Genomic DNA, 288,358 nt, shown 5'->3' with positions numbered 1-288,358 from the left:
ACTGTGTCCAGGTTTGGGCCCCTCACTGCAAGAAAAACATTGAGGCCCTGGAGCAAGTTCAGAGAAGGGCCACAAAGCTGGTGAGGGCTTTGGAGCACAGGGCTTATGAGGAGCAGCTGAAGGAGCTGGGATTGTTCAGTGTGGAGAAGAGGAGGGTCAGGGCAGACTTTGTTGCTCTCTATAACTGCCTGAAGGGAGGTTGTAGTGAGCTGGGGGTCGGCCTCTTCTCTCGTGTAACTGGTGATAGGACCAGAGGGAATGGCTTCAAGCTGCACTAGAGGAGATTCAGGCTGGACATTAGGAAATACTACTTATCTAAAAGAGTGGTCAGGCAGTGGAATGGGCTGCCCAAGGAGGTGGTGGAGTCACCAACCCTGGAGGTGTTCAAGGAATGTTTGGACCTTGTGATGAGGGACATGGTTTAGTGAGAACTATTGGTGATGGGTGGATGGCTGGACTGGGTGATCCTGTGGGTCTTTTCCAACCTTGGTGATTCTGTGATTTCTGTGATTTCTGTGAACATACATTTTGAGTACCTTTATCCTTCCTTGGCGAGTCCATTTCATCTTACAAGGATGCAATGTTCCACCTTGATCCATCAGTCTCTTTTTACTAGACAGAAAAATAGCAAAAGTGATAAATTAAAAAAAAAAAAAAGACACTACTGTTTCAATACAGACTAAATTTCAAACGTTGTGGTCAATGAAACATAAAATACATAGTCAGAAATACCATCTGAAAAAAAATCCAATGGAAAAATATGCTTGAAAATACCTGGAATAATTTTAAAGAGTCAAAACTGGCTGAGCATACCTCTGAAAAGTCTGTCTTCCTTTCTCTATTCATAATTGGCTTCACCCTACGGGATCATTTCAAAGAAATAGCTTCAGATTTCTACATGTGGAAACACTGTACATTTTTGTGGTAAGCCAAATCACTTACCTGCAAGTGGTTTACTTTATAACAAATGAATAACAAAATACTAAGCTTTCCCACATACCAAAGCCATCTCTTCAGAAAATTCAGAAGGCCCATTGGCACAAAATTAGAGATGTGCTAACCACGATGTTGCATGAATTAAAACATTACTGTAGAAGGCAAAATTCCTTATCACAAAGACCCACAGAGAAATTAAATGTTTTATGGTACCCCAGTTGAAAATAATCATCCCTAGACTCACACTTGAATGTCTACATGAATTCTATTGTTCCACATTAAAAGTGGTTACACCGAGTTGCAGTAATTCTCTTACCAGCTTAGCTGGCTTGGTTAGATAATCTCTTTAGGCCTACTTTAAGGACAGCTGAACAAAAACAGTTTGATAAAGTGCTGTGAATCCCTCTTCACTGTCACTTTTGGCCAAAATGGTTTTGGCTCTGCTGATATTGCTCCATGGTTAGACTGTTACTTAGTTTGTAATCTTCCATTTGTTATTAAATGAGGACGTTACAGAACCAAAAATAACACAGTCCCAAAATAAGAGCAGTTATGTCAAGACTGAAAAAGATTCACAAATATACATGAAGCATACATATATCCTATTCCCAACAAAGATTAAAAACAAAGAGTATTGAGACCTTTGAGATCCTTTTTATCCCACTAGTTTATTAAAAGCTTTCACAGGCAGATATACTAAATGAGAAGAACAATCTATGTATTCTGACTCCTGTAAGAATAACAAAAATAAATCAAGACATGCTTGGAATTACTCTTTAACAAGACAAGATTCGGAAGGAATGAAACAGCAGCTACATTTATATTGAAAAATAACAGAGTCCAGACTCAAAGCGCCCAACTGTGGCTTCTTTAAAAACACTCACAGTCTCCATTCTCATCAGAATGCCTGATTTTTGTAAACAATCTCTCACCTTTATTTCAGACACTGGATGACAGAAGCTGGTGAGAGTATGAACAGACTACAATTTCTTGCAGTCACTGTCACATAAAGATGGCAGTACTCCAGGATTAAACCAACTCTGTCTCAAGATGCCCACACATGGAAGGATATATTATTTGTAACTTGAAATTGGTGACGTGTGACTGCTGAGACAAACAGAGGTGATGCCCAGATAGAAGAAAGGGGAATTAAATTATTGCATGGCTATTACAAGAGACTGACTGCAATGCTTCAAGCTTACTTTACTGCTTTTTTTCCTTTCTCTTCCACTGCAATTGGTCCCTGTGATCTTATGGGAAACACTGTGGTCATTTGCCAGATACAGAGTAAAGAAAGGTTGGGATGTGGTTTTGTTTTCGCACTGAATCTAGCTGGTAGAGATCTGGCAGTTTTTTGCTTTACCAACAGCAAATCAGAGATAGGGTTGAAGGAAATAAGATAAATGTTGATTTGAAAGTGTAAGATGCAAGCTAGGAATGAGCATCCCACTGCAGCTTTCAGCCCATGTTCAGAGGCAAAGACATCCAATAATTCTCAGCAGTGAGCCCTGGGACCATAAATACAGCAGCAATCTGAAATCTTCATGGATTTCCATTTAGTATTCTTACATCGTGAGTAGAACATGATATTTACCAGTGATTGATATCTGAGGAATGTAATCTATCTTACACCAGATTATTTATTTATAGATGAAGTGTCCTGCAGCTCTGCCTGGAGACTGTGGGTAAGCTCTGTGAAATGGAACAGATACATATGCCCCACATTTGGCATCAGATTGTGACCTCCTATCTAAAATTCCTTAGGTAGTTATCTTCATTCAAACTTATGGCCCTAACAATGGCTTACTGATGTTAGGAGCAGAGTGCAATCAAGAACTCCCATCTCTTTGTCCTAATACAGGTTCTTTCATTTCAGATTCTTCCTTCTTCAATTGTCTTGCACATAAAGAGAACTGTCAGTAATTTTAACACAGCTTCTCAGTTCCCATGACCATATCTGTTAACATATCAGACAGTGGACCCAGAAAAACCACACACATATGAGCATGCTTCAAGTCAGCCCTTATACTTTTGCTTGAACAAAAGACTAAAGCATATTTGCAGCTTAGTGTGACAATCATTATTTGGAAAAAAAGAAAGAACGTAATTTACTGGTATCTGTGTCCACCAGTATTTCAAAATTATTAGAGGGCAATTGGGATCATACTGAATATTAAAAGTTTGTTCTTCAAAATGTTACGACTTTCTGATTAAGAGATGATTCCTCAGAAACAAGGAAGAAGTAAACTGCACTCACGGCATGGACCCACCTTCAATTTTCCATACATACTCCCATACATCTCAGCATATAGAAGGGCAATATCCACAGAGATACTACTATAGGTTATGCTCTTGATATTTATAAAAATCCTTCAACAGTGAAAATTATATAAAGTTGTATTCATATATGACACATTAATCTTCCATCCAGAGTTCAAAACTTGCAGATCTGAAAGACAAGCAGGTATTTAGTTTCTGCATCAGTTATGTCTGGGAAAATTTCACTGGAATAATTAAATAAATAAACATTTCAATCTTTAAATACATCAGACTTTAGAAGCATACTAGTGTACTTGAACTCGCTTTTAAATATTTGGCACCTAGAAAACACCAGGACGCTCCTCAGGACATGCTGCTGTACCAAGATGCTGTATATGTGCATCTTCAGGCAAGAACATGATTGATAAGGGCAGTTACCCCAGCAGAATCGTAATCAAGACCACAGTCCTCTGGAGAAATAAGAACAAAAATTGACTACAGTAATGCTTTCCTATCCTGCTAATCAAGAATCATCTCTGCTTTCTTCTTACTTAACATGTTTTCCCTGTTATTCACATCCAAGATGTTGAGGCTAACTGGTATCATTGCAACCACACTTTGATCTGCTGCAGGAAGCCGACCATAATTAAACAGCAGCATGATGGGACAGCTGGACAGCATGAACATTCAACAAGTCTGTGCTTTGTGCTCTTTGTTGATTTTGGTTTTTATGTTGGGTTGTTGTTTTTTTTAGCATATAAAGCTATCTGACATTGAAGAACTTATAAATGAAGCAGAAAGCAGAAGCTTGAAAGAGCAAAGGAGGATTTTACCATTCCAACAGAGGAAGAATCACAGCATTTCAGACCACTGCTTCCTGAAAATGGATGCATTTGTGAATTTTGGTGGGAAAGAAAGACTATAAAAACCTGCAGGTTTGGAGGCATGTGAAATGTGTTGCTGTGGGCAGCTGGGGAATATAAGATGAAAGGCCAGTGGAGAAGGGCTGGGCAAAAGGCTGAATTCAGAACAACAGGAGGTGAATCACTGGGGGGAGGGGGGGCAAAGCAGTTTATACTGATGCAAAGGGATTTACACTTCTTTCAGACCTGTGTTCATGCTGCAGTTTACAGACAAATACTGGAAAAAAATGAAACTTATTACACCTTCTGGTGCTAGGTGCTTGGAACAGAAGGAAAAAGGAGAGAAAAGGGCACATTACAAATGGACAAGGTAGATTCTTACATATAAGTGGAGAATGTGAGAACAATGCATCCTTCCAAACACAGTAAGACATTTGCTGCCCCACTCCTACATTCCTATGTGGTTCATAAGACACCACCTTCCTTGTTAATCCCTTCAAAATGCAGGTAAGAAAATGGTTTGTGAAGATGAGCTCTCCACATCTCCCAAAATAAAAACACACAAACTAAACTGATAAATATTACATGGCAAGGAATATACCTACGGTAAACAATTCTGCTGATGCGATGCAATTTGCAATCTTATTTCTTGCTTTCCAAACATGTTTATTCAGAGCCTGAAATAAACAATTAAATATTCTTCCATCAGAAAGTGCAAATCAACCAAGTTAGTTAAGAACTATTCTAAGAACACTTAATAGCATCCAGGTTCAGTGACTGATTTTTTGTTTCAAACAGGAAGGGAGGTACAGCACAAACAGTCGACATGATAAAAGCTTGACAGCAAAACCTCCACACATACCAAAGAAAATAATGTGTCTGTGCAGCTACAACAGGAGCAATTTTCAGCTCCTTACACTGCTCATGCAGTGCACTTTGCCGTCATCCCTCTTGCATAAATCTGTACATTGTAATTTTGTGTTTCAGTGGATCAGTTTGTATGCTCTGTATCTGCAAATGAGCCAGATAATACAGAATGTGAAAAGTGATTTGTGCTATCAGTGACATCAGGAGTTTTGCAGCTGTAGTTATTAACAGATATTTTCTCATCCAGCAGCACTGACTAAAATCAATCATTCTGATAACTAGGCATGGCATGAGCTGTCCACCCTGTCATTTCAATCTGATTAATCACACATACACAGACCTTTACCTTAAAGGAGCAATTGTTCACATTTAATCACAAAGATACATTCAAGCACAGCATCGCAGATTACTAAATTTAAGTGCAATTTATGTCTTATATTTTGGCAAATACAGTTATGATAATATGGCTTTGGCATACAGATATATTGTTTCGTTCATTTTAGAAACATTAAAATCCAAGCTAATCTATTGCACTTTGAATCATTTATCACATCAGATTTGAAGCTTGTGAAGCTTCCATTTACACATATCTTTATCTGCAGATTTATCCTAATAATCCAGGTATAGATAAGTTATTAGTTATTATGTCTTCTTCAGATACTGCTTGCCAGACAGTATCATCTTGAAACTCAACATCATTTTACCTGAACATCCTACATTTATTCTATCATGCCATTAACTGGTTTTTCTTTTGTTTCAATTTTCCTTTTTAACCTTGGAACTAAGCACAGCTCTTGCCTTATGAGTTATGCCAGAGTTCCTCTCTCTCTCCTTTTTTCCCTCCTCTTTTTTTACAAGTCACACAACAGAGTGCTTGCCTAGAATAAAGCTCCACAAGTCTAAGCAGATCTCCCTAGTGACAACAAACTGCTGTGTGAAAAATAAGTTGAATTTGAGATCTACTGAATTGGTAACAATTTGAATCCACCACATTCTACATTCCAGAAATACTTCTTGATTAGGCCTGAGTGCACAAATGTATTCAAGTGTCCTGAAGTCCATTACTATTCAGCAAGCCACACACACATATGCTTCATCTTCAGTTCAGAAACAAATGATATATAAAACTGCACTGAAAATTGCATATAAGCCAAAGTGTTCTGCAGATATGAGTGGACATACCGTAATCTTTGGCTCTGCTGCTCAACTGTAGTCCCAAATAGCAGACAACTGTGTTTGTGATTTGTTTTACGTACCCAGCAGGTAATTCCTTATGCTTTCATATTCTTCAAAGGTATAAATTCACCAACATTTTCCAAGTGAATCTGTTTTTCTGAAGATACAAACCCATATGTTGGGAGCTCTTTATTATCTGTATGTATGCGATATAACACACCTTATAATGCGCAGTTTTTCAAATGCTGTTTTTCTTGAATCTACATATGAATTGCTTAATTAATAGGCTTTTAGATTTAAATTTATAAAATTAATTTAAATATTTTATTCAAATAAGGAAAAAGATTATAAGTTAAAAATATAACATAATAGATATAAAGAGGATTTTCTTTCATTTGTAAACCAATGTGTAGGAAGCCCACGTAGCATGGGCTTCAGATTTGACTGCTGCCTGACTGGGCTGTTGGTAAATGACATGTTGGGTAGGCTGAAGAGCAATTAAACTCTTGCAGGAGAGGAGAAAACACTCTTCTGACAGAGAATTTAGAAGAGAAAAGTCAAAGTGTGGAAGGCAACTAGAAAGTCATTTATATATAAATAAATTGCTGATACAGATTCACGAATAGAGTGTAAGTAATTACTCAGATGTACAGCACATTTCTTCCCTCAGTCCTGAAGTGGGACAGAGGAGGGTATTGCTTTCTGCCACATGTCATGCACCAACATTATAATACTTCCAGAGGCTAAATCATCACTTAGTAATACAGCAGTCACTAGGCAGAATGTAATGAGAGTGTAATTGCCATTAGAAACATTAATGTAAGTGTTCCTTAAGATTCAAAAAGCTGACTTTCCAAAACATGCCTCATCATTACTCCCTAAAGAATCTTTTAGAACAAGAAGAATTGTTAATATTATTCTACCCACCCAGTTTAGCAGCAGAACACCAATACCTTAAGTCGTGATGCTGTAGTGCACCATTATAAGGGAGAAAATGGGTATCGATGAACTGCACAGCAACCTATGTTTTATAAAGAGTGTTTATGGTGATGCACTGTAGTAAGTGCTCTCAGATCTTTGCCTGCTAGGCTCTGAAAAAAATAAAAAAAGACTAACATGTGGATTTTTGTACATATAATCATATACAAATCAGGAATCTAGAAAAGGCATCCACAGATCAGAATGTTAATCTGCCTAGTATGCTGTGCATCTGCATAGCTGCAGACACCAAAGGAAAGCATACAATGCCTGCCACAAAGTGAATGTGGATTACATCTTCCAAATCACAGGTTGCAAATACACCATTGTCCTTAAAAGTTACTCATTAGCAGTTGATTTGCAAGTTTTTCAAAGTCATTTTGTGTTTTTGAAAATTGGTAGCTTGCTAACTGTCTTGATTCCTTTTTTTACTCCCATCCAAATCCTTTATACTATATCTGTCACTTTTCACTCTGTGTCTAGAAAATGGACCTGCCCTGAGTGATGGCAAAAAACAAACAGTACAGGATACAGTCCATGACAACTGTCTTTCCCTGCTTGAGACCACACTCTTGGACAGAAGCCGCATGGGTTTGGGTTTCCTAATGCAAAGACACACAAACTGTGACAAATAAACATGAATGGTTAATTCTGAGCACACAAACAAAGAAAAAAAAAAGTGTTTAATAAATGTTACGCATTTTTAGCCTCTCGAAATGAAACACTTGCTTTTATTGTACAAATTCAGTTTAAAAAATTGAATAACACAAGGCAGAAGAGAATCCAGGAACTTCAGTAAAGTTCATAATTTTTTCCCCCAGATCAAGAGTATACTTCAAGAGATGTGCAAAAGGGGATGCTCTATTAATGAACAGGAAGACTTCCTCTCTAAACAAACATTATTGTCAACTGATAATTTTTTCCTGTATTTTACTATGAATAACAGAACAGTCCAAAGAGGACACCACAGGCAGAGCACTGGCTTGATGGATTATGAAATATGTTACTTAAGCTGCAGAGGCCCAAGAGAGATTGAGACAATTTAGACGTCAATGATCATTTTGCTGATTAATTGGATTGTACTATGATGAGATTTTGTGGTTTTGTTCAGTTGGCTGCTTTGCAGGGCTTTTTTTATGTTTTAATCAGCCACTGTTTCATTCGGTTTTGTTTGTTCATTTATTCAAATATATAAGAAAAACAATTATTACATCTTCTCAGCTTTGCTAATCCTTTTTGTAACATCTAACATCTGTGCGGACTTCCTGCAGAAATGCATATATTTTTCCCTCAGAGAATTACCAATGATGTAACAGTATGTTGATCAACTACAAATTTGATATGACTCATTTTCTAGCACTGAGATTTAAATTTTGAATGGATTTCTGTGAAGGGGAAATGTAATGAATCAATTTCCTAATAATCAATCTCCTAATTTTCTAAATTAAAGTTCTCTCTGAGAAACTGTAAATGTAATCAACATTGTGTTTAAGTAACTCATGTTAGCTAGGCCTTTGCAAGATTGTGCTTTTTTTTTTTTTCTTCAAGAATACACTTTTCTCAATGTGCTCAATGTCAGGTTTTACCATACCATTTAAAAATAATATTCATTTTCAACTTATTTCCGAAACAGTAGCACATTTAGGAAACCAGCGAAGATGAATGTATTGGAACTGAACCTGAAACCCTAACATGATGTAAGCTATTAACTACAGGAAAATAACCATAACCTATTGCTACCATCTTACTTCAATCTAATGCATATCACATAGGTGCAGTGCAATTCTTAGCACTTAAACATCTTTTCTTCCTATTCAATGTATTTCTGGAAGTCAACAAAGTAACCATATTCTGAAAAAAAAAATTCTACAGGAGAAAAAATAATTGGTCTATTTACCAACTCTGTTTTTTGTTGTTTTTTTTTTTCCCCAACACACTGATTCTCTAAATTCTGTTGAAGACTTGTCACAAGAAAAGCAACAAAAACAATTTTAATGTCCTGAACTCTGTCATCGTGCTCTCCTATGCCAACTTCCAGGACACAAATACTTAAAGGAAAGCCCTCTTAGTGATTAAATATGATTTAATGTAACTACTAGGTAAAGAGGAGATTAAAACAGAATAAATGCAAAGAATCTGTAATTAAGATCAATATTGTCAAAAAGAGGATCAAGTCCAAACAAACATTTTAAAATAAGGTAATTTGTGCTTATTGTGTCATCATCAGATGTGATGTATACCGAGAAACTCCACCAAGAATGGAGTACTAAAAATACTCTGAAAAGTTTTTGGCATATTCTAACTGCATTCCATTGTCAACTGAGATGTGGGTAGCCAGAGAGATCTGAAAGTAGATAGAAATATTTTTCTTTCTTTCCTTGTAATATATTTGCCATTATGACATTCCCTAAATTCTACTCAGAAGACAATTGAAATCAAAACACTATACATGCAATATATTGTAATATATGAAAAAACAGCAGAGATGAGCAGGTCTCTCCTTTTAGGTACTTAGCAGTGATATGGACATAATTGACATTTTTGTCACGTTACTGCATAAGTCCCAGTTTGTGCTGCTTAAATGCACAGAAATTCAGCTGTATTTCACTGCTGTCTTCTTCCACCTGACATTTTACTTTCTTCTTTTCTATCTGTTTCTTCCTTCTAGTGTTTCATCACATGTGAGAATTCAATGTTTTTATTGTTTGTTGACAGGAAAGAGATGTTATAGTGTATATGGACTATACAGTCCCAAACAACAGCATCAACACCAGCAACAAAGAAAACACAAAACAACCAACCAAGCAAAAAATCTGGAAAACTGCAAGGAACATCCAGATAAGGTTGTCTAATTTCATTTTGAACATGAGGTATAATTTAAATCACAGCATTAATAATGTTGAAATTTTTTTTAAAAGTCAGAATGTGTTATGAATTGACAGAATCAGATGTGATTTGTGCTGTACCTCTCATTTAGATAAGGTGTAACACAGGCCACATCATCCATATTAAAATTCAAGTCTATCCCTTTAAGCATCACGCAGTCACTAATCAGAGCTGAAGGGGACTGAGCTTTTCTCACAGTATTCATTCTCATTTTAAAATGACTTATAATTGAACTATTTTATATTCAAAACACTTTTCTTTATCTGTCATGTAACCCTTACAGTTCAAGTAGTTAAACAAACAACACCTAATCTATTATTCTCCAAAATTAATTTCAATAGAGGAGGTGATGAAAGATGGAAAAGTTTCACTATTTTATTGGTATTTTTAAATCTTTTCCTCCAGAATTAAATGTGTATAGCAGCCACTTCATAAACAAGAATATATACATTTTTTCACTGTGTTGCTTATGTATGCAGTAGAACACATTTCACAATACACCTGGTTATGCTGTTAGCATAGAAGTATATCTTAATAAAAAAAAAATAACAAAAAGCAATATTTCTTCAGAGAATTACAGAGAAATCTTTGTTCACTGAAGCAAATGCTGCTCCTCGCCCCACAGCAGTTATATACAGTCATAAGTTTTGTTTACCAGCAATATTTTCTTCACAGAATGCTCACTTCTCACTCATCTGAAACTCTCACCTAAGCTTTTACTTTTATAACAGACCCACAGAAACTGCATCAACCGAATTTTCACCTTCTGCTGAATCCCTTGTATTTTAGCATTTTTTTTTCCTAGTAATAAGATTCAACTCATCATGTCACACTTGAATTGCTCAAGATAATCCTTGCCTTCCCAGGCCTACTGAGGTTACAAAATGGAATTATCAGAACATCGAGGGAGACCTTTTCCAACATCTGGACTAACAGGATTTTTCAGTTTGAACATCATGCAGAAATTTGCATCCAAGAGGAAAGGCAAAATTTACTAGGGCAACTTGGAAAGAGATGATACAGATATCTATTTTTAGCATCCCAAAAGCCATCATTTTGTCTTTCATGTGTACCAGGCCAAGCCTGAAGAGACATCTTCCCCTCAAAAGGCTTCAGAAGGCACTACATAGAGCCCATAGAAGGGGCAAGGCCCTCCCTCTGCTCGAACCACAGCAGCTCTCAGGAAACATGGCTGCATGCACAAGAACTCATTCATCAGCGTTTGTTCTGTTTAATTCAAAAAACCAATTTATTCAGCAATGTCATGCTGTATTTAAAATGGCGTGAGGGCACAGAACAAAAGACTCAGCTGATATGTGAGGAGAAGATGAAGGTAGCTATGAGAGCAGCTTGGCACAAACCACTCCCTGTTCCAATGGCATCTAAACAGAATCCATGTTTAGAAAAATGAGAAGAAATTCACAGTTCTAGACAAGAGAAAACTAAAGGGAGGCATGTTTACAGGCAATGCATGCTTACACCAGTGACACTAAGAGCCCTAATGCAGACTCAGATCAGGTACCGATGCACACAGAAATAGAAGTGCCAGCTTGTCTCAGAGTATCCTTTCAGATGCATTCACATCTAATTGAATACATGACTCTCTGGCTTTTTCCCATATTTATTTCTGATTCCGCTTACACAAAAAGCCAAGGTCTTGTGACAGAAGTATCTCCCTCTTTACTTTTCAACAATATTATCAAATCATGCACTGTGATAGGAAGGAAATGGACAGTAAGATCCTTCTAATTCTGAATAAGAGAAAACTGGGCATTTCTACAACTGTCTAATTTCTCAGTGTGGCTTACAGAATTACCATTTTTGACAGGATTCTCATAAGAGTTCTCTCTTGAAACCCACATATTTTACCCGCCTTCCCACCTGTATTTTAAGTCTGCTTGGCCACGAAACACAGCACTTCCTGAAGCCTGCTACACTGGAGGAGGACAGCAGCAACCACAGAACATATTGCATAAGATAAGTGAAACTTAAGGAAAATAAATCTGTTTCTCTTTTAGAGAAAAATAAAACAAAAACACACCAAAACAAAAAAGAATTGAGAAAGGAGCAAAACAATGATATGAATAATATCACTTGCTGTTTGTTGAATATGTTGTTCATCACATTTCTACCTCACTGCAATCCAGTCACTATGATTCTACTGTTCTCTGATGCTACCAAAGCCTGACATTCCTACCTGCTGCCAATGCCACGGGTCTGCACATATGAACCTGCACACTGTTAATTCTCCTTTCAAAAGCTTACAGTCAGTGCTATGACAGTGCTAGCCTTTCTCATGTCAATGGCAATAAATTATTTTAGGCAGTTACAAATCACTTGTAGGAAAAACAGACTTTCTTAACAGCCCATTCTGCTGCCATCTTATGAATGTTCCCGTAATTCCACTGACAAAAAGAGTACGGAGATGCCAAATTTTCCAGCAAAATCACATTTCTTCCATACTGACGGCACTTCTGCTGTTGAGGAAACATTTGAGGTTCCTTTGTTGAACAACAGCATCTTTCAGTTTCTCACCTTGTTTCTTAACAAGTGAGAAGTATCTCATCTTGAGGCCCTCCTCCCTTGTTATTTTTTCTTACAGGATGTCAATTAAATTGTCAGCTCAGCTATAGAGAAGAAACTTTGTGAACAGTTGTAACTGCAAACTTGTTTGCATTCCTCCACGTGCATACCAGTGGAGTTTAATGTTAGGCTCATAAAAATTGTTGGACCTTTCTTCTGTATTTTCCACAGAAACTGGGAAAAGATGCACATCACCTAATCCAACAAGAGAAAAAAAAAATAATCCTCCACAAGTGTCTGTTAACCCACCACACTGTTTAATGGCTCTGTTATTTATGCTGCTTTATGCTTGTTGTCACAGTGGTTTCACTCTGCCCATGACCTTGGTAAGCTGCCAGGAACCCTACAAGGCACACAAGGAGGCACACCCCAGCACCTCCCCTAAACAGCACGCTGCGCTGATTGACAGGCACCAGTGCCCAAACATGCATAAGAGAATCGAGAAGTAACTGAGAGCTGTCAGATTTCACCACTGTTAGGTAACAATGCTTTTCACTCCCTGTCCGTACCTGTGCAAAATCACAGCAGAGAAGTGAGCCAGGCTGGAAAAAGTACACTGACAAGATACATGCATGCCCTTGAAAGAGCCACAATGCCATTGACGTCAAAAAGCAATAGATTGGGTCCCCTGTCAGAGACAGAAAGCAGACATCTGCTTCACTGCAAATGCAAAGAGGAAATCATTATGTCAAGCATAGTCTTATTTCAAACCAAAAACTGTTAACATTTGAAGTGCTTAAAAATTTTAACTAATGTAAAATTTCTTCAAGGTCTCTTGATTTCCTGTGTTAAATAACAGTAAGTGTTCAAATAAAGATTTTCATGATTTCTTATTATTTTATTGTTTAATTTTATCAAAGCTTCTTGATACTTCCCTTGTGCTTCTCCCCTGTTCTATGCATTTCTCCCCCCTGCTGTGTGCATCTGCTGTGTGTCTCTCTCTCACTTGCTCTCTCCCTGCTGTGTACATCCACTATTTCTCCTCACCACTTCTACATACATTTGCCATCTCTCTACCCTCCTGCTGTGTGTATTCACTGTGGCTCCCCTCCCCCAGTACGTGCATCCCTCATGCATCTTTCTCTGCTTCTGCTATGCATGAGCCTTTTCTCAGCCACTCCTACAGGCATTTATGGACACCTTCCTCTATCTTCATTCATACCCTCTCCTCCTCTTCCAGTCTGCCTTCATGCATCCCTTAGCCTTGCTTATCTTTATCCTTTTTCTCCTTCCACCTTTTGATACCCTAATTTCATCTCTCATCTTATCTGCACCATCCTTCTCTCAGCTTCCTTTGTACCATTTCTCCTCCAGTTCTCTTTGATCTGTTCTCACAAATAGATTGTATAGGAAAAACATTCCTCTTTCATTTGCAGGGGTCTGCAAGCCCACACTGTGAACCACTCAGCACTGTGTGAAATATAATGGTAGCCCACTTAATTTGCAGAAGAGTCCTTGCTTGCTACAACATAGAAATTCTCCCAAAACACTTTACTTGTCCTTTATTGTCATATTAATACATTACTAGGCTTATTTCCATGTTTGGCACAGTAGTTAAAGTGCCCTGTATATATCTGTCAGGTTCTCATCTGCAAAAGAGCTGTCACAGTTCTGATCCAGATTAACTGCTGTGCTTTGGGTCAGGACAAACTTAACATATGTACTAATCACTACAGAATAACTGGAAATAGATGAAAAGATTTTGGTTGCCTATTCCATCTGTGAAACTGTACTCACTAGTGCATAGGGCAAGTGTAGAAAGATGGTTAACTCACTTCTCCTCCCCTTTCTGAGAGGACTGAATGCTGTCAGTCAGGAGGAGGGGAGTATTGTAGGCCTTGTTTCTGGCAAGTAAACTTTGTCCCAGGTATTCCAGGAGACCATGCATGGTACCCCATGATAGAGGCTGAGTTTTATGGGGCAGGGAGAATCTCTCAAGATGGTTGGTGATTATACCACACTGCTGCTCATGATTGATGTAGTGAGTCACCCAAGGAATATTCTGTATATACTCTGTATATATTCTGTATATATTCTGTATATATTCTGTATATACATAATTTCTGCTATTTCCGTAAGCGACATGAGATGTTTTGCTTTGTTTTTCATTACAACTAATTGTGCTGTGTCTAACAAAACAACTGCAACAAAATGTCAAATAGAGAGCCTTCAACATCAGTCCCACTGCTCCACTTTCATCAGCTCAGGAGGACAATGCTGCAGCTGCAGAGGTTTCCACTTTCAGCTCATTATAACCAAGGTCTATGTGAGTGGCAGTTGTTGTATATACATGACTTGCTGGTCATTTAACAAACCTCCTCTTCCAAATAATGCCCAAATCAGTTACCGCAATAGCTCTGACCAAATAAAAAGGACAAAAGTAGCCTTCTGTTCATTTTCTTCCTCCCTTCCAAATAACCATAGTAGAAAAGGGAAGCAGAAACTACCAGTTTTCCTGGAAGACAAGAGTTCAACTGATGCAACCCTATCCAAGTTTTCATCATTACCAAACAGAATGATGAACTCTGGTGGTCCAGTAGATCTCAGACTTTTATCTTGTCCAGTTCTTTGCTTCTGTTGCAAACATTTTGCACATTTTTTGCCATGTAGCTTTCTTGCAACACAAGTTTATTTTACTCTCTTACTCACTAGCCTGATCAAAAGGTAAAACATCTTTACTCTGGTTTTAGAAAGCTTCTAATTTGTGGATTTATTAGAAATATATTGTGCCCAGTTCATATGCTAGTCTTGTCTTTTAAAATAAATGAACCATTCTTTTCCCTTGAATAAAATGAATATTCCATCACAGAGTTTGCTAAACAAACATATATTTTCTCATAAGTAAAGAAAATTGTAAATTAGCACTTTCAAATAATCTCTCCACAGTGTTGAACAATTACAAATAATTCCCTTTTTCTGTACAGAATCAAGTTCAAATTCACTCTACAATTTCATTTCCCTTTCCAAATGATATGCAATAAAAATGCCTTTCTCATTTAGTGACCAACTAATTGACCTAATTCCTTCTTTCCCCAAAATCATACAGCAGAAATTACTGTTACTGGTCCACAGACACGAAGCTTTTTATTTTACACTACTGAATTTCCTCTCATTACATTACCCTCATCTTCAGATCTATCCAGACTTTTCTGTATATAACTGTAATCATTCTTATATTTATGTTCCCAATTAACTTTTGTCACTATTAAATTTCTTACCTTTGGTAGTCGAGTCTCTTGTGAAAAACAAAAATTAAGACTAATCACAAGATTCATCCTTCAGCAACTCTACTAGTGACACATATACAATCCAATACTTTCTCATTCACCACTAACCACTTCTGCCACCCCTTAGCTAATTTCATATTTTACTTATATTAATTAATTAATTTTAGCTAGACCGATATCAACTCTGTCTGACGTAATCCACCATTAGTAAAGCCTTGAAGTGCTTATCCCACTTCCCATTATCTTCATCCCTTAAACAAGTACTTAATGTAAAATTAGTTGTATTGGCTTGCTGAGGCTCTGTTGAGAACACACATGATAGATATGGTAGATGCCAACATCTACCTTTTTAATTTCTCTTAATAGTACATAATAATTCTTTTCCAAAGACTTAGATGGAAATTATCCAATTTTTGGAAGAAAAGGAGTTAAGAGTTTCACTGTGACTTTGCTAATTTCCACATACATGCCGTATCAAGCTCCATCTACTTTGTGATTTTTATTCACTACCATCACTTCCACAGTTACCCATCTTGCATGGCATTAAAGTCCCAAGTGCCTTCCTAACTCTCCTGAAAGTCTCTAGCCAATGTTTCTCTTCAGTCCCTGCAGATGATTATACCTGGGAATCAAAGTGATACCGAGGCATAAGCAAGGCTGGTGGATCTTCACTGGAACAGGCTGCCCAGGGAGGTGGTGGAGTCTCCTTCTCTGGAGATGTTCAAGAGCTGCCTGGATGCCTACCTGTGCGACCTACTGTAGGGAACCTGCTTTGGCAGGGGGTTGGACTCGATGATCTCTGGAGGTCCCTTCCAACCCCTACAATTCTGTGATTCTGTGATATCCTGCATGCCCTACTCTTCCAAACCCCTGGAACACAAAAGGGTAATTTCACGGGCAAGTCAAGTGTTTCTGGCTGTTTCTCCCACATGTGCAATATGTCAAATCTAGAAGCACTAAGAAAACACTACCAGAGATTGGAATTTGAGAAGGCTTATATTCATGTTACAGACATGCAAATATATGCCCACAATCAGAGTCTTGCTCAGATTTTCTAGATCATCATCTACTTAAAAACAGATCAGAACTATAATGTTCCCATCTGTTGGTTCTGACTTTAAATTTGCTAAATAGTTCTTGCTCTGAAGCCTGTAGAAAAATCTGTACTTTTCTATCCAAGTGTCCTGTTATTGCTGTTCTTTACCAGACAAATTGAAAATACTTCTGCAACTCAGAAATTTTATTGAACCATATGTGAGTTGGTAATATAGTCATTAAAATATTCAGTGACATTAAATTCAATTTACTTTTCCTCCATCACAGAGAGTGCTAATTTTTTTTTTTTATGAGGCAGAAATTTATATTAAAATGCATAATCACACCTGCTTTACATTTTGTATTAAATAAGTAAATTTTGTTTTAAAAGTGCACGATCAATGTCATTGTAGCAGGAGAAAAAATTTGGCAGCTGCACAGGAGAGAGGGATGAAGGATTTAGTGATTCAAAAAAATGACCAGGATCTAAGAAACAGGCTCAGTTACTGAATACCTCTGTGAAAGTGATGAACACAACAATGGATAACATTGCCACTGACATTTTCATTATGAAGTTTGAGAGCTGACACTCCAAAGAGATAATAATGGTCCAAAAGATCAAAATTCCTGTCTCGGGCTTTCTGCATTCTCAAGGAGGTGTTGGTACATCCATTTATTCTTTAATTTCTTTTCTTTCCTTATGCAAAGAACCTCAAAACTCATCTACATGACACTGTGCTAATGGATAGATTGTACAACAAATCATAAAACAGGTAGGTTCATATCTATACGTGTATTCTTAAAAAGAGAATGGGGATATTTCTAATGAAAAGCACTTTATAAACATCAGAGGACACTGGGAAACTATGAGAGTTGTTCTTTTGGACATTAAAAAAAAGAAGAAATATTTTTGTTATCTAGCTAAAGTTAAAAACTCCACTTGTATTTTAAAGAATAAGTCACTGTGATATCTCAACTAGACTAAAAGTAATTTTACCTTGGCCATCTAGAAACAGGTCAAAATAGTTTTGAAATTCCTGCCTCCTTTGCCAAACAAATGCTCTTCATCTGAGAATAAATTTCCATGCCCTGACGGAATAAGTTGCTCACAGGAGAGTGATCTAACAAAAATGACGGAGGCTCAGGATATGAATGTAAAACTGATTGCTTGACCTCCTCTGTAACACAGCTCATATCATGCATATGCACCTGAGAAGCTATTACGATTTGCACATCTTCTGTCTGAATGACTGCCATCCTATCTATAATAACTTTACCAGTTAAATCACCATCTGTTTCACAGGCTTTCTAATGTTTATATCTCCCTTTTCTGTCCTAGAAAAAGAATAAAATTGTTTTCCTGTATTGTCTGAGAAGCAGTATCCCTGCACTCAGCTGGAGAGCTTAACTGTCTCTATCAAACCAAGCTTTACAGGCACAGATTTTAGCATTTGGATGGTAAAGTGAAATCCATGATACTGCTTCCCACTTACAAAGCAAGTTAGACAAAGAAACACATTACACATTTTCCTTCTTCCTTCCACTCTATCTGGAAAAAATCTTAAACACTGATGTAACAAATGATAACAAATGTACAAGAAACAGATTCTTGGGAAGTACAAGTGGAAATGACAGGGCATTGACAAGGATCCCATGTAGGTCTTAGTTCAGTGTCACCAAAGGAAATTGGGGTGTTCCTGACTAAGTTATAAACCTCAGGAACTATAGGTTTTGTTCTCCATGAAGTCATCCAGCAGAGATAATGTAGCTTCCATACTGCCATCTGTCATTAAATAATGATAAGTAAACAAAACAATAAATAATAATACAAAGCCAAGCATACAGGACACATCCTACACCATAAGGGGAGTCCATAATCTTATTTCTTACTTTTTTAGTTTACAATTACAAAGACAGACAATGCTGATAATGTGAAGGTCAGAGATTTAGAGAGGTCTAGCAGGAGGGGGTTCGGAGAGGGAACCTTTTCAAAAGATATCTCAATCTGGATTTGCAGAAGCATTCTGGCACATTCAGAATTGCTATTCAGCTCCCAGGACTCTGGATTAAAAAGTCAGAGCAGAGATCATAGGGGCTACATATAAAATCTTTCACACTGCACAGGATTAAGATTAATCAGTTTGTCTCTCTGTGTCTCTCCTAGACTTAATAAGAATCTTCTGTTTTTGGTTAATGCTGAAAAATGCGTTACTCAATTAAAATGACAAATACGCATTAGAAACTGACCGCTTACAAAAGAAGCTTCTGCTATGCTTCTGTATGCTGCTCTATTATTCAATTTTACTGACATGAAGAAAAATTACATTCCAGGAGTTGTTTGTCATAGTCTGTTCTCCTCCCTCTCCATGACAAGCAGTTCACAGAGCTGGCAATATGGTGCCATCTATCAGAAAGCACAGAGGCAAAACAGTTGTGAAATCATTTTCCTAATGTGCAAACACCCACAATGTGCACGTCTCTCACACGCACACAGCTCTTTTGTCAGAGAGATTCAACATCTGCTGGGAGCTGGACCCACATGTGAGGTGGATACATTTGTTGAATAAAACATTAGCACTGAGCAGCAAGCCCTTCCCATTCCACACAATGGTTCCACTCTCTCCAAACTTATCAAAAATCTTCAAAGTGTGCGATTGTGGCAATTCCAAGAAAGGATTCACAGAGCACAGCCAGTCCTTCCTTTGCCTCAAAGTAGGGTTATCTGTACTGATCCCATTCTCACCTTTTACTAATTGCTAGCAGCAACATCTCCACAACTTCTTTTGGCACATACAGTCAATACAAACAACAGTAACTTCTAATCTGAGTCAACTTTACCGTAGCCATTAATCAAAAAGGTTTTTCTGAGCAGCCAAGCAGGAGTTAAAGCTTTCAAAAGAAATCTTACTGCCAACAGCTACAAAAGTTACTGCTACAAAAGGGAGTAAAAAAAATGAGTAGCAGTTTTGAGAAAACTTGGGGTAAAATTATTGAGAAAAGGCAATCTAAGAAAAAAAATCAGAATAAATTATCTATTGGAGAAGGAAAGGGACAATTCCTATAGCACCGAGGTTTCTCAATCCATTGCTGGACAACAAATGAAAGCTCTTCTGCACTTAAAGACATTGCAAAGCATTCTCAGTGAAGAGTTCCATGGGAAATTGAAATCAAAGCAAGGCTCCCATACTGGTATCCTAGGACTAAAAGCAGGGCATTGGAAGCATTGAGATGTTAACCTCTTTTTTTTGTTTTCTAACTACCTTTTAATTGCAAGATTACTAGCAGGGAGAATACCTCTAGCTCACCAACTTTTGTCAATTCCAAATAAAAGAAGTTCCAAATGTTCAGTGGGAAACCAGAAGCTGGCATTGCCACACTGTCTTCTCATCTGCAAGAGGAAAGAATTCATGTACAAAGTCAGTGTACTCTCGCTAATAAAGCAAGCAACAGCTGAGCAACTCTGCTGCATGAAGCATCTCTACTCATCTTCCTTGTAGTCACCTTCAAAAGTCACATCAGATTTTGAAGTACAGGGCACTGAAACAAATGCTCAGTGTCTTTTAAAGTGTCCAGAAATGAATGTGCTGACAGGCCCATCAATTTCTAAAAACCAAGGTGACAGAACTATCAAAGACCCAGAGAAGTAACCACTGCGTTGTCTTGCCTGATCTTCTGCTGATGATGTGCAAAGGAATGCAGGAGCCGCAGGCCTTATTACAGGGAAAGAGAGCTTTGTTCTGGTAGTTTTCAAAACAAAGGAGAATGAACTTTTCCAGTGCAGCTGAAACAGTACGATCACAGGTGTCATTTTTTGTGATGTTTGAGCTGCCTCCTATAGAACCAGTTCTCTCTTTAAACACAAAGAAATGGGAAAAAGAAAGAGCATGGGTAGCTGGGCTTTCATCCACACACCCAGAAGCACTCCTTGTTAAAGGAAAGACTTACACTAAAAATAATAGTGGTAGTCTACATATTGCCATTACTGTGTTATTTGCTGCTAGATGAAAGTCTGGATAGTGAGACATACAGAACACAGGTCTCTTGCAAGAATAAGAAGCCCACTGAGTGCAAGGAGACAGTTCACTGTGGTGAACAAACTCTAGGAAAATCAGAACCCCTGAGATCTGGATAACACTTTTTCAGGGGAACACAAATCCCCTGACTGACTTTTGTCCTTCATCTTCTCACTCATACAGCACAGACAACACAGAAAGCTGTTCTACGATTCCCGCTGCCCTTCCACACCCTCCCTCACTTTTTATTTCTCTTTTGTTTGTTCCCCCCCCCTCGTTCCCCCTTCCTTTGTTTCTCAGACAGAACAAGAGAGAAAGAAAGATGATGGGTGACCTGAGGACAGGATCAATCTAGATATTGAGAGAAAAGAGGTCTGACATGGCCGTCGGTACTTTACACAAGCAGGGTGATCTATAGCACTAAGTGCCCCGGCTATCTGTTCTGCAACAAAAGAAGTAGTCAAAAAAGTGATTATTCTGAGAGAGAAATCCAAGTTGGATGCTGAGGAAAAATATATATGGAATAAAGCAAGTATTAATCATCTCATAGTACGTTCATTAGTTCTAATCAGACTGTCTAGTGGTGGACTTTTGCTTTAAGTATGCGATAGAAAGCCTAATTTAAGGTAGGTTAAATTTCAAAGAATAAGCAGGTAGTAAGAAAATTAGTATTGCTTTATGTTTCTTCCTGAGATCAGCACACTAAACAGTCTCCAGAAGAAAATAAGAAATAATAATATCTTATGGAACAATATTTTCCTGCAGCAAATAACCAATATAAAGATAAGAACAGTTAATGTTTAAGACTGCAACTTAAAAACAAAAACAAAACACATAATAAAAAATCTGATAAACAATTGGAGCTATGATTTCAGCTGTCTTTTTAATTAAAGTATTTTACTTCTTGATAGAAATTGCAGTAGTACAAAAGAAATTAAACTTCATTCTTTTCTCAACTGCCTGACATAACTTGTCAATTCACAGTTAGATAAAATGAAATGGAATCTGCAATGCTGAACCACTGGACCATTTAATCAGTCAGCTTTCTGAATGGAGTACCTTATTTATCTATTTATCTATTATGAAATCTAGATTTGTTTTATATAGAGAAGAATGTATAAAGTTAATAACAAATGAATTGTGATAGCAAAAACTCTGTTAGTTCCTTCATAAACAGTATAACTTATTGTAAAAATTAAAGTAGCAGACGCACAAAAGGGCAACAGTAAAAAAACTGAACATACTAAAAATCCTAAGGAAAAAGAAGAACATTATAGAGATACAAGATCCAATATATTGAACTCACATCTAATATTTTATGCACCAATTATGTCCAACATTAACTTTGTGAAGAAAAATCACAGTTTTCTGTACACTACACTTACACTGTGCCCATTTCTCTTTGCCTCCACATGGATTTGTGCCAACAAAATACTCTCACTATTGACAGTTATAGCACATCTTTATTTTCTACTCTTTTGGCACACTTATATTAATTTGACGACAGTGGTTCATTTTACATTATTTAGAAAGGTTCAAAAGCTCTAAAGAAGCATTGGAAGAGCAATGGCTATGGCACTGAATGCAATGGCACTTCATTGTGGACAACCCCCAGCACTGCTGTCCCCCATTTCCTGCTACTGATCACTGCCTTCTCCCTGGGGTTCACTGGACTTACAGTTTTCTTCCAGCTACTTGAAGAGACGTATTCTGATTCTGTGTGCATCACATGGCAAAATGAGAGACAACCATCTGTTTTACATGCTTACTTGTTCAGTTTCTTAAAGACCAGTAAGCTTTTAAGGTTGCTGGGCTATATGTTGATTTCCAAATGAGAAGCTAAGCATGATAGTGCTGAAGCCGAGGGTCTCACTGAATTTAGAGCTAGCCTGAAGCCTCTGCAGATTTCTTTCCCAAAATATCCTGACTCCCAGATCCTGGCTCTGAACTGACCCTACTGTCAAAATTTCACCATATGCCACCTTTAACAGGAGCACTGCAGGCTTTTCCTTCCAACCCGAAGCACAGTGCTTGTAAGGTATCCAGGCAGCCACTTCAGTTCATTTTAATTTCAACAGGAAGGACCTCTCAAGCGTAACAGAGGGGATATTACAATATCTACAGTTAGTCCTCTTTATCAGACTGCCCTACATCATTCTGTGCCTATGTCTTGGAGTAACAAGTGACTGCATGCAGTTTTAGGAGGATGTGAACTGACTAACAGCACACAATGCCCGAAAAAAAAAAGCAATGGAGACCACTGTCATATCTCTGAGCCAAACAGCATTATCATTTCCTCAAAAGGAAAGAAACCCTTTCTCTGAACAGACTCTCTTCTGCCCCCACCCCAGCAAGGATCTTTATTCCCCCCACCTCCCCAGGTCTGCATTTTTCCTCCAGAGCAAACACCTCCCACTGCCTTCCTGTCAGACATGGGGAGAGAAGGGCTTTTTCGGCTGAGAGGTGGCAGATGGCACACTCAGAGCTGAGATGCCCCAGGATCCTCTCCCCTGGTTGCCATGGCTCGTTAAAGCAGGCAACAGCAATGCCAGTGCTCGAGGACTGCCTGCATCCCTGTCTTTCTTCCTGCAGCGGCATCAAAGGCATTTCAAAGGAATGGCTATTAATCACAGATTTCTTGATTTACCCTGGCCATTAGGTGCCCTGAAGAATTGATACCACAGCCACAGAGACATTTCCACCGGGCACCACATGTCCCCAGTCACTGACAGCACAGAACTTCAGCAGAAATGTCAGTGTTCAGAGCACTAAGAAGCGGGAAAGAAAATGTAAGGCTCCTAACACATAAATAAGGAGAAGAATATTTTATTTTTTCCTTCACACTGGGTAAAAACACCTAAGCATATAATTCAGTGGTCACATAGAATAGTACACTACTATGCCATACATTATACATACACTTGATGCTTTAAAACAACAACTAGAAGAACAAATAAAATCTGAAAAATGCACATATATACATTATATATTTTTATTTTTTTTAATACAACATAAAATACTCAATTCAAGTGTATGTAAGTATGTATACATACCTCAGTGTACCAGAAGTAGCAGGACAAACCATAGAACTACGTTTAAACAGAACTATGATACACGATAACCCATGCTGATCAACAGTAGCTCTAAAAGGGCAAGCTTTACAGCTACAAACATCTATCTCTATGAGGGATTAAAAAAAGACACATCAAAAACTGAAACAAAAACATAAACTTTCACGATTTTTCTTCTTATTCTCAAATATATAATAACCCTTACAACTGTATTACTTACTACCTGTAGACTTTGATGGCCATGTTGATTCTAAGTTTCATATTCTTTCACTGTGCCACAGACAAACACGGGAGCCTTCATTCTTTCCTCTGTGCCTTCTGTTATTAGGTGTAAGAAAACACAAATCCCAGACCACAAGGCTTTGAACACCACTTGCATATAATTTCGCACCATCTCTTCAGCAATACTTGGATTATAAGGCTCTTTCCACAGCCCTTAACTTCATCAAGTGACAGGAAACCAAACTAATTCAGCAATCAGCCTGAGGATTTGATTGCAATTCTGGATGAGAGCTGGGGTAGGGAGAAGGGCTACAGGGAGAGCTGGGAATCCCAGTACTCTGTCCTGCAACACCACATTAGAAAAAATTGGGAAGGATAAAGCTCTGAAGACTTTTTTTTGTATGTGTACAAGAAACGTGATTTAAATAACAGAAAAGCTGAATGCCTAGATGCCTAGAGGGTCAGACAGGCTCTTCGTGAACAACCAGACAGAATCAAGGCACTGGAAAAAACAGTCAAGTGCCACTGTGGATCCTGCCGTCAGTTATTAAGCAAAGAAATAATGCGACCTGCACAGCAGAAAAGGCCTAGTTTCAAAATGAATATAGTAACTCTGAGTATATATGGGCATTCTCAGACAAACCATCTCTCAGCTTGTTAACGGAAGGTTATATGTCCAGGCAGCTCTCTGGAGGCTGTGTTGTACAGACCGAAAACATCATTGTAGCAGTTTCAGCTAATAGGCCTCTCTGCTTCCTAATGGCTCCAAATATATCTCTCATGATACAAGGCTCTGGCGTCGAGCTCAATGAAGTTTGGTGAGCGACTTATCCACAAAACATCAGTGCACATTATTTTACATGCCCAGTTGAGGAAAGTAGTCAATATAGCCTTTCTACAATCAAAAAAGGTCTGGTAAGAAGTTGCATCAAACTACAGAAGGTCAATACCAAGGTAGAGAACAGACCCAGCAGCAGTCCCAAACCCAGCAACTATCCCAGTGCCCCAGCAGCATTCACAAAGACTGTTTCAGAACACTTTAAGTACTTCATATTATCATTCACGGAAGACAGAAGTTAGCATTATTTTAAACACTATCACACATTATTATTAATTGTAATAATTTAAAAACACCTATCATAGAGCTCTGTACAGTAGACTAAAAAAAAATTCTGTATTTTAAATAACTTATTTTCTAATAAATAACAGCAACACAGGTATGTGCCTCTGTCCCCAGTTAAAAAGCCCCAAGAAATTCAACTCTGCTGGCATTTTGGATAAAATTTTAGCAGAGCCTCCAGTCTGTCTAATTGCTACGATACTGTTTGCAGCCTGCTTCAAAGCACAGAGCATATGGCATCCTCAAAGGATTTGATATCATTTCTTCTTTAAAACGTGCGAGTCAGTTGGTCATTGTTACCTCTCTGTGGAATTACTCAAACAGCTGCTACCTCCCAACTAAGGGGTAAGAAAATCTTTGCCTTTTTTGTTGCTGTTAATTTCACTGACACACTTCTGTCACATAATGAGAGTCAGCCTATAATGACGTTTAAATGTTGCACATTTGATCCATGGTATAAACAACACTTTGTTGCAGACTGACATCTACAAAGGAATGGTTTTCGTGTTGTTTGCAAAATAGGCAGCATCATGAAGCACACATTTTAAATTGCAAGAAATTCATTTAATATCTAAACTTATATGGATAATGATATGTTGTTGATGTTCACTTCTACAGAATCACAAGTGTGACTCTGCAGCCCATTTATACAGCATAAAATGTATCTTCTTTAGAAATATATTAAATTATAATCTAATAGATTAATTCTTTTCAAAATATCTTTTACTTGCCAAATAGGGATTCAATAAAATGTACTTTCAGATTACAACTGGAAAGTAGATGTGCCTAACAATACCTTATTCACTCTACATACAGCTAGGTTATGAATTTCATAGTTTTCTGAGCTCTTATCTTCCACGGTTCACAGATTCCATCTCGCCTTGATCATCAGGGTATCTCCCCAAATTGAACCTCTTTTTTTTCCCCCTTTCTACTCTTTCAAACTGACAAATTTTTCATTCTCAGCCCGAAGATTAATGAAATAATAACTAAAGGGAGAAAAAAAAACACTATCAGAGATACAATGATAAATGACTAACAAACCCTACAAATCTCACAATGTAGAGAAAAAAAAAAAGAAAATGAGAAGGGAAGATAATCAAATCATGATCATGCACTCTAGGTATCATACATGAACATATGAACATCACATTCTTCCATTTGTAATGGGGAAAAATAAGTCCCAAATACTTTTTAGATGAACTTGTAGAGACATTATTCCAGGGACCATCCTGGATCAAAATAGTTGCCTGAGCTGTTTTTCCTCTTTTTTTCTTCCCTTGTAGTTTTAGCTCCCACTGTTCAGAATATGTATGATCTTCTCTCTCTGTGGAAGAAAGCTACCAAAGAGAATTAACTTTCAAAGTTTCTAGAACCAACAAATGACCAAGATTATTTTTATAGACTGAAGACTGCAATTTTATTGTGGTTTACTATCAAATAAGTCATGTTATTAAAGAAGTGCAAAAACTCTCTCCTGATACTTCAAAGGTTCACATTAAAGCATATTTTCAAAATCTTTATCAATTCCAAGACACGTATATTTAAGAAACAACCTGCTCGAAAAAAAATAAAAAATAAAAAAACCCTATCATTTTACTATACGTTTAGTGCCAACAGTACATTCTTGGCCCTGTAACAGATGTGAGAAAGCAGGCAATAAATTACTGAAGAATACAAAACTATGTAAAAGATACAAAATGACACAATAAAGGAAGAATTCGCAAAGCATGTGATCCACAGTACACTATAGCCAGTGGGAATCTTTGCATTCACTTCAAAGACTTTTAGATATCTCCTAACAGGCATAGATCAGAAAAGGTTTTGGTTTAATACAAATCCACCCCACCCTTCAGATGTAATAGGAGAGGCAGAGAATATACAAGTTAAATGTGAAACATATTACAATCCCAGCAAGCATAGCTTTCAATAATTTCAGCAGTACCAATGATTCAAAGAATCTATTAGAATTTATAATACCCTGGGATATGTCCTTTCATGTTTAGGTCCTGCCCAAAACTCAAAAATATGAAGTACAGGGGGAAAAAAATAAAAATCACTGTGCAGTGATGCGCCATTCTTTCTAGACTTCTATAGTTTCTCCCATTCTCATACTCTCATACAAAGACATCCATCATCTTTTTTTTTATCAAAACTATGTTCTTTTTATCATGGCTCCCTCCCACAAAAATATTTCTATTAAGATTTTCTCTTCACTTCTATGAAACCAGGGGATAGTTAAGAACATCAAGATCTTTTCATTGAAATCTGAGAACAGACGCACACTTGTGCCAAGGCATGAAGCAGACATTTCTCAATTATTTCGAATTTCAGGAGTTATAAAAGATAGTTGGATACATGCACATGAACATGAAATGCACTGGATGGTAAGGATATACTCTTGTCTATAAGACCATCATCAGCTTGAAAATAAAATTACTAGTGAGGTGACACTATCATTCTCTTACGGCACAGCCAAAAAGTTCCAGATAATTATAATCATTTTGCAATTTTCACTGATGGAAGTCAACAGTTTCCATGGTGCAGAGAAAGAGATTTCCTTGTCAAATCACTTGTAAGACCTATTTGAAAGGAGCTTTACTACACGCTTTTTCAGGCATTATTTGCACTGAAGCCTGGTAGTGCAGGGAAACCAAAGACATTTAAACGGTAATATTAGAGGTAGTTTGCCCACTTATTAGATCGTCCATGTTTAGTGAGTATTTGAAAAGGGGGAGGAAAAAAAAAAAAAAAAAGTAACCACAGTGAGTGCACTTATGCAGCCCCTGGAGTTAAAAGCTGTATAGCAAACAAATATTATCAATCTTTAGCTTTAATGGCTTGGTAAGCTGTGAGAGCTCTAAAGCAAGAAACTTCTTACACATACACTTGGTTACACCTCAAAGCCTTCACAAAAATCTAAGGGAAGAAATAAATATGCACGCACACAAAGGACAGCCCCTTCCCCTAAGTACTCTTCTGCTCTAAGAGGACATACTAAATTCTGGTTTCTCCCATCAGAAGCCATGCATTTCCTTTTCCACCAGCCTCTAAGCACGAGAAGGAACCTTTATTCAGACAACGTGCATTCTTTTATACTTTTCTTTCTTTCTTTTTTAATCTGAAGTATTTTTTTTCCAAAAGTCAACCAAAAAGTCAAAAACAAAAGACGTCCCCTCGCTCCTCCATCTGTGGCATCGGCTGGGATGGGGTGAAAAGAATTTCAAGACTTCAAAAGACAGTTCAAAAGTCGAATATCTGTTCCCACAGTAAGCGATAGCCTTTCATTGCTGATGACACTGTAATGGCCCTTTCACACCTTCGTGAACTTTGTTCATTAAGCGCCAGCAACCTGCTAAGCAAATGGATGATCTGCTCCAGCGATTCTCAGAGCAGGGCGCAGACATTTCTTTCAGCAATGCCAGATGAAGTGACTTCATCCCCTCCACCATCCCTCTCCCCCCTCCTGCCCCCAAAACTCATTGTCTCTTTTGCATTGCAGTCTCGGTTTAAGAAAAATGTCCTTTATCACTCTATATGATATTTATAAGACAAAAAGGAACTCTGAAGGATGTCTGCTTTGAACTGTTACATTTAGATTTCCTTAACGTTATGCAGTTAACATAACACTGTACGACTCAGTCCATTTAATGAACTTAAAAAAACAAAACCAGTAAGAATGATTTTAAAATGCAACATTTAGCAAGAAGGAGGATGTTAGGGTTGGAATCTGATACAGTCTTAACTGTCCATCTATACAGCTATGAGAGTGCAGCACAGAACTTGAGCTTGCTGAGATCATACATGAATTACAGTCAGTACTCCTTACGCATATGTAAGGCATAACCCACAGCTTCCCAGGTTACACACAGAGAGAAGGGGGAAGCTAACACCTCCCTTTCTCACATATGGTGCTAGCATATGCTCAGCAGACACCAGAATTGTAGATCTGCAAACGGGGAAGCAAAACCTCTGCTTCAATCTGTGGAGCGAAGAAGGTCAATTCCAGCAGTTTAATACTAGCAGTTTGTCAAACGCAGTAGACTGAACTCCTATGGCAAAAGGAGCTAAAGATGTGATGATCACATGGGTGACAGCGTGAAAGTCAGACTGTTAAAACTGGTTAGAACTGGTAGGATTACAGAGGTGCCAAAAGTGGGTTTTGGTCTCTTTCTTAGAAGAAAAGGCAGATCGATAAGTAGAATGCTGATGTGAGTAAGACAATGCTTATCCCCAGATAATTATCATTCCCAGTTCATTATCCTGGAGTATTAGAAATTAAAGAACTGTTTCTCATTTATATTTCAGAGAAAATAGATAAAGCAGAGAGACACCATGGCATTGACAATATAATATAGGAAGCAACATTTTTTCAATCGTTTCTGCTTAAATACTTCAAAATGTGGCTTCTTTTTCCTCCATCAGGAGTAAGTACCTGTAGTGTGGGCTTACATGGCAAAGCTTCAGTAGGGAATGGTCTCTGTGAGCAGAGCCCACCACTGCCCCACGTCAGACCAGAGCCAGCTCCAAAAGGGACCCACTGCTGCCAGAGCTGAGCCAAAAGAAATGCTGTGTGTGCCTCTGTGAGAGCAGACCCCCAAGGAAGGGAAAATCTGCCACACTGCAGCAGCTGGGAGAGAGGAGTGAGAAAATGTGAGAGAAGCAGCCCTGCAGCCACCAAGGCCAGCGCAGGAGGAGGGCAGGAACAGAAGCTCCCTGCAGCACAGGAGAAGCCCATGGAGGAGCCAGGCATCCTCTTGTAACCTACAGGCACCACACAGAGCAGATCTCCATGAGCAGCCCATGTAGAAGCCCAGTGTGCATCCTTGGATGAGGCCTGGAGGAGCCACAGCACATGGAGAGCCCCACAGGAGCAGCCCAGGCCAGACATGCACCCTGTAGAGAGGAGCATGTGGTGGAAAAGTTGGGCAGGCAGAGCTGCTACCCTTGGGGATCCTTGGGAATGCCTGAAGGGTGGGCCCCATAGTGCAGAGCTGTGTTGGGACAGTGCTTGGAGAGCTGCCTGATTTGCCTGACGGAGTTTAGACCGCTGCCTATTCTTACTGGTTATTCAAAAGAGATAGCACGTTTGCACCCAAAGAATATATTCTCACTATATAGGCATATTATAGATTTCTAGGCTCCAACCTACTGTGTCAGGAGATACTGGTTTTGTGTGCTCAGATCATGACTATCAGTCTGGTTATCTGCCATCAGAGAAAGTCAGGAGGAAGAAGAGCTACAGCAAGTGCTATGCCAAACCTAAATACTTGATATATGTAGTTGGCATCTGTGAGAATCCTTCTTCATTTTTTGGCTCAAAGCTTGCTTCCTGAGGTATTTTTTGTGATAAGACTCTGATTTATTGAGGAGGCAAGAGATGTGTGCTACCATGCGACAATCAACATCACTTTGTAGACATTTGAAAGCACCTTCCTCCAGAGCAGCTTGCCTCCAGAAGAGAGTGCTCAGGAGTGTTTACTGGCAGAAGATCTGGCCTGTGACTAAATAGTTCAGCTTGGTATGGGAAAACTGGGGAATGATGCTATCGTGTACTGCGAAAAACAGGATGCAGGTGGGCATCCCTGCTCCCTCTTATCTGCTGGCAAGGCCCGGAAGATGGGAACAAAGGAGTTTCTGCTGAGATCCCAGAGCCAGAAGCTGCCACTCCAAGGACAGCTGACTCAACTACTTTGGACTTATAAATAAGTTGGTACTACCATTGAAAAGTGGCCATCATTGCCGTGGTCACCTTCATCATCAACGGAACCAATGACCCACCACTACTGAAGATCAATGACAGAATTATGAACCATGCTGGATCCGTGGTGGTGACTGTCTCCCTCTTGATTCCTATAAAGACTCCTTGCTTCTTCTTTCCTATCTTTTCTATCACCCTCCTCCCCTTTCCCATTACCCTAATTCATAATAGCTTCTGTCCTCCCCTTCCCCATCTCCCTGATTAAGATTTGTAATAAACTGGTGGGACCAACATTTGAACTATTGTTTCTTAATCTCACGCTGGGTATACAGATTGCAAAGAACCTCCTCTCCCTCCTATAAACTGGAGCAAGACAGCATCACTCTGGTCTATCTAGACGTATCAGCCAATTTCAGCATCTGCTGCCTTTACTAATGTTAATCAAATAGGTACTCATTGACAAGGGTAATGCTTCCTTCCTTGGTACTCCTTATCTCCCAGAAAAGTAACCAGGGTTCCTCTTTGGCCCAGTCTTCTTAAGCAGTTTCAGTGTGTTAAATCAGGAGAAAAACTTTTTCTTCTTTTCATAGGTTAATTTCCTACCAGTGCAGTGAATTGAAATGATTTATAAAGGATCAGATGAGCAGTAGTGCCAGCAAGGACACAGTTCCTGATAAGAAACCCAGGATGCATGAAAGATAATTCCTGCAGCAGCAAGACATTAGATCACTCCAGTCAGTTGGTATAATCTCAGTCAATGTTGCTAGCTATGCCCAGAGAAGAGGAGAATCAGCAAGGAAGACAGCTAACAGAAGCTTTTATCCAGCCTTTCACAGCTATCAGTGAACTATTAATTCAGCCCATCTTTTGCATAGGCAGACACAAAAGCACTTTTTTATAGCTGCAGACTAACACTTAAATTTAAAAGCACTACAGAGACACTTTATTACAGAGCACTAATTTGACAACTTTAGAAGCAGCAAGTGAGTTCAGATGTGGAAGAAAATTTGATGGTATATTATTAGCTTGGCTGGAAAGCTTTAAAAAAAGTGAAAGCAAAAGTAGCTTGCAATATGCCAGAAAAGCAAGTGATCTAATCTAAACTTGTAGGTCCATTCTAGTTGTACAGAAAGCTAAGAACAAGTTTATCACAATCTACTGACAGCCTGCTTGCTTAGAAGAAAGCAGAAAGTTTTGAAGCCATGAGTCAAGGGAACAAGGGATCCAGCCACAAAAAGCAAATACTTTGCAGAAAACATACGGTTTATTTTACAGGCCTCATAAGCACTGTGCACACTGTAAGATAAGCAGTGCCATTTGCAAAAATCACCACGCCTTGAACAAACTGCAGTTAAATATTTTTTAAAACAAACAAAACAATCTAAAAAACAAATGTTTGTGTTGTTTTTTTTAAAGATAATAATCACAAAGTAGGTTTTCCTAGCACTTAAGATTCTTGCCAAAGGCCAACTTCTTGTACTTGAATGATAGTTCAGGGAAGATAGGCCTCTACATATCTCAGCAGCATATGAAATTTTGTTTGTGACACCATGGCTTGAAGTGCACATATTTTTTATAATAAAAAAAGAGTACCAAGGGGAGGATTTTGCGATTATTGCTTCATTTATAAATGAAAATGCAGTATTTGTTAAAAATTAAGCACCAGACATTAAAATTTAACTCACAATCTTATACAAAATGGCAGTCCCTTACTTGCATCTTTAATTAGCATTCGCAATAAGAGGAAACTTCTCCAAAGCTGGCTCTCTGGTGCAGCTGTCTAGTAATTTCATTGTTTTCAAACTGTATTCTTTTTTTTCACCACCACAGTCAAAGAGCCTCAAAAGATTTTAGAGAGGATACCTTGCAGCTATGCATATAATGTCAATAGATGATGTACCAAAAACACAGCTTGCTTTCTTTCAGTTATCCATAATTCCTCTTAGCTATAAACAGACAAAGGTGGGTCAAACTTTGTTGTTTGTTTAGCTGGGATTTGTTTGATGTGTTTGCTGTTGTTTGTTTCTTTCTTAACTAAGGCAGGCAGATACAGACATGCTTTCCCAAAATAAGTAGATAAATGGGAAATGAAGTACTTTCTGAGGTCAAAAGATAGAATAGAATTGCTTTTTAAATCAAAGTTATGTAATAAGCATTCCCTGTAGCTATATGTGACCATGGGTAACCTAAAAAGTGGCTGGAAAATATCTCTGCAGATTACAACCTTGGGGTCCTGGTAGATAACAGGTTGATCATGAGTATACAGTATGCTCTTTTGGCCAAGAAAGCCAAGGTTTTTTCTGGGATCCATTAGGAAAAGCAATGCCAGCAGGCCAAAGGAGGTGATCCTATCCTGCTACTCAGCCCTGGTGAGTTCTTACCCATAATGCTATATCCAGTGCTGGGCTCCCAGTACAAGAGAGACACAGAGCTCCTGGAGAGAGTTCAGCAAAGACATACTAAAATGATTAAGGGACAGGAGCATCTCTCTCATAAGAAAAGTCTGACAGAGATTCTGTTCAGCCCAGAGAAGAGAAGGCTCCTGCTGGATCTGGTCAATGTGAATAAGTACCTGAAGGGAGGACATCAAGAGGATGGGGCCAGACTCCTCTCAGTGGTGCCCAACAGGATGACCCTCAGTGGTCAATAGGATGAGAGGCAATGGAATAAACTGAAGCAAAGGAAGTGCCTGCTGAACATGAAAAAAAATTTTCTGTGAGGATGACTGAGACCTGGAACAGGTTGCCTGGAGAGCTTATGGAATCTCTTTCCCTGAAAACATTCAAAACCTACCTGGAAACAACCTTGGGCAATGTATATTCAAGGGGACCCTGCCTGAGCAGTGAGGTTGGACTAGATGGTCTCCAGAGGTCCCTTACAGCACGAACTGTTCTGTAATTCTGTAATAAAACGAACTGGAGAAGTGATAAATTCAGCATAAGCAGTCCATAGGGGAGTGTGTTATATACACTGTGCATATACTTCTTTAAACAAATTCTTGCCCAGTAGCAACTAGCAGCAAGTAGTCCTGGTTGCTCCTGAAAATCTACACATCATCAATCACGGTCAACTGGTCACACAGAATATGTAATTGGAAGGTCAGTTTGTTACTGGACAGCTAAGATAATGTTGAGAAGAATAAGATTATAAATGTAAGCTTGACTTTTTTTTTTTTTTTTTTGTCTACACTAAGTCAATTTTGATTTATGTACAGATAAAATAAAAATCCACAACTTTTTCCTTTTTTTCTGAAGTGATCAAATATCACAGCTTCAGTCATTCAACAAAACAGCTTCCCTAGCTATCCTCACACTTTCCACAAATAATCTGTGTCCTTCCATAAGATGCACATGACAAATTCTGCACAGAATGGAATGTTTCAGACCCCAAAGTAAGTGGAATAAATCAACCTTATGTTTAAGCTAATAACAATTATATATGCTATGGATTGATCAACACAGCAATTAATGTCATTACTATCATTTCACAAAAAAATTACTAATCCTACTCTGGGAATTTTGCAATATAAACCAACTAAAATCTACATAAGAAAAGCATTAGCCATTTATTAGTCAAACTAAAAAGCTACAAAAAACATTAAAATATTTCTTTAGGAGTACACAAATGCTTGTTTTTACCACAGCCTTCTTCATGGCAAACTGCTATTGCATCAATCTTAAGTTCACCTTGACCCGCTATGGACCATTGGCACATACAGCCTCTCAATTGGGAGAACAATTATAATTTAGAAATGATAAAAGTAATTCTTCAAATGCTCTTCCAGAGCAAATGGAGTAGTATTTTCTGACTGGTTTATTACAATGACAAATATCCTAACAGCTTAACTCAGGTTAGGGCAGACAAATTTCACAATCAGTTGCTACATCCATTTGGGTTGCCACAGTTACCATTATCTGCATCCTATTGCTCAGCTCCAGGATAAGCATGTTCTAGGTCATCTCCAGTTCAGTACACAGCAAGACAAGGTCCAAGCTCTCCATTTGAGCAAAGCAAGGACTATCATATCCTTTTTTCCACATGCAGTTTCCTCGATCAGTATAGATATGCATTAAATTTGAGAGAGAAGGAAAAAGAAGGAAAAGAAAAAAATCTACCATGTTGAGTTAAAGCATTTTTCTTATGTCATATACAAAAGATGCTGTCAAATTGCAGTCTGTCAAATGTGGTTGGATTTATTTATTTACAGTTTTTTTTTGAGCCTACTAGATTCCAAAAATGAAACAATCCCCAGATAAAATAATTTCACTAGAGTAGCATCATATACATTTATAAATGATATTCTAAAATGAAAATAAATGTTTCACTTACAAAGTACATATATTGTATTGGGATTAACTAAGGTATGCCAATATATGTTAATGAAAGGGAAGGACTGCAGTAATGACCAAGGACAGTAATTCACAGATAAAGAAGGCAGATTACTCAAATTTATTCTTAAAGCACTGGTCTTTGTATGGCATCCTCCAGGAAAGAGTACTAAAAGCAAATAAAATTTGTGTAAACTAGATAAATGTCTCAAGCAAACAGACAGAAAAGATATGATCACAATATGGAGTTTCTGTAAAGTAAGAAGTAAAATATTTTGGGGAAAAAAAAGTTCTCTATAGTGAGTTGAATTCTAGAAACCTCCAAATTTAGACTTAATTTGCTGACTGCCTTCATTCCCACAGACCTAATGTTCACCCTAATGGACAGAACTAATGGAAATGGGAATGACATAGAATTTTTGAAAGTTCTGGGGTTCTCAGGTTGTTTAAAATTGATGTTTAAGATATTGATGTTGATGGCTTTCAGGTACTGAGGAAAGTCAAGGGAGATTACAGCCTTCATGCAGCCTACCAGACACTATAACAAACAACATGTTCTGCGCCAGCATCTGTTAAAATTGGAAAATTTGCATTTTCCTAAACTAGCATCTTACAAAGAAAAATTAGTTCCTCCAGATTTCAATAGAGCTTCAAAAGAATTATAAACAGCAAGAAAATGATAGTCTCTCATATACTGAATTCAAGAACAAGGAATAAATCTCAGCAGATCCTCCATCAGTCCCATAATTCAGTCACTGTACACGTTCACACAAATATCTGTGCCAATAAAACTGATGCATGACAGTGGAATGTGCAGGAGGGAACAGCAACATCAATCTGGAACTGCCAGAACATTTTACATCACCACAGCCTTTTCATTATATTAATTAACATTCATTTAATCAACAAGTGAATTAAATAACTCCTCTTTCAGAGATGGAAATCCATGACGATAATACAATCCAAAACTCAAAACAAGCTCACATCCTAGTGTGCTACGTCTGCTCTTGAGCAAACACTGTATGAAAACAGTAGAAATACTTACTAAGGTCAAAATTAGTCACTATAACATGGGCTTAAAAACGTTATATATCTCTTCATCAGAAGAATTCATGAAGTTTGATCTGTAAAAATTACTCACATGCTACATCTTCCTGCTCTGGCTACACTGCCTTTCATGTCTGGAGCTAAATGGCTACTCTTACCTCCAGACAGGTCCACATCATGCCTTCTTGCACAGCACAAACGTGCCACTGCAGTCCCAAATAGCTTCAAGTTTGCTTTCCTTAGCAAAAAGTGGTGAGATGTTTTAGAAATTTAGGACAATAATCAATATCATCACTTTTGAGAATTGTTATAATTACTCAGCATTATGGTTATTAGATTGCCTCAGGTAAGATGAAGTATATATCCATCTGGCAATTCTGTGGATTCTCTACAATCTTTTAGATTTATGATTTGCATTATGATTCTCTTTTACTCCTCAGTAATGCTTTGCCCAGGGAACATTATAACACATCATGTACCTTCTACTCTCCTGCAAGTATTCTTGCCTTCAGTCTTAATTCCTCTTTAATAAAGACTGTCAGCTGTTCTTCTAAGGAGTTTTTAATCCAAAAAGAAAGATGCATGTTTTAAAACTATAGGAGTCATCTAGCTAAGGTAATCACTTCTCCAGTATTCTGCATTCAATCCTCCACAAAAATCAATAGTTAGAAATATTGCTAGACAAAAGGGTACAATGCTGATAGATTACGTGTTGATTTACATGAATGTCAACATATTGGGAAGCATTACAAACCGTTTAATCTACCATCAGAGCAGAGAACATTTAGGAATGAAAAAAAGACCAAAAGACACAATTTGGCTTTAGGGACCAGATGTATTATAGCCTCCATATGTCTCAGACTACTAAATGCATTTTTAATGGCAAGCTCTTGCAGAGAAGAATCTGCACAATAACAGGAGTATTCTGTTAAAAGGCAAAAATCATTTCATCCAGATTTGCCCTGAACTTTGTTTCAGTGATGCTTCTGCATAATCTGGGAGCCCCACAGGGGTCATAGCAGGGATCTGAAGAGTCAGAGTGCTCTTGAGGACTTGTCTATTTCCTTACAAATAGGAAGCCTTTTTAGATATTTTGTCATTGTCAAGGACATTAAAAACAGATTGATGTTCTTAAGTCTCAGCATTTCAAATCAGTGTTGACTGATAAGGCCCTGTATATTGAAGCTTTACACAGATACTGATAGATCATTAGTACTGGAGTGCTACAAGATCAATTATCCACTTGTGTAACAAGTTGTTCTAGCAGAAAACAATTGGCTCTCAAACAATGCTCTGGGTGTTGCAGTTCCTCAGATTTTCAAGTTAAGAACAATTTTTCTTGTACTGACTCCAAAAGCCCCAGAGGCTGTTTGTAAACTGAATAATACAAGTTTAAAATTAAATTCTAATTACTCTTTATTTGTCCTCACAGTAACCCTGATTTTCTGTTTCCTCTGATGAATATACTTTCTGGAAATTTTAAAAAGTAGAATTTTATGAAAGAAGGACTTTTCATATGACACACTGTCTTAAAGCATCACAGCTGTCAGAAACAGTTCATTTATAGAACTGTTACATCAAAGCTCTTATCCCAGTTACAGATTACTGCTTTTCTCCCTTCCTCTGTCAACCCTAGGAGATTAGTTCGTTTATTGTTATTAAATCTACACAAACACCAGATCTTAAACATTTAAATACCTCAAAGACCTCTCTTAAGAATGACTTTGTTCCTTAAGGAAACTACAAACACAGTAAAATACATAGTTTTGCAGTAGTGTGGGCTTGCTACAAGTACAGAAGCAGATTTAGTTGCTCTAGAGTTAATTACAAAACAAATATTCTGTAACACTGTCTTTACTATTGGATGTAAGAGATTATTTTCAATTAAGTAGCATGACAGCCACTGCATCTTCATTGATAAAGGCCAAGGTCATATGTCAAGCATAACATTTCGTTCTCTCTGTGATCATAGATATGGCTTTACCACAAAAAAAAAAAAAAAAAAAAAAACACCAAAAACCTATTCTAAAATTAGATAAGGATTCAATATAAATAATTAATATTTGAAATTAGCAAAATTTCTATAGAGACACAGAACATTTTTTACATAGTTGCAAATTACTGACTAAAACTAAGTCACCGGACATTCAACATCACATACTTTAACTTGTACCAAACCAGCTCAAGTGACCTTAAGGCAAAATGCAAGAGAAATATTAAGACAATCAGAAATTTGCTACCTTTATGTGTGTTTACATAAAATGTCCTGCATTCAGTCCCACAACTCTATGTTGCCAGGTTTCCTGACCATGGAGATGCAAGAAACTGCAGAGGCAAAGCTGAAAGGACTACAGGAGTGTTGGCTTTGGAAGGATTTCGAACTTTGGAATTCCCTCTTCTGCAACTTCCAGCAAGGAAAACTTCAGGAATTTGGTGTTCATCCACCATGACAGTGAAGGCACAGTCGGAATACAATAAATTATAAGCTAACTAGATTTTTAAAGTTACAGTTTTAATGTTATTACAATACATTAATAACATTTCAGGAGTCCTTCTGAAAGAACCTTAACTTTTCTAGACTTTGGTAGGTCTGAAGAACCTCATTTAGCAACTTTTCTTTCCTTCTCAATTTTTCCAAAGCTTTATATATATGTGACTTTATTTTCATTCTGAATACAGAAGGATTTATTTTTTACTTTAGCTGTGCCACTAAAGTGGCACTTTGTTACAGTGCCACTGTGTTAAAGGATTCCTACAAACTCAACCATCAAATGAGTTTCTTTCACCTCCTCCCAAATCAGTAATAAAAGAGCACTTGAGGTAAAACCTTAGGCTGCAAGAAGACTGAAGGACAGCCAACAAGCAGACTATTAACAGTGTCTGACAATTAAGATATCAAATAGATAGGCTATACATCTATTGGAGCAAAGCAGTAGACCTTTTGTAAATGAAAATTACATCATTCCTATCATTCACAGTTCCTGAAAAGACACCAAAACATCTCAAAAAGGAGAATGGATAGGTTTTAATCTGATTTTCAAACAACCTGTGACAAAGTTCCCTGGAGAAGTCTTAAGGAAACTAAACCACTAGGTGTAAAAAGAAGATCACGCACAATCACAGAACAAAAACTAGCAAGGAACTGAAACCAGAAAGTTATCATGTTTTTCACGCTTTTTTCCTATGTTTTAAAGTATCATCTAAATCTACTTCCTGAAATAAAACGAAACAAAAATACTGACAGTGACATACTCGTGAAAATTGCTTTAGCACATTTTGCTTGAAGAGCTTTAAAAACAATAAAGACTTCAAGACTTTTTGATATTAAAAACCGAACAAAATATATTTTGTCATAAAAAGAGAAGACTTTTGTCTGTAATAAGCTATGATTGTCAGAAAGCAGACAAAATAGGATTATACTATAACATATAAATAGCAATAGCAGTTATACAGGGAAAAAAAAAATCATGTGCTCCAAACTTCCACAGCTATTTTGCTGCAAAGTGAAACTTTACATGTTTCATCAGCTCAAGACACCCTTACATCACTATAAGTTATTTGTTAAAGTTTCAGTTTGATGCCTTCATGCTTTGTCTTGTGCTGCTCTCACAGGGCCAAGAACTTTTCCATAAATATCTACAGCCAGTAAATTTTCCTTTTTCACTTTCTCTCTCAAAACTCACTCATTTCTTGGCCCTTATGGTTAAAACTTGTAACCCAATGAAAGAAACCAAGATCCCCATGTGCCAGCATTCAGGAACACTCAACAATACAAATTTAATCCCAATTAAATATCAATAAAGTCTTCTTTACCCCACATTAGCCAGATCACACAATATCAGGTTTCTGCTGGCTATATATGAACCTTGCAGGGGAGATGAAATCTAATCTGGTACAAAACTCAACAGTGTAAAGCTAATCTATGAAAACGTTAAAAAAGAAAACAGATTTAAAACAAGTAGTTTCATCACCACTGCCTATGACCATCATCAATATCATCTCATTGCCTCCATACCGTCTCATACTATATGAAGTTGCTGCCTTCTGCCCTTCAGCATTCTAGGAGGAAGGTTCTTTTTCTTTTAACTTTGTGAGAGGCTACATAAATAAAATCTTAGTCTAAAAGTTTAGCTGTTTAGAGTGATAATAAAAGAATCCCAAGGCAAGAAAGCCAAGAGAGAAATTTCACTCCTGAATTTAGAAGTATGTGGCATGCCTTTATATATGAGCTGAATAAATGCTGAATCAATATTCATTTTCCAGGCTTTTATTTCTTTATTTTTTTCCCCTGTACTCATTAAGGCAAGGGGGAAAATATTAGATTAATAGAATATACTGGAGTATGGTGGTAAGTAACAACATAGAAAAATCTATTAACTATGTTAGCAAAAGGAGAGGATGCACTGAAAAGTTCTAGAAGACATTTGTAAAAAAAATGCTAGTTGATGAGAGGACTTGACAACAGCTGCAGAAAAGAGCACTTCAGTCATGTTTATGGTCTCTTAAACTGCAGAATTGTTAAAGGAAAATAACAATAGCATTAACAAAAGAAAATGGTTTTGACAGCAATATTCAATATTGCCCAGTTTCATTATGATTATGATACAGAATTAAACTATATTATTATGACTGTTTTCACACCACAGTACATATTTTGCATGAGCCTTCATTTCAGCTTCTTCTGAGAAGCAAAGTGTAAGTAGTAGTAAATATTAAAAATGTGGAAGGTCCTATTGCTCTGATGTTTGAAGACAGGAAAACAGTTCAAAAACTAAACAACAACAACAAAACATTTTTTCAGGTTATAAGCACAAAAGCAATATGATATGAATAAATTAATGTAAGTACAAATATCTCCAGTGCTATGTAGCTGTATAAACATGCACAGAGGGCCATAGACACTTGATATATTGTGAAAGAAGCAAATAGAAATATATGGTCCTCTATTGACACCACATTGACAAATTTTCATTATGGAATCCTTATACCTCTCTCTGAAAGTAAAATGCATGACAGAGAACGAGGACTACTGGTCTAATCCGCTCTATATAAAGTTCTGTTTAAGTTCATTTTTCACAAAAATCATCAGTATACACTTTAAGAGACTTTATGATATAATATACTACACTTTTTTACAATAGCAACATGGACACTTTAGTGTGCAGTAGAAAAAGGGGGTGTAAAGATAAGTGAAATGGTGACAGGGAAGAATTTGGTAACAAATTGAATAGATACAGTTGAGGTAGTAGATGTGATTTGTAACCACACTGTGAATAGTTAGGAAAGATACAGATGCCTCAAGCTCGTCTTATTCCACAAAGATTTCACAATGAAACATTTCTTTGATATCAGAGAAAAAAGTGAAGAAAAACTACTTCACAAAAGATGACACAATCTACAATACATCGTAGAATAAAATTAAGTAAAACAACTACTCAGTAAACATGTCATATTCCTAGTGATGTGCATCATTCAAAATAGAATACATTGGGTCTTGCTGTATTTTATCACAGAATACACATACAACCTTCTTTGGAATAAAGATTTATACAGACTCAAAGTTAACTCAAATATGTCTTTTTATTCAAGAGGCTTGAATAAATTCAATATTCAAGAGGATGCCAACAGTTAGTCTGAACATTTTGAAAACTTTCTATGCCCTCCATTTCTTCTATTTCAAACTGCATGGGAGATATGAGACTTAATGACACAGCTTGTCAGACCCCTCTCTGATTGAAGATGATAGATGTGGCATTATTTTCAGTACTCTGGATTCCTACACACTTCTATATTAAAAATAGATATTAAAAAAATGAAGTGATAAGATTTACTTTCTTATTCAGAAGGTAGGCTGCCTGTGAACAAATTAACTGGAGTTGAGGAAAATTGCTTTCCTCTTTACTTCCACTGGGAATTCTTCCAAATTTTATTGCACTTTCTGGATTTATATATATGATTTCTTCAATTTACTTTTATACTATTTGTTTTATAGAACAGTTTGCACATTTTTACTTATATAAACTGTAAGTGAACTAGTCTTGCCCTCAGCATTAACCTTGAAATAGTCCCTATCAATCTAAAAAGGAAATGTGCAGGGAGAAGAAATGGTTTTCAAGGGAGTAAATTCTACTTTCTTCTATCATTTTAAAAATAGTGTTTCTAAAGATAAGTTCTTCAAAGTATGTGTCAAAACAGGGACATTTAACAGAACTTCCCCAATGAACTCACACTGTCTCTGTTGTTAAAGCAACAAAATGGGTTTCTAGAGTTTGTGAAAATCCTTAAGCAAGAGGGATTAATTACCACTAAAGTGACTCCCAAACCATTACATTTTATCAACCGCAATTAGATCAGATCAATTCTTGACAGCTGACAAAATATTAAGCCTGGAACTACCTCCAGAGATTTTTGAGTTTCTTACTAACATTCCCATAAGAGGCCTCTCCATACTGATCATTTTCTCATTAAAATAAAAACCAATGAATAAAGGCATAGGATGCAATTTTATAATGAAAGAAAACTTGAATTAGAGTTTCACAGTTAACAAAATGATCTGGCAAACACTAAAATGCAATTTATCAGATTATCACAACTCTCACGCAATCCCCACAGTTTGCTCCTGCTGAGTAATGACGACTGTCTGAAAGGTAACAGGAGTACAACAGCTTGATAATATTGCAGAATGATCACTGTGACAATGCTCCTACAATTGCATTTTGCTTAGCTATTCACTCATTGAGGTAGGGTGCTTAAGTAGACTGCTGACATGTAAAAACACTGCTTCTTTGAACATTTTAAGTGAAGCATTCATCCTACAAATGTCATTGTTATTTTGATCGTAGTGTTCATAAAAATGGCGAAGGGCTAATGGAAGCTCCCAGTGAACACTGTGCAATCCAAAAGAAACAGAAATAAAGTCTCTGAAAGATTATTTGCCTTCTCCTGCACTATATTGTAGAGCTGCAGCACAGTACAATTTCCTGTGTCTTACACAAAGCATCACTGTATTGAATGAATACCTCTGCTAAAATAACAAATTGCTTATTCTTTCAGTTTTACTCAACATACACGATATTTCCGCTAATATACAGGACACAAATTCCTCACAGAATTTTATTTATTTATTTTAAAACCAAGAGTATGCCCCAATTCAAAGGAAAAATCCGTTTTAAAGCACAATTCTCAAAGGAGAAAATTAAAAAGAACTTGTACAAGAACTTGGCCCTTATATCTAACACTTTAAAAGTTTAGTCCATATATTAGTATTTTTCACTGAGGCATATACACACTGATAAAATCTGTGCGTCTTTAGCTGCCTCACCCATAACTTTGTTTCCTACTTCATTTTATTTTAAGGGCTCAGAGTGAAGTTTTTCTTACCCCCAAAGACAGAATTATCTGTATTGCCTAATATTTGCAAAATCACTTTGGCCTGAGATGCTGGACAAGTAGTAACTAGATTTAATATAATAAAACCACTCTGCAAAAGGAGGGAAAGCTACATGCCATTGGAAAAGACAATTATCTGTCACTGAAAAGGTAAGAGTTAAGTTAAGCCCACTGCTAAGCTTGCTGACTACAGCACAACAGATATTATGTTCTCCAGCTATAAAGAAAACGTGATTTATAAATTATTATTATTTACAAGGAGAACTACGAGTGTCTAACTGGACCCCTATAGTCAAATCAGTAGGTGGAGTTGAAAAAACAGAAGATTTTTAGAAAGGCATTCTCAGGAACTGGGCACAAATTCAAAATTGCTTGGCTGAAGATGAGACACTGCCAAAGACACTTGCAAGAGCTGTGCTATACTTGTCATGCAACCATACACTGCAAAATGCTAACCAGGAGACATGTGCCCTACGGAGGTATCAGGCAGCCCTCCTGTTGCCCCAGGTCCTCCAGCCCTGCAGGCACAGGCTGGAAACGACTCCAAACCGCAAAGCAGTGGGAAGGTCCACAAGCACTGCCTTCCCCAAGGGAGTGTGGTTGTTAAATGGGTCCCTTACCTGTTGAAAGATGGCAAAACCACCCACAGGAAGAGCTGAAAACATCAGTCAACCAGTGTTGCTCGCTAATCTAGCAGACTCGGATCTGCAGAGATGGAGATTTTACTGATGTCTGACTAACTGCTGAAATAAAATGTAATTCCAATTTGTTAAAAAGCAGCCACGATAAGTGTTACACATCCTTTTGCTTGCTTTGTCTGAAAGACTTCTATGGAATCCCTGGACAAGGATATTTGTCAGGCAGCCCCCATGTCTGGGTACACATCTGCACTGCCCTGCAGCAGTCCCCAAGAGATGGTTAGTAACTGATATGACCACAGTTGGAGTCTTTTGTCATTTTAGGGACTGGATTACTAAAATCTGCTATAAATGTCCATTAGATTACTGACTCTGAATAAGGAGGATAATACTATTGTATAACAAAAATATGACTCAACTTGTAATTTCTTTAATAGATGCAGTATAAGACATTAATTTTAATGTATTATTTGGAATCAGGCTTCCTTGAAGATGCTACATACTGATTTCCCATGAGCCACAACCAAACAAATAACCCAAGTGATTAATATCTCTTAGATTTAAGTGTACTGGAAGCACTGACAGGATGCATTCCACCAGAATCCCTGCATAACATGCATGCTTTCTGGATCAGTAAGACTTCTTTCTGTCCTCTGTAGAGTTAATAAAGTTTTTTTTTGTTGGTTTTGTTTTTTTTTTTTTTTCTGTTTGCTTTTGGGTGGTTTTTTGTTTGGTTGGTTGTTGTTTTGTTTTTTTTTTTTAATGAAAATACACTGCCAATGCAAACTTGGTGCTTTGTCAGTCAGCGATAGGCTGCAGTCCTGAGTGGGACAAATAAATACTTGAAAATAGTACATTTAAACCAAAGATTCCTACAGAATGAAATCATCAGTTGTGAATTCTGGATGCAAAATAGGAGAACACTGAGGTCACTAGAAGTGGAGTGATGGAGATTAAATACAGATCAAGACACGAGTGAATTGCATATCAGGGTAAGCAGAATTAAAATAGAACATCCAGAAGAAGCAACGTAAGAATAGATCATAAACATGTAATTAGTATCCTAAAGATGGGAAGCCAAACAGTGTGGTAGTTGTGTAATAATTATAAACTGATAAAGAGCATGTGAAGATAGCAGGTTGATAGTGGTGGATGATGAAAAAGAAAAACGAAACAAAACAACATAAGACAGAGAAAAACACAGTAAAGACAACATCAGCAACATCTGACAGAAACTCCTGCCTCTAACAAATTTAACATTCCAAGCTTTCTTCATTCTTTTATCATTTTACATTTTCTCAAATTCATTATATCACGCATGTAGCATCCTTTACTCTAGCAAAGAACGAAGATGATCACACCTTGGATAATAACCAGTACAGATGACTGTTGCTTTTTATCACCCCCTTGTTTCCCCCCCCCAAAAAAAAGATCCACAACATACCTAACTTTTTCACTGACAGAAAAGTACCTATGCATGAACTTTGACCATTCAGCTAAGTTAGACTGCATGCTGTCATTGCTAACTGCATTCAGCACTGACATCCAGCCGCTCATGTTATAAGGAATTTAAACACACCAACACTGCTCTCACCACTGCCATCCCTTAGAAGTTTAGCTCCCTCAAACTGTTAATTGTATCAGACCACTAAAAATGCTCAAGACACAACACAAGACCAGCCAATGGCATAGGAACAGGACAAGCATCCTGCCTGAGAGGCAGATAGCTGTTGGATCAGTTTAGCTGTGTCAGGAAAGCACATTTGAGAAGCCTGAGCATTTTCCTCGAGAGTCAAAGATCTGTCAATGATTCCGTCATAAACAGGAAAACAATTAGAGGCAGAGCATCTTCCTTACTGAAATGAACAGGATATTTGATATTATCACTCGAGTAGTTCTCTATACGCAAGAAATCGTTGTCAAAAAGAGCTCTTCTGGCAGACTCTGAAACATCATCCATTTATATGCTATGATATGAAAGCCATTGGACCAAGCCTTGGGTGCATTCCTGGTGAGTGTGTCACAAATGAAGCTAAACCGAGCTACAGTGCCCTCGCTCTTCCCACACTAAACCTGGCCATCACCTGCTACACCCTGGGCTGTGCCGAAGGGCACCAACACTCACCTGAAGCTCTTAGCAGATGGCAGCTCCGGAAACACAGGACCCTCAGTACCTCTGTTTTTCAGATAGTCATCCAAGAAGTTTCTATCAGTATCCCATAGGACTTACTTGAAATCTGGCAAATCTTGTAGCCTCCCCCGGAAGAGAATTGTATTAATTACATTTGAAGTGGCCAACAGACTTTCCTTTAGGTGCTTTTTCCCCCAGCCAGGATCAGCTGACAGCAACTTCTCTTCCAAGCTTTGAAAGCAAGTTTCTCCTCAGGCTTCTGTAATGCTATCATGCACAGTCACTGAGGGACTGGGTTTTTGACAGACTCCTGCAACAAGCAGTCGGTCTCTGTTTGCTTTCTTCATAGCCATGAGCTTTCAGCGTTCACTGAGAACCCAAAGAACTCCATGAGTGTTTCCTGCAGAGAGCGACAGGTATCCACCTGGGTAATACATTTGTGCTCTTGCATTGTTGCCCATTTAATAGTAAAACTCTTGTGCATGTCTGTATATCTGCATGGGGCTGAGCAGGCGGTGAACATGAAAGAATCCAGGGTCCTCCTAAAGAGACTTATGACAGACAGTGCGTTTCTGGCAAATGAACATCTGAAGAACAGTAAAAACACTTTGATACTACCCAAAATAGCTTGAAGTCTGTCTGTAGAAGTATCAATAACTTTGAGAAAAAAAAATCTGGAACGTAAAAGCTGCTGACAGAACTGTTGGTGCTGTGCAGAATCTGACAAGAAGCCATTGCCAACCCGGGGCTCAGGAGAAGTGAACAAAATCCTGCACCCAAACTCCAGGCACCCAGGGCAAACCTGTTCCTCCTCTGCTCCTCCCCTTTGGCCTGCTCCATGCACACTGAAAACCAGGAGACACATAGGCATCCAAAACTGCCATCAGTGATAAAACCTAAGAGATTCAGCATCCACTTTACACTGACTTTAATGGATGAGAAAACAAAAGTCTAGTGTCCCTTAAGGACAAAGCATGTGTTTTTCTCAAATTTGAGACTGAAAACACGTAGAATGGAATATTTTTGCAAAAGTAGCACACTTCTCTGAAAATACTTTCACTTCTGAAACACCAAAGGAAAAGTTTATTTCATCTTTCTGGTCAAAGAGGAAAAAAAGAGAACAGTCCAGCTGAAACATTTCTTGCATTACAAATATTAAAAATATAAGATAACTTTATTTTCCCCAGTGTTAATAAGGAAGTAGTGCCAAATCTTCCTTTGTAGGTTATTCTTTTATCATTTTTATGGGAAAAGCGTAAAGACATTGTGGTAGAAAACAAAAATAAGAAGAATAAAAGCAAAATGGTAATTTTATGCTATTATCATAAAATAGTAAGAAATAGATTCAAGCAAATCTTTGCTGTTAAAGACCACCAGGAAAAGAAATATTCCATCCAATTGTATAATATCAAGTCATCTCTTAAGATTCATAAATTAACTCAATATGTTCGTTCTCTCAGTATGAATCTATTCTGTTGCTGCTTCTTAATAACTGCTATAAAAAATATACTGAATTTAACTAAGTTTCAGCTACAAAACATGATCTACTACATATACATATATATAATCATTTTTACACTTCCAAGTTTTTAGTTTACTCAAAATATTTGCTCTGCATGGAAATGAAATACATTGAAGAGCAGATTGGACATCATTTCTGATGTGCTGGCTAATACTTTAGCCTTAATGGCTCATTAGTGTATTTGCTTACACTTATGAAGTTTGATTTTATTTTGGCTCATCATTAAAATGAAGCACAGATCTTTGTTCTACAGTCTGAGTTACAGTCAGTTCTACAGCTGAGTCAGTTCTACAGCTGAGTTACATGACAATCTTCTGTTAAGCATGCTCACTGCAAGAAAATTCAGGAAGCAAACATTTGCCCATCCTAGGAGAGCAGAGAAAGAGGAAGAGAAGAGGCTACATTTGTTTGTCAGCATTCCTACAGCAGACCTACACCATTGAATCATTTCAGTTTTGCGTGTGCCTCCAATATAAATCTGCAATACTATAGCCTTCACATTTATTGTGGTCATTCTCTCTATGATGTTTAAAGACCTCATGACAATACTGAAAGAAACCAATGGAAATTGGTTTCTGAAAGCATTTCTAAAAATATAACCATTGATTCATCAATATTCAGCAATACTGAAATAAAAAAAAGGATCAAAGGGACTTCATCCAAACATTGCTATCATCAACTCTTTTAAAATGTTCTTCATCAATAAATAAAATATAAGTCAAGTCTCCTCTGCCACAATTTGAAGCAACTGAGAAAAAAGCACCACATGAAAAATTTGCTACAAATCTTGGAACAGGTATTAGAATCTCTAATTTACAGGTAAGGAAACGATGCACAGATGTTATACCCAGATGGGAACATGTACTTAACTGAGAATAAACATCCAGAATTAGCACGCTCACCTATGAATAGAGATATTGCAGAGCTGCACTCAGCCCACATCTGTGTAATTGCATCAAACCGATACCGCAGGTAACTGGGTTGTTGCTAGGATTCCTGGGCATCACTCTCTGAATTAGCTCCACACTAATTCAAGCCAACAATTTGATTTAAGATGTTTTCAGAGAGGACTTGTTTGTCCTATTTGAACAGAAGCATTTTTAGCTCACAAACATGCTTCAAGTGGGCATTTCTGGCTACATGTATTCTTATTTCTGCCTGTGCTGGTCTCAAATCATGATTCCAGTGGATAAATGCCTCCTGTTTGCAATACTGCTGCTGAGGAGGATGCTGAAGGAAGGCAGTAGAGTTGTCTCACTGAGTAGTCCAGGCAGATTATAAATCTGTGGCACTGGCAATGGTAACATCACAAACGTTAACAAACAAAACAAATCACCTGGAACACAATTCAGTGCTTTGAAAGATTTCCACCCATGTAACTGTGAGAAAAGCCTGCCTTGACTCGTGTCAGCAAAGTCATATAGCACAGGTTGCTGCTAATAAGTCAAGTGAGGAGATTTGTAATTTATTCTGTGGTTATCCCCAAAGACACTGCTTATGCCAATGAAAGAATATTGTCTGCGAAACAGCCTTCTGAATCCTTCTAATGCCATCAGTTGCACATCAGTGTCTACTGTTTGCCAAAGACAAAAAGTAATAACATCCAAACATTAAGAGTGTATTGGCAGATAAGGAAGAAGACACAAACATCAACATGAGTTGTATAAAGTTGGCAATACCAACTTAGTGGGGAAGTGCAGTGTTTACCTGCCTTGATATTTTTGTTGGATAAAGTGGTAATCAAGCAGAGTGCTTGCCCACATATTAAAGGAGACCCTGCTTTGACATATAAACTCCAACATTCAACACAAGTGCTATTTTCCTTGTTCTTTTCTTCTTTAACAATAAAGCATCTGCCATTCTGCACAGTGCTCGAGGTCCATGAGAGCTACTATGCACACCACATCTCTGTTTGTTCCTTTCACAATAATTCAAAGAGGAAAAAGATATTTCTCTTTATACACATAGCTTCTTATTGCATACAGGTTCTTCCAGAGTACAGATCATCTAACATTTTAAAATTTAAGCAAGGATTTTCATAATCTTTATGCTCCCACTCTCCATGATATTAAACAAAGTCTTGTTTTATATAGACTTTTCTTTCTACATTAGTAATATCCAGAGACCTTCACATGTCTTGTTAACATTTTCTCATATTTCCAAAAATAGAGTTAACTATTATGCTTTGGCAGAAGGACTCTGTCATGCACACTCAGAAAACTTCTGCTTAAAAGACAAATGTATCTGCAAAGCATTTGACAGTGGTGATGCTCCAATTTATTGTATGCTGCCTGATTGCAAATAAGTCTTAATCTTTAATTAATGATTATTTAAAAGATTCTAAGATGTAGGTAACAAATTCATTACTCTAGGTTTCTACCTTGCTGTGGATTAACAAGAGACTTTCCGGACATTTTCGTTTTCTCCTTGTCTTCTGATGTTTTCTTTTTCTGTTAATATTGCTTCCTCTTTTCAAGCTGGATCTTTAGAAAGTTTCTATTTTAATATGCTTTTTATCTGTAGTATCACTCCACCATTTCTGACCATGACTTTTTCCTTTCTGCTCTCCTGTGATCTCCTGACTTGCAATGCTAACAACAGGATTTGACAAGTGCAAGTCCTTTTTCCCTCCATTAGCTAAGTACTCTTGTTGAATTGTTATTCATCTCCCTAGCACAATATTCTTTCTGTCACTTGGAAACTAATTAGTTCAACATAATCAAACAGTTCCTGTCTAGTAAACACCTAAGTTTCATAAGAGAATTTGTATCATAAATCATTGGCCACTATTGATCTGTAATTTTTATATAGATCAAGTGCTTTAGGTTGACCTCTGACACTCATCCTTGTCTGAGGCAGTAAAATTACACAACTTGTACAAAAACTTGATGCAACTTAAATTACTTATCCATGTCCTGGGAATTTTAGTGCTTCTTTTATGATAGATTTTTTTCTGTAGATATTTTTAAGTATAACGCTGATAGAAGAATTTTTTTTTTCAACAAGACATATAAAAGAATAAAACAGCTATAACAATAAACTCATGGGTATCAACTAGTCATAACAATAAGAATTCAACAATGCACAACAACTTAATACTTAAGCAAAAGATGTTTTACTTCAGGCAGATCTACACACCTGTTTTTTGTTTTTTGGGTTTTCTATGCTGATATATTGCTTACATATTTATGAAAACATTGTATTTGCAGCAACATTAATGCAGATAGGCTGTGAAATATGGTACCCTAATTCCAAAGCTAGTTTTTAAACAGAGGCTAATTAATTGGTTATCACTGAATGCTGAGATTCTGTGTCAAAAAACACTGCAAAAGTTGACAAAAAAGAGCTTACAGCAAATAGCCTGGGAATAAAAAAGGATATTCTTCTTCACAGTTCCCTGCTAATAAAAGCATTAACTTTAGAGCACATATGAAAGGCAGCGAGGACCTCCTGCTGCCTCTGATATAGTGTTGGTGGCAAATGGACAATTTCCTCATATGTGGCAATTTGCTAGTGTTACAACCCATACCCAAATGTCTTGAGGCACTGAAGTGCCAGTCAGGAGAGCAGGACCAGCATTAACATATGATTATGAAAGAAACAGCAGAAGGAAAAGGGAAAACAAAACAAAACAAAAACCACCGCTGAACGAATGCTTCAGTGAAAGACTCTTTATAGAAATGTTTTGAGAGGCATAATCTGAAATTTCATGTTCTCAGATGCATAATGCAATGCACTCTTCTATGAAATATTAAGCCAAGGCAGTAACCCCTCATTTTCTTATGACCATTTCTCTGAGATAATAAATTGCTATATCCATCTAGAATTAAAGGCAGGCTCTAGCAGAACTAAATAATCTCATTATGAAAGGAGAAGCCTGTGGTAACAGAACCCAAAAAACTTTGTAAGACGAGGGGTTGGGCTCAGTCACTAACATGTAAGAGTTCGTGAATAATTCAAAATATCCTGTGCTTGCCTTACTGAGGAAAGTACCAGAGGACAGGAAGATCAGCTGTCTTCTCTGTTCATTATTTATCATATTCTAATGCCTGATAACTGTTTCCCTTTCTCTTTAAATGCACAACTGCAAGATGCCAAATGGTCTATCCCACTTGAATACATTCTAGAATGTATTCTTGAACATTTCAAGAAGTTTTGTAGAATTTCAAGTTCAAAATCTCTTAAGGAGGATAGACAGACGTCTTACATCATCAACCAGCACTATTAAAAATAGCATCTCATACTAACAAAAGGGAGAGGAGGAACACTGCTAAAACTTTTCAGATGAGTATCTAAGCCTTTTGGTCTAGAGTATTACAAGTATACTCTAGGTAGAATTTCTGTACTTCATAGCATTCACAACTCGACTATAAATAAGTTGATTCCTTCATGAAAAACACCTAATGAAGTTCCAAAGCTCAGAACTTTCAAATACTCAGAAAGTAATTGGGGAAAGCAATGAAAAATGCAATAAAACAATAAAAGGACTGATAAAAACAGATGCAGTAATAACAACTATGTTGAAACTACTAGGGGCTTGTTTCTTTGCCTTTTGTATTACCACTTTCTATTTAAGCTAATAGATTTCAAGTTCATGAAATATTTCTTCCGTTTAGGAGCCAAACAGATCATAATATACTTAAAGAAAGTACTTGAAGAAAATATATAAATTTTATTCTGTGGGGGAAAAAAAAGGAAATTGCTATGTAACTTCCTTAAGACTTCATAAATGTTTAGAGTAAATTCTTATTCATTGCTGAAGGAGTGGACAGAGGCATCTTTCGAGCAAGTCACGTGGCCTTATTTAATTACAAATCTTGAGAGCTTACAGCCTCTGCACCATCAGGCAGGATTTTGCGAATATATGAAGTCAGTTGGGTCATCGAGCAAAATCCCCTTTAATTTAACTTAATAAAACAGTCAATAATGGCCATGGTACCCTCATACAGAGCCAGTCAGGAAGACTACAGGCCAAAGCAAGGCTGAAAAAAGTGCAGCACTCTGTATGCTTTCGTGGCTTCTCAGTTCTGGGTGATGGTATCTGAATTTCTGGAGTTGTCAGCGCTGGTCTCTTACTTGAGCACAGATGTAACAAGATATCAGCTTGATCAGCTGATATCAGTTGATCAGCTGTACAGTATACTGGTCTTTAATGATCAATTACATTGTCTGCTAAAACTGTTTCATCAGGTCACATCCCTTCCAGACACTGCTTTTCTTCATGGGAGATGCATACTGGGAGTTTTGTGGCACAACAGCCCAAAGCATATTCCAGGTCTCAGAAAGCTAATACATTTTAGTGCTTGATAATGCTCCATCGTTCACAAGAACAGATACATCCACATACCCAACAGTTGATATACCATTCAAAGAGTAAATGTCTTTCCTCCGCGCTTTCTAAAGCAAATGTCAGGTGGCTTTCACTGTAGTCTGAAGCCTACCACTTCAGTACACAAACCCAACCTGCACATCTCTTCTAATATTCCTATTAATTCTTAAACACAAATCCCTTTGGATGAAGCTAAATAAAGCCATAAGAACCATGGGCACAGGCATACTCCACCAAGAGCACTAGTAACAACAGCCTGTTAGCTCAAATGTTGGTGTGTTTTCAAGGCAGACAGGCAACGCAGATAGCATCCAGCTCTCATACATCCCCAGCATCACGTATATATTTGTCATGAGAGAGGAGAACATAAAAATGTCTGGGCTCCCCCCACTACCCTCTCTACTTCCTAAAGTGGGAGTTTAGAGGAATCAATTCTTCTGCATTAAGTATTAGCACACAGAAAAGGCAAAAATTTATGCTCTGAGGAATTTGGCAAATGAGCAGTAAATATTTACCAGCTGCTAAGATCAGCTGGCTGCTTTGAATTTAATCTAAGTATAATTAAACAAACAAACAAACAAGATATCAGGATTCCATTTCACAGTATGGAATAATACCATTCAAACATTCTTTTACTTTAAAGTTGTACCAGCATTAGTGGCCATCAATGCAAATTTTATCTGTCACTGCTACATAATTATTAGTTTTTGGATAGCTAACCACTACAATCGAGATAGCTTCATAAGTCATTACTAGATATTTGTATGAATGCCATCTGAGAAACGTTTTTTAAGAAGCTCACTGTCATAACAGAAAAACAGTTTGTAAAAGCAGGCTTGCCTCCACAGCGATCATGGTTTTGTTTAAACGAATATCAATCCATTCTATTTTCTTAATTAAAATTGTACATTTCTGTCTTTCTTTATTAAATCCGAATTTTGCTCAACATGGTTTCTGTAAGAAATAAAGAAATAAAGTCTTTATTCTTTTTGGTTATTGTTGTGTTTTTTTTTTTAACATTTGAAATATCAATGCCACATCTCGGTTTCAGTTTTCAGACTGTAAGTCACACAACAATGAAAGCAACAGGTAGGTTTGAGCTTTCAACAAAAAACAATCTTTTCCAAATTCATCCAGGCACTAAAGTTAAATAGATGCTAGTAAAAGCAAAGCAAAGTAAGGTGCACTAATCCTTCCTCCTCTCAGTACCTATGGTTTTGTTGTCCTGTCATGTCACCATCTGTCCTGAAAGAGAGAATAGTGGGGAGGGGGTGGAAAGAAAAGTCACCAGGCCTCATCAGGACAGCTGGTAAAACAAAACTAACAAACAATTCCCATCCACCTTAGGTTAATTTTATAAGAGACACCTGATATGTTTTACTGAAATCTGAGTCTGTTAAAAGGATAAAAATTAAAATACCTTTTCACAGCTGAAGGACGTAACTAGAACATCTATTAAATAGAACTGGTACATATGTTATGTGTAGAATTATAAATGTTATACACTGCAGTACAGGATAAGAAAAGCCAATTAAATTCCATGGCAGCTATGTTCCCAGCCCAATTCCCTATCACCTCCACAATCTTACAGCACAAAATCATCAGTGCTTCTTTTTGTTTGGTTTGGTGGCTCAAGTATCTCATCCTTGCACATAAAATCTTACACTACTGTTCCCTAACAGGCAAGGGAGGTCCAAAAGGAGGAAAATAAATTATTAGACAAAAAAAAAAAAAAAAAAATACAGTGTCAAATACAGTGTCACCCACTATGCATCTTTTGCTCAGTAATTCCTGCTGTGTTTAGAGGAGGGTGGGACTATGCTGAATGGAGGTACCCAGTTTGGTAGATGGCTAATTAGCTCAGGGGTGCCAACATTTCAGGATCCAATTCAGCTTTTAAATTTATCTCATCTCATCTCTTGAAAATATTCAAAAGCCATCTGGATACAGCCCTGAGCAGCCTTCTCCAGTCAACCTTCCTTGAGCTTCCCTGACCGGATGGTCTGCAGAGGTTCCATGCTACACCAACTATTTTGTGATCCTGTGATTCAGGAACTAAGAAGTCACTCCTGAGAAGGAATTAAACGTGCTGCTGCCAGGGCACACCAGCTTGCTTCTCAACAACCTGGCTCCTTGCTGGGGTGGTCACTGCTCTGCCTCCCCACCAGCACTGATACCACACTCAGCACTCAGCTCAACTTCCCTTTGCAGTAGCCAGCCCTTCCTGCTCCCCAACAATACCAGAATATAGATAAATTAATTACTGGTAGGAAAAAAAATGAAGAAAACTCACTGGCACATTACTACCAAATGTCAAGTACCAAAGGACAAACCAGTAAATATTTCTATTACCTATGCTGAAACAATTTAATATAGATACAGTGAAAAAAAATCCTACCTTCAAATACAGTAGAAATTCCTGATGTATGGTTTTATGAAATAAGGATTATATGATTCCAGCCTTCAATATAATAAAATCTAAATACATAGAGGACTAGAACGTACTGGATTTATCTGACAATTCTATAGGGAATGCAAATAGTGAATATTATGTTTTTAAAAATGCTTGGGTTGTTTTGTCCTGGAGGAGTCCAAAATACCCTAAGGGCTATAAACACATTAAGCAAAAGTGTAAAACAGACATTTCTTAGCTAGAGAGGTTTAGTTAAGGTGCAGTCAGCCAGCAACACAGCAAGGGAAGAAAAAAATCTGCTTAAAAACATCAGGACAATCTCCCATTTTAACAAAAGGCTGCCTTTGATCCTTAGAGCCTAAGAACTGAAGAAAAAAAAAAAGTATTTTTTCATTAGAAAAAGATGGGAAAAAATGTTCTGAAGTTCTTCCAGAGTAAACTCCACAGTTCTCAGTGAATTTAATTCCTTGGGAATATATATCAAGTTCACTCTGCTGGAACTGGTAGAGAGAAAAGGAAAAGAAGATATTCCCACAAGCTTCAAAACGAAAGTATTTGTTCTTACCTACATTGTACTGAGATGTGCTCAAAATGAAGCAACCATGAGGAAAATGATGGTACTATTGAGCTTCAGCTCAGTTTCTAAAATTTTTTGTTCCGTAAATTTAACTGAAAAGCCAATTAGGAAGAATAATGGGCTCTTCCATTTATTAGAGATAGTTTTGGTTCTATTTTGTAAGTGTTCAGAAAATCGAGGGGAAGAGAGGAGTGTGCATTTTTAAGATGTAGCATTCTATAATGCCTTGATGCCCTCATGACCTGCTCCAGGCATACACACCTTGCAGAATTAATAACAAAGAAAGGATCCCTGTGTTTCTCTCCAAAACATCATTTATGGCTCTCACTTGAATTTCTTTGTTTTAAAACTAGCTGCTTAAGATCAGTTATTTAAATACACATTCAAGCACCTGAGCAACCAAGAAGCAGTTTTCTGAGCTGTTTATCTATTGCAGTGTCAGTGCAGAGCCAAGTTAGGGAAGGCTATACAGAGAAGAGCTGACATTTCAGGTGAGAACAAAAAGAATCAGGGAAGGCAAATCTTTCTCAGCCTGTTTCTGTAACCATAAGTTCACCTGACAGCCTGGGCTCTGGGATGACCCATCCAAAGTGGGACTGTGCAACCAGCCACTTCAGAGTTGAAAAAGCTTGTAATTGCTTTCATGTTATTTTTCTGTTTCGTCACTAAGACAGCATTGTGCATGCTCCTGAAAGCCAGTTATACAGTCTTCCTGACATAAGCAGGTATCCTCACATTTCCTACTGATGGATCCTTGCATAGCCTCATTTGCATTCACAGAAGGGTCTGATCTGCAAATATTCCAGAGTCAGAGAGCCTCAGTGGGAAAAGAAGCAGCTCCAGTTAATCTGGTACAGACACTGTGCAACAGTGCTGCAACAGAACAATTTCATTGCTCTCAGCTTTCCTGATCATGTACATCCCAGCTACCACCTCTCATGTCTTCTGATCTCAGGCAGCAAAAGGCATCTTTATATCAATAAAAAGGAATGATTTTCATTTCCAGGCTGAATGGATTTGAAGACTAGTAAAGTTTCTAGTTAGAGGTCATTTTTGAAAAGACCAAACTATTGCACCTCTCATGAGCCGTTTCAATTTATTACTAAAGTAACTAACATACATATAAGATACCAGTGCATCACTTGAGATACCATGGATAATTCCCACACAGCACCTTTAAGCAATGCAATTCCCTAAATTCATAACAACAGAAAATTTTCAAATCACAGTTAAACTTGCATTTTCCACCTAGCAGAGGCTCTGATTGCACTCACATCAATGAAGGCTAAACATGGTCCCTAGCTTTAAAATAATTATGACTGGTAATTTTAGTAATTTTATTAAAAAAGGAAATTTGAGTGGAAGGTTTCTGCAAAGACATCTGCCTGAAAAAGTTATCACAAAAGTGAAAAGTAAGCACTCCTGAACAATGCAAAATTTCAAATAAAGATTATCCCCATACCCAAATCACACATAGACAGTTAAGAAGAATCCTAACAGACTGGTGAGAGAGTTTTATTCTCAACTAATCCTAAATACGTCTCTTCTGTTGCTTGTATAGATGTGTCTATGTTGATTCCACAGACTCAAAATTTATACCCATTAAAGAACAGCATACAAGGTTTGTTCCATAAAGAGGCATCAAGCTGGTTAGTGCCTCATTCAGCTATGAAGCCGAAACAGCAAATAAATTTCCCTACGTACATCTACAGTAAATACAGATGTGGAACGCACATACCACACTTACATACTGTGTGGTGGGCACACCACCACTTTCCTCTGCCATCTATGAATTATATGAGAATAAGTATTGTTATTTCTCTCCTCCACAGTTTCTTCTCACTGTCTCTGCCATGGGTAAGGAAAAAAAAAATAGAGCATGAGAAGAACATGAGCAAGAGAAATGGCCTGTTCTGCAAGAAATATTTTTACTACGAACTACTTTCTGGAGAGAGAGATAAATCGAGAGGTCATTATCAAGTGACCTCCCAAAATGTTACCTGTTCAAGGAATTTTTTCTTCACCTCCCTTGGTTACACTCCTAAAGAAAAATGACCTCCTGTAGACTTACTGTTTCAATTTACACAGTCATCTCAGATTCCCCAAGGTGCCAGAAAAGAAAAACTGTGCTAAATTAGATGTTTTGGTAGTTGGGAGATCTCAGGCTTCTTAGCAAAATGATACTTAAGAGTTTAATATAAAAGAATGTTTCTTCTGAAATCTCATAACATCTACCTTTGATTTATAAATTAGATGTAGAGCACACACTGCCTTTAAATAATATGTTTGTTTGTGCTTACTTTTTGCTGTTAAGTAGTTAATGAAGACTACTGCCTTAATCTTCAACAGAGTAACTATATGATATTTTCCAACTGTCAAATCCTAATTGAAAGCATTTATTCAAGGCTCAGCAGTGATAATAAACAATAATTGTTGCTATTTTCCAACAAAAAGTGCTACTGTCACATGGACAATGCAAACACACACATGCAACTTACAGATTTGGAGACAAAAAAGGGAAGGGAATAGAAGTACGAAGTCTTTGCCTTCTACCTCACATTCATTAAAAATATATTAAGGCACAACTCGGAGAACATATATCACATTGACAAAAAACCTAAGAGTTTTGACAAAAAACATTCAGCTGAAGAATAGTTTTTCAACACTGCCTTCTCAGCACATAGAACCTCCTGTCCAGAACACTTTTCCCTTCATATAATTTTATGAAAACTAGGTAATTAAAAATGACTTTTTGAGACAATTAGACTTCAAAGATCTAAAACTGGTATAACTCTTACAATTTATAACTCCACATATCCACAGAGATCGGTGAGGACCTCCTGAGTTGAATGGAGGGGGAATGTGCAACCTCTAGAGAAAAATGACTTTAATGAAAACAAGAGTATCTTACAAAGAGATGCATAATGCATGCATATGGGGATTGCTACTAGAAAAAGAAATCTACCGTTGATACAATAGTGAAAAAATTAAGAATATTTTATATTGTCTGACCCTGTAGCATACAAGTTGTCTGTAGAAGAGCACATCAGAGAAGGCCTATTAAGTAAACAAAGCAACAATCTGCCAAATGTTTTCATATCAAAGCTAGTTCCTTATTTTGATATCACTGAGGCCAAAAAAAGAAATCTTACATGATCTCTTCATATTCTTACAGCTTTGCACCAGCTCTCCTTGGTCCTTGTTTCTCTAACAATACACCTACCTGCACAAGATACAAAAATACTCTAAATACTATCTCATGTCCTACAATCTCATTCAGTACTTAAATGTTTTTTCTTCTGAAAGCATTTCCTGTCTGTAAAAAAGTGACATTTAATCTAAATTCTTAACACACAATTTACAAAATACAATCAATTTTTTTTCTACAACTACATGAAAAAATATTCCAAATATTTTTATCACTTTAAGCAAAAACATGTAACAATATTAAAACAAAGCAGTTAAGAATTAAACTGAATATCAGCAGTGTTGCTGAGGTGTGGTTTCCAAATACTTGCTCAGTTTTTTAACAGTGTGATCTATAGAAGCATTTTAAACTTCATTTGACAATATAAATTAATGCATGTTACTATATTAATAATTATTAGAAATAAAAATAAATAAAGATAACATATCAAAGGCTTCTTGCCTAGAAACTGACCTTCTCAAGCTTATTCCCGTACTTTACTTGCTTCTAATTACTGTTCAATTTTCCTTTCCCAAGAGCACATTAATAATAATAAAAGCATGCCAACAGCAATGATGGCTGATATAGAGGTTCTAATTCTTTACTGCAGCAATGAGATGGTTTTTAAAAAGGCAAAATGCTGGTCATGAGATCCTATCAGACTACTGGTAAAATACTGACAGCAGCACTACAGTAAACCAATCAACAATGCAAAAAGCTGACAAAAAGAAAAAATAAAATAAAGGCTTGCACAACCTTGCAGTTTACAGGCTTCTGTGAATGAATTGTGCTGCCCAGCAACATTGCGTCTCATATAACCCGAGAATTCCAGATTTTGGTGCTAGAACAAGCCAACACAATCCAAGTATATTTGAAATCTGTGAATGCATTTAAAAATTAGTGTACTCTTCATGTACAGAAAAAAAGCACAAAGATAGCTACATTTCAAAAAAGGAACAACTATTTAAAAAATGGCTTTCAAAACAAAAAGAATTCTAGTAGCTTTTTTGTTTGTTTGTTGTTCTTAATATTTCCAGGTTGCTATTTTTAACTAAATTATTTGTAATAAGTTTGAAATCTAGTTGGGGACTAGAACTCTCCGAGTTAGGGCTAATTGACTTTACCTCACATGCAGAAAAATTCACTAGATTAAATTACAAGCAATCAGTGATATTTTTCATTTGAAACAGCCTTTGGTGAGCCTCATTTATAAACAAACAAGACAGTATTATTAATTTATTAATGGATTCAGCGTAGTATATAATAGCATCATTAATACCAAAGTCACTTCTGCTCATGTAACTAATCAGAGTTCTAGGAGGGGGAACATTCACATAACAAATGTTTGGGAGAAAATATGGAAACAGTAAGTATGCAAAACAGTTTGTTTTTTTTTAAAAGCCCACTGAAACCAGTGGCTAATGAACTTCAGCAGAGAGAAGGCTCTGCACGGTGGTTAAAAAGGGAAAAAGCAGAATGTTCATCTGCATGGCACGTTCATCTGAAGTACCCCTACAGCACATCAATGTATACTGACTGTCAAAAACACCGACACCATCAAGCTTTATAACACAAACACAGGGGCTGAGAGTTTTTGCTGAGTTTTGTCAGGGCAGCATGAGAGCCACTAAATAGGTCTCACAGTCCCTGAGCTGCCTCCCCACCCCCTTCCCATGGCCCAAAACCTCCTTACAGCCCCCATGGGGCTATCAGCGCTCTCCGGCCCTACTTCTGGTTCTTCCTCCTGGATGGACCTTGAGTCTGTCTCCTGAGGAGGCCTCCTCAGCCTGTCCTTGTCTCATTTTGTTTCATGCTGGGCCCCCTAGATGTCCCCTGGACCTGGATGATCAATCACCTTGTCTGGGGCTGTCCAAAGAGCCTGCTTTGCCCACCAAGTGCAGATCCCATGGGGCTGTCCCATTGGTGAGGGCAGAACCTGTTCTGGGGCCAGCCATCAGCTCCCTGTGCCTTAGGGACCTGTCCCTACTGTTCCCTGACAATTTTAACTGAACAGAAAAAGAAACAGATAAGTATGTCAAAGGCATTTGGTGGGGTACTGGAACAAAGGCTTTGTTCTTGCATAATGAACATAATTTTCAGTTGCATCTGCCAATGCACAGATTTCAGTTGTTTAGCTTATGATGCAGGATTTTTTTTGAACAACACTGCTAAATGTTATTGCTTACTTAAAATTTTTAGAAGCTATTTTAGAAGATCCTTCAGAAAGTTCATAGATATTCTATGCCTGCATTTTAATTTGTGTTTTTTTTTTTTTTTTTTTTTTAATGTTCATGTTGACTATGTTAAAAATGTAACTTTGAATTCAGGGATTTTTTTTTTTTTTTGGTTGGTTGGGTCTTACTGCTTTTAAGCTGCATGCTTAGGGAAGGGAATTTCTTCCTGCTGTCCTCCAAAGATAACACCTCCCATCTCTTGGCCTTCAAGGGCAGCAGGAGACATCACAGCAATATAGCTCCTGTGAGTCACTCACTCCCCACATAGCTCCTCAGTGAGCTTCAGAATCCCCCAATGCCTCCTGGGTGAGCACTTGTTTGGAACCAGCCATCCTGCAAGACTCTCACTTGACTTAGGACAAGGGGGAATGGTGTTAAATTAAAGGAGGGAAGATTTAGATTAGATGTCAGGGGTAAGTTTTTCACTGAGAGGGTGGTGAGGTTCAAGAACAGGCTTCCCAGAGAGTTTGTGGATGCCTTGTCCCTGGAGATGCTCAAGGCCAGGTTGGATGGGGCCCTGGATAGCCTGATCTTGTACTTGATCTAGCAGTTGGCAGCCACAGTTCCACAGCAGGGAATTAGAAGTGGATGATCGTTGAGGTCCCTTCCAACCTAAGACATTCTGTGATTCTAAGACTTTCTGTCACAGTGCCTGATGATAATGTATGCATCCAGAAAATATATGTTTGGTAATGAGCCCTGTGTAGCAAGTGTGAGAACAGTGTGCCCCATGCTTCTTTGATGTGCTGTTCCTAACTCACCACAAGCATGAGGAGAGCACTCAGCAGCCCAAGCCACACATCTCTTGGGCAGACATAAAACAGAAATAAGTTTGTTTAAAGACCTTGCAGCCTTTCTGCTGGGCAAAAAAAAGGAACAGGCAAAAGAAAAAGAGAATGGGCAAAGGAAAGCAATAGTTTATAAAATAAAACCTTACACACAGAGCAGCTTTCCAAGTTGCATCTTATCTCTTAGCTTAATGTGGCCCCACTGTCAAGTTTTCACAGGCATCTTGTCAGAGATGACCGTAAGAGGTTTCCTCACAAATTAGACAGTGAGAGAAAATGTAAAAGGCACGAAGAGGGGAAACTGAGCACTGAAAGCCTAGCAAAGGCAAAGCAGAAGAGGCTGTCAATATTGCAACAGCTTGATAAATTAGGCTTTTTCAGCTGTTAAGAGTCAATTGACAGTTCTGCCACGTCCTCTATCTCTGGTGAGTTTGCAAAGGAAAACTCATTCCCCCTCTTACCAGGCACGTTCCCACTTTTACAAGCAATTTTAGACTCCAGAAACCCTTAATCCTTCTGTCAAAGAAAACCCAAAAAATCCCAGACTCCACCTCTGCATCATCCCAGCCCTTTTTTCTCACAGTCTTACACTTGGTTCTCTCAACAGCCATATCAGCTCAAAAGTCTCTGGACATTTGTGCCATCATCAAGGGCACTGCAGAGATAACAGCTATATTCCATAATAAGTCATGGCAGGCCAAAGCACCTTTCAGCTCTGCTTCACAGAAATACTGTTCATTTAACCATTTATGAAGTTCACCACTGGTGAAGGAAAAACTTTATGCGTCAATTCCACGCAAGCTCTGGCACATCTCTGCCAGGGCTGCAGTTCGCTGGCTCTGTTTGTGCCACTGTACTCACACCCAACTGGTAGCAGGAATCGACTGCTTGGACTAGATGTTTCACTGGCTATGGCCTCATTTTGGGTCAGTTCTCCTTAACCTCAGCTATACAAAGCTCTCCCACCACCTTTAAGAGCATCAACATTCGGATAACAAAGATCTCATCTACAGACTGTTATTACAGCCAAGTTAGGTTATAACACAAAGTTTTCACTAAGACAAGCATTGACTTCTTCCACTCTCCCTTCACCTGACACTGTCAGGTAAAAGGGCTCAGCTGATTGTGCGTGTGTATGCCTACTTCTCCACATATATCTTGAAAGTCCACTGATCAATCTGCAGAAAAACAGAAAGAAATTAGAGGTCCCAAGATGCCAAAGTTTCTGCATGGCAAATTCGAGACAATCAGATACTTCCCCGCTGAGAAAAGGCAGCTAGAATTCAGCATTCTACAGTACCAGCTCTGTAAAGAACAAGGCTTCATTGGCTCTGCTCCTCAAAGGCACAAACAAAAAATATGTCTAGTGTATCTAAAGCAGTACAAGTCAGCTCAGAGATTAAAATGAAGTCTGAAATTCTTAAATGCCTGTGGAGTGCAGACTTCAAGCAGTTCAAGAATAAATCCAAAACTTTATAGCCAGTATTTTCAACGCCCTCATGATTCTCCGTAAGGAGTATATATAAGGTAAAAAACAGAACTGGGGACTTGCATGAAGATGGAAAGTGTCAGATACCATATTTTGGATCTCTTAATTTGCAACGAGTGCTGTGTGCATTTATCTGCATTACTGAAGGGATGCATTAGGTCTTTCCTGATAAGCACAGTTTGTTTCCTCCCATTATACCAACTTCGCAAATTCTGTATCAACCTCTAGACACTCTCAGTCATTGCCCTCTGCTTTCCAAGAGGAAAAATAAAAAAAAGCTGAGCAAGGAAAATTAATCGTGAGAAGGGAATATACCTATTTTTCCTCCTCCTCGTAAAGGACATGAGTAGGAGAAGGAGACATACCACTTCAGTAACTCTGTTTACTTTTTAAAAGTCATCCTAAATTGATTTAGCCTAGAAAGTTCAAACCTACTTTGGTATGCTGGATTACACTGAGGGCTTGTTTCTCTACTTAGCTCTGAAATACAAAAAGAATTGATTAACATTTTTTCCTGCATAAATTATGATTGTAATTGATCCTATATTCCCATCTAAAATTGATTTGAAAGCACGTGACGCAGTCCGGAGAATTAGGATAGTGTAGCATCCTCACAAAGAAAGGGAAAGTTTGAAGTAAGCTATAAGATAACTACCAAACAAACAAATCACATACATTTTCTTCTGTATGCTACTCTCTTGTCATATTTTTGAAGAAGTCAAAGAAAAAGTAAGAAGTGATGTATATTTTCTGGACAAAAAGGTCTTCACATGGCGAGAAGATCAATTCACTCCTATTGACACTGAATGGCGTGCAACATTCTGTAAATGATTTTTGATAGGAATTATTTCATTTAAAAATTTATCAAAAATCTGAAAACTCCATACATTTAATAATGGAGAAAGGTCTTTGAATTATATGCAGAATTGTTTTCTTCACTCATTCATGTAGTTAGAACATAAAGGAAGAGAAACTCAAAACATCCCGTGTCTGTGAAGCGAAAAACAGCACTTTGTTGCATAAGCACAGAAAACTATTAGTATTTTGGACAAGGGTAGTGTTAACTGGCCACAACAAGGGGTTGCAGGGGAATGCCCTTTTCTCCACTTTGTTTCCAAATTATTCTTTGCTCCACAAAGTATCACAAGCTCTGCTCTTTACAAATCATTTCCATATATTCCAATTCAGATTTCTACTAGCACATAGCATAGCATGCTTACATGTCATGCATCTTGGAAAAGCAGTCACTGTAAATAAGAACCAAGCAAAGAGAGCAATTTTTGGCAACCCATTGATCGCACAAAAATCAGTGACAGAAAAGAACTTGAGATGAATTCAGTATGTCTGACACTGTTGGCAAAGGGAAATGTTTGCAGGGTATTTCTAAGACAGGAGGTCCTGCTTGCAGCTGTCCCACTCCACTGACAGAATAGCAAAATAATTAAGGTTGGAAGGTAGTTTCTAGAACTCCCAAGACCATCTTCAAACCTTTTGAAGAGTTCTAACTTAGATTACATTGCTTATTGACCAGCAATATTCAGTAAAGTCAGGAGCATCACTATTCCATGACATCTCCAGACACTTGTTTAGAGCTTCATCATGACCTAAATAAATAAATAGATAGACTACTTCCCACGTGGTTGGCCCACATGCCACACATGTGTTTTATTGACATGTTCAGCTTGTCCACCACAACATTCAGGTCATATTCTGCAGAGTTGTTTCCCATTCTGCCTGTACACAGTCTGTGCTGTTGCACTGACTCAGGAACAGTAAAACCACCACAACTCTGCTAATTGCTTCACCTATGCCAGATCCCTGAGCAAGAAGACTATCCACTGCAAGATAAACTAGCATGTGAAGGGTTGGGGCCCTGTTCAAGGCAAGCTGGGTGGATAGTCTACTTCTCTGTCTCCGTCCCTAACAAAACATGCTAAATCCAATCCAAGTGTATCCAATCTGCTTGTTATAATGCTGCAGCAAGTCACTCCATTTTGGACTAAAACTGCACTGCCAGCAGAACCGGATTTATCAGCTTTTGTCATGAGACAATATTTGTTTCTACTGATTGAGAGAAATGCACAAAACCTATCCAGCATTTCAAATTTTAAGACTTCTATAAGGACTGAGCAGAGACTTTTACATGGCATACACCGTAAGGAAGTGTGAAAGACCCACAGCAAAACATCTGTAGTATGTATACATGATGTAGAACAGCTGCACCATTTTCCAAAGTGAAACAGACTCATCAATTACACTAAGGCCAGAAACTTCATGGGCTTCAAACAAACCTCTTTGTTATTTATATAAACAACAGAATGCTGAATGAGAGAGAGCAAAGTCAGGGTGAAGAGAGTGACCTGGGGGCTCGTGAATATGCAGTAAATCACATTTCTCTCCTTCAAACAACAGATAATACACTTGTTACTTAAGTTCTGATATGATTACACCATTTACCTAGCAAACTATTATAATTTTGAAGTCTTCTGAAATACTTTGCTTCACTAAGATCATAACACATGATGTGTCAAATCTTTCCAGTATTATTGAGGGGAACAACCTCATGCAATGAACACTACCTATCATTCAAATAGTTATTTCCACACAATATTAAACATCAATTGCATTATTTGATACAACCCATGTTAAAAAATTAGACATTCAAAGATACAATCATGTTGCCTTCCTTTTTTGATAGTAGATTAAAAAGTGAAGTTGCTTTCTTTAAAGATAGCTGAAATACAGACTATCTGGAAAGAAATGTAGACTATTGACAGGTGACTATTCTTTATCTGAGTGGATAGAATTGACTTTTAACAATTCTTCTGCTGGCTAGTAGATAAAAACAGTACAGCAAATCCTTAAGGGAGGGTGAAAAAAGATGTAATCTGTACAAAATATTAACATGGAAGTTTTAGCCATGCTTGTTTCATAACATCTGGGATGGACAGCTGAATGGTTAGTTACAACTCCCAAGCTTCCAAAAATTACAGTTAAATACGCAAGCTGCTATATTTCTCAATGAGCAACAATTTTTAACTACCCTATCCTCCAAGCACCGTTAGTTCCCTTGGCAATGCAGGTCTTCAGTATGCGCAGAGAACTCTGTTGAGTCTCTCTGAAAAGACTGTGTTGAAATATGCGGATCAGAGAGCCAACATTTTTTTCAAAGTAAAATAAAAAAGAAGAATCACATGAAGCGTAACTGTGGTTGGAAGGGATGCCTGAAGGTGACCATTCCTCCTGCTGAAAGGCCAACAACAGAAGGCTGCTCCGGGCCGTGCCCAGCTGTGTTGTACATGTTTGCAAAGATGGAAATGCCATAGCATCCCAGAGCAGCTTGGTTTAATTTTTGACCATTCTCAATGTAATGAAGTTTCCTCTTATGCTTAAAAGGAATTTCCTGTATTCGAATTTGTACCACTACTTCCTGTCCTGTGATTCACTGAGAAGAGACTGGCTTTACTTCTTTACTCCTCTCAGACAGGTATTTATACACATGAGGGCTGAAGCAAAGCATAAGGAATCAGTGGATCTGGAAACAGTCACTGTTTGTCACCTACAGCTGCATTAAAATTATATGAAGTACAGACAACATGCAGGCAATGTCTTCATCCAAATATTTGCAGTTAGATAGTACTTCTGAATCTCCAGGAAACCACATAAATGTTCATATATAAATGTAAACAATATTACATTAAAAAAAAAACAAAAAACTTTTCCCTGCATAAATGCAAAAAGTAAAAACTTGTGAGGCCACCTATAGTGAGCAGAAGTCTGGGGCCTTCTGACATAATGTTACCTGTTGCACATTTGAGGAAGTAACAGTGAAGGAAATAACAGTGTGTGGGGAGTATATGAAGGACAGAACAGAGTATCCGGTGGGAGAGAAAAACATCATTTGCAGAACAAAATACATATTTTAAACAGCATGACCTAGAAAAACTTAAAAAAATCATAGACTGCACAGCACTTCTTTTCCAGTTTCATAGTATACCAGAAACTTAATCTTCTGGAATAGGAAATGCAAGAACTCTGCACCCTTTTCTACTGAAGAGAAGCAGTATTGAGCTTCAATGAGTGTATTGTTACTTGTGAGCTTCCTTTGTAGGGGAAAATGTGCTGTGTGAATATGGGACCTATGGGTTATTTCTTGCATAACGTCATAGGAATATATCTTGCCATAAAAGTTCAGCAAAAAATACCATACTGTAACATTTTTGTATTTTAAAATATATCAGGAAAAAAAAAAAAAGATTTTATACAAAATGTGCAAAACCAAAGTTTCTTTCTCCTTAATACAAATCCTCAACTACCAGTAGGCAAGAAATAAAATTGCATCCATAAAACAAATGACAGAGAATAGCATGATAATTCATAATGCATTCATTCAGTAAAAAGGCAACAGTATTCAGTACTCTCAAACAACTCTGCACAGAAACATAAACTTCACTGGTTTCCTGAAGAAGTTCCTGAAGTTTTTCAGGTGTTTAGAAACACAATGAGTTGACTCTGTCTCAGGAGATTTTTTTTTCCCCATTTCATCTCTTAAAGTGAAAAAAAAGGAAAGATAAAATTCCACTAATAAAACCCTCCAGAGGCCAGCGTTGCTAACAGTAAAACTATCAGTCTTCCCATTCTGGCTGGGTAAATGTGCCCTTGCAGCAACAGATACATTTTACAATTGCATCAAGCTGTTCTTTTCAGTGAAGTAAAAGGGAAAATTTTCCAACTACTTGGAAAGTCTAGATCATTAAAAATGATTCTGTACACACAGCCACCGGCAGCACCTAAAGTTAGTGTTTTCCTGATTCCTGTCTGCAAGCTTCAATTGCCCCTTTTAATTTTAGAGTACAAAGATAGTCTACAAATAAATTTTAGGTAACATTATAATGACTTGGAAGAGCCTGCACACATTTCTTTAAAGTTGGTTGATCCTTCAAAATGACACTAACACAATTTTAACTTAAAAAAAAAACCAAAACAGAACAAGAAATATTTCTGTGTTCCCTTCCTTGTAAGCTCTAGCTTCACACATGACACTTTCCATAAAGTTACTGCATCTTGTAGTGCTGAAACTATTTTTCAAAAGGTTAAAAAAACAACCCTCTGTGAGACCCACTTAATGTTTTAAAAGATGTAGAAAAAAATCAATAGAAAGTAAGGGGTACTGACAGTTATCAGATGGAAAAAAAAATGCAAACCCAAAGATGTTGAAGTATAGGCCAATGCTTCATAATATAATACAGCTATGAAAATCTAACATACAGCAAAAAGTAAAAATGCCTGTTTGCTGTCAGACAAACCCCATGTTCCCAAACATCACAGACCCCAAGTAACAGTCAGAGCCACAAGACTTTTCTAAGAGCAGAAGAAGGTAAAATAAGAAAGAGCCCAGCTTCTCAAAGGGCTAAAAAATATTCTGGAGCTAAGCAACGTTAACAGATTCTAAGGGAATGACCTTTCTTGTCACTACAACACAAGTAAGGCTCTAGTCAGAAAAAAAGTCTTCCGGTCAGTCTTCTTGCCACATCTCCCAGGGCTAAAAATACAGATGAAGACAACCAGTAACTCAGCAGGCCTCCACCAACCAGCACAGCCATTGCTGGCTCTCAGCAGCAGCATTATTTTTTACAGCAAAGAGCAAGAATCTCCAGACCCACGTATTTAAGTAATAGCCAAACACATTTACTTCAACCACCTAAACTGCCTCAAAAGCCAAGAAGTTGTGCCATTCCAGGTGGACTCTACCACCTTCCTCCAGCCCCTGAAGCTGGCCATGAGCCAGCACTGTATTCTTGCAGCTCGGAAGGCCAACCATGTCTCCTGGGCTGCATTAAAAGAGAAGTGGCCAGCAGGGAGAGGGAGGTGATTGTCCCCATCTACTCAGCTCTTGTGAGGCCCCATCTGCAGCACTGCGTCCAGGTCTGGGGCCCCCAGTACAAGAAAGACATGGAGCTCTTGGAGTGGGTCCAGAGGAGGGCACTAAGATGATCAGAGGGCTGGAGCACCTCTCCTGTGAGGAAAGGCTGAGGGAACTGGGCTTGTTTAGCTTGGAGAAGAGAAGGTTCTGGGGAGACCTCATTGTGGCCTTCCAGTCCTTGAAGGGAGTGTATAAACAGGAGAGGAAATGGCTGTTTACAAGGGTGGACAAGGGGGAACGGTTTTAAACTGAGACAGTGGAGGTTTAGGTTAGATATCAGGAGGAAGTTTTTCACACAGAGGGTGGTGACACTGGCACAGGTTGCCCAAGGAGGCTGTGGATGCCCCATCCCTGGAGGCATTCAAGGCCAGCCTGGATGTGGCTCTGGGCAGCCTGGTCTGGTGGTTAGAGACCCTGCACATAGCAGGGGGTTGAAACCAGATGATCATTGTGGTCCTTTTCAACCCAGGCCATTCTATGATTCTGTGATTCTGTTTCACACATTAAGTCCTACTCTTTGTTCAGAATAAAACTGAATGACATCAGTTCACGTGCCCAAGGATTTCTCCGCTTCCTTGTGCTCTGCAGGGCATACTCTCTCCTTTCCACCTGAAAAACGCTCAGGAACCTTTTTGCTCCTAGCCACACATACCATTGCTTTTCTCTCACTGTACTGAGGAAACCCCAAATCCTCCCAGTTTCCTTCTTTACCCCATCCATTCTCTCCTTACCCACCTGTCACACCAAAAGCCTCCCCCTTTTCCATTCCTTGTGAGGAGTTACGTGTATATCATCTCTTTAGGGCCAAATCATTATTTTCTTGCAGACAGAGAAAGAAATCCTTACCTAAGTTAGTATTTTAAAGACAGAAATGGAATGGTGATGCTTTTAAGCAAGATGGTAATTATTCTTTTAAGGCAACCCACAGACTGGTTTGGGTTCTTCAGACATGAACAAATAGTGGAGGTGATGATGCAGCCGCTCCTCCAGTCACTGTAAAACTGAATGAAATTGATTTTGTTTGAAATGCCTGAACAGTCCTTGAAGTTTTCAGATTTAGCAGTGCTTCCAGAGTTACCGTACCAGACATCCATAGAGAAATGTCGTTCAAAGTAACCTTTTTAATCAGCCAAGAAAATTAAAAAGAAAAATAAATGACACAATATTTCCAGGTTTACAATGCTGTCAATTCAAGCTGAAATATAAAACAATGATAGAATGTAAGACTTCTACACTGTATCATTGTATTATGATTCTCTGTAATGTTAAATTACAGGTTTAATAATTGTACGTGAAATTTGATAATATCACACAAAAGACATCGAATAAATGAGTTAAAATTACACAGCTGAACAATCAGTAATAACATCTTATTTAAATCTAATCAGGCCATTCAAAAATACAAGAAGGGAAAAATATCTAATTGTGGAATGGGAAACTAAAGGCACAGGCATTCAAAATTTCTTACTGTCACCTTTACTAGTAGTAGGCAATTAATCAAATTACAACTACAAATGAGCTTCACGTACAATAAATGCTGCCCCAAAGAACTGATGATTTAAAAGACTATCTGATGACTCAAGCATCAAGGCAGCATTTAAGTTACATAAGAAAACAAAAAAAAATTCAGTCTCTCTCTCATATTTTTCTTCTTATGGCAACAGTTACAAAGGTATCCCCCTGTCTGATTGCTGGAAGGACAAAGGCGAAAGAAATAGGAATCACTCTAAGTTTGTTCTGCTAATTTCTTCCACTTTGTCCTTTTCTGGAAACAGAGATGTGACATTTGAGTACAGAATTTGCTTTTTCTTAGGCAATTTCTATTTGTCTGGGAAAAGGAAAGAAGGGAAGGGATAGGTAACTAACGAGCAGTAGAACAGGAATGAAAGCTTATTTGTAGCTCTTCTGCTGCGCAGATCACAGTCTGCACAAAGAAGCTTCTAGCAGAAGCTGACGCCTGCACTGTCAGGGCTGGTTAGCTGGCTGGCCATGACCCAGTGTACAGGAAAAAGAGTGTATGCTGCCCCATGGGGCCATGAGACCATGGTCAACCCACTGCCTTATAGCAGCTTCTGCACCTGCAACTGCCCTGTCATTGTGCACAGCTTCCCAGGCATAGCAGGAACTGCACTGACAGGACTCACATCCCCACATGGTCCTTCCCCCTGTTCCTTCCCCAGACACTAACATTTACATGCATAATAAACTATCTCTTTATCAGCGCCATGGGATATGTGAGTGTCTCCAAATACTCAACCTTCTCATCTTCCCAAAAGTCCTGCTTTCCTACAAGTTTATCCAGTAAGTAATAATGAAAGTCAGTATTTTCCCTAATTTATCCTTTGAGTTTATGTTAATTTCACTGGGGCTTTATTGTTTAATAAATAAATAAATAAATAAATCCATTTTTTCAAAGATTTTTCTTAAAAATTAATCCTGGGAAAGTCAGGAAAACAAATGGGATTATGAATTTGTATCAGCATGCATTTGGGAGAAAAAAAAATCACAACTCTTACAACAATGTTTTAATGCTGCCTGTTTAATTAATGTGGCAAATTATCAACATTAATATAAAAACAAGCACTAAATACGCTTTCTTCCCTGTATTTCTAATTATATAAGTAGAACAAACCTTTTATTTTTAAACCTGGTAGGCCAAGAGATGCAGAGCATAAACCTATTGTGAGCTCAGAACAAAATACCAGCCTGGATCTGACAGCAGCTGGAAGGAAGTAACGGTATTCATGTTTCTGCAGCTGTCCATACTCAACAGCACAGTAAAATACATAAACCATCAGATCCTCATCGCTGGATGTTAAAAAATAATGGTATTATTAATACTATGTCTTCAAGCATATCATTCTGATAGAGAAAATATTTTGTTTGCACTGTTTAGAAATATGTGTTCGAAGTGTTAAAAAATCCACAACAGATCTATGAGCAACATAAAGGTGGGATAGTTGGGAGTCAACGATAAATGGAGTACGTAACACATTTGACAATTTTTCTATTGCATGTAGCACATGAGTACATATGTCCACATTTACAAAGCTCTAGTGGTTGAATTAAATCATTTTCTAAGTGCTAAATTGGCCCATTTTAAGAAGCTAGGCTGTCTGATCTATTTTAGGGAAAGTCTCATTAAGCAGTGGCCTCCACTTCTTTCTTCTCAAGATGTTGTGAGATGCAGTTAATGATTTGAAAAAGAATCCGTGGGCTGCAACTAATGATCCGTTTGGGTCAAAGCTCCTACTGAACTTGTTTACTTCTATTTACACAAGACTTCACTGTCTTGTACAAAAGATGGTTACATTTTCTGGTCAGTGTCCTTTCACTGATAGGAAATTGGATCTGCTGATATGAAATTTATATATATTGGGGCGTCGTAACAAAAAATCTACTGTGGTAAAATTGATATAGCTTAATATGTATTTATATTTGTTAGTACCTCCTTTAGATGCCAGGCTTATGTATATGCACATACAAAAAGAGTAATCAAAATAGAGAACTGTATGTAAAAGCCATTTCCCAAAAGTCAGCATGTGCTTGGATAGGCAGGTTTCCTACCAGATTCCTATACAAAATTTCTTGCAAAATTTTTCCACAGGGCAGAGCTCTTTTATTCACGTTTACTCTGTTTTGCCAAAATCTATCTCTTCAAATTTTTGAAGCGTCCTTTGGTGGATTATTCCTTGGCCTCAGACAGCAGCTTGTTTACTTCTAGACTGTGTGACTGGTAGTTATCCACCGTATCAGACCAGATGCAAATGGGCATATTTAGGAGTCTGTCCTGAGTAGATGGTTTTCTTTGCTGAAGATGAATTAACTAATACAGAAGAAACAGTGGCACTAGTGAAACCTCATTTACTATATCTATAGAGCTGGGTTAAAGGATGACAACTGTATTATACCACAACAGGACTTCCTAATTAGGAGGAAAAAGAAGATGGAGGTTAAATGTTTACTCTGCATTTTTCTTCATTTTGTTATATGCCATGTGGAAAAGAAATTCCAGCTGTAACACACTGCTTCATTACCAGCAAGTATTGCTATCTCTTCTCCAGCTCTTTTTCTATATTACCTCTCCTTCTGTTTCTGATAACCACCAAATATACAGTTCTTCTAGAAAATAGCCAGATCAGACTGCTATCTTTCAAGAAATCGAAGGATTATGGACTTAGCTCCTGATTGTCCAAACTGTTGATTGCCTTCCTATTAAGATTCTCATTTGATATAAATGATCCTGAACTTTATATCTTACCTTTCACTGGATTTCAGCATACTTACAGTCTGCTTTCTCTTGTGGGATGCTATTAACCATCATTACAAACAGCTCTTCACAAGGAATATAACATATCCTAACTCTCAGGAGCATTGTATCTGCATGTTGCAGGTACCTCTCTTCTAAATTATCCTCCCACTCCACTATTACCTCACCTCCCACTCTGTGCAATAAAAACAAAATTTGTTTGATTTATAAAGGAAGTAAACATATTGTTTCACTAGTTAATAATAGCATGAAATGGGCTGAGTACAGTTTAAGGATATATCTGTGCAACTGCTTGATCTATAACCACATTGTGTTATTTCAGTTTTACACTTTTAATTGGCTTCTAAGGAAAGACAGAGAAACTTCATTCTTATATAGTTTGTTCAAGATGGAGTCTTAATGTTCTCTAACACATAAAACATTTGACATAGTGAACAAATGCATGTCTCAGAGGGCACTGAATGACTGAAGACTGCCATTATTCAGGCTCAACTGGAATGCTATTCTCTTCTTTAGATTTGTATGAATAAATGAAAGTCTCCAATACTACTGTCTCCTTGTATTATTTGTTTTAGTACTATATGGTAAAATCAAAATATTACAAATTTCCCAGTTCACTTTGTTCCCAAGACACCCGTGCCCTCACATGTTTTTGCAGTTCTGATAAATTTTGTCTCAGAAGTTCAGAAACAAATAATCCAACTAAAATCCAGCCTATTAAAAACACATTTTTCATCCAGATCAGTCTCCCAGTCTGTGGATGGCGAAGATACACCTTGTTGGTGCCTTAACATGGCAGGGATATGGAAAGTAGGAAGTTTTAGCGAAGAGTTGCACTCCCTGTCTGTTAAACTAGCCACTGGAACTGGATGTTCAGCATCTATTAGTCTTTCCCTGCTGAGACTTTGAATCATAGCCCAATTAGGATTGGAATGGAGGACACCTTGACTGAGCTCTTACTCAACTTCAGGCCAACTTTGATACTGCAATCAAGTCACTCAGTGCCATGTTTTGAATATCACAAACAAAGAACCAAAGAGAAATTAAGAATATGCATTTGGATTTATTTATTTATTTTTAAGTCCACGCTAATCACTTGCATCAATCTTCTATTTTAATATTTTTACTTATGCTCACTTATTTAAAGATCTGGGGTAAAGACTGGCTTCTAATTCATAACACATTGCCGAAGAGCAAAAAGTAGGAAAGTGATGAAACCATTATCTCAGCTCTCAATAACATAAGGATTTGGGGCTTCAGGGAAAACAAAAATACCTTTAAGAAACTGCAATTCAGTTTTAATGGAAGTAGAGCATTCTTACAGCTTTTTGCATTTTATCTAAACAAAATTAAAATTAAAGTAGCACACATTCTAACAATGGAAAATGCCACGGCTTAGTTGGAAAAGCAAGTTACAGAAGAAACAAATGATTACGGCTGCTGAACACCACTTTTGAAGCTAGCAAGACAGATAGCACTTCTCTGAAAAATGACTCAGCTAGTTAAGCTGGATGCAGACACATCTCACCAGTCTAAATAAATCTTAAGACAGAGAATTTGAGGAAACTGATGGGATCACTCCAATGACAGCAGAGGAAAGATGAAGTAGTAGTGGAATGAGTTGCCTCTGTCTCATTCACTCTTATTTCCTTCCAGCCTCTGCATACAAAGGCAAGAAAAAAATATATGGAACAGCAGCAACAGTGCCAGCACTGGCAGCAAGGAAGAAGAATTTGGCACCAGAGACCAGAAAAGTCTCAGATGCCTCACTGTTACTGATTACCTTTCTCCTACTGTTGCCCCTAAGAGACATAGGAAAAGATTTGGTTTATTTATAATGCTGTGTATGTTGAAAACACCTTTGTTGACTTGAGCTCAACATATTTATAGGTTATTAAGCAAATGGGAATGTTCTAACAAAGAACAAGCCACTGGGGCATATTCCAAGCGAGAAAAATATATAAAAGCAGATGCTTACAATCAGTGTAGTTTGTTTTCAGAAATACATAGTAACTGCGCAGTTATGGCAACCTTCTTTTATTGATTTATTTCACTTTTAAGAAATGTTTCAGAGGGACTGAAATGTTTCACATATAGTTAATGGGATAAATAGCCTTTTCACCTGTACTTCAAGGCATCCAATCCTCAGCTTGCATTAATAGGCACTAGCAGATAGTATTTTCTGACAGCTCTTCATCAACTTATGAGGAAAATTACAACAGAGGTTCTTATAAAAAATAATACTAAACTCTTCCAGCTACCTTACCTATTGCCTGGGAAAGAAAAACAAAAAAATGACACACATGCACATAAGCTTTCACATTAGCCCCTCTCCACACCTCCCTGCTGATGTCCTTGGCAATCGCTTGATCAGCCCTATACAAATATATTGAGAATGTTTGCAGCCTCATGATTCATGCTTGCATATACATCCTCCTCTCCACTAATTACTCTGAGACATAGTTCTCTCTCAATCTAAAACTCCTGCTGTCCCACTCATCCTGCTCAAAAGCACATAACTACTCCAGTTCTCACAACTCTTGTCCCACACCTTTGCTTATTTTACACAAAGTATGTCTCAGTTTGTGAAAAGCTATAATAATCAGCTCTGGTTAGAGTATCTGAACTGAGATGCGTTGGCATTTTACATTAGTTATGTCCTATAACACTACTGTAATGAGGATAAAATCACGAAGAATATTATAACTGTAGATTTAGCTCTCTTATTTCTATTAGGAAGACTCAAAAACAAAAAGGGTAGTTAAAAATTAATAGAACTCAAGAACTCAGCCTGTCATCTAACGTTTGTACTTCCAGATTTCCTACTTTATGACAAACTAAATAATTTACATTAACACTCCATAGCAAATTTGCTCTAATTTGCAGCATGTTAGCAATACTTTCTGAATGCAAGCGTGACAAAAAAAAATACAGAGTTCTCTGTGGTCTCTCAACTTTCTCATCAGTAAACATTTGTACAGATTCCAAATGTAGTCAGCATCTCTATTTCACTTTTCTTTCTGCAACACATTATGGAAAATTAATAAATTTCTCAGATCAAAGAAACCAGTATTGTAAATTGCTAATCTTGATTCTGCATCATTGTCTCAAATCTAAATATAAATTAAGGACAGTTTTTTTCCCTGTCCTCTTCTTGTCTTCACATTTCAGAGAATGGAAACAGTCTCACAAGATACATACAGAAGATACACCCAATGCTATTTGTAAATCCTTTGTAGGCTTTTCCTGCACAGCTTTAAACCAAGATCCTTACCTCCCTGATACCGTCCTAGAGAAGTACCACTCCCCTTTTTGTCATTTTTATTGAACAAAGAAAGATATTAACATTCATAAGAAATAAACTGTATTTTAGAGCACGACAAATATACATATTTCTCAAGTACTCAGAGGATTTGCATAGGTGTCAGAATAGCAAATGCTGGTCAATGCTTGGATGACCACTGAAGGAAAGTGACCTAACCTGGAGTATAGAAATGTGCTTATTTTAGTAATAAATAACCAACATAACAAAACGGAAGATTTCTTTATGAAGCAATCTGCAAATTTTAAAAAGTTATTTTAAAATAACTTTCAACTGAGATTAAGAAGAAAAAGCCTGCACACTAGGGCAGCTGCTATACTTGTAGAATTTATTAAGTTCAGCATAAATGCTAAGACTAAATGAGCTTCTTTAATTTCCATAATGAAATTGTTTTTGTAAAGTTAAAAATACTGTAATGAGGCCAAAACGGTGTGCTTTCAGAGACTCCCATGGTGAAACAAATGAGATTTTAGCTTCTCTAATTGGGCATACTGCAAGCTGGGCTTGATGCTGTCCTCAGCACAGGATGTTTGTTATCCCTAACAAAAAGAGGTCTACAGCTGTCAGCATAATGCTGTATAGCTTTTCTGAAGCCAAGCCATCAGGAGGAAGGCTGCTGCTCCCTGACTGGGACCACCCAAAGGGAGAGATCAAGTAGAGAACAGCTCAACTCTACTCTGATTAAGAAGTTATTCGAAAGGTAATTTGTTTACAGCTATTACAGAGAAGCTTTTGAAGCAAGGATGGAGAATTCCCAGAATCCTCCAAGAGAATTTTATTTGATTAAATAATGAATATGGATATTCCCTTATTCTTTTATTCCCACCCACCCCTTCCCCCCACGCTTATTAGCTCTCATTACCTGTCAGCACAGGCCTTCGGAGCCTTGCTGTTCCAGCAGGAGAAAGACAAAAAACATTAGAGGCACTGTGTTTTGTCTGTGTTGCCAAAATCTGCTGGTTTGCTGCCATGTACAACACTGCAGTACTGACCTCCGAATCTTCCACAGCTTAGGAGTCATTTCAAATAAATAGTATTTTCATTTTTCCCCTACGCTTGTTTTCACACATAAGCAAATAATAATAATCAATCATCCCGCGTTTAAACCATCTAGTTCATTCTTCCCCATGTGCGTCATAATTTAGATGTGAAACAAGAACAGCAATTCTATAGAGGAAAAAAGCTTACTTGAATGAAATATGCCTGTATGTACTTACGGAGCTAAACATGGACATTTCATTCTAACTAGTTGCATGAAGAAGACTTCCCTATAAACATAAGGTAATGGGGACTGTTGCACCTTTTCTCTAGACTTATGCTATTTTTACAAATATCAAACTGCTTAACATTTTGTTGGGCTAGAAGTGTCGAGGCATAGTTTTCAAGTGACAACTCCACTTATTTTTTAAATTTTACTGTAATTATGCCATTCGTTGTTTCACTGGCAAATTTTTATATCTAGACCTTAATTCCTTTCCCAATTTTCTGCTTTGTTTTCAGTAATCAAGAATCCAATTCCCCATCTGCTATGAGAAAAGGAAGATTTTTTTACAGAAGGCTTTCAGAAGCCCCAGAGTTACCACATTCCACAATTCCCCCCTCTATCCATACAGAAAAATGTAGGTAATATAGCCTTCATGAATGACAAAAAACAAAATTATGAACAAAAATAAATGGAAGTGAATTAAAAGTTGAACAGAGGTTAAAAAATACTTTTAAAAAAATGAATGCATAAGAAAAATGCAAGTTTTACAGACAAAATTTTTACCATCAAAATTAATGTTTTTTGATTGCATGTGAATTACTTCTGCTTAGGTTTTGGAGAGTGCAAAAAGGCACGGCAGGATTGGACAAAAGGAATGAAAAAAGGTTCCCTATTGGCAGTCAGAATGTTGTGAATATTGTATAAGGTATCACTTAAGAAGTATATAAAACTTCTATTAAAATAAAGTAAATGTTAAGGAACTTTTGTTTAATTATGCTCTTCAACATGTTTCCAATACCACTGTGTACGACATTAATATTTTATATGAGAATGGAGGGAAGTATTAGCAGGAGATAAAAAGAAAAAAAAAAACTTTAATGAATCATTTAATTTCAGCTTTATTCATTAAAGTCTCACAAACCACCTCTGCTGTACATGAATCAGATTTAAATAATGAGATATTTTAATTAATCTGAACTCAGAACTTCAGTTTAGATCACAGAAGTCTTCTTAGAGGATGCTCAGAACACCAGCATGGGGTAAAAGCAAGACATCAGATCACTAGAAGTTCAAAGAAAACACATCTTGAGAGCCTCCTACAAAGACAAGGATGATTCCAAGGAAAAATAAAGAACCTAAAATTTATGACAAGCTTTTCTACAACTGATTTGAAGAGTATTCAAGGGTACATATTTTTCTATCATGAGACTGTAGAAAAAATTACATACTTACTGCATACAGTTTATTAGTACATGGAATGAATTATTCAGTGTATATCCTGTAATATTTTTAGGTCTTAAAAGATCATAGAAAGACTGAGAAACTCATCCCTGTATACCTACATAACACTGTAAGAGATATTATTATGCTCTGTATGCTGAAGCAGGGGTATAGATTATACAGCCTAAGGGACAAACACAAACATTAAGCAACTGTCTCCTGAAATAGGTAAAAGATAAATTGTAGCTGGCAATTGGCTGTCAGATTTCAGAAATAACAATACCAAGTGATGATGCATTGAAAAATTTATGTATATATATCATATAGAAAATTGTTCAAATAGATCTACTCCAAACTATGCATCATCTCAGAGTTAACAGTTATTCTAGAATGGTTTCTTGGAGCCCATTTCTACCAAATATACTAATTTATTTTGGTTAGCCCTTAAAATCACTAGGATATCTTCTGAACTTTTCCATTTATGTTTGCAGGAAGGGAAAATATTCATGTACAACATACTTGTGTCCCACTGTTTTCCTCTTTTGTATTTTGTTGGGTTTTTTTTAACCACAACAAGAAATTACATTGTCCCATCCATGGGCACATCTGAACAAGATCTATTCTGACATTACGCAAACAATAAATCTCTCCCTATAATGAGTTTTGCTTTCTAATAAATTCACCCATTATTTTAGTCTAGTAGATTAAACATTATAGAACCTATAATACGAAGCATACAAAGTGTACATATGCATACACAAACAAACTTTGGGGTTAACCACATTTTGGTATTTGCATTATTTCACAAATAACATGTCACCTTTATTTAAGGTGATCGGACCAGCACTTATTTTCTGTCAACTGAAGCAGCTAATTTACTTTCATTGACCATTCAGGAGTATAATGCACCACCTGCTTATTGTGGTTCTCTCTGGCTACATAGTTTTTAAAAAAAAAAATCTTTATTTTAATCATTTTTCTCCCTCAGTCTGTAATTTAACTTTGTACAAACGTAATCTTAAATTCTTCAATTCTCTTAGGCATGAGTAGAGTAGAAGTGCTGGGATTTTTACAGCACCACATCTGTGCATGCACATTGTGATTAATATAAGACAAATCCTTCAGGCATATTGCAACCGATGCAGCAAAGCTGAACTTACTCGAAGTACAGTAAAACATTCTGTTTTTCAACCCTGGCTAATTTATTTGTTCACAGCCAGACAGGTTTAGAGACAGATTAAGAACTTTCTATTGCTGTATGAAAGTAGAAGCTGATGAACATGGTGGTGGTAAAAGGGCAGAAAGCAGTGTTATTATAGATTCTAATATTTTGGAAATAATTTGCTTTCCAGTCCAGTTTAGTATTTTAAACAACTTGATATCCTTTAACAACTCCAAGTCATAATGCATTAAGGAAACCTATCTAGTCATGTTTTCTTTGGTATTTTTTTGCCACGAAAGACAATTTCAATTGTTCAGGAATCATTCATAACCCCACCAAATGTTAGCTCACACTTAGTGCTGAAAATCAGAAAAAAGAGCCAGAAATGTGTTATGTTCAGTCTGCTACTTCATTTTGGGTTAAGAGACTACAGTTTTGACAGTAGGGCCATCTGCTGTTAACTTTCCTTCCCATCATAATACCAGTCCAGTCAAAAGCAATTAAGTGTGTTTTGCCATTATAATATGCAGATAATTATGATAAATTACAGTTTTTAAATCAGCCTCAAATTATGCATATGGTAGGTATTTTCTTTGTGGTTACTGATGTAAAAATACTCCTGCATTTGCAAAATATTTCAGCTATTTTATTAATGATGTTAGTTCTGTAATGAGATATCTACAAGGAAATTTCTTAGGCACAGAGCCTGACACTCATTAGAAATCTATTTATATCTCAGCAAGACATTTTGCCAGGCAGACAGACTTGTAACATTCCGCACTACCATTGTACAACATACTCAGAGAATGGCTTATGGTGTTGTGTCACAAAAATCTGCTACATACAGTACCAGCCAGATACACCAGCGGAAGAATATTCTAACTTTTGATACAACTTGGAATTGTTCAGAAGATTTGAGCATAGGCTAAAACACTCAGTGAGAACATCGGGAACATCAGTATGAGAACTCCACAATAATGCTCTATTCTGTTGAAGCTCCCTCTGACCTTGCTTCAGTGATTCCCAGAATTAACCCGGCAAAAATACACAAGAGTTCAAGCTGAATAAATATTCAGAGGAAATGTTTTGGGGTTTTTTTGTTGTTGTTTTTTGTTTGTTTGTTTTCCTACAGTTATGTTGGATTTATTTTTAGGGTACGTCTTTTATTGTGGGTGGGCCCCACTATAATACTCTAATTCTCTAAAGTTTAATTGAAAAATCGCCACTGTTAACACTTTTCCTTTTTCCTAATGTTTCCTCTGTATTTCCTTGCTAGTAAATGGACTTCTCTAGAAATAATCAGCCCCTGCAATGCAACCACATGCTTTTCATGACCACACCAGCACTGAATGATAACCCAGGACCCTTTGTCACCTAGTTCTTGTCAGGAACATTCTACACGTTAAGCAAGCTGACTCATAAATCCTGAGCATTAACAGCACCTGTGTCATGGTAGGCTGCAGAGAAACAACGAGATAGAGAGGAAGATAAATATATATATACATCTTTTAAAAATCACACAGCAGTGTACCAGCAGTATCAGAATGAAATCTTAGCTCTGTTAAAATATATGGAGATGGTGCCTGCCTGGCAATGGCCCTTATCACCTTCTCCTCATTATGACCATAGTGCTGAAATACAAGTCAGAGAGATAAAACTTAGCAAGAGACAACAATCAATTCAATTGACTTCAAAAACTTGCAGTCAAAGGCATGAACGGTATGAACTGATATTTAAATCTTCCCTCAGATAGAGCAGCAGAGCAATATTTCAGTGAAGCAGCAAGAGAGAAGGAAAAGCAGTGGTCAATACGTGCTCTGCTGAAATGTCAGTTAGCTTGCTCTTCAGCTCTGCTTGTAATACCTACAAGGATTCAGAAACAGGAGATACCAGCAAAACAATAGCAGAATGTCCCTGTCTGTGCCTTCGTATTCTAAGCACTTCAACACCAGGCGGGATAAGATCTTTAACTAAAAGGAATGGAACTTTTATATAATTCTGCACATAGAATAGACGTGTTTTCTTTCCATATCTCTTTGCTAGCTGAGTCACTGCTGTTAACAGCTGCCAGTGCGTTACCATACTTTTTTCTCCTTGGCAGGACAGGCAAATTGCTCCCCACAGAGCAAGTGCCAGTCAACAAGGCAAAAGGAACATAATTTCTCTTCCCGTAACACTAAGTTGTTTTCAAAATGTTTGGTTTCCATCAGACCACTGCTTGGGGTTAGCTGTTGCTCCCAGATTTGTTTTCTTTCGAGCATAACATCATATTGTACTCAATTTCCATAACTAATTAAGAAAATGCAGTGGATATTTTTATTTCAGAACTGCTACAAAGTTTAAGAAACCAGTCATCTGAAAAAGCTCTTAGTAAAAAACCTATTGAAGAATTAATGTTTAGCTAATCCATGTTTACAAGATTAGTTTTGCAAGACAACACAAAAACTAAGTTTTACAACTCAATATAGCTCTGTACCAGGAATTTCAGAAGAGCCTGTTTAGATTACAAGGCTTCACGTCTAATGCTGGAAGACATTATAATTTTGTGTGAGAAAAGCTGCATGTGCTTTTTAAACTGCAGTGTATAAATGTAGGTATAATAGAAAGTTTATATATAATACACAGCTTGACTACTGCTTCCAAACAGATTTTCTCTCTTTGTCAAGAAATGACATTTTCTAAATAAAAACAAAGAACTGCAGTCCCTGCTCAGCTAATTAACTTGCATTCATACAGTAGCCAGTCCTCGTTCACTCACTAATGCAGTGTCTGCTCAGAACCGTGTAAAATGACAAAACATTCACTGAAAGCAGCAGTGCTAACCTCTACCTCCTTGAAGGATATGTCAAGATCCAGAATCGCTACACAGAAATGCAAGTAAAATTCAGCAACAAATCATCCTTGCAATGCTGAGTACTTCTGCACCTATTTTTGTTACGTATCTGCTTTTGAAAGACAAGTTTTAAAACAAAATATAATTGGTACTGTAGTTAGAATGAATAATCAGTCGGAGTTAACTTCACCAACACTACAGACTGTAAACAGGTCTGGTGAGACCATCTCCACGTAGACCACAGAATCATAGAACAGTTTGGGTTGGAAGGGACCTCGAAGACCATCCAGTTCCACTTTGCCATGGGCAGGGACACCTTCCACTAGACCAGGTTCCCAAAGCCCCATCCAACCTGAACATTTCCAGGGATGGAGCATCCACATCTTCCCAGGGATGTTCCAGTCCAGAAAACAGTCATGCCAATTATTGTTCATGAAATGCCAAGAATGAACATACAATACTGTAACCAACTGAGAAACACTAACCCCAAACTAAAATTCACACAAATTTGGTAGCTCCGATTTAAAGGTACAATTCTCATTTTTAAGCACGGAGTATTCCAGTCTTGTGCCAAAAAGATTCCAGTGCAGGAAGTCCATGCAAAAGCACTCAGTACATGGAATACAACTTGAGGGGACCATGAAACTTGAACAATTCTCCTGTATAGTCACATAGAATCATAGAATCACCAGGGTTGGAAAAGACCTAAAAGATCATCCAGTCCAACCGTTCACCTATTCCCAATAGCTCCCACTAAACCATGTCCCTCAACACAACATCCAGCCTTTCCTTGAACACCCCCAGGGTCAGTGACTCCACCACCTCCCTGGGCAGTCCATTCCAGTGCCTGACCACCCTTTCTGAAAAGTAATACTTCCTCATGTCCAGCCTGAATCTCCCCTGCCGTAGCTTGAAGCCATTCCCCCTGGTCCTATCACTAATGACACGGGAGAAGAGGCCGACCCCCAGCTCACTACAACCTCCCTTCAGGAAGTTATAGAGAGCAATGAGATCCCCCCTGAGCCTCCTCTTCTCCAGGCTGAACATTCCCAGCTCCTTCAGCCTCTCCTCATATGGCCTGTGTTCCACATGTACCAGCATGCACAATTTTGTTTTTATTTTAAATGTTGCCCTTTAAAGTTCTTGTATTTAGGAAGTGAACATGTTTAACAAACCAGGAAAGAGACACAGGACAACCTGCAAAACACTATCCACAATTAGGTGCCAGAACTAGTTACTTAGGCACGAGTGAAGACATGCTGTCTAGAAAGAAATGCCTTAGTGCTCCGAGTCAATGAAACAAAAGCCAACTTCTCTGTAAAAACACAAAACTTGTATCTGGTCTTCAGGTACCAGTTTTGGTGAAATGGAAAGAAGATAAAGTGTTTGGCTGATGCCCTGTTTGGCACTCAAGTGTGTTTAAATCTGAATAGTGAGATGCAAACAAAGCAGTAAATTTGAACTGTGACTGAACTTAAGAAACAGCAGTCTTCATTGCCTTTATTTACATCAGTTGTATTTTTCAAATTTTTGCAGTCTACTAATCTCAGTTTCATGGCATTTCAAACACCTTCAATAAAGATCTATTACAACTTTTACTGTTTAGTAATGAATGAAATAGCTTGATATCCTTGATTAAAAAAAAATAAGTACCAATTTTATTCAATGTTGAGGTCTGTTATGTTAAACAAGCTGCAGTGCAGCTTTCCACAAGCACTCAAGAAGTCGTGGGATGCTATTAGTTCTATCTTTAACTCTTTTCTGTAACTATTCCCTCACTTTTGTCCATCATCCCTCAACAGTAGCCTTGATCTGCCTGAAAGCACTCTTCCTGCTGGGAGCTTGGCAGCACTGCAAGGGAAGTATGAAGTGGGCTGGAGAAACCCTGTCAAAAAGATACTGCATCAATCTTCATGCACTTTCAAAGGCCACGAATAACAGAGCAATGCCCTAGCATACAGAACAATGCTTTTAAAATAAAATGAGAGGAGAGGAGAGGAGAGGAGAGGAGAGGAGAGGAGAGGAGAGGAGAGGAGAGGAGAGGAGAGGAGAGGAGAGGAGAGGAGAGGAGAGGAGAGGAGAGGAGAGGAGAGGAGAGGAGAGGAGAGGAGAGGAGAGGAGAGGAGAGGAGAGGAAAAAAAAAAAAGAGGAAAAAGGGGGAAAAAAAGGAAAAGAGGTAATTTCACCAGTTGATGTACATAAAAATGAAACAAACTCAGCAACACTTAAATGCCACTGGCTTTATATAGTTCTCATTTGTTCTCACCTTCATCTGAACCAGTCACCTGAATTCTCAGCCATGCACAAAGACCTCGAAGCCCTCGGGAACATTATCAGTGCAGCTTGTAGTCAGCAAGCTTCCTCCTTTACAGAAAAGCATCTGTGATCACTGGAGTTAAAACATACAAAGCATGCTCACCGAGTAGCACGCATTGGCACAAGACCTGTCATTTTTGCCTGAGAGCACTGTATATGCCTGAAGTGCTGTGAGATGGAGCAGGAATCACTGCACTCACAGGAAAAATACTGAGACTGTTATTGTCCCCACTGTATCAACTAACAGGATTTACAAAAATCTATCATCTAAAAGCACAACTTGTTTAGTAAATCTTGATGATAGTACATGAACAATACTAAGGAGTGTGGAACTACTTGTACTACAAATATAATTTAAATGAAAAGAATAGACTAAAAAACGAGTGGATTTCAAAATGCAGACTCTGCCTACAAACCTTTATTCTGGAGAAGAAAGCTTGCTGAAAAAGGGCGTCATCTTTGCTTTCATATTCTTTTATCCAATGTCAGAAAAGCAGAAGTTTTAAAGCAATGCAGTAATGAGAAAGAAACTGATAGACAGTGCTGTCCTTCAACTCTGATTCAACACTAGCCCTGACTGTGCCCACTTCCAGTACATGCCAACATGCCAGCACAAGAGGAATGGAAATCTTCTGTTCCTTTTACATCTTTTATAGTATTGACTCAGATCCTTGGCAAAAGAAACACAAACAGTAAGAGCAGATATATTCACCAAGAGCATCTGAAAAGTAAATTTCAAAAAGCCTTGTGGTTTAAAAAAGATGTATTATGATGGCATCTGGTATGGATCAGCTGGTTGAATTGCTTTGATTACTCATCTACAGCCAAGTTTTCTTTTATTTATTCATTTACTCGTTTATTTCATGGTTATAAAAATGTGTTTCATAATAAATATGGAGAGTGACAACACAATGCTGATTAACAAATATTATGTTCTCAATTTTTTTTTTTTAACAGATTTCAGTTTTCAAAAGGAATTGTGTGTCTGCAAAAATGTCAGTCCTAAATTTTACCCATGCCTTCACTGTCACAACTTGTTTTTGCCTTTCTTTAAATATGCTAAATTTATAGGTGTTGACAAGGTACTAAGAACAACAAGAAAAAATCAGCATAGAGCACTCCAGCGAAACTGTATTATGTAGGCTCATTCTCCTCTAGATACAAACCACAGAAGGGTAAGAGGCTGACCTGAAGAAACAGAAATACAGGGCATGCATGTAGTCACTTTGCTTCAAACACCTACAATAGGACACTCATGGTTACAGTACCAAACCTTCAAATCTCATTTGACTTGATGCTGCCTATCTACACGAACCGATTTCCCAAAAGAAGCAAAGAGGAACAAAACAAACAGCCCCAAGGCAAAGCTTCAAACAATTAGTTCTTAGAAAAGACTTAATAGATGAATGGAAAATTACTAGAATCATACAATATTTTGGGTTGAAAAGGACTTCAGAAATTTACAACTCCTCTTTCAAAACAGGACCAAATATGATGCTAGTTCAACAAGGCTGAGAGCCCTGTTAATTTTTTAGCATCTTCAGAGTGAGGAACCCTAACCTAACAGTTTCTTCCAGGGTTGATCACCATATTTTTTTCCTTTTTTTTTTTCCTCTGCATCAGAATACCCTTAGTATTCTTCTTACAATTGAGAATTCAAACCTGGACACCGTACTCCAGACATGGTTTAAAGTGTCAATAAGAAAGTAATAATGACTTTCCTCAAACTGCTGTAGGAATGTCCTTGTTAATTCAATCCTGTATACAGTTAGCTTTCATTGCAGAAGAGTACACTGCCTGCTGTATTCAACTTTCTACTTCCCATGCACTGTTTCTGTACAGGATCTTGAGATAGGCCAGCAAGGAGAATGAAAGTGTCACTTACAATGCTGTCCTTCAAGTATTACTACTCCGTCACTGGTTCCTCTGCACTTTGAGCTTCATTCTCCATTTCCTGGTGAACTGAGGGGAAAGCCCTTCTCCCTCTTTTATGGAAAAGGGAAGCGCCAGCTAGAGAGCAACAGCCCACAACACAGGCTGCTCACTTCCCCTCACTCTTAGAGTCATAAAGGGTACCATGAAAAACATGAATCTGCATTTCAACTAATGACCTGAAAGGACAGTTTTGAATGACACTGGCAGCCATGCAGCTTAATCAAAGCTTTCCCAACAACTGTTCACACTTTAGATTATATGTAAAAATTCTTCCCTGAGGATGATGCACACATTAGGAGGAGATTAATTTATATTCATGTTGTTGAAGATCAACAAAAAAAACCCACACATCTAAAAAGTGTACAAAATTCATGGCTGTTTTTAAGATGAATTATTGAAAACACAGTAAAACAACAACTATAGGCATTTTAACTACAAAATGAGATAAGGATGCACATCAACCTTTCTTCATGTGTTTCAGAAATGCTTTTTTGCCTCACTGTATTCAAATGAAGCAGAATTTTCAAAAAAGAACTGTCATTAAAAGCAAGTACAGTAACCTGCTGAGTCTTGAGAACGAGCTACTTTTATGTCTGAAACTTCCTACTGCTCCTAAACAGATTTGTGACTCCAAGCAGACTCATCTATCTCATTAACAAGAAGCACTATTAGAAAAAAGACAGAAATCTTTGAAATCTAATTAAAATTCAAGTTCATTTTGTTTGATTATACATTTTGTATATGCTCTTACATACAACATGAATATTACTACCAACTTTATCAATTTTTTTGCAGAGTGAAAATAATCATTGACTAATAAACATTTTGAAAGAGTGTCACAAAAACATTTAAATTGGGAGAAGAAATAGAGTACCAACTCCAAAAAAAATTGGAAACTCCAGTTCATAGCTTATCTCTGTGTTACGACCTAATCCAAGGTGAGGGGTGTTCATGAAGTGTTAGGGATAGATGAGGGAGGGGAAGCTTGTAGGTTTATTTTGCCACAGAATACAAAGCAGAAAAAAAATCTAGAAGAAATAGGCAAAGATTTAAGCCAGAAAGAGTTTCAATTGCTCTTAATCTGGATCCTGAATTATTTCTACTGACATCACTGAAAACACACTTATTTTTCTTCCTCACAAAGTCAGGAAGGAGAGAAATTATCTAGGGAGGTCCAATGGATGGTTAATGAAAAAGTCCACCCTAATACCTGTACCCATACCTTACATTCAGTTATTTTGCACAGTAACTGACAAGCACAACAAGATTCACGATAACCACTTAGTTATAGATTCCCTACTTTCTGCTTGATCTATCCCTATGAAAGTCAAGCTGAGAACTAACATAAAGCAAATACAAGTTGGGAAAAAAAAATGCAATCAAATCTAATCCAGAAAGAGCTTGAGGTAGTAAGAGACTCCTTACCTCAGAAGAGATTTCCATCTAGGAGAACTCAAGCTGTCAAGTCAAGCAGATGGTGGGTGTCTCCTAGAGTTTCTAAGAGATTTTAGGTAGGAATTTGGAACCGGGTGAAGTCCCCCTGATTTTGACTAAACCTGAACCTTATTTGAGACAGCATTAAAGAAGAGATGCTTGCCTTTCTCAAGTTTGGAATTCAGTTTATTCAAATACTCCCTGCACCTTCCAGTTTCCAATGTGAGAAGCTACTGAGGAGGCCCCCTGATTACTCGTGAACAGGTGATCTAGAGTGGGTGTGAATTTCAAGAGGCACAGCTACCAGGTGTGCCCCTACACAGCTCCTGCAAGCACAGTTTCTGCAGCCCAAGTACAACCAGCAGTTTGCATGCAAATGCAACTCTACTTGAGCTTGAGAGAACGCCTCTGACTCACAGCTTCACCCTTAGTAAATGGATTGATAACACTAGTTTCATTTGACAACATTTGAGCAGGCTGTGGCTGTCACAGAACAGGTAAGACAGAACGCTATGACCCATCCAGGTAATTAGCAACAGTGTTGCTGGACTGAACAAGGAGGCACATGGACCTGAAGCCACACTGACCTGGTCTAATCCTGGAAGTGTGCAGCGCTCGGACCAAAGCATTCCATCAGCCACCTACACACGAGAGCAAACTCAAACACTGACTAGCTCCAGAACAAATGTCACACTGTACTACTTAAGTAGTGATGCCTAGAAGTCAAGCTGACATTGTCCCAACAGTGGTACAGGCCTGAGTGATACAGAGTTCTGCATCCAGCTCAGAGACTGTGCTCCCAGAGACCAAGATAAGAAGGTGCAGAGGCTCGACCTCATAATAAGTTACAGTCTGGCCAATACGAGCTGCAGCAACCATATTCCTCTGATCTATCAGAGTTCTACTCGAGACACAGCACTCAGATCAAGACAACAGGCCTAACACAGGCAATGGGTCTCCCAAAAGCCATTAAGGAAACGTTCTGTGGTAGGTCAGAGCAAGAGGCCTCCTATACCAGTAAATCAATAGAAAACAGCTGATGCTCAGAGAAAGACTGTAAGAAATAGGGCAAGTGTGAAATGCCCCTTGTTAACTTTTGTCTTCTGGCTTCCAGCAAAGACCACCATTATACTTTCACTGTAGTAACACTTCCTACACAATGCTGCTCCACTGGAATACATTCAGAATTTGTAAATGCTAAATCAAACCCACAATCTTCTCTTACCAGTTCACAAACTTATTTCTAGAACTGACAATTCTGAGATTCTGTACTGAGTCTCCCTTGTGTTGACCAGCACCTGTGCAGTACTTCAGTTGCATGAGTACTGATTTGATCACTTGGTGGCATTCACAGACAGGACAGAGGCTGACATTAAACTGTGGTACCTATTATTCCAGACAGGAAATCTTGTTTTGTTAACTTAGACTTTTTTTGAAGGTGACAATTGGGCAAATATATGAAAGTTTCCTGACAAAAGCAAGAGTTACATGCCAAGGAAAATGCTATCTATTTTAATAAGAGGCAGCACTCCTAAAAAAAAAAAAAAAAAATTGAATGGGAAACCAAGGAAAAAAGTTTCAAAAGGACCAAAGCTCATGAAGATTTATCTCTCAAGTCAGTCTCCCTATAAATTGCTTGACATTTGCTTGCAAAATTCAGATGCTTTGGAATTTTTTCACTGCATTAAAAGGTGGAGTGTTTGAAAAATTGTAATACATTAATTGGACTTTAAGTAAGATATTTTCCCAGGTCCATCTCCTAGCATATATTGAAAGGGACTTGCTTTTCACATACTGAAAGCATGAACTATTTTCAGCACTTGTAAACAGCAGTCTGGAGAAAGAAGGCAAAAGAGCATTAACTTTCAAGACTTTGCTTCTGCAGTCTAGCATAATCTGACAAGCTGGAGAATGCAATCAACATATTTTTTAAACACACCACAACATTTCAATTTTAAATGTTTAGTGTTTTTATCTGTGACCTGGGGTCAAAATGATCACGCCATATAAAGCTGAATCAAGTATTCCTATGCTGAATTACAGATCAACTGAAGCTTAAAGGTCAGGCCAATATTCTGAAATGTAGTAGAATGAGTCAATGCTGAAGAGCACTTAATTTTTTCACAAAATTCAGATAGCCTTTATTGCTATAATTTCAATCAAAGTGAGACATCACGGTCCATTCAAGTTACAGTCCTGGCTGGATGCCTACAGACAGGAGTTTGTTCATGGCTCTAGTATCAATTTGTCACATGTTCTATTCTGTCAGATTTGCCTATATTTCCCTACTGACAGGACAGATCTATTCTGTAATATGTTCTCCAGTTTTACATGACTATCCTAAGTCCAGTTCTCTCTAAGATGTGTGTTATTATTTTTCTTTGCACTTCTTATTGTCTATCCAAAATGCTTTTGCCTGCTAGTTTTTCATACAAGTGGAAATGCAGCTGAAGTCTCCTTAACAACCATGGTTCCTCAGGAACTATATATGAAATTGTTATTGCTCACATAATATATTCCAAGTGCAGTGTATTGATGACGCCAAGAATACTCTTTTAAATGATTTATTTAGTTGTTGACTTTAAGTTCCCTTTCCATATAAGGGCTTTCTGTTTATTTTTAAATCAGACAGAAGCAAGTCTCTGATAAGTTTTTCTAGTTTAACATTTGGTATCGACTAATCAAATAGTTCATTAAGTTTCACTCCTGGTCTTAAATACAAGGTTCTGATTGAAATTGCAACCACCACCACAGCAGCTGTCACAGATCTGTTGAAGGAACTAAACATGAACAGTAACTTCGCCAAAGTCTCATGAAACTGTCTTCTACCAAAGCTTTTTGCATTACCTGTTGCCTGCAATTTGCATTAACTATCAGTCAGCTACATGTGATCACATTATTTCTCGATGTGGTATCACAGGAAATAATTAACGTTTCTATTCCTTACATCAAGCTGATACTATAATACTTCAAAATCTGAGACTACTAATGACAATCACAAAAAAAAAAAAAACAACAACAAAAAACAAACTTAAGATGCAGCTGAGCTACAGAGCATGTAATAAGCCATAATCATGGCTATAGCAGCTAATGTCTCCATATCTGCTGCTCCATCTGGTAAACAGGCAGAACTGTGCTGACATAGGAGAAAAGTGAAGTTCTGTGAAGTTATGATGAAGTTCTGTTAAGTTATATATGAAATGACATTTAAACACTTCATATACTGATTATAAACTATCTTAGGTGCTCTTTCAGATGTGGAATACTTTTTATAGGATATCTCAGTTGATATTTAAGACATATCTTAGATCTCTTCTTTAACCCAAGATCTCTTCACTCCTCCAAGTAATTTTTGTAAGACTAGTTATCTTCACCTAGAATAGGAATATAAATTCCTATAATAAAAAGTGTTGCTAGCCAGTGAGATCAGATGTGCAATCTGCCTAATGCCACGTGCTAGATGCAGATAATGATGTGCTGTGTCTTATCTCCAACCTTATTGTTTTCTGTGGGTTTGTAAGAACAGACAATACTCTAAGTGATGTGAATGCAAACACATGCCTTAATATTATTTATTTTCCCATGCGTTCTTCAGTACTTGCTATGGAAGAGTGACTGGGTGATTATTAACATTTCTAAAAGGGAGGATTAAAAGAGATAAGAGCTGTAACCGCAGAAGTGCCATAGCATCCTATTAAAATTTCAGAAGTGAACTGGAATGCAGTGCACAAAGTTTTCTGTACTTTCATAAGAAAATCTGTTTAATACAACCAAAACATATTGAGAGGCTCATAATCATGACTTCAAGCTTTTTTGGATTAATGTCCAGTTGATGTCTGATCATCTGTGACTGAATTTCAGCCAACATAAGAAACAAATTCAAAGAAAGAAAAGAACAAGTAAAAGTTCTTAAACCCAGTTCTTTTAGCAGCTGAATGATTAGTTGGACAGATGATCTTAGTGATCTTATCTATCCTTAATGATTCTCGTGATTCTATAAGCCTGGTGTCCCACATCCCTTGCAATCTTCAGTTTCTCTTCATATTCCTGACAGTTGCCTATATCATCACAGCATCCCTAGAGCCATTCAACTATATATCGTAGTACTCTTATGTCATTCTTTTTTTCTCTCCAGTGATACATTTGACTCCTTCTAACAATACATTCTGAAAATGAAGGTGATACAAGATGAACTCTCTCTTCCCTCTTTACACATGGATCTCTACTCGATGCCACCAGTTTTCACACAGCATGTAAGATCTCAATAACTTGAAAATCTTGCTTGGAATTAGGCAACAGATCCACAGCTATTAGAGCTCAGATAGAGATGAGGTAATTGCTTATGCCTCATTTCCTTAAGCAGGCAGGCAAAAAATTAGATAAAAGAATGCATTTCACAGAAAAATGTTCAAGTCACTGCTGCGTGCCACAATGTAAAATTTACAACCTTCTTCCCCTAATGCACAGCCTTTTGCAAAAAAGACAAAGGAAGACAGAAATACCCCAAAAGGTGTGTTTTTATGTGTTTTTTTTTTTTTTAGGCATACTGATATACATCCCAACAGTTTGAAACTAGTAATAAAATCAGTAATATTTCAACAGATAGCAGAAAAAGAAACCAGTGAGATGTTTTGCTGCCGTGACAGTAAATCAACATAAAATACTAAAAACAAGAAAAATCCCTATCATGTATGGGATAAAACACTGCTTCCTAAAAAAAAAACTAGCACCTAAACACTTTGTTGTTTTATACCTTTTTCTGGAAGACTAGACTACAATGCTGTATGAGATTCTGCAGGGAAAGATGAAATAAATGGCTCAGCAATTACATCTTTCAGATGAATGACATTTTTGACATTTACTTTCTGTTAAGAAATCTTCATGATTTAGGGTGTTTTTCTGTTCTGGAAAGAAGAAAATAATCAAGATATTAACAGTAGAGTGAGAAATCCCAACAGCAATCCCTTATTAAAAGGGAACACTGGATATTCCTGAGGAATACAGCTCTATATTTGGTGACTTATTTTTGCCTATTTTGCTCCTCCCTGTCCCCCCATTTTAAGCACATTAAGGTGCTCTCAAAAGATCCTTTATTCTACCCCTGTCCGCAGTTAGGAGCAATCTCTCCTGCCACACACATCTGCATAACTTCTGCTACTTCCTGTAGCAACAATCCCACAGACTTACCAGGCTTCAGGTGATGTTACTTTGCTCTCTTGCCATCACAAAAGTCCTTTCCTAACCTGTGGCACCAATCTCTCTCACTACACTTTAACACACCACTTCCCCCAGTCTCCTACTTGGAATTGGCCTTTCAATCATTCCTTCTCCCCTCTGCAACACCTTATTACAAATTTAACTGGTTCTCTGTCACTTCCCCTTTCATCTGGCTAAAATACACAAAACAAAGCCAAGAGCTAGATAAATCACTTATCTGAATCTCTTACACTATGTAATTATTTTTTTTTAGTACTAATATCCTTATTTCCTGATTCTGCTGTTTATCTCACCTTTCTGGAATTCCAGTGCCCCAGGTTTCATACAGCAGTTCAGTCAAAAGTCTTTACACATAATGTAATGTTGTTGATACTTTTTCTTTTTAAAACCACAGAACAGTATTTGTTCACATTTAATGTGTCATCCAGTACAGCTGTCACAAACTTGTTTTCAGTTCTAAGCAGGTTTTCCTCCATCTTGTGTTTGTGCAGTTAATTATTCCAAAGTGCAGTGCGTGCAATAGTCAATTTCATCAAACTTTTTACATACCATTTCTCTGATATATTCATTCTAATCTTGTCCTCCAAAGTTACTTTTGCTGCTTACTTCTTGTTGCCACCTGCAAACAAGCATTCTGAGCAGACTCAACCTAAACCCTCCAGAAACATACCTTTTCCTATTCAACAGCAGACGCTTCACCAAATTTCTCCACAAAGTTTCATAACTACTAGTTGATTCAGCTTGTGGCTGTTTCGTCTACCACACATTTCTTTTGCTCACTGATCAGTGCAGCATGCAAAACAATGGCCAAGTGTTCTTTTTTTCATCTTTGTGAATATCTACCCTCCCTCAATGTTTTCTTGAACATGAATGTTTCACCCATTTCTCTAAATTCTTAAGGTTGATGTTTATCAGGATGAACCAATACGATAATATAATATTTTCATTTTTCTACGACACATTTCTACAGCTCTTTTATTGATAGTAATTGTGCTTTTAAAGTAAAGCACACAATTGGAAGGAGGATCACCATTAAACCATCTTTTTCATCCTTTTAATAATTACTCATAGACTTCCATACTTGTCTTCTACTGCAGTCTAGACCTCAGAGCAAGCTTGTACTAGAGCTCTATAAACCCATGTCATTCCTATTAATAAAAGCAATAAAATATTTAAGACTCTGGATCACCTCACTAAATTTGTTATGCCCTATAACTTTGGCTATTAAGGATTTCAGTTCTTCCTCTTTATTTCTTTTATGTCTTGTACAGTATTTAGAAATGTAAGATGGGCTGCAGACTGCTGCTTTTTCCTCTCCTCTCTCCCAGGAGCCTATCAATCACGAACTACATCTTCTCAACAATATCCTGAGGTTACCAATGATATATACTTCTCTAACATCATTATGCCATTTTTACAACACTTCATTGCCTCTCAGATCAAGTCTCCTAGAAGAGATAAAAGATACATTTACAACATAACCACCACTAACTCAAAGTAATCTATAATCAGTGTCATTCTTGCTCGCCTATCAGACTAGATTTTAAGGACAGCTACTCCAGAAACAAAATGTAGCTTGGCCATGCAAGCACGAATTTAGCTATTAAAAGCAGCTCCCTCACAGCACAACCTGGTTCTGGTCAACTAAGGGCGATGATCATCTCCAAGAAAGGACAGAGGCACCACATACCTAGTGATGATTTCACCCCAGCTTACCTGCCCCACGTACAAGAACACCTCTTTTCCTTTAAGGCACCCAGACAAGCAAAGTACCTTGGTGCCTTTCAAACATTAATGGACAGAAATATCATTCACTGAAAGTATACACCACCAATGGTAGTATTTTGCAAAATACACTGCAATCCCCTAAGTTTCAAACAAAATTCTAAAGTAAATCTCTCTAAAACAAGAATATAATCAACACTATTATGATTTTAAATCCCATGATGCTACATAAATTATTCTGGAAAAACCAAACCATCTGTCTTCCACTCTTGCTGTTAAAGATGGAAGAATGCTTTGGGTTTTTAACATTGATATTTCCATGCGGCTAGATTCCAAAGAGCCTTGCTCAAATTACTTTAAATCTGCTAGGGAAAAAAAAAGAAAAACTACAGTTGACTTTTAGAAACTTGTAGAGCATATTATAGCTGTAGTTAATTATGACCTTGCAGAATAAAAATCTAGTAGCAGCCAACTCTTCTAAGATCTAAAGCCATTGTACATTCAGTGACAAAAGTTACTTCTAATAGGAAAAAAAATATACAAATGCTAGAAGTATCCACAAAAACTACATTGACTGCAGACACTGAGAGTATGCATATGCACAAGTACATGCAGATTCCCATCTCATGTTGTTAGTATATGAATGAAATTTCTAAGAATGATATCAATAATCATCGTTCTGATGTATACGCTGCTGTGTACATTTAGTGCATGTTCAAGTTCACTTTTATAAACTTGTTCCATTTGTAGAGATGATAGTCCTTGAAGAAAGCATGCAAAAAATCCAGCCTGGTGAGTAAGGAAGAAGCTTCTGCAATTCCTGCAGTCTCTGACATCATAGTGTTGGATTCTATGGTGTCACTAGTCCAGAACTCTGCTCATGGTGTAAGTTTAGGTGTTCTCTTCAGCTCTATTTCCAGAGGTGCTGTGACTCACAAAAACCACTGGCTTCACTAGGATTTAGGGCCATCAGATTAACAGGCATTGTAAAAATATAGATCTTTAGGAGCAACATTTGCTTTGAGCATCCACTAGTGGCAGAGTTTAAAAGGTTTGTTAAATGACGCGCAGTTGCACAGGAAATTCAACTGAAAACGAAATTCCATCTCGTGTTCCCCTTCCTTCATCTCCTTCTCCAACAGCAGATGCTAAATTAAGTTTGCACGTGAAGATACTGACTTAACAATTCTTTGGGAACGGTAGGAGAGTTCCCCTCATATGTATTAGAGGTATAATATCTTAATTCAGAAAAAGGCATGTCTACTTACATGATGGATGCCACACAAAGCAACAGCAATAACTTTTGGTAATTACTAACAGCCAGATTCTCTCTGGCAAAAGCAGAGCATGTGTGAAATGGCTGTTTGATTAAAGTAGTACCATCTCAGCCATGTTTGTTCTAAAGATTACCTCTCACCCACCAAAATGTGCATGTTATTTTAATCATGAAACAAGCAGAAATTTGCCACCATTGATTAGAAGACATGAAATTGCCTCTGGCCCATGGGACACAGAATGGAGCTCCATGCCCTTAGTAGTAATTAATTATACAAGCACGCCTCTCATAAACATTCCAGGCAAACTCTGAAAACACCCAAATCCATTGCTAATTCTAATTATTCTAAATACACAAAACGCCACCACAACTCATAATGAAAAATGAGGTGCTATTCACAGTAAGAAACGTAACTTCATTGCTGATACTCTCCTCCATACCCTGAAGAGCAAGGGGAAGGGTGACATGGTTCTAGACTTATTTCCTTTCTTTTTTTCTTTTTTTTTTTTACTGTACTGGGGGTGATGTCATTTTTTTTTTTTTTTTAATAAAAAATGTTTTGCAAAGTCCTATATGCCAAAATACCTTAACATTAGAAATTAAAAAGTAAATTCTACATAACATTTCCTACTATCAATAAGCCTCTTTCTTCACGCCATGTAGACTTTTATTAAAATCTAATAGTAAAACTGGGTTAATGTGACAGCCAGAAGTATACAAACCAAGTTATAAAGGGAATAATCTTTTATTACTTTTCCAAAGATACAGCTAGCTTAAAAGTAAAAGAGGGATGATGAAAATTGCAAGGAGAGGGGAAAAAAATGAGTACTTCCAGAAAAAATATTCAAATTGTTAACAGTTAATTGGATTGTCGGGCTTACAGTTAATAAAAAAATCCTCTCGTACAGAAAGTTTTTATGCCAGCTGTGTATTTCCCCCTATTTAAACCAAGCACAAGAGAATTTAAATAACACTTTTATTTAGCATTTGAGATGTTTCAGTTCGCACACAGGGGGTATGCATTAGCACACAGTACTAACACAGGCACACATCGCTAATAGGAAATAGAACTGGGGTAGTCAGAAGCCAAGAATATGCATAACTAACTGCCCTCAAAATAGGTTTTGTCCTGCTGGAATCTTCCAGAAGTCTCCCGACTTCAAATGCAACAGTTGCAGAGCTCCAGCTGGAGGATAACTTTTTAAAAAGTCAATAGACATCAGAGAGCGAGTCATTCTTTAGCGAACACTAATGATAAAATTTTCAGTGCCATTAGCGAAGTCAAACTTTAAACTTCTTCTAAACCATTAAACAGATGTTCCAGCCTTTACATTAGCATGACTTTTTCCCTAATTGCCTCAATTATGTCCCACCAGGAGTCTGTTGTTCAGCAGCTCTGCAAAGGACTCAACCTTTAGCCAAACTTTCCACATCTCCTTCCACCTCTGTGGTTCCTTTTGCCACATCCCTACCTCCATACCATGCTGCTAATGAAGGCACATCACTACAGGCTGTGGGATCTTATGAAGAAATAGGGAGACAAGTTAAAAAGGTCGCAGCCATAGGTGTAGGAGGAACATGTTCCACAGCAGGGTCTGAGCTCCAGAACACAAAGTGTTGGTGTTGGGATTTGAGGAAACTCATTATAGGAAGGGGCCATGTACAGCTCTTCCTACCGCTCTGGGAAGGAGCTACACAACAGCATAGTCACAGAACAAGTCTTAGGAGTGAACTGTAATTAAGCCTTTTCTCCCCTTTACCCTTAAAGCTCATCTGCAGAGCACCTTCCTGCCCCTTAAGAGGCCCACAAGGCTGTTGGTGAAACCAGCAGAGCTCTTTATTTTTAGCAGACATGACTGCAAATGGCTTCCAGCTGAAATGTTAGAAATGTTTCCAAGGAAAGTGAGTTGATATGACTCATTTGCTAATGTCATAAGCCTGTGGCACAAAACATTTTAAAAAGATACTTTTCTCTAACTGCTTATTAAATAGAGTGAATTTTTATATTACAATGTTATTGTTTTCCTTCTATGTCTCAAATTATCTAATTTCTCAACAATTAAACTGTTTGTTTTAATATACTCCTGCTGATTTAAACAGGAAACAGTACAAGTAAAAGGGTATAATCTTTATTAGGTCAATGATAGTTTCAGTAGGTTGCAGTAAATTAAAAATTTCATTATACACAATTAGGCAACTTCATTAATATAATTGCAATTTTCCCTCACTCTTTTGGCTTAGCATATTTAGCATATGCAAATCACTACACTGGTAGGTACAAGTGTGCATGCACATACATGTAGACTTTTCACTTACTAACCCTACATTTCTAGTACATAGAAGTCATTAAATGGCTTATGAAAGCCAGCTAAGAAACTAAACAGAAAAAAACCCAGCTTCTCACCAATAAAAAAAACAAGCTGCCCATCATGCCCCTTACATCTGGGTAAGAAAAATATAGGTGTGCATGTGTGTGCCATAGTGGTGCATTATCTGTAAACTCCCTTAAGGCAGAGGAAATTTGTTTTCTAGTTACTGATCCTGAGCAATGGTCATAACCTGCATGGAAAGCTGAACTTCACCAGAGTACAGTGCTACTCAAGTAGCTGATAGAACATCTCTTCCTTGAGCCATGAAGTTTTATTTTGCAAGAGAAGGAACTATGTTACGAAACTAGTATTTAAAAAAAAAAAAAAGTCCAAAAATGTTATGATTGTCTATCTTGCAGAGGAGAAGCAATTTTCAGCCAAGTAATTGGTACGTTGTCTTAGTGCATTATGCTTCCCAAACATGTTACTGTAGGTGGGGATTAGCATCCCTTTTCTTCAAGAGGAAAATTACTTGTCTTCTATAGTGACTGGAGCTGTCATTCCAAGAACTGACAAATGTTAACAATCTCTGGAGATGTTCTTTACAAACATCTCAAAAATAAATAATATATTCAGATCAAGGATTCAGTGACCAAAGAAAGGTTATAAATAGAAGGAAAATACCACAGTTTGAATATTAATGTGCATCATAGAGCCATCCATTTCAATATACTAAAAACTGTAATTACATTAGCAAAAGGATGTAAAAATACTCCTTACCAACAAAAGTTTGTAGTCCCTTCCATTTTGCAGAAGACATCAAAATAGCAATGAAACTAGATAATTCCTCTCCAGCCATTCAGTCTATTAGCCAAATTAACAAAACACTTAAATCTACATAAAGAAAATTGTATAGATCTTTTTCTGCACATTATATTTTTGTTAATCCTTATCACATACTCACAGTTTCTTGCAAGTGTTTCCAAAACTCACAGCAACAAAACATCAAACTGAACTACATTATCCCACAAATTCAAAGCAGGGCCACAAAGGCCAGAAACACCTTAGCACAAATTAATTCCTTAAACCACTTTGATGTTTGAACTACGATGTCAAAAAACAGAGCACATACATGTAATACAGAATTGGAATTACAAATAAGGATTTTTTTTTTTTAATATTTATTTTATTTCAATCACAACGCAAGGTGCTTTGCTGAGATTTTGAATGAGAAACAGTTTATCCTATCCTTTCCATAATATTTCAGGATAGTTGCTATTAAAATTTCAGAAAACACAAGTAAGAAATGCCCTCTCAAGTTGCGGTTTTTGATAGGATCCATCTACCAGCATATCAAAAACCTCAGTTAAAATTACAGCTATGCATTATGCAGGGCCACCTTCCCAAAACTATAATCTGCCAGTAACATCAAAATAATGTTTAAAAAAAAAAAAAAAAAAGTTAAAAAAAAAAACAATTCAGTCACTGCACCTGATTAACATAAAACCCAAGAAAAGTAGGAAAGCAGGAACAGACTTAGAGATTCTGACTATTAACTGCCTATTAGACAACTGGCAGAAACATAAAAACATCAGCCTTCAACCAATTTAGCCTGTTTATAATCAGCTCTTTCAAATGAACTGAGAAGAGCAACACAGGTTTCTCAATGCATTTGAAGAATCTCTTTTAGGAAGAGATGGACCATAGTTCAAACTCTAAGCAGAACAAAGTGCACTGTCTTTGAGCAAACGATCACTGTGTGATGAGCTCTGTCCAATCCACAATTGCAAGTAACTCTATAAACTCTAAACAGTGGGTTTTAAAATCATAGAATGGTCTGGGTTGAAAAGGACCTCAAAGATCACCCAGTTTCAACCCCCCTGCTCTGTGCAGGGTCACCAACCACCAGACCAGGCTGCCCAGAGCCACATCCAGCCTGGCCTTGAATGCCTCCAGGGATGGGGCATCCAGCCTCCTTGGGCAACCTGTTCCAGTGTGTCACCACCCTCTGTGTGAAAAACTTCCTCCTAATATCTAACCTAAACCTCCCCTGTCTCAGTTTAAAAACGTTCCCCTTTGTCCTATCCACCCTCATAAACAGCCATTCCCCCTCCTGTTTACATCTTCCTTCAAGTATTGGAAGGAACAATTAACAGAAAGGTGGACTATGGGAAAGACGGGTTGGAGAACTTAAATGATACTAGTCTTGTTAACAATGTAATATCTTAACGATAAAGCAAGAAGTGTTGACAGCACACGTGCAGGTATGTTTTCCAGGGTCAGAGCACCACTTTCCTGTGTAGTTAAAGGATTACAGCTTCAAATCAGGAGCAGCTAAATATACCCATTGGAAATTTGTTTTGCCTCATCTTCTCCATCAGGAGTTTCCCTCACCACAGCCAGAACCCAATTTCAGCATTTTCTCTCAGTTACTGTGGAAACAGATACAGATCAGAGTCCCTCATTCCCCAGGCGAAATGAACTTAAGGCAGCTCACTATGAATGAGTTGCACCTGCAACATGTCAAAAGCACATCTCCTAAATTACTTAGTCATCAATTTATTCAACAGGATCAGACTTAGAAAAGTAAAGACATCAAAATGTTCTTCAGCTGCTTGTCTGAAACTACGAGAATAATCTAGACCATTTAAAACTCTGAAAGGCTTAAATTAAATACTGATTATCATTTTCTTCAGCTCATTACATAAAAATTCATAGAACGGAGAAAGGATGGAAACATAGATAACCTATCAATCAGTGGAAGGTCATTATTTTCTGAGGAAAAGTAATTAACGAAAAAATTAATGCATAATATAAAAATAATTACTTAATATACTATTCAATATCATATAGAGAATACACTCTGGTGCTATGAACCCAAGAAATATTCGGACTAATTTTCTTAAAGGCCTACATACAGTCAAAAATATTCAATAAATTTTATATACGTCTTCAACCAGGACAGGAATGATTCATTGTCTGAGTAAAGCCTGCACTATCACACACACTGACTTGGTACAATGCTTGTTATCGGTGACTTTTTGAGCATAGAACTTCCTTGTTTGCAAATTGGAACAGATTTTTGCCATTACTGATGGTGAGGTGCCAGTTTAATTTATACTGGGACAAGGAAGATGTGGGAGTAAGCCAAAGTTAAAACTTCCTGATACTAAACAGCAGGTTGCCTGATGCCTTCAGCATTAGCATTTAAGTTCACTGCAACTTAACTCATTTTGTATCAGCAGAGATTTATGTCAAGCAGTGGGAAGGCAGGTCATCTTGTGGTTCTGTCTTACAGAATTACCATCAGGAACACTGAGTATTATAGGAAAAAGATAAAAGCAAGTTAGAGGAGTATTTCAGGTCTCATCAAAACCTGTAATGGTGACTCTGGTGCTAGGAATATTATCTAAGCATTTGAGCCATTGAGGTACACGTTCGTGAAATATTTTCACCTCTCTTTTCTAGTTAAAGTGCATAATGCAGCAGAACTTTATGTATATGCATCAGTATGAAGCCACACAATTAGGTTTCTGCTAATAGCATTCTGATGAAAATTTTACTGTCCACCCGTCCTTCTGTTCCTCTTGAGGCTGAGATCCCAAGAGGTATAAGAGAGTTTCAGCTGAAAGCATTCACAGAGCCATTTTGTCAATTTAAGCTGAAGCTGGGTACTTACCATGTTCTCATGTGATGATATTATGAAGGTGACACCATTTCTTCTTAACAACTCACCTCCCTCAAAACAGACACTTCTGTTTTACAATAATTGTAATTTGTATTTGTAAGACTAAGCTTGCTTCTTTCTTCGGTTTTATAAGCAACACAAATCACTATCTAACAACAAACTTCCACTACTCTTTGACCTACGTGAGTAGTTCCTAGGATTTCCTGCCAGATCTCCTCTTCCATTTCATCTTCATTTCAGGTAGGATGGAAAGTCTGTTAAATGTAAATACAGGCAATCAGTTCAGGCTCATTTTCAAAATAACCAGCCTATGCCTTTGTCCAAGGAGCCTACACCTCCCTTCTGATAATGTTTCTACCTCACACACAGTCCTACAAACTATTACTGCATTTCTACATCCTATCATTGAACACAGGTTAGAATGAAGGTGGCAGAAACACAAGGCCATCTCCTTGGTAAAGACCTAAGGTCACACCCAGGAGGGGAGTAAACTCTTCAAAAGGGCTGACAACAGCAGGACTAGGGGAAATGGATCCAAGTTGAAGGAGGGAAGATTTAGGTTGGATGTTAGGGGGAAGTTCTTTACTAGGAGAGTGGTTAGGCCCTGGAACGGGCTGCCCAGGGAGGTTGTGGATGCCCCGTCCTTGGACGTGTTTAAGGCCAGGTTGGACGGGGTCCTGGGCAACCTGATCTGAATGTGTATGTTTGGTGGCCCTGCTAGGCAGGGGGGTTGGAACTACATGATCCTTGGGGTCCCTTCCAACCCGGGTGATTCTGTGATTCTGTGATTCTGTGATTCTGTGTCTGGCTTTGTATGTGAGACAATCTGTGAACAAAGCTTGCTGCCATTTTAAACCAATCTTACTTTCTGACCACACATTACAAATAAACCTTTGTGCTAATATATATACATATATATATATATAATTTTTTTAAAAGTGCTTAAATGACAGAAGCATGAGATTAAAGATGATAACTCCCCTAACAGCAATAACAAAATAATTTTTATTTTTAGCAGAGCCAGGTTAAAAAATGCCTGTCTCATCAACATGACAGAAACAAGGATTTCATCTTTACAAAACGGCAAAATTCTATATGGAATCTTAATGTGTATAAATCAGTGTGTCAACAGTGCCCTAACAACTGAAATTACTTCAGCAACTTAGAAAATAATTAAAGTTCCTTCACTTAGCCAACAAAGAATGGTGCGGGATCTGAAAGATTAGATACCTACTCAGAAGATCAAGGCTGGAAACAACTTGCTTGTTGCATGTCAGACCTGTATAAGCTTTCCTTAGAAACTACTATAGGCCTTAGTCTTGCTTAGCAGTTTTTATATTGTACTGTGGTATTTACATGCCCCTTTTTTAATTTATATTATTTCTGTTATGACCATTTTCTGGTTTTGAAAATAATAGGATTATAGTACTCCATCCTAAGAGTGAAATCTGTGTAATTTAAACTCTGAAAAAGAAAATGACATTATCTAACTGGAGAACAGCAGCAAGAAAAAAACATAAAGCTATTTCCTTTCAGAATATATACTTGATTAATAGCAACTCTTCTGAAACATTAGTTCATATGGAAAAAGTCAACATCATTGAAATAATTACATGTTGTGAAAACGTAAAGATGACATCTCTAAATTTACTTTCTGTTCTAACATACAGCAGTGAGTACCCTTTGTAAAAGTATGCAAAGCAAAATTAATTATATGCAAAGAAATTTCACTATGTCTAGGGAGAACTTCTTTATTGGTAAATGTTTAACATCAAGTCAAAAAAGCCCACATCCAAAAAATCCCTTCCTATTGTTCTTCTGCATTCCATTCCTTTTACATCAGCCTAATATTTGTGACAAATTAACTCTGCCCTGCAGGCCAGTGAATTTCTATTAACAACTTCTTTTAGAAGAAAGAAAAACCAGCACAGTCAAGAACTCTACCCATCAGACAAAACAAGCTGTCATTCTGCTTAACTTCTACAACAAATGTCCTTAAACCCACATGAGAGAAAAGAAACACCATTTGGCATTTAAACTTTAGGTGCCAGTATGCATTAAAGCAGAGAACAAGCCTGGATTGATTACTCTGATTTTAAAAGGTCAAGAATTGCTAAGGTTTTTTGTTTGTTCTAATGCATATTTAGTTGATTTACAAGGCAATTGTTTTAAATTGTAAATTATAACCCTGTATAATGGGTACTGCCTTAATTAGATTTTAACTACATGCTAATCTAAAAGTGGGTTATTTTATTTCATGCTTTCTCAAGGTCTGCTAATAAAGTCTGCATATCCTATAAAATACTAAATTAGATCAATATAACTAACATTTATAATTGAGTATATCCTTGTACCATTAAATGCAGGGTTTTGACAAACTATGAACATTTTGAAACACTGAAATTTAACTTGAAAATGCCATTCCTGGTTTCATCATGTGACCTTATACCAATGGTTTTCCAAATGGACATAGAGAAGGGAGAAGCACAGAGAAAAAAAGCAACTACAGTAAAATAAGTAGATCAACCCAGAAAGCCTTTATCTGTGCTCTCTGCTCTCAAGATGTACCACCAAAATTGAAGCCTAATTTGGTCTTAAAATCAACTCAGAGGTCTTTTAGAATCATAGAATTATTAAGGTTGGAAAAAATCACTAAGATAATCTAGTCCAACTATCAATTAACAGCAATATGACTGATTCACCTTCAACAATTCACTCATATTTTGCTCATAGCTTCACACCAACCTATCATCTTTCTTCTTTTAACAGCATATTTCATTTTTAATCCTAACAAATTTACCACAGTGATGAACAAAGAACAGATAGAAAGCTGATCAGTATAATTACTGGAAAAATAACTGCATTATTTTTTTTTCTATCCATCACGATCTCATCTTGGAAAACAAAACAATTTGTTCCAAGGCACTTCTCCTCAAAGAGAATAAACATTCTTCAGGCAGTAACATCAAATTTAAGTCACTAGCCAGATGCGAATACATTTAAATATTTTGATTAAGACGTCACTAACATCGCCAGCAGGTCAAGAGGGACAATTCTTCCCTTCTGCTCAGTGTTTGTGAGGATGCACCTGGAATACTAGGTCCAGTTCTGCACTCCACATACAAAAGAAACATGGATATACTGGAAAGAGTCCAGTGGAGGACAACCAAGATGATTACTGAGGCACCTCTAATGTGAGGAGAGACTGAGAGAGCTTGGACTTTTCAGCCTGGAGAACAGGAGGCTCAGGGGAAATTTTATCAATCATAAAATTACCAAGGTTGGAAGCGACCTCTAAGATGATCGAGTCCAAACATCCACCTAGCAATATTTCCCACTGAACCTTGTCCCTCAGTACAGCATCTAAATGTTTCTTGAACACCTCCAGGGATGGCAACTCCACCACCTCCCTGGGCCGCCCGTTCCAGCACCTGACCACTTCTCACAGAGCAGTATTTCCTAACATCTAACCTGAATTCTCCCCATCAAAACTTGAGGCCATAATCAATGTCAATTAATACCTCAGAGGAGGGTGCAGAGACAGAGCCAGTGGTGCTCAGTGGTGCTCAGTGACAGAGAGGCAATGAGTGCAAACTCAAACACAGGAGATTCCTACTGAACATAAAGAAGAACTTCCTTACTGAGCAGGTGATTGAGAAGCGGCACAGGTTCTCCAGAGAAACTGTGGAGTCTCCACCATGGAGGTCTTCGAAAGCAGCCTGGACATGGACCCAGGCAGCCTGCTCTGGGTGTTCCTGCTTTAGCAGGGGTTGGACCCAGTGGTGTCTGCCAACCTGTGTTGTCCCCATTCTGTGATTCTGTGATCTGAACCAGCTTCACCCTCTCTTATGTGGATTTGGGGGTGGAAGGTCTCAAAACCAGAAAAGCATTCGATCAGAACGGACAGGCTATGGCTACACACCTAGGAAATATGTTTCAGCATACAGACCCAATGCAGGAATCTATTGATATGCAGCCACCACTGCAAAGCTGGTTTGATTTAGTTACAACCAATCTCTGCAATATTTTGGTAACAGAAAGAAAACTAAATATGTGATTAAATATATTGCTGTCAGCATTTGCTATGCTTGAATTTGTCCAGTGTAAAAAAGGTGTGAAGGTAGCTCTGTTGAATCTGACCTTTTCAATTGCATAGTTGTCTGCAAAGGCTGACCAAAATTATTGTATACAGATTGCTCCTCCTCTTCCTGCATCGCAGTTTTCCATGCACAGCCATCAAATTTCATCTTTAGACTTTTGATTAATATAAATATTATTACACGTAATAAACAAACTTAAGGGCACAAGTTTAGCCTTACTTAAATCCTTCAGGAACATGATTAAAAATTTCTTTGCAGACTTCTGTTATAACTTGGGTTTTGTTGTTGATTTTTTGTTTCTCTTTGTTTTATTTAAATGTGAAGGCTCTTTATTCTATTGTACCATCAGCAAATTACTCATTTTCATACTGTAAGGTCAATAACAGTCCTGTGTAATAAAATGGTACTAACAATTCACAGTGAGATTTCCTGGTTGTGCCCAGAATCACATCTGCAAGAAAGGGTTTACTCAGAACTAGGCTTGCACATGAAAATAATAATGCTAATATCCCTTCTCCCTCACAGGTGCTGCTGATTACAGGCTTGAGATAAAATTTCTACACCGAGTCTGCTTCTGAAAATACAGCTCTTAAAAACTTCACTTTATTCTTCTTTATCTTTTGATCTGACTCTTGGCATCTGTCATTTATAATTGGTGAACATTTTTACAAGCTTTGAATTAAAGATATGGGCAAAAAGAAAAAAAGAAAATAGTCTTAAAAAAGCTCCTCAGACCTCCCATTCTTGAGCTGGCTGGCTGGCTGGCTGTGAAACCGTGCCAAGCCCTGCCTCCCTACATCATCCATCAGGCAGGCAGAGTGCTCATGTAAGACACTTTATAATGTTTTCTAATTATGACAACCAGAATTTTCCAAGTCTGAGGGAGTTAGAAACAAACCTGTTCCCAGAGTAACCACATGCCACACACACTGGGCTTTTTGTGTGCCATGGATGTGCATGTAAGGAATTCATTTCAGCACACTAAAGAATTTGTTTCCAAGGCTATTACCTAATCCCTTCCCAGGACTCACTCCTATATGTCTAAATCTCTGTTGCACTGGAGAGTTCCAGCACTCCACCTGCGCCTCACTAGAGCTGAGCAGAGGACAGGACCCATGTCCCTTGCCCCATTGACCATGCACTGCCTCCTACAGTCCAGCCCAGTAGGCTGTCAGCCTTTTTCAGAAGGCACACTGCCAGCTCATGTTCACCTTGTCCATGGGGACCCAGGTTCATCATCAACAGAGCTGCCTCCAGCCGCCTCTGGTGCCCGGGCTGGCTCTGTGCTGCACTGCTTGAGCTCCTGTCACCTGCAGCCCACTCCCACCTGCCCAGGTCCCCAGGTGGCAGTGCCCCACCTGGCTTACCAACCAATCCTCCCAGTTTGTACTTTAAGCAATCCAAAATAAATCTTCTAATTTTAGAATCTATGGCTTTAATCATCCTAAAATCATAAGAAACAGAATTAAATTTGCCAAGATTCATAGATATTTTATTGAGCATTTGACATGCTTACTCCGTTATTTCAGCATCCCCAACAAAATAAGGGACGTAAGATGACAGAGCAGAATGAGTAATATACATGTAATATTTGGTTCATTGTTGAACTTTACTTTCCCACATGGCTGAGCTAGTATAATTAGTCTAACAGCAAGGGCAATGCATTCTCATACTTCTGAACTAGGACTTGAATTTACACTTTAAAATATTGTTATCTTAAGTTCATATTCCTATAAAAGCAAAGAAAAAACACTTCAATCTGATTGTCCTGAGCATCTTTGTGCTTGTTACCACAAAACCCATAAAGCACAACATAATCAAAACTCTCCATTCAACTGTCCAAACCTAGCAAGGTAGCAGCAAAAGCAGCATATACAAAAGCAGCACATACATATAGCATATAGCAAGGACATTTCTACAGTAAAAGAAAATTAAGAAAATGGAAAAAAAAAAAAACAGTTTATATAAACATTTATGAGCCGCAGCCTTCAGAACAACCAATACAATAACATTAGATTCACCCTTAAAGACTTGTATTAATAGCTAGTCTTTGAGATGTGAAATCTACAGGACTCAGCTTTGTTTACGTATGTAAGTTATTCATACACCCTCACAAAATCTCCGCAAAAGCTCATCTTACATCACATACTTTGTAAAAACTTCTGAACAAGCACAGGAGTAAAGAAAAACTCTGAATCTCTTTTTTTGGTGATTCATTTACACAAGACATATGGCAAAAATGATAGGATCTATACATTAGTGCAACTGAACTTTTTCATCTGCATAAGCAGTAGTATCTAGCGTGCTGTCAAGACTACTGAAAAATGAACAGAAACAATAGTACTAAAAACAGCTTTAAATGCAAGATGCTTAAATATTTAGAAAATAAATATCCTGCCTTTTTTGGAAACTGAATTCCACATTTCAGATCACGTGGTTCAACATTTTGTATCAGAAATATATGCAAGACCCTGCATTACAAAATCAAATGATATAAAGAGCATTCTTAAGCCACTTGCACCTTAACATACATACAGACTTGATTTGGCTTAAAAAACAAAACAAAACAAAATTAAAAAAAAAAAAAGTTTTCTAAAGCCATATAATTTTCCATTTCATAACGACGAAGATTTTGGAACAAAACTGAAAGAATAAAGGGCATGAGCACATCCTATTTTTGGCCCACGAGGAGAGATTATAAATTGATGCATCCCATGCATCAAAATCTTTTGCAGGCTTCCTCTATAGCTCCAGAACTGTGTATACGACCCTTTACACTGATGTCTACAGCGTCCTTGAGTTAAGGAATGTTGGAATATCAGGCACTACCACAGCCAGAAGTGGTATGTAACCTAAGTAAGCATCCTCACAAACTTCAAGTAGTTGCCTTTTTTCAGCACTTTAATGACATTTACTTCATATATGTACATATGTATCTGCATACACTTGACAACAAATGTTAATGGCCACTGCAGGCAGTACGGGCAGACTCACTCTACTTGTGCACTAGGAAAAGGTTTCTTAGAAGGCTATGCTCAGCGTGCTGACAGCATCATTCGTACCACAGTCCCACAGGTCCTCTGGCTTACTTTTGGCTGTTGTGCACCAGGTGCTTCCATGCTGAAAAAAAAGTTGAAGTAGCTATTCTCAACTGTTCAGGGATTCTGTTTGCTTTCTTCCTTTCTTTAGATTTTTCTAGATCTAGTTATCATAGAATCATACAATAGCTTCAGTTGAAAGAGACCTCAAGGATTATACGATATGCTGCTTCATCAAAAATCATGTTTTTCTAGCAGTTATTCATAAAGCTGAAGATTAAAGAACAAAAGCCCATGCAAGACTTTATGCTTTCTTTACCACCTCATGAAGTCCCTGTGTTCTTGGGATTCAGGTGAGCCTAACATTTACACCAGGATAAATTATTTCAAATTAAGTTAAAGATCTGACAGTGAAGTTCAGTCAAAGCACAAGACATTTTCTAGACCAGACTTCCCAGGGTTTTTCCTTTCACCAAGAGCCCTGGTACTCCAATTTCTGGTTCTCAGGTCAGTACCTTTGTGGAACTGACCTTCAGTATAGTTCAGTAACAAAACAGAACCACTCTGAAAACAGACAAATTCCACAAGAGTTATTAATTGCTCCAAAACATTCACTCAATGGGCTGTCACTGGCATACTACTACTTTATGGGCTGTCACTACACTACTAGTTTAATACACTCACTGCCAACATTCTTCCTTTGTGTTATGGGATCTTCACACGGGAATTTCAATTTGACTTCTTCCTGCTTTGCAGAAAGATGTATCACGAATGATGTCAAATCTCTTTTTGTTCAAATATAAAACTTGCTGCTAGAGACTAAATACTAAAGTTAGAAGGCACCGCCTTATTAAATATTAATATCGTGCTAGATTTTTATATTCCATTTCAATATATTTGTGGCCAATAACCATCTATTTTCTCTCACTTGCAGAAGCTGAGCAGGTGTGCAGGTAACTGGTTACCAAGACAACATGCTGGCAAGGGATTAGAGCAGACACTTGTATGGGTATAACTCTGAATAATGCAAACACTGGTAAGTGATACATTTTTCATTATCCGAACATCACATGATGTTTTATGCCATTTAATTTTTTTTTTGCCTGTTGAACATGCTTCTGTTAAGAACCCAATTCAAACCTCACAAGCAAATGTAATGATAGTTTCATTATAACAACGAAAATACCAATTTACGTATTTCTTCCATGAGATAGGTAAGTAGTTCTCCAAACATCTGTTCAATTTCCTATGTCTTACATTTACAAAGCCTAACCAGCAAGAAACAGACACTTATGAAGACAAAAGGTGAAGAGATGCATAATTTTAACAAATATATCCTTGCTTAAGAAAGGTTGGGTGTTTTGAAGAGATGCTTCTATGCAGCATTTCTCATCTACTTATTCCAAAGACAGACACTAGTCCTTTAGAGTTATCTTAAATTTTCTTTTGTTAAACTGTACAAAGTACTGCAGAGCATTTGCCCGTGTTACGTAAATGAAATATGAATTATAGAGTTAAGTAACAACCTGTTACTTAGCACGTGTGAATAGAAACCACATATTAAAGGCTCTTCTGTTCTTAGACACAATTTGAACTGCTCCTATTCAAAACAAAATGTTTATGTAAATTAGAATATATATATCACTGCAGGCTAATCTTAATGGTTCATTTTCATGTCACGCATACTGTAAAAGGACAGAAAACCCCCAGTTTTCTCCATAATTTTCAGAGTAATGGCACACCAGCTATTTCAAAATGACTTTTCTAGGAAAGTACGCAACAATGAAAAACATCCCTTTTTTCATCCACTACAAATCAGATCAACAAACTCAAGCAAGCTATGTTCTATAATTCAGCAAACTTCAACCTTCACTTTATTCATTATGATCCATAATACAAGATATAGAAATGCTGAGGCTTCCTCACATGGATGGAAAATGTTAAGTGTTACTGTCATACTGTCCTTCTCAGAAACATGAAGGAGAAAGAGGTACAAGTACATAGTCCTTCAAACAAGTATTTCTAGAACTGAAACTAAGGGCAAAAGGTTTAAGTGCTAGTACTTCAAATTTGTAGGTTTCAAAATAAGGAAGATAAAACCTGATGTATTTTAATAGATACTCCTACACTTCTGAAAGGCAAAGGAGAACAGAAAAGACAAGTTTGTCTTTTCATCCCTCTTCTATACTGTAACTGCTTCCTGCTATGAATAAACCACCTTCCCCTGCCCAAAACTGAAGCGACCCTTCTGATTCAACAAACATTTAAAAGAATGTTTCAAAATCTTTGTCAAAGTCAAATGTCCTAAAAATGCTGAAAATTCTCTAGGTTTAATCTCATATCAAACTTCCAACTGAGCTGACAAGATGCAAAGGCGCTTTTTGGATATTAAAAGCATTTTTGGTATTTGAAATGCCTGGTTGTCTAACTACCTTGTTCTGTGTCTCTAAAAGTCCTGCTACAACCTAAAACACTTCTGAAAAACCTACACTCTGCATTCTGCACTGAATGGAGGAATCCAAAAGCCACCTCTGCCCTCTGTAGTGCACAGCCCAGATACCAGCATGAAAGGAGGCTTGGGCTGCTGAAGTTTGTGGGCATGATATGTCTCTCAGGATACAGCTTTGACATGCCTGAGCTTCAGATACCTTACAATATATTTAATCTTTACAGATAATAGATGCAAAACAAGTGGAAGCACTTCAGCACAAGTGACTGCTCACTGGAGAAAACTCCATGTGCATGGTTAAAATGATGTTTATAATTAACTATTTCCAGGACTAAGGTTTTAAATTTTGATGCAGACTGCTCAGAAGAGATGAGAAACTCAACCTGTCTACTGCTTAATTAGACTGAGTTGCAATTCTCTGACTAGCCTCCTCCAAAGCAACAGCCATCTGTTTTGTGTTGCAAACATCCCCAACGTCTCATCCTGTTTTATATCAAAATCATGAGAAATAGCTCTGAAAATCAAAGTCCAAATCATGCTCACTGATGTCAGTGCAATGTTAAAACAGACAGCTTTAACGACTAGAGGGCCTTTGACACAAACCAACAAAGCCACCAATTGCAGTTAAGATGGGGAAAATTAACTCTCTCAATTTATGGCTGGGAGAAACAATCAGTAAAGTAACACCTTCCCTCCTCCTTTCCAAAGCGTGGAAAGTTCCTGTCCACAGCTCTTCATTCCTCACATTTCTCCCCTGATCCAGTGCAGACTCTCCCATGGGCCCCAGCTCTTCAGGAAGAACTCTGGCTACAGCATGGGCTCCTCCACCAGCTGCAGGGAAAATGCACTCAGGCACTGTGAAGCATCTCTTTCTCCTTATTCTCCAGCTTCAGTTTTCCCTATGCTGGGTCCAACTGGGGGCCTCTGAGAGAAGGCCACCTATGCAGCCCACCAGCACCTAATTCCTGCCATGGACACCCATCACAATGCCGAATAGCATTCCACTGGAAAAACACCAGAGTTCTGGAAAGAAATCAGGCTGAACAGTTTACTCAGACTCTAAAATCTCAGGAAGAAGTTAACTGGTATGGGCATCACCCATGAGGAATCAGAACAGGGCAAGAAAGGAAAATTGTTAGCACAACAGCAGCGCAGAGCTTTGGGCATGTAAAGGAGCAGCAGAGCAGAATCAGTTCTCTCAAATTAGTGCCACAAAGAAATCTGCTTGGTTTCAGCTGTTAGGGGTTAGCAGGGGATGAACTTGCACTTAATGAACTTACAACCTGGTCACCTTTGCAATGTAACCATAAATCTCTCAAGCACATTTGCAGCAGTGAGACTGTAAAAGACCAAGCAGTGCTGACCTCAATGGCAGCACAGACCAGAGTTTGTGCTGGAGAGATCACAGACGTCTGAATAATGATCCACTCTGCTCCACACTGCCTCTTTCCACTGCAGCCATTTCAGAACGTTTGGTTGATGAGATTTTGCAATTCCTTACCTTTATTTTCTTGTGCTTATACTGTAATCAATTATATAAATCTTATAATAGTGCTTTTGCCTCAGAAATTGTCATCTGGTTACCTCTGCTGTTGTCAAACTTTGGTTGTTAAGCCTTCTTCATTAAAAAACATATTCTTGCATCAACATGAACTGCATATGCCCACAGCATATCCTTTGCTGAAGGAGACTCTTGCATGCTTTCGAAGATGTAACATAAACATATCCCAGTTCAATTTTAATTACAATGGAAAAAGATTCCCTGTGGTTTCTGGCAATCTAAACATTACAGAGCAAAGATTTAACTAAGAGCAAATCAGATTTAAAAAAAAAAACAAAAAAAACACCTTGTTTGCAGGTTCTCATTTAAGCATCCATAAGATACTAATATATGTAAAATATTTTATTTCCTTGGGGTTGTTTGTTATCTATTTAGACAAAAATCTCATTCTACATTTTTAATAATAAACCTCAAACATTCCAGTGAATTGCTCTAAGAGATTCCATATAGATATACCAATAACAGTGGCCCTATTAATCATTATCATACACGTGTTACTTCTTGTATAAATTGTGATGGCCTCCAGTAAACAAAACTAGAAGAGAAATAAAATTCTCAAAATAATACAAACACAACTCAGCAGCTACTCATTCATAAATTATACCATTTATTTATCAAAGTGATACTTTCACACAAAAGGAAAATTTCCTATAGTACTATCTCAGTTGGTTTAGAGTTCTTCTGAAATCAAAGTACTGTTGTAATACGATTTTCTAATTTCTTAACTTAGCCTAAAAATGTTAAATTGTACAGCGCTAAGTTCTGAGTCCTGCTGTTGATACTTCTTTAGGGAAAGAGAACATGCACTGCTGGCCATCCTTTCCAGCCTGTTAAATACCTTTCAGATAATCAACTTCAAAGTTCTAATGAACACTGCTCTTCACTGCGGGATTTCTGATAAAGGTTGTATCGAATCCAGAGCCACTGCAGAAACAGAGCCTTAGTAGTGCTTACAAAACTGCCCATTATTTGCTCCAGCAAAGAGGCTTCAAAATCTAGTAGCTGACCACCATATTTCAAGTCTCTAAAACCAACACAGTTGTAGCTGCAACATGGCTCTCTCCTCACAGCAGCCGACAGTTGCAGTCACCTGTAAAGGAAATATTTTCAGCTGAAAGCTCGTACAGGGAGATTTCTTCCCGGACATCCACTTCTGTCAATGCATACATGAAGAAGATGTGTGCTATGACTCAGTGGCAATCGTGTTCTCTCATCATGTCCTCTCCACCATGTTTGATGGAACCAACCAGGGGAACAGTTAATTGTTCAGCATAGTATCTAAAATTCAGTTTATGTGAAGCTGAGATTATATTGATAGAACAGAAGAAAACAAATGTAAAAATTCAGCAACGTTTTCAACTCATGTTTAGAGGTGTATGCCTCAAGTGTCTATTACATGCTGAGACCATGTTTGAATTCTTTTTGCATCCACAAATCATCTATTCTTCATGGTCTCATTTACGATAAATACAGAACTTCCCATCATCCCACAACAATCTCCAGATGTAAACTAGAACAATAGAAGACACAAATCTAATCAGACGCAGATCTAACAAGATCAGTGGGTACTATCAATGGGTGTGGTGTACCTGCAACAGCAGGGAGCAAGTTAGATTTGCTTTCTCAGAAAATCCTGAATCTAAGAAAAAAGTAGATTGCAACTATAGTGGGAAAAGAAAAAAAAAAAAAAAGAGGAAAAAAAAAAAGGAAGAAGAAATTCCATTAAGTTCTGCTGGCTCCTCATATGTAAGCAGCAGCACTTGCATTATATAATCATGGTACAGACACACAGAATCAAAATATTCCTTTTCTCAATTCTAAGAAAACAGGCAGTTAAAAGTAACTATCTTAAAGTTCTTGCTATAGGCTCACCTCTACCTGTCAAAAGACTTCTTCCATAAATACATTGAATGTAATCTAAAAAAAAATCACACACACAGACTAGATCTTGGAAAGACTAAATAGCTGCATACTGCAGATGGAGCTCCAGCTGATTCAACTTGTCATTGTGTTACTGCATGCACTCTGTTTTCTGCAATACAATTGAGATTAAAATATCTGACACTTCACAAGGCATTATGGGATAAGGTGTAGCATTCTAAGCAAAGCCACAACACATATAGAGTCAGCTCAGGGATGTGTCTCCTGCTCTAATTTGGTCATCTCAAACATGTACTAATGCTTGCAAAGATGAAGGTGAATTTGCGCTGAATTCTTCAGCACTGCAGTCCTAGAAAGGCTGGCTAGCCCAACATTAGTAGGGCATGAAAATCTGGACTCCTTTCTAGTGCTTCAACTTGAGAAACTCCCTGGAAACTAAAGCAGGTCTTCATAGACCCAACTGTCAGGCACTACAAGGGCTAACAAGGCCAAAAAATTAGCAGTAATGCTGAGATGACTCAAGAATTGGTCAAGCCTGGAAAAGACTGAGAGGGGATCTTACAACAATTATAATTATCTAAATGGCCGGTGTCAAGAGGATGGGGCCAGGCTCTTTTGGTAGTGCTCAGCAACAGGACAAGGTGCAATAGGCACAAACTGGAACACAGGAAGTTCCATCTGAACACAAGAAATTCTTTACTTTAAGGCTGACAGAGAACTGCAGCAGGCTGCCCAGAGAGGTTGTGGAGTCTCCTTTTCTGGAGATATTCAAGACTTGCCTGGATGATCTGCTCTGCAATCTACTTTAGGGAACCTGCTTTAGTAGGGGGAGTGGATTAGGTTGTCTTCTGAGGTCTATTCCAATCCCTATGATTCTGTGATTCTGTGAACAGTACAGTTTAGTCTGACTCACAGAGCTCTGGAGCAACCAAACCCTACCAGAAGTGCGCAGCTCACAGGGCCAGCCCTGCCATCCTGTTTTGTAGTCTGAGCAAATTATATGCTGATAATTGTGTCATTGGCATTGTTGTCGTATGCCAGGATACAAGATGCAGTCACCTTCCTCCTGTGGCTCATAGAATCATTGAATTGTAGAATCATAGAATGGCTTGGGTTAGAAAGGACCTTAAAGATCATTGATTTCCAACCATCCTGCTGTGGGTAGGACTGCCACCCACCAAATCAGGCTGCCCAGAGCTCCATCCAACCTGGCTTCGAATGCATCCAAGGATGTGGCATCAACAACCTCTTTGGGCAGTCTGTGTCAGTGCCTCATTAGCCTCTGAGTGAAAAATATCCTCCCAACATCTGACTGAAATCTCTCTCTCTTAGTTTAAAACCATTCACTCCCATCCTATCACTATTTTCCCAACCTTCTCCCACAGTCAGCAGCAGCTGCTCACCTCCAATTATCATCCTCCCCTGCCCTCTCTGGAGGAGAAGGAGGACCAGCTGGCAGACCCTGCACAATGCTGTAAATACCAAACCAAGCAGGAGAGATGATTTATGTCAGGCTAGCACATTAAAGTCCTCACTCTCTTCCTCAAGGCACAAAACAATGCAGCTTCCAGCATGCTATTTTTTATTGTGTAGATGGTTCACAGCGAATACATCGTACACACAGCAGCAGCAGACACAGATGCTTCAGTAAAAGTAGAAACGCCAGCATCTCACTTGCAATTGTTTCTGTATCCTTTTAAGCAAGGTATCCTTTCTTAATTTCTGCATGTGCACAGAAACGCATCATGGAAACGAAAAACATCTCTCTGCTGATTTGTGGTTTTGATTTGCCTGCAGAAAGTAACAATAGGTCCGTAAGCTGTGCACAAAGAATTAGAGAGATGCAGTTTAGATTAATTTAACTCTCACTGTATAGCTAACTGCTTGGCACGAAGCAATTAAAGCCAGCTAACATGCTTCTTCCATGCCCACTCCAAAACCAGATTAGTCTTTGCATAGTTTCCACAGAAAAAATAAAAAATAAAAAAGCCTGATATTGAAAGTCTTCAAAGCCTCTAATTGCTGGTATTCTAAGAAAAAACTCCAGAAAGATAGGTCAATGCATTCACTTTCTTCCACAGAAACACTTTAAAATTCTGCTTTTATTTTGTGATCTACTCCATGAGGAGCTGCTCTAGAGAATTTCTGAAATCTTGGGCCTCCACCTGCTTAGGTCACAAGAGAACCAGTGCTAAGAGAAATACGTAGCCATGTACTGTTTACAGAGGTATATGCACAATGCTCTAATTGGCTTGTTATTTACAAGAAAATCCACATTATGAGTCTGCTATCCCACATTCATTTCCCTTAATCTTACATATTCATTTTAAAAGTGAAGAGCCTCCTTGAAGTATCTGAAGTTTAATTTATTGAAAGAAGCAGTGCTAAATCTACTCAATCCAAAGGAAGAAAGTCTTGTAAGAGCAGTTTCCAGCCCCAGCTGTTCCTGTACTTCAAGAGAATGGGAAACAGTAAAATAAGTTTTTAACCACAGTAGGTTAGGATTGACATGAAATGTAGTCATAGCTCCCAAAACAAATCAATATTTCCTCTCATTTTCAAAAAGCAAACTGATACCGAACAGTGGACCTGACACATGATAGCTAATAAGAATGAGTTCTCAGAGACAGAAATTACTGAGATAGAAGTAAAATCCAAAATGCTTATTGCTGTCAAGTCTGGGTGGCAGAATAATCTTAATCACAGAACATCGAAAGAACATGAAATTGAAAGTCTGATGGTGTGGATATTAAATAAATCCATCAAATGAGGAGGTGTATATGACTAAAGCAAACCAAAATGGTGCCTACACTTGAGAAGAAAGACAGGGAGAAGAAAGACATTTTGGTAGTGCAGACACATCAGTCATCCAGAGATAACACACAGAAGTTTCAGAAAAATCTTGAGGAAAAAATAGAAAAAGAAAAGGAAATCAAATGATTTACAGAAGACAGATCATGTCACTCTAGTTCAAAATCTTTCATCTATTTTATTCCCTTGAGAAATGCTTTAAATATAATCAATCTAGATTTTAATCAATCATTTGCTGAAGCACTACATACACTACTCTGGAAAAAGTGAGAAAAGTCAGCAAAGGTATAAAAAGTGCAAATCAGCTATGGGGAAAGCAAGAGTAAGTGGAAATTATCATGTAGAAAGCTACTGATTAACGTGTTCCTTCAGAATGGTCTTCAGAAACATGAAGTTGAGCATCACAGTGGATGACAACATACACAAGATAAGGTTTTTGTGCCTGTAAGTAGTGCTGCAGTGTTTTGGGTATTGCCACACTATCAACTTGACATGGCCACAAGACCAGGAAAATGTAGTCATGAAAAGAGGCAAATGCAGCTGATGGTTCTTTCAGAACTGTTTTGCAGAAGGGCTCTGAGGCTGGCCTAAACTTTGAAGTGGTTTGCATTGAAATGAGCCTTCTGAAGAACAAGTTTTCTTTGGAAGACTAAAGTCTTCTAGCTCAAGAGGGATAGGTCCTATCAGAAAACAAACAAACAAACAAAAAAAACTAGAAATCTCAGAGTAAGGAAGAAAATATAAATAGAAAAGTTCTATACTCTAGGCCCACTGAAAACCTCCAAGAGCAAATCTCTTCTTTCAAACTTGATTCTTCAGTGACTTTCTTTGTGGAACAAACTCCACAAAGTCCCTTTCAAGGACTCTGCAGCCTTCTCTTGCCTCAGTTACTGACTGCACTCACACAGCAGTTCCTCTGCCTGGCCATGACCACAGGCCCTACCAAAGGATCAGCCAGCTCTTTTCTTCATCAGGGTGGGATCCTTGTCTGACCATCCTCAAACCATTTGATGGAGGCAAGCTGGTGAGAACCGGGCACTGTACATCGCAAACAGCAACAGGATGATTCCAGCAACATCATTGGGCACATAGACTGGCTTAGCTATGAACAGTGAATGATGAGTGTCAGCCCGCTTGGGGGAGAAATGAACTCAGACAAGTGCAGAGAAACACTAAGGCGCTCACATGACCATGGGGGCTATCTGAAAGGAAAAACCTAAAATAGGGATTCTTCAACCCCTTAAAATCCTGGAAGCTAAGCAAGAACAGCACACAGCACAAGCAGCTAATTTCACCCAAGAAACTATCTGAGCACCATACTGATTACCTTGCACTGACCTTTACACTGTGGTGCAATGATGCTAGCAGCCTGAGAGCTATTGAGCTCAGAGGTATTTCAGGTATGCTGCAGAAGCACACCTGCAACAACTCCACTATAAAACATGCTCAGGACGTAAAAGCTTTGCTTTTTCATGCAAAACCACCAAAATTTGTCTAAGTCAAAGTGAAAAAAAAATTCATTATTTAAACGTGAGAACACTTATAACTCATAGAATAATAGAATGGTTTGAGTTGGAAGGGACTAGATCTTACATATCCTCTAGTTCCAACCCCCTGCCATGGGTGGGACTGCCACCCATCAGATCAGGCTGCCCAGGGCCCCATCCAACCAGGCCTTGAGCACCACCTAACAAAAATTTTGACAAAGTTTTGAGGCTTTAATAAGATACTTAGAAGTGATGCAGCAGTGAATAAAGATTTGGGGTCAGCGGGATCCACACTTGCGATCAATAAGAACACTGTCTCACGTGGCATCTCCACTGGATTTTCAACTGGCTGAGCTTTTAGATCATGCAATTTGTATTCATTGCCTTCTTCTGTATGGAACTAGCAAAACCCACACTACAAAATCCATAAAATAAATTTTTAATCAAAACCCTTTGAAGGAATAAAAAAAAATCCCTCAAGACTAATCTGTACCTTAAATGTTCTTGTTTTGGATAACTTTGATCCCAATTAAATAGTGTCTCAGGTGCACATCTACTAATAATAACATGTTTTCCCCCAAACTGCAAGAACGGAGTAAAAAAATACATATAATCAGAGCTCAGACAAGGTACATGTGAACATTTTACCAGACAGAAACTATAAACACTCTCTCTCCACTTCAGTGCCAACAGACACTTATCTCTGTGTGAAAGAACTCCAAGTGCAAATGCAGTAGCAGCATTCGTGGTACGCAGACAAGTAGAAATCAAAGTGCAAAGCATGGCACTCAGCCCCTGCTCCACAGGCAGAATGTAGGCTCTCCTGGGGATCCCTCTGTCATGCTTGTATAGCTGCTTGTAGAAACCAGAGAGGGATGAATGTTGCAGAACTAAAAGGATACCTGAAGGAGAAGCCTCCATTTCTGTTTCAGGATGCCATCAATCTCACCCTGCAACCAGAGGAAACTGCTCAGGAAAGGTCTGTCTGTGCTCCCCACAGCCCTGCGATGCAACTTGCTTGCTCAGCAATGATGGGACATCAACTGTCTAATTGCACAGAGATGACAGGTAAGCTTTCAGAATTTCATTACTGGTACATACTTATCAAAGACTTCCAAACTTGGCAAGAATTAAATAGAAGCATAAAAAAAAAAAATCCTTTAACAATGCAGACTCTTGCCAAATTCTACTCTACAGAGCCCATAGTGCTGTAGAGCTGAAGAGATCTATGCAAGAGACAAAACAATACATTTGTTCCACATTTTTTCTTAAAAGGAATTCTAAACATTTTGATGATACAACAAACAAACAAACAAAAAAAAGGCAGCTCACACAAGAAATTTGTATCCAATGTTCAAGATTTCACTCCATTTTAATGGGAAGGAACTGGCAGGACAAATTGAAAAAGAGCATTCTCAGCTTACAATTCAATAAGCCACATGCTTTAGATGCCTTGAGTTCCATGTTAAATACCCCAAAAGAATGAAGCAAAATGTATTTACTGCAGTAGAAATATCAGAGACGATTCTGAATTCAGAAAGCTTCATGGATAGGGCATTCTTTATAAATTTAGAAAGAAATATGTAAGTGGGAGCTTCAGTCAGCAGAAATGCTAACTGCTTTGTATTTAAAACAAAACAGAACAAAAAAAGACACTGATTAAGACATAAACTTAAGACTTAAAGTCCAGTTGTGTTCAGAAAGCCAACTTAGTACATCCTGATACCAAGCAGACTGGTTCTGCTTCAGGTTACGGTAACATGCTGAACATACCACCCTAACCAAACTGTGATACAGCAAGGCCAGTGCCTTGGATGGGCCAATGCAAGATGATTCCTGCTTATGCTAAAAATCAATTTATGTGGGATGGATTTCTTCTTTTTTATCTGCTTAGGCTGTGTGAGGGTAGTATAATAGCTCATACTAATGCTGGAGGTGAGTTAGCACTGAAGCGAACAGTTTACAGCTGCAGTGATGATCTGCACCTCACAGAGGAGGGAACCCAGGGCAGAATTTCAACCAGCTATGGCACCAGGCTCCAAGCACAAAGGAGGAAGGGCTAGATGTGCTGCTGAGTAATCTCAAGGATGCGTGGGAACTGTGAGTAATGCTGGGGAACCAGAGGAAAAGGAAAGGTACTGAAGTACCAGGACATAGACTGGCAGGGAACAGGGGGATGATGGATATCAAATTGGGTTGAGAGCTGAAGAGTAAATGATGCTATAGGAAAAGAAGCTTTGTGACTCATACCTTGTTCTGGTTTCAGCTAAAGCACCATGAGTATCACACTGATGTTTGGTTGTTGCTGAGTGGTGGGAGCGGGGCCAAGGTCACGGCTGTGCACTCAGCAGGGCAGAGCCACCGCCTTAATGGTACAGGCTGGGGGAGTCAGGAATCAGGCCTGGGATTGTTCCACACTGCTTGACACCATAAAGAATACTGTAAGGCTGTGGAAAGTTTGACAGGGGGCAGGCATTGCTCGGGGGCTGCTGGGTGTCTGTTGGCAGTGGTGAGACCTTGTGCTGTTAGGAGAGCATTGGTTGGTGGGCAGTTGTGTTGTTGCTGAGCGTCAGCTGATGAGTAATTATGTTATGGCCGTATGTACATTGTTAGTATTGCATATTTCTTTCCGTGTTCCTCCTCTGTCTTACCAAACAGCTTTTATCTCAACCCACAGTTTTGTTTTGCTTCCAGTTCTCTCCCTTATCTCACCTGGAGCGAGCACACGGCCACATGGTGCTGAGCTGCTGCCAGGTTACACCACAACAGGTATTCACAACTTATGGGATGCTATTTGTTGTGGTTGGTTATGTTGCATTCAACCCAAAGCCACTGCAGTGAGGGGCAAGGAGAGAGAGGAGAAAGAGGCACAGCATAGCACCGTATCCCACTCTGAAAGCTCCTAATCTCAGCCTCTGCTACTCATGCACACTGCCTTTCCCATCTTTACTCTTCTCCAAGATGCAGTTTCATAGAAGTGTGAGAAAAATAAAGCTTCCAGAGCACACAGGTGGGACTTTCACGTCCAATATCTTCTCCAATATTACTGCAAATCCCTTGCTATTATCTCTAGAGGCATCTTACCCCACTTCTTACTTCATTTCCTGTTTGTTCCATTCTAGCAGTTTTCTTTTATCTAATTTCATGCAGTTTGGCAGAACAGCATCAAGCAATTAATATGAAGCACACACAACACTCAGAAAAATACTACAGAAGTCTCTCGTGTTCTCTTCGCTGTTAGAATTAATTCGTGTTTCATGGATACAGGCCTACAATGCCTCTTTCCCTCTGCACTTCACTCCCATTTGCAGACATTACCACTAAGTTACATAATTGAGTCAATATTCATCAGTAAAACGTCTAATTACCCACCAGCTTTATACTCTTGATGTCTCATATGATAGAGTCAGCCCTGCGATGGCTTGAGTCCTGAGGCAGGAGACTTGCAGCAGCGGGAATGAGACATCTTGGCAGGTTTCAGAGTGCACGCAGTCACGCGTTAGGTTTTCGTTCATTGCAGAAATTGCTAGAGCTACTGCTCCTGCAGTGCACAACCTCACCATAACCTAAGCTCTAATTCGAAAGCAGAGCGTATTTCCTGCTCTCATACTTGCGAAATCACTGACGTGAACCAAATGAAATCCAGCGCAGTATCATCCTCCTCACTCTGGAGACAATCTGAATGAATCTGAAAAGTGAAGAATTGAGCAGTTCGTCTAATCAAGTCGACTCACAGACCTAAACAAGGAGGAGGGGAGGTCTTAATCAATTTTGTGTCCCTGATGATGTTCTTAGGAACATCCAGTTAAAATTTTCAATTTAAATTCTAAACTGCTCAAGTGCTGACTGTCCTTCAAAAAGCTATAAAAAGACCAGATTCTTTCCAGCTCATCTTCAACGATGTTGTTAAGTAGTGTCAATACAAAAACATAGCATCTTGGCAACGGAACGTGCAGCAAAACTACACGAAACATAGCTTGGTTCATAAAATAAGTTTTGGGCATCTGTTTACATGCTGCATGCCTCTTTCTAATTACATATCTTTTTTTTCATTTTGAAACAGCTAAATGGTTTCTAGTTAGTTGCAAAATGAGACCAGGATATATCTGCACCTTTGCAACCCAATCTTAGTGCTCCAAAAACCTTACTATGAGGAAAGATCCACTGCAAGCCTGAGATGTCCAGCAAACTTACACTTAAGCACAATCTCTTGACTCTGTGCTCCAAAATGCGATGTGTTTGTTCACTCAGCCCTCACAGAAGCACAGTTGAAACATACAGAGGAAGTTTAATTTCATAGAATCATAGAATGGCCTGGGTTGAAAAGGACCTCAAAGATCACCCAGTTTCAACCCCCCTGCTCTGTGCAGGGTCACCAACCAGCAGACCAGGCTGCCCAGAGCCACATCCAGCCTGGCCTTGAATGCCTCCAGGGATGGGGCATCCACAGCCTCCTTGGGCAACCTGTTCCAGTGTGTCACCACCCTCTGTGTGAAAAAGTTCCTCCTAATATCTAACCTAAACCTCCTTTGTCTCAGTTTAAAACCATTCCCCCTTGTCCTATCACTATCCACCCTCGTCAACAGCCATTTCCCCTCCTGCTTATACGTTCCTTTTAAGTACTGGAAGGCCACAATGAGGTCTCCCTGAAGCCTTCTCTTCTCCAAGCTAAACAAGCCCAATTCCCTCAACCTTTCCTCACAGCAGAGGTGCTCCAGCCCTCTGATCATCTTAGCGGCCCTCCTCTGGACCTGCTCCAAGAGCTCCACATCCTTCCTGTACTGGGGGCACAAGTCATCTGTAAGTCCAAATCACAATGGGCACCACATGCACCACTCTATTTCAGCTGCAATTAGCACACTGTTTGAGAAGTGAACTCTCAAAACCACCAGCTCATTATATTATGGAAGTAAGTTTCCCTATTGTTCTAATGAGCACCGAACAGGAAATCTGCAGAACAAATCCTGCACTGGTGCAGCTCTATCCATTCCATCAGCCTCGCTGATTTGCGTTCTTTCCATTGTCATTGCAGCACGTGAGTGTATACTTCCAAAATCACGTTCTGGAAGTTAAAGCAGTTTCCTAAATATTTGCATTATCGCTCTCACTTCCAGTGTGTGAAACTCACACACTTTGTACCGAATAGTTACCTCTCTCCCCTAATTTCAGAACAACCAGATCTTGCCATCATGCATTCATGACCTGAGAGCAAAATCCAGCCACTCTTCATCAGCCAAGCAATCAATAAATACAGTGAATGTAGTCATTTTAACTTTTTCACTACTACCCTCTGAAGCAGGGTAGCATCCTAACTTCAAGTTTATTTACAATTCTTGTGACGCTCAAAGAAGTTGGGTGTTTGCTATTCTGCCCTGCCTCAGCCACATTTTAGGTGTTTTATTTTCAGTTGTAACCACAGATTCATCCTTGCTTGCTTTCGTAATACATTTCAAACCAAATAACCATCAACCTTCACATATGGTCTTAAGCATACATCTGACTTTGTTTTTGTTTTCCTCTGTTCCAACACCTCCTCAGATTACTCAGTTTAATTCACTCATACCAAACACCCATTAGCATTCAGTCTTGCTTTATTTACTACCTCCTCCTGGGTTTCACCCACTTCAGAGCTCCCTTATGATTCTTCAAACCTGGAGCTTTATAACACCAAGCACACGCTGCCTATTTTCCCTGTATTGCAAATTCATGCTACAAGCATCAGTGTGACTCACAACTCCAAAGAAGCATTAAAACAGTACTGGCATTAATTGTTAGTTATTTCTGACAGCCCTGGAGAGTCTTAACATTAAGAAATGGTCTCTTGAAACCATTTTAAGTTTGTTCCCCCCATTACAAGGCAACAAAATGCCAAAGTGAGAGGAAACGAGGGCGTGCACTAGAAATGCACGTTAACAAAAGCTACAGAGAAGTCAAATATTATCCCATTCTTTATTACATTTTAAAAGAAAATGTACGGTATCAGTGAAACTACCATAAACTGAGAAGATGCTGTTCTGCTTAAAAAAAATTGCTGAATTCCAAATTCATAGTCCCTGTGTTCCTGTAGCTCACCGTTAAGAGTTAAACCAAACTCATTTACACAGAATGTGAAACATTCCCCATTACTGCATTTTGAAGTAGAAGATATACTTAAAAATTTTAGAAATACAAGTCCATCTTTGTCCAACAGAGGCAAGTGAAACCTTCCTTTGGGGCTGGTTATCCAGTAACTACTCACAACAACTTCTCTCAGGCCTTCCAGAGGCATCAGCTTCTAATTAACATCAGAAATTTCATGTTGATCCAAACCACAGCACCAGAGCCTGGAGTCAACCCTAATAACTCAGGAGCACTGAGTGAAGCAGCAGTACCTCTTTCCCAGGTGACGAACCTTGCTGTTATGAACGCTTGTGACACTGGTTCTTTATTGCCTTATTTCAACCTATTAGTCGGAAATATACTGCTTCTCTCCAAGTGAACACTGCAGCACTCTGCTAGATTTCCTAGAAATAAAAGTTGAAAAGTAGAAGTGATGTTGAGATGAGCTTAACATCAATGCTGTGAGAGACAAATAAATAAAAACCATCATAAAGTAGCTAGGATGAAGAAAAACAGTTTTAAAAATGAATATCCACAATGGCTTATAAAGAAATATGCACATATTCTGCTTTAAACAGCATTATAAAATGTATTTTTGCTTTATTTCATATGAAATGTAGCTGTTTCTTCTTTCTGTTTTAAGTGACAATGGCCATCACCATTAATAAACGTATGACAGATTAGAAAGTTCTGTAAAACATAGGGAAGAATCAGAAAAAGGCAGGAAAAGGTCTTCAAGCACACTGTAAAATAGCAATGCCTGGGAGAGGCAGCAAACCTGTGACCAACCATGATGTGATTGCACAGGAGAGGATGAATACATACCACCCTGCTGAGCACCTGAACCATCCACCAGAATTTCCATCCACCAGCAACATCCCAGTGACAAGCAGCATTCCTTCAGGGCATTACACTCCATTTACCCCCACAGAAGAGATGTCTCTTTTTTGGCTGGGGAGCAGGCCCAGCAAGGATCACCAGCCAAGGCTAGCATCTAGTGCTGCGTGCTGTACTCTCCCCTTGTCCAGGTGTCAAGGACAATTCTTAAGCTAGCCACTGCAGGAAGGCAGCCGCACACAGGCCCAAATGCTGCACTGATTACTCAGGGTCTGTGGCCTCCCTCCAGCCAAAGCAAGACAGGAAATATCCACCAGTGACTAGCAGTGTATGCATCTGTCCAGCAAACCCTTTGAGGAGCATCTGAGGGAACTGGGATTGTTCATTCTGGAGAAGAGGAGGACCAGCAGAGATCTTTTCACTTCTTGCAGCTACCTGAAAGAAGGTTGTAGTGAAGTGGAACTTGGCATCTTCTCCCAGATAACAGCAATGGGAGTAATAATGAGAAGTAACGGCCTCAAGTTGTGCCAGGGAGGTTCAGATTGAATATTAGGAAAAAAAAATTCTCAAAAATAGTGGTGCTGCACTGACATATGCTACCCAGGTTGGTGGTGTGATCACTGTCCCTGGAGGTGTTCAAGAACTGTGTGGATGTGGCACTGAGGAACGTGGTCGATGGGCATGGTGGGGATGGGCTGATGGTTGGACTGGATGACCTTAGTGGCCTTTTCTAACCTCAGTGATTCTTTGATTCTGTGATTCTTCTGCACATGAAGAACACAGACTCACACATTTCTTCTGGACCCTTCTGCAGCGTACACAAGCACCAATCCTTAAATTTCTCCTTGTGCCACACCTGTGGCCACCACTACTATGGAAATATCTCGAAAACCTCTCCCACCCAGACTGCTGTTACAGGACAGCAGCCTATGAAGATCATTTGAACAGGTTACCTAAACGGCCTACACCCTTCTCCACATCTTGGCTCTTCACTGTATACAAAGTTCACTTGTCCACGGCAGATGTGTGGATATTTTCCCCTTTCTGACCACAGTTCCCATCACAGCTGCGCACTACTTTCTGCAGAAGCCACATCCCCAAAGGCACACAGCCCACTCCTACCAGTGACATGAATGACCACAGCACTCACTGACTGCAGATCCAGGCACAAACTTCCTCACCCTGCCTGCCCTAAACCCACTTGACACAAAACATCTTGTAAAGTTGAAACTGCAACAGCACCAGGGAAGTGGGATGCTGTCCTGAGAATGCGCTCAGCTGTGCTCTCACAGGCACCAAAGCATAAAATATTAGAAAACAGTGAGATGGAGGGTTTCAAAGTCCACTGATCCCTTCATTTCTTTTTCCACTCCTAGTGACCAGGGGCAAAGAGGAAATTGTTATTTTTGAAAGATATAAACAAGGTAAAAATAGCTTAGACTCTAACAGATACCTTAAGCAGTGGCTGCATAGAACAATTCAGGTCACAATTTCTCACCCTATATAATTAGCTTTAAGGTCATCTGGCTTTAATCTGGGAATCAGCTCTGTGTGTTATTTTTCTACCACACCAGTAACTCCTTTAACCCACAAAGAACAGCCTGACCTGACTGTCAAAAAAGGGAAAGCAGCTGTGCCGACGGGCTTATGCTAACGCTCAGGCTTGTGAGGGACTTAGACGTCCCTCAGCATCCAGGCGCTGCGGTCACCCAGTCATCCCCACAGGCACTGCAGGACCCCAGGATACCCAGGAGGACGCGGGGATCCCGCGGGGTTGCGTGCGGGAGCGGCGGAGCTCAGGGCCGAACCCACGCGGGGCTGCGCTGCCCCCTGCTGCCGCTAGCGGGAATCGCCCGCGGCGGGAGCAGAAGGGCAGAGCTCACGCCTGCCTGCTCGTGCGGACCCCCATGAGGGCTGCTGCGGAGCGAGGTCTACCCCCGTCCCCCCCGGCGATCTCAGCTCCGTGCTCTTTCCACCTTGTGTTCCTCACGCAGCCCCACACGCTCTCCTTGAGCTGTGCTGTGCCCTCAGACATGCCCTCTGGAGTTTGACCCCTTAAAGCCTCCCCCCCGCCCTCCCAGGAAGTTAATTTGCTCCCTGGCTCTGAAGTTGTAGCAGACACCGGTTGCGTGGCCCTACAGCCTGCTATGGCACTGTCAGGAAAACCCAACTGGTGGCTGAGATGAGTGTGTGGATAGGAAGGTCTATTTATGCTCAGCCTTGGTGTGATTGAGTGGGTGCTCATTGAAAGAAGCATTTCAAGGATCTGGAGGGCTCCTGTGATTGAATCCTCAGCACTGTGACTCAGTGTGTGGCAAGGGCTGTAAATCCTCCGAGAGCTGTTTTCCTTCCTACATGCACTCAGCAACAGTGGCAAGAAATGTCTCCGTCCTTCCTCCTGCAGCTGTAGCCAGCTGCTGCCAGCCAAGTCCTGAGCTTGGGTTGCTCTCCAGCAATTTCCTAGGAAGAGTGAAGGCCAGAAAAACAACCTCAGTGCAGAAAAAATACAAAACAGCTGAACAGCTGTGTAAGGGAGCCATGAGAGGATTTTTATTTATTTTTTTATTTTAGCGTATGTTGGTTGAGAGGAGCTGCTGCAGTAGCAGCTAGGGTTTTCTCTTTGATTGCAGATCAACTTCTAGGTTCTTATCTTCACAGCAGATCAGCAGGTGAAGCAGGTTAATTGTTAGGCATTGTCAGGTCTCCTCTCTCCTTGTTGCAGATGCAGTCTGTGATCACCAAGGACAGCCAGGTGGCTGCAGCTTGGCTCCTGACAGAGGGCACTGACCTGAGGGTGGGCTCTCAGCAAAACTTCCACCTGGAGGAGAAGCTGACTGCCCAACAACATCGTGTCACCACTTCCTGGTGCAGAAAGACAAACTTCCATGCTCCTGCTCAGTACTATGCCCACTAACTGTGATACTGGCTGCCTTACAAGGGAGAGCGGAGGGGCAGCACTGAACTCTGCTCTCTGGTGACAGAGACAGCGCCCGAGGGAACGGCATGGAGATGCCAAGAGACAGTCAGGTTGGGGTTAGGAAGATACTCTTCATCAGACGGTGGTTGGGCACTGGCAGTGGCAGTCACTGGCACTGACAGGGCAGTGGACACGGCCCCAAGCTGCCAGAGTTCAAGAAGCATCAGGACAACATTGTTAGACATATGGTCAGACTTTGAGGTGGTCCTGTGTGGAGCCAAGAGCTAGACTTGCTGATCCTTATGGGTCCCTTCCAACTCAGGAAATTCTATGCTTCTCTGAGAAACTAAACCAGTACAAACACACACCAGTTGCCGGCAGAACAAGTCACTGGTGCAGCCTAAGTTCTGAAGTTGCAGTTTTGGCTTCTTCTTGCACCAAGCACGAGCTTTCAGCAAAGGCAGCTGTTAGGCAGTGAAGAGACTGTTGTCATTCCCACAAGTATAAAAGCCTTGGCCATCACTGGGAGTCAAATAACAACAACCTACCAATGCCCTGACACAGTGTGAGGAAACTGTTCCATGAAGTTTACCAAACAGCTGCCACTTCCTCAGACAAGCCAGAACACATGTGGGCTGCCTTAAACACTGAGGTAAAGGCAGAGGCTGTATGCAACAACTCAGCATCATTTCTACAATTTCAGGTAACTACATAAAATGTTAGCAAGTATCTTTCAACCTTACAAAGGCATTAATGGGGAAAGAAGTATGGATACTTGAATTTCTGATAGTTCCAAAACTACCAGCACAGCTCTGAGGGCACTGGTGCCCTTATATGCCTATACCTCACCAGCCTCACTGCCATTTACCCAATCACAAGTGTAGAAAGGAACCTTTTAAAAGACCAAAACTGAGGAAAATAAACACTAAAATGAAGATGGCTTCAGCAGTCACAAAAGTCATCGCAATCCTAGTATCACTGTAGGAGAACAGTTGTCTATCACATTTGGGCTTTCTGTCACTTCAGAGTAACACGGGGCCATCTGCACGTGTCACTGAAGAGCTGTTAGCTCCCTGCATCATCCCGTTGTTCTTCTCAGTTTTGTCTTTTCCATTCCAAAGCATCGAAGTTACCATGGAAACCAATGTCACTTCTGTGCCAGCCCCACCCCACGTGCAGTGGGAAGCGAGTGCCGATTAACAAAGTGAGCTCAGATTAACGAAGCAAACTTTGATTAACGAAGCAAGCTGAGACTAATGGTATGAACTGGACCCCCCAGTACAGGCATCACTTGTGACTTCTAATGCTAACACAGCATGAAGTTGCTGGGTCCATTTCATTTAAATTTGGCCTAACTTGTAACCATTACTGACTTTTCTTGTCAAGAGTTATACATTACACATTTATATACATGTATCTCACATACGTGCATTCAGTTATACAGTTACTGCAGAACTTGTTCAGAAATGATAATTGGAAAAGCACAGATCCAGAACTACTTCTGAGCTTGGAAGCTACAAAATTCAGGGGATTCGGTGTATGTTGGGGTTTGGTTTCTTTTCCCTTGTGTTTTTGCTCCACTAAAACCAGTAGGATAGGATCTACAGAAATCAGCAACGATGAGTTGATGTACTTGGGCTAAAACATTCCAAGAATGGCCATCTTTGCTTGCCCTGTTTTGGCTGGCCAGACTCAGGCCCTACAAAAACATTTCAGAAAACACAGCTCACCCTGTCTTCATAATTATAAAAAATATCTCCAGGTGTTATATGCATCTCCAGCCGGAAAGCTCTGGCTATTCAGTCATTCTGTTAAGTAGTGTCATAGTTGCACAGAGTACTAATGTTTATTTATAGTGCTAATTTTTAGAAATGAATTCTGACACTTTTCTGCCCTGTATTAGCTAATATACATTTTTATAACCTGTTAAGGCACTCGTATGTAAATAACTCATATAGGAAATTGTGTTCTCTTCTCACGCGTCCTTTTCTCTGTATAATTTCTTTCCACAACCATTACTCAAAGTACAAATAGGGCTGGGCGGAAAAAAAAAAATCAGAATGATCATGCTTGCAAAATAATAGACTGAAAAAAGCTTTGTCTCCCAGTAATTCTATACAGAACACTTTGTAGCATAAGAAACGGGACGGGCACCATAGTAATTTTCAGATACACCAGCCTCTGTATTTTTAGCTAGAATGAGAGCAGAAGGATGAATTTGAGAGAAAGAGAGCTCAAAGCACAGCCACCAGTGCTGCAACTTGCACCTGTTAGTTTTTTTGCCTTTCCAGCCTAATATCTCATCTTTGCTAATGCCTAGCACAAGATGCTTAAGTTTCTTCCCATAGTTTGTTATTAGATAATTTATTAATCATCACCCCCCAGCTGCACTGCAAGATGTAATATGAGAACTGCCATACTGGGTCAGACCAGAAGGTGAAGATCCTGATACCAGTAATGACCACAAAGGCATGAGTACACTGCTGGGGCAAGTGAAGAGCAGTGCATCTGCCAGTCTTACACATCTAGTTCTATCAGAGCTGTTGTCTTTATAACCACATAATCCTTGACCATTTTTCTTCTTAAGTTTTACTATCCATGGTACCGACGAGCAAGGAAATCTACAGTTTGGTGACAGGGCACATAAAGCATTTTCTTCCCTTTTCACACATCTTGGTCCTACAGAAGGGGCAATGACAAACTTGCATGTTCATCACTGTTACGCGTGTGTGAACAGCACAGTTCATGTGTCAGGCAATCGTGGGCTGCTGCCTGGAATTAACTGACACTTTGGGATGTTGACTTATTCTCACTAAAAATGCAATTTGTCATCATATATTTTCAAAGCCTAAATATCTTGAAACTGCAAATACAACTCCAATTACTGAAAGACTCATATGTGCACGACAGAGAATGAGATTTAAAAAAAAAATCCATACGTTAAGTATTATGATGATGAAGGATCTAAGACCTCCAGCTCACCAGCAGCTTTGGTGACAAGGTTATCCTTCCACCCCGAACATCTGCTTGAACATTATTTTTAGCTGTGAACATGAACTTTCTGTCATGATTCTAGTAACCTCCAAGCTGGAAGGAGGAAGAGTGCATCTGTTCTTTACTCCAAAAGCATGAGGTAATACAAACACTTTTGTGAAGACAGAGAGGAAGCAGTCATTTACACGTTCCTTGGGACAAGTTTTTGGCTGCAACGAGGTAGCAAGATTACAATATTAAATTGTCACCTTTAAAAAATAGGTTGCCACAATATTTTGTTTGAAAAAGTTAAAACAAGCTTTATTTTAATGTATAAATCAGATCTGTGTACAAGGCAAAACATCCCCCTATAGTGGTAGCGTAATGTATCTCCTCGCAGCATGTGTGGCCACTTGTGCTACCCTAATCCTGAGATATGGAAAAGTCCTAAAATATTGAGAAAGGCCAAAATGTATCCTTTCAATCACTGCTGTTATATTTGTCTGTTTGGGAACTAAGAAAAATATTGCCCAGTTCTCAGTCACAAAAACAAAGTATCTACAAGCCAAATACCCTGGATACTTACCTAATTCCCTGCTGTCATCTGGGTATACCAGCAAGAGCACTTGGGGAACAAATTAAGAGATGCAACTACGCAAGGTTACTTGTTAATGCTGCAAAACATGTTGAAAAACTGTAACATTTTTGAAACCTTCAACTCCTACTGTCTTCAAAAACTGTGGTTAATGGGTCGACTGAAGTTAAATCACCTATAAATTATTTTTTATGTTCTCTATATTTTATTAAATTACAAAAACAAAAGTTTATTCTACTCCACATCCTTTCACTATGAAGTTATGGCATAGAAATACATTTAGAAGTTTATGAAAGGCAATAGCATTAAGACTGCAGACATGCCAAGTCTTGTCTGCAATACTGAAGATGACTTGAACACCCTCATTTTGATACGAGGTTTTATTTGTCATTAACTGACATTAAAAATTAACTTTTAAAAAGAAGTTAAGATAGTGAAAAGATATAGTCTTGCTTTGTTTTTTTTCCTTAGTTTTACAACATTTAAAAATAAGTTACATTATATATTATGGCTTTCTCATTTAGTGGAAGAGTGCCACCATGACTTCAAGCACTTGATGTTTTAACTAATTAACTCACCACATTTGCAGACTTCCCTTGCTTGAGACTTAGTGATTTCATGAAAAGAACGAAATATTAGTGAGAAAATGAAGAAGCCTTCAGAACAATTTAAATAGCAAAAAGCACTTCTACAGAAGAGACTTTTCAGAGGAATTTATAACTGAACACTAAAAAATTTAATTCCATTATTAAATGAAATTAAATTGATGTTTTAATTGAATTTGGTCTCTTGGCTTATAAAAAACAGGCCAAGGTAAATTTCTCGTGAACTTCAGCAGGCAGGATTCGATACTGAGCTTCGCTTCAGTGCACGTACACACAACTATGATAACATTACAACACTGACGTAATAATTTCTCCTCAATGCCATTTGTTATGTGAGTCATACACCCAAGACATTAGTTAAGTTTGGTTTGCAGCTGACCTCAAAGAAAAAGGCTGCAACAATGCTAAACCACAGTCAAAACTGTAACGCAACTGCTCAATATTAACTGCTCTGTGCATTAAAAAGAACTGGAGGGGGGGGAGCAAAGGTGCTTAAATCAGACTGAAGGACAGCATTCACACAGTGTTACGTTATATGGCTGAATATAATTATTTTTTGAAGTCTAAGGCTGCATTCAAACTGGGCAAACCATGACAATATCCAAACGTGTTGGTAAAAACATGTTTCTAGATTCACAGCTGAAGTCGTGCAACTAAAAAACAACACTATGCAGTTGAAGTAGTGTTTGCAACAACAAAGTTCATGGCAGACAGGTTTCAGAGTTACACACACAACAAGCAAGGTGATGAGCACTGAATTTGGGAATATGTTGAAACTTAGTTTTTACTTAGGACCGAAGAGTTGCCAGCTGAATAAGATTAGCTAAATACTGCAGGCTCCGTGTCACGTGGAAGATGAGCCTTCTCTCTCCTTCTGCAAGAAAAATAGCTGAAAGGCAAGCTACAGTGATTGTTTCTGACAGCTATAAAATACAGGAACAGATAGAAAAGTCGGTATATCAAAAAATTCTTATACAAAAAGCATCTGTCCTATTTTGGTTTTGCTTATAAAAAGGCACTTCACGTATCACTAAAACTCTGATAAAGTAGTTATCCTTTCAGCTTCTCTATTCGAAGGATGTATTTCAAGATTGTAAGCATGCCTAGGCAAACTTTCTTTATGCGGTATTTATCTGTTAAAAATCTTATCATTTCATACAGTATCTGACACCATTTAGAAAAGATTCACGTTCAAGATAATAGCAGGTCTTCCCACAGTGCTTCAGTGATGATGGACGACCTGTCACAAGCAACGCACCACACGCAGCAAGTTCATGCTAACAAAGTTAGCGGTGGGAATCTTTCAGAAGTGAGTCCTCAGTCTTTTGTTTTCCTCTCGTAGTCTCTCAATTTCAGCTACCAAGCTTTCATTTACAGAATATCTTTCAAGTAAGGCGTGCATTTCATTCTAGAGAAAAGAAAGAAGCCCCAATAAGCAACCATACAATTTTTTTTTCCCCATCCATTTTCAGATCCCTTTGGAAAATTAAATAACCTAAATAATACTGTTTTTAAATTTCTGGTAAGGAAAGTAAATTTTTTTTTTTTAAACATACAGTATTTTGATTATTAATACATTAGTGAACATTTTATCAAAGTCTATTTTGCATTTCTTTAGGATGAGATTCTGCTAATGCAGGTCCCATTAAAATGTTTGGTATTGAGAGGAGGTCTTTTCACTGCTGATCTAAAGAACTCAGTTTCATAGAAAGGAGAAGTTAAAGGACACAGAACACAGTGCAGCATGCATGTGGTAACTGTAAGTAAAGCAGTCCATATAAACTCCATCTACCTCCTACTTAGGCCTGCTCTTGGTCCTTTACGAAGGACAGCTAAATTTGATTCCCTTTCATCATAACTCCTGAAATATGGAATTGATGATACCTATTTTATACATATGCTTACTTATTAAACACAAAATAGTTTAACAGATTGCATTTCCTAACATTTTCTCCCATCTTCACTTTCATGTTCTTAATAAGCAAAAATTGATTTCCAGTTTTAACAGAATTGCTGCCACACTTTGGTATTACTAGAAATGAAAACTATTAAGACCCTCATTGGGCCAAGAAGGCCAATGACATCGTGGCTTGCATCAGAAATGGTGTTGCCAGCAGGAGCAGGGCAGCGATTGTCCCCCTGTACTCAGCTCTGGTGAGGCTGCTCCTCAAGTACTGTGTCCAGTTTTGGGCCCCTCACTGCATGAAAAACATTGAGGCCCTGGAGTGGGTTCAAAGGAGGGCCACAAAGCTGGTGAGGGGTCTGGAGCACAGGGCTTGTGAGGAGCAGCTGAAGGAGCTGGGATTGTTCAGTGTGGAGAAGAGGAGGCTCAGGGGAGACCTTACTGCTCTCTATAACTACCTGAAGGGAGGTTGTAGTGAGCTGGGGGTCGGCCTCTTCTCTCGTGTAACTGGTGATAGGACCACAGGGAATGGCTTCAAGCTGCACTAGGGGAGATTTAGGCTGGACGGTAGGAAATACTACTTATCTGAAGGGTGGTCAGGCAGTGGTGGTGGGAGGTGGTGGAGGTCACCAGGGAGGTGGTAGAGTCACCGACCCTGGAGGTGTTTAAGGAATGTTTGGACCTTGTGATGAGGGACATGGTTTAGTGAGAACTATTGGTGATGGGTGGATGGCTGGACTGGGTGATCCTGTGGGTCTTTTCCAACCTTGGTAATTCTGATTCTTTATACATACCAACTGCATATGGAATTGTTTGATCATCTCCACCTGCAAATTCACAATATCTCGATGGCATGCTTCTCTGGGGAAAGAATTACAGAAGGATAATGCTTAATTTTATTTAGGAAGCAGCAATTATCTCCAGTGCTGAGTAACCGGAGCTCTACTTCTTATCCTTTGCGACATTATGAAATATCAGCCTAAAAACATTTAAACCACACAACAGACTCCCCTACCAGTTATTTTCTGGAAGATTTCAACTTTGTTTAGGAACTTTTCCATTTAGAAACAGAAATATGTACAAGGTGATATCAAGATGGCTTTTTCACTTGCAAGCTGTTAACTTATAATCCTCATTTTTACCATGCAAAGCTGATTTTCATTTCCTAGATCACAAGCAACATGGTGAGATATTCATCTGCTACTAAAAAGATATAACTTCAGTGCATCTCCCTCGCAACCCTTCACAAAAAAAAAGCAGGCAAGTTCATATGCTTCTCCTGAAGACTGGCAATGCCAATGCCCTGTGCTAAGTACTGTGGTATTGGTACCACCGATATGACAAAGTAAGGTACCTCCTAAGTTGTCACACAGGGATCATTGTCCCTTCCTAAAACATACAGCATACACAAAAGGGTCTATGATCTTCATTTTCAGCTTCCACATGTTGTTGTGCTGCAGAATTCCTACTAGAGGCAAAACATTTTTCTCATGTATGTTAAGCACAGATGCCATCTTAGAGACCAGAAATGTTGGCTGTTTCCCAAAAACACAAAGCTCAAGAGATGAGTGTTTTTTTCAATTCAAAGAAATTGTGAGAAACACAATCTCCCTAACTCCAGATCTCAGACACTGGAAGTAGAAATCTAACTATTTACTTTCCAGTAGTGAGATGCCAAAAAACAAACTTTAAAGAGAAAGGAAACTCAATCCACAAAATGCATTTTAAATCATGAGGAAGTTTTCAAATCAGACATGCAATTATAGCCAAAAATCCCCAGGAGAAGTTTACAACATGATATTCTTATTCAAAGCTATTTAATAACAATCAGTGTATTCTTCCACCAGCAGGTACAGACATCCATAGCATGTGGACCTCTTAAGATGGTTTTGTGTTGCTTTTTGTCATCAAGACAGCAACGCCTCCCCTGCCCAGCAATCGTTTTCCTCCCTCTCTTTGTTTCCTACATGTTTTAGGAAAGGAAAGTGACTCTATAATCCTTACCTAACCCTTCCAACTCAGGATATTCTATGAATCTATGATTTACAGCACAAAAATCCTTTTTATGCAAAGCTTTGCCAACAGAAATATACAAAGTGATTTACCTTCCACATGCAAAGCAAACAACAATCAATCAAAGCCAACACAAATCAACCATCCAACAAATCAACCGTGCTCTTCACAGTATCAACTTTAAGAGAAGAAATTTCTCCTGCTAGGACTACAAGGAAGGGAAAGAAGTCAGCACAGGGCTGCATTATGCACCTCATTATGCAGATAAATTTACTGTTTGAGAATGATTCAGTCACTCTAGAAATATGTTAGCAAAGTCACACACACAAAAAATATTCAGAGACATCAATCTAATTAAACACTCACGCTGTTCAAAATAAAGTCTCATACCTAGATTTTCAAGATTAAGGCTATTCATGGTGTCATCTCCTAATGTGAGAAAGAAATATGCTACAGCAGAAGTTAAAATATCTTACATGTCACTGAAAACAAAGTGTTCTGCATACATATCAGTACCTGAAGTCATCCAGTGTTTCTTGTATCATATTCTGAATGAAGTTTATTTGGATTGAAGTCAGAGGTGCATTTAGTCTGCTACTCCCAATGGTTTCTACTATTTTCTCTGACAGTGAGTTGGCAACTCCAGTAGTGACAGGTGAAGTTATCTTTGGACCTTTACAATTAACAAGAAATGCATAAAGATACAAATTTTGAACAAGTTTTTTCATGCACAGATAGAGATGTCCTAAGAGAGCTATCTGGATTTACAGAGGAATCCAGACTGAGCGTTCTGTTTTAATGTTAAGTCCATTTTAAGGTTTTGCATCAGTTCACAATGAACCACGTTTACAACTGGACTGAAGAAAAAAAAACCCCACAAAGAAAACCAATCAACTTACTTGTTGAGGTAGTACCATTTACTGCCAGATCATATGCAGGGTGGGCCTGAATATTCTTCACCAGTCGCTCATTTGTTTCAAGACTCTTGATAGCAGTGGATGCTGGTGGAGGAGGACTTAAAGCTCCAGATTCTGCATTGACTGAGCTCAACTTTGAAAGCTGAATATCAAAATCAGAAACACAACCCTACTTACTACAATTATCGAACTGCGTTTGAAAACTAAGTTAAACATCACTTGAAAAGCAAGTTTCCAAGAACACACTTGAAAAGCAAGTTTCCAAGAACACACTTGAAAAGCAAGTTTCCAAGAACACACAGCTTTCAAACACTTTTGGTTCTAAGAAACTACTGATAAATAAATGTTTTTTTTTCCTTCTAGTAACACACTTTAAAAACTGATTGCTAAAATGTCTCAAAATTGCTTCAACTGCAAACACAGAGAAAGGAGTGCAAAAAGACCAGCACTTTAAATTTTCACATCAAACATCTTGAGCCAAAGTTTAAATATCACTCCTAGTAAACCCAGACCTCTCAAAAAGAAAACAGAAGAAGCCACGGTCTCGGCATTAGCATGTCAAAGGTATCTCACAAAAGAATTTTGGCAGAGAGAACAGGGAGAGAAGCTGCTGGACTCGACCTAATAAACAATATAGAAACATACTGATGCAATCTATTAATGATATTTTTGAATGTGTTATTGTTATTAGAAAAATCAAAGATATTCTACAAGTTAGCCCAGTTTTGTCTCACATGAACTTTTGTAATCTGAGTTTAATAGGAACATACAACTATTTTGCATTGCTGAAAGCCAACATAGTTCAAACTGAACATTTCACATATTGTGTCAGTGCAAGAAGAACTGAAAAAGATTAGTTGGGATGCTTAAGAATCTTTCCTTCAAGTAGAAATACTTCTGTCAGATGCTAAAAAGCACTCATAACAAGAATTGGCACAGTATACCTGCTTTAAGGATTCTTTAGTTTCTTGTTTTCCAAGATTCATTTTTTTAATGTCAGTCTCTGGATGTTCTTCTTCTTCTTTAATTGGAGATCCCACTAGTGCATGCAATGGGCTAGACCGTATCCCTTGCGTGCTACTGCCCACTGGGTTTCTTTTTACTGGAAAGCCTGTGGTGAGCTGTGGGAGAAAATCCAAACCTGAAAGGTAGGACTGAAAATCCAGACCTAAAATAAGAAGGGAAGGGTAAAACACACAAATTTTAAAAGAGAAAAAAAGAAGAAAACAAAAGCAAAACACAATCACACAAAGTAATGATAACAAAAATAAGCCCACATATCTGCAAAAATGAAAGAGTTCACCCACAGTCACCAAGGAAATGAATCCCCAAATTCTCCTTATGCTGTCACTATCCACTTGAAACTAACAAAATAAAAGAAGCCTCTATACACCACTACCAATTTCCTATAAGGACAGCAAAACCACTTTAAGACCATATTCTTGATTTCCTGTTATCACATGTTGAGTCTTAACTCCTCAGCAAATTAGACAATTTCCAGAAAAGCTCATCAAGTTCATCTGTTTCAGTGTCTGCTTGCATCATTTGACATCTTTCTGTGGTTATGATGAAGTTAGCATAGAAGAATGAGCATAGGCTTCCAGTGACCACAAAGAAAAACATACTGAAAACATCTTTATCCTCTCCTTTTCCTGGAGGATCTTCATTTGCTTTAGATGCAATAATATCTACAAAACAGCAGAACATACACAGTTCTTTAATTAAATGAATATTTATGAAGTTTTCAGATAATTGTATTCAGTTAATAATTAAAGATAAATTAAGAGACCAAGTGAGTATACACAGGTCAAAATGTAATGCTATGCAGATCAATTTTTTTTTTTTTTTTTAAACAGATTTCAGTATTAGCAACTTACCATCTCTGACAGGAGAAAACACATCTCCTAAACTACTTCGACCCAAGTCATCGAAATTATTTAAATCTGCACTTTTCCCATTATCTGTTTCTTTCGATGGAATCACATCCAGGCTGCAGCTATGGGGAAGGCCTTAAAAGGACAGTAACACTCAGTTATTGACTGACAGTTTCAAAAATAACATACGTTATCCCTAAATAAACTCACAGCAAGCCTCATGCCTGCTAAGTCCAGCAAGTAGTTCAGAACATTCTACACATTCGCATTAGAAGGACGACTTGAACTTCCTCATACAAGCTGCCATCACAGGTGAATATCATATAATCATAGAATGGCCTGGGTTGAAAAGGACCACAATGATCATCTGGTTTCAACCCCCTGCTATGTGCAGGGTCGCCAACCACCAGACCAGGCTGCCCAGAGCCACATCCAGCCTGGCCTTGAATGCCTCCAGGGATGGGGCATCCACAGCCTCCTTGGGCAACCTGTTCCAGTGTGTCACCATCCTCTGTGTGAAAAACTTCCTCCTAATATCTAACCTAAACCTCCCCTGTCTCAATTTAAAACCACTCCCCCCTGTCCTATCCCTATCCACCCTTGTAAACCGTTTCCCCTCCTGTTTATACATTCCTTTCAAGTACTGGAAGGCCACAATGAGGTCCCCCTGGAGCCTTCTCCTCCAAGCTAAACAAGCCCAATTCTCTCAACCTTTCCTGATAGGAGAGATGCTCCAGCCCTCTGATCATCTTAGAGCCCTCCTCTGGACCTGCTCCAAGAGCTCCACGTTCTTCCTCCGTTAAGAAGCCCGAAGCCAGTAAAGTCAGTAAATATGACTAAGAGATATTTAGTAACAAAGATTGAGCTGATTTATCTCTTTTTAAAAAGCTGTGGAACTGGATAATACATTCATTTCAGCTAAACTTGCTTCATTAATCATGTCCATTCACAATGTAACAGGTGAAATAGCTAGCAAATGCAGCTTCTGCTGAGAAAAGTGATCACATTCAGAATATCAACATTTGAACTGATTCTGCAAGAAAGGAAATCTGCTTCAGCAGGCCATTAAGGGGAACTCCATGAAGTATCTACATCAAAGCTTACTTAATGGCAGGATATTATCTGCTTACTTCTAATATCAGATAATCAGAGTGGAATTATAGCTGCAGATAAAAGGAATTTTCCCTAGACCGCCCCCATTCCACATCCAAGACCCATTCCTGCCCCAGTCCAGGAGAGAAGAAAAGTTATCTTTCAGACATGTAGCATGGACAGCTGTCTGCAGAACAGAAACATATCTTAAAAGCAAAAAAGGAACACCAAAGTAATCATTCAAACTACAGTTTTTAAACTAGGAATTCACAGAGCAGTGAACTGAACTGCTAACATAACCAAGCAAATATTTTTCACAGTTTACTATGCTTTAAAAACTGGATTGGGAGTATAAGCAAAATGTTACTCCACCCTCACTGAACTCAACTCCAACAGTGCCTTTATTTTGCTTGAGACCTATGCAAGACGCATTAGCACTGGTCAACACCATAATAAGCCTCCTACGAATCAACAGCCTATAAATACAAAAGCTTTATTTAGCAACTACTTTATTAAACTTAAAACAGTTTATAAACCTATAGCCACTTGTCTGTATGGGATTACTTGTTCAAGTGATCCAAGTATAACTATGAATGGATGAAACTATATGATCTTTGAGGTCCTTTTCAAACCAAGCAACTCTATGATTCTGTGATCTTCCTAAATATACTTCCTTCACTTTACAAGCTGAATATTTTGCTTTACAAAACATGTTTTATTTGATACACCTTTATTTTCTTCAAACGTGAACCTGTTATGAATGGTCCTATTTAAGGGGTAACAGTCATCACACTTTTGAAGTGTAATGGCAACAAGAGATAATAAACTATGAATTTTTTACCTTAAATAAAATTTTTCACACTTTCACACTAATGTAGATTATCAACTCTTCTTGAATACATAGGAATCATTTTACTTCACCTCACAATTCATTGCATGCCCAAGGGAGGTCATTAATACATGTCCCTGTGGACTGCAGTGGATTATTGCCTAATTAGTGTTGCTAAATGTATTTCTTCTTCTTTAAAAAGTGTGGGAAAAGTGCAGTTGCTTCAGAACAGCTTAAGGAATCTCCAAGAATCAAACTAACAGTTACTGATGTGACCATATTTTAAGAACTCCTGAATTAACTAAAATTAAGAGTACATTCCACACAGTGGCAGAATTTTAGAATAACACTTAGAATTCTTACCAAAAATACTTGTTAATTTCAGAAGCAAAAATAGCAAGTACAGTTATACAACTAATCATACTTACAACTACATTTAACACTTTCCTGTCATGTGACGTAGGATTAATACAGCACAGTTCTCACCTCGGTTTTTGTTTTGTGGGTTTGTTTTGTTTTGCCTGTGCATGTGTTCAGTTTAGTTATTTGATGAGGTCTGTTGCTCCAATTTATTAACAGAATTGCAAATCATTAGCTCTGCATTCCATATAGACTTTGTGACCCAAAGTATATTATAAACATAAGGATAATTTGCAAGAAAGCAAAACATGGAAGAGTCTCACAGTGTCATCATGGAGCTTTTCCTTTAATACTTGTATGTGTGTAAGTAGTCTATAATTCTGGACTTGAAGCAAGAGTTTCTAAAGTAGGACCTCGTTCATTCCCCACAGTCTCGAAGCCTGTCCAATGCAGCAGGGGAAGCTGAAGAAGGTACAGATGTGCATGCACATACATTTCTTCTTTGAAGTAAATGCCCTTCCCTCAGTGTAATTTTTCTATTGTAATGGTCAAAGCATGAAATACTCCTCCTATCTTCCACATTATACCAAATATATAAGAGTAGGAAGAAGGCACTACCTGTTTTATCCTGAAGAACCTCTCCCCCTTTACTCTCATTTGTCAGTGTCAGATGGGAGGAAATAGCTGCTGATGCCTGAGAAGCTAGATTTCTGATGCCAGTATTTGGAATTCCTGCAAGATTACTACCAGCTTTGACTTCTGTTCTTTTGGGTACAGGTTTACTTGAGGAACCCTTAAGGCTAGCCTGAGGAAAAAAAAGAACAAAGTAAGAGAAGTTACTATCTGATCAATTAGAAGAAAGAATATAAGCCAATACTCTTTCTGTTTCAAAACACTAAAATCTGTTCAATTTGCAACATCTACCTAGGAGATGCCTTAACAAACATATGTATGTATGTATTATGATATATATCATTCTGGATATATCATATATATCCATATCATGGATCTGCAAGAGAATTCCAATAGAACTGAAGGTGACAATGAACTGGTACTAGCCAATTATTAGGCTTAGACATAGGAACAACAAGAAATTACATTATTAGTAGAAGTTGCAATGGGATAGTCAAACACCAGCAGCAAGCAAGCTGGAAGAAGAAGAAAGTCTTGGAGCAGTTAAAAAGAAAATACACTTCAAACATTCTCTCCCACCTCCAGTGAATTGGCATTTATGTTTTTTGGATCAAGTAGAGCCTACTTAGGTCTTGGAAGAACCTCTTAAGCCTTCTATACTATTTAATCAAGTTCTCCACAGGCAAAATACTTCAAGCTGGGCTGCTGTGTGTCTTCCCCTTAAGAAAAGGGGTTAGTACAGATCTTTGTGCTACTGTCTGCAAATCCATTTAGCATGGCACAGACTGATCTGCAACGGCAACATATTCACACCAGGAAGTTTAAGATTAAAGTTTCACTCATCTCTACGTTGAAAATTAGAAGGAAAAAAAAAATGTCATTAACATTCTCTTGCTCACATGAGACCGAGCGATTTATAAAGCTCTTATTTCCATGTCGTATGAATCATCTTTGCTGGCATTTATAATGCTTAGAAACTCATTACTAACATTTCTCAGATCTTAAGCTTACATTTTGCTTTTATTAATCTACACACTGCATAATAAAAAGGAGAATTTTTGGTTTGGGTTCTTCATGGGTTTTTTTTTGGCTTTTACCTTGGAAAAAGTGCTACTGAACTGAAGACGTATGCATGTCACGCAGCCTTTGTGAGCAATAACTGTTTTCACTGGTGATGTCAGTTTCCTCAAGTCATACTGGCAGATTTTTCCCCGGGAACTTCCTATAGTCAAAGTAGTACCATCAGGCATGAAGTTCACTGTTGTCAGAGGATGATCTGCTACTATTGTTGTCAGTAATCTTCAAACAGGAGAAAGAATAGGAGAAAAGCCTTTAGACTTCTTCATCACAGTGTTAATTTTACTATTAGACTGTTCAAAACACAGTACCTATTAAAAAACAGCTTTAAGAATTCAACCACAGGTCAGTAGTTGAACTCCTCTTGTGCCAAATAAATTCAGTGAAATACCTTAAGAAACAGTGGCTTAGACATACTAAGTGTTGAAGCTTAACCAGTGAGGAACTGTATGTGCTCCAAAAGATTTCATCTTCAAAGCAACCGGTTTGACACAAAGATTTACTGCAATCATCATTTCTAGCATCAACCACACTGCACATATCCTTCAGTTGCTCAGGTCTGTCACTTCTAACCTCCCACTCCAGAAGAACTTCAGGTCTGTATTTGAATCCTTCTACTACAGCCGTCCAAGCTACAGCCAAACACTTGCTTTTATTCAGCTAGACTAACAGCACACTCCAGACTAAAATCAAAGTCCCATGAAAACACTTACTACCCCTTACTACTTACTTAACACTTACTACTCTCTTACTTTACAGCCCCATCACCTCCTTTTTCATCCAACACCCTGTCCATATTTAAGGCTCAGCCGCTCTGTGCACCTTACAACAGCTGTGTCTCGTATTGCAAACTAGAAGAGCAAGCAAGCTAAGCCCAGGTGGCTGCAGGTCCTCACAGGCTATACTGGCCACCACAGAAGCCAACTACTCTCCAGCAATAAGAAAAGCTCATACTTAAGCACTTGCAAGTAGTCACTCATGCAGCACTTCAATTAGTTTCCATTTTAATTTAAAAAACAAACAAAAAAAAAACAGAAAGGGTTTTGGAACAGGTTCTCCAGCAGCAACCACTTCAACCACTCTGAACACGGTCTGAATTTAATATTTAATGTCATAGCTGGACGTGCTTTTTCAGCTCATAAAACGTTCATGTCCAACAAAAAAATCAAAGGTCTTTAAGATACTCACTTTTTACTTGAAGTGTCATAGAGATTAATTCTTTTATCCAAACCTACAGTTACAAGGAGCAACTCATTTACTGGAGAAAAGCAGATTTCTGAAGCTGGTGCTTTATGGGTGTTTTCAAAATTACGATACGGGTTCTGAGTATTTACATCCCACAGAGTTACATTCCCACTGTCAGAAACACTGCCCAATAAGGACTTCTTAAAGGAGGAGTATTTCAGATGTCGAATAGGCTGTGAGACAAACACAAATTTTAGTACCACCATTAGACATCACTGAATTACCTTAAGCACAGGCATTAGAAATACAGACGTTAAGCTAAATTACTCTACAAAGGCTGGCCACTCTACACACACAAATGTAAAGTTCATTCTGCATTATAATTCCCTTTTTTACTGTCAGGGCAGCATGTGCCCCATCAGCAAAACAGTGGATGAGAAAAAAAAACTGGAAAAGTTTCTTGATTTTGAGTACGTAAGAGGAACATATACATCACATCAAAAAAGTTGTTTAGTTCCCCTGCACTGATTAGGCAAGTATGAAGGTCCTGCAGGAGACTTCACTCTATGGATTAGGACCTTGAAACTGGATAATATGTCAGGCTCAATCACATGAAGCCTCGTTATCACCAGAGAATGTAATATATGAACTTACCTGTATTTCAGAAGCAGATAAGTATTTTGTTCTCACCATCTTGCTCCAGAGGATGCCTCAAAACCTCACTGCACTAATATTAAATTACAATACTCAATCTCTAGCTCAGTTTTATTTATGGCTCACTTGCACTAAATTCACTGCAGTGACAGCAATAGCATCACACTTAAGCTGTTCCTAGTTACCATCCGTCAGACTCCCTGCAACATTTCCAGTCTGAATCTCTTGAAAATGGACAATCAAAAAATCGTTATGATCATGAAAACATTTGCTACTGCCTCTCCAAACACAGTAACAGTTCCTTTGTATACTGCAAACAGCTTTCTGATGCATCTTAGATTGCATGTTTTTTTGTGATCCTCTGTTTTGGTTGCTGATTGCCGTTTTATCATAGAACCATTTGAGTTGGAAAGGAGCCTTAAAGGCCACGTGGTCCAGCTCCCCAGCAATGAGCAGGGACACCTACAGGTGATCAGGGTGCTCAGAGCATCCCCAGCCTGACCTTGCATGCCTCCAGGGATGGGGCATCCACCACCTCTCTGGGCAATCTGTGCCAGTGCCTCACCACTCTTACTGTAAAGAACTATCACAACAGACCCTGCTAAAGAGCCTGTCCCCCTTTCTTATAGCCCCCCCTTTAGATACTGAAAGGCTGCCCTCAGGTCTCCTTAGAGCCTTTTCTTCTCCAGGCTGAACAGCCCCAGCTCTCTCAGTCTGTCCTTACACGGAGGTGTTCCATCCCTTGCATTATTTCTGTGACCCTCCTTTGGACACACTCCAACAGGTCCCTGTCTCTCCTGTACTGAGGACTCCACATCTGGATGCAGTACTCCAGGTGACACCTCACCATCACAAAGTAGAGGGGCAGGATCACTCCCTCACCACACTGCTTTTGAAGCTCCAAGGAGACCTTTTGCTGCAGCCTAGGATACAACTGGCTTTCTGAGCTCCAAGAGCTGCTGGCTCATCCAGCTGCCATCCTCAAGTCCTTTTAGGCAGTTTTATGATCAATAGGTCCTTTTCCTTGGAAACTTTCAGGATTTTTTTATACTGTCACAACTTCTTACTCTACTTTCTAGCATAACCCTCATCACAATGCACTGTACTAAACATTATCCTATTTTTCTCTTCATTTTACTAGAGATATTTGTTGGATTGTACGCCTCCAGCATAATTTCTAGCATTTATACTGCATGTCTCACTGGAAGCGTAGGTGCCTAACAAAGGAGAGGTGCCCTCAACTGTGTATTCAAGCAAGACAGAGTATGAATTGATATAATTAACATGAACCACTACTAGACATGATAGAGACATTTTTTACTGGCATCTTTCAATTTGTCTCCACAGAGTAAATGAATTACATGATCTACATGGGACACATTTCCATCCCTCACATTCTCTAACTTACTTTCAAATCCCTCCCTTACTGCCCCAACATCTGCTCATGTTCTATGTTTGCCTTCTTCCATCCCTCTGCCCACCACTTTTATTCTCTCAGCTCTCCTCAAACCTGCCTTGTTATCCTTTCAAGCCTTCCATTTTCATTCCTAATTTTCCTCCTCCTCAAGCCCAGTTCTCATGCCTTTCATATGACATACTCTTCCCATATTATCTCCACTTCACCCTTCTCATTGAAGTCATTGTACTTCCTCAGAGCAGTTTCAGTTCAACTTTTGTTGACAGAAGACGTGTGAGGTGTGAGGAAAGCTCCCATTCACTCCTCACTGTCACTGATCAGGTCAACAACAAGCTTCAAGCTTCTCTGGTGTTAAGGCAACTGCTAAACCATACTCAAGGAAACAGGAGGCTTAAATTTGTGGCCGAAACTCAAACACACTTAAGCATATTGCTGAATAGAAGTGGGTGTCTGTTTTCTAAGCTAGCAGGAAAAATCACTTCAAGATTATTTAGAACGCAGCAGTGATTTGTTAAGAGCCACTTTCGGGAGCTAAAGCTGTCAAGGCTACAAAGAAAAGAGCAGATATGAGGAAAGCTTCACTGCACCTCAAGTACAGCTCCTGGTGATTCCTGCTAATTCTGCATGCATAGAACTTCCATAAATGTTTTTAGCACAAGGTGCTGAACGGGCAAAGAAAAAAGAAAGCCCTCTTCAGAACGCTACCAATCGATGCAGCACAAAGCACACACATCTTTTTGCCTTAGCTGTGACTGAAGTAGACGTTCTGCAGGAAATGGAAGTACATTTAACTTCACACCTCACAGCAAAACAGGCAGACCAGGCTTCAGACAATGGTTATCCCATTGCTCAGGATTGCCCGCACTCAGGGTTTTCCACCGTTGGGAAACAAATGACACACTCAAAAGTAAACACAAAGTAGTCCAGTGCTATCAACTATCTCGTTTAAAGATAAAGAAATTACGCTACCTCCTTTCACCTCAGTGAGCCTTGTAAGCAAGAAGGCAGCTGTAAACCCAATTGATAGTTTAAAAAGCTGAGGGCTATTTCATTATCCGAGGTGACCGAAACTCCTCACATCTCAGCCAGCTGATCAAACAGCTAAACCAAATCCTGTTGCTAGGAGAATAGCACAAGGCAGCGAAGACTTGAACAATCATTATGCTTCAAAACAAACTTTAATTCAACCTCACAACAGCAAGCAGATAAGAATCTGGTAGTCTTAATGAATACCAACAGCAAAGACAAATTATGGGATCTGCAAACAATTCGGTGTAAGGACTGAGCTCTAAGAAAGCACAAAGATGTTTCTAAATCAAAATCAATTAATAGAATATAGGCCAATACTCATTTGAAAAGAGTATTGTTTAAAGTCACAGAAAGCACTGCAACCTTGGGCTATTCTGCTGCTTGTAGAGTCCACACAATTACAGAAATTAACTGGCAAGGCAACTACATTCCATCACATGGAATCAAACAGAGACAAGCTCAACTTTATAAGGTTAGTCTGACCTCACATTCCCCAACTGCAGAAAAGTTACTAAGGAGTGGTGACCCTTACTAAGCCAGACAGCTTTGCCAAGACCAAGCAGAACAATACATCGTGTATCTATTCAAGCTCGCCCTCAGAAAACTGTGCCCCTAAACTATAAATCAAGTAGAGGCTTTTTAGATTTCTCTAAGGGAACTACACAAGTCTTCATGCATTTGCTTCACTGCGCAATGAATCCTGCAATCCCCCGCAAGTATCAATTGAACTCCCCAACAAAAATAAAACTGCTTTGCACAAAAGAACGGAGATCATTAGTAGGACATGAGATAAGCTGATAAACCGGGACACCCAAGCAGCCATCACATTACAAAATCACAACTCAATTCCATTTTAAATTAAGACCGCAATCAAATAACTGTCCCGGCTTAAAACATGCTAGAGGCCCTTTAGAAAGCGAACAGTAGCTCCGTGCTCGCAATTACTTTGATTTAACACTTCAGAGATCTTTAGCCATCTTAAAGGTCACTCAGCTTTGCAGCAGGCCTCTTGATTTCATCTGCCAAAATAGCTATTCACTGCATCACTTACTCCTAATCACTTCTGGGTGGAAAGAGGAGAAATCTATCAAACAGGTTGATGCAAATCATCCTTACCAGAACTTAATTTTCCAACTAACTAGCAGAACAATCCCCACTCTAGATATTCATCTCAGCCTTTTAATCCACCCGTGGATATTCCTGCAGTCCCTGTCTCACATCCGTGTTTTTCACAGCAACAGTCAAATCAGAAAAATGAACAGACTAGACAGATGGATTTTTAAGATCAAGCCAAGCATGAAGTACAATTTTGCTTCAATATAACTATGAGACTATGGTGATGGATCAAAGATACTGCAGCACCTGAAAGTAGGGTCTGAACTTAACGGAGATTTTTCAACAGAAATATGCCACAATCTTTGTGATGCTGTAAAGCCATAAGACATTCTTCATCAAGTTATATTGCTCGGGCTAGAAAGGAGAAAAATTTGACTTCCTACTCCATCTGCAATCTAACATTAAAAAATGCTGTTGCAGTAACAGAAAACTATGGCATAACTTCAGTATTCCCCACTACAAAGGTCCCCACACTGGCTCTATGACAGTGGCTCAATAATAAAAAGGGAAAAAAACGTTGGGAGCACAACACCTTCATTGTTCCTGAGCTAAAAACCACTGTAAGAACTCACTTTGGAACATCCAGTGGGACAACAGAGCTCCTTCACTATTGCAGAAGCTTTGATAGCAAGCCTTGATATCCTAACTCAATAATTCTGCAACATTTTCTGAGTCTGCAAAAAGGAATTGCAGTGGAAACCCTACCAAGGCCCTTCAATAGTACACACAGTTTTCTATTTGTCTTTCACAGTTTTCCTTTAAACTAGTCATTCAAAAAATCTCACTTAAGTACCTAAGTAGGTAATATAAAACCTCAATGATCTTACTCTGTGAGCAGCTGTGCAATTTTAATCTCCAGATTAAATAAATGTATTATTTTCAAACATAGGCTTACATTCTCATCTACTGTACAGATGGCTCTGCTCAGTTGTAAATCTGATTAATTTGGATAAATCAGAAACCAGGCTACCTATTCTACTCATGGCAACAGACATTGAGTAGAATATTGAAATCCTGCTTTGGTATGTAGAGCTGACTATATTTTGTTCAGTCTTAAGATGCACAGAAGTTTGTTCTTGAGGCAGCAGAGCCTAGAAAATAATATCTGCTGTAAACCGTATAAAAGTAAACATACCTTCTGAGTGGAAAAATACTGATCATGGCCTGAATGGGTGACAAGCCCATGAGAAAGAGCTCATGTTAGCTTGAGAATGCAAGTAAAAGCCCATGAGAAAGAGCTCATGTTAGCTTGAGAATGCAAGTAAACTGCCTCTAGCTTCTGCACACAGCTAGAAGAAACTTGTTTGTGAGAAACTGCTCTGTAACTGTAAACAAGTCTTGCTGCTTTCTACAAATATATATATATATATATATATATATATATATATACATATATATATATATATATATATATATATATATATAGCCACAGCACTAAAGGGTTGTGTGGACATCTGGCTGGCCTGCTGCCACCCCTACCTGCAGGGGGAAACCCCAGGGCAGGTACCCTACCAGCTGGCACCACCAGTAACAAAGAATAGGTGGAGACACTACCAGCCAGCTGCCCCCAGTACCCTTTCATTAAAGTGCTGGCTGTTCTCTTGCCTCTGTGTACTGTCTTCGAGATCAGTAAGCCTCATGCAGAAGCACTGGAGCTTCTGCATTACAGTTGGGGTAGTAGGAAGTCCATAGGAAAATAACACAGGCAAGGGGGAGGGAATTCCTCTGTTAGAGAGAATCCCAGGTCTGTGAGGGTAATCCCAGGTGTAAATGGAACTCCATGTGGTATGCAGTTGTGGAAGTAATAGAGAAGTTGAGACTGTACCAAGAGTACAAGGATGCACCAAAATCACCACATGAACTCACTGCAGTTCCACAAACCAACAACATCAGCAGAGTCGAGCAAGGTCAACAATGAACCAGACCTGACTCAGAAAGGGCAAAACTGTGCTAAGGAGAACTGGCAAACTGGGATTACACCTCCTAAATTTGGACTTCCATGATACCTATTATTTAAGGCTAGAATAAATAGAGATCCGTTTTTTTCCTCCCAATTAAGGCACTCCTAAAAACATCAAAAGAAGAAAAAAAACAACATTCTGGCAGCTTTTAAAAATGCAGTACAGCTCTCAATACATACTTCAAGTTTCTAAACACTAGATGTTTAAGCTTCAAATTTAAGCTTCACACACAACAGCAAATTAATACACACTTAACATAATTAACAGATCCTACCTGACTGCTGTTATAACCAAAGGGAGCACTGGATAAATTGGTGGTAACGCTGTGTAGGATTATTTCACCACTCAAAGATCCAGAAGCAATGTAGCAATCGTTCCAATTATATGCAACACATGTAACTTCATCTTTATGATCCTGTGGAAAAGGGTAGGAGGAAAAAGGTCAAAACATTCAGAAACAAAATATAAGTGTTTTTAAAAAAAATTATAGCAGTGCTAAAGCATCTTTAACTGTGGTCCTAAGTGAGGGCAAATCATCTATTGAAGGGATCACTGAAATTATGCATAGTTGAACATTATAATATTTTTTACATTACAGCAATATTTAGAGAATTCATATTAGATCAGTTAAAAAGAGACAAACAGCCACCAGTTTTGCATTCACAATTTCACTTACTGAGTCATGCCTGGCATTAGCTCTACCACAGTACCCTACAAACAGTGATAGGAGAAGGGGCTCTAACTAAAAGAGGGAAAATTCAGGTTAGATGTTTGGGGGAAATTCTCTACTCAGAAGGCAGTGAGGCAATGGCACAGGTTGCCCAGAGAGCTGTGGGTGCCCCATCCCTGGAAGCTTCAAGGCTAAACTGGATGGAGTCCAGGGCAGCCTGAGCTGGTGGAGTTGGAATGGATGAGCTTTAAAGTCTCTTCCAACCTCAACCATCATGTGATTCTACAAAACAAAGCATCTTCTTGGTTTGAAGTATCAGAACAGCCATTACCCAAAACACAGCCCTTGAAAAATCACCAGAGAATATCAATATAAATTCTCAAAGTAGGAAGTCTATTCTGAAAATTTCAACATAAGTTATTATAGACTTGTACCCTGAAAGTCATCAACTTAAGCATGGCTATTAAATTTGCAATTTACCATACATAAAAAACACTCAGTTAAATAAGACACACAGGCATTCTAGCTTCTACCTATGAACTTGATCCTACAGATTCATGACAGAGAAAGCACATTATTGCAACTGGCAACAAGTTCTGGAAGTCATGTAATCACAGAATCACAGAACGGCCAGGGTTGGAAGGGACCTCAAGAATCATGAACCTCCAACCCCCCTGCCATAGGCAGAGCCACCAACCTCCACATTTAATACTAGACCAGGCTGCCCAGGGCCCCATCCAGTCTGGCTTCGAACACCTCCAGAGACAGGGCATCCACAACCTCTCTGGGCAGCCTGTTCCAGCACCTCACCACTCACAGTAAAGAACTTCCCCCTGACATCCAACCTAAATCTTCCCGCCTTCAACTTAAAACCATTTCCCTTTATCCTGCTGTTATCTACCCTTTCAAAGAGTTGATTCCCCACCTGTTTATAGGCTCCCTTTAGGTCCTGGAAAGCTGCACTGAGGTCACCCTGCTGCAATGAGGTCTCCAGGCTGAACAAGCCCAGCTCCCTCAGCCTGTCTTCACAGGGGAGGTGCTCCAGCCCTCTGATCATCTTAGCGGCCCTCCTCTGGACCTTCTCCAACAGCTCCCTGTCTTTCTTGTACTGTGGGCTCCAGACCTGGACACAGTACTTCAGATGGGGCCTCACAAGGGCAGAGTAGAGAGGGACAATCACCTCCCTGTCCCTGCTGGCCACCCCTCTTCTAATGGAGCCCAAGATACCATTTGCTTTCCAAGCTGCAAGGGCACACTGCTGGCTCATGTTAAATTTTTCATTCATCAAGACCCCCAGGTCCTTCTCCACAGGGCTGCTCTCAAGGACTGCTCCTTCCAGTCTGTAGGATGATTGAGATTTCTCCAGCCCAAGTGCAAAACCTTGCAATTTGCTGTGCTGAACCTCATTAGGTTCACCCAGACCCACCTTACAAGTCTGTGAAGGTCCCTCTGAATGGCATCCTTTCCTTCCACTGTGTCAACCGCACCACTCAGCTTGGTGTCATCAGCAAACTTGCTGAGGGTGCACTCAATGTAAGCTCCAGTCCCTCTCCAGCCAAGCTTACCTTAAGGCTACGGTGAACCCTTCTGGATTTGAGATCCCAGATATGAACGGTGCTATCAAGGCCCCCACTGGCAACATACAAAGAACTGGAACTTAAGCTCACACACGTCTGTTTCGCCTGACAGGGAAGGAGGGAAAGGAAAAATTGTACGTTAAAGATAATTAAGAGATCTCCTCCAATTGCTTATAAGCACAGTGATGGTGTTTTCATCTTCATGAATGCACATACCTCACTGACTGATGGATCCATTGGCACACCACAGTCATTGCCAAACACGAAGCATTTCAAGTCCAACCCAATTCGGACATATCTTCAATATATTTCAATGTTTCAATATTCTAATTAATAAACTCTTCAATGCTACATTCTCCTTTCACCATTTTAAATTATTTGAGCATCTTTTCCTTCAAAATGCATTTTCCCTTTAAATGAGAGGTCTCTAAAGTATAACCATAGACTTCTATTTGGTAGAGACTCTTCAAAAGAAACTGCTAGGTTTGGGGGAAAAAAAGCCCTCGGAATATTAAGAAGTTGTCTAAGTCACGTACTTCACATTCCCGAAACATGACAAAGAATACTAAAGCAGCAAACCTCCTAAGTCCACAAAGTGCTGCTTTTTAAAATAATCACTGAAGTGGCAGCTTTTGGAAAAAAAAAAGTCAATCTCAGCAATAGACCCACAGCGAGGACAAATTATTCAGTTCTATCACGTTGAAAATTCACTTTTAAGTTCCTGAGATTTGAAGTAAAGAAGAAAAAAAAAAAAACCCACACAAGTCCATCTAATTATTGTCATGCTTAAACTGGAAATGATAGCATTGGGTTTGTCTCAGATTTGGTGGAATCTCCACAACAAACTGTCCACCTCTGAAAGTGTTTGCTCTGCACACCTAAAAGCCACTCTGCACCCCTTCCAGGACTTCCAACGTAAATGAGCACGACAATAAGGAGAACAATTAGAATGGTTTAGAACACAAAAAGCCATTGGAGTAACCCTGCCAAAACCAAGTCTGGCTTCCTGAAGAGTTTATAGTGCCACATGTCCACTCTATATACACTTCTGAACTTTTAACTCCACCAAAATTAAACTGATAATCAACATGCAGAAGAGATGAGATGCAAACAATGTGCGCGCGCGCACACACACACACCATACTTACTCCTTCAGCTACTTCAAAAAGTGGAACAGGTTTACTTTTGCAGCTTGACACAGCGATTTTATCCCCAGCAGCTGAAGCACTGACCAGGAAGCTATCTTAGTGACAAGTTATGGATGATAACCATATCATACTTTCAATTAATACAAGCAATTGTGAGTCTCCCTTACTGAACAGATAGCAGGTGGGCCAAACAAGCTGAAGTACTTCACCTTGAAGGACCCTAGAAATAGAAACACACGGCTAATTAATGAGCTTCCACTAATAAGCTCTTGCAGCGTTTGCAGCTCTTGCTTCCCAATACAAAGCAGTGCAATTTCTTTCAGAGGAGAAATATCTGGCAGATATTGTTTAAGAGCTCTTCCCTGCTAAGGCAGCTCACCCAGCCTGCGTTCCCTTTTAACCCCACACCCCAGATACAAGCTCCTTTAGCACTGGAGTTCAGAGAGACACCTGCTGCTGCTACCAGAACAAATTGAAAGAGCGAAAAAATTGAATGAGAAGTCCTGCTCATGATAAATGTTAATTAAACCAGTTTGTCATATTGTTTCTGGAGTACAATGAATACGTTTGCTAGTTTGTCACTCTCTATATGGAGAAGGGGGGAAAAAAAGGAACACCTTTAATTGCACCAAGTAGGTCAAAGTGCTAAGAAAAGTCTCCAGTATACAAATAGAGAGCAAGGAAACTGGCCCTGCACTCCACTCCAAACTATTTGGGTAATCACTCAAATCTGTATCCCCTACACCTTCAGGCTAACACCCATTGTGATTCTATATTTGCTTATTAAGAACGCAGCTCATTGGGCTGGATTTAACACCATAGAATCATTAAGTTGGAAAAGACCACTAAGATCACCTAGTCCAAACAGAAGGATGGTATGCAGAGCGGTAACTGCTATTTCTTTATTTCAAGATGTTTTAGCTTAAAGAACTATGCAGAATGAAACTCAACTCTTTACATCTAACAAGCATACGGAGCAGGACGCTCTGTTCAGCTCTGGAGGCAGAGGTAAAGAAAAGAACAAAGCAGGACAAAACAGTGTCTATACTGAAGTTTACTTAACAACAGACACAGATATATACATAAGCGTGTGTATATACAGACACAGTATATATACATAAATACACACACTTGATGTATAAAAATACACAGATCTTGTTTCCCTGCCCTTCCTGCTATGCTTAACCTCTGCCCACAGAGTAAGGGGTGAGAGCAGACTGCACTTACATTATGTTTTTTCTCCATAGATACAGAATTTTACCACACCAGCAAATGAGGTTTTCAGCCATGTCAATAAATTCAGCACTACCTTGAAAGTTATCAATGTAATCACCTCATGAAAAAAAAAAAAAATTAATAAGTTTTGCAGGTGGTTGGCAATCTAGGTACATCACCATCATTAAACATGTGTTAACCTCCTAAAGGAGGATTCGCTTCTCCTGAAGCCTTTACCAGCATGAGTTTATTTTGTAAATCATTTCAGCACAAAGAACAGAGCATAGAGGAATCTTTTCACACAGTTCGGTCCGACATCAGGCCTGTCATTTACTGCGAGACAAATGGAATGTGATGGCATCTCACAGAGCACCCACAGAACTGTGGCTGAAGCTGTAAAGGATACTATTGCTGGCCCAGCACAGAGAGCTGACGGGATGCGGAGACGTATGTGGGTTGAACTGCTCCACCACAGTCAGAGATGAGGAATCCCATATCTTAATGTCATCCCCTGATGAAGCAAAACGTATGCTTTCTTGCATGGCTGCACCTACTTTGCAAAAAAAAAAATAATAATAATAATAATTAATTAAGAACATACAACAGGTCACTTTACAAGAAGAGGACAACCCCATTCAATGCCGTTTCCTCGAGAAGAAGGTAATTTACTTCGAACGTGAGCTTCTTTTCAAGGCGGCTTACAAATGAAAAAAGCAGGTAAACCCGCCATGCTGCTGAGCGGGGCTGCCGCTGTGAGCCAACGCGCTGTGAGCCGAGGCCCGGACCGCCAGTCCCAGCCCTGCGAAGTTTACTCCCGTTTCTCCGCCACGCGGGTAACTTCAAGCACCAGCAGCACACACCCCGAGAGGCCTCCAGCCGGGAGCTCTCGCGGGACACTCCCCCACGGCTTCAGCTCTCCGTTCTTCCCTCACTCAGAAATAGAAACTGACCGTGAACCCCCAGGCCCGCAGCCCCGCCCCTCCCCCGGCGCCCCTCAGGACCCGCTCGGGCCCCGCCGCCCACCTGCCCCTCCCCGCCCGGCGGAGCCTCCTCAGGGCCCGGGCCCGGCACCACGAGCCGGCCGCGCCGATTGGCTCAGGAGCCGCTGCTCGCGGTTCTCTCCGGGGTCCGGCGCTTACTGCCGACCAATCAGCGCCGCCCCGCCGCGCGGGCCGACTTTCCGCGCCGCGTCCAACTTCACAACCCGTCCCAACAGCCCCCGCGCGCCCCCGCCTCCCGCCGACACTACGGTGGCCCGGAAGGGGCAAGGAGCAGCCGGGCACGGGGTGCGCGCGCGGCGGGACGGGGCGGGGCTGGCGGTGTTCCGGCGATGGGCGGGCTGCGGGCTGGGGGAAGAGGTGCGCGGCCCCTCGTTGGGAGGTGCTGGGGAAGGCTGTGGCAGCCTGTGTTAATGGATGGAGCGTGCTGTCCTTCACAGGGGGTGCTGACGCACTGGAACTGGTTTCCCAAGGAGGCTGTGGATGCCCCATCCCTGGAGGCATTCAAGGCCAGGCTGGATGTGGCCCTGGGCAGCCTGGTCTGGGGGTTGGTGACCCTGCACATAGCAGGGAGGTTGAAACTGGATGATCATTGTGGTGCTTTTCAACCCAGGCCATTCTATGATTCTGGGAAGCATCTTCATTGGCCATGGATGTGTGGCCAGGAGCTCCACCAGCTCCAAAAGTGCCCTGACTTCCACTTTCCCCCCGTTTGTGCTGAGGACAACCCAGACAGACCTCAGAATTTGATCCCTCAGAACTTGATCCCTTGTCTTGCCATGATTCTTTCTATGGCATATTCTGTTTTTCCACTTTGTGACAGGGAGATTTTTGTTCTAATTCACTTCAATGTGGTTTTTTTTTTTATCACATTAAGTAGAATCCTAAATCATGCTGACGTGTAGACAAATGAGAATAATTCTAATTATCTCTGGTGTTTCAAAGTGGAAAATTAAATTGCACTGGTAAATATTTCACTTCTGCACTTGCCTCTGGACCCTTTCACCCGCTCTGTTTTAAAGATAAACCTATGCTTCATATTTTCATTTCTCTCATTTGATGATATACTCAGTATCTGTAACACAAAGAGGATCTTTGGCAAACATAAATGGAACTCTTTGCTGGCTTAATTAGTTCAGCATATTAGCCTGCAATTCCAACAATTAATTCGAGTTCCATCATTATTCATGTTTAAAATCTTTACTCTTGGATTTGACTGAAAGCGGTCTTGGAAACAAATGACTGTCCCTTTTACACTGCAAATCAATTTCATAATAACTTCAATTCACCGCCTCTTTAATTCAAGGATCTGAAAATATTTTCCAGATGTCGATGCAGAAAGCTTCATAATACACAGCAATGAAGGGATTACTGCTATCTTCCAATAAAGAAACTGAGGCATAGAGCGGCTCATTACCAGGATTATTCTGTTAGATTGACGTCTTCCAAAAACTGGGTAAATACTGATGCCAAACAAAACATGAAAGTGAGCCGGAGCTGTAGTGGAAATTAAAAACCAGTCACACACAGTTGAACAAATCTGTGTGAAATTACTAATTTCCACATCGTAAAATTAATTTAATGAGAAATAATTCCAAGTTGCTGGATATCTGTAGACGTGAGACAGATCCTACGAGTGCCATGAATAGGCGGGTGGCAATATTATTGAAAAATATATCAAAACAGAATTTGAAAGAGTGAAATAGTCTTTAAAATAAACTTTCAGAGTTGTCAGTGTGAAGCTCACTGTTCAGTTTCAATCTGAGCCCCATCTCAGTCTGGGACATGCAGTTATTCACTACACAACCAGAAGCTGGTCAGGTTCCTCCGACCCTGGAGGTTTTCAAGGCCAGGTTGGATGGAGCCTTGGGCAGCCTGGTCTAATATTAAATGTGGAGGTCGGTGGCCCTGCGTGTTGTTTGGGGGTTGGAGATTCATGATTCTTGAGGTCCCTTTGAGCCCTGGCCATTCTGTGATTCTGTTTCTGCTTGCTGGTTGCTTACTACATTCAGCTCACAGAACAGAGAATACCAAAGGAATGAAAAATGCTGCTTTTACTTTTCTTTGGTTCCCTGTAGGATCCATCCTGTGCATCACCCAGGGGATGCACGGCAGATAAAACGCCATGCATTTTGCAGTCCTTTCAACTTATTCCCACTGTACTCTCTCTTCCTTTGCCCTGTCCCACAACTTATCAGATCCAGAAATGCTATCAATTCCTTTTACAGATGTGGAATGGAGACATCTTTCAGCTACAATGAAAAGAATTTACAGGCAGGAGATCTGTTCAAAGCTGCCAAAAGCTGTAAGCAGCCCTTCTGCAGGGGTGTGTGGGGCAAAATGGGGGGAGCAGGCCTCGGGCAGCAGAGGGCCCTCCTGACCCTCCTGGCTGTGAAAATTACCAGGTGCCTTCCCTCTTCTCCTTTAATGCTTTTGGAGACGTTGGAGCAGAGAAGTATTCCATAGTAATTTAACTGAGTACAACATTGACACAAATTTATTCTATTCTAATGCATCAAAAACTTCTACCTGTATTCAATGCTAAGGACAAACCCACCTACTGTAATAGATAAAACAAGAAGCATTTTACTTTGCTATTAGCTTTATACTTTTTTTTTTCTGTGTAATTACTGGAAAAGTTTAAATGCAAGCTTTCTTCCTTACAAGCAGATTTAAAAAAAAAAAAAAAAAGTTTAATTCTATGCTTGAAGAAAAAAGTTAAATATTTCCTTTTGAAACCTGCATTGAATACTTAATCCTGTGCTTCTGAGAATAAAAGCTGCTGCTATGGATACAGTGAGGTCAACTTTTCATCATTATTTTACTGTGCAGGGTTGGAGGAGATGGTAAGATAACATTTGTTGTTTCCAGAAAAATAACTTAAAGTGTGACATATTTTAAATGCATATGTAAAGCATTTCATTTAATATTTCTCTTTTCAGTATGAACACAGGAATTAGAACAAGGTGCACTGAAGAAACACCCTGTCTGCACTAGAACAGTACTTCCATTTTCACCTGACGCTCCTGCAGTGTTTTACAAATACTCATTAACCTGCACAAAACTCCTATGATAATCCTCAAGGTGACTCCAAAAAAAAAAAAAAAGAAAGAAAGAAAAGAAAGGTGGTGTGCTTTTCACTGAGCAAAAGGAGCTTTTTGAAAGAGCCGCAAATTTGTACTTGTTTCTTGCAACAGAAGAATGAGTAACGTCAATTTCTTTATCTTTCCTGCTTTTTTAAGAACTCCAGAACTAGAAATTCTTTTAACTGAAAGGCTATTGCTGAGGAAAATCTCCTCCAAATTGGCTGTTAGGCAGCTGAGTTAAATAAGCATTCAAACTCAGTTTTAAAATTGTCACACAGAAATACCTTCCCTTTCCATTATCCTATTTTTCACTTTCTTTTCATCATGTTATCTCAATCCTTCTAATTTTTCTGCTATCCAGCATTTCAGAAAAGGAGAGACAAACTTAAATAGCACAGATTTTTAAAAGCCACATACAGCACAAATATATTCAGACATTTCTCTTTTATAGGAATAAGAACAAACTGTGGAAAACATAACTGTTTCTCTGTTTTTTCCTGTTACTGAACACATTTTAGATGGACACTGTGTTGAATATACTCTCCCCCTCTTCTTCTCCCCTCCTTTACAGCATTTTCTTGTTCAGCCTTGTTCAACTGTTCTGTACCAAATTCCCCATCTGGGACAAATATATATTATATCCTCAGGTGGTTATTGATAGGACTCAGTAGGGTTTCTTCAGAACTTTAAAATTATATTTGCCATAGTGACAACATAAGTAGAGGATTTGTTGGCATTTTAGAATGATGTCTAAAAATGTTGCTTATGTACCATCATACTTATTTTTTAAACTGGCTTTTTTCAGACCAAGGAAGTTATGGAGACATCTGAATAATCATTTTAACCCTCAACAATCTGCAATGTGTTTTTCTTTGGCAGAAGTTAGAGCAGTCTCAAATACTAGCTTCCACATGGAACTGTAAAAGAATAAACACAGTGATGATTTTAGGCAAAAAAAAAAAAAAAAAAAAAAAAAAAAGCATAGAATCACAAATTAGAATGATAGAGTCTTTGAGTTGGAAGGAACCCTTAAAGTCTATCTGGTCCAACTCCCCAGCAATGAGCAGGGACACCTACAGCTGATCAGGGTGCTCAGGGCCCCTACAGCCAGACCTTGTATGTCTCCAGGGATGGGGCATCCACCACCTCTCTGGACAGAGAGGTGCTTCCCCCCCTTTATGGTAAAAAAATCTTCCTTATGTCCAATCTAATCTCCCCTCTTTTAGTTTGAAACCATTTCCCCTTGTCCTATCAAAACAGACAGCTGAAGAGTCTCTCCTCTTCCTTCCTGTAAACCCCTTTTAGATTCTGAAAGGCCACTCTCAGGTCTCCTTAGAGCCTTTTCTTCCCCAGGCTGAACAGCCCCAGCTCTCTCAGTCTGTCCTTACACGGAGGTGTTCCATCCCTTGCATTATTTCTGTGGCCCTCCTTTGGACACACTCCAACAGGTCCCTGTCTCTCCTGCACTGAGGACTCCACATCTGGATGCAGTACTCCAGGTGACATCTCACCAGCACAGAGCAGAGGGGCAGGATCACCTCCCTCACCCTGCTGGCCACACCGCTTTTGATGCAGCTCAGGATATGGTGCCTTTCTGGCACATTGCTGCCTCATGTCCAGCTGCCACCCACCAGTACCCTCAAGTCCTTTTCAGCAGGGCTGTGCTCAAATCCTTGTCTTCATTCAGACGTTAAGCCATTGACAACCATTCTCAGGGCAAATCTCAGTCTCAAAACCAAAAGGCCCTTTTTGTAATTACAAAACCAATTTTAACATTACTCATAATGCCCTGTTCCTGGAGGTGATCAAAGCCAACTTGGATGGGGCTCTGGGCAATCTGATCTAGTACTTGATCTAGCGGTTGCCAATCCTACCTGTGGCAGAACATTGGAACTTGATGATCCTTGGGGGTCTCTTGCAACTCAAGCCATTCTATGATTCTATGAGAATAAAACTCTAGGATAAAGCAGTATCTCTTAAGAGATGCTAGAACACTACAAGCCTATCTACCTTTTCTAATCAATATGAAATTTTTGAAAAGCTAGAAAATCCCCAACAAGCAAACTCACAGATTCTTAATCTCCTTTTTCAGAAAGTACCTTTAGTACATTTAGTTCCTAAAAACATATTTTAATTTTTAAAATTTAATTTTCAAATAGTTGAAAATGACCTAAAAATGAAAATGATAAAACACATTAGAAGCCAAATGAAGCTGTTAAGACCGGAACTGAAGTCAAAATGTTTAACAACCAGCAATTCATTGAGTTATTGCAAAAACAGAATTTAGTGGAAAAGAGAAATGATCCAACTGAAAAGACTTTCTTCAGTTATTGTACAACCATTTGCAAGATCAAACATGTCTTCCAAACTTGCTATTGATTGCAAAGTAATGTCAAATGGAATCTGAAAAACAGGAAAATAAATATCCATGAAGTCACTTTATTAAGTGTATAGCTACGAGAAAGTACATATATACAATATTCAAATATCTCATATTAAAGATCTACAACCAAAGGAATAGTTAGAAATGCTTATTGCCTCAATACAAGTTTGTGATTAATGACATTTCTCACTTGAAACTAGAAGCTTAGGGTTAAGAGGAGGAAAATTCTGTCATCTGTAGGTAAAATGAAAATATTAGGAAAGAGCAGAAAGAATGATTAGCTATTTGGAAGGTTATTCCCAGGATGAGAAATTGGAAGAACTGAGTTAGCTGTAACCAGTGAAACAGTGGGCACTGATAAGTTGTTTTGTGTGCCCACCAGACATGGAAAAGAGCTATTTAGCTGATTTTACAACAAAAATGATTATTATGATATTAAGAAAAACTAACTGCAGGAAGGGAAGCATTAGAAGAGGCATTAGAGAGGTTAATTTTTAATGCAATTATTTTATTGAGAAATTTGCTTTTAACAGTTAAAATTGGAACTCCCAAGCATAATACTTTATTATCTCCCTCAAGGACATAGCTATTCATTAACTAACTTTAAAAACAAGCTAGTGAATCAATTTTTATCCTTAGAAAGTGAACAGTAAAATAATTTTAAATGAATAATTCAATGAAAAAGCATATTTTCCCCTTAGAAATGTAACTCAGTGCTAAAGCAAAAGCACCAGAAGACACATGAAGAGAAAATAGAGAATCAAAGAAGAGAAACTGGAAACATGAGAGAAGTTGAAGTGTGACAGCTGAGAGAATGAGAAAACAAATACCACAAATTAGAACCGACTTTGCCCAATTAATTCACAAAAGACCAGCAACAAAAAAAGTGAACAGAGATGAAAAATCAATGTAAAACTGCATATAAGTAATGTATTTTCTGCTTTTTCCTGTGTGTTTGAAAACAAAGGGAACGTACTACCCTATAGCATACATAACTCTGTGCTGAGATTTCCATCCTTTGCAAAGAAGACTGGGCAGTGCACACATACAACTTCTTTGAAAGTTTGGAGAAAGTACATAGAAATATTCTATACATAACAAATTGCTAAGGAATCTACTAGTTCATCTGGCTCCAGAGAAGAATGAAAATACTCCAAGTCTTTAATGGTAAGTCTTCACTGGCTCAATCAAATCCCCCATATGTAATAGACAGAATAAAACAGAGCACATAACACCATGCCCTTACTGGAAGGACACTGCTAAATCTTGCTCTCTCATTTTCATTATAGACCCACAAAAAGAAGCTACGTGAAGGATTCATGAGAATTTACAAGTCTGGGAGGTCCATGGGGTTCTAGGTGTGCTCAGCTGCACCTTTGCCTAGGTTTTTGTCAAATCCGTACAGTGGAAAGTGTTTCAGTGGGACTGTTGAAAGTACAGCTTTGCACAATGAATGTGCATGTATGCTCTGACTTGGGTGAACAGAGTGATATGAAGATCTGGGATTCAGGTGGGAGAGACCTCCAGGATAGATAAATTAGCAAGAATGGTGCAATATATATAATAGGGGAATAGAAAACTTGCAAGACAAGCCTGCGGGATGCACAGAGCAGCATTAATGATTTTCTCTTCAATAAGAGAAGGCCACTAGCCAAACTCTAGATAAAACTAGGTATTTCCTTTTGGTAAAAATGAGCTACCTGACTACAAAGGAGTATAACTGAAACCTTATCTATTAATCATTCTATTTTGAGCAATTATAGGCAAGATATTTGAGGATTACTCAGGTGGTATCATCATAGCTATGGATTCAAAAATCTCCTTTGGAGCTTCTTGAGCCTTAGCAGCTCTGCTCCTCTACTGATCCTCTGGAATGGCTGAGAACACTGAGCAGAATTATTGCTTGCTATGGGCCAGGTCCCATCATCTCCTGTTCCCATGGACTACTCTGGGATACTCAAGTAAAATAAAAATTTGAATACAACATCATGGACAAGAAAATGGTATGCTGTCTCTGTGGACATGTCATTGGAAAGGCAGAAGAAGCTAAAGAAAATAGATGGAAAACCCAAATAACTGAAAAAAGACAGGGATGGAAGTAAATTGTGTTTGGCAATTGCATCGTGGAAATTCAATAGAGGCCACGTAAACAATGACCAGAGAATGGTGGATAAACTAGATAAATTCCCTGTGAGTGAGATTAATTTTGAATGCATTTTTGTATCTATAAAAAGGTGGCTCTAACGGTAACAGTATTCACAGCTGGCAATCATGCACATTTGTATTTTATTTGTAAAGATAGAAAAAGAACAGAAAGCAGAGCAATGGATGAGAAAAGAACTGAAAGATACTTAACCATGGTAAAATCCATGCTTCAGCCGAGCTAAATAATTGTTTTTACTTTAGAAAACACATTTTTACTATTAATGGGAATAGCATACCTCAGTTAATGGCAAGGTCATGACTGGAACAGCAGAGAGCAGAGCTTTGACTTCAGATAAGCACCTTATAGCCATTTCCTAGTGGAATACACAAGAAAAAATGGACCTGCTATCAGTCTCTTCTGCTAAGCTGACAAATGGTTTGGATTTACAACATTTTCCAGAACGATCAAGATTTTTCTTTTTCTAGTTGAATTCGTGGAAAAAAATTTGTATAGTTTCATTAAAAAATTAAATTTCAAAAAATTTTGTTTGTTGTTCAAAGATAAGAGCCCAAACCTCACTGTTTTTACTCAGCTAAAATTGCTTCTGGCTCAGATATAAAATCCAACACACACATACTTTTGCTACTTGTTTACAGAAGATGTTATAAACTCTCTGACAAGATGTTGTTTCTACATGTCTAATACATGGCATGTCAATCTTATTAGTATTCAAAATGTTGCTTTTCCAATTACTGACATATATTAATGAAAGTTTGAGCAAAAACCTTCAGGTAATCAGAAATCCCCACTAAAGGACAGCTCTGTCTACTCTCCCGAAAACACTATATGCTGTGATTGGCCAAAACATCATTTGTTTTCCAAGCTGGTAAAAAATACAGCTTCGTAATAATGGCGCAGTGCACAATTGTCACTGTTTCATAGCATCCATCAGACCAAATGACAGCCTCTACATCATTAATCATTTCATATAATAGATATAAAGAGAATCCTGTCACATGATAAATGTCTCTCACTTTGAAAATAAACGTCTATTTTGCCTTGGCATTTATCAAGCAGCAGTTATGCTGTGGCAACATTCTATTCCATTGACATTATCTCAAAGAGACCACATGGAAAATTCTGAAATTACCTCTTTTGTGTATGTATGTTGGGGGAGTTATTTGGTTGCAGACCATATTCAACCTTTTTAATAATAAAAAAAGAGGAAGGTGGCATAGAGAAAATGGAAATAAATTCACTGCCAATTTTACTTCACTCTCAATAGTGTTGTTACAAGGTTCCTATTTCAGAAACCATCACTCCCCACTTTGCATTGAAGATGCATAACTGATTTTTAAAAACCACTTTTGGGTTGATCTCCATGCTAATTTAACACCGTGCCAAGCATTTTCAAATGTAGATTGCTCTAAATTAGGCATCGATTTTCCAATTTCTCTCCCTGAAGATGTAGCTTGTATTTCCAAGGGGAAGGCTGAACACGCCTGGTATTTCTATAAAGCACCAAGCAATATGTGAGGAGGAGAAAAAGTAAAACAGTAAATGAAAAGTGAAAATATTTCAACATTCCTTGAAAAGAGAGAGGCAAATTTAATCTTCTATGTCTGCCTTCCAAGTTACCTGTCATTTATTTTCCCAAAATAGACATTTTAAATAAAACTGTCAGACATATTTAAGAGCAGAATTCTTCTTACATACTTCTGTTTTTTCATCAAGATGCACTCTTGCAATATTCATTTCAGTTTTTTCTGAAGGACTTGTTTTCAGCGTTTCATTTTGTTCAAGAAAACCTGTAGGTTCTGCAGCTGAAGAGTTTCCCAAACTTTGCATCAGCATTTCAACTTGATGTTTCAGATTAGATAATTTCTCTCTCAAAGAAATAATTCTGAAATACAAGATTTTTAAAAATTGTTTTAATAAATCAATGGATTGCAATTAAACTGGCCTAGCTTGAATTATGTACTGATTAGGTCGTAGATTTTCTTTCATTTCAAGATTGATCTCATAGTTTTACAATAAAATTTCCATTAAAGTGTGTGGAAATATGCAATGCATTATCTTTTTTGCATTAAAACAGTAGGAAGCAGCATTTAAGAAAGTCTCTCTAATGAAAAACAAAACAAAACAAAACAAAACCCTCATTCAGCCAGCGCAAAGTGGGTTGGCAAAGGGCTGGCTGGGTGCCAGAGGCAGCTGTTAGTTCTTGTCCGATTCGTCCTTCCACTCCATCTGTTGAACAGTTCCAAAAATTCTGGGGTAAATGAGTGACAAGAAGGAAGTCGAGAAAAATGCCACTGAATATTAAATAAAGGGCTGTGTCTGGGGCTACAGCTGAGATAAACCCTTGCAGACTGAGAACTGTATGGGAAGAAGAGAGTAGCTGATCCTATGAGAGACTGGCAATAACTGCTTGGACTGGTTCTTAAATTTACTAGCATTTTCTTTGGTTGCTATGCCAGTGTAATATAATTAACATATGCTACTCAGTTCCTTAAGAAACCAATCTAAAAGACTGCAATACTCTGAAGACACATGCTTGGACAGGTTTAATTCCATGCACACCTTACAATTTTTATAGAGAGAGTCTCCAAAAAGCCAGAATGGATGCTTTTAGAAGACTTACAGCTCTTTGATGTTTTGTATTTTATCTTTTCTAGTCCTAATCATTGTCTGATATTTAATATGGCATGAAATATCAGGACAAAGTCAGTGATTACTTACCTCGCTAATGGAATCCACAACTGACCTGAAAACACAGACACTGAACTGAAAAACTTGACATTGCTGATCTTGACAGGCTCTGTATTATAAGCATAAAGCAGCAAAATCTGTAAAAGAGATGAAATAGGTAAGCTATAATGTAGTATGGTGTAGCAGACCTGAGCTATTTCAGCGATACTGGATGATAATTACTATCAAATTCAGTGTACTGATAAAGATTTAGATGACTGACTTTCATAAAAAAGGTAGTGGCTGAGATCCTCTGAATTTGTACTACAATCAGTTTTTATAGATACTAAAGCAATTTATTAAGGGATATAATTTATATGGCTTTGAAAATGAGGTGTAATCTATAGAGTTGCCGTTAAAATCTCAGTCCAGTCCTGATCCTAGTCAATCAATTCTACTTACATTCAGTTCAAAAGTTCCTGCTTCAAGTAAGCTGAACAGAGAGCTTTTACTGAGTTTCAAAGGGCAATTATTTATGTTTCCCATATGACCTTGTGCATGGCTGTCATCACACTAAAATTAAATCCATGAACTGCACGTAACTCACCAGCCTAATACAGCAGCATCAAGATCAGAGCACAAGATGATGAACTAGAATGTTCTATTCTTTCACTGAATTAATCTTCTGTACGATTAAATGTATGCTTCTAGTAGTAGCTGAATATATTGGCTATATGGAAAGTGTCAAGAATATGGCATTCATAAACAAGTTATTTTCAAAGGTTGTCTCCAGATCTCCACCGATCTGTAAGGCCCAGTTGAAATAACTTAGAAAACTACATTGAATAAGACGTTCTTTGCATAACTTCACATAGCTTTATTAGCTTTCTAGCAGATATGAAAAGGATCTAGTAAAAATTTTGACATTGATCTGCTGAGCCAAAACATTTGGAGACAGTGGGTATCAGAAATTGTACCTACATGCAATTCCCTTGTTTAAAGACAACATGGCTTCCCTCTCCCAGTCTCTCACTTCAACACAAACCTGCAGCTCCTCTTGCCTTTCATTTTCAATCTGATTTCTTAGGGGAATGTGGTCCAAGAAACCCTATTTTCTCTGCATATGCATACGTTGGCTTTTCTGACAGCCTCCCATCAAACACTGCTGTTTGAATATCTTTAACCTTCAGCCTAATTTCAAAGAAGGGTGATCTCATCCAAATTTAACATAGTGGAGGCCTTAATGACTTCAATGTCTTGCAAAAGGCATGAATACAATATGGGCTGGAGGCTCTGCATCACCTCCAATATTTTCCTTTGGCCTGTCACCAAATGATTGTCAGAGTGTTCTGTGTCTTGCATAGCAGTTTTGTGTCAGAGTAAATTAATAGCTCTCTGCTGTCCAGCTTGATAAGTGACATAGGTATAACTCAGTTTAAAAGCTGTTCATTGATGGCACAATATTGATTAGAAATGAGACTTAATTTGTTTTAATACATAAGGAACTGCTTTGGTGTAGTTATACCTTAGTCTCCGTATCATTGGTTGGCTTTGCCAGAGGAGGAATATACCACTGAATGATAATTTCTTTATTTGAAGCATTTGTTGCCCTACTCTCTGTCTGACCGTCTGCTTCTGTGATGGCAGAAACTGGAGAAGCTATCTCCACACACAAAATTCCAGAATTTTCAAGAGACGCCTGAAACACACACATACAAAACAGTAATAGTAATGATGATGATAATTTTTTTGGTGTGGCACGCATTTGCTTATAATAATCTACCATCCCTTAGTATCAGTATGACTTTCAGTCCTGAACAAATACATGCTTATTTAGAGAAACTTTTAAAAGGTGTTAGTTTTACCAAGTGAAAGCATTGCAAAGTTCACCTGAAGCGATATTTCTAACGACAATACAAAGGACCTGGGCTGACTTAGACAGCTACGGTATCTGTGATTGCTATATCTGACTTGTGTTCCTCATGATTTTATCCTTTTTGTTAAAAAGTAAGATTTGACACACTCACCATACCAGAGTTATTGCTAAGAAAGCAAGTGAACTGCTATCCATATTGATAATTAAAAACAGATCTGAATGCCAGATCTGTTATTTATGCCAGATGTCTTATTTATACTTAATTTTTTTTTTTTTTTTTTTTTTTTTTGTCATTAGCTGTACTACTAACAAAGAGTGATATTTATAAAAATGCAGTCATTTAATTTGTGAGGATTTTTCATATATATTATCTACTGAGATACATGTGGAACATTAGCAGGCATCACCCTTTGGACATCATTTACCAAGGAAACAATTGGAGGAGTATTGGCAACCAACATTCATTTATTAATAAAAGCCTTTCAAAATTGCTAAAGATTTTATTTAAAGGCTGAACAGTGCCATGCCATTTCCAGTTTTAAAAGTGTTTTGCAGATTTGCAGAGAATAGAGGAGGCTAAAAAATGACATTTTGGGGGAACAGTGATGCTCTTTGGAGACACAGCATTGCCATCACTGATTCCAAAATATGAATACACCTGCCTGGAGCATTAGTTCTGGTTTTGAATACTTTGAATATTCATTGCTGAAGAAGCCTGGAGAATTTTACCCTACTCATTTTCAGAAAAATGCAGCTCATAACTGACATAAAGCAATAAATCTAACTGAGTGGAAGACGGATTTTTCACTCTGACCTAATTGTACTTCACTGATGTGACTTTATGAAGCGAAGATAAAGATGGAGTCATGCATGCTATAGTCATGCATTTCAACACATTCATGTACTTTCATTATGGCATGGTACAATTAACTGGGGTTGATCCATGCTGCATAGATTGAGAATACCAAGGCAGAGTTAACCGTGGCTGTATCCCATAGCCCATCACAAGTAGTGCTAGGTAACCCACCTAGAACAAGAACATTTTGTATTCAGAATCTTAGATTTTACTTTTGGCAATTAATCACCCATGATCCTGCTAACATGGAATGTGAAGAAAATTATCTGAAATAGACATCTACATGGAGGTGGAACACTATCGCCTGTGACACATCCTTCAATTAAAGGTCTCAGAAGTTCATTTTATGATATACGGAATCATAGAATGGCCTGGGTTGAAAAGGACTACAAATATCATCTGTTTTCAACCCCCTGCTCTGTGCAGGGTTGCCAGTCACCAGACCAGACTGCCCAGAGCCACATCCAGCCTGGCCTTGAATGCCTTCAGGGATGGGGCATCCACAACTCCCTTGGGCATATTTTTTCTAAAATATGTGGTAGACTTTCTTTCTTCATGGAACTACATCTTTTGTTATTTATATCAGATTGACTCTCTTTGAAGAAAGATACTGTAACTGCTCTGGTCAAACTGGAGGGCTGCTGATTTACATACAACTATTTATCTATTTGACCTCCTTGAAAGTCTGAGAACAAGGAGCTGGCTTCAAGTGTTTCCATTCCTACATGCTATCATGGATTAGAGGGGGGAAAAAAAAAAAGTATGTAAAATGCCACTGGCACACAATTTTGTTTGTAAACACCCTAACATACTTGGATTCTTTGTTCAGTAGAACTGAAAAAAAAACACTTGTGAGACAAAAACAAGACACATGTACGTGAAACAATTTTGTACATAAAATTTACTCTTTCCGAAATTATTTGTACTGTTAAAAATACCAGTATCAAATTACAGTAACATTAAAAAAATTAAAAGAAACTTGCACAGTTTTCAGAATAGTTAAAGCTTCTAAAAATATTGTGATAAAAATCAATGAAGCTAAGAATTTAAAAAAGTAAGGGCTTTGTGCTTGTTAGCTGTCTGCAACAGTGAAGGTAACACACGATTATGCGGCTTGCACCTGTCACGAACATGACAGCAAGCTCTGAAGCTTATTATTCCAGGACAGTGTAATACTAATTATGTCAAAAGAAGAGCAGACAGAGTAAAATAATTTTTGATATACGACGGCTGTTACAAATGTCACATACCATATATTTACAATATATTCAGTGGCACAGTCAGCTCTTTGTTGGAAAATGAGTAATGATGTGCTGTCCAACACTGCAGAAAGTTCACCAACTCTAGAAGAGTTACTTTCAAAAAAGTATTTTTATTCACTTTGATAAAATAAAAAGTTCTCAATCTGCAAGGCTCTCCTGCCTCCATCTAACCCTGAGCAAAGTAGACGGAAACTAAACCATAGAGAGTAAGCTGTCATTTTAATTTGTTTTAGTATTAAGATATTTATTATGTGAGAAGTGGAATGGAGAAACTTGGAAGAAAGTCATTTTGAAACTGGATCTTCAAAGTCTTTTCCCATTCAGTGTTCAGTAAATATGCCATGGTCAGCGTAGACTCCAGAATTTCAATTTGGTATTTCTCTCAGTGGCATAGCCTGCGCTGCTTACATATCTGAAAGCTCAGATAGGCTGTTTGGAAGCCAGAAAAGACTGATTTTCTAGTCCAACGCTAGACAGAGAAAAAATTCTAACATGAATTAAATTTGAGACACATGGCTCCACCAAATTTTGAGAAAATATACCTTCTGGATAATTAATTTCTTCCCAGAAACATCACCCCTGGAATTTGTGAGAATCTGAAGAGCTACACAACGCAACTGTAATACATACTTATGAAAAATCCATGAGAACAGCAAATACCTTTGAAGAATCAGGTGGACTACCATGTGACACTTCTAAATCTTGTAGCTGTTCTGGGAAGCTCTCGAGACAACACACTGAATATTCAAATAGGTGTTTTTTGAGAAAGGAATGCATTTCTGCAACACGTAGAACAATCCGTGAGTCAAAAAGAGAATTCAAGCGTCCATCTCTTTCAGAAAGTGATCCAAGTCCTGATTTATGGGCAGCTTTGAAAAGAGATTATTTTTATTATGTTACCATTTGCCATTTAAATGTAAATTTTTTAAAAGTAAATTCATACCTTTTAAAATACAGTAAAATATGTAGATTATATAAATCAATTCAATAGCAAATAAATGCATTTCCAACAATTATACTGATTGTCCTTGAATATTGCTACAGTTTACATACTGCGAATTTTCACTAGAGACATGATCATTAACAAAGCTCTGTCTAGATGTAGTAAGCAGTGTAAAGAGGAAGATGCATATTTGGGGTTTAGCAACTTAAATTTAGATGTGTAAGCATCAGTGTATTCACTAGACTTCTAAGCACCAACTAGAATGAAGGCTTCTATAATTAGTCAAGGTTATGAAAAGCAGCTCTTTTGTTCACCCAGAGTTAGATAACTAGTGGCTGATGAGCAACTCATCAGGCTGCATCAACAATAACTGCAGCTGAGATACATACACACATTTTGACACTTACCTGTAGACACCTTACTGTCCTTACAGTTCTGTGGTGAGGTACAATACTTTTCTTTCATATGATGCTACAAGGAAAAGATTCCAACCCTCTCTGTGATGATTAATTCAGAGTTGCTAAGTTTCTCTCCAGAGAAAGTCTACTACTGAAGCCTCAAACAAATCCCTGTATGTACAATCTGGTCTGATTCTTACTTATCAAAGCACCACTTCCACATCCAGCCCTGAAAGTAATAGATTCTTACTCTGGTTAAAAGGTTCTGTCTAAGTTTGTAGTGAAATAAACCAAGCACATAACATCTGGGCATTTAGCCCAAATGCTCAGTAATGTTCAGCATTCAATTTAAATTACAGTCACTTTCCATCTTCACAAACAGACCTTCAAACTGAACTGCTCTTTTTCTGATCTGATTTAAATCTGACATACCTAAAATTAAAATAATACACAGCTTAAGTTTGTGGGTTTTTTGTGGTTTTTTTTGTTTGTTTGTTTTGTTTTTCTTTCTTTTTTTTTTTTTTTTTAATGCTCCAGAGATAGTGCAATGCTATAACACAATGGAAAACACAGCAATGACAGCAGGTAGCAGAGTCCCAGGCTGCAGCAAGTAAGGATAAGCCCAAGTGCAGCAGCTGTAAAAGGTAAAAAGCTATTTACCTTCAGAAGGCCTCAGGTAGGCAGAGATCTCCAGCAAGATCCCCTTGCCTCCATTGCCAGCCCTTACAGGAGATGTGGGAAGGGGTGGATTCTGATTGCACTCCTTCCAGTCACACAGGTAAAACTGCATGCACCTGAGCTCCCCTGGGTTGGCCTGCCTTCCCACCAGGTGTTCCATCACTGCTTCAAGCCCTGACTTAGCGTTTCTGCTACAGATAGTAACAGAAATTAAGTTTTGAGGGATTCTTTTCATGGTATCTTTAAGGTCTGTGAATAACTATTAAAAAGGCAATGATACCTTTACCTACAACACTTGTACACTGATACAAGTCGTGACTTCAGTGAAGACTTTTCACTCATACAATTTAAAGAAAATAAAAATGAAACTTTCTCAGATTTTGGACTTAAAATCTGATACTTTAGGCCCATAAAAATCAGTGTGTCATCTACAGCAGTTTTCCAGAAGGAAGAAAAAAATCATACCAAATAGGTTTGCGTGACAAAGCCCTTTTATATAACTATGGTATCGAATTAGGTGAACCCATGTTATTATCTCTTTCTTCTGGCTGGAGCTGGTGTCAAGGCATTCCATTCCTTCATTTTGATTCTGCTCCTTTATGATTTGTTTATCTTCAGTAGAAGATGCTGTATGACTTCCACAAACAACATTGTATCCATCTGCAAATCCAGTAACAGATCAAAAATAGATGTTAAGCCAAAGGTTGCAATTCAAAACCTGTTTCTGCATTGTGTTGGAATTCGCTGTCTGTAACTAAAAAAGGAACTTGTGAACTCAATTATGTTTTTCATAAGAGGAATATTCTTCATATTGTTTCAGCACTTTTTGAACATTGTAAAGAAAATATTTCTCTGATCATAGCTAAGAATCTGAGTGATCCTGTCAAGAAAGATAGAAGGGCAGAGAACAGCTTTCCTCCTCCTCTCTCTCTCTCTCTCTCTGAGCTGTGGAAGAGCCAAGCAAATGCAGAAGTCACGGTGCTTTGTCTCCAATCTGTGGGCCACACAGCCACCCATCTGCATCACAGTGTTCTGACTCATTAGTAATATAGCTATACATCATGTTTAGATCTATTTACAAATCTTTGTTAATTAAAACATTTAAATAAACCATTTAGCTTAAATTGAGATCTGTGTCTAGTCTCTGTCGTCTAATGCTTACCCTGAACCTTTGAAATCCACAGCAAAATGCAATCCTACTCCTCTCTATTAGTGGAATCACAAAAGGCCAAATTAATTACACTACGTGCTCTCCTGTACAACTGGAGCCTGACATCACAAGTGAAGTTCAGACAGAAACCTATAAAAAAATCTGTGTATGTTTTGCCAGCACAAAATCTTTGCAAAGACTGGATTCCTCACTTCTTGTTCATATCCTGAGCCAAACTGTAGTTCCTAAGGGGCACGTTTTAGCTTTTTTTTTTTTTTTTTTTTTTTTTTTTTTTTTTTTTTTTTACACATTCTTTTTCCCTCCAAGCACGGTAAAAACCAAGAGACAGTAAAGGTTAGCAGGTAGCATTGTTACTCACTGAGGAGCAAACTGACATGATCAGCCTGAATGGGAAGGATTTCAGTCGCTCTTACGCGGAAGAAAAAGGTCTTGTAAGATCTAAGGAAAGCTCAGTAGTGTAGAATGAGGATCCAAGCAATGATAGCTCTGCTCCACTCAAAAGAAATGTCTTACATTATACACGTAACAACAAGTGAACTGGAGTAGTAAATACATGATGAGAACTTAGTGAATCACAGGCATCCTTGTAGATGTCATCAACTGCAGCTTTAGCAGATGAACATCCCAATGAGGCTGATCTGAACTTAGAACAGTTAGGCACTCAAAAATGTTTATTGTCAACTTCAATCCAATCCAGTTCCTTTTAGATACGAGTGGATTACCAATTAAATGTCTTCTCGACTATATATTAAAAAACTCTCTTTGTTTGACACTGCCTAATAATCATACACAAAAAGAGGGGGGGAAAAAGCAGTACAATTATCACTATCATAAACTATGATTTATACAATTTTATGCTGTATCAGTATTTCTCTATCAAAAGCCTACACACATCTTCTGATCTGTTTCTCATTTCAAATTGAACAAATATTTTGTTACTAGTAGTAAACTTCCAGAAAGTCATGTGTGCTTCTACAAAATCTGAATGCCTTTATTATTCCTAACATTTCACAGGTAAGTGTAAAAACAGAATTTACTTAAAATATCTACATTGTATATTATCAAAACTTAAACACTGTGTTTCATTAATGGCTGTAAAGAAAATATTTGCCATGCAGTGCTGATCGTTTCCATTTCAATTTATGTTTGTATATTTTGGCCTACTTTGCTTTTCTGCAGTTTCATTTTTCCCTGGACTGCCCAACTGTACTATCAGGATAAACACCTTCTGCATTTGCTACAATAAAAAAAAAAAAAAAGGATCCATAATTATAAGCAAATGGTGCTAGCACAAGAAAATCAGATTGATGGGAGGTCTTAGCATAAAACACTTGATTTCATAAGCCAATCAAAACACATATGTTTAAATGCTGTAAAGTAAGCAATCATGGCTCAGCTTTGCCAGCAACCATCAGGAAGAACAGTTCAATCTTTGTCAGCCATTTGAGATGACTGAAATGAAGCCACAGAACCAAAATTTTGTTACTAAATGTTTCCAAGTGTAAAAATAAACAGAATTCCTAATTGCATTCAATTTGTATTTTCTGAAAAACTTGCATTCCATCAAATCCAGTCATTATAAAATAACTGTTAAAGTTGGAAATAAACAAGACAAAGACAGTTCCACAGAAAAGCCAGTGGAACAATCTCTAGTAGATAATACATAGAACCTGAAGGGCACATTCTTATTAGCCTGAGTTTGACTTGTAAAACGCTGTACCTAGGCAAATAATTCAGCAAGAGGTGGGATTGTTTGTTTGGTTTGTTTGGTTTGCTGTTTTTTGTTATTGTTGTTTTGTTTCATTTTAGTGGGAAGCTATTCAACATCAACATTTCTTTGTAAAACCATAAGAAAAAGTGAAAATCTCCAAGGAAAAGCTGTATAGCTATGGAAAAACTGAGTGCTTGATAAAAAAAAAACTGTGATGACTGACTGGGGGCCACAAGTGGAAGCCTAGGGAAGCCTTGTAACAAAGGTCCATCTACGTTCCTAAAAGATGCGTGCTATTCCTTTCACTTTCTTTCTCTGATCCACAGGATGCAACCAGTGCCATTTTTCTTACCCTATCAAACACATAAACTGGCTGATATTGAGGATCCAAACCGAGGATTAGTCAGGTGACCTAAACTGCGTATTTCATGCTGTCAAGATTCAGCTTTTCCTTTCTAAATCTGACTTGCAGTTTTTATAAATGAAAAGTAGATGACAAATGTATAATTAGATTATAAGGCATATATTATTTCTTATTTAATGTTCTAATATTACTGGGCAGAAAATAATACCAGACAAGTAATCTCTGTATGAAGCAAGAAGATCCATGGAAGCAAATTCTGGGATTTTCTGCTGTACTGTATCCTTCACATTGTTTTCTTTAATGCTCTCCATTCCAGTTAATAGCTGAGAGGCAACCACTGCTTCACTGACCTAAAAATAATATTTATTTTATTTAAGACCTGTTCACTGTGATATTTATACAGATTTTAAAATGTGAGACCAGCAAGCTAACAATGAAAAATTAATTATCCAACATATTATATTTTTTAAAGCATCTGTCATATGGTACATACTGTATTTAAATAAATCATTATTGTTGGCAGCTTAATTACTACACAAGTGATTTCAAATCAGATATCTTCACCCGTGTGCCACTGATGTCTACCCACACGTCAAATACATATGCACATATCAGGCACTGTGCTGTTATATTTGCATTTAATCAACATAGAGGCAAACAGGGTCATATCTGTCCATGAGAGATTAAATGCACCGCTCACACAGTGTCCATTCTAATTTCCTCAAATTAAGACCCATGCCAGAAATTTCAGGGAGCCTTAATTCTTGTCTTGTTTTTGTGTGTACATTGTCAGAGATAAAACTAGACCAAAAAAAACCTCTTTAGAATATTGTACCAACCTGTCTGGCTGCTCTTACTGCAATCCAACCTCGTACTTTACAGCCTTCTGATTTCAGAGCCTCACCAGGAGAGGAAGAAAGTTCTCCAGCAGAGATCTAAGGTTACACACCCATTCTTAATTATGATTCTAAATGTACTGTGGTAAAATATACTTTGATGGTAGCCAAAATTCTCAGACTTACAGAATTGTTTCATTTAAAACTAAAAATCAGCATTGATTTTGTAAATCCATGGATTGAATGCTAAAATTTAAAAAGTTGCTCCTCTAAAAATTTTCTCAGAGCAGCTTATGCTATTACCCTCACTGTTCTATGGATTTTTGGTATAATTTTCCATTTTATACAATCTTAATTATTCTTTTATGTTAAACATTACACACTTAAAATGGTTACTAGGTGCTTTAACATGGTTAAAACCTTTTATATTTCTCATGTTTGTACTGGAAAAAAATAAAATCTAGTAAAGTGTACGTATTACTACATAAAAATCATGTTAGAATGTTCCATGTTCTTTGCAAAGATAGAATTAACTAGTATAGAATCAGGAATGAAACCACTTGGTTCTGTTTCTTCCAATTTTATAACAAAAAAAAAAGTTTAAAATGTTATCATATTCAGTAAAAAATGACAAATCACAGCAGACATTATGTAATTCTACTCCTGCACTGTGTGATTTCTTCATGTGGTTTTTCTAGTAGGATTTTCATACCAGTACTATTTACAGGTCACGCTAAGTAATAGCTTGGCAAGATGAATGGTGCTCTAACAGAAAGATGCTTCCTGCTTTGAAGAGGCCATTACACAAAAGACAGAAAACATACCTCTGATTTTGAAGCTACCATCTTGTCTCTTTGTGACAAATTCTCATTATTCGTGGCAAAATGCAAATATAATAGTGCTATTTCAAGGTATGATCTTCTGATTAGCCTGTAAGAGACAACACACAAGTTAATCAGTGTTACTACAAAAGAAAGTGTTATGATGATAAGACTTGCCAGGCAGCATCACCGTATAAATCATTTATCCTTTCAGAGAGCCAAGTAGTTTGCTTTGAAGTCTCAGTGAGTCTAAAACATCCCTACAGTATGCTTAACATATAACACAATGGTTTATGAGTTTGACAAATAAAATTTGTGCCACGAGCAACAAGCAGTCAACAAAGGTTTAGTAAGAAAACTGTAATTCTAAAAGTGATCTTTCAGTATAGAACCGACAAGTGTTGCTCTTCCTTCCTCAAGTCAAGGCATATATCTGTTGTCGTGGTTTCCTTGACATGTGTATGGCAGAATTTGGATATGGGTCTTCAGTGAACCCATAAAAAATCCTTCTCTCTTCCAAGAACCAGCAAAAACACTAAGGGTGACCAAAATAATCTTTGGACTCAATGAGCAACCTTCTTAGTTCCAAGTTCTACACCAGAATATTCTACATCTTCAGACAAACTGTCCTTATCAGCTCCTTCCACTACTTCTTTCTCCTTTGTTCACTTTTACAGTAGTATCATAAACCAGGCCAAAATAAGTGTAACTGCAGAACTTCTTCTACATTTATATTCACTGTATGTTTCTAAGTCTTTTTTATGTAGATTCCTCCCAGCACTGCAGAACTCTGCAGATTTCCCCTAAGAATTGGCTTCCCTCTTAGCAACAAACTCCTGCACATGCAGTTACTCTTTTGGACAGTCGTATTGCATAGAGTTGCTGCTGAGACAGTCCCATAAATACCAGTTGGTGTGATTTGTTGAAGCAAAATATGAAAGTCACAGAATGATGTACAGTTCAGGAAGAGGAAAAGTAAGTGTGAAAATGACAAGTTCTGCACTTGGTTGGCCACGATTTAGTTAACTTTCTTGTCTCGCTAATTAAAAAAAAAGTATTTCAGGCACGAAGACACGACAATTTCATAGATATCTGAGGGCTTATATGAAGATGATTGGGATGTTTAGTTATCCAAAATAAAGACAGTCAGGGTCCATTGATGCTGCTGTACAGACTTTTAGAAAGACTGTAGCAAATTAAGTAAGAGTGCAGCAAATTAAACTTGGAAAACATCACCACAGCCCTTTTCTCTACCATTCTCTATCACACTGATGGCTTGTAGAGGATTTCACCTTGCTACTGCTCCAGTGTTCAGAGTTCTGGTTCATTAACATAACTAACAGAATACCCACACAATCAAGATAAATTGCTGTCTTTACACTGTCTGTAAACATACATGGCATATTATTCATTAAGACTGGTCAAGAATTTAAAAAAAAACACTAAAGTCCAATATGTCAGGGTTGCTTGAAAGAATTTATTGGCTAGCTTGCCTCAGTTCTTCAGGCATCTTCTATGCAGATAACTAATGCCAAAGTCACTGTCCTGATATCTGTTACAAACACATTTTCTACACTCCTTCTGCCTCTGTTCTGCCTTTTTCTGGCTGCTAACCTTTTCAAGCTGGATTTCTATTATCTGGAAGAGGGCAGACCACAGCTCATCTTCTGAAATATGAATAAAACTCCTCTTTACCTATCACTGTCTCTGGTCTTGAGAGCGGGAAAGAAATTTGGAAATAAAAGCAAAACCCATAGCTTCATATACTCAAAAATATGTTTTAAAATTTACTTAAAACAAATGTGAAGACAAAGAATGAATATACTGTAGTTCTACGCTACAACATTAAAGAAAACAGCCCAAAACCACAAGAAATCCAACATCAAATCTTAGCAAAAGGTCATATTTTGATATTTATATATATTTTCTTACTCAAAGTTTTGATCGTGTTCCTGGCTCAGTTTTATAGCTTCCAGCAGGGTTTCAACAGCTCGATATGACTTGTTACTGCCTGCTTTGGTTATCTGGCATTCCACCTTACCTAAGAAAGAAATATAGAAAGCTAGTTTGCAAGATTTTACTGGTTTTTGTTTGTTTGTTTTCTGTAAGATCTAAGCCGCTTGCCTCCTAGGAAAATTCAACAATGGATTGCATTATGATTTTTCTTCCAATAAGCAAAATCCTTTCCAGATTTTTTTTAATGTTATGCACAAATCCTGTATTAGAAGTTATTTCATAAAGTAGCTAAAATAATCAATCTTTGGAACCATAATGACACCTAATATGTAGCAACCTTAACCAGAAGATCGTTGTACATCGTGGGGTTAGAGATCCACATAACAGTCATTGCGTAGGTCTGTACATGGCCAGAAGGATGTCCCCTGGCCACAGGATGAATTTAGCCAGTCAGAACAAAGAGAGCCTGTTAGCATCACCTTTTTCCCACCAGTGATTATCCCACCTGCAGACCCTCGCCTTTTTGTAAAATTGTAGCAAAATTTAAGTGAAAGTTCTTTTTGTTTGACAGTAGAAACAATGAATATAATTGTTTTCTTTTGAGAAAATCTTTTAACTGTTCCAAAAGACAAGAATTAGACAATCCTTTCACTGACAGGATGTTTACGGTGTACCACACCTTGACTGAAGGCCCACTCAATAACGAACAACTTGGGATTCTCAGCAAGTGAATGGATGTAAGCTAATTTGCACTATCCTCATGTTTATAGTGTTAACTCTTGCAAATGGCATTTTAAGTGTTACTTCATTTTTGAGTGCCTTTCTGGCTAGGATCCTAACAAACCAGCTCTTCATGGTGCAAAACATAATGCCAGTGAAGTCCAAATGCATGCAGACATTGTGTAACTCGTTAGCTTTGTTAAGTCATTTAGAAATACTATATTAAGCTCTCATCTTCTTTACTTCAGACTGATGCAAATAAGCTAATTAGCTTTCTACAGTGTCTTAAACCTCATCAGCTATGCCCTTTGATCCCTGATAACACAGAGATGGGAAAAGTTCTACTGCAGTTTTGAAATTATTCATTGCATAATGCACCTTGTATTATGCTATCATGATATGAAACACAGAAAAGAAATCTGCAATTACAGGGATACGTATCCACACCTGTTCTATTTTGACAGGAAAACATCTTCCGTTTAGGAAAGCCCACAAGTATAAAATTATCATAGAAATGCTTTCATGACGAACAAACAGGATTTTATTTACCTATCTGAAAAAGAAGTTGAGCTTCCATATCTAATGCTTTTGTTGCAGATGCTCTGCAGAGCTTCAGTGCTGTTTCTAAATGTTTGAGAGCACATAACCATTGCAGCGGATCTTCTCTTTCAGGTGTGCAAGCTACTCTTTCAGCTAATGTGTTTCCTAAGGAAAAACAAATAGACATCTCTTAGTAAATGATTTAATAAAAAAACAACTTATGCAAAACAAAGTTAATTTCCTAGAACAAATACTGTTCCATATTTGCCATTACAATCCAATTCTCAAAAATCTGACTAATTGATAAATCAGATAAACTGATTAATGGACATAGATATGGAAGTATCATACTATTTCACTACTTCACAAGGCTAATAAGATTTACTTAGACAATTCAAAATAAGTTTAGGCTACACAAATCATATCTATCACAAATGATCTGTAAGGACTGGCAGTAAGCCACTTCCTACCACTGCTTCACCTGACAGTTGCAGGCAGAACCCACCCCTCTGTGAGCATTAACAAATTCCAAAATTCCTTATCTACTAACCAGATCCAAAGGCCTCTCTGAAATAATTGGTTCCTTATCTTTACTTCTGACATATCAGCTTATCTTATCTGCTGATGTATAAAATATGAATGAAAATGAATGAAAAAAAAAAAAAATATATATATATATATATATTAATGAATTGCATTTTTTCTTACCAATTCTCATTTTGACTTGGGCCAGAAGGTTTATATAGGGCAAGTAGATATTTTTTGCAGGTAGGACAAGGCAGGTCATTGTACTGTCTTCTATCTGCTGTTCAATATATTCTCCGCAAAAAAAAATCTATGAAAAGAGTGTGTTTTGTAAAACTGAGTTACAGATAGCAAATTAAATCCTTTGAAGAAGTAGGTTAGGTACTTGTAAAACCCTAGAACTCAAGAGTTTCTTATAAAAGAGCACTAGAAGATGGTCTGATACTCTTGAACTCCTTTACTTCAATTTGTGATTGTCTTCTTTGCAGGGAAGTTTGGTATCAAACGGAGAATTTCAATGAACTCTTAATCAGATTTATTAACACCATTTTGGTTTCTAAGAGCAAATTCACTCAAAACAAGTTGTCTTTAAGAAGCAGAACTCCCAAGTAACCTTATTATTAGAAAGAAGCTGTTATGTCTCTGGAAAGAAATCTGACATTCAACAAAAGCCAGAGGCCAGAAAGGAAAAATAATGCACCTAAGGACCAGTCAAACTTTTCATTGATAAAAATAAAGCAATGGGGAACGCATTATAAATTACTAAGTCTGTAAGGATTTTCTAAGTCAGATGAGTCTAAGTTAAGGAATAAAGCTAAATTCTTAAACTTCAGTGCTCAGAAGTAAGGAATTTTATGAGATGTACATTTTCCCTGAGGTGCTCAGCATAATGTATCCCTCAGATTCAAGTGGGAAAACTGAGCCTTCAGCACCTCTGAAAAATGAAACTCCCTTTTTTGGTTTTCACATATGAATATACATTTGCAAGTATTCAGGGCTTTTTAAACCACAAGAATATCAGATTACTTAGGACCATGAATATACAAGATGAGTATACAAAATAAGCTCGGCAAGGTGAATTAGTTCTTTATAGTACATAATCTTGGGAAAATTCCCAATTAATGGGAATAGCCCTTTAAATAAATTATTAGAAGAGTTACCAGAATCATTGTAAGAATTTGCAAATGCTTTAAAAATTGTATACTCACTTCTTTCAAGGTGATTTCATGTGCCAAATTTAGTAAGTTTAATGGTTCCACTGCAGAAGAACAATTTTCCATATTCTCTACTGTTTGCAGTGCGAGCACATCTGTCATCAGAAGCATACTTTTCACAAGAGTCAAAGAAGCTGGAGGAGAAATAAATTTATCCTCTTGGAGTAAACTGATGATATTCTGTTTGGACATAGATAACAAAAACCAATGTAGTTACTACTTTTGGTGTCTCTTTATGAGGACAAATCACACAAAGTGGAAAAAAAAATTTACTGTAGAGTCACTATTTCAAGCTTATTTAATGCTGGCATCAGCTGTTCTGACTCTACAAAAAAAAAAAAAAAAGTATCAAAGAAAAGCCAACAGTTTCTCCTTTGTGCTCAAACCTGCAAAAGAAGTTCAATATCAGCTGTGGGACATCCTTCTTGCAGGTCAAGAATTGCTGCTTGCACCATCATTTCAGCCTGAGTCTCAATATCACCAAAGGCTTCTGCCTCTAATATTACTTCTTTTATAATACTTTTACGTTCAGCCACATAATTTTCTAAAATAAGGAAATATGTGATTAGTAAAATGTAACAGAAATGACCACGTTATCCTCTTCCATTTTAACAAGTTGATTCTTCTCTAAAAATTTACAGGAAATCTGAAAATACAGATTTCACATTTTCGACTTCATAAATTTTGTGCCAAATTTGCTCTCAGAAAAGAAGAGAAAAATTACAGTGTTTAAATCATACATTCTTTAAATTCATCCAAATGCATTTCTAATATGTAAGTCACCAGCATTAATAATTAGATTTTGCAGAGTAGATATCATATTCAAAAATCTGATCTTAGTTAGCATTCCAAAATAGTATCACAGAAGAGATTAATATAAAAGTTTGTCTGCAGACCTGGACTGTGATTTTGATACTAGAGTGAGCTTCAGAGTTTATACTGTTTATAGAACTAAGTAGGAAAAACTTTTTCTTTCATCGTCAAACAAATCTTTAAATGTACTTCATAGGATCTCATTTAAAACCTTAAAAAGAATCTAGAACATGGTATGTTCATTTATAGGCAAAATAAAAAGTGGAAAAAAAAGCTTCTGTATTTTTAAGGCTAGTGGCTTGTATTTTTAAAATAGACGTAACTATTTAATTTCACTTTTAATTACACTTGAAACTTTTTACTACATGATTATCAAAAGATAATAAACACCAATGTTTTGTGTTTTCAATGCTCTGAGGAGAGATTATATTCAGAAATACAGTACAGTATCCTTGCTGCTCTGGGTGAATTTATTACAAATAATTGCACAGGACTGTTAGTATTTTTATTTATGAAAAATAATTGAGTCTTCCCATTATACTCCAAAATTCTAGATCAAAAAAGGGTGATACCTTCCTTATCACCAACACCGGGTAGCTGTGTTGCTAGTGCAGTCACTAACATTTTACGACACCTTAGCCACAGATGTATATTCAGATGATCTTCTGCTATAGAACTGTGAAGCTGTTGAGCATCTTCAACACAAGAATCCTAATATTTCCAAAAGCAAGAGAAATGCTAATTATGGAATCAATTGCTTTACTACAAACAAAGCAACAGGACAATACCAGTTTAAAATAAATCAAGTTAATGCAAATATATCAAACACAGATTCATAATCGTAACTAAAATTTTATTTGAAGAATAGATACTGTTAGTTGCTTGTTTTTTATATATACAGGAAGAGATTTAAATTAAATTCTATGAAAAAAATTGAAGCATTAACTAATTAAACCAGTTTTTATGGAAGTGTGCATAAATATATACTACGTGTAAGTGAAAAAAACTGAAGCACCACATGATGAGCAGCTCATGGAGAATAATTCCAAGACTCTGGACTTTGCTGATATGAAGAAGAAACCATTGCACTGAACTCTAAGGTACAGAATGGCCTACTGTAACTGTTTAGTGCGGCAATATTGAGTTCTGGCACATAAATAAAGATTAAAAACAAATTTCTAGTCTTTGATTTCTAGTTCGAAGCATTTCTAGTGATTAGAAACAAACACCAATTTAATGCAGTATTGGAAACACCTAGTAGAATTCTCAGCTCAGCTCCCTGCGCCATGTTCACATACTATAAACAGTCTTTTTATTACTAAAGCTTTGCAGTCCACAGCTAAGATTTGCTTCAGATTTGCTCCAGAAAGCAATAAAATGACACTTGCTCTGTTCATAGGATTCTATTTGCCTTATTGTGCAAATGTAAATGTGTGGTGTATGATGAATAGATTTTGCACACTGGTTTCCCAAAGCATAGGTCAGAATCCTTCCATGCTAGCCAACAGAATTTCACTGATACATTGCTAAATTTGGAATACAGCAATGATGAGAAGTATTCTATTTGCCTCTTAAATTAGAGAATACTCTGGAAGGTTTTCAATTAAAAAAAAATCCATAAACTATTTCAATTGAATTGTACACCTGCTACCTATTTTTCCATTTTGTATCTTGTTTTTTATAAAATAAAAGGAGATTTTCAATGCTGGCACACGAAACTATTCATATAAAGAATGTAATTCCTAGCCACATACAACAGAAATGGTGATTATAGAGATATGTTGAATATAGTGCAGGTAATCAAGCAATTGAAGCACATCATATATCATTTTCTCCCCAAAATAACAGCAACCATGTGATATAGGTGGCTACTGTGCTCCAACATTCTGAAAATCTCCCAACACTTAATACAAGATTTCATATAACAAAAAACAGCATAAATACTAAATCCACACCTACCAAACTCTCCCTTTTATCCTTTTTTTCTTGAAAACTTGTTGCTGTCATCCTAAAAATATCTGCATCTTGGAGAAGTCGAATTGCAGAGAAAGCCAAAGCAACACTATGAGACAGAAGAATATTATTAAAATCCACTCACTATACTTATCATTATGTTTTCATTATAATAGGTATTTCACTTCTGACTCAATCAGAGCTATTTATAAGCAGTTATCAATTTTTGCTTCATTTGAACATAAAACTTGCATTAAAAGCATATTTTGAATTTGTATGAAAGTGAGAAAAGAGTAGGAAGAGAAATTGTGTTGCCAAGAACAGATATAACCTGATAGCAATGGGTAAGTTAAGAAATACAATCTTCCGTTGGAGCAATTAAAATGTAACTCCAACCTAAATTTCAGTTCTCCGTGTCTATCTCCAGGAATAAGCTTTCAGAAATTAACAGATATAAAAATAATAGAAATTATAAACCGCGAGAGTTTTCCAGACTACATGATTTTCCTTTTGTTACATCCCCACAACTAAATAATCACAGGATTTCAGTAAACACCATCTATCAAAACTTGGACAAGGTGCCATTCTGGGATAACCTCACCAGAAAGCAATCATGTGATATTGACTCTGAGTTCCCACTGCCCCATCACAAATCCTTTTCTGGAGCTCTACAAACAGCATCTTGAACGATACAGGCATTACTAGGACTACTACAGCAATTAGGTGAACCTCACATGACTCCAAAAAGTTATGACTTGGGATGTCAATATGTTGCCAGTTTTCTTAAAATACTTACTGCCATGCTTTTATCCATTTTCACAGGTTTTTTTTAAGTGTTCAGATACACTTTTCAACTTTTATGACATCTATGAAAATGTAATGCTATAACAGTAGACTTGGTGAATAAAATTATTTTCAGGATACAAAGACATTTGCAAAACCAACATAATGAGAAGGTCTTTTGCACAGAGCTTTTTCCCAAAGAAGATGCTGCTCCAAATATTCTGAGACTGAAAAAAACCAGCAGTGTCTAACAGTATTAACTTTCCATCTGTAATTGTACATTTTCTCCTGAATCTGTATCTCCTCTTTTCTTGTTTTGCAATGCTACTTATTCTTCATCCACTGAAACACATTCTCCTAATATTGCAAAAGTACTTCGGGGTATCTCTAGGTCACCTCAAAGATTTCTCAGTTAACTGATAAAGATGTACAACCAAAATTCAAATCTATGCTGAAGTCTCTTTACATAGAGAATTTTACATACAGAGACTCTATACAGAGACTGGCTGCTATAAAGCAAAAGAAAAAAATAATTTATGAATGCCTTCAGGTCTTCTTACTTACACCACCAGGGTAGTATAAAGAGCTTATAATGCAAGCGGATTGTCTGAACGTATTGCTTTTGAGAAGCATTAGATTAATTGCTATAAAGGCAAAGTTCTTAATTCATGAATGAAGAGTTCACTACTCTGAAATTACTCACATTGTTCTGCCAACATGTATGTGACCACAGGATATATAAGCTCCAGAGGTATTCAGAAGCCCTCCTGCCATTTCTAATTCTATCCTGCTTGTTGTTTTTGTGATGCAGAATCAGATGGATTACACCAAATCACCACAAATAGGCCCAAAAGTAGTGAGAACCACAACTGTTACAATCTTGTCTTTCAGCCTTCAGAATTCAGTCCTTATGAATCTCCTTCATCATCCTTTTACGTCAGTTTTATTCAATGAAGTGAAACTAGAATAAATCAGTGTTGAATTTGATGACAAAAGCAAAATGAACACTATGGATATTGCAATGAAATATCCCAGATGCTTCTCTTTCTTTTTATTAAGAAGAGTTTCCTCCTGAAACCAGACATCAAAGTTAAAATTACGGCAAAAACTGACATTATTCAAAATGTTTTTTGAGGTGCTATGGCTAACTTTTCTCATATAAGATGGAGAAGGTGCAGCACTCAAGAGTATATACAAGCTTTTAAGAAATATTGACCTACCTTCCCAGGCCCCATGGCCCTCAGTTAACTGTGTTGTCAACACTCAGCAATTTTGAAAATGAAGTGATTTCTTTAAACATGCTTACATAGAAATTTCAATGTTAAAATGTAGGCCACAAGACCAAGACTTCATATATACACTCTTTTAAGCAGTAGTTTATTCACATAAACAGACAAGTACATATTTAGATAATTAGAAACCTCACAAACCTGGGGGAGATACTGTATAGGTATTCTCACTGAGGCCAAATATTCTTATACATACAGTTATACTGAGGGATTAATTTTTTGCAAGGCAGTGGCTATAATGTAGAAGTTTCCCATGATGAAATTTTTGTGACCCTCTTCTGCTGCCAACAAGAGTGATGTGTCTATATATTTCCCCTGACAAAATACACATCCTGTCATCAGCCAACTCAGAAAGTGGCAAGATGATCAAAATAGGAAAGTACTGCTGACTGTATCAATTTCACCACTAAATCATTTCACCAAAGGAAAAAAAAAAAAAGATGAATTTCTGTAATATCATGCAAAGTTTGATTTCTAGGCTGGCAGGCAGGAAACATTTAGCTGTCCAAAGGAATGTTTCATTTCTATCTGAGGCAGATAGATCAGCAGTTTCCATGGAAGGCATTGCAATGAAGTTGTAAAATAGTGTAAAAAAAATAACAACAACAAAAAAACCTCTTGCTTTGTCTGTAGGTTGTTGGGTTCTTCGTCTCTGCTATCTGACCACTGTCAATATATAAGGCCCATTAAACAGCCTTCAAAAATTTGCGAGCCCTAAAAAAAATTGTCCATAAAATGCTTCACATTTATTGGAATCACTGATACTGTGAAAAATTGTCTTCAATCTTAGGCAAGTTACAAGCCAGGAGGGAAACTACACTGCAGTATATAACTACATGTCAAAAAGAAGGGAGCCAATTTAGCAGGGTTAGTATGCTAGAGCCAGTGTTCTATTAACACAAATTTTTAACAAGCCTAGTATCAAGATAAGCCAGGATTATTCACAAAATATTGCATAAACCTGTGCACTGGTCCTTAGTTGCTAATATGAAAACTTTATAAAATCCACATTCAAAAACATGATGAGACCACTGTCCAGTGATTTGTTGTTTTTTCTTTGACAAATGGCAAACTAATATAATTCAAAGAGCACTCAAATAGATTAATATTTCATGGTGAGGAATGTAGAAATGCCTACAATAGCCTACAAGCTCTTACTTCTCATCTTCACTAATGACCTTCCTCGCTTTGATATAAATTATTGTCGTCCTAATTTGTGAACTTTAAGGAGAACTCTAGGTTTTAAAATAATGTAACAGAAATTCAGGTGATAGATCGGGCAGCAGAACTATTTTACTGCTTTCGTTTTAGTACTCCATACAGCACTCTGAAGCTCCTGTCCTCATTAATGTTTTTTATTGCTATAACATAACAGCTAAAAAGGAACTGTGCTATTTAAAAGCTATCTGATTTGAAGCTATGTTTATTTGTCTAAGATAGCTGGGTGAAGGAAAGTAGTTTGCCTTTGACGTAGCAGAAAACTTTTTTTTAATTGGGCATAAAGGGAAAAAAAACCCTTTGAGATTGATTGGACACCTGAAAAATCTGCAGCTTCAGCAACACTGTTGCAGGAATCCTCACGATGAGAGTATTCTAACAATAAAAGGAAACATTAATTTGCTTTTTGGCTGGTGCTTACTGTAATGTAGGATTTTATGTAATAATTTTGGTCTTGTTTAGTCAGACTAGACCTAACGAAAGTGATAAACAGGGATTACTTTCTATCTAAACTCAGTGCAGCCTGACAAGTAAGAGTGCTACGCCTCTATAAGCTGTTTGTACCCTCAAAGAGTTTTTTAAAAAATGCCCAGAAGGAGCACGTCACTACTAAAAATTATGTATTTTTAAAGTATTATCCTTTTATACAAATTAAAATTAAAATTACAACTATACTAAGCAGAAGAATCCTCCTAGACGAAAGATCAAAACAATGGTCAGATTCAACATCTGTAAGTAGTTAATATATTTATGTATGTTCCGTATATTCAAAGAACAGCAAAAGAACTGTAGTTTCTTGAAGTTCTCCAAAATAATTGAAAACCTCAGAGCACTTTAAAATCATAAAAAATGCAAGACCTGACAAATCCAGACTCTAAAGAAAGAGAAAACTGTAACTTTTTCTTTGATTTTGTACAAAACTGTATCACAAAAACACCTCACAGAGAAATCACAGGCTTATATCTGATGACCTTTAAAAAAGTAAGATAAAGCAATAATGAAAAATAAAATACCAGTATAAATTATATTTGTGTGTGCAATAATGGGCTTTCTATGGTTAGCTACTAAAATTTAGAAAATTAGTGTAACTTTGTAGACAGAAAGGTTTTAAAGATGAATTTGCTAGATTTTTATTTATTCAGTTAGTTTACATAAGCAAGGTTGTATAACACACAGTTGTTCATAAGGGTATTTACCTGAAAGCTGCTCGGTGCCACTGCTGAGAAATAGCTGCAAGCTGAAGTTTGGCTTCAATAAGAACCTCTAAATCTTCTGCAGAACACAGGGATATCTTCCCATCATACTTGTCCTGTATGTTCTGCACAAGATGGTTAAGACTTTCTTCAGCTTCTGTTAACAAAATTCCCTAGAGAAGAGCACAGCATTGTATAACTTCAAAAAAAAAAATCCAAAACAGTTGTTAAAAAGTATTCTATTCCATTACAGCCTACCACCACTACACCCTGGAACAAACCAACATTAAGACAACGTCCTTTTTCTATAAGTAGCTAGGGTTTGTAATTTTGATTTTACAGATTTATAGGTTCTAATTGCTGAAAATAGCAACATCTTAACTGCGCCTGTACTGTTTCAATTTATGATCAACTGCATTATATACCATAAGAGAATATTTTATAGCTTAACAGCAGTACTCAATAATTTCAATTTCTCTCATTATCTCATAGCTATACTTAATAATTTTATAGTGTACTTTTTACTTGCTTAGTAATTTTAAACAATAAAATACAATATTAAAATACAATATTAAAATACAATATTAAAATACAATATGAAAGACATTGCAAGATATATTACAGTCTTTTCCATCTGTACTCTGATCTTTGAGCACAGTACGTATCCTGAAATTTCAGCTGTAAGTTGCAGTCTTTCTAACAAACAGAGTTGTAAGAAGCTGGGAAAGCCAAGTCTAAAACAAAGTAAGCTTTAAATAAAAGCTCAATCATGGAACTTTCAGAAGAATTCTTTGGCTCTTTTTAGCTGATTTCTCTGATAAATTGAGAGCTTTACTGTAAGAGAAAGGATCAAATAATTAAAGAAAAATCAAGAGCCTAAGAAATATATTATACCTCTTAAATAAGCCTGATTCAAATTAATTTAACATTTCTATTGTAGTTACCTTCAAGATACTATGTTCACATAATTTTAAAGCTATACTAAAACTTTTAAGTTTCTAATTCACAGCACGTAGCAACTGCCATTTAAAACCAATCCCCATTTCACCAGATGTATTTCACATACTACCCTGTTTGGAAGAATGGCTAAAAGCAGACACTTCTGAAGTGGAAAACCACTCTGAAAGAGGAATATGTCAGCTTTTGACTTTTCATGACGTGGATCTGCCAAGCATGAAAGTTACAATTTATCAACAAACAAACCACCTAAAAAAATAACCGACACAATTTTTCTCTAAATAAATTATTGGAGAGAGCAAGGTGAAAAATTCGAGACATTTCATATATGATAGAGAATTCATTTTCATTTATTTGTAGAGCATACTGCTCCATCAAAGTCTCTGACATGTTCTACAACTGCCACCTCTGAAAGGAGATAGTTTGTTCCTGAAAATCCATTCAGTCTCTACTCTTGTTGCTGAAACTGCCATACTGAGATCTGATTGTGAAAATACAGGCATCTATGTCATAAATTCAGATGCACTGAAAACATTAGTAATGTTTTAGAAACAATCTGATGTTTATTAAGCCATTTTCCTAGAAAAAAGAATTACCTTCAGCATGGTCATATTTAATTCAGCTTTACAGTTAATGAGCTGCATCACTGTGTCTCTTTGTTCCCGTTGTCTTGAATTCTTCACAGCATCAACTGTCAAATGCATTTCAAATGAAATGTCATATAACAGAAGCAGAATCAAAGCTATATTTAGATATATTAGCTAATATTACTTGAAAGATCTTAATGTTGTTTATTATTTCCATAAAGACTGATATGATCGGCAACAATTAACATGAATATTGTTTAAAATGTGACAGTTTAAAGCATGTGCAATTGTTAAAAGTAAAAAAAACAATATTTGATAATTTGCAGAATAAATCCACTTTTTCACCACCCTTAAATTATTACCTTTTTCATTTGATGGTGTAACTCCATCCATCTTGTTATCAACAGAATATATGCATTTTTCTACTTTTTCAGGTGTATTATTTATTGTGTCAGAAAGGCAAATGATGAAATGCATTTTGGCTAAGATTAATTTATTCATAATTTGTTGGTCGCACAGTGGCACTACTGTTAAAGACAGACTCCAATTAAATATGTCCTCCAGTACCTAAAAAAAAAAAAAAAAAATCAATAATTGTGATTATTTGAAATGACATGTTTTACATTTTCATTTTTCAAGGGATATTTTACTTCTAATACTAAGTGCATCAACAATTAATATGAGCAGCATTAGCAATGTGATCTTGGTCTTAGTCATAGTTGACGTTTTTCTTCCCAAGCTTAATTCTCTCCCTAGCAGCTACTGCTCAGGCTATAGCTTCTGTGATCAATTTTCCCATAGAAGATGCATCTAACCCTTTGTTTGAGTTTTAGTTTTCTACATTGTCCATAGCACTCTTTTAGCTAAAGCTACAAAAAGCACATAGGTAAACTGTAGTTCATAAAACAAACTCAAAGGAAACTCTGCTACAACTTCCCCTAACTAGAAAGGTGAGGCAAATAAAAAATGTTCATCATTCTATCTCGAGTTCACTACCCTCACTTTAGAACAATACATTTAGAAGTAGATAGTCTACACAGCTTTGCAAAATCAGGAGACCGATAAGAACTGCATACAGACTGTGAAGTGTTCAAAATCTCAGGAAAAAGCACAATTGAGAAATAAATCTGAAACAAGTGAAATTGAAAGCTGTCAAGATAGACATTTTGTTTCTATCTTCTAATATCAACTGCTGTAAGAGACACATAACCTTGCTGTAAATAAGAGATGAAAGCGAAGGGAAAAAGCTGTTCTTTTTTCTATTTTATCAGTTTGGTTTTATGGTATGGCTTTTTTGCTGTTCCTGCTAACATCTACTTCTACCTGCTCAACAGATCTGTGACAAAGCAATTTAAAATGAAAAACAAAAAAATCACCAATAAACATATAATTTTAATTAAAATGAGAATTAATTAATTTTCAGATTCACCTTTTTCTTTCAGCTCCTATCTAAATTAGGATAAGCCTATGAAGACAATTCAGAAGGTCAAACAACTTGGTATTTTAGTAGGATGAAAAATAGTTGCTACTTGTTGCAATGAAACTATTGAGGAGAATATATTTCCTATTAACTTGTCTTTACCAAAATATGTTTTCCAAACCAAATCTGTATGTCCAGCATTAAAATTTTGGTACTTTCAGGTTATTTTTTTACCTGTAAATTTGTAAAACTCAGGAGGGATTTTGAGGAGTCAAAGTACAGTAAGCTCTGTAAAAATCAACAGAATAAAAAATTAGTAACGTGTTACAATAGAAGTATGAAATAAGCATGTTAGCAGAGTAGCAGACAAGTATAATGCATTTCCAACTATTTTTTATGGCCCAGAAAATATCAACAATTGGTATCTATGGGCTTCACATTTCTGAACAACCTGAAACCAAGATCTACCCCTACAGCTCCTATGACATTCACCAGGACTCTTCAATGTGAATAGAAAGAAGACAGAGAAGTAAACCAACAGAAGTCCTCTTCCAACAAAGATATTGGCCACCATTTGCCATATATGTTCTTCACATTCCTGAGTCCCAAAGCTAACTCCAGACTTAGCACATACCTTCACTGCTATTTAGCAGAACACAGAGCAGTGAATGTAATGAAAGGGCAAAGTACAGGTCAAGACAAACTGAAGACTTCCAACTCCTTTTGAGGGCTATAAAAACAACAGATATTCTTTGACTTATACACACTTTGTTTTCTGAATCCTAACCCTAATTCCAATCCCTGCTCAAAAACCCTTTACCTTTTCACTAATCTGTCTACAGAGGGGAAGGAAAAGATAGAAATGAAGATCATTTCCAGCCTTCATCCTAACTGAGAGTTCTACACACAACTGACACTTGTGTTTTATGTGAATTTTATTAATTCTTTCATAACATCTAACTCCAAATATAGCCTTATACTATCTCTGTCAATCCCTGAAAAGTGAATCCTTCTCCTCAGTCTGAGAGTCTTACAGAAGTCCAGCAAGAATTTCTACTTGAACCACATTGTAACAAGAGTCCTAATGCTGAACTTTTTCTGCTGTTCACCCAAGATTCGTTCATCTATGAATCCCATTAGAAAAATACAGGTGCCAAAATTAACCAGACCTCATTCCAATTCTGTAAGTTGTTAACACAATATCCAAATTTTAAGATGGTTCATGGAGTATTTTAATCTCATTAGCATCAGTAAGGATTAAATACATTCCTTACTGTAGCCACAAAGAAGGGAGTTTTGCAGAATGAATTCCAGACAGGGGGCTAATAACTCTGTATGGCTCAACTTTGTGAAAATGCAACAAAGCTTGTGCTTTAAGGAAAAAGACTGAGTTTCAGGTTTTTATCTTTTCTTGTAGTTTGTACAAAAGAATTATTGGTAAGTTCAAAAGGTCTGACTGCTTGTCAAATATATTAAATGTAAATATTTGACATCATAAACTTAGTTGTAATTTCCCCTATTAATTAGCTCAGACAGTTGGCTACTGTGAAAAAAAGATACTGCTGCTTTGTGCTCATTCTAGCCATTGCAAGGCTGCAGAATAAGGCCAGGCAGGCCACTGATCCCACTGCCCCATGTCACCCCAGGTTCCATCAGCCCCAGAGAGCACAGGAGGACCAGGCACCAGCTCCACACAGTGCCCCGATGTCCTGTCCTGGCCTTGGTGATGGGAATTTTGCCATGCACCTTAAACGGGCTGAGAATTGAATCTTTATGTCTCTTTAATGAAGAGAATTGAAGTGTTATATTTCAGTGTTACATTTAACTGGTATTTACCTTCGTTTCTTCGGTTTTTTTGTACCCTGCCGGTATTTTCCATGGGATTCTTTCTCCACAGTTAAGTAAATACAGTTCATGAAAGGCCTCTGTAAAAAATCCTATATCTGTAAGTACTTTAATCTGCGAAAAAACAGCAGAGGCTTGTGTTTAATAAAAAAAAAAAAAAATTAAAATCCAGCCTTTTTTTTTTTCCTTTACATGAAATATATTTAAAGGTAATTTTCAAGAAGATTTGACAACTGAAATAGTGCATGGATGGAGAATGTTCTGTAATGAAAAGAAATCTCTAAGCGAAAACTCAAATATGGGTCTTAAAAGAAAAATGAGGTAAAAAAAATCATAGCCTTCTTCAAAAACTCCTGAGAAAGGAAAAGATCTTAATTCATGTAGTTATAACTTTGAATCATAGTCCAAGATCAGCCACTTATTGCTGTTAATGTCACAGTACTCAGCTAGTCTCCCTAATCCACTTCAGCATTTCCTGAAAATATCTAAAAGCAATAATATTTTGACTCTTACAAGTTACATTCCTTAAAAAAAGAGGGAAAAAAGTGAGAAAATTAGTAAAATCATAGAAGTCTGTTCCTAGAAGTCTGACAACTGGGTTCCAGTATGAGACTAATAACAAATCTGAAAGTGAACATTATGAGTAAATAATTTATGTTTTGCACTTAGGACAACATAAGAGAACAACAGAAGAAGATAAAACATGAAACAATGAGTATGGATTTAAGAGAGAAAAATCTTATATCTTTAATGTTAATATCTGCTAAATGGAAAGTAGAAAAATGATGGAACTATTTAGCACTTGCTGTAAGTCATCAATAACAAAATTCTAAATCACTCTACATCCTACAAAAAATGAGAATATAAATATTATTCACTTAGAAAGTATTCCTATTCTGCAATCTGTTTTATTAAGAAATACTGAGGATCAGCTTCACTTTAAAGCACCATTTTTCACTTCTATATGAAGACGTATTTCATCAAATATATTTTACAAAGAAGTGAAAAGTTTATTTCAATTACAATGTGCCATGAAAAAAAAGAAAACTTCTTTGATTACCTTGAAGATTCTTCCTTCAATGCATTTAGCAGGGTCCTTACAAATCTCAGAAACAAAGTATTGGTATAATGTGAACAAAGGTAAAATCTGTAGGAAAATATTAGGTCATTTAGTTATGAATGGTATAAAGGGCTCAGTTACAGAAATGTATAGCACAAGTTTATATCACAAATACATTGATAATAAAGCAGTACTGCTTTCACTGCCACATACCAGGATGTCACCCCTATTTCCCTTACGCTGTATGAAGGATGAAGATTTTACAAAGCTTTTCAGCTGGCTATATACAACCCCTAATTGTTTAGCACTATGTTACATGAGATTCACAAAGTGCAATGTAAAGTTTCTCCAAAACTTCAGGTTTTTGTTTTTGTTTTGTTTTTTGATACTATTGGTGAGTAAACCTACTGGAAAGATACTGATATAAGGGGTTTCTAAAACTGTCTGCATATTGATGCCACAATTGTTTCCATATAAGCAGCAAAATGATGGAATGCTCTGAGCTTTAGAATATAAACACTATGGAGTCTAAAATTGTCTAAGTGAAAATATATCAATTGTAAAATAAACTAGATGATGAGGAGTCTTTTTGACCAATTCATTTCTGTTTAATTACATGCTTTTATGAGGAAAAAATACATGAATGTTAAAAAAAAAAACTTTCTAATAAGCACACTGTATAAAAGCTTTCAGAAGAGGCAAATCATAACATCCTTGTTACTTTCTTGTGAAATGTGCTTTTATTTTTTCATAGAATAGCTTTAGAATTTGGATTACAAGAGCTTCAGGCAAACATTTTAATTGTACCCATACTGTTTCTATCTGAAATTCCTAGTGCTTCTACAAAATTAGTCTTTGAAGTCCTTTTTTTTCTTGTATAAAATTTTAATACTGATATATTATGATTTATGTCAAACCATCTCAGTGCTCATCATCCAAAACATTCCTACACATTAAACATTCAGTGGAAAAGAAGTTCTCATTCTGCTGAATTTGTTATTGCTTTGACTATAATCCATGGCCTGGATCTATAATCTGCCAGAGCAAGCGCAATAAGTATCAAAAATGCAAGCAGTCAAATTAAGTATCCCTGCCTCCAGGTAACTGTTTGTTCCTTGATCTCCCATAGTGAGGGCAAGTTAGATAAAGATGACTAACAAAATGAGCTCTGGTAAAGAAAGGTGGTAAGAATCATCAACCAGAGACAAAACAGACACTTTGCCTGAAGTTCCAGAAGAAAGCAATCCAGTGAATGGTTTGCTGACAAAAAGGAGTAACATGTTGTCACTTCACCTCCTCTCTAGCCTCTCTTCCATCTCCACCTCCAAACCTGTCCATCTAGTCACACAATCTTATCCCCTCGCACTAGCTCTGCCACTTGTAGGACCTTTATCTAAGTGGATTCATCTCATTAAAACAGCAGCAAACTATCTGTATATATATTACTGTTTTGATTCAAAGGTGTTGTTTTGGTTTTTTTTTTCCAGCTGAGAGTTGATTTATAACGGTATCAAATTGACAAGATGTAAGAAAAAAAAAGATGTTGGACCATACAGGCGCAAATAGGAACGGATACAGAACTGCCCCTTTTCAGTACTAGTAAGCAACAGAATCTATTTATTCCACTGTATGGCACTGCACCCTTGAAAGAAGTTAGATTAAGCCAGAAGAGGTCAGACATCAAATGAAGGCAATGGCCCCATGATCAACATAAGTATAAAAGCAGTCCATACAGATTAATAACAGAATGTGAGAAAGTTGCCATCAAGCATAATGCAGAGATATTTTAGTAGAGCTTCCATGGTTTGTCATAAATACATCCAAAAATGTGATAAAATGTTATAAACTTATAAATAAATAAATGCTATTAAATTATACTTACTGTTAAATTTTGCTTTGCACAGTGCAATTCAGACATAAGGAAATTCAGACTTGCAACTACGGTGGAGATGTCAGCTCTGTAGCGATCAGAGAACAAGTCAATTCCAGGAATAAGCACATGTGTTTCATACTGTGCAAAGTCACAGTCAGATGTGGGATGTGGAAGAGAGGCCCTAAACAGAGTCTAAAAGCAAAAGCAATGAACTATATGTAAAAAGAAGTATAGTCATTAGGTGAAACATTAAGAATCTCTAACTCCTGAGACTCATAAACGACTTCATAAATGAAACTAAGTCAATGACAAAGTACCTTAGTTGTTTCAGGATGAAAACAGGAAAAATACACATTTCTAAATGATTACTGATTTGTATGTGAACTTGATGGAGAAGAAAAAAAACAAGAGGCTGTAACAAGTTTATGGGCAGCATTTCATGGCACAAGCAGAAATAAAAAAACTGATTTAGGTGCAGAAAAATAATCATGAAAGATTCTTTAGCAAGCGCTCCCCAAGCAATGAGAAATCTCCCTAAAAAGCCAATGGCATTTCTCTCAGATTCCTAGTGAAAGTATCCCAAATAAACCTTTTGAAGTATTGGAAAAAAACTAGTAAGTCACTAGGGGTTCTTAAAGACTCATTTGATAATGCTTAGGATAAGATACTGATCAGCACACCGAAATAATACAGTGATGCATTCAGACATCTCCACAATCAAGGAAAATACCAAGGAAAAATTCACTGCAGTGAGTTTGGAGAAATATTCAACCTCCTTATCAGTACACAGATGTTTCATGCAAATGTCTTCTATCACAAGAAGAAAATATTTTTCTTCCTTTTTTTTTTTTTTTTATTAAGCTAAGAGCAGTAGCTTGATTTTACTTACCCTTAAGCACTTGCTCAGTCATCACCTCAGTCATTACTTCTGAGACACACTATTTAAGTCCAATTAGAGGCTGGTTAAACCTTGGACATATTGCATTTAGGGTCATTCTGAATAAAATGTATTTCAAATTGTATATAATAGCACATTTCCTCTAAAATATGCCTAAACTAAGTGAACTATGTACTGTTATCTTTCTGAATTAATAAGTACCCTGCATACTATAAAAATTGTAGGAAGCAGTTTCCATTTTGCCACTACCTCTGTGCCATATAACCTGACCAGAGTGTAGTAAAATATTCAGCCTTTATCTAGGTGTAGTGCAGCTTAAGTGATATAACTTAAACATTCATCTCTGTGAAGGCAGGAACATTAACATTGTCTCTGATGTTGAATATTCCTTCCCTATTGTGTTTATCATATCATAGTTAACAAAGATACGCTAGACAGACACAGTCAGATCTCAGATATTAAAAAGCCTGAAGTCAATACCAGAGGTGGAATTTAAATAAGGTTTAAAAGATCTTTCCACATCACAGAACAAATTATGGGCTTGAACTTGGCAAAGTTCAGTAACTTGATTGTATTTTTCAAGACTCTCACCCTGCAAGGTGCTCCTATCTCAATTAATATCAGTCTCAATTTTGTCAAGTCACAATTATTTCTACCATTATATAGCCCTAACAAACTGTTAGTACTATTTTTGTCAGGAGGAATCAAAATTGTTCAGCTTTGTACCACCTGCAATTTACAGAGCTAGAAGCTAATCATAATTCTCCTATACATCTGTTTCTTCAACTTGTTCTCCCTTTGCTGAAATTAACAAGGCTTAAATATGACCTAGAATAGGTCACACAGTCACAATCACAGCTGGCATGAGATGTTAGAAACTGGCAGAAGTTTGCTTCTGTAGAGGCCAACTGACTCCTGTTGCAGCACTGAGATGAGTTAGCATTGACCCCAGTGGAGTCAGACTGACAGAATGCCTGCAATTATTTTTTTCCAATATCACTTCAATTACTGATGTTTTAAAGCCTCATTTTAGAAGTAAAATGAAACACTTCTATTTCCTCCATAGTTTGTTCCTGAAAGCTTGCAAACTTAATTTTAATAAGCTTATTTTCTTAGTAAATGAAATTAAATCATTTTGATTACCCACTACTTCTAGAGCAAATTTCTTTTGTATATTAATAATATAAAAAAAATACTTCTCAATGCTAAAGAACACAAAAAAAATGTTTTTCTAAAGAGTCTGTTCTCCTGTTTGAAAATGTATGACAATCTGTGAAGACTTTGTTCAATGTACATCATCTCAATGACTGAGTATCCTGTTGATACTATCCACTTCTTCTTGAGCAAAACACTTCAAAAGATATATATTTGACTGCCAAATACTTTAGTCATCTTCACTTTTCAATATTTCTTTGTTTCTTGGACAGACCCACGTCTTATTGAAGTGATAATTTTTAGGCTTTAGAATTGGAATATTTTTAAAAACAGAGAATAAGTGTGCATAAATTGTCAGTTACCTCTGATCTCCAGTTTTCTGTTACAATCAGAATGAGAAAAGAAATATTATAATAGGATGTTACTGAGATTTAGATATTAGAAGCAATTTGTCATCTTTGTGAATTCTAACTGAAATTGTATGCTTACCTTAAAGAGTATAGCAGAAAAGAGGCAATACTTAGTTCTTAATCTCACATTTGATGTTGTTATATACCTAAAGTACAACAAATAATAAGAGATATTAATGTGCCCATCAATATGAATTATTTAAACCCTTTTTTTAATGTGGTATAACGATGATGCTAACACAATCTAGATGTTTTCCACCTTGGAAAGCAGCTGCCTCTTCTGTAAATAGGTGCTCAGCCATGTCATGCAAAGAAAGAATCATCTGACCAAAGGCATACCTAGATAAAAGGAGTTGTCTAGACTCCCTTTAAAGTTATGAAAGAAAAATATGCAATTTAAGAGCAAAATTAATCTCATCTCAAACTAGAAAGATAAAGCATGTTTATAAGGTTTTCTTTCCATAAGGGAAGCCTAGCACACGTGGACTTTCAATGGTGGCTGTTCACCTAGATTAAATGAAACTCACACACTACCTCACCAGTTTTAAACCATCATGGTAGCAGGGTATTGCTGTGATCCACAATATTCAGAATCTGTAATGCAATACTAGAGTCCTCTAATGCGCGTTTTACAGTCATAATAAGTAATTACAGAAAGAGCAACTTCAGGATGGCTAACAGCCCAATGTGTGTCTGAGAAAAGATCTACCTAAAGGAGAAGCTGAGAGGATACTCCATCCAGACCCCTACTAGGATTTGGAATGGATATAGAAGAAGTAGAGTCATAGTATAAAGTGCAGCAAACATGTACCACAATCACGTTAAGAGGTAGCTCAGGATTGGGTCCTGCTGTGTGCCTGAGGCTGCACCACAGCTGAGAATGAGAAGAGCACATAGGGGTTTAGAATCCACATAAACTGATTCCTTTTCATAGGAGTGCTAATTCTGTGCTGCACAATGCCATTTCATGCTGAAATACCCATGTTAATGCTTTCAAAAGTACTTGGGTTTACAGATATTTTTCAGTGCTATTACTAGGACCTGCTTGCCAGCTAACACAGTTCACTTAGATAAAGCTCTGCCTTTTCATGGGTGTAACGTTTCTAAGGTCACTTGGAACTGGCTTAGGTAATACTTCCAAGTTTTAGATTTTGTACATTTTATATAATATGTAATATATTGAGGAACAGCTCAGAGTTACATCCATAGTGTTTTACCAGCAGCCAAGCAGCACTGGACTGAAATGTTTATTGACGGCAGACTTTCATACAGTAACTCAAATTTTATTTAGTTGTAATTCACCAGAAAATGAGTACTTTAGGCAGCAAATCTGTCCTTAGGATACATTAATATTTAATACATACAATGACTTGGGGGATGTGATATTTCAATTGAAAATCAATAAGACTGTGAAATCCTTGTGCTTATGACTCTTTATCATTTTGTTTTATTTCCAACATCTCTCCATATAATATACAGCTGCAATTATGATCAAAGATGAGCACTACAGGAAAGGGAACAAACACTATTCTCCAAAAGAGGAACTTTCTTCTTGAAATTTTTTTTCTTCTTTTGTTGAGTATTTTTTACAGCAATTCTCGAGTATTTTAATTTCAAGTTACCAAATGTCCTGGATGAGCAGTTCTTTTAAAATATGGAAGAAATACATACACCTACATAGATATTTACAGATATAATAATAAAATACTTACTGAGCTATCTTAGCTACTAAAACTGCTGCATGCAAACATCCCCAAATTCCAGCCTGAGATAAAAATTTCTGACTAATATCAGTAGATCTTCCAACCTCAAAGCACTCCATAGCATTTTTTGGAAAGCCTAACTCTTGCCAGGTGTTAAGAATATCAGCAATGTTGAGTGTTTCATCAAGGGCTTGACACCAATGTTTAAAAGCAGCTCTGTAACACATAAAAAAATTTACTCATCATATCGCTGACATTTTCTAAAGCAGAAGATAAGACTAGATTCATATTACCTCCACTGTCCAAGTTATAACTAATTCTGATTAGGTCAAAAGCAGAAATACAGGTTTGACAGAAAGATACCATTCCTGGCCAACATGTTCATTTGGACATTTACTAAGATTACATTGACACAAGATAAATGTTACCTCCCAAATACACAGCAGTGCTTAATCTTGCAATTAGCCAGCAAAGAAAGATAAACCATTGCCAGAGAAAAATCTCTCAAAATACAGCTAGTAGCGAGATAGATGAAAGAAGTGATACAGATCTCAAAACAGCACAGGAACTTACAAGACAGTTCGTATGAGTAAGAATGACAATTTAAAAAAAATGAATCTATGCTTCTTTTTAATCCAAGAATTATGTACCTTTTGTTTCCAGCAAAAAAGTGAAGATTTCCAAGTTCGTGTAGAGCCTGAACTTTGAGGTCTCTCTGGTTGTTTATTTCAAGGATTTCTGTTATTCATTATATAATGAAGAAGAAAAAAAAAAAAATCATCACACCATTAAGTCAGCTACTGAATCTTGAACTAATTTTGCATAAAAAGTAGACATGCATTGGCATGCAATTCATTGCATAAATACATTTTAAAGATTTACTAAGCTTGTATATTATGTCTTCAAATGTATAATTTCTTATTTCTACTTAATCTAAAAACTAGATTACTACATATTTACAGATCTGTTTAGCTAAACTGTTGTATTTTTTTTTTTCCATTGACTGAGAAAACATTCTCAAGCTGAGCTGTAAATATATGAGTAAAGCATTATTAGCAAGTAATATACACACAAACTAACAGGTTCTCATATTCCAATGTAAAGAGCACGAAAGATCTGCTTCCTAGGGAAAAAATATATATACAGTGAAATTAAAATGACTTCCTTGAACATGACAGATTTTTAATTTGGGATCAATCAGTGTGACACCACAGAAGTAATGATTTTTCATAAGAAAAGACACTATAGAGGTGACGGCCAACGAATGCTTTGTTTTGAAGCTAATATACATTTTCAGAATTAAGAGAGAAGCTTTTGTACTTCTGGTGACCATTTTCCACACAGTTATAGCTTTCTGATAGAGGAAACACTGGAATAAACAGATAGTGAGCCCAAATAAGTAGAAAGGTGGTAAGTGTTAGCAGTAAACGGAAATTTATAAAAAGCAATTACCAATTGTTTGTTCATAGGAAGAGACAATTAATGAAAGCTGTGAGTGTGGTATTGGTTTACTCTCAATGCTACTGGAGAAATTAAATTTTTCTTGAGAAGGGTCACTCGGTGTTGGTAGAAACGCCAGTTCGGCTCCCACATTAAATTCCAGCCTTCTATTTGGAGAGATTTGACTGATTGTTCTTCCAACATTTTCTAGATCAGGAAAGCAATTTATATGAACAGTTCAGTAAAGTATTGTACTATTTCTAATACCAAAAATATTTCCATGTTGCATTATTCAAAGAAATACATGATTCCTTTGTGCCCTCTTTCAATCTAGTTTCCTATGTTCTGATTCTGTCAATGTGTCTTCTAATCAAGCTCATTGGTCATAACTTATTGGGGAGCACATCAAAATGAAAATGCAGGGCCACGCAGAGAAAATAAGCTTGATAAGAGCTGCCAGTCAGTCCTCCAATGGAGGTCTGACAACAGAAAGACAAGTTACATATTTGTATGAGAAAAATTTTTATCATCCAACTGAGAGGCACAAATCATGTCAAATCCAGCTTAATACCTGCATTTAAAGAATTTCATGCATAATATTATATGTTAGTTCTGACTCTCAATAATGATTATAATTCATTTTTTTAAAGAACTGTCTTCTTCTCTGTAATATATTAACTGCAAACACACTTCACTGCTGAGAAACACTTCAATTAAGTACTCACCTTGTGTGTACGCGAGAAAAAGTGAAAGCAGTTTTCTGCTGTGTCTCAATGTTCGGCTGTGATATTTAGATTTTTTTAGAGTTTCTCTAAAACATTTCAGTGTGTCCTTTACATCAAGAGGTACATGAACTATGGGTTTGATTTGAGTGCCATCTAAAAGAAATTAACAATTACGGAGAATAATTTTGGTATAAATAAACATATATTTTTAGGAAAGCAACCCATACATGCACTTGTATTCCATAAACTAACACCAAAATTATCTTAATGTAATTGTCACTTTTGTTTCCTGTTGGATTATGAATTACAGCAAAATACTATCAATCAGGAACAACACTTCTGAGCATTTGTGTCCTTTTCAGTGTTGAACTGTCACATGACATCTACATTCCATGAATTCCATGCATCTCAAGCCGATATCTCCTCTTTGGATTCTGATGTCTTTAGTATGGGAGCAAATATTTATTTACTACTGCTGGTCCTGCTTACTACTGTAGCTTCCTGTAGCTTCTACATACCAAACCTGTCAGCTGGCATGCTCTCTCCACTGCATGCATAGTATTATCTACTCTGCAGCATTATTCACCATTTAATGACTTTCCTTCACTGAATTGCACACAAAGCCTTGTGTGAAATGTCCTGACATCTCTGTAGTATGAGGAGCTACGTTTTACAAACTTACATTGGTAATTAAAACATTTTAATCCTGACTGGAAATAACATCCTTACATGTAAAAAAGGCATTCCATCACTTCATAATTTATCTCAATTTTTGTGTTGTTTCCACCAGTAACAGTGAAGGTTTCACATTAATTTCTGGGTATGTTGCTTGATATTCAACAACAACTTCAGAAAACTGAGCAAAGACCACCAAGCTTACTTAACACCCTGTGGCCATCTTGCAGCTGGACAACAAATGCTCTTCTCTGCTTTCAAATGCAGTCTGAACGTATTTGGAAAAGTCTTCACAGCATTATTATCCAATCAAAATATCAACAATAATAATTTAAAGACCATGCTGATCTAATATTCAAAGAAACATATTATAAGAACAATGGACGGCCTACAGAAAGGAGGAAAATAAAAAACACAATATCCAGTAGGATTAAAAAAAAAAAAAGAAGAAGAAAAAGCTTTTGGGAGAAAACATAACTCATGACAGTGAAACGTGCTCTGACCTGCATAATCATTTTTCAACTCAGGATACAAAAAGCAGTCGGGAAAGATCAGTACACTAGCAGAATGGGCAAAAGGTAGCTGTAGATTCTTCCCTATATAATCTCTGCAGCTCATCTGAAAAACAAGTTTACTTTCATAATCACTGAATAATATTTAGAAAAAAAAAAACAAATGTTTCATGTTTATAGTTAAACATCTAAACAGTCATACATCACAAAATCAAAGATGACTAACAGAAATACTAATGACTCCTTACTAGTATCCAGGTTAATAAGAGGTAAAATATTCACAATATTTAAATAGTAGATATATCACGTAAGTGTAAAATTTTGTATCTCAATTTTATATCTTCAGGAATCAGAGTTGGAAAACGTAAACGATTCATATTAATGAATTAAATTTCATGTAGTGTTTGCCATAATCATAAGCAAGCTATTGATATTCAGCAAACAAACACACTACCTTTCTTAATCTAGACAAATGCATGTTTGCAAATAACCCGGAAGTGTATGCATGTCTGAAGAGCACACTGCCTTTAAAGCACAATGTCATCCCGAGGAAGGATACCCAAAATAACTCTAAGGAAATAACAAGATCTAACCCTGTGAGAAAGGCAGATTTCCATAAAAGTGCATTTAGCTTCTATACTAAATGCTAATCTAGCATTTAGTTGTGTTGATGTAGCCACGTCACTTCAGGAAAGAACAAATCAATTCAAACCTAGTTCCAGTCTCCCTGAATAGCATTGCAAAATGTTGCCATACTCTCTTCATTTCTAACTTGATGCTGTCTTTTTTGAGCACTCCTTATTTTCTATTAAAGGACATTAGCCTTCATTCTGTAAATTAAGATGTTTTCACAACTATGATTGCTTTTCCACACTGCTCAGATCACAATGGTGTACAATCAGAATCATAGAATATCCTCAGCTCCCTTTGCAAGCCCTGAGTGCCTTCTGAATGCCTTGCAGGTATTATGAAGAAGTTGTCTCTAGGCAAGGCAGTGGATCCGAAACCCAAAACAAATTCAGAACTATGCCTAGTTGGATTTCCAAATTGCACTTTCCCCTTCTCCTTTGTGTCCTGTGTTTATATTACAGAATCACAGAATTGTAGGGGTTGGAAGGGACCTCCAGAGATCATTGAGTCCAGCCCCCCTGCCAAAGCAGGTTCCCTACAGTAGGTCGCACAGGTAGGCATCCAGGCAGGTCTTGAACATCTCCAGAGAAGGAGACTCCACCACCTCCCTGGGCAGCCTGTTCCAGTGCTCCGTCACCTCACTGTAAAGAAGTTCTTGCACACATTTGTGCAGAACTTCCTATGCTGCAGTTTCCGGCCGTTTCCCCTTGTCCTGTCTCCACTCACCACTGAAAAGAGTCCAGTCTCGCCTTTCTGCCCCCCACACCTATTAGTTAACAGAAATGTATCAAAAATATAAGTCATGCAATTTCTTAAAAATAAAGCTAAAAAAAAAAAAAATCCTGATTTCAATAGGTAATTCCAGGAAAAATGGAAGTAGGGATATCAGTTTAGTAAACATAGCCGTGTCTTCTAGTGAAAGGAACGTGCTGAGCAGCTGAGTTTTTTGTTTGTTTGTTTTAATAAAGTATTGCATGTTTTTTCTTGGCATTGTCAATGCTTGAGATAACTTCATGCAATTAATTGAAAAGCAGTCTTCCAATGCAGAAAGAAAGCAATTTCTTTGATTTAATTTTAATTAATCACAAAGATTATGCGACATCCAAATAAATGTTTTTCCGGTTAAAAGAGCAGCATCAAGAACTAACATGAAATTAGATTTAGGCTCATAATATGGAATGAGTACATAATGCACGGAAGAAATGTTCTCTGGGTCAGCAAGTGCAGACCTATGCTATTGTAGAATCATATCATGAAAGCCCTCTCATGCACTTCAATCCATTACGTTTATTAACTTCTTATTTAAATTTTCTATTTGTGAACATTATGGAAAACCATATTAACCTGATCAGCGACCATATTTTTCTTTATTTAGTTGGCATTAACAGTTAGTACCCAAAAAAGATATCTGCGGTTCACCTTATTTGCATTATCAGATAGATATTTTGTGAAATGAGATTCATGACTATCTGGGCCACTGAACTGCTGTATCCTTTCCAGTAGTTGCCTCTGAGCGTACACCAGCAATGGACTCACTTGTTCTGTATATCTCTCACTGAAAGAGAAAGCAAAGCATAGTAATTAATCAAAATAATAATATGTCTAAATGTATAATGCTGCTTTTTAGTTTTTGTCAGAGTTGGTGTAACTTACTGTGTAAATACATTAAACTGTACAGCTATGTGTATCAGTGCTTCCCATTTCTTCATTTGATACAAAAATTCTAATGTTTTAAGAATCAGATTACATATCCATTTCAAGTCAACCACATTCACATCATCCAAGGGAGACTGTGGATGGAGATTCGAACCACCGTTCTCATCAGTAATACCTCCTAAGCAACTGGGAATGCAGAAATCTCCTTCAGGCTCCACAATCTACAGCAAAAAAAAAAAAAAAAAAAACATTCTACCTGTTACTGTCAAAACTATTTTTGGGAGAAATCAAATTATAAAGATTAGAAAATACTGTGCTTGTCTGAAAACATTTATCAGAAAATAACTTGGAGATATGAGGGTGTAAAAAAAAAAAAAAAAAGAGTAAAAAAAAATTGTCTCTACAGAAGGCATGAATATAAAGGGTATATTGTCTTTGTATTTTTACCTTAAGAGAATTGCTTGCTTGTAGTTCAGTTATCATATCAATAATCATGTCTGATGCCAAATAAAATGGCAACCAAACTGTGTTCCTAAGAAACTCCCTGGTAATGGGAAATGCATCCTTGTGGGAATGGGAATGGTTAGCAATTGACTGTGATTCTTGAGTATAGTTCCAGAGTTCTCTGCATGCATTTTGAAGCAATGTCCAGTGGCCTCCACGGTGAGCAAGAACCTATGCATATTGTTCAGAATTATACTTTGGAAATACAGAAATGAAAAACTTCATTTTTTTCCCACTGCAGAGCCTAGGCAGGATTAATCTTTCAAAATTACACTCAACAAATCATCCTTAGTAACAGATTCTTTCTCAAAATTTCAATTTATATAAAGCATTGCAAAAACTTAATTTGGAATTTTTCATGGAAGCGCTAATTAATAATTGTTGCTTCTGGTGTGAGAATAAGAAAACAAATTAATTCATATCACCTAAAATATATATTTTTTACTTGGTGTCAGGAAGGTTTATGGGAAGACTAGGCAGACTACTTTTCCTTTCAATCACTGGTCCTTCTGCTTATACCAGCAAGACATCCACTATGACCTATAAAGAGCAAAATGTGTCCACAAGTACTTGAGAAAGATTTAACAAACATGAAAGGGAAAGTTACAAAGACTAAAGAAAAATAAAACACATATATGTTATTATATATTTGATAGGGATACATTATCATATCATATCATGGAATGGCCTCGGTTGAAAAGGACCACAATGATCATTTAGTTTCAACCCCGCTGCTATGTGAAGGGTCACCAACCACCAGACCAGGCTGCCCAGAGCAACATCCAGCCTGGCCTGACATTTGATACACTGTACTTTGACATCTTGCTGAAGATGAGAAATCATCTTCAATAAAGTTTTCTGAAGTGTCTTAGGATGTTTTACATGTAAAAAGTAGTAAGTTTTGTAATGCAGTGTTTAGTAGAAAATAAAATTTTTAGTAAGAAAATATATCTTACTGCTGCTCTTCTTAAGTGTAGAAAGATTTTTGTAAAATGGTCCAATAAAATGGTATCTGATGGAAACTGCTTGCGTTCTTTGGGAGAAAGTGAGATGGATATTTGCATATCATTTGTCATCTGAGTTTGAGGTGTATCTCTTCCCCACAATTTAGTGTTGTGCTCAGAAGATCCATCTGAAGACAGAAAGTTCACTGGTTAATAATGAGTTAAAGTTCTCAAAAACATAACAAAAAAAATATATTATCAGACAGCTAGGATTTTTGTGCCAGCTAAATGCTTCAGTATTAGGAAATGCCAAAGTTAGGGTTATCATATTTATAAGGTTATGATATTTAAAATATAAGATGCTTTTACTTAAGAGGAGAAAGAAGCAGAAAGCACGGTAATGTGTACCAACTAGTTTTCAGCCTCAAAGCCAAAACACAACTAGTCCTAGAAGTTACCAAATTTAAGGAAGAAATCACCATTTGGCAAAATCATAAGCATCTTTCTTGAAGAAACTGAAGTCTCTTAAAAGGAGAAGTTATGAAGAAGGGTTTTTTTGAAAAAAAAAAAAAAACAACAAAAAAAAAAAAAAACAAAAAAACACACACACACACACTGTGATATGTGTAGAATTGTTTCATTATTTTATTCTTTACCAACTATCATTATCATTAAAAGTTCTTACATGTTTGTTTTTTGGTCAGCTCTGAAGGTGACTTCTCAAGAGGAAGAGGATTTGATGCTCTTCTGTTACTCTCCAGAGCTTCTCTCACCACTACAGTTCCAGAATTATTTAATGAGAATATCTCAGGATCCAGAATACTGTAACTGCAGAGTGGAAGAAAAGAGAATCAAAACTAATAATACAGAAGAATTTTTATATGAACACACACAAAATTCAGTTTCTCAAAAGCGAGTTTTCATTGTTTTTTAGCTGCTTTAGCAACCAGATGAACAACAGTTGAAAGATACAAACAACCAAAAAACACTGCAGAATATTACATTCCAAAACTTTCAAGAGACATAAAACCTGACCAGTCAAGTAAGCAATCAAAAATGTTCATGCCACCTATCACACATGTCAAAATGTGTTAAACAGTAAATTCATTTCTATGTGGAAGATGAACTGTATATAAGGCAAGCTGACTGATGATACTGTTATTCAAATCTATTTGTATTAATGGCAATAGTACAATAATCAACATTGATAGCAAACAGATAAGTCATGAAGATATACCTGTCTTGACGACGCGAACCATAAATTCCAATGTTATATTGTTCTTCCAGCTTCTTTTTAAATAAGTTGTAGTGTGCAGTTGCCAGATAAATATTCATCTGGGACCTCCAGGGCATCTCTTCAAGACATATCTGATGAAACTTCTTTTGGTTTAAGTAACTACTCACAATTGGTTTCAGCAGTACCACTAAGGTGTTGCGAGCTACTTTTTGTAATTCTTCTGTAAGATTCCTACAATAAATTTGAAAAAGCAGTAGCAAAAAAATGAAACTGTGTTCTCTCAAAGATCTAGATTCCTGAAGAATGATGAAATACACAGAAATATCCCATTACATATCCAGACTTGTATTTAACTCAGAAATCACATTTCTAGCAAAATGATTTTTGCTTCAGTCAAGAAAATCAATTCTGCTTTTCATCTTAAGGGTGCTTAACACACTTTAAATCCTACATTCTACGAACTTCAGTAAGATATTTATTTTAGCACTTAAAAGTAAGTTTAGCTCTATGCCTGAAGTTACTTATAGTTCAATCATTCAAACAGATTATTATACAAAATGCAGTGTGCACTTCACACAGTCTGCTCAGGAGATGAAGGATCTACTATTTTACTGTAAATTTGGATCATTCTTTGCTTTGTTTTAGCAGCTAACCACCCTCAATTTGAAGAAAGCATTCCATTTCAGATGTGGATGCTTGGATTTAATTTCCAGCCACAGATTTTTTTTGGTTGTTGTTTCTCTGCCAGACCAATTCTGCATGACCTGATATTTTCTCTTTATGAAGATGCATAATGACACTGTAGTCAAATCACATCTCAATTTTTTTCTTTTTGATAAACTATAAACAGATCTCTTTAACATTCTAAAATAATTTTCTACCTTGTGTTGGTTTTTTTTGTTGTTGTGGGGTTTATTTGTTTTTGTTTTCCTGTAAATTAACCTGACAGTTTATATTTATTTACCTTTGTGCTTCTGGAGATTTCATTATGTTTGGATGTTTTGCAAAATACTGTCTAAGAGTCTGCCTCTTTCTAGTAGCACTCGGAGTTTCTTTTCTTTGTTTCTTCAAAGCTGATGCTTCCTTCTTCTTTAAAGGTGAGGTCTCCATACTCTTTGGAAAAAAAATCCCGTGACAATCTTAAATAAAATTCAAATATTTATTTATATCTATATTATCAATTACTTGAGGCATACAGCAGTTTGGCTTATGCAGTAATGTAACAGAACTGAAAATAAATTCTCAAATTGCTTTTCAAAATATGGCAGGTAAAGGAATTTTCTGTAAGGGATGTATCAAATACTGATACTAAGATCCAGACAGGTATACAAATTTTTTTTCATATGCCATTGTTTTTTATCTCAAAAATAATGTTTTTTTTGTTGTTGTTGTTGTCTTTTTTTTTTTTTTTTTTTTACTATTATAAATACTAAAAATCTGTAATGCAAAAACAGACAGAAGACTTTCCCTCATCTATCTGAGATGCTAGCAGCATTACAGCTTCACAAAAAGGTTATGAGGGGAAAACCTCTTCCTCAAAAATAATACAAATCCATTAGGATTTGTCTTAACTTGGAATAAAAGCAAAAAATGTCTTTTAAAAGAATTCTAAACAAAACACCAGTGAATGTCTGCAAAGGGAGTTAGTAATGAACAACTACTCATAAAATGTACAACATACTGTACAAAAAAAAGCACCAAAGCTGATCTCTCTTTCCTAATGTGATGGTACCCAAGTCATTTCATATTAACTTGTTTTTCTAAAATGGGAAAATTAAAGCTTTCATTGATTTTGGAATTCAACACTCTGACTGAAATGTCCCACAACAGTTGGTCTTCCAGAGAAATCTAATGTGAACATTTCTTCCTGTGCAGAGGTTTACTGAGGGCTAGAGTTTATATCTCAAGTCTTAGCAATTACACGTCTCCATCTGTAGTTTTTATAAGACAGCTTTTAAAACAATACATTTGTGCTTATAGCATTGCTGCAAAGTAAAGACAAACAGGACTCTTAAGAAGTAAAACTCACTTTCTCCTTAATTCCTACAGCGTACTTCTTGGTGCCCTCAGGCTCACCGGGAGAGCTTGTTTTACATCTTGGAGTTTCATTGATACAGAGAATGTGGTTGTTCCTCCTGACAAATAATAATGATAAAATTATCATCATCGTGTTAAACTCCTTTGATATTTAAAGGGTTATCTTTGGGAACAGGTAAGGCACATGCAATTCATATTTCACTAGAGTTTGTAAATTCATCAGCTTTTCTTTCCTCCCATTCAGAAAGAGAAAGCGCTCACCATCAAAATTCTGATGAAATCTGAATTGGTAGGTAACATCTCACTCCTAACATATAGCTATGGGAGTCTGATGAGAAATTCCTTATATCCAATCCTCCAATCATTTTTTTGTTTGTTTGTTTGGTTTTTGTAATAGAAATTCCTGTTGCCTACAATATGTGAGAAGATCTAGAAGTAACACTTCCTACTTTATTAACTTGGCCCACAGTGTCAGAGATGTTGGTGGTATGGCAGCAGAGATTGAACCTTCCCACCAATATTCCATGAAATTTTGTTGCTGTGCAACAGACGGCAGCAGAGAGACAGTGTGACAGGGTGGTGCCTGAAATGGAAGTGTATATGAAGGAAAGCTGTGTCACTGAATTCCTACACGCAGAAAAAATGGCACCCACTGATATTCACTGATGCTGGCTGAATGTTTATGAAGCAAATACTGGATGTAAGCACACGGAAAATTGTACTGAATGGGCAACATTTTTGCACCAACAGTGCCATGAAGTAGTTGTTATAAACAGTGGGTCACCTCCACCAGATTGTTATGACTGTGGCATGCAGACTCTTGTTCATTGCTGGTGAAAATGCATAGCTAATAGTGGTGGCTGTGTTGAAAAGGAGTGTCTCATAACCAAGAATTTGTCCTATCAAATATTGATATTCTGCTCTTTGTGTCTGTTGTCATTTCCATGGACAGAGTGACCTACATACAATTCACATTTTCTGTTGTAACTGTAACATGGATGAAACTAAGTAATAATTTAACCATAACAGGACCTACCTTTTCAAGTAAGTTTGCACATTTTCTGCCCATTCCAGAACACTGTGGAATTTCTCTTCATTCAGGATTTTGTGCAAAACTTGAATAAAGAACTCAAGAAAACGTGATTTCTTTCTGAATTTCATCACTGCAATACAGTAATAAAGAACTTTTAAGTATCTTTAAGTATTTTAGTTTTTTAGTATTTAGTATTTAAGTTTTAAGTATTCCTCACATTTCTAAATGTGACCATATTAAAGATTTTTAAGCTATGTTTTAATTCATTCTAAATATATGAAAATAAAAAGATGAAAAGGTTTCTAAGAGTTTATTCCAAGCAGTAAAAAGATTGTTTTCTTGGAAACTATCTAGAGAAAGCAAGCTTTTACAACTAAAATAGATGCCAATTTTATCCTACCTTCTCGATAAGCAGTGTTTGATGTCCAACATGAAATTATGGGGTAGAGGAACAAAGGATCTTCCTGTCCCGCAAGCTCTGATCCACGAGCTACAGCAATAAACAAACAAAACCCATTCTGACAAATAGTGACAGTGTTCAACAGAAATTGTACATGGAATCATAACTGAAGCAAAATCCTTCTTTGGCATACTTTGCTTTTAAATGTCCCTGTCATCTAGAGAGAAATTCAGAAGTTTGCTCTCCTCTTCTAACACAAGCATCTGTGCTGCTTGGGCATTAAGAGCTTATGAATGAGACTGATGAACTTCCAGCTATTATGCTAATGAGTAAGTGTCTGGAGTTCACCACATGTCTTACAAAGTTCCACATATATCATTTATGAAGGAGATCACTTGTGCAGTAAGGAAATGTCCAGACTTTATTTTTAAAGATGTACAGAATGAACTTAACACATGATGCTATTAGCGACTAGCACACGTATGCAAATGTTTGCAAGTTCCATGGTTGAAAAAGATGAATGCAGCTAGTCCCTGAAAAAAGTAAGATTAAAAATGGTCTCTGGAACAACCATTTGAGGTAGTGGATCAATAACTGCATCCTCCAGTGGCGACAGTCTGTTGTATGTAAATAGTGTGAAATCAAATACAACAGACAAAAAGATAAGCAGATTTTTAATTATTTTTAGATCAAGCCACAAACTATATTAGTATTTTCTCCTATTTGACAAGTTCAACAAGATAGTATTTGAAACAAGCATTTTAACAAAGTAAAGTGATTCCCAAAAAATGTTAAATAGGAAAACATCTGAAATTTCAAACTGTAAAATTGCAATGTGTATGAAACATTTTGTTTTCCTCCATTTCCTACAAAAGATGCAGATTCAGCTGGTTTTCATCTTTCTCTTAGGTTATCATCAATGCAATAGTAAGTATTGATTCACTTTAAGGATACCCCATAGGAAGGCTTTTGCCAATATTTCTTTTCAACAGCATGCCCTACAAGCATGCTCTTTTTTCTAAATCACGTATACATATTTGTAAGGATGGCTGTAAGCTTTGTTATTTGTTATGCATAGTCTCACCAGAAGGTTCTCGTATCGATTGGTATAAAATTACCCTATTTTAGTAACAGACCAGACTTCAGCAGTCAAGTATTTGTCAGTTAATGACAACTCGTTCTTCTCTAACTGATAAACCCATTAGTTTAACTTTCTATTAAGTAAGAATGGAAGATCATTTTGTTAACTAATCAATGCAATTTTCAGTTAACTTACAGAATTCATTCATCCTGTGACTCGTCCTGCAGGAGTGCAGGCATCATTGTCAGTAGCAAAAACAGAAGGATCAGAAGAACAGTTTTGCATCATGGTTTTTATTCTGTTCATTACAGAAGTGCTTCCTCTTCCAGGACTTATGCATGTATACACAGAGAAGGTGGATGACAAATTGCACCCACCTGGTTGTGTCAGTCTTAGGAGATATGATTCAAGAGCACTTAGATTTTCTGTTGCTTTTTCCATTGCAGCTAAATGGGATGTCCTTGCAGAAGCCTTCTGAAATATCAAATCAGCTTTTTTTAAAAAATAGCTTTTACCTAACTGAAAAGAGCACATCACAGTGGAATTTGGATTCTATTCCAAATCTTCTAATTCTTTATCTTATATCTTAATATTGCTAACTCCTCTCCAGTTGAACTAAATGAGTCCCTGTACCTACTGCAGTCTGCAACTGGTCCTAACAGATGGCTACAAAAAGTTCTCAGCTGTCTGTACTCTTGGGAACTCCTACTCTACAACAAAACTCCTATTCCATACAATCTAAACAGAAAGTTAATAAATATGGTCTTTAAAATAAAAAAATAGCACATTGAGATAAAAGAAAAAAAATGAATATCAGAGTAGTTACCTTAATTTTATGCGTTTCTTCACTTTCTGTAGCTCCTGACTGGCCAGGTGAGGTTCTTTGTGAGGAATCCAACAATTTTTTCCCATAGTTAATAATAATCACTGCTAGTTCATATTCCTTCAATGAACGTAGAACCTATAAGGGAATCATCAGTTACATTTTTTTTGTTGTTTCGCATCACACATGTTTAATTATTATCTACTTACAGTTGACAAAACATATGAATATTATAAATAGACATTAATTACTTAATACTTAGGTTTCCTTTAAGAAAACAACAGAACTTTACAAACCTGTAAAATATTTGGAATAACAGATAAACTCTCTATGCGTTCTACTTCTGCTTACCTGTAGACTGTTCCTCAAAGAATAGAAATACTTAACAATAAGTATCTGTAGCAGTGCTTGACATTCTCCCTGTACTCCAGCAGTACTGCTATCAAAGAATATAAAAGGTAACTACATTATCCTCATTTATCTCTCTGGTATCAAGTGCACACTTGAACAACTCAACTGTACCAGTAAAACTTATTTAATAAAATGGAGTGGTGAAATTTATTTTGAAAAATATGAAGTTTGTAACTGAACATTATGGGTTATGTTTTTTAGGTGTTTTCATCTCCCTCGGTTAGAGTTTTAAAGGTCAAGTAATTCTACTATATGCACTGTAATTTCAAATTAAGATGTTTGGCTTTGGAATAGAAAATAATTGTACACAGCCTGACTGAAACTCAACAGAAAACTTTCTAAAATGGATTAATTAGAAACTTTTGCAATTAAATTGTTCTGTTTGCTGATCTGTATGCTATTCTGTCTCAATGCTGTCTCTAAGGAAAAAAAATCTGCTGTACCAACAGTCATTTTATTTGGAAATCCAAATACAAACAAGCACTATATTAAGATTCCAAGAAAAAGAATCATCTTATATTGAAGGAATCAAAGTAACTAGTCTTGTAAAATATGTCGACCCTGGTAGGAAAAAAAAGAAAAAAAAAAAAAAAGAATCTTTGGGGACCAATAATAGATGTATAGAAAAAGTCACAAGGAAACATCTATATATCATATTATTGCTTCAGCTGTCTTAAAGATGGGAGTTATTTACGAATATAAGTATTGTGCTTGTTGAGAACAGATTTTAGTGTAGAAGTCTTAGCAGAAGCATCTTCACTGGTAGAACACTTACCAGTCATGGAATATTGTCTTCACTAAATCAGGATATTCAGGACATTTCAATAATATATATTTTTTCAACATATTAACTGAAGTCTAGCCAGAATACTATACATACACTGAAACAAGAGACAATGGGGCTTTGAAGTGCCTGAAAAGTTATTGAAAGCAGGGAGAGATATTGGATGCCTTATGGGTCAGACTTTTTTGATCCTGAAACCAGCTTTGCCTTGCTGCTTGAGTCACTTTAGCTTTATCTATTTGATATTTTGAATCGGCATTCAGGATTAAAGACACAAAAGAGAATCAATGACATTGGATATGTCATATCCACTCTCAAACAGATAATAATGAGTTCATCAGTTAGTTCAGCTCCAAAGAGATCTAGGTAAGGAATGTTACGGCATGAAAGTTATTTTGCAAAGTGAGATACAAGGTGATATTTAAGAACATGCTTCCTCAAACAAGTGCTTTCTCAGATTTCAACCATCTGTTGTGAATGTCTCATTGATAACCTCCAAAAAATCATCATATGACCAAACACACTATTTTCTTGGAATTATTGATTCTACCTCTTAATGAATCTGGGCTCACTTTTGCAACAGCATGTCCTCCATTTGATAAGCTCCTAAATGCTGACAAGTCAGGGGTTCTATGATGAACAACCTTTTAGTACTAAGTTTGGAGATGAGTATGTAAATATTTCATAGTAGTTGCTCCTTTAGTCGTGATGCCACAGCAGTGATTCAGATACAACAGAATTACATTTCCTAGTGCCACAAATCCATACTTCCAAAACTGTGACATTGAGTGGACAGCTCTGAGGTTACAGACAGTCTTCTCCCAAAGCCCTTTCCCCATGGGCCTAAGACCTTCCTTTCAGCACAGGCCTGAGAGTACACTCCCTACCTAAGCTACACTATTGGAGTCCCAGTCACTAGCATACTCAAAATTCATGCCTGTGCCTGGCCATGGATCCACTGATCTGGACAGTTGACCCACGACCTAACTCCTCAACTTGATTCCAGACTGCTCCCATCATGGCAGACCCACCTGCAGGGCTGTGCCTGACCCCCACTACCTTCATGAGACCTGACTTTCCAACTTGAACTGCTTGCCACCACAAGCCTTCCCAATGACCTGTACCCCAGACTGAACCTGGCCACCACCTCTGGCCTGCCCCTCTCCTTGACTGGGGCAGTGGGCTTGGCTGGCGAAGGGTTGCCCCTGCTGGCTTTCAGCTAACTTCTCAGCCTTCTTTGTGCCCTAACACTGCTCTCACAGCCGAGAAGCAATTAATTAATGTCAAGAAAACTGTATTAATTTTAGGACTTCATACATTCTTTAAATGTATAAATTTATTTTTCAAGGTGAGTGCAGAGATCCTGCTCTAATAACAACTCATGTGAGGGCTCCCAAAAGCAGGGGAATCCTTCAAAGCAGCAGCCACAGTTCTGCTTCAGCATGACTTGTTGCTGAGGTGCACTCGGAAACAAAGGAAATCTATCTTGTTCAAGGTCATACATTCACCACAGCAGGTACTTTGAATCTAACATGGCTGTGATTAAAATATCCTACAAATACCACATTTCTCCTAATCTCACAAAACTTACTATCGGAATTATAAATGTCATCTACAGATAAGTATTATATTTAAAAATCAACATGTTTATGTTGCTATCAACACATGGAATGAAATAGAAGAAAGTCTCTCATATCTAATTAGGAAATAAGACGTTATGTTAACCAAATTAAAACTAAAAATATGACCTCTTTGCAGTAAATACATTTTTAAATTTATATATATGTGCCTTGCTGAAAATAATATTACGTTAAATGTAAACTCACATGATCACATGAAATACAGATTTCATGTCAAGGACTAATAATTACTTTTTGTTTTGTGGAGAAATAACATTATTTTACTTAGAATTCTAAATGTCATTATTATATAAAATGCACTAATATGAAGGTGAGAATAAATATTTCCATACTATTTAATACTGCCAATTCTCTAAGACATCACACTGAAATATCTGAAGATATCACAGTTTTTTTTTTTTCTGTATGAGAGAAGCTGTATCTTAAAGTTGTAAACACAATAATTTATACCATACCTTTGCTGTATAAAATGAAGTGCAAGCTATCATATGCTGAATACTCTCATAACAGCCTGCCTGTCGCCTCTGCAAAGTAGCACTTGGAATTTCTTGAAGGACAGCCAAGCACTTAATGAGAATCTGTAAATACAAGGGTTAAAAAAAGTTATGAATCTGCAACATAATTCCAAGTTTGTACTGTTCCAAGTTGTCTGTTCAGTGTATTGCATTTGATAGTAAACTTTAAAAATACTTTAAAATCTAGCAGCTATGATGAAATGCTTGCTCTACAGAAACTAATAATAAAATTTCCATTGAATTTAATAGTGTCAAAATTTCATCCACAGCCCTTTGATATAAATGACAAGTTCACACAATATCTTAGATATTAAATTATAGACACATGATGGATATTTTTGCTGATTTAATTAACATGAAATCAAAGAATGTTTAATTCAGTGAGATGACATACTCCTAGTAGAGGACTGCTTAAAAATATATTGAGCTGATCAGACTTTTAAAAGAAAGAAATCTTTTCAGTATGTTCTAAAAATAAACATAAAAAATGTTGCAAGATTCTTCTGTATCCTTGTCAAAACTAAAAAGCCTGGTGTTTTAGAAATGACAGAAAAACATTCAGGTACACTGTTTTCAAGGAGAAGAGATTTGCTTCTGGAAGGGGACTTAAAACTATAGACTGTATTATCAAAACATTGAACAGCCTTCTTTTTGGAAGGACAAAGTTGTACATAAACCAAACATTTGAGAGAGAGAGAGAGAGAGAGAAAATGCTGCTTTTCTTTCCTCAAAATTGTTATTTGCAAATGGCATACGAGTAGAAGTTGTAGCACATTCTAGTTTAATACCAATGAATCATCCTGAAGAAATAATCAATATTCTGCATTTACTTTAGCATATCAGAGCAGAACCTATGCAGCTCACATTGAACGTATGCACTAAGAACACATAAAACCAATAAAGGCTTTTGTTTCAGCAGCTTCTCTAGAAGTAGAAGCTTAGATATTTTGCTGTCTTACCATACACTCCATTTTAAGTTTAGATTGAACCACTATTTAAGTTTAAATTGAATCACGGGAATTGGGTGTAAGAAGCTCTGTCTTAAATGCTCTCACCTGAACTACTGGCACTGCAGAAATCTTGTGATAAATAATTGGAGCAAGGAGACCATAGCATTGTACAACAGACTGCAGTGCGTAACTTGCATCATTCAAGAAATTACTAAGTTCAATTGCCACAGTCATTCTCTCACATTCTGCTAATCTAGCAACCTATAGATGAAAAAAATAAAAATATAAAATCGATTCAAATATAAATACCATTGATTAAAATCATTTAAAATCATTTCAGAGAGTGAAAGAAGACAGACGTTGGACTAGATGTCAGGAAGAAATTCTTTACTGTGAGGGTAGAGAGACACTAGAACAGGTTGCCCAGTGCAGTTGGGCTTCCCCTCCCTGGAAGCATTCAAGGCCAGTTGGGATGGGACTCTGAGCAACCTGGTCTAGAGGAAAGTGTCCCTGCCTATAACAGAGGGTTGGAACTAGAGATCTTAATGGTCCCTTTCAACACAAACCATTCCATGATTCTATGATTATTACAATTTAAGAAGCAGAGTAAGCAGCAAGAAAGATAAAGGTTTAAAAATCATGCAATCATAGAATTACTAAGATTGAAAAAGGCCAAAGGCCTCAAAGATCATCTAGTTCAGTTGTCCACCTACCGCCAATATGTTCACTAAATCGTGTCCCTAAGCACTACGCCTTCCCATTCAGTTAACACCTCCAGGGAAAGTGACTCCATCACCCCTGTGGGCAACCTGTTCCAATGCATTACCTCTCTTACAAAGAAGAAATTTCCACCCAAACTTCTCCTGGTGCAGCTTGAGGCCATTCCTTCTTGCCCTGTCACTGTTACGTGGGAGAGGAGGTGATCTCCACCAATGAATTTTCAGTTAGAAGTATATAAACAAAAGCAACTGTATTAGTGATTCTAAAATAAACCACTTGTCTTGAATTAATTTTGCCCTCGGAATTTATCAATACAATGCCTTGATAGCTATCCTCATAGTGGCTGGAGCGGGAATTTCACATGCTAAGATCTCTGAGTAGGTAAGGGGAAGACAACAACAACTTCCACTAATCTGCTACAGTTGTTGTACATGTGAACAGATCCAGTAAGGCCATAGTACAACTGAATACTCAGCATGTATAAGAGACAAACAATTAGCTAAGAGTGGAATAGTAATAGAATAATACAGAAAGCAAAAAAAAATAGAAACTTAACATGCATAAGACAGCCTGAAATAAGCAAAAAGGTTAGCATATTAAAACCATGAAACTTTGTTAGAAATTCAATAACAATGAAAATGTAAATTTTTAATAAATATTAAAAATTAAAGAACCTGGAAGCCAGTTTGTGGGACAAAACCAACAATGATTATACCTCTTTCATAAAACACAGCGTAACAACACTGAAGAAAAAAAACTTCCTCAGTTGGAATCACTGGGCTTTGGATTAGGATATTAATGAGCAAGTAACTACTCAGAATTTTTCCTCTAGGACGCAAAGTAACCAGGAGCAACTAAAATATTTCAGAAAGGAAGACAATATTGCAACAGAAAATGAAGTACTCTGCAAATTAAGACTGGTACGTTGCAGAACTTTGGAATGATGAAATTATGCTCACCAGAAGGGAAAAAAAATAAAGTATATTATTTCATGCTACACATACTTGTTCCTTATAAAGTATCTCATTGCAATAAATGGAATCACAGAAGAGTGCTCCTTCCATGACATTAATGTCACAAACAGCAAAAATATTCCTCAGAAAGAGATACAAGGCGATAGGAGAGGTCTGAGATACAGCCTCGAAACGTAACCTACAAAACAAAAAGGCAAAAGAATGGTAAAAGCTGGATGCTGATATTTAGACACCTCATGCCTGAAATTACATTACATGAAAATGCAATCTTTGATAGTAGAATGATAGACAAAATGGATTGCTGTAGCTGCTGCTGAAAATGAGACTTACACATAAAACTGAAAAAAAATTGCTTCATATTTCTAGCTTAAAAATAAATAAAAGGAATGACATTTATTTTCAAATTGTTGTCCTCCTTCTACTATACTAAAGTACCTTTTCCTTACTAGGATCATCTGATACAGTAAAACTTACTTCAAATTTGCTTTGGAAACTTGGGATGCTATAGCTCACTTAACTGTCTTCTTTAACATGCTGTTTTTCTGTACTGACAATGATGGATGCAGTTGTAAGGTACACTTCTGATATTAATAACAGACTCCTTTTCATCACTGAGGTCTGTATTACAAGTCTCAAAAATGCCTTTTTTTTTTTCTTCTTCTGCCTTTTTTTTTTTTTTTTTTTTTTCCCCTTTTGTTTTGTTTTGTGGGTGTTTTTTCTTTCCTAGGAGTAGGGATGTATTTGTCCTTTTTATTATTCTGGTTTTTTTCCTCTGTGTTGTTGTTGTTACTTTTTACAGCAACAATTCCATCATTTTGAAGCATAAGAATCAAATTTCTACTTCTCCTAGACTAGAACTCAAAAAGGAATAACAAATAGACATATTCCCATATTTGACATTACCAAGATATTAACAGGGCTTCTCTCTGAAACAGTAATCTTCCTTTCCTTCCAGCTCCCTCTACTGTCTCTTTATGCTCCCTGTGCTGTCAAGTTAGTCTAGTCAATTTCCTAGCTACCAAGCAGTAAAACTGAAACTGTCTTGTTTCAGGTCCCATCATGTAAGTTTGAGACCCTATCCTATTGTAAAAATCATATGATAATAATAATAATAATAATAATACAACTTAACTATCAGAAAAGCAAAATCCCTGACCTTTTTGGCATTTAAAGTTTGCTCTTTGTTTGAGCAGACTTTAATTCAAATGTTACTTTTATAGTAGTATGTTCTTAAAAGTAAAAAAAAAATAAAATCGAGAAAATGGTGTATAATCAACAGATATCAAGATGTTATAATCACAATATAATCAAGAGAGTTAGGCAAAGTAGACAATGATAACAAAAGAGAATAAAATGGACAGCTTACCCTTTGGTTGGGCTCACCACAAAACACCAATAGAGGCGATCTCTAGAAGAGATCCTTCCCCTCTGGTAGCCAGCTCTTAAATAGGTCTAGGAGGAGTGGAGCCTGGCTCCACCCCTCCCAGCAGCACAGGTGAATTGCCTTCACCTGTGCTCCCCTGGCTGGCTCATGGCTCGCCTCAGGTGATCAATCAGAGGTTCAGGCAGTGACTTAGCAGTTCCCATACAAATGGTTAGGAAAAGAATAAGTAATGAAAAATAAGAAAAACAAAGTCATATTCACCTATGCAGACTGCAATTCCTGCATTGTTCCCAAACCACGGACAGAGTTAAGACATAGATATAGTCATGGCATGGGATGTCTAGTGATTATCAGCCTGAGTCAAACAGTCCATGGGGCTGCCTGTAAATCCCCAATGGTATGTTACATCAAGACCATCACAGTCAACTTGCATGGCTGGTATCAGACACAGTGATAGCATTGATGAATACAGAGGAGATACACCAGAGATATGGTTGAACCCCCCATAACCCCACTTAGATGCATTACCTATAACATGACTCAAGCACATACAAACCTATACTATCAGCTCACATTCAAACAGCAGAGAAAGCAGTGGGCTTTTATGCAAGTTTAACAAAGCATTACAGAAAAATCTCCAAATGTATTACATGCCTCACAACAGATGATTATTGGTTATTCTGTCTATAAGGTGTAAGTGGAGGCATTATGGCCAAACTGCTAAAAAATTGCCCTAATATCTGTTTCTTGAAACTAAGATCAATGTTTCACAGAACTATTAAAAACACATGCAGCAAGGATGTTTTTCATTGTTACAGTTTCAGAACTGAGTCTGTCTGTTGAAACTGAAACTCAGAAGCTGCAAGATTAGTTATCTCCTTCACCAGGCTGCCAAAGCTTTCCTAATGAAAGAATTAGTCTTAGAACAATTCAACGCAAGCAAAGAGGATTATCCGCTATCAGATATGTTGATGTTAATTTATTATTAAATTATAAGCAGCTGACCAACATTTTAAAGTAATGTTTTTTATTACTGTATTTCATATCTATTACTTCATACAAGTATCTTTTTTCTAACCAGGAATTAATTAAGTTTTGATTTTGCATTTTTAGCTATAGAATTGCAGTGAGTTTAACCACAGTATTTCCAGCTCGGCTTTGCTATCACAACAAATCCATATTATGACTAAATATTTGAAATTTTTTTAACAAAAATAATTAAATAAATAAATATGTCTTTTCCAAAGTACAGTAGTATATTTTTAAAATATTAATACATTTATATAATCAGCTCAAAACAACATTAGCAAGCATTTACCCAATTTGGGTGGTGTTCCAAGCAAAACATCTATAGTTTCTGAACACTACAGCTTCCATTATGGGAACTGAAAGTCAAGAACCCAGTTAATATTACATATTTTACATAGAATAATTTATTGTATAGTATGAATGGCCACTTTATTAGTATTTCCCAATTATCTAAAGCAATAAAACAACCATTATAAAGAATTAGGTGTGTAAATGCTACCATATCCATAAATAACAAAAACCCTCCTCTAATTATACAACACTGTATCTTTACAACACATTTCACACCTTTTTTTATCAAATGTTTTTCATACAAGGAGGCTGAACAAAATTTCACACCCTGGTACACTTCAAAATAAAATATGCACATCTATAATTAACTATTATTTTAATTTTGATTTCACCAGTTACCTCTTTTCAGATATAGTCAAAGTACTTCTTGCGGAAATAACAGCTGCATTGGTGGGCAGTGGAGAAGAATTTGAAACAAAATAATCCCACATCGGTGAAAATGCTCCTCTGGCTAACGTGTAGTTGCCAGTCTGATAGGCTACCTACAAATATATATATACATATATTTATTCAATTTTTTACAGGGAAAAAAAAATTAGATTGCATTTCATATACTAACCGCTAATTAAAACTAATCTATCACGTTTCTCTGGTCTTCAGATAAGCAAACATGATTACAGGAAAAAGAAAGGCTTTAAAACTCCCTCCCTTCAACACGAGTTTGCAACAACTGTAAGAATATTCTCATGTATTGGAATAAAATACATGTAGTAGCCATCTGATTATGCTAATACTAGTTTCTCTTTAGAAGTAGGAAGGCAAAAAAGTTTCTTGACTGTTAACCAAGGATTTAATATTCTTTTATGGAATGCTTTACATATATTATATTACATATCATATAAATATTATTTCACCTAGACACATTTTACCTTTGTTAATACTGCAGAATATTGAAATTCTGATTTGTGTTTTTGGCAGCACAGTATTGAGTTATGGCTAGAAATTTTAGGGTTACCAATGAAAAAAAAACTAATTACAATCATGTTAAAGCTTATTACCAAACATTATAACCCTACCTGAGTTAGATAAGCTCGAACAGTAGTAGCAGAAAGAGGTGGATATGCGAGGATTGGCCTAGTTGTTTCCCCAATAGCATCACCAATAAGTTTTCCATCAGAAGAATATGCTGCAACAGCAAATATGTATTTCTCATTGGGATCTAAGCCTTGTATTTCCAAGAGGCTTTTTCCATCAGCAAGTATCTATGAATAAAAATATTTCCTGCTTACATCTTCAGAGTATGTCAGAAACAAAACTCAAACTCTATGCTTTTGTCCTTAAACAATTTATTTAATATTCTTGGATTAAATCAAAATACAACCAGTACATAATTTCCACACAATACTGAGCTCTTGAAAACAGTGATAAAACAGTGAAATGAGAGGAGGAAAAGTATCAATTCTCTCTGAAATGCAATTGGTTGTACAAAGCACATAACCTAAAAGTTAATTACAAAGGCCTGTTGTCCAAGAGATTGCTATACATAAAAATTACATATAGATAAAAATCTATATATATAAACTACATATAGTTTTCAAATTTACACTATGAGTGTGCATGCTTGCAGAGATCACACTGGAGACATTCTTGTGCTGTGCTTCCAGAGAAAAAGCATGCGGCTCTCCACCTTACATACCACGTGCATATAATAGATAAGGACAGAGCATGGTTCAAGTTCTCTAAACATATGAACATAGAAGTCAACCATGTCTGAACACATAAGTTATTGAAGGATTTATATTACCTAGTTGCCAGAATGAAGAAAGATATGTTCTTACTATGGAGAAATAGCTGATAGATGTTAGAAAATTAACCAACGTTAAAATTTTATATTTATCTTTTTCTGACTTCTTGAAAACAGAATAATGTCCAAGGTTCACTATAAATACCTCATAAAGATTCATTTGCTTTTCTATTTCTTAGCTCAAAGAAAACATAACACACACATGCACACCAAAAAAAGTGACAGAATTCTTTAACATGAAGGCCTTGAAAGCATTTAATTCCTTATAAAGGCTTCCAGAGTATGTCATGCCTTCCACCTAGCAAAGTTTCAGTATCTTAAAAAAAAATGCAAAATGTTTGTCAAAGACTTGGCTAGTTACCTAATTTAAAAAAGACATAAATATATACACTTATAAAAGACGTGTGCAGGGGGGTCTCTTTTTGCTGCAATTTTTGTTTGTTTGTTATGTTAGTTGATTGGTTGGTTCGTTTTTAAGGATGAGAGAATGACCTGAATGGATTTGAGCTCTGTCTTACCTCTTCTCCAGCATTTGGAAGTTTATTGTTATTTAATCTTACTTTTGAATTATTTTCTCCTGCTACACAGCCCAAAATACTGTACCACGCAACCTTTAAAGAAAATGAGGACATAATAAGTTGTTTTAAAAACAAGTACACTACAGTGATGATGAAAGCAGAAGACCCTATTTTCCTGTCTTCTACCTCGTTCTATTCTATACCTCAAACATATCCCTAAGTATAAACTCAGTAAGTCATCTTGCTGATGTAAATTAACAAAGATCCCTTATTTGAGTTTTGCAATGGTTTTCTTCTAAAATTGACATCTCATTCTGATTCAGCAAATCACTTGAGGAGAAATCCTTAGAAGAGAGCAAGAGAAATGTACACACAAACCTAGCAACATTATCAAAAAGATCCGTGTTCTTAATTTATATTGAAATAAATGTTTTTTTCATGCCATTGAGATGCTGATAATCTCATTTGGTATATCAATCTAAATTCTTTAATATCTTTAATCAAGTGAGAATGTGAGTATGTATACCTTGATCAGACATGCCCACTGAATTCAAACATTATCACTTTGAAGCAGCTCTGCAGAATTGGGCAGATGGCTTTCAGTAACTTCTGTTACATTAAACTTCTACTAAGTTGTACTAAATCAATTTGTTTTCAGTAGACCTCAGGTGGGACAGATGAGATCATTTATCAACATAAAAAATATCTGAACAACTGGAATGTTCATTTTTCTTGTGTTACATGTAATTTGTCTTGTAACAAATCTGGACTATTTTTTCAAAATTTCATATTGAAGTAGAGGAGATTATTTTCAGCAAAAGAATAGCTGTAATATCAGGAAGGTTAGAGATACTTTGACTTCCAATACAAGAACAATATATGCTTGACATAATACTAGGTATCCATTTTCAATTAATAAGTTTATCATTAAAAAACAACTTTCCATGTTTGCTTAACAGCTACATATTTTTAGGGAAAAAAAAATCCTAAAATAACAGAGTCTCAAATTATAAGAATAATAATCACATTGCACCATCTACTGGCCCAATGCATTATATTCAGTGCTCTGTATCAAGCAAAATAAAAGCTTTAACAGTTATTAATAAAGAACACCCAGACTTTAAGGAGAACCCTTTTCTTTTTTTTTTAATTTATGTGCATTAAGAATAAAAATGAAAGACTTTTTCGTTATCATTTTGTTTGAAATTTGCTAACCAAGCTGCAATTAAATTTTAAGTTTTAAAACAACTGTTCACAGAGGCATCATTAGTATTTTTGCTACAATTTATGTTTCTATTGGTTTTATACATGTTACAAAGCATGCTATTATTTTAAAGTAGCTTGCAAAATCAGTATGAAAAATTCTCTTTCAGGAAAACTGCAACTAGTGGAATTTTCATACATTACCCTATTTGGACATTCTGGGCATATGAAGAAGAATAACATGATCCAGAGCAGTCAGCATGGATTTCCAAAGGGCAAATCATTGCAGACCATCATGACTGGTCTCTAGGACAAAATGGCTGGATTTACAGGTGAGATAGATGAGGGAAGAAGACTAGCTGGCCTTTACCAGGACCTTAGAATCATAGTCATAGAATTGCTTGGGTTGGAAAAGACCTTAAAGATCATCAAGTCCAACCACAACCTAACCATACTACCTAATTCTAACAACCCTCCGCTAAATTATGTCCCTTAGCACCACATCCAAACAGTTTTTACACACATCCAGGGATGGTGACTCAATCACCTTCCTGGGAAGCCTATTCCAGTGCTTAACCACCCTTTATACAAAGAAGTTTTTCCTGATATCCAGCCTAAACTTACCCTGACGCAACTTAAGGCCATTTCCCCTCATCCTGTCACCAGTGAGATGAGACCAACCCCGCTCTCACTGTAAGCACCTTTCAGATATTGGAAGAGAACAGTAAGGTCTCCCCTCAGTCTCCTTGTCCCTAGATTAAACAGCCCCAGTTCCTTCGGTCTCTCCTTGTAGGGCCTATTCTCCAAGCCCTTCACCAGCCCTGTTGCCCTTCTTTGGACCTGCTCTGATACCTCATTGTCCTTTCTGTACTGAGGTGCCCAAAACTGAACAAAGTACTCAAGGCGAGGCCTCACCAATGCCGAGTACAGGGGCAGGATTACTTCCCTAGTCCTCCTCACCACATCATTCCTGATACAAGCCAGGATGCCATTGGCCTTCTTGGCCACCTGAGCACACTACTGGCTCATATTCAGCCAATTGTCCATCAGTACACCAAGATCCCTTTCAATCAGGCAGCTGATGCTGCAAGGCTTTCAGCAGTCTTCTATTATTCTTATGACGAAGATAGGATGTACAAAAAGATAGATGGATAAAATAACAGTTGAAGTTGCTCCAAGTAGTTGTTAAGCATTCATACTCAAAAGATAGTAGCAAGTAGAGCACTTCATGAGACTATCCCAGGACCTCTCTTGTTCAATATGTTTAGCAATGACCTGAGAAGAATCAGAAAGTTTGCAGGTAATGCCAAAATTGATGGAAACAGTTGATACCTTGAAACTTGAGGGCAGGGTTAACATACAGTTCCCAAATCAGTGGACCAAGAAACTCATGAAATTTAAAAACAACAAGCACAGAGTCTTGCACCTAGGAAGGAAGAATCTCTTGCAAGAACATAGGCGAGTGACTGGCAAGTTGAAGAGCAGCTTTTCTGAAAAGGATCTGGAGGTTGTGCTGGACAAAAAGCTGAACATGAACCAGAGGTGTGCCATAGCCTGAAAGCAGTCTAAAATCATACTGGGCTATCTTAGTAGAAATACAGTTAGGAAATTGAGGAAGAAGATCATCTCTGACTGCTCAGAACTTGTTAGCCCTACATTTAGATATTACAACCAGGTTCCCTCCTGCCCCCACCATTCTAGCTATAAAGATGTTGAAAAATTGACTTGAGTGATACAGCAGAGGGCCAGCAAGATGCTCAGAAGATGGAGAATTAGCCCTGCAAGAAGAGTCTGGGAGAGCTGGGCTTATTCAGCCCAGAGAAGAGATGGCTTCAGTGGATCTATCAGGAGTCGCTCATTGCTTGCAAGATGTAGTATGAAGATGTAGTCAGGCTTTTCACAGTAGTGCATGGTAAGATAATGAAAAACAACAGTCCTGAATTGAAGCAAGAGAGATTCCAGTTTTTCATAAGGAAAAAAATTTCTCATGAACAGGCTGACCACAGAAGTTGTGCAGTCTCCATCCTTAGAGATTTTCAGAACGGACTTGACAGAGCCCAGCAACATGGTCTAATTTCACAGCTGACTCTCTTCTGAGCAAAAGTTTGGACTAAAGAACTCTCCAAAGATACCTTCTGGTCTGAGCTGTTCTGACTTTATATACATGATAGGAGGTAGATTTTCTACCTGAGCTATGGCACATTAACACTTTATTAACAGAGCTTTGACTGTGGTACTTCCTTGCATCACATGACACAACAGTCTTTCTTCTCTTCAGAGAGTGATTAGGCATAAGTCAATCTCTAGAAAAAGAGTGAACTTCTGAGAATTATAATAAATGAGGATTATAAACCAGAAAAACCAAAGATGATATGCAAGATAAAGAAAGTTCAGTGTAAATGTGAAGATCAAAACAGTGACTCATGACTGAGTCACAGGATATAAAAAATGCATACTTAATTAAGTCGGGGTAGCTTAATCTTCTTGAGACTAACAGAGAAAAACTCTGATGGTACAGCACTGCTGAAACAACTTTTTCTCTCATGCATTATTTAATATATTTCTTCCACAGTCATTATGAAAAACGTTACCTGAACATCTGAGGAGAATGAGGCTGGTTTAAATGTCATGGAGCAATGTGATCTAGAAAGTAAGAGAGGAGGAGGAGGAATCTTGTTTTTTTTCTTGCTGCTCATGAATTCTTTCAGACTGTGATACAACGCAGTTTGTTCAGCTTCAACTTGTTCAATTAAAGTTAGCGCCTCCTGTGATTTAAATTAAAACGAAAGAGAAAAACTATTAAAACAACAGCAGATGTAATAAACCATTTTCAGAAAAAAATCTCAGACCAGAGAAAAAAAATCACTGCTACATAGAGAAATTTTTATAGAGTTTCACATTCTCTTTTATCTTACATTAGTATGAATAGTATGTTGGTTGTGTATGCCTTACATATACAGATTAATTTTACATTGTGCAATAAAGTGAATGCAGAGTTGTGTCTGAAAGAGGCAGGGATTTCCAATTTGAAAGAATCTACAGGAAAAAAGTCAGTTACGATTAATGATGATTAGCAGTTTAAGGTGAAGAGTGATTAGCTCCAAGAAGATATGAAAAAAGATAGGAGAGAGCTGAGGACCTACCTGTGGCATTTTTGAGGACTCACCTTCTAGAAAGAAAAGAAATTATGAAAAGGGAGGAGGATGCAGTCATGAAATAATTAGGGTTATGCCAGTTCTCTTGGTTAGCCAGAGATAGCTGAAAGCTAACTGATGATCCTAATTGCCATCATAATCTATTAGCAGTAGTCCAAAAACGTGTGGACCTCCTGCACATAGCAATTACATGGCTTACAGGGTACATTTTTTCCTAAGTGGACTGAATGGCAAATTGGTAGGTTTCTTTACTTTGTCCGCATCAACACAATAAAAGAAACATTGCTTCGAAATTTAATATTAAGAACTTGCTACATTTATATCTTGTAGCATCTGTTCAATGCAAATCAAAATCAAAAAGGTCAGCTCCCAGAGATGAAGAAATCAAGAAAGTCTTGGACAAATTACATTTCTTTGGGAAAAATGCAACATCTCATAATTAGAGGTTTTGTTTATACATTTATAGCACTGACTATACACTGGACAAAAAGTTTAGGCTGAATTGACTCTGGATGATGAACTGAAAAAGAAAATCCCAAGTTACTGGTATTTCAGTGAGAGTCCTATATACTTGCACCTTAACAGTTCCTTGCTTCTGTCCTCAGACACTGATAATGTCATAAGAACAGCCATACTGCTACAGGTCAACTTAGCCTCATACCTCATGTCCACAAGTGATCAAAAACTAAACTTATAGCAAAATGGGGAGTTAAAACTTAATAGTCTTAATCAGATCATATAGAATCATGGGATGGTTTGGGTTGGAAGGAATTTTTAAAATCTCTTGTTCCAATCCCCCTGCTACAGGCAGGGACACCTCCCTCTAGACCAGGTTGCTTAAAGCCCCATCCAGCCTGGCCTTTAATGCTTCCACGAATGGAACATTCGCAACTTCACTGGCCAACCTGTTCCAGTGTCTTACCACCCTCACAGGAAAGAATTTCTTCCTAATAACTAGTCTAACTTTTCTAGTTTAAAACCATTTGCCCTCATCCTGTCACCACATGCCCTAATAAAAAGTCCCTCCCCAGTTTTCCAGTAGGACCCCTTCAGGTGCTGGAAGGCCACTATAAGGTGCCCACAGACCCTTCTCTTCTTCTTCCTCATAGTGAAGGTGCTCCAGCCCTCTAATCATCTTTGTGGCCCTCCTCTGGACCCACTCCAATAGCTCAATGTCCTACTTGTGTTGGGTGCCCAAGAACTGTAAGCAATACTGCAGTGGGTTCTCATAAGAGCACAGTAGATGGGCAGAATCACCTCCCTTGACCTGCTGGTCAAGCTAATCTTGATGCAACCCAGGATACAGTTGGCCATCCAGGCTGCAAGCACACACTGACAGCTTATATTGAGTCTTCAATCCCCAACATCCCCAAATCCTTTTCCTCGGGGGAAACACAGCTCATTCCCTTCTCCCCTCTCCTTCCATTTTCTGATTAGGGCTGCATCAACCCTAGTGGGAAATGTCTAAGGAAGAATATAAGATAAAGAAGAAATTGAGTGATTCTTCCTCTTACACAACCAGACAACTTCTGGAGAAACTTCATTGCTTGCTTAAAAATGATACTTCTTTATGGCAAACTGTACTATGATAGAAATTTTAATTAAAAGGATCTTGGAATCATTCTTCCCTGAGGACATAATTCTTATTAGGGCAATCCACACTATCCCAGTGTGAATAAAGATAGTGCTGTGACTGCAAGAGGCACTGCATGACCTCTACATCATTAACTGAAGAACAGAAGGCAATAAATGTGGCAGTGTTACAAGAGGAAAAATATGACTGAAGAAGCTTCTGTCACAGACTTACTCTGTGGCACTAGCTTGATCTTGTTTATTTAGTTTAGAGCTGGACAACAAGAACTGTTAACGTATCCAAATCTGTAAAAGCCTGGATATCCAAGTAGCCGTAAAGGACAGGAAGGAAGAATGAAACAAGGGAGAGGAATCAAACAAAATGAAAGACACATAGTAATTTCAGTAGTTAAACGTTGTGATGTGGATGAGCATACACATACTACTCAGAAGTTTCCATACCTGTCCAATGGTTTGATAAATATTAAGAGGTTGTATGCATGATTTCCCAATAAACAGCAGAATGAGTATTTTTCTATTTTGCAACATAAGTAAAGTTTTGTATTGTTAAAAACATCAAAATATACAAGTGATTCTGTGTAAAGCTCTTGGATGTTCCACGATAAAAAGGCAAAAATTTCTATACAAAAGCATGAAAACAAAAATATAAATTTGCTGTTCATGAAGTGAGTACTCTCTACCTCAAACAGTACAAATATCTAAAATCACCATGTTAAATTTGTCCAAAGTTAATCTGGCATTTTCTGATAACCAGTTGCAAATATATAATCTTATCTACTCCCTTCTCTGTAAAGAGTGCATATAACAAAAATATAGGGAAGGTCAACATAAGGCCTATGCAAACATTTGTTTGGGATAACCATACATTTCTTGGGAATTCCTTTTAAGTCTTCATTGTTAACTACAGTTATAACTTTCATACCATATTACTACATCTGACATTCTTGCTAATTTAATCTATTTTACAAATATATTAGACTTTTAGTGTCTCTTTTCTGAATGCCATTTTTGCATTCAAATGAAATTAGCAAGTGTTCTAATTATCATACCTACAAATTTGTAGCACCTATAAGAAAAACACTTTCTTGTAACTTCTTGTTTATTATACTTCTTCATATATTATATAACTGAATATTCAGACATGTACTGTACAGGCTATAGACATATTTTGCGCCCCACTGATGAACAGTCAATTTTCATGAATAGACACGGGTTAAAAGTCACTAAGGTCACACAGTGGAAAGACTTCCACTGATTTTAGAAGACTTTGGAGGGAACCCGTGCACAATCTACCTTTAACCTCCATAGGTTCCAAAACCTCCACAAATTCCAAAACCTCCAAATTCTAAAATGTTTTTTTAATAAGTTCAAACAAAGCTAATTTCATCATCACCAGATATAATAAGCTAAAAAAACTTACAGATTTTTAAAAAGAAGAATGTTGAAGGCTGCAGTGAGAAGAAGAAAACCTTCATGACATTTTGGCAAGCCCTAGGTGATGAAGTGTAGAAAATGGCAAAGTCTAGGTGATTAAGTATAGAAACAAAAGTCATCCCTTTCAGGTTTCCTGTAACCTGCACATATGCACAAAATTTGAGGATATCCTCTCTCCCAGTTTAAGTCCCTTTATTTTTTCACCATGATGAAGTTTCTCAAGGAAAATTTGGCAACAGAAGTTGACAAAAACCCTCATTGTCCTTAGAGCTCTTTCAATTTTTTTCTGTTTGTAAGAGTAATTCAAGTCTTAATTTTACAGAACATGGAAAATTGTGATATTGTGGTTTTTTTTAATTACCTGCAGTAGCTGCCTTTGGGAATAAGTACTTAGGTCTTTAGGGAACATCTGTACAGCTTTTTCCATCAAAAAGATTGCTCTGGATAGCTTATTCTTCTTTATTTTTCCCATTATATCTGCCTCTGTAAAACAGATATTTTAAGACATTTATAAAGCAGCAGTAATCATTTATTATACTCCTAAAATCTTATTTAATAGGCCTTACCTGTTAAATAATGGGAATCTTCAATCTTCTTCACATGATGCTCGCCAGACTTAAGATTTCTGCCATCCTTTTGAACACCTATCCAGGAAGCAAATCTTGAATAATTCATTCTGAGAGTGCTATTAAAAAGATTTCAGTGAGAAGGGTTAATACATAGCTCTGTAGAAAAGCTCTGTTCCACCTTGTGCTCTTTATGTTGGTTCAAGGAGAACTTACCGGAAAGACCACGCCAGTAACCCAGTCTCTCCCTTATGCTCTGGCAACTTTAGTAGTTATGCCAACACCACAGGAAAAGAAGGATCTTGTCTGATCATGAAGTACAATTCACAGGGGAACTCTTTTGTGTCAAGCTAATAGTAACTTTTAATTTAGAAAAATTACAAGAATGGAAGACAAAGTAACATTATTTGCAGGAGGCAGTTGGCAGGTGTTGGTATCTGCTGAAGGGATAAGAATCACTTCACAGGAGTAGAAACTGACATTACAAAGAGCACAGAAAAGGGCCATAAAAATCATCAGAGGACTGGAACATTGGTCCTATAAAGAAAGGCTGAGGGAGTTGTGCTTGCTTAGTTTGAAGAAGGCTCTGCAGAGATCTCATTCACAGAAAAAAGAACACCTGCACAGTGTCTCTTACTGACACTGTAACTGAAAATATATTGAAACTGGAAAAAAAAGAAAAAAGAAAAAAAAAAAAGAAAAAAAAGACTATATAGGAATCGAATCTAGTATTTCTTAGCAAAGTTTAACTCCCTTCAGCTGACTATGGATTAGAGATAAATATGTGGTAAACTGAAATTCTTAAAATATGGTATCCTATTTCTATCAGCATAAGGCACGCAAATTGCCTTATGTTGGCTCCTCTTTGGAAAGGAGATACTCTGTTATTTATTAGTATTACAAAATATATTAACAGAGGACTGTAATCAAGCTATGATTATCATTTAGCGTTACAGCAACTTACCTTGTGTCAGTTTAAGAAGTTTCACGGCTATTCGATGTTGGGCTTGAATGAGCTCCAAATGTAAATCCATTAAAAAAATATTTCCTGTTCTTGTCTTATCATTACTCCATTCCAAAACAGAACTCAGATTCTGGCCATGTGAGCCCACCTAGTAAACAAAAAATGGTAAATAAGCAAACATGAGCTTATAGCAAATGGTTTACTACATTTACTTTGATGTTTATACTGTTATTTCAGTAAGCTGACAAACACCTTGAAATTATTCATAACTGTAGTATGCAATCATAAAAGAAAGCATAGAAGGACAATGTCTAGAAAGAGAAGAGCATGGAGAAGGAGTATACAAAAACTAATAATCAATAGGATATAGGAGTAATAATAAACAGGAAACTGTAGAAGATTTTGGTTTATTTTGTTACCAGACCATGAAACAAAGATTGAGTTGGCATAGAATGATAAAATTTAGAAAATCTAGATTCCTTCCAATGAAAATTACTTATATTAATGAAAATCTGCAAGCAGTGCAAATGAAAATGATTTATTTTTCTTCAATATAGGAGAAAGTTACAAGTTATATCTATCTTCAAACAAAAATTGCAAGACCTAAAAGAGTTTGTAGTTTATTATGGAATGAGAAAATACTATGTCTCCCACACAATGATTTATTCTTTCTATCCTCTTCTTACAGGAGACCAGAAGATGAAGTTCATATAATAATGCAAAAATAGTAGAAAATATGAGCTTTCAAAAAAAAAATCCAATATACTATTTCTAGATTTAGTTGCAATACAGCTTTCTGTAGAATTTACCTTTGTACAGCAGTTGTCAAATACTGACTTTCCATCTGGTACGAAGGTCATTAAGCGAGATTTGTTCATTTCGTTAATTGTTTTTTCAAGATTTTCATAAGCAAGCTGCAGTTGTTCTGTAGGACTTCTCTGAGATTAACACAAAACTTTAATTAATTTAGAATTTTCCCTAAGCTCTTATAAAGAAATTTACTGTATCACAGAGCCTAGCTCACAGCAGAATGAAACTGAACTTAGAGAACTGAGTTTACAAACAGCATTTTCATAAGTCATTTCATAATGTTTCATTAGTTATTAAGAAAACACTGTCATTTCAGAAACAAACAGCTTTAACTGTCACTGCACTGAAGATTCTCTGTGTGTGCAGGCATTAAGACATAGTACTGATAAAATTTCTGAATCCTCATACTGATGCTTTTACTGTGTTTTATTAAGAAATTTTGGCTTTTTCCTTTGACATCCCAGCACAGGTGCTGAGCACTGACATACACTGGATACACTGAACAAAACAAGGATGTTCCATCTGTTCCACACCAGTCTTACAAAACAAACTAACAAAAGCACAACTCTAGATATTTCCCCAAATAACGTAAAAACTAAAGTCTGCGCGATGCTAATAGTAAGTGTTATTAAACCTTTAAAAGCAGGTACTAAGCACTGGCATGATAGAGTATAAAGTGGAAATCAGTATGATCATGCTGTAAAAAACATTTCAAATAAGATTTCATTCATATTACTGTTTATTATAAAAGATGACAAATATTTATGAATTTTATTTCATTCAAAAAAACTTTACTTTTTCTTCCTCTTCACTATTCTCACTATACGAATCATTTCAACTTTATGAAATTTAAAATGAGATGTTATGAGGATGCTACAAGTGGAAATAAGTGTTCTTATGCTATTCAAAAACATTTATTAGTGAAAATAAAGTAGACATTACCATTAGTATTTCAGGAATGTCACAGGTTTCATCTACAGAGAGAATTACACTTCTTTTCCCTTTTTTGTAGAAAAAAAAAAATCAGAAAGTAAAAATGAAACATGCTCAACTTTAGTACTGTTCAATCAAATTTACCACTAATTTAAAATCTTGGCAATTCAGTTCTTCAGTACTTGACCATTAATTATACTGTTTCTCAACAAGGTTTTGAGAGTTTAAACACCATAGTTACCTATGTACAATTATAATAATTCAGTATATGATTATTGAATAAGGTAGTATTTTTAAGTATGCCCCATATTTCATAGTAACATTAGATCCAAGCCAATGAAAATTGGACTCGTTCCATAGTTCCTCTCTGTATGATACGATTGGTATTTTATCTTTTAATCAATCCTAATCTATTTTTATTTAATTCACAACAGTTTTTAATGAAAATCGAACTTTTGGATGATTTTTAAATATGCAAGGTCACATTTTGATGATAATGAGAATCATATCTTCCTTTCCAAACAACGGGAAGCAGCTTCTTTGCTCTCAGATAGAGCCCTTAACTCTGTAAAGTCTGTATCCATTCAGAATTCACTCAGCAAAAAAAAAGACTTCTCAGCTTATTTGTGAGTATGACTGGCTTTTCATCAGTCTGTTCTGTGCAACAGTTCCCCACCGTTCAGCATTTTTTCCCTCCAAAAAAGACATATTTAGACTGAGTGAAAAAGAGTAACAGGTTGCAATGATAATTCATCAGTTTCCATCAGAATTGTATGATTTTCATAACATTAACCTAAAACAATACCTACTTGACCTTACAGTGGAATAGTAGTGTCCCAAGATTCTCTTACTTTCAAAACCAGCAAAATGTACTGTCATTCTCTTCTATTCCTAGATATGCCCTAAGAATCTTTAACATCTACTCTCTAGCTGTTGTAAAATAATAATAAAAAATATGATTCATAGTACAAGATCATACATCAAAAGCAACAGAGAAGTTTTAAAGTATGTATATATATTCATATTCTACATCATTAGTAAGGTCTTTTTAGGAAATCTGTTTAATATTATTGCATTATCCTAACCACATCAGTAGAGTTAAGTTCAACTTCAGAGACAATTAAATTCCAATATAAAAAAGATCTGTGTAGACAGATCCAAATTAATGACATAATAAAAGCAAAACCGTTAGTATGACCTCTGTATTTCCATCTTTTGTTTTTTGTGTCACTAGTCAATCAGCAATTCAACTCTCCAAATGAGCCACAGCACATGCTGCCCTCTGTCTAGTCAATATCCAAAGACCATAAGAATAATCCGAAGCTACCAAGAAGGGGCTAAAAGAAATGTAAAAAGAACTGTGGGGAAGGTGAGTCATAAAAGATGTGATTCAAAATGGAAATACTTCAGGAGAACTGGAAATGTAGGAAATAAGACATAAAGCAGGTTTCATTAGTTCTAGCTATTCAGGAAGCTGCATTTACAAAATTGTATCATACTATTTTAAACAATCACTTTTTTGTTGTTTACCTGCTTTTTTCTTAGATTTACTTGCAGAATCAGCCATACTTTCCAGTACTGCAGTTAGACATAAGGTTATCTCTGCTGCCATTACAACATCAGTATCTGCTACATTACTTTGCAGAATCACTTCATTTATTATCCAGAGTACATAAACCCACTAAAAAAGGAGATAATAAAAACAGGATCAAGATAGAGTTAAGACATTTTAAAAGATATTTATATATTAGAGGCAGGTAGGGTTTTGCACTCAACTTTGTTTAAATACATTCATAAACCTGAACATAACTTGTACTTGACATTTATTTTTTAGTGCCACCAGACCAAGATGCAAGCCACTATAAAATTAGAAACACTTTTAAAAAAAAATCAGAAAGCTATTAGTTATTATTACTCTAGAAAGGGAAAAGATTATGAACATTCATACTTTGTCATAGTATGTCATAGTATAGTAAGCCTTGCAGCAGATGTGATCATCAGCCACTCAATTATCTAAGTATCTTTCCACTTAACCAGTGTAAAACATACCTCAGTGCTTCTGTTGTACGTGCACAGCACATTAACTGTAAGCTACCTACTGGTGAATGTCAACAGTTTTCTTTAGAAATCGAGGTTACAAAAGGCACTCCTTCAGAAACCGTTTGGTCTACATCAGCTGTTTATTGGAAGCCCTGAGAAACTACCATAAATTATCCTTCACATGACAATATTTCAACAATAGTTTCTCAGTCTCAGGAAAAGTCCAAGAGAAGACTGCAGCTTTGTCTAGTGGGCCAAATCCTGTTGAGTTCCAACTCCCTTCTCTTAATCTGCAAGGTTTCTGCTGCTGCCATTTCTATTGTGGCCTACTGCCAGACAGCAGGTTACTTTACTGGGAAAAGGCTGAGATGACATATGAGAGCACAATTTGTCCAGAGTGTACATACAATTCACATTTTTCATTGAATGTGATTTATCTGCATTTTACCATAAGAAAATGCACTTAGACTGAAAACCAGTATTTTTTCTTGGCTTTACTGTAACAGATGAAACTTGTATTAAGAGATACATATTATAATAAAGGAATACTTTGGAAGCTTTGTATTTGTGGTTATATTTAAAGTAGCCACTTCCATTCATCGGGTTTAACTGAAGTCCTGTTTTACACTTCTGCCACAAAAACACCAGGACATCAAAAAGTATTTCCTTGTCAGGTAGGATGTTCTGGAAAGAAAAAAACAAAACAAAACAAAACAAATGTAGAAACAGATTTGCATGCACATTACATACACACTATTAAAAGTTTCTAAAGTAAATAAACAATCATTGTCATATTTATCTGTATGATAAGGAGTGACAACATTTTGAAAGCTTAAGAAATATTTTTAAAAGTAGTTTCTGGTCACACAAATTTTCTTCTGCTGACAATATGTGTGGCTTTAGAAGCTTATTATTATTATTATTATTATTATTATTATTATTTCCTTCTTTATTGTCAAGCTTTTAAAAGTCATACAAAGAAAATAGTGAGATGAAAAATTCATGGAAGAAACAAGGAAATTAACTGTCGCTAAGATGTTATAATAGTCAATAAATGTTTTGAAAAATGTAATGTAGTTTAACTGTTACATTATCCTTGGAAAATTTTTAATTGGAGCATTCATGTATTTGCAGGAGGTCAAAATTAGTATGTTTTATTTTGTATTGACAGAGTACTTCCACGGGTTGTTGGTTCACTGAATGGAACACTGAAGAACAACTAAAAAAAGGTTGCAGTGGAACAGCTGATAGAAACGTTAAAACATATCTACATCTCACCAAGAGATTAACAAATTCAAAACTCCATTCAGTTAACCTTCTAGGTAACAAAGTTTATAAGGCAAAAGAGCATGTCTATTACCATGTTAACATCTAAAGATTGATTAAGGACTACTACATAAAGTACAAATTTACTGCCATTTATACCAGTTTGGGACTACCGCCTCAAGTACATGAAGCTTAAGCCCACTATTTGGACAGTGTCTGTGCACTTCTATGTGCTCCAGCATAAGATTTCATGGGTGTCAGTACTGGGAATTGATAAAGAAAAATACTGTAAAAGAAATAAATGAAGACTCTTCTGACACTATGCCATTGCTATGTGGCAGCAAGGTCTTAGATTGGATAATCTATATATCACATAACTCCATAATCAGTGGATTCTCTGCTGCTAAAGGAACAAATTTTCTTCATCCCATCAAGCAGATAAGGTACAGAGATTTGTGGAAAGGAGTAGAAGAACCAAAGGAGTTTAAATTCACTGATCAGTGAAGAAAAAAAAAAGACAAATTACACTATCTAAAGGCAAGATCACCTCACAGGCAAGATTATTTGTCTGAAAATACTATAATAAATCTAAAAAAAATGTGCGTGCTCCACTTGCATTCAAATTGGAACAACATTCAAAAATGACTAGAATTAACTTTGCAGTAAAATCATACGGTTTTAGCATAAAATTTTTTCCTAAGGATAGTTTTTCATGAATCCTTGGGAAAACAAGCCTAGTTTAAATGCTAGTGGAGACAATTCACTGCAATTTTTTTTTTTTTTTCCCCACAGTACCACACTAAGGAAAATTTCAGTTTGAACAAGTGAGCTACAAGTGGTCATTCTAGGAATTTATTATTAGATGTGTAGTGGCAATATTCTGTAGTAGAGCTTTCAGTACAAGAAAGTCCGACTCATCTTGGTTTTGCTGATGTTGATTCCTTGTTTGCAATGAGAATTTACTACAAACTGCAAGCATATTGCTGCAATAAATGTATTTTCACTTCTCAGAGTCACTGTTCTTATTTGCAAAAATATTGCAGGAATGTTTTCTATAGCAGATTGTATTCACTCAACTCTATCAAATATACTAAAAGAAATATTGTCTTTGCTTGTTCAGAAAATATGTAACTCGTCCTATGGTTTTCCAAATGGATTTAATATCTGTTAATTTTTTGTAGCCTAATTACATTTAATAAATAATAATCTTTTTTAAAAACTCACAATAGATCACATTTTAGAGGCCTTTTTTTTTTCACCTTTACTATTTCATTTTTGTAGTTTGTTAATGCCCCTGATTCCTTTGGTCTTAAATTATATACATTCAGTACAGATTAAGTGAGTAATTAATAAGATACATCTCTAATCTTGTTGTACCTGCTTAGATGTAGAGACACAGGAGAACACTGTTGTTGCCAAAATGATAAGATCATGAGAAGGCTCTCCATGCTTTAAGGAACCTGCTACATTCAGTGTTTATATAGAGGAGAAAAAAAGGAAAGGGAAGACATTATTTCTGGTTACAAACCTACATTTGAAAACATTTGAAGGAATCAACTTACAAAGTTATACCAGCAGATAATATGGTCTAAGAAAAACTAAATACAAAGAAGACAGATATTCCTAAGTTAATTCACTTACTGTGAAAAACAAACACTATTATTTTTGCAAATAGAAAGTTGTCAAGATTTTGCATTTTTTTTTTAATTTCATTGAATTAAATTAGTTACTTAAACAAGTTTTTTCTTGCTTCAATGGCAAGAATTTTAAAATAAACAAAGTACAAGAATGACCAAAAGAAAATCTGTTTCATGCTTTTCCTGAAAACCTGATCCAAAATATCCATTCATTTTACATATTTGCATGTAATAAGAGATATACCTAATAGAGGTCATTTCATGTAAGGGAAATAGGCAAATGACAACTGGACAAAAGTCAGTAGGTGGCAAGTTATCAGTTGCTGTTTTTTTCACAGAATACTGCATGCAACATATTACATTGTTTTTAATCAATAAACAATATTTCTTGCTTCAAAAATATTTGAAATGCAAACAGATCTGTAACCAAAAACTCACTTCTGACTGTACTCTTCTTATCTGAAACACAAGGCAAATGATCTCTCCTAGTATTACTTTCATCAACAGAAAAACCATGCCTAAATTTTCCTGGAAATAGTAACGGTCGCATCAAGGTAAGAAGTTGGAGTTCCATTTCTGCCTTCTTCCACTTTGGGTCATTCTGGGCCTAATTGACAGAAACAATCAATAGAAATTTGTCTTAGAATTTGGAAACTGAATACTGCTCCTCAGCTTCACAGGAATAGACTACGTAAAGATAGTCGAAATAGTATAATAGTTACCTGAAGAAAATTAGTAACAAATACAATAGCAGAATCAAACACATCCCACTCCTCATAGTTGAAAGCTAATTTTACAAACTTCACAGCAGCCTCTCCAGACACTCTCTTTTCTCCTATAATGATGACAAAACATTTTATATTTAATGCTTCACACATACATATATATTCAGAAGTTTAACTTCAGCAATAATTTGGTGTTCATAAATACAAAGGTAAAATTCTGTTTTTGTACATTCAGCATAATCCTGAAGGATTTCTTAACAACTTTACAATGCAATGAATAGCTTTATCATTTTGCCATAATGTGTACACTTGCATACTACTATAATGATGTATTTGCAGTGTCCTGCTTCATTGTAAAGAGGCTGCACTGATTGATATTGATTTGCCTGTGTAGAGAACATCAAGGATTTAGTCCTTTCTGCTGCAGAGAGATTAAATCTAGATATGTTCTCAAGGCAACTCTCCTCACCAGCAATTCACTTGAAAAACAATGCATAGAAACATGAACAACTTCTTGCAAGACAGCTGAGCATTTCTCATTGCTGTGTCAGAAAACATGTAATGTATGCAGGGAGAGTCTATTTTTCCCACCCTCCAAGTTTATCTGAAGTACAGACCAGTGTAAAAGGGATTTCCTGATCCTCGGAACTCTAAGCAAGTGGCTTATCTAGTATCTTCAGTAGTGCTATACAATCCTAAGAAAGTGCCACAGTCATTGTATCACCTGGGCACATGGGAAAAAGTATATCAACTTAATAATAGAAGGCTGTTATGTTCTGAAACAGCACAGTGATTTGTTCTAGGAACTCGAGAAGCTTACAGCAGTTCTAATGTTGCTACATCTCACTTCTCTTTTACAAGAATATACCAGGACATCGCTGTAGAGTTTGGACTTTAAATGGCTTACAGACATGAACATATCTTAACAGTATGAGATTATCACAATGTACATGTATTTCTATATGTTAATTAGGTAGTATTTGTTTCACAAAAATGGCAACGATTTCTGTAAATAATTCATTTTGAATGCCTTAGCATTATATATACATATATAAAATACACCTAAAAATGACAGTGCTTTGCAATACCTTTACGCATATAAGTGCAACTCATGAAAATGAATTCTGCTCACCAAGCATGAGTGCAACTGCTGGGCACTCTCAAAATTCAAAGCCAGTTTACCTGTTAGTATCAACTGCAGAAGAGTTGATGATGCATTAATCATACCAAATTTATCAGCGCAATCATCTCCTTGAATATCAGTACTGCTCACTCCACCTTTAAAACAGACAATTAATTACACTACTTTATACTGTATTTGATCTGCTATATGCCAATTAGCCAATAGTCATAAAGTAAATATGATACTGAAGTGCATTTAGTTTATTTAGGTAATTTTGTTAACAGAGTATCTTTATACCTATAGTTATGCTCGGTCTATAGCATAGAAAAGGTGGTTTGGAAGGAATTATTGAGTCCAAAGCCTTCCTCAAGTTTTAAATCTAACTTTGAGTGAACTTAAAAAAAAAAAAAAAAGTGAATCACTGTGGTGGGTTGACCTTGGCTGTCCATCACATTGCCACCCAGCCACTCTTCCATTTCTTCTCCTAGTTAAAATATATGCCTTCAGGCAAGCTTTCTTTCACAGCAAGGAAAAAACTAAGAAAATGGAGGACTGTGCTCCTCACAACACTTTTTTTGTTCTTTATGCTGTTACCTGAGAGGATTTCCAGCCCTGCAAAAAAAAGCTCTGAAATCACATCATGAATTTCAGGTTCATCAGGAACAGGTGGAGTAGGGTGCAGCACACGCCTACTGCTATCAGACAGAGCTTCCAGGATGGCAAGGAATTGAGCTGCAGTACCATCAAACATTTCCATCAGCAGCTGTTCAGTAGTTGTGCGAGGCCATGGCAACTGTGTTAGAAAAAGTAATGTGAGCCTTATAATATCTAAAGCAAGCCACATAAAAAAGCAAGACTTCTTTCAAAACAGTTGTCTCTCAGAAAGAAAGAACTATCTAAAACATTAAAAAATATATGGTAAAATACATTATTTTTACAAACTTTGTGTTTCAGAGGCATAGAAAACCTCATGCTAAGTGAGTACAGTACTTACGAAGTTCTATAATTTCTTTGCAATCACACACTTCTCCATGCTATTTCATGTAGAAAACACTGGAGTAGAAATTATGAGTGAAAGACGTCACATAGTTCAAAGCCATCCAGATCTTTCCTTATAATGATACAAATGACCATTACAAATCAAGTTCTACATACTTCACAGAAAATCAGGGAAAGATTAAGATGTTCTACGCTGCAGAGAAAGCATTACTTTCACTGACTAGTACATTTGCAAGCAGCATAACATAAAATACAGTCCAGAACACACAAAAATATATTTTCATTATTGATAATTAAGAAATCAGAGATCTATATAAGAAAATAATCTAAAATTTTATTTCATATTCTTTATACATGATTATTAATTTTCCTAACTAAACAGTGACCAGACACAAAATAAATCAGAAACTTGACAGTACTTGAAAAAGCTGCTTATTATTCCAACAACATTCCAATTCCATTTATTTGGCGCTTCCCCACATAAAAACACATCTGAATGGTTTCTAGGCACATTTAACAAGACAAAAATTTGGCAATTTCCTTCTCATTTTCCTGCACTAACGTCTTATATTTTTGCTTCCAAGTGAATGCTTAAAGAAAAGCTGAGATCTGTATCTGATGAAAATAAAACTGATCTGTTCAATATTAAATAGTATTCAAAGTATTAAAGTTGGCAGGCTGTTTTTGTTTCCAAATAAACTTATATAATGAGCGAACCTCATCAATACTATTTGTCTTTTCCAAAGGAAGAGGAACTATTTTGATGCTGTAAAAAACACACAAAACAAACACAGAAAGGCATTTAGTACTGGATGTCAATGGAAATAATCCATGCACATCAAGGCCAAGAAAATCTTTAGGAGTAACTAGCATAGAATCACCAACGGGAAGTCACACTTGACCGATTTCATAAACTTCTATGATAAAATGACTCATCTTGCAAACAAGGTGAGAGCAGTGATTATTGTCTAGCTGGTCTTTGGTAGGGCCTTCCACAGTCTCCTATAAGAGCCTCATAAACAAGCTGTTCACACATGGGCTGGGTAAGCAGACAGTGAGGTGAATTGAAAACTGGCTGAACAGCCAGTCAGAGGGTAGTGGCGAGTAGCAGAAAGTCTAGCTGGAGGACTGTTAGCAGCAGTGTACTCCAGAGATGATTGCTGGGTCTGGATTGGCTTATCCATTAATCTTCATTAATGACATTGATGTTGGGCAGAGCATACCAACAGCAAGTTTGCAGATGACACATAACAGGGAGGTGCAGCTGATATATGAGAAGGCTGTGCTGACATCCAGGGGGTCCTCAACAGGCTGGAGAAATGGGCTGACAGGAGCTTGGTGAGGAGCAACCTCATATGGAAGCAGAAATGTATGTTGGGGGCCACCTAGCTGGAAAGCAGATTGGCAGAAAATGACCTAGGGATTCTGGTGGACATCAGATTTAACATGTCATCAAAGTACCCTTGCCACACAGGCTATTGGTATTCAAGGTTGCATTAGGCAAAGTACTGTTATCAGGTCAAGAGAGGTAACCCATTCCCTATGATTAGCACTGGTGAAGTCACATCTGAACTATTATGTCCAGTTCTGGGCTCCCAAGTACATGAGAGACATGGACACGCTGGAGAGACTCCAGCAAAGGGCCACCAAGATGATGAATCACCTCTTATATGAGGAAAGGTTGAGAGCTGGGACTTTCAGCTTGAAGAAGAGAAGGCTCAAGGGGATCTTACCAGTGTCTATAAATATCCAAAGGGAGGGTGCAAAGACAAAGGCACGTTCTGGTCAGTGTGCCCAGAACCAGGACAAAACATATGTGCGCACACTGGAACATAGGAGATTCCATCTGGATATCAGGAAATACTTTGTCAATGAGAAGGCACTAGCACAGGTTTACCCAGAGAGGCTGTGCCATCTCCTGCTTGGAGATCTTCAAAAGCTACCTGGACATGGGCCTGGGCACCTTGTTCTGGGTTTGTCACTGCTTGAATGGAGGGTCAGACCACATGACCTCCAAAGGTCAAGCTCAGCCATTCTGGGATTCTGACATTCTCCTAAAGAAATAACTCCAAAATAAATTTTCAACACTTCTTGTTTTTTTCCCCCTAAATCTTCATAACAATGTTTGAAGCAAGCTATACAAAACTACAGCAAGCTATTCAATATACCGTGCTGATGTATTCAACTTATCTGTGGACTAATTTTCATCAAATCCATTTAGGAATCAGATCTGTGCAAGTAGAAAGCAACATACTTCACATATACCCTAGAGCAGGCTAATCTCAAACTGCAGGTTTCATTTAAATACTTTTGTTAAGATGCAGAGTAGAATGGTAATTAATCTACTAGTAGTAGAATTTCACTTAACCATTGCTCTTTCATGTTTAGAAAACAAGCATTGTATTAATGGAAAAGAACCTTTAAAGTGAAAGCTAAATAAAAATATATAAATATAACTACCCTGTTTCTATTTTCAAGGTGATTTAAGTGTAAAAATAATTTGCACTGCACAAATGCTAGAAGGAAGAGTGTTAATTCTTTGCTAATTCAAGAATTAAGCGCTTTATAACATGCTGGAATGAGCTCTAAATGTAACTGCTCTACTTGTTATACCACCCCTGTGTATGTTCTATAAATAAAAGAGGAAAATGTTTTTTAAAGTCAGAACATCAAGCAAAAATAAACATCCTACATTTTCGCATTTACTTGACACAATAAATCCACAAAATATTCTCAAATAAGTATAGAATAGTGCTTTCAAATGTTACAACAGTTAAGAAATCTTCTAACACTACTAAGCACATGCAGAAACAAATATGAAAATTCAATATTATTGCTTCTTGCATAAATTCATGAGAACTGTCAGAGAACATTTTAGAAGCAAAAGAATTTTGGTGGAGGAACTGTACAATTTCTAACAGTTTGTTGTCAGCGTCACGTTAATGTTAATGTTGTTAATCAATCAGAAACTACAGAACAAAATTAATTAGTGGCGATTCTTCCAGAGTATGGACATCAGAGATATGAGGCTTCTCCTTTGTGACAGACACAATAACACTGTGAATGCCCGATGAACAAACAGTAAGAGAGTATGCTGAGTTCCCAACATCCTGATCGTTCAGCAAAACTTTTACATGATCTCCATTCAGTTGTACTTAAGTCTTCTAGAATCAGTTGACCTAAAGAAGGTTAACCAGCAACTTCATATGTGCAAATCACAGATATTTGAACATACTGAGAGGTTTCCCCCATCCAGGAAACTTCTAGTAAGTGAAGCTTGGGACAAAATGATTGTTCTGTCCACACAGCAATTCAATATCAATTATGATTCAAGTCAGTGATTCAAAACTGAGGTATCAGACAATCTTCTGTGAAGCTTAAATGAATAAGTTATGTAAAAAAAGTCTTCAACATGATCAAATTGCACCTGGAACATATCAGTATAACTTCATTATAATTTTATTAGCCATTAGACAGCATCAAATGAGCAATCTCAATTACTTCTGATCAGCCTTTCTTGTACCAAAAAGCAATTTTCTTTAAATGAAAAAAAGAGGAACAATGCAATCACATACCAAAAATCATCATCTTAGTATTTTATAATACTTATGCCAGTGGATTACCTATTTTATGATGTTGGCTGTAAAGAGCACAAAGACAGAATAGTATTTAGGGGAATTTGTTACTTCCTTAAATTACTACCTTGTATTCTGAATACCTTTCTCTAACTAATGGCATCTTTTAGAAAAACGGTCTTAATAAGCAAATTAAAAATAAATAAATAAAAATAAAACCACTGCAACTTTTTTTCAAGGTATCCCTTCATCATCATTGAACACAGCAGGGCAAAAGCCCATACATTTGGTATGAAATTGAGTAAGATTTTTCTTAGTTTTAATGCTAAGGAAAAAAAAAGGTACAAAAATCAGTAGTTCTCTTAGAATTGCTACATTTTTTCTCTTTTTCAAGTTTATTCTGCATTTTTGTGATTAACTGCATTAATTACAAAACTGAAAGACTAATACTTTCTCTTTGTAAATAGCACCATATGCATTAAGCAGAACTATATCACATACTCATCACCCACGAAGAATAAGCAAAGAGAAGGATTATACAAAATGTTAAACTTACTTTTTGTGCTTCTTTTAAGCTAGCTCTTAACTTAGGTCGAAAATAGCTTTTTGGCTTTCGTCTGGATTCATATACTGCTCTTTTGAAAATCATTACTGACATCTAGCAAAAGAAAAACGCAAGTAACTATGTTATATCCTCTGCACAGAGATTGTTTAGCTTCTGTAACTGTTAATAATTACTTGCAGAATTATACCTTTATAGTCGCCTCTCTAAAAATCTTTCCTGTTTCTGAACTTTTCTGTGAAGAACTGATATTTTCTAATTGCTTCAGTTCATCAATTTGAATCAGACCACGGCGAGCAAATACCTGTCCAAAGTACAAAAATCAAAATTGTAACTAGGTTTTCCTTTTCTGTTTTCAGGTATGTAATTTTAGAGTCACATCATTCTTGAATTTGGGAAACAGCAGAGGAGTTCAGTGAAAGTCAATTGAAAATAAGAAGAAAACTTTCGCAAAATATATTTTGTACATCTATATTGGGGTTTGCCACCACTCAGTGCTAGAAATCTGTAACCAGTATTAGAATGCAACGTATTAATTTAATTGATTACTCATTTACATGTCAAAACACTTCCATACTGCAGTTAAATTTTGGAATCCAGGAAGAATTCTAAATACATATGATCTGATAAGCTGGCATATTTAAATAGACAAATCAAGATACCTCTCCATGAATGCCGGCTTGACAGTCAAAATAACACTGACAAACTGCCGCGTATAGCGTGGCTCTCCATGTCAAATAATGTACAGATAAGAGTGGAATGGATAATTCCATACATATACTGGCCCACAGTAGATATTCCAGCACCTGTAATGAAAAAATCCAGTTTCAAACTGATACTGCTAAATGCTGATATATACTGATAAGTGCTACTGACAGTAGCATTTTCTACTATATCAATATACTTTCTGTCAGGTAAGGAGAATTCTTCTCCTGGTAGGACTAATTCAAAGAGGGAAAAAAAAGGGCACAGACTTCATATTGATTTTTAACATATTTTGTTGATTACAGAGTAATCTTCCTGCTTATTATTGTTTTCCATCTGTAGCTAGGGGCAAGCATTATATTTTAACCTCTGAGCTACTTTGCCATTCTGCTTCACCATAGACTAGCCACCAGACAGTGGTGCCATCCTTCTCTCTCGTCTACTCTTACTATGAGAGTTCTCTCTCTGTTTTGTGCCACCTCTAGTGATCATTGTTTTTCTAAGTTACATTTCAACTAGATTAGCAAGCTGACTTGTGACACAATGGAGTCTGCCTTCTTTGGTGACAGCCTGCACTGAGATCAATTTATAACTATGGAACCACATTGCCAGCTCTTAGTTTTATCTGTCTCTCCTAACATAGTCATTGTAGCAATCACTGTTTAAAGAATTAGCCCTACTATACTGGTTGGTCTTCCCTTCCACTCTGTTTGGTGCAACGCTCCACGAGGTGCATTAAATACGCACAACTTTAGTCCCAAACTAAATCAGTGTACAGATATTTAACAGACAAGTGCTTATTATGTTGGGCCGTTACATGCAAGGCAGATATTGATGGTATGGCAGTAGAGATTGAATGTTACAGCAACCTTACTTTCTGTTGCTGTGCAACAGATGGCAGCAGAGGGGCAGCCTGACAGAATGGATTCTGACAGAAAAGTGTGTATGAAGTAAAGCTGTGGAATTGAATTCCTCCATATGGAAAACATGGTGCCCATTGATAGTCACTGACAATTGCTAGATGTTTATGGAGATCAAACAATGGATGTGAGCACAGTAAGGCAGTGAGTGGTGCACTTCAGCAGCAGCAGCAGCAATGCAAAAGAGAAGTCACATTTCAGACAGTCATGCAAATTTTTGGCATGGCATGCACATCCATCCCTGGCAAAAACCTACAGCTAAGAGTGGTGACTGAGTTAAAAAGTATTTTGTGAGAATTTGCTCTGTCAAAGAGTGTTACTGAGCTCTTTGCAGCTAGTGTAGCTACCATGGAATTAAATGAGACATTACTTTGGAGCGCGCTACATAAATGAAAATAATCTGAAATGCCAATAATTAGTCTCCCTGGATCCTGTACAATAAGATTAAAAGTTAAAGGAAGTCCTAACTCACTTTTATTAGGATATTCAAGGAGAAAAAGGTTTTGTTCAGTGAACAACTGATATAAACAACAGATAAAAAAAAGAATCTATCCACCAGGTGTCAGCATATCTCCACTTTTTAAGAAACAAAAACAATCCCTGGATTCTGATGGAGTTGCTTGGGAAAAAAATAAATAAATAAATAAACATCCAGAGCTCTCTAAAATTGTCAAACACTCCATCTCAGTGTCCAGCGAGACACTGTGCTGAGCTCCATTCCACAGCTGAAGAGACACAGAGGCATCAAGGCACAGAGATTTTTGAATTGGCCATTCTGCCATTTAGACTGCTTATTCGAGTGTGACAAGCACTACTGCAATGACAATAAAATAGCTAAGTCAGGCTACAGTGCTATGCAAGACACTGATGCATTTTCTAATCTGTGCAATTTTCAAATATTTCTGTTTGTTTTCCATACCTGAGCAGACTGACCTATCATCATCAAATGTCTGCATATGGTATAAATATGAATTGTACCTGTAAGAATAAAATAAAGGAACAAGTAAGTTCTGGATTCCTAGATGAAATATTTTATGTTAACTAACTGGAACTTCCTAATATCTTGGTTGGTATTTCCAAATAATCTTTCTCTTACTATTTTTAAGTTAGAGAATTTGAAACCAACAAATTCTTAAGCAATATCAACTTTAAAAGTAACTACATAATAAAGTAATGCCATAAAAGAATTGAATATAAAAATTCAATTCACTGATTTTTTTATTAAATGAACTGATAAGAGAAACAGTTGGTTTTTTTAATCCCTAGATGCAATTTTTTTATTTTTTAATTTAATAGGCTGACTTCTCCTCACAGCTTAACTTGCAGGAATCTTATAGTTTGTTGTGGCATTGTCCTGGGAGACAGCAACACAATTCGGTTTGATAGTCAGTGTGATAAGTGAAATGAAGCAAACTGATTGTGAATAGAATTTTCAAAAGCATCAGAGTCATTTATGAATGAAATCCTGTCAAAAAAAAAAATTACTTAATTTAGACTATGCCACAAAACTGCTTAAAAAAAAACAACAAAAAAAAAAACACACACACACACACAAAAAAAAACAAGCCTAGAAGTATAAAAGACACAGCAGTTCTTAGGAAACAATCTTAGGGAAAAGAAAAAAGTCTATTCTGTCTGTATGACTGTTCAGAAAGGGACACCTGTGGCAGCAGGAGGCATCACAACGCCAATTGTAAGAGTTTGAAGGGTGTTATTATCCCAGTGAATAAGAATTTAGCAAGCACTTGTAAGATTCATTTTTTTAATCAATCAAATGTAGTAAGACAAAATCTGTTGCCAGAAATTGCAGAAAAGTGCTTGGGAACTGGGCAGATTTATTACCTAACATTAACTCTATTCAGAGGAAAAAAATCCTTATTGTCTAGGCTTGGTACAGAGAGCTATAATTGAACTTAAGAATAACAAGTGATTATATTTTAATTATTTACCCATAGAACAAAACAAACAAAAACACATCTTAGATAGGATATAGGATGAAGGTAATAAGGCCCAGGAAAACACATGTAAGAATTTCAACCATTTATAGCTCAGATAAATATCAGTATTTTTGATAAATTAAACTAAATATAGATTATACCCTCAATTTATATTACAATAACTGGCCATAATAGAACAACATGATAGTCCAAAGTTTTGACTAAATAGAATGATCTTTCAAAGTACATAAATATTTTGGTAGTCTTGAAGTAAAAATCTTGATACACTATTCCCTGTGTTTAGTCCATAGAAGCTCCATTTTCTGCCTCAAAATTTTCCTAATTCAGGTATTTATTCACGTTAAAATCATATACAGATATATTCTAATTTGTAAATGTGGTAATATTATGTGGCAATTTCTGAATGAGTTTTGTTATTAACTGCAAACTTGAAGAACGTTTTTTTTAAAGAATACAAAGATTTCATTTTGTATTCTTTCATCTGCAATTCCCTTTAAAAAAAAAAAAAATCATCAATACAAATATCTTACTGATAGGAATTCTTCTGAGCTTTTTTTAATCTCAGTTTCCAAAACGCCTATTGTACACTCTCAGATTTCGTTTCATTAATACACTCAAACCACAGCTATGATGAAACAGCTATTATTTTTCTGACTGTCCTTTTGATAAAAAGCACACTGTAGAAACTTAGAACTCTGTTATTTTAGAGCAAGAAACATTTTAAAAAATACACTGCTACAATTAAAACTAACTAGAGATTTATTCTCAACTCCTTTGTTGATCTTAAAAATATGTCCAAGATGACTTGCTTAGCAAAGAAATGCAAAGATACCATTGTAGATAAGCCAACACAAATTCTGCTGAGGTAGAGCCACTTGCATGGTGAGTCGTAATGATGACAAGACTTTCAAACAGGTCTGCAGGGACTCTTGTTTCTGAAGGTTTCTGTCACTGCTACAAACCATCTGATAAACGCAAACATTCCTCTCTTGCAAAGCATGGAACTGAAACACATGGAAACACATGTAAAATACACATGCACATATTTAAAATAGATACACATTTTTTACATCAGTAAAGTATCATAAAATGTTGAGCACGAAAAGATTGAGTGTGCACAAACACGCACAAAACAAAGCAAAAAAAAAAAAAAAAAAAAAAAATCAGCATGACATTTAAATGAGAATTACACTATGGAAAAAGAGCCAAAGCTATTAGGTCAATTTACTCTTAGATTGGATCGGTTTCTACTGTACCACAAGGTAAAAATGCACTAGTCTGTGAGACGCTGAAATAGTTGAGGAAAGAAATGTTAAGACTAAACTGTACTCAGAAGACTGGGATGTAATTTGTTCATCTTCATCACAGGCCTCCAGCACCTCCAGGGACTGGACTTCTACAGCTTCTCTGGCCAATCTATTCCATTACTTGCATTACTTTTTTTTTCTTTTTCTTTTTTTTTTTTTCCAAAATATCCACCATGTACTGAAAATAGTTTCTCAGCAAAGCACTGGTTAAGATAGAATCCAGTATGTCTTTAGCACTCCCCCTGTACCAACTGAAACATTTCCTTCTTTGAATAGCAAGCAATAAATTGCAGACGCCTATCCCCAAAAAGAAAGTTAATACAAAAAACTATCAACATAAGCTCGAGGTCATTTAGCTCCCCAAGAGTTTAGAACACTTAAAAAACTTTTTTTTTTTTTTTTCATACTGAGCAAATAATCTATTGATAGTAATGCAGCACTGCTCTCAGGAGTATTCTTGCATATATATGATAAAAATTATAATATGATGTTTTGATTCTCTTGCATTCTGACCAGTTCTTAGATCACACCATACGGAAACTTCCACAACAATTAAAAGACAGTTACCAGCTTTGATCCATACCCTGATTCTGACAGTGGTTATTAGTAACTATTTCAGAACAAAACCTGTTCAGAGAAAATTGCCTTTTTAGCATCAACAGAGGTTGGCTTATGCCATAAAAGCATAAACACTTATTCATTCTTGGAAGTGTACACCTCTCTGGATGTTCATATTGTACATATGACTTAAGTCTGTGTAATCTGTACATGCAAGGTATGAAAGATGCATTAATATTAATATTTAATTAATTGAGTTACATGAACCACATTTATGGGTGATAAAGCACTCTACCTATTTTGAAACCGAATGTCTTTGACAAGAAAGATAATCGGCATCCTACCGTAAGAGATGCATTTTTGTCCTTGAAACCATTTGGAAAAAAGGTGGATTTAAATTGATTTTCATCATCTGTGATATCATCAGGATTTACAGAACAGAACTGCTGAAGGTATCTTCCATAGCACTGTGTAAGTGCCAACTTATACTCCTGAAAAATGAAGAATAAGTTACTTCTATAGTTTACATATTACATCTGTTTCTATACAATGTGTCATTTTATTATATTTACCTAAGAACTATCAACATGAGAGATCAGCTGGAAGTAAAACAAGAAAGCTTCACGCAAACATTCAGCAATATTATTTCAAATGTGAAAACCCTCAGCATACAAAGGCTAAAATACTTAAAAGAAGAGTTCATGATTAGAGAGTTTGTTAATTTTAGTCATAAATATGTGCAACACTGTAACATGATGGAAAACACAGCAATAACAGCAGAATAGCAAAGTCTCAGGCTGCAGCAAGTGAGGACTTGCTCAAATACAACAGCTCTGGACACAGAAACAAAAGAAAGGATCTCCTTATCTTCAGAAGGCCTCAGGTATATAGGGATCTCCACCAAGAAATCACCCTGCTTCCACTGCTAACCCTTCAATAAAGTCTGAGAAGGGGTGCATCCTGGTTACACCCCTTCCAGTCACTCAGGTGCATTGCATGTACCTGAGCTCTCCTGGGTTGGCCCCACCTTCCTGCCAGGTGCTCAATCACTGCTTCAAGCCCTGGCTTAGCATTTCTGCTACAGTATAACAAATTAGAGAACAAGTGTAGAGTATGATCTTAGGCTAATATCAAAATAACAAAATCAAGTCAAAATCAAACAAAATTCTTGGAATATCCTGCAGCTTGTGAACAGTAATGACAATAGTGCTACACTTCTGAGAAATGTCATAAAGCAGAACTTTTTAAAAAATATGCAGATATCACTTCTCTCCCCCTTTTCCCCAGTGTCAAAGCTCATTTTTTTAAAATAAGATGCAGGAGAAGGAAAACATAGCCAGTGAATGCTGGAACTACAAATGGAAAAGAGGTCAACATTAACAGAGCAGAAGTCGAACTGACACTTTAAGAACTATTAAGAAACAGGATGCTGAGCTCTGTGTCATGCAGCACTCAGCTCCCCAGCAGAACTCTGATCCATTCTAACATCATACCTACTGAGACAGCGAGCTCTGACTCAGCTGCCCAAGTGCCACTTACTTACTGAATCACCTCTGTCACTTCCTACAGCAAGCACTATTTAGAGGTTTCTCTACCAACTTCACTAATGCTAGACCACACAAACACCAATCACAATAAATTCTATAAAGAACAAAAATAGCTAATTTGTAATTGTAGAAAAAGGTCCTTTGATGTTTTAACACAGAAAATCCAAAAGTATTTCCTTATAAATACTATTTTCCATTCAAATTCCCACAGTAACACTTCCCCTGAATATTTTAATGTCTAAGGAATCTTACTCGCACGACCCTATTACCTTTGCTGTGAAAAAGAAGTGGTGATGAACAGAAACTTTTACTTTCCACGGACAGTTGTGACAAGAGTGCTAATGGATCAGAACCATGCTTCAGCTACTAACTGATAAAATGTGATTCCTCCCCCAGACAGTTTAAAATACACGTGTAAGACTGGAGATAAGAGACAGATAGAGGCAGAGGGAGGGGGTAAAGAAATGAGTCAGTACTGATTAGTATGATGACTAACAGGTATCTAATTTCAATACATATAACATAATGAATTTAGGTGTGTCCTAAAAGCAGATGTGTAATAGAAAGGAATTCAGTGTGAGATAGCATTAAAATAAACAGCTGAAGGAGAGAAAGTTAAGTTGGTGCTCAGTCACCAATAACTCATTTTAGAAGACCATGTATCATTAAGCATTACAGAACATAAAGGAAGATTCAATTTTAAAATAACTGTCAGCAGTTTCCAGCTAAGAATCAAGAGGGACCAAAAGAATGCTTCATTATGGAATAGACTCTAGCCTGCTTATCACAGAACTTGCTGCTACACCACATTTGTCTTTCCCATAATGCACTGAAATTTGTAACTAACACCCATCACATGTTTTTTCCCTTTTTCTCCTGAGAAAAACATGGATACAATGAAAACTAAATCTGTAAAAATGTCAAAGCAAAGCACTTAAAAATGGGAGTTCTGAGGACGGCTCATTTCAAAGTCTTAGCCTAGCCAGCATGACAAATTTTTCTATGACACTAAAAACTTTAAAGTAGAACACCACATTACAACAGAGAAATTAATCTGTGATAGCTTCTAGATTATTTTAGGCAATACTGGGCCATGCCAAGAAGCCCCTTGAATACAAGGACCAAACTACCATCTCTGAGTCATGCTATGGGAAGTCAATGAAAAACAAAGACGGTAAGGTTTGATTTATTTGAATAACTTTTTACTGACTGCATTATGAGAACAGCAGTTCCCAGCACTAAAATCACTGCATAATACTCAAATCAATTCCTAGGCCCAGAAGCTATGAGAGTTTAAGGAAAATGTGAATATGAAGAAAATATGAATGGAATTGCCCAGGCAATGAAGGAGCTATTAAGTAATGCTGTTATTCAAGAACTTCCATGAGAATTTCTGTGAATAGTTCTAAACCTGTACCATGAGCCTTTATCTTCGTTTATAATAGTACCACAGTTACAAATTCTTCTATATGCTTTCAACCTACCAGTGAGTGTTCAGCATTGCTACACTTCAGCTATAGCTTACTGCTCCCTATTTAGGAGGCAGGCCACTACAGTGCAATTCTCTAGGGCAGGTAAGACTTTGCAACATTTACATGATTGCCATTTCTTTCTCCAGGTCTTCAGTAAAGGTGGCCCAATAGCCAAGTATGACCATATAAACACTGTCCATAAGTAACATCAATAGCATTTATCCCTGTTGGACTCCATAAGCAAAGGACATAATAGGAGAACCGTTCCAGAGGATACATTCCTCCAAAAACTGACTCATCAAAATGTCTTGATGCTTTTCCAATGATGCCTGCTGTTTTCCTAGGTGAAAAGGGGGAATCTGTGTAGAGAATAAATGTTTAACAGTAGCATAATAAAAATAAAAAGCATGACAATAGGCATTTAACTGCTTTCTTAACAGAAAAGTCTATAAGGTGATCTTAAAAATTATCTTCAGTTTAAACACAATACCAATTACCTATTTTTCTTTTGCTGGTGTGGTCAGAAGAAGAATACCACATTTCTTCAACAGGAAACAAATCCAAATATATTTTTTCTTCAATATTGTCATAAAAATCCAAATAACATTTCATCTTAAAAAGTTTACAACAACTATTTAGGAACTCACAAAACAATTATTTAAACAATAGGGTGAGGTTTGTAGCAAGACACAATCTCAGATGCTTATCACGCAGAGTGAAACAATATAAAGACTTGAATATATTAAGATTACATTTGTTAATAGTAAGCTTAATACCAAACATAAAGCAAATGAAATCATGCTGACATTTTGGTAATATTTAACATTTCATTTATAAAAAAATATCCACTTGGTTTAATCTATTGTTTATCTTTTTTAATCTATTTTTTAATTTTTTTAATCTATTTTTTATCTTTTTTCAAGATGCAAGAGCACCATTAATACATACAGCTGTGTAACTGAAATCTGATTTTTGTTCTCTGTTCCCCTCCTCCCTGACAATTCTTTATATTCACTTTTGTTTAACTAAGCACTGAGTTGACATTTCTGTGTACCAAATCACCACTACAAACAAATACCATATAAAGATTCAGGGTGTTAAACTTTTAAAAAGCAACCTAGGTGCATAGAAAATGCAGATACAGCAAATACATAAAAAAATTGGGGAGATTTTACAATAATAATTAAGAGTTATGAACTACCCACTCTCATTGGCATTATTTTGCAGAAGTTTTTGCAACTTTCTAAATAGCTTCCTATGAAATATGATTAAAAATTAAAATAACACAGAAACATAATGAAACAAAAATTGGGATTGAACCATTTCTGTTGCGCTACGACTTACTTTGATCTGAGCAAGGGAATCACCAACTTTCAGAAGTTTGTCATTGTAATACCAGTCTGGCAGTCGAGGCTTGTATTTGGTCCAAATCTTAAACAGAGTATTTGCTCTAAAAAGAAAAAGAAAAAAAAGGAAAAAAAAGTTCCAGATTAAACTGGCAGTAGAGCCATCATAACAAGTAAACAAATCAAGAAAGCTTCAAATTGTGAAAACCTCCTTCTTCCAAGTGTATTTGAACCTCTTAATATTTCAAAACAAGTGATCATTAAAGCTAGATTTAACAAGCAGACAAGGACATTTCTGGGTTTCATGTCTGTCAACAGCCTTTATTGCGCAGATTTTTAGAAAGGATGAATTGTCTCATACAAGAAAACTTATTGGAATGTATTAATATCAATTCCTTTGCAATGTTGAAACAAGAAGAGTAAAAGAGTGTCCCACTTTTCAGATAGAATTTGAGAAGCTTCGAAGAAACTCTTTGGTATTTTAATGGATTGCAAGTTCTTCCTTATGTCTAATCTAAACCCCCTGTGATACAACTTGCGGCCATTACCCCGTGTCCTGCTCGTTGCCTGGGAGAAGAGGCCAAATCCCTCTTCACCACAGCCTCCCTTCAGGAGGTTGTACAGTACAGTGAGTTCTCCCCTGAGCCTCCTCTTCTCCAGACTGAACAATCCCAGTTCCCTCAGCCGCTCCTCATAAGACTTGTGCTCCAGACCCCTCACCAGCTTTGTTGCCCTTCTCTGGACACGCTCCAGGACCTCAACATCTTTCCTGTAGTGAGGAGCCCAAAACTGAACACAGTACTCAAGGTGCAGCCTCACCAGTGTTGAGTAGAGGGGGATGATCACCTCCCTGCTCCTGCTGGTCACACTATTTCTAATGCAGGCCAGGATGCCGTTGGCCCTCTTGGCCACCTGGGCATACACTTCCTTAGGGAGACTGAGATGCATGTTGTCTGACCCCATAGACTTGAACACTTTCAGCCTCATGACAGTTTTAAACTTGCCCTGCTTTTACAGTGGGAGGGATTTTGCATCCCCAACTCCCACCCAGAGGTTTAAGAACAGGAGAGGTGTGGGAAGCCTGATTGCAATTGAAGACTGAGGCAAAGAACTTGTTGAGTACTTTCTACCTTCTCCACGTGTGTTGTAGCCAGTTCTCCCTTCTCATTTATCAGGGGGGGTACACACTCCTTTGACTACCTTTTCTGACCAATATACCTCATATCAGTATATACCAGGTGCTTGCTCAGCCATGCTGGTTTCCTGCCTCCTCTGCTTGATTTCTTATGCAGGACAGAGAGCGCTTCTACACTCAGAAAGGTGTCCTTAAAGGTCTGCCAGCTCTGTTTTGTTCCCATGTCCTTATGGAGAATTTCCCAGGAGACCTCATCTAATAATTCCTTAAACAGCCTGAAGCTCACTCTCTTGAAGTTCGGGGTCATGACTCCACTCTTTGCTTGGCCCATACTCCTTGAGATCACAAACTCAACCAGGGTATGGTCACAACAGTCCAAACTGCCTCCAATCTCAATTTCTTTAATGATCTCCTCCGCATTGGTGAGCACCAGGTCCAGTGACACCAGTGACACTTTGCTTCTGGTTGATCCAATACCTGAACCAGAAAGTTATCCTCAATTGACTCCAGGAATGTTGTTCCTGCTGACTGCCTTTGACATCTTAGTGCCTTTGTACTACTTTGCTGACTTAGATTTTTTAAAGTAATCTATATTCAAGCTTGAAAACAATAACTGATCAGACAGACTGCTGTGAAGAATCTTGTTACAGAATTAACAATACTGACAGTGTACATAGTGCCAGGCATCTCCTGCATTTAATCACTTAACTAATTGTTTCTACAAGAACCTCAGCAAAGACTGCCTTGTGAAACCACAGGCTAAATTATTCATAGGTAGCAATTTATAAGAAAGGGAAACAACTGGAAAGAGAGGAATTACTGTTTGAAAATAACCTTCTAGCTGAATTTATCTCAGCTTTGAGGTTTTTGGTGTGAGATATCAGGACCTTTTCACTCTCCTAAGATAGTGATGATAGGCTAGAATGCAAGACACTTTCTTCAGCTGTTTTCTGACATTCAGGAACTTCAAATTCATTTTTACAGTTTCCTAGACAGCTTTTCATTTTATCTTCTGATAAGACTCCCAGTAAAAGAAAGATAGGAAGAAAAAAAAACATAACCAGAAACATCAATTTTCCCACACAGAAAGCTACAAGTCACCTTCACATTTCAAGGTGAAACAGATGGCTGTATGAGCAACTTGTCAAAACGATCTCTACACCAAAGAATTGCAACACTTTTTTTTTTTTCCTAAAAGTATCATCTTGGCACAATTCTCAGTTCTTCAAAGTAAACAGCAAAGAAATAAATGGGACATTCTAGAGGTGTATTCTAAAGAGAAAATGCAATAAAAGCATAAATCAGGCCAAAAGCAACAACCTGAATAAAATCTTCTTGCACATTATGTCTTTAAAGAAAATCATAGCCCTGTATAGTAAAAAACGTCTTCTAAATGGGGTCTGTATTTCTCATGGTCCATCTGTAAGCAATTAAAAACCTGTGTGGCTATTGATCTCTTATACTGAGAGAAGACTACCAGTCCAGCCAGAGGCTCCACAGGAAGGAATCCATTGAGTTTCTGAGCAGGGCTCCCTAGACTACCAAGGGAAGAAGCTCAGAAAAAGATTCCCGAATACTAGAAGTTTGATAGACACTACTTGAGGGAGAAGAAGAAAGCTAATTATCAGTCAGTAAAGTAACTGATAGTAACGGCTGTAGAAAAAGGTCTGGAAGGTAAGTTTACAAAACCCTTTAGGACTGATCAGATGAAAAACCCCCAGAGAAGGTCATCTCCATTTTTTATTGTTTTGAATACTCTATTAACGAGTGAGATTCTTCATTGCAGCAATAAACTAGTGACAAATCTCACTAGACTGTCAATATCAATGGGGAGATTAAGGTAAAAATCTATCTGCTACAATGTCGTGACTAAATAGAAGTGAGTGCATGACACAGGAATGTTTCTCTTACACAAACAAAGGAAAGCAAGATGCTTTCCAAACAGCTAATAAGTCTCTCTTTTAAAGAGGCTGTAGAACTCCAGAAGAACATGTTGAGCAACAAGTGAATTCTCAGAAAAATTGGGCTGTTCAGGCTCAAAGGTAAAACTTCTTCATTTCCAGCCACTCTATGAATAATAAAAGTCTTTTCCTGAAAGCTCAATCCATAATATTTTGTACAGGGTAAGGCCCATGAGGATTTATTTCTGGGTGAAATGTCTTTACTATAATTAGTAAAGGATTTTCTGATACAGATCAAAAAATGTCATACTGAATGAGGGTACCTAAACCACACAATATGAAACAAAATCAATAGGTCACAGAAATTCTCTGATACCCCACTGCTCAGATAAATGAGTTAAAACAGCTTCTCATTTACTTGATGGAAAAAAGAAATCTTTTTACTGCTTCTTCTGACGGAAAATATTCATAATTGCAGTACAAGGCAAATATTCAGTGTTTTTATTTCTTACATGAGGACATTATAAGTACCTAACCTATGGCCTTACTATTAACTTATCAACATCAAAGGCTGACAGCACTGGAACAATGAAACTGACAGTCTTCTAAACTGTGCCATGTGGAAGCTCATTTTCTTGCTCCTTTAATAGCACTTTGATCACCAACCCATGCCAAAAAATGTAGCTTGACAAATGACAAAGCAAGAACCTTCAGAGCATTTAGGAAACCATCTGTAACAGCTATTACCTTCAGAAATTCTTGGAAACCACGAGACTATGGCAGGTTCTGCAAGAAGCACATATTCCAAACTTGAGCAATAAGAGGAAAAGGAAAAACAATGCAGAAATTTCACAATCAAATATCTGTAAATTTGCTAGCTACCTGAGTGTGTGAGCTGATTATCAGAACTACAGCCTTCCATCTCTGCATTGCTGCTGTACATACAAAGAATATTAGAAGATGCAGAGCCATGGGGAGTTTGGTATTGTGTAACTTTCTCAATGCCTTGGAAGTTCCAGCATGAATCACTGCTATCAGCAGCTCCTGGAATCAAGCCCCAGGTAGTGCTAGTTCTTGTCTTCGTGATGAATGCTGCAAAATTCTTTAGATTGGGAAATGTTCTCATATCAGCTGAGCCAGCAGGGACATTGAGAAACATCTACAAAATACCAGTTTTAAAAAGATAGAGCCTACTCACATGAAAATACTCCACAGGAGAAAGTAAAGTATGGCTTGGAGACACTGGATGCAGAAACCAATTACTTGGATTACTTGCATTATATCTGCAAACAGATCAGATTCAGCATGCCCAACTCACAACTAGAAGTTAAAATGGATGTATTCATTATCAGCAGTTTTCTGCTGAATTGGTGCTGTGTGGAGCAGCTGAGTGGCACTCCTTCCTTTGAGGGGCCTGCAGGGAATACTTTCAAACTAAGAATACAGATCAGCTAAAGCAAAAAACAGTCTGAAGCTGTAAATAAAAGGCTTAAAATTACCAAAGCACAGAAATCAGTTGCTGAAGCAATATAAAAAACACTAGAGACAAAAGCCCAAAGACTCCTATCTGTGTGACAGACGTAGGCCTGGACCTATGGACAAACACACCACATAGACAAATTAGAAATCCAGTATATTTAGAAAACAAAAGATCTCCAGTGCAGACAAATCATAGACTGCCGAATTTGAGTACCACTTAAAATGTGTACAGCTCCTTTAGAGAAGAAACATTTGCGGATTGCATCTCAAAAAGTACCAAGCAAAATATGTAAGGACAGAAGTTGCACATAGTGATAATCTAACCACCCTTACAGCCAGCTGCTGTGCTCCTTTTGAATGAAATTTTGATAACCTGGGAGACTTTCATATTAATGTTAAAGATCTGTAAATTTAGAATAGAACATTGTTCAGATAATAACTGTAGAAAATTAACAATTAGTTTAGAAGAGGCAGTTGAACATTTGTGTCATAATGTACCTAAATACACAGGAAGAGCTACATGAGAAAATGCACAGTCTCTATAAGACATATGCACGAACTGTGAATCATTCTCCAATTTTAGTTGCTCTACATTAGCTGCATTAGAAAACTTAGACTTATGCATACCCACAGATATGCATGTATGTGAACAAACAAATATGCACAAATACACTTGCCATATGTTCTGCCTGCATTGATGGGTATAAAAATATACCTAAATAGATGCAGACACATGCACAAAAAGAGCTGTGTGGGCTTGTCCTCATTTGGCCTTGCTACAGGCACAGCTCTCAATGCATGTGCATGCCATCCACACCATGCTTGCACCTGCACCTTGCTGGTGGGCTGCCAACTGCTCTGGAGCAGCAAGAGGGGTTCCCTGCTGAAAAGCTCCAGCAGCTCTAACACAGCCAATAGTGGCACTGTCAACTGCCACTGCACCTCATGTTTTCTTCCTACAGTGTTAAATGCTAGGAAGTGCAGAAACATGAGCTGTTTGTGTTTGAGAGAGAGGATTTTAATTACGAAAAGATAATTAGGTTATGACCTCCTAGAGAGGAGCTCCGCAGAGAAGGACTGAGGTGTCCTGGTGGACAACAAGTTGGCTGCGATCCAGCAGTAATATGCCCTAGTGGCCAAAAAGGCCAATGGTATCTTGGGGTGCATTAAAAAGAGCGTGGCCAGCAGGTCAAGAGAAGTGATCCTCCTCTATGCTGTGGTGAGGCCACATCCAGTTCAAGAAAGAGAGAGAACTTCTTTCAAGAGGGCCATTAAGAGAAGGAGCCTGGAACAGCTCCATTATGAGGAAAGGCTGAGAGATCTGGGGCTGCTCAGCTTAGAGAAGAGAAAGCTGAGAGAAAATCTTATCAATGCTTATAAATATCTCTAAGTCAAGAACGGAGGAGACCAGGTTCTTCTTAGTGGTGCACAGCAATGAGACGAGGGGCAATGGGTGCAAACTGCATCAGAACTACAAATAGAAGGAAGAACTGCTTTACTGTGAGGGTGAGAGGGCTGAACAGGCTGCCCAGATTGGTGCTGGAGCCTCCTTCCCTGGAAAGATTCAAGACCTGCCTGCACTCCTTCCTATGTAAACCAGGGAACCTGCTTTAACAGGGGGGTGGACTAGATCCCCAGAGGTCCCTTCCAACCCTTACGACTCTGTGATTCTATGATAATAAAGCAGAAAAAGCAAAAATAAAAAGCAAAGCTAAAAAGGGTTGAGCGGTTTGCCACACCACTACAGAAACTGACAGGGAAGGGCCCCCTGCCCCGTGGGTGCTCTGTAAGGGGATCCAGGGAAGGGGCAGGGGCAGGGGTGAGGCTGGAGGGGGGCGGCGAGGACAGCGGGGAAGAACAGAAGGGATACTCGGCCCTACCCGCGGCGGTGCAGCTCGTGCCGCTGCGGCTCGGCCTCCCCTGTGCCTCTCAGCCGCCGCAGAAAGCCCAGGACGTCCCGCAGTTCGGCATCCAGGCTGTCCACAACCGGGTTGCCCGGCGCCACGGCCCCGAAGAAAGCAGCCGGCAGCGGCCGCGGCTGCGGAGCTGGGGGCGGCGGCTCTGTGGGCTCCGCCATGCTCCGGCCCGGCCGCGGAGGGGACGCGGCGGCGTCGCCAGGCAACGGCGGCGGAGAGATGGCGGCCCGGCGGGGCCCGGCGGAGGCAGTTCCGGCGGTCGGAGCAGCCCGTTGGCCCGGCGATTCCTGGCTTTGCGTCACGGCACCCCGGTGTCAGCGGTGCCATACGGCAGCTGGCTTACAGGCGCTGTTTGAAATGGATGTTTGGCTCGGGACGTTGCTTTGAACTTTGCTGATCGCATCGCATAGCAGGCTTCCCGCGCTGCCACGGAGAAAAGAGCAAAAAAGCCCTTCTGTGCTAGCCCTCTGAACAGCGTTATCTGCCTGTAAAAACAACGGCGGCACGCTGGGAAACAACCTGCACGAGTCGATCATCCCTGCTGGAGGCGGCCATGGCAACCGGGGTGCTTTCAGCTTCTCTGTAGGCACTACTGTAAAGGCGTTTGGGAGGGAGGGGAAGGCAATCAGGCGATGTCTGCATTCCTGGACATGAGAGATGTGATCCTTAACTGCAAAAGCTGAGGAGCGATGGGTGTGCTGCCATTTTGTGACAAGGACTGACAAAGGATGGACAGTACAGGGCCAAAGAAGCACCTGAATGGTGCATCCCATAGCTCATAGTAAGAGAACGATGCAGCATCAGCATGAGGAACCAGAAAACAATGCATTTTGCAGGCCAGCAAAATGACATAGGAATCACTCAAACGCTATGGGCAACGTGCACAATTTTAAATTACGTTCTGACTAATGCATCTGATTCATTTCACACACCGATTTCATACTGTTACCCTCTGAGAGCTGTCTCCACCATCCAACCAGAATCACATGGCATGGAGAGGATGGTACCAGGAGCCATGAGAGGCTGCTCATGTGCACAGAGTCATTTGGAAGACAATGGCATTTAGGTGGGAGCAAAGGGCTGAGTTCCTAGGATTTCTGTGGAGGAAGCAGAAAACAAAGCCTGAAAAGACAAGGCATGAAGGCGCTGATGCTGGGATTTAGAAATCATTGGGTACAGAGACACATTTCATAAAACATCTGAAATTTGAGAACTTGGCTTGGAGAGCATTTACCACTGCTTTTAAAGATTTCGTCTGTGCTTTGCCACAGTAACCAGAGCGCTTCCTGTCATGGACTCCAGCTGACTGACACAGCCTTTGGAAAGGCTGCTTATGCCACTGGCTTTGTCCACAAGTCCCCCGGAGCTGAGCTGTTTTGCTTCACTAGGTGGTGCTGTATCCCAAAGGGCTGATATTCAAACTCAGGGCCGAGGTAGGACGTGCCCTTATGAAGCAGTAGTACCTAAAAGCTTGAGGAGTGCTCGAGAAGCAATAAACGAGACTCCTGAGTAAAACTTTGTGCATCCCTTAACATTTGGTTAGCAGATGGTAGACTGGATGTAATATTAGCAAGTTTGAATCAGTGTTTGCAGCCATAGGAACAATTGGAGTCAAGGAAAACAATGAGAGAAATGGAGCAGAGTCATTTCCCAAAGGGAAAGATTAGAGAGCTAAGTAAAGATAAAGTTTTAACTGCTGGGAAGTTAAGTAGGGTGTAGCTGACCAGCCAGTGAAGAATGTTCAAGCTAAAATTCCTGCGTCAGAGCTCAACAGGGTCCAACATCCTCTCCCTCCTATAAACAGAGGGAAGTTGAGTATAGGGAGGACAGCTCAGACCCTTTCAACATCCAGTGCAAAATCCCCTGGAGAGCCATAGTGAAGAACAGCAGCAACCATCATATTCTGAATGTTATTTCAGTGTTTTGTGTTTATAATATTGATTGATATTTTACTGTTCTGGAGAAGACTCCAAAGATAGTCTTCACCTAACATTTAGTCTCCCAAATGTTTAGTGGGCCCAGTAGTCTAAAGGACTTCTAGTTAAATGAATAGAGCTTTTAACTTCAGAAAGATGATCAGTTTTTCTGAAGCCTTAATGTTTACAGAGAAAAGCTTTGGTGTTTGCAAAACAATAAGGGATGAGTATTGAAATTGCAGCCACGAGAGGAGAATTTCCTAAAAAAAAAAAATTGAGCATACTTAACTGAATGAATTTGAGACCTTATCACAGTTCTTTGAATTACATGTCCCTATACCTTAAAAAAAAAAAAAAAAAAAGGATTTTATTAATTGGAAGACTAGTGAATTTGTCATCGGTGGGTGAATATTTAGATTGCAATCTAAATTAAGGTAAAATCAGAGAGAAACAAGACAACATAAAGGTCTCATAGGAATGCTGGCACAGAAAGTATTCCAAGAAGTGGAATTTAGGTAAATCCATTGACTCAAGCAGAGTGGTCATAGCAATCTGTGTCAAATATGAGGAAGGTCCCTCAGAAATTAAGTCAAAGAAGGGCCCACAAAGAGTTAATTTAGTAAAAACTCATATCAGAAACATCTGCTGTAATGGTTATGGGACCAAGATTATGCTTGAGTCAGAAAGGGGAAAATCTCTGTTGCTAAGTCATCAAGCTGCCATTTACCTCTGCTGTGTCACTTGCACTTGTGTGAACTACAGTGAAGTTATAAAGAACAAAGGAGGGAAAACATTGTGTGATCACAATAAAGTTAGACAGGAAGAGTGTGCAGTGGTTTCAGGGGCAGGGGCTTAGGTAATGTCTGCTGAGCCCTTTTAGTATAACAGTAAAATTTGTTCTCTGCAAGTAATTCTGAGGTGCACATTCAGATCCTTTCCTAGGATGCTTGTAGCAGATGTACACCTCAATTAGGATGATTAAAGATTTTTCTTTTTTGTATGCAAGAGGCAAGCATGGGTGCTGTGTTACCAACAGGGTAACTTGAAAGACCTCAGAGACCAAAGATCTAAATTTACATGATATCTTTCTTGATGCTTTTAGAAAAGGAAAAAAAAAAAGATTTGGGTTGAAGTGATTCTAGGTCACTGCTTAGCAATTTCAGGCTGATAGGATAATGAAGACATGGGACTTGAAAATAATGCTGAACATTTATGGACCAGTAGACTTAGAAGTGGGGGTTCATGTCTGCTCTATCCACACTGCCCAGTCTAAGTTACAGTTTTCTATCAGAGTAGCAGTGCTAAAGAAAGAAGCAGTAGCAGCAGTGTACTGATATTTGTGGAGTAATTCAGTTCATGAAATAGCCAGGGAAGACATAATCAAGGAGCAATAGAAACAAAATGTCTTATTTGGCAGTACAGTGTTTGCTGTTCATGTGGTATAGAGGAATCAGATATTGCAAAGGTCCTTAAAAGCCATCAGATAGCTGGAAAAAGTGAACCGAGTTGTTGAATGCCACATTATACTTTATAAATGAGATGAAAGTTGCTCAATGGGAGGAGGAAAAGGAAGAATTTGTACTAAACATACAAGAGGAGCCCTTTTTGCTGGAAGTAACGTACATTTCAAATAACTAACCTCATAAGGAAGAAGAGGGGCAACAGACATGCAAGTTCATTGCTGTCAGAATGTGTGGCACCTGTCTAAACCTATAACTGATGAGACGGATATGAGAGTACAGGATATTCATGGGCAGCTATGAGAGATTATACTGTCACCATTTCCTTCCCATTATTCTGTGCTTTTTGTTTTAGGGCTGTTTGCTACAGTTGCTTGTGGCTTACTAGTTAGTGAGTGTCTTTAGACTCAGATGCTGTACATAAATCTATCTTAACTGTTCAAACAGAATCTTAGGGCTACCTGCTCCCTATCAATTGAAAGGTTAGTAGTACTGTTGCTATCACTAATTGATATACGAAGTTTGTTAAACACAGAAATGGTCTCTAATACTCTAAAACATACATTAGCAAAGTAATCATCTAGTGGTTGGAACTAAATGATCTTTCAGGTCCCCTGTAACCCAAACCATTCTATGAAAGTAGCTGAAGCTTACACATTTTGACAAACAGCTGATGGTCTTTTCAGATACTCTCAATGCAGATCTGGAAGAGTTTTAATGTAAGTGAATGCTCAGAGAAAGAAAATACTCTGGTTTTACTTGAGAAGTGTACCTGGCTTCATTTCTGAGCTGGTGCTGAGTACTGTAGTAAGAGGAAGGGAAAAGAATGATCAGCATGAGGGAGGATGGCAGCTACTGAGAACTGCACAACTGTCAGGTTCTTGTAAGGCTGCATTTGAGTTCATGGTGATATTTCTCAACATGTTTTGGTGTAACATATGGAAGGTTTCGGTGACAAATTCTGAAGATAAATTGTGCCAAGGTTATATTACAAACTTGGTTTGTTGTTGTTGTTTTTTGTGTGTTTGTGAGTGTGAATGCTCCCAAGAGGTTTTTTTCATTTTCTTTGTATAAGGAAATACTCCTAGGCGTATAGGTGAATTTCAGCCAATTTCCAGAAAATATATTATACGGAAGAAATGATCTTTTTGTAGTGTTTTGTTTTTTTTTTTTTCAAGTAAAATGTGTAATATTATGTGAACAATCTGAGATATGGCTGTATTGTTATGTATTGTTACACAGTGAATGGGTCAACTGGTCTTTGAGGAGGCGGATGCAGCAGGGTTGCTATACAGATGCTTGAGTTCCTAAGAGGTTTAAGTTGAAACACAACAGCTTCTCAGATCTGCTTTATAGTCTTAAGTACCTAAGGCAGCAGCTGGACACCTACAAGTCCATTAGGGATTTTCAACAGATGCAGCTATTTCTTCAATGAGATACTGTGCCTAAAATTTGTGATTCTTTCTTTATTCGATGAAGGTATGTTTTATTCCAGTATATGTGTACATTCTACTGAAGTAGATATCAATTGATAGAGCTTGTTTTGGAAAGACTTCCAGGGATCTGCAAATATATCTATTGTGGATGCACTAATTTTGGCTTACTGTACAGATTGCAAAGGTAAACAATTTCTCTTATTCAAAGGTCATTTCAAATCTCAGGAAGCTGGAGTGGCTCTTCTAATAAAGAAGCCAAGCCTAAGGCTAGTTTAAAGCAATAACAAAGAACTGTTGTGCAAAAGTCCTGTACATCCTTTCCCATCATGAAAAGAAGAAAGTCTGAGCAAGGTTTTTAGTGATGTGCTTGAAAGTCACACCTTAAAAACATACTAAAAAAGTACAATGCTTAGCTATATGCATGAAAACATAGAGGCCCAAGCTAAAGATGACATCTAAATTAGTGAACAGAGAGACAGGTAAAATGTCTGTATTTTTCTATGGCATGTGAGAAAAGAAAATCTGAGATAGAACAGGGAAATTAATTCAATTTTATCTGTGTTTGACAAGCTAACTGCTAGGCATTTAATATTAAGATTCCAGTTTGTGAAAAAAACAGTGATGTACTTTGTTTAAACTATTGTGCATTTTCTTCATTTCATGAAGATTCTCAAGGCAAACATTAAATGAGAGGAAGTATAGGTTAATCCAAGAAATAAATTAGTTCTGAAGCTTTTCCCAAATCTCTCTTGAAGCCAAATGTGACGGTGCATTTTTGTTCATATTCTCCTGATGTGTGTTTGCTGTTATAATTCTGAGCTACTACATGTGCTATAGATAGAAATCATCTCAGGGAAATAACTCTGCTGTTTGTATATATAGTTTCTGAATAGCCAAATGAATCCTTATCATAACACTTTCTCTGTTGTGTGTTTGGTCAGGGAGTGCTCAGAGGATCAAAATAAACTGTTCTAGGAATTAACCATTGGCAACAAACAAAGGGAGAGCTGAAATAATCTGGTGATGACCTCCTGTATTTTTAGATCAATGCATTTCAGTTTTTGGCCTTTTCTTATTGCAGTACAGTATGGTTTTTGACACTTTTTTGCATCGTTGCCTCTACATTCCATTTATATTACTTTTTTACTCACTTGCCAGAATATTTCACTCCAAGGTCAAAGTGTCTGCTGATTGAGGTTTGCAAAAGCAGCTGACAGAAGTTGTTTTGAGTGATAGCCTGACCTTGGACTAGGAGATTTAGCAGCTTGGAAGTCAGCAGTAGAAAGTTACACAATGTGTAAGAGTAGCTATTTTTTTGTTAATGCGCGTTGCTTATTCAAGGAAGTAGAAAAAAAACTTTAACTTCACATAATTATTTGGATGATTCACATTTTTCAATAATATTTTTTTATTATTCTATGTCATATTTTCTAGATCATTATTTCTAATAGTAGATATTCTGAGCTTTTGGTACATATTATTGTATTATCTTGGCGTATATTACTCTTAATAAAATATACTGTTACAACCAAACATAATAATGATAAACATAATATATGTCATTGTGAGCCTTTATGTGATTATTTTAGAAATTTACAAAATCATATTTAAGCAAAAGTTTTGTTTTCTGCATACATGTGGGAAGTTTAGTGAGCTATTGTCCAGAACAGTGAAGTTGGTGCATGTTGCCTTTATTTCAGTTCAAGTAAAAAAATACAATGATTTATTTTTAGAGCAACTGGTGCTGTTGCCTGATTGCATTATGTGAAATAAATACAGGCCAGGAATAGCATTACATATCTATACCTATAGAAATGCAGATAGAGGATCATTAAATCCATACTAAGTCTTGGGAAAAGCCACAACATCCAAAAGCACGATGACAGTAAAGAAAAGTAAATAGAGGGAAGATTAGAATTCTAAGCTTGCAGTCTGCTACCAACAATAGTGAGAAGAAATGCAGGTGTTTCCCACAGGAATTCTGACTTCTTTCAGTGATTAACCACTGATTGCCACTGATAGGTAAGCCTTTAGAAATTGAGCTGGACAGCAGAAGTAGGTATATAGCTAGTATGGTTTAAGTTAGCCTTTCTCTGGACTTTTTCTTAACAGTGCAAAAGTCAGACCATTATTTTCAGTATTACTTTCAAGAGGGAAAGGAATATGCAAATGCTTAACAGGAGTGGAGAAACAATGGTGTGATTTTTGAAGTTATATGATTGAAGAATCTTCCAGTCATCTTTGAATCAGATTCAGAGATCTCACACATCCCATTGAGATGGGATGTCATTATAGATGACATTTTGGCGGTTTGTTTCCAGTATCTCTTTTATATGTTTAAAGACATAAATCTAGTAAATCCTAATTCTTGCAGTTTTATCATTCTGCCAAGCCAACAACTCTGCTAATGAACAGAAGGTCCTTCTGTTCTCCAAAGGTTACTCTGAACCCATGCAAGTAGCTTATCACAAATATACAGAGATAAATTTCTATTGCAATTTTATAGATTATATAGAATATAGAATATATATATTATATACAATTATATACAAGTACATTCATATCTGATCAGCACACTATTAATCTGTTCTTTACATTTTTTATTTTTACCCAGCTCTAAATAAAATTGTAACCCTTACCCTTTTTTTCCCTTAGAATTTCAATTTCCAAGATCAAACTATTGCCTTCTATCTACAGCATGGCAGTGTGGAAAAAATAGACATTTCTACCAGTACTTTTACTTGTTTAATTGATGAAATAATAAAAATCATGCAGAAGTTGGCCACACAACATAGATGAAATACCAGAAACAAATTTTGAAAATGTTGCTAAAATGCTTTCAAGTGGATGTATGGCTCTTCATCTGTTAGGATTGGATATGTTCAAATGGCTATTTTTATATAGTGGTTCTACTTTGTATATCCTGGCACGTTTATTACATTTAGAGATGGCACATTTTTTACCTATATGGAACTAAAATAAGCCAACTGGATTTTATTCTTTCTTCTGCATCATTACCAATATTGCTGCTAAATAAATTATCACCACAGGAACAGTTTTTGTTGTGCTGCACCTGTATAATCTCATTGGAAAAGACTGTTAGAATGATTACTTGTATGCAGGCACAATGTCATTGAAACCAGGCATTATACACCCATGTGAGTGTGCACAAATATAAAATGATTAAAATTTAGTAATCAGAATCATAATCACTAGGTAGGAAACGTGAATAAAAATCCAAGCCAATTTGTAGATCCGAGCTAATGGATGCATCTACATAAGCAATTTAGTTCAGTGCACTTTTGAAGCATCCCCAGCTCCTGCAATTGTCTCGTGTTATGGAGTTGATCTTGAGTGCATGGGTTGAATTCCTTGTGAATGGAACTGAGCTCAAAGCTGTGCTCCAGAAGCACACCCAGCATCTTCCATCTGGTACTGGAGATACAGGCTGTAGGAACAGACTAGAACTAGTTCAAAGTAAAACCCTCAAAACATGCAGTATGTGAACATATGGTCCCTAGGAATAAGTGTTTCGCTGTACAGATCTCCAATTGCATTGCTTTGCTTGTTAGTATTGCCATGGCCTACTTTGCTAGTCAGTAAACAACATTTACTGAAGTAATATGAAAAGCAATTATGCCACTTCTGAAGAAAAGTTTGTTAAAATATCTGCACTTGAACAAAAAACTTGTATGACAACAAAGCAACCTACATGGCTTTTTGGGTGGGGTTTGTGTGGGGTTTTTTTGGTTGGTTCCTTTTTGTTGTTGTTGTGGTTGGTTGGTTGTTGTTGTGGGGTTTTTTTGCAGAGAGAGAGATATTTCATACAGACTTTGTGCAACAAGCTAAATGTGATTCTTTATATGTCCCAGAATTGTGTCTTCTGTTTGTCTTAAAGAGTTACAATTTTGAGTGTTTCCTTAGTGCCAACACCACAGATGACAAACCTGCTGTAATTGTATGTACCTAAGAAAACATGCCAGGGCATTCCATATGGTATTTTATCTGTTTCAAAGATTACAAGTAGTTCATGCCCCAGGTTTGTTAGGATTTATTTAAGATTTAGTTAAGAAAAAAGAACCATATCATTAAGCTCAGCCACAAGAATTATTCTCCATCTCTGGAACTACAAAAATCTTCCTCTTTTGATCTTTGGTTTATTTTCTTAAGATAATAAACTTAGTATATATCATGTGCTTTTATAAGGGCCTCTATTTTTGCAGGCTGCTCTCCATAGTTCATCTATGTGAGCTGTCCTTTGCTCAGAGACACTTGTCTGTGCAGCTCTCTAGGCAGCATTTCAGCCAGGCTACACAAAGGCCATCTTCCCATTGGAAGATTCATGACAACAGCTCTGTTTACACAAAGCCTGCAGATATGCGTGATCATTCCAGATAACTCATAATAATTTCCTTAAAACACAAATAAAGAAGCATGTCTCAGCATAGTATCTATCTCAGTGTAACATTTTTCAGACTGTTCTTTCAAACATCCCAGCAATGTCCCACCTAGCATGATCTTTCAGCAATATGCAGGCTCAGAAGCACGTGGTTCACTTCTGCATATTTCATGGCCGGTACTCGTAGTAGCACAGGTGCACAAAGTGCAGAAATTGAGGACGTAAAAATATGGAGATGAGAAGATGAGAGAGACTTGCTACAGGGATGTGGTGAGAGACTGCAATTTGCCTTTGAAAATTCAAGGGCCATAAGATGTGGCGTCTGCCATAAATGGAGGAGAAACTAGTAGGTGATAGTACACCTGTTGTAGCTGAACAGGATGGAAATGAGCATGCAGGTGGTATTTGATTTCAGGGGAGGAAAACCAGGGAGCAGAGGAGCAGAGGATATAGGGGAAAGCAATAGGGGAAGAGGCAAAGAGGGAATAAGGGGATAAAGAGGAGAAAAAAGGAATAACCAGAAGGAAAAAAGAGGAAAATGGGCATCTTCAGTGTCTATGATGTTTGAGATTCTGGTTTCAAGAGGAGTGTCTTCTCTTAAAGGAAAAATAATCCTGCCTTGAATGCTGATGGAAGAAAGTCTCTCCAGTACAGCCTCAGAGGCTGCTCAGGAGAACAGAAGCAGACAGGCTGGACAGGAGAGCAAAATGAGAAAGAAAAAATAACACATTGTTCAGAACCTTCCTGAAAAGAGACACTTTCACTTTTGTGTGTGTTTTTGTTGTGGTTTAGGTTTTTGGGCAAGGGATGAGATGCAGCTAGATGTGGCAGATCCTAGCTCTTGGTTTCTCAAATGTAAAATTGGCAAGTTTCTCTATAACAGCAGCAACTCTGACTAGTATCTAGCTCCAGTTCTCAGTGTGTTACTGATGCTTAATGCCTTCTCACATCTAAAAGGTGATGCCAGCTAATTTTTCTAGGAAAAAAAAAAAACAACCCTTAATTTGTATTATAGAAAATATGGTATAATGAGCATCCTGACCTGTTTCTTTTTTTGTCTTTGGAGAAGCTTTTGCACAATTTAGAAATAAAAATGAAGACTCTCAGCAGAGGTGGGTGGGGGAGAATGTTACAGCTCCTACAGTTTCCATCATCTGAAACATTTTTAGGAAAGGCAATTGGAGTAGAAGAGAGTGGGAGGGCTGCATGGGAAGGTGAGGGTGTCAGGGTGATTCTCTGTGGGATGGGTGGAGCTCCCTCAACACTCTGACTTACATTTTCTGAGTCAGAGCATTCAGAGTTGTTGGTGGCAATTATATATGCTGGGTATAGCAGAGATCTGAGATAATGGGGTAATGGTTTTCCTTAGGAGAAGAGGAGGGCAGTAACTAAGAGCCATAGAAGAGAGCAAGCAGCAAAGAAAAACACGAAATGGGAGTAGGTCAAGGCAAATGTTTTAGCAACGGTGCTGGAATTTCAGGTCTTTAAACCTCTTCAACAGGTGATGCTTCCTCTCCGGGGCTCTGCAGCTATTAATATGGAAGAGAGACATTAAAATACAGAGAGACAGTCTGGCGCTTAATCCCTGAGAAGTCTGCAGATGGGGACGTGTGGGAAACTTCCTTAAGGAAAGTATTTTACCCTGGGGGCGGAAATGGTGGAGCGTTACTTCAGAGTTGTTCTTAGGCAGAGGGAAATAGGCAGGACTGGGCCAAGATGGTCTTCTCTTCATTAGTCAGCTATGAGTGAGTTTTGGAAGCTTTGGAGGGATTGGTGTTCATAAATAGCACAGAATGACTTTTTGCATTCACTCTGTTGTAGAGTGAATGATTTGATAATGCCTTGTCTACACAACACTTCTATTGCAGTCTAGGGATATCTCTGGTCTTTATTATTGTCTTGTAATAAGGCTGTTACCCAGATTTGGACTGGTGATTTTCTTTTGTGTCCTTTTCTATTTAATTTATTTTATCTTACTTTAGTTTTTCCCTTATTTATTTATTTATTTATTTATTTATTTTAAGGTAGTCCTTACAATTTAGTATCTGAAATTATTGAAGGATATTGGAAGTAAACAGCTCATCACTGACTAGGCTAAATTTGATTCCCTTTAAAAACCAGTTGGCCAATGACAAGTTACATAGGAAGTTAAAGTATGTCAATACTAGCCTGAAACCATGCCTAACTGAACCTGAACTAGTCAATGAGAAGATCAGTTTGTTAGATTTCAATACTAATAGCTTTTTTGAGGCATCACTAGCTATAAATGAATTCCTTTTTTCATGCTCTGTGCATTTGTAGCACTTCTGTTACATCTGTATCATTTCCTTTGACTATTATTTTCTGTACAGAATACCTGGAAAGCAGACATGATTAGGCTACTAAGTAATGCAAACCACAAAAGAGATTTACAGGGAAGAAGGAAATAGAAAGTAATTACTAATCCCACCTCCATTACACATAAACTGCAAAATTATCAGTTTTCCAAATTCCTGTATATCATATAGCCTTTGCTTCAGCCCCAGGGCTGTACAGCCCCTGTTCAAAGTTGTAGTAATTGTTCAGAGTAAGGGACATTTTCGCATTTACAGATGCATGGATACATGTGCATTCTATAAAATGGAGTTTCCAGCAAACTGCTGAATAAAATTCCAGTTTGCTGGATCACTGTTACCTCAGTGGGAACCTGCAGAGCTTAGAAATACATGGATTTCTGAATCCCCTTTTAAATCTCACTCTGATGTCAGAGACATTCTTTCTTCGTCTCAGACCTATCTGTTTTATCAATGCCTCAGCCACCTTCTCTTTTCTATTTATTTGACAACCACCACTAGTGTACACTGTCAGGATGTTCTAGTTCATATCAATGCAAAGCTCTAAAATCATTATGATCAATGCTTGTATCACTCCAGAACACTTCAGGATTTAAAAGACTGGGCATGCTACTCCACTGTATGCAGAAAGAGTTTTATTGATTGCACAGCCATCTCCAGGTATGTTTCTCTTCAGAGTGCATGTGACACGAGAATGTTTCAACAGGATAAAGTAAAGCAAAAGAAATCCCCATTCCACAGATCTCTCAATATTACTTCTCTGTTTTTTATGAGAAACCGGAAATACAAAAGGAAATCAACGTATCCAGCACTCTTGGGCAATAATTACCATAGAAATGTGAAGAACAGTCATACAGAGAAGAATATATGTAGAATCAGAGGCCACCGTGACCTCCCACACTGCATGGTTCTTTAGAGTTAGTGAAATTATAAACAAAGTAAAAGCTCTTTTTTACCAAACGGCCGCCTTGATGTCACTTGTTTCCACATTCCAGCTTCTGTCACTGCATCCCACACTCTCCCCGTTGCTAAGTGCTTTAGGCCTCTGCAATATGTTCCAGCAGCTTCTTGTTTCTCTCGGATCTCCAAACGTGCTATCATGCGAGAGCAGAATATCTTGGTTTATCTGACCTGCTAAGAAAAAAAGATTAAACTGTACAAATTACAGATTCCTAAAGAACACAAGAATTTTTCATACCAAAAATGTCTTTGTAATCTTACATGCCCTTTCATAACACTTTGTTAGCACATGCTTTCAACTCACAGTAGGATATATGAGGGATGGGGACATGTTATAGCTCCTGGAAGCTGCTGTAAATAAACTTTGACTGTAAGTAACAATAGCAGCACAGAGCAGAGTGTTTGCTAGAGGCTTGAATCAGTTCTCTCACAGTGCTATGCAAATAAACTCTCAAGTGCATAGAAATCACAGGAAAAGTTAAAAAAAAAAAAACAAAAAACCACATCCTTTAGAAATTTATATCATTTTGTAATTTTATTTGTAAATATTGACTATTCCATCAATCTGGGTTAAATGCTGTTTGACTTCTACCCTTCTAGCAAGCATGTAGTAGCTTCTGTTCAGGAAAGAATGATATTGTCACAGTTGTTCACCCAGTTACTCCACTCCTTTTGTTTTTTGGGGGTGGATAGGTACCTTACTGAGTGCACTTCACAGGCTGTGTGCCTTTACCCATCCTGTGGTATAGTTCCACAGCTTTCCCTGTATCTTTGGCTGTGGTAGCAGCATACCTGCTATTCCACTTGACAGCATGTTTTGCTATATTCCTTCTGCTCAAGTTAAGACAAGAAACATCAGTAGCAATAAAAGAGCTTTCTTGAAAGCTAACATATGTATTTCATACACAATGAACATATTAGGCAAATATTCATCTTGCACTTGGCCAGAGCCAGTTCGAGGTGCAACCAAAGTAGGCTGTATTTACATGAGAAGGTAATTCAGCGCACTAGGACTAGATCAGTAGATTGAAACAGTTGATAGTGAGGCATCTCATTTTTCCATTATATGTGTTTTGGAGGGTTATTCTGGATTATACTTAGCCTGGTCCCTGGAGCCGAACACATCTGCTACATATGTGATACAAAGCTTGCAGAAGAGAAAAAGTGCTAGAGGACCTTGTGATGATGCAGCTCGCACACTGTTTTGGAACCTACTGTCCCCATTAGCACTAGGGCGCATTTGGAGCACATTTGAAGCAGAGCTTCTGTTTTCAATTCTTCCTTAAAGAAATTACTTTGTATGCACCAAAACCACTCTGAGAACAGAAACAACACATGGTAAATGGAGACAATGACGGTATTTTTCTCAGAGCTGCACAACTGCTTTGAAACAAATTGCTAATGTAGACACAGCCCTTTGACAGCTGCTGAGGGCAGAATTTTCTGCCAACTCCATTAGGACGCAGAAGAGGAGATCAACTGCTTTGGGCTGAACCCCTTCACTCTGCATAGACCACTTTTCAACATCACCTTAGACCTTCCTATCAGTGCTCTTCTTCCTTTTTCCACATGCATTCTCAGCACCAGGAGAAGGTTCCAGATCTGTTCCATTACCATCCATCTGGAGGGCAAAGGAAGCAAACTGGGGCTGCTGGAAGATAGTGCATGCTGTAGAGTGAGAACTGACAACTACACAAGGCCTGAGCATGGAGATGCCATAGACAAAGAGAACTGAAGGAAAAGTCTCTCTGTGGGCATACAGTGGTTGTGAGAGAGAGGAATAGAAAAGCCCATGTGGCTTCTAAAATGCTGCCTTTCCTTGTCATGCCTCAGAGTCCTCTTCTTCCATCCTCCTCAAGCATCCCTCACAGTTCATAGTACCCTAGCATTCACCTGGAACAAAAAGACTTTTCCTGGCACCCCCTTTTTGAATTCTGAAATTTCTCACCTCCTACTGCTGCAGAATTTAATCAACTACATAAACACAGAATTTTCAAAACCATGTTTCAGCAGATGCTTTCTTTCTGCTTCATTCTCCCCACATGGGGAAAGAGAAATTCTTTTGGAATCTGCCTGGTTTCTTCTGGTTTCTAGGCCTCTTCTTTGCCTCCAGCCATAAATTTTAATAACTGCGTGCTGAAACAAAGAGTATCTTGACTCTGTCTTCATTCCCTCAGTCTGGGCTTGAAACCAAAGCTGATAACCAGTCTTTCCCTTTATCAAAACCCAGGATAGGATGTTCCATCTCTTGAGATCCTAAAAGCCTCTTTGGAGGGGCTCTTTGGAGTTGTTGTTTTAAATCACTCAGGTTATTTTGATCCAGGAAAGGACCAGACCAGGCATTGGTAACAGCTAGGATGCAACAATTAACAACTAAACAGGGGTGTAAGAATCAGCCAAAAATGATGCCTCATCCCCTACTAACTGTAGAAAATGACAGCATGGCTCCCACCATACAAGGCACACACAGCCTTAAACCATTCTTTACTGCTTTTTATTTTCTTCTGAAGCAGCTGTTAAACTAAAGAGATTTTACAGCATAGGATTATGCTTAATTTATGATCAGCTCTGTGTAAATATCGGAAAGATACAGAGAAGCTCAAATGTCATCACGGCTGTTCCCTTGGATCACTTCAGAGAGGCAGGAGAGCAAAGCTGTGTGCCAGAGGAGGCAAAATGGCAAGGGAACAACAAGGCCGGGTCACCTGGAACTGCCTGGTGTGACCACAACTAGCAGGAAAGGACTGCCTGATGGAGCAGAGGATGAGCAGGACAAGGTGACACCAGTGATAACATTCTCAAGATTATTCTATCAAGGGAGACCGGAAAAAAAATATCAGGGCCAGTATCCAAAACAGTTTTAAATTCAATTGGCAGGGGTCAGAAGTCATTACCAGCTGACAGCTGTATCTGTGATCCATGTGAAACAAACAGAGTGCTCGTGTAGTTCATTGGCTTGAGTCCAATTAAAACAAAATACGCTGAAAAAACTGATATGCCCCTGTGAAGGCCAAGGCATAACGCAGGTGGAAGTGACCTACACTTCCCACGTAAGGAGATCAATCTGGGAAGCACTGAGACGTGCTGCAGTGCTGTGCCAGCTTACTAGCATGGAAACAGAGTTCCCATATTAACTACGAATGTCTCTTTAAAGGTAGTATACAGATGCAGTGTCTTCCCTGTACTCTATTCTTGGTATGTTACTAAGAGACGGTTGTTTCTATGGAGAGTTCATTGGTGAGCAAAATAAACCATTTTGATGAATTATAAAAAAGGTAAATTATTCTTTTAAACAAAATATTGCATGAGAATGCTAATGATATAAAGCCACACTAATGCAGAATTATATAGAGTTATGCAGAGTACATACTTCCTTTCTCTTTTTTTTATTATTTCATTTCTAGTGGACACTTATCCTAAATCCTGTATTGTCCACAAACTGATATGAATTAGTATCTGTCCTGCAAAGTACTTAAAGGACAAAACAGCCACCTATGTAGTGGCTGCAAAAGCTTCAGTTGAACATTTGTTTGTTTTAAAGATACGTATGATTTTACAGCAGTTTATTGTGGTTTATAAGTATCTGCATGACCATGAATATGCCATGTTGTGAAGTGAGCAAAAGACCTTTGAAATAAGAATTGTAAGGGCAAAGAAAGAGAGAATAAAGTACAGCATTTAATTTTAACATGCTTCTGTGATAACAGCTAGACTCTACAGATGACAACCGATAGATATGTAGGGGTTTGTAGCATTCCTGCTTCTTTCTTGCTTATAGCTCTAATTATTTTGCACTGAAACAGACCTTGAAAAACACTGTGCCTGACTTAGAGAACAGTTCAGTTGATAAGACAACAACTGGCAAAGTAAATAAAAAGAAGCTACACAAAAAAGAAGTCAGTAAAGAATTCTACGATTTAACCAGTCGGAATTTATGTGAATAACCTTTTCTTTTCTGTATCTTTACATCTGTAGAAATTATTCATCTCATTTGAAGAGTCACTGAGACATTTTCTGTGTCAGACTAAGAAAGATTCCGTATATATATTAATTCAATCATCTTTTGCCACCCACAATGTGTTAATTACTCTGCTTTTTCAACAGTTGGCTACTAGTGAGGTTTCAGTGATGCTAACACTGAAAAGAAAGCACTGCTAAAGCTGGATCATGTGTAACTGACAGGATCCCTTCATGCCCTCAGTGACTCAAAGAAGGTGAATTAACAAAATCATAATCACAAGACTTCTAAAAGTCATGATTACGTTAAAACTTCTGAGATTTAGATTCAGGAAACTGTTTTCTTTTTAATTCACCTTCTAATTTTGAGGTACTTGTAAGGAAGTTAGTCTAGGATCAGAACTCAACTTTAAATGCACGTGCAAAAATAAAGTTTATCACTGGCACCTAAAAGGAGCTCTTTTTTTTTGTTGTTTTTGTTTTTTCTCTCAGTCTTTCAAGTCCAACACCAACATACAAATATATACCTGGCTACAGAAGGCAGGAGGCTTTGTGGTTCAGCAGAAATGACTTAACAGAAGCCTGATGTGGCTGTGCTGAAATAACAGACCGCACCTCTTCATCCCTCCCATCTGCCAGAGGGTGCTGTCCTTGCAGGAAGTGTGGCAGAAGAAATGCAGGCATCTGACTCACCGCCCCGATGTCCTCTCTAGTGGTTAGACCTAATTGCCACGCTATGCAGGGGAGCAGGCCAGGCTCCAGTCCTCTCTCCCTCAGGCTGTAACAACTTGCAGCAGAAGGGTAGGGTGATAAGCACAAGCAGTGATACATTAAACAGCAACATCTTAATTCTCCCTACCTACCCTGCATAGTCAGCACACCAAGATTACAAAACAGAGAACATTAGCCTAGGTGAATCCCTGCATCTGCTTACCTTGTCATTTCCTGCATTTGTCTTCCATAGCTTAACTCTAACATTCTCTTTCATCGTCAGCTCTCCTCACATACCCCTTATCTTATCTTCCTGCCTGTTCTGAATAGACTATCTGCCACTTGCATCTCAAAGGCTGCCATTATAAATCTGCAAGCAGTCCTGTCAGCTAGCTGCCCGTGCATAGAAAACTATATAAGGAATTCTCTGAATTCTCTGCACATTAGCATACACCTAATACATCTGACTGGTTGCTCACAGAACCTTTCCACGGTTGCCCACATTTCTCTTAACTCACTTAATTCTGTCCCCAGAGTTCCTTTACCTCTTTTAATCTCTAACATTTACTATGTGTGCTGGCTCCACTCTCTTGCACTTTCTCATAGTCTTCATACTATCTGTACTGGATTTTAGCTCCAGTTCCACCTATTTTATTCCCATGTCTCTTCACAAGTTCCTCCTCAATCATATAAACATAAACTTGAGAACTGTTTTCATCTTCATGGCAACAGATACTATATTTCCTAGAAGAAACTTCATTTTTAAATAAAAAGTTTACAAGAAAGTAACTATAGCTTATAGTGGTTGAAAGCCATGCAACTTAAGTCAGAAAATTCTTTGGAGATAGCAGTCATTAAAATAAAGAAAGAATCATAAGTTTGGCACCTATAATCTTGTAACTGCAGGAATCGCTGTGTTTTTTGTGCTTTATTTTCAAATCTGCTAACTGTTTTGATTTGGCAGCGGTTCAAATGTTCACAGACTCACTGATGGCATTTCTAATCAGTTCAGGGAGTAATGACTGCAAAATTCTATGAAGCAATTTACTTGCAAAGGAGAAGGAAAATAGATGCTTGCTATTCTGTCCCAGATACTGAACCTGAAAGAAACAGAAGAATAGAAGCCTCTTTCCCTGACATTTCATTATTTGTTTCACAAAAGAGAGATGTGCATCCCCAAGTATATGCCTAAGAAGAAGCAGCGGAGATGCATATACCCAAGTGACCTGATTTCATTACCTGCAGATTTTCATTGCTTCATTCAAATTCTTTCCACCAGTTTTAGTTTCCAACACTGTATTTAAACAAAATATATTAAAAAAAAATAAAATCTTTTAACAGTCTTAGGCTTGAGTTTCATAGCAACCTATCTTCCACTGCAGAAACCTACCATTTTTAGGCAATCTATAGAAAATACCTCACCATTTCCTACCTGAGCAGGATAATTGTATGGGGTTGGGGTAGGCCTAATGTTTTTGGCTTTAAAAAACAGGATGTCCTGCATTTCAGAGCAGGAGCAGAGAAAGAAAGGAATGTCTAGCCATTTGTTTGCTAAGCAGAGCAGAAATGTACAGGAAGAGCCTCTCTCCCTGCTATTAATTTCTCTGTCAAAGGACTAACCGCTTACTGAAGTCAATTGAAAGACTTCATTGTTATTAGTTGAAGATGATTTATACAAGGGATTAAACTAGATATTGCTCCCTCCACCAAAACAATGGCTTATGTCCCAAAAAACAAAATATACACCATATACTGTGTATGTCCATGTCCCAGAAATGCTTGATACAAATAAAAATATCTCCTCAGATGTTGTAAAGGCATAAATGCTTATCTGCATGAATGATGGAAAATCTTCAAAATTTGTAATGAGTTATAACCAGATGAGAAATAGTATTTAAGTAGGATTTTGATAGGATGTTATGAAATTAGGAATGGGAACTGAAAAGTTAATCAACATAAAGGAATAGAAAGAAGAAAATGGCCAATGGCATGCCACATACATATATGTCATATATTATATTCATATGCTAGAAAATGTCAATAATATAAAATACATACAGGAAGACAGAATTTCCAGTAATGGTAATTTTTGCAGTAGTTGATCAATCTGTAGAGGCCTCTGTAGCACATGAATGCAAATCTCAAATGCAGACAACAAACACACCAATATTTGCACTATGGGAACTCTGTCCTGCTTGCCAAGCAAGTAAAGTTTACCAGAGCAAACAGTAGCTTTCCCCATTACTGTCCAGAACATGCAGTGCAGCTATGTCAATGACCAGTCATTAGTTATTCAAATCAAGGTAGAAATAAATGGCTGTATTTCTGTTAACAGAAAGACTGTATAGCTTTTTGTTTCTTGAAAGGGTGAACTTGCTGCTGTTTCCTGCTTCCATTCATTCCAAGAGGAAGGGGTTTGGTCTCCCAGTGACGTTAAGAATTATTTTTTTTTAGCCTGGAGGTCTGCATGTAGTACTTTGCACTAAGTCCAAGTAACCTGGAAAAAATATATGAATAGCAGCTTGGTATAAGAAAGCAAGAAACTACCTTAATTTAAGATTGTTAAGTGGACAGGGGTTTTGTGTAGGTGGAAGAAGATAATTACAGAAAGGAGTGCTACACAAACTAACATATAAATAGCTCTTTGCAGAGCAGAACAATAGTTCTGTTTCTTCTCTCAGAACACAGATACAATTAGTTAGAGGATATTGCATTCTTTAGAATTTTTGGCATCCAATAGAGAAAAACAATTACATTTCAGAAAAAAAAAATTGTATTTGAAAATCATTTCCCCTTTTAATTACCTGCCAAGACTTTCAGTCTTTCCCCTGCAAATGAACACATCCCTCATACTGGAAGACAATGCTTTCCCACACTGATGGGTGGCAGGGAGGGCACTGATCCCTGCTGCTGCAGCTCACCATCCTGAACTGGTGGTTCTTGGCAGGAAAGCAAATGCTTTCCACACACATTGTTTTAAAAATACATATGGTTCTGTAATGTTTCCATCTACCAGCATGTGCACTTCCCTGATTTAACTCCTATACTTTTACTGTCACAAAACAACTACATCCTTCTGTTCTATAAACGCTGAGGCAAAGCCAGTGTATTCATGTTTGAGGCAGGAAATCTTGGTCCCCTGACAACGCAGTATTCCTACTGCTGCCTCTATGCACTAATGGCTGATGCAGATTTCATCAGATCATCCAGAGGTAATAATTCATGCCATGGAACTTGGGCATACTCTATTCTTGCTGTCTTCATAATAGACTTATTGTACTCACCAGCCAATCCATTTCAAAACTAGTTTAAAATATTAATAATCACGGTTAGCTGGATGGAAATATGATTGATCGCTACGTATTCCACTAAATAATAAAAAAATCAATAGCTGGAGTTATAAAAACAGCCTCGTGGGATACATTAATCAAAATCAGCTCTTAC

The 288,358-nt window shown here is 37.5% G+C and overlaps 2 protein-coding genes across 21 annotated transcripts; both read right to left on the bottom strand.

The window, feature by feature from the left end:
* Positions 1-134,223: 134,223 nt before the first annotated feature.
* NEDD1 (NEDD1 gamma-tubulin ring complex targeting factor) lies at positions 134,224-159,080 on the bottom strand. 12 transcript variants are annotated; one of them, XM_048940985.1, is made up of 15 exons: positions 158,891-159,080; positions 158,274-158,420; positions 156,653-156,743; positions 155,493-155,609; positions 153,532-153,672; positions 147,084-147,313; positions 145,916-146,117; positions 144,804-144,990; positions 141,908-142,039; positions 141,656-141,718; positions 140,975-141,198; positions 140,013-140,172; positions 139,630-139,786; positions 137,895-137,961; positions 134,224-136,605 (listed from the first exon to the last, which is right to left on the bottom strand). In XM_048940985.1, the coding sequence occupies exons 2-15, from the start codon at positions 158,360-158,362 to the stop codon at positions 136,501-136,503; spliced, it is 1,965 nt and encodes a 654-aa protein (XP_048796942.1). In that variant the 5' UTR covers positions 158,363-158,420; positions 158,891-159,080; the 3' UTR covers positions 134,224-136,500. The 12 variants fall into 12 exon arrangements, with proteins under 12 accessions (XP_048796942.1, XP_048796932.1, XP_048796891.1 ...); XM_048940975.1 differs by having other exon boundaries at positions 158,274-158,417; XM_048940934.1 differs by having other exon boundaries at positions 156,653-156,747; positions 158,891-159,079.
* Positions 159,081-161,272: 2,192 nt separating this feature from the next.
* CFAP54 (cilia and flagella associated protein 54) lies at positions 161,273-267,928 on the bottom strand. Of its 9 annotated transcripts, none has more exons than XM_048940885.1 (69): positions 267,707-267,928; positions 261,310-261,415; positions 257,291-257,437; positions 255,914-256,085; positions 254,043-254,101; positions 252,161-252,304; positions 251,689-251,802; positions 251,493-251,594; positions 246,957-247,155; positions 246,422-246,517; positions 245,237-245,349; positions 244,953-245,121; positions 244,255-244,340; positions 242,161-242,295; positions 241,102-241,252; positions 239,581-239,639; positions 238,638-238,766; positions 237,829-237,976; positions 236,865-236,942; positions 236,660-236,781; positions 232,708-232,881; positions 228,914-229,006; positions 227,668-227,853; positions 226,991-227,133; positions 223,918-224,065; positions 222,299-222,454; positions 221,184-221,306; positions 217,897-218,031; positions 217,448-217,544; positions 215,990-216,079; positions 215,593-215,719; positions 214,549-214,654; positions 213,484-213,632; positions 212,520-212,750; positions 211,968-212,110; positions 211,295-211,470; positions 210,282-210,509; positions 209,832-210,055; positions 209,598-209,733; positions 207,540-207,654; positions 206,362-206,514; positions 205,649-205,843; positions 204,847-204,934; positions 204,206-204,412; positions 202,573-202,639; positions 200,040-200,222; positions 198,158-198,244; positions 197,089-197,211; positions 195,487-195,540; positions 194,195-194,399; positions 193,842-193,936; positions 192,292-192,461; positions 187,812-187,914; positions 186,425-186,563; positions 185,426-185,583; positions 185,034-185,219; positions 184,009-184,135; positions 183,310-183,465; positions 182,017-182,125; positions 180,088-180,193; positions 179,267-179,362; positions 178,636-178,777; positions 175,647-175,841; positions 173,823-174,031; positions 170,694-170,867; positions 169,220-169,326; positions 168,197-168,383; positions 166,776-166,853; positions 161,274-164,354 (listed from the first exon to the last, which is right to left on the bottom strand). In XM_048940885.1, the coding sequence occupies exons 1-69, from the start codon at positions 267,901-267,903 to the stop codon at positions 164,235-164,237; spliced, it is 9,525 nt and encodes a 3,174-aa protein (XP_048796842.1). In that variant the 5' UTR covers positions 267,904-267,928; the 3' UTR covers positions 161,274-164,234. The 9 variants fall into 9 exon arrangements, with proteins under 9 accessions (XP_048796848.1, XP_048796847.1, XP_048796850.1 ...); XM_048940889.1 differs by having other exon boundaries at positions 244,255-244,337; XM_048940891.1 differs by lacking the exon at positions 170,694-170,867 and having other exon boundaries at positions 161,273-164,354.
* Positions 267,929-288,358: the final 20,430 nt, after the last annotated feature.

This window comes from Lagopus muta, chromosome 1, assembly GCF_023343835.1.
Source record: "Lagopus muta isolate bLagMut1 chromosome 1, bLagMut1 primary, whole genome shotgun sequence".
Lineage (NCBI taxonomy): Eukaryota > Metazoa > Chordata > Aves > Galliformes > Phasianidae > Lagopus > Lagopus muta.
The sequence above is the reverse complement of the archived record's forward strand: the minus strand, read 5'-3'. Positions and strand labels throughout refer to the sequence as shown.

Excerpts from the sequence above, each read along its gene's own strand:
- CFAP54 (XM_048940885.1), bottom strand. The coding sequence starts at position 267,903 with ATGGCGGAGCCCACAGAGCCGCCGCCCCCAGCTCCGCAGCCGCGGCCG. Across the intron at positions 251,803-252,160 it reads AAGCCGGCATTCATGGAGAG|GTATTTGCTCGCCGTGGTCT; the intron begins GTATCTTGATTT and ends TACTTTGGACAG. Across the intron at positions 218,032-221,183 it reads CTTCATTTTATACAGCAAAG|GTTCTACGTTCATTGAAGGA; the intron begins GTATGGTATAAA and ends ATTCCCTTATAG.
- NEDD1 (XM_048940934.1), bottom strand. The coding sequence starts at position 158,409 with ATGCAAGAAAGCATACGTTTTGCTTCATCAGGGGATGACATTAAGATA. Across the intron at positions 147,314-153,531 it reads TTGGTTATAACAGCAGTCAG|CCTATTCGACATCTGAAATA; the intron begins GTAGGATCTGTT and ends TTTGTCTCACAG. Across the intron at positions 140,173-140,974 it reads CTAAAGAATCCTTAAAGCAG|CTTTCAAAGTTGAGCTCAGT; the intron begins GTATACTGTGCC and ends TTTGATATTCAG.